The 263990-nt window shown below is 41.9% G+C and overlaps 1 protein-coding gene and 1 pseudogene across 5 annotated transcripts; both read right to left on the bottom strand.

Annotated features, from left to right (window-relative positions):
* Positions 1–21199: 21199 nt before the first annotated feature.
* On the bottom strand, positions 21200–199261 carry BTRC (beta-transducin repeat containing E3 ubiquitin protein ligase). Of its 5 annotated transcripts, XM_068548404.1 has the most exons (15): positions 198980–199122; positions 142503–142610; positions 104757–104834; positions 87894–87983; positions 45430–45661; positions 41971–42157; positions 36559–36655; positions 35767–35904; positions 35175–35293; positions 33095–33344; positions 32480–32598; positions 31160–31270; positions 29427–29505; positions 23457–23649; positions 21200–21530 (listed from the first exon to the last, which is right to left on the bottom strand). In XM_068548404.1, the coding sequence occupies exons 1-14, from the start codon at positions 199025–199027 to the stop codon at positions 23488–23490; spliced, it is 1818 nt and encodes a 605-aa protein (XP_068404505.1). In that variant the 5' UTR covers positions 199028–199122; the 3' UTR covers positions 21200–21530; positions 23457–23487. The 5 variants fall into 5 exon arrangements, with proteins under 5 accessions (XP_068404505.1, XP_068404510.1, XP_068404506.1 ...); XM_068548409.1 differs by lacking the exons at positions 142503–142610; positions 198980–199122 and adding an exon at positions 199141–199261; XM_068548405.1 differs by lacking the exon at positions 104757–104834.
* Positions 173727–174734, bottom strand: LOC137767770 (BTB/POZ domain-containing adapter for CUL3-mediated RhoA degradation protein 3 pseudogene; annotated as a pseudogene).
* Positions 199262–263990: the final 64729 nt, after the last annotated feature.

Here is a 263990-nt window from a genome sequence, read left to right as displayed (position 1 = left end):
GGAAACCCTGGCCCTTTGTCCTGCTTCTCCACAAGAGGGTTACAAGTTCCTGTCCCTTTAAACAGAATGGGATGCTTCTTGCCAGGACTAGGAATGACAGCTTGGAGAAGACATCATTTCCTCTCTTCACTTCCCCAACAGGAGAGACCCCCTTTCCAGGCCCTCCTCACCATCCCAGAGATCAACCTCACATGGCAGCTACAGCTGTTGGGGCACTTGCTGCTACCCAGACTCTGCAGACACCAGCTGCACCAGGCCTAGGACGGGCTCAGCCCCCAGACCTTTAGTCCTCTGTCGACTCTGCCCTTCAGTCCGGACACCAGCCAGATAGTTTTCCAGAACGCCTGAGCCACTGGGCAGCCCTGCTTCTGAGCTCTGGAACAGGGGGACCCTCAGGGCTGAAGTCCCCAAACTGGCCTGAGACTCTGGGCCAGGCCTCATCCCCATAGTCTGAACCAGGGGCTCTGCAAGCCTTGGTCCCCCACACTGGAGGTCAGTGCAGAAGCTGAGCCCTAGAGAAAGACCTAGAGGGAACACTACTGAAAAAGGTCCCAGAGGTGAGGAGAGGACCCAGCAGTGGAGGGACTGTGGGCAGGGCTCTGAGAATACCATGGGAGGGCAGTACGGGCACCAGGCAGTGGGCCACTGCTCAGAACCTCTGTCTGACCCTTCTCACTGCTGGACCCGGGCCTGGCAATGATGGAGCAGGCCCATGGCCCCAGACGTCATGTTCCTCCCGCAGCGAGACTCCCTTAGCCCTGCTGTCCTCACCCACCAGGCTCCGGTTCCCTCAGCTCAGCTGCCACTGTGCCTGTGTCTGACTGCATGGGCATTTGCCTGTGTGCCTAAAGTACATCCCTGGCCCTGTGTTTGTGTGCTGCGAGTTCATGATTTTGCATCTGCACACATGTGTGGACAACCTGGGTGTGTGTCAGTGTGTCTGCCAATCTAGACCTCGGTGTGCACGCCCCAGGGTCATCAAGGGCTCAGGCAGGGCCTGGGGCTGGAAGGGGAGTCCTTGGAGTCCCCTGTGGTGCTGGGCAGGGACTGCAGAAGGTGGTGGAGGCCCAGTGGGCTGCGGACTCTGAGTCCTGGTGTCCTGGAGGCGGCCGCCTGCGTCAGCCTTGAGTGGCCATCAATAGCGCGCGGTTAATTAATTTGATGGGAACAGCAGGGACCGCCGTTTGCATTTAGTGAAGTTCCAGGAACTTCCAACCTCATCTTCATAATTGGCCTCATAAATTGTAAGAAAGAGAGAGATCAGCAAAGCAGGAGGGAGGAGGGGCCACCCGTCCGTCCTTATTTAATTTTATTGCTGAAATTCATCTTTTTAGCCTCCTCCGGAATCTGCTCTCCCTGCCGGATTTGCCTAATCATGATAAATTAATATTAATTTCCCCGCCTCTTACCCAGTTCCCGCGCTTGGATGGAGTTGGGGAGGGTCTCCTTCCAGCCCCTCTGCCAGGCCTTGGCGGAAGCCTGGCAGGTGGGGACCCCTGCAGGGGAGCTTGCCTGCAGAACAGAAAGTAGAGCCTGGGAGGGCTGGAGGGGAGCCTGGAAGAGGGGCTCTGTTACCGTGGGGGGGGGGGTGCCGGTGGGGAATGTGGGGTGATTGATTGGGACTCCAAGATGAGAGACTCCTGAGACCCCTGGCCCCTCCCTGGTCAGGAACAGCCCAGAGGGTCCGGGATGCTAGGATCAACTACCCCTGTCCAGCTAGGTTTGGGTGGGAGGGGCAGGAAGAGGCCGAGAAGGCCCTTTTGGGTACCCAGAGGCTGAGACTGGGGTCAGACAGGATGGATTTGGGAGATGGATTTTGAAGGTCGGTTCCAGTTGAGAGGTGGGGGGAGGGGACCTGGTCTTCGCCCCACTTCCCCACCAACTAGGTGTAGGCTACCTTGCCCTGTGCAGACTCCAGGGGGGACCCATTCTAGTCTGTGGGGCCTCACAGGTGCCCATAGTCTCTGGCCAACAGCAGTGGCCACTTCCCTACAGCCCAGCCCAGCCGGGTGGCTGGGCCTCTTACACTAAGCACCTTGGCTGTGCTGTGTGGCTGTACTGCTTTTCTTGGTAAGGCCCTTTCGAAGGCCTGCAGGGGGTGTTTCTGGAAGGGTTATGCAGTTCCTGAGCAGTGGGGCCTCTGCAGTCCAAAGGGTCAGATTCTCCGTCTTCTTGCCTCATAATTAGTATGTGAGACCTGGGAGGGACTTAGATTTTATCTACCACATTACCCCATTTTACAGATGAGGAAACTGGACCAGAAATGGGAGGTGACTAACTCAATGTCTCACAGAAGTCTCGGGTCTAGGTCGGGGTGCAGGGGCTGTTTCTACCCCATCTTGAAGGTTGAGTGTGGTGGGCAGGATTCTCTGCAAAACCCCTAGTGACTTTTGCCCTTGTATGACCCCCTCCCTTTTGAGTGTGGGTAGAGCCTTCAACTCTGATGAGGTGTTACTCCTGTGGTTATGTTACCTCATATGGCAAAAGGAAGATTATCTGGGTGCCTCTGGTCTAATCATGTGAGCCCTTTAAAAGCAGTTTTCTTTGGCTATTAGTAGAAGGGGCAGCAGAGAGATTCAAAGCATGAAGATTCAGCACACCTTTGCTGGCTTTGAAGATGGAAGGGGACTTGTGCAAGGACCAGGGAGCAGCCCCCAGTTGACAGCCAGCAAGCAAATGGGGACCTTAGTCCTACAACCATAAGGAACTGAATTCTGTCAACAGTGAGAGTGAGTGTGGAAGCTGATCTTTCCCAGAGCTTCCAGATAAGAGCCCAGCCTGGCCAACACCTTGATTTAGGTCTTGTGGAACCCTAATCAGAGAATTCAGCTGAGCTTGCCTGGACTTCTGGTCTACGGAATTGTGAAATAATGGGTCTTGTTTTTAGGGGCTAAGTTTGTGATTTGTTATCACTTTTGTTGTGCAGCAATAGAAACCTAATATGCAGGACTTAGGGGAAGTGTATCTGAGGAGGGCCCTACGATGGGGGAGGGAGATGAAGCTGGGAGAGGTCTAAGGCTCTATCCTAATGCTACTTCGCCCCCCCCCCACCACCACCGTATTCCCACATGGCAACAATTGACTGGAGCTGCTCCTAGTTGCCAAAGTTCTCATCACTCCCTATTGTTTCACCTGGGACCAAACCCTTGTAAGCATTTAAATTCATGATTCCTGACAGGTGGAGTCTGGACCCCTGGGTAATGAGGAGTAGCAAGCTCACCTCACAGGAATGGATCCTTGACAGGAGAAACCTCTATGGAATTGGCGTAGGCAGAGGCTTCTAGGATGTGGTTAGGGCACGGCTGATTATTTAATGTACTTTCAAACCAGAGTTCCCCTTCCCCCCAAACTAGAGTTTTCAAAAAGTATTTATTCATGGGTCCTGGGTGGGTGCTGGCAGAAGATGTTTTTGATTCCCACTGGAAGCTCCCAGCATCGTTGGATTTTGAGGAAGACCAACTGACATTTTGCAAGTTACGGAAAGAGTCTCCACTGAGGAGACCTGGGTTAGCTGCACCATATTTCTGGCTTATTCCAGCAGCATTTATTGATTGACTCTGAGCCTGGCCGGTCTACCCTTAACCCAGCCCTGCACATGGACTATATCATGTAACCTTCCCAACAGCCCTATTATCCCCATTTGGCAGATGAGGAAAGAGAGGCCCAGAGAGATTCATTCACTTGTGTTAAGTCACACAGCATGTGAGAACAGCTGGGTTTCATTCTCAGATCTCTGTGACCCAAGGAAGCCCAGCTGGTTTCCCTGGTTCCCCCTAGGAAGTGGCTCTAGCCCAGATCTAACTGGACTGTCTGCTAACTTCTCTCCCTTTGCTTCTCCCACAAAGCAAAGAGCCCTGAGCTTTTCAGAGTCTGTGGAGGTTCCTGATGCTGATGTTGAAGGAGACAATCCCTGCCCCTGAGAACTGGAGTTTTGAATCAGCAAATGCCCATTTGCCCGGAGATGGGACCCCCTAACCTCCCACCTCCATTAGGGAATTAGTGGTGTGGGGTCATTGACTCTCAAACTCCAGCCCTGTTAGAGGCAAGGGTCCTGGCTCTATAGCTCACATCTATCCCTACACATGCCCAGCCTGTCCCCCACAGCTCCTACACATGTCCCTGCACACACTGGACCCCTCCCTCATAGCTCCACACATACTTGACTTGTTCCCACATGGACTCCACACAGGGCTTGATGGGGGCCCGGCCTAGCCTGAGAGACTCTTCCCCTCAGCTCCCGGCTTCACCTGAGGAATCCTCTCTCATCACCATGACTTTGGACTCTGCTGTATTGGAGAACTTTGGGGCCAGTGTGGCAAGAGCCTCTGGTCAGGCCACCCTCCCTACCTACCGGGCCAGACACCCCAGTGGAAAGGATCACCCCCTGGCCTGTCCCTCTTCCTCCCAAGCTGCCTAATGGGGAGAAAGCCCAGGACCCTTAGGGTCTGGCCCCAGGAGAGAGGCCCCCAGAGGCCATGTGCTTCCTCTCCATGTCAGAGAACAGTCCTGGAGCGCTGAGCAGCCCCAGCTTCCCATCTCATGGGCCAAGGACTGCAGCCCCCACCTCAGAGCTTCTGAGAACCAAGGTCCTCCTACCTTGAGGGCCTCCCCGACCTTCCCCCACCGAAGTACCTTTGGAAGTTGCAGGGCCAAGTCCAGGGGGATGCTCTGAAGGAACCCCACCTGCTGCCCTGTGCCGTATAGACTCGGACTGCAGATGCCCCTCCAGAACGTGGCTCCACGGGCAAGAGAAATGCTCTCCCCACTCCAAGCTTCAAGTTCTGTCTTGCTGGACCTCACTCCCTCCACTTTTCTGGAACAGGCAAACGGGCCTCCCTGGGATCTGGAATGGCAGCGACTGCTCGGAAGCTGGGGATGGCGGGATAGAGGAGTGCTCCAGGGTGCCTCCTTGCGAGCGGGGGCGGCACCGCAAATGTGTATCCGGCCGGTGGGCGGGGCCTTGGGGGAGGCCGGGCGCCGCCGCCAGGTGTGTTGGGCTGGAGATGGAGCGAGTACGTAGGCCGACGGGAGCGCTTCTCTGGAGGCGCCAGCAGAGGGCGCGCGAGGACCGGCCAAGAGGCCCGGCGTGCGCGAAGGCCGGGGATGGGGGTGTGGTAGAGACGACGGCAAGTGCCGGGGAGGAACCGCCCAGGAGCTTCTCTCCGAGCTCCGGGGTGGGAGCTGGGGCTGGAAGTGTCCGGATTGCGCGGCCCCTTGCTCCTTAGGAGGAGGCGGCCGATTGGGATGTGGCCCGGCGCGCCCTTCCCTGGGTGGGTAGACCCTCCCCATTACCGGGCAAGGGAGGACGGTCCGCGGATTCAGGACTGGTGACCTTTGATGCTGAATCGGGTGGGACCCCGTCTTCAGACTCACCTCTGGTCGAAATTCTGTGCCTCAGTTTCCCCCTGCGTGAGTTCTGTCCTTGCTCCCGGAAGTTCTAAACTAGGACACCAGATGGGGTGAGACGACCCAGTGAAAGGGAACTAGTACGCCCAGGTACCCCCCCCTCCCCCCCGCCCCGTTCCCCTGACCTCGCCAACCTTGAACACAGAGCTTGGCGGGAAGTAGAAAAAGATGGGGAGAGGAGAAAAGAGTGTGTGATGGAAGGAGAGGTGGCGATGGAAAAGCAAATGGAAGGGGAGAATGGAGGAAGAGGAAGGGAAGGAGGGAGGGATGGGTGGGTAGAAGAGGGGCTTAGCCCTCTCAGCGGAAGCTCTCCCGAGACTGGGGCCATCTGCACCTCTTCCGGGCTGTGCTGGGGGCTGAGCTCTCCGCTGTATTCCGGGAGCTATCGCTCTGCCAGTAGCCCCCCTCCAGCCTCCATGATTTATAGCTGGGCCAGGCCCGGCGACCTTGGACGGATAACTAATGACGGGTCAATAACGCTACAGAAAAAGTGAACTGGTAAGGGAGGAGGAACGAGGCCCATTAGCTGGCCCATCGCTTTCCTCCGGGCATCTTCTCTCTAATCCCTGTACCTCTTGCTGCAGGCCCCTTCCGCTGGGGGTTTCCCGAGGGCCTCCTGACAGGGACTGAGAGGTGATGGTTAACACAGCTGAAATAGGGGAGGTGGAGACAGGGACCAGGACATACTGGAGAGACCCAAAGTGGGTCACATGAGGGTGAGGGAGACCAGAGGGGGCTCCTGGAAATGCTCCCCCACCCCCATTCTGTAGACCGGAGAAAGTCACATATTAGGAAGCCAAAGTTAGCAGGTGGAGTTCCCGTGGGGCAGAAGGCAGGGTACCCTGGGAAAGAGAGAGCAACACTGGTGCCCTGCACTCACCTTTACCCGCCTCCACCTGGCTCTCTCAACTGGTCCATATCTCTGGAGATGTCCTCTGCCTCTCCCCACCCAAGCTACCCAAAGTCAGAGTGTTTACTTTAGCCATGTAGGGCACCTTCTATTTGCCCTGCCTTATATGTGCCCCTGCTTGCAGGGGTGTTGTGGGAGGCAGGGCCTGAGTCTCAGCTCCTCGATCATCCGGCTCCTATTGAGAGTAGACCAAAGCATCCTACTTCCAGTCTGCCAACTCCCATTCCCTTCTTCCAGTCTGCCAGCTCCCCTCCTGTTTGAGGTCACCTGGATCATCCTCTGGATCCCCAGTCTATTTTTGACACCCTAGGGAACCCAGAGTTTGGGGGAAGGAAGCAGCTCTCTCAATACCTGACTTGATTGAATATATCTCCCCTAATTATCTCTGTCAGCATCATGGTGCTGGCATAAATGATTTCCATCTTATAGTCCCATTTTGCGGATGAAGAGTTAAAGCTCAGAGAGAGGAGCAGTCAGCCAAGGGAGGAGCTGAGGCTTGAATTTAGATCCTCTGGCTCCAAACCACAGCCCCTCCCTGCCCATCACCCCAGGGTCCTGGGCACACCGTTAACTCCTGCCCAGGTCTGTCTGCAAAGGAGACACCCAATGAGGGGGCCCTGGGACAAGGGCATTCTTTCCCTAAAGTAGACACAGGGTGACAGAAAAACCCCTGAAGTGGCAATGGGGTAGCAGCACCATATTCGGGCTTTCATGTACCCCTCCCATGGTGCCCAGTGTGTGTACATATGTGGACTCACACGTGCTCATTCATGCATACCTTCACTTATTCCTTCAACAAACAGGTATTGAGTGGCAACCATTTTCCATGCCCTGAGGATATGGGGGCAACACTGGAGAGCTTATATTCCAGCAAGGGGGTACATAGACATGTTTTAGGAGGAACATCTATGGCATGTGGCAGTGTGTGGACTCTCTGTGGAGTAGAAACGAGCATGGGCAGAGGCATAAGCAAGGTACCAACTCCCACTCCAGGGAGGGAAACACTACCCATCATCTCAACCCCTCGCTCCATATCCAGACTCTCATATACTCTCTGGCCCCCCAAAACTCACCATCTTCTTCCTTCCTTCTTCCCCAGAAGGAGCAGTCTGCTCTTTCTGTCTTACTTGACCAACCTGAGAGATCCCTAGCTCCAGGACTGGCTATATAATTTTCAGGGCCCAGTGCCAAATGAAAATGCAGGCTCCTTAATATAAATTTATAAAGAATTTCAAGACAGCATTAAACCAAGCACAGGGCTCATTAAACCAATGCACAGCCCCATGGGACCACCCAGGTCACACACCTAGGAAGTTGGCCCTGCCTGGCACCTCTCGTTCACTTACTTCCCCATTCATTGACCTCCTGGTCCTCTCCTTTTCTATGTCAGGAACTAGCTCCTTGGTCTCTCATTTGGACCTGCCCCAGCCTCTTCCCAGCTCCAGCCTCTTGGCCCCAGTCTATCTGGGAAGTTTCACTCCTACCGCACTCACCCCGCACTATTTGCCTGGACTATTGGCCCCTTAGGTATCTTGGCCCCAAGCACTCCCTACACTTTCCCATTTCCATACTTTTTTTTCAAAATTCAGTTCCTTTTGAAAATTTACTCTTCCTTTAGTCACCTCCTCCAGGAAGACTTTTCTGATTTTCCAGTTGGAAATCTCACATCACAAACTATGTACTTGGGTCAAAACACAAATAATCTTCTGCCTTCACTCACAGCCGTTTGCCCCGTCTAGTAGACTTAAAATTCAGAAGCCAGGGATGGTGCCATAGTCATCACTGTAACTCCACAGCACCTAGCTGACACGTGGTAGGGGCTCAGTTAACATTTGTTGATGCAGCTGTGAGCATCTCTGGAGTGTGGGTGTGGGCATGTTTGGAGACCCTGAATTGTGTGCACAGAACTGAGTGTAAGGATTTGTGTCCATGCATAAGCATTTCTACTTAAGTGTGTGCATAGTTCCATATCTATCCATGTGCAAGCATGTTGGCAGCATAAGTGTGCACAGACATAAGTGGTTTCTGTAGTCGCGTGCATGAATTGCAGGTGCACGGGTCTGCATGGCTGTGTGTGCATGGATTTATATGTTGGTGGGTGTGTACCCGGATCTGGGCTGCACATGGTATGCCCACGCACGGCAGGAAAGCATGTGTCCGTGCTCCCGTGACGTGGGAGTTGTGCCTGGACAGGAGCTGCAGGTGCACCGCGCAAGGACGCAGGCGGCTGGCGCGTGTGCAGGCCACGTGTGTGCACAGCTGCGTGTCCTGGCCGCGGGGGCGCCGGATGCCCTGGGCGCCGCCTGCTCCCACCCGAGCGCGTCGCTTTGTTCCTGCGCCGCGGGCAGCCGCGTGGGCTCCCGGCTCCGCGGCCTGGGCCTGGGCTTCTCGGCCCTGCCGTGATTGGCGGCCCAGCGAGCGGCTTGGCTCCCTCCCGGGAGGGCGGAGCCGGGTGGGCTCCCGTTACCGGCGAAGGCGGGTAGGGGTGGGGGGCGCTAGACCATCCATCTTCTGTTATTACAGCGTAATGGGGCTGCTCGGGCGCCCGCCCATTTGTCATCGGCCTCGTTCGCTGATAACGGGCATTTGTCATCACTTTCCTCTGCGCCAATGTCACCAGCGCCGCTGACAGGCGGGGATGGGGGGGGTGCTCGCGTGCATGAGCACAGGCGCGCACACACGCACGTGGGCCTGCTGGACACACGCTCCTGCACATACACAGAGGCACACGGAACCTGAGGGGGCACACCGGAACTGGGGAGACACACGTCCCTGTGTGTGGATCAAGGCTCCCTGGAGACGGACACACATGCAGACACACACTCAGAACAGCCTCATCTGTCAAGCAGATATTCCCAGCTGGAGATCCCCTTCCCCAGTTGAGGAGACGTGTGCTGGGGGGAGGGGCTGGCGTTCGTGGTTAATGGCAGCTTGAGTGCAGGTGGTCCACTGCCAGCTCCCTGTGTGACGTGAGCCACCAACATTTATTGAGCCCCCCCCCCCACAGGCTCTACAGGCTTGCATGTGACTGTGTGTCCCATTGGCAGAATGTGGCAGCACAGGGACAGCCAAAACGGTCACAATCAGGCCTCCCAGGCCTCTCAAAGACACAGGACTTTGGGCAAGTCAGCAGGGCTGGGTGGTGGAGGTGGTGAGTGGTGGTGTGATGAGTGGTGATCCCCACAATGCCTTCCTCCCAACCCTCCAGAGACAGTGCAACCTGGGAGTCACCCTTCCACTCCTGACCCCACTCAGGCTCTGAGCCTAGGATGATCTGCAGCAAGAGGGACTCAGGAAAGACTTCAGAAAGAACTTCCTGCCTGGAAAGAGTATGAAGCAGTTTGGAGTAGGGATGGCACTAGTAGCCAAGGGAGGAGCTTGGAAGGAAGAGAAGATCTCCTGCCCACGTCCTGTGCCCTTTGGGCTGAGTCAGGTACCAGCCCACCTGGGGCATGGATGACTTGTCTTCCTGATGCTGCTTTCTAGCACATTCACTTCAGGATGGCAGAGGGGACTCCATTAGCCCTTATTAGGGCGGAAGACCCCCCCGCCCAATCTCTCTGTTTCCTGGTTATCTGGCACTTATTAGGTGCTCAATAAATAACTGTTGAATGAATAAATGATTGATGACAGGGTGGGGGGTGTCTTCCTAGTCCCTCTCTGAGTGTCCATCAGCCACTGATGGCTCAGATCTCATCTCCTGCCCTCTCCCAACTCCCTTCCTTACTCCTTTGTAGCCCCCCCCAAATTCCCCTTCTCCCCTAGCCTCTCCCTCCTGGGCTGAGGGGGAGCGGGTGGGGGGAAGGTCCCCTGGCAGAGCAGGGCTCGCTTGTTCCTTGTAAATGAAGACCATAATTAACATTAAATTAAGGTAATACAAATGAAGGCAACATAGAGGCTGACAAGATGAGCGTTTGGGGAGGCAGTGGGGAGAAGTGATTCATATTTTTAATTTACTGTACGGATGGGCTGTGTGGGTGGGGAACGGGTGGCTCGCGTGAAGGGGGTGTCGCCCCGCGATGTTTGCTGGGCTCTGAGCAAGCACACAATGACTATTAAACTCAACTGTCCATATAATGGGACAGATTCGACATGACGCCCACCGGAGCACCAGGAGCTTGGCCAGCCAGGCTGTAAATCCTGCCCACACAGCACCCGCCTGCCCACCTGCCCAGCTAATCCATTTGGTCTAGGACTGGGGTAGGGTAGGCACAATCCCCAAGGGGTCTGAGAATAGCCTTGGACTTGGGGAATCAGGGGGGCCAAGAGGGTCCAGGCTCCTGCCCTGGCTGAGCTCAGGGTTGGGGGCCTCTGGAAGGTCAGGTCTTGCACGTGCTAAGGGTGAGATGGGCCATGGTCAGTGCAGGACCTTGGTGCCAGGATGAGGCTGGAACTCTGTGACCCCACATGTGGTGTGTTCCAGGAATTGAAGAGAAGACACTGGTGTCCCATTCCAAAGAGGGGACTAATCGTCTTCATCATCATCACCATCACAGCTCACATTTACCAAGGACTTGCTATACACCAAATCCCACTTATGACCCATTAACTGAGTCCTCACAACGATCCTCGGAGGAAGCTATTGTTATCACCATTCGCAGACAGGGAAACTGAAGCTAAGAGATAGGGAATAGCTTGGTCACAGAGCTTGTAAGGGTCCAGTGACCCATCCCCACTTTCACACCCCAGGGCCTGGGGTGACCCCTTGATCCTGTAAACTCTGTTCCTGGAACGAAGGCCAGCATCCCAGGTGGCCCTCACACACTGGGACCTGAGGCCTTAGACATGAAGCTAAGGGAACTCGGGGTGTGTGTGTGTGTATGTGTGTGTGTGTACACACGTGTGTGTACATCCTCCCTCCCTCCAGTCAAAGAAAGGTGCCAACAAATCCCAGGCAGGCAGGGAGGGATCCCTGCTTACTCACTCTGAAAGCGAAGCCGAAAGATGTTCGTCCCTGGGATGAGAGACGCAAGTGTAATTTAGGTTTTGATATTATGAAAGTCTCGCTGCTCTAAAACAGCGGGGCACTCGGTGCCTCATTAATAAAGGATAAACTTGGAGTCTATTTACAAGGCGCTTTTTGGGGTTATTTACTCTCCAATATACATATGTAATGTTGCGCATACTTACCGCTAGGTACGGCTCATCCTTTCAGCCTGGGCCTTGGAGTCACCCTGGGGAGGGTGGGCCCTGCAGGGTGGAGAGCATCACTGGGGAAGAAGGAATGCAGAGGGGCGACCCCTGGGAGCGAGGAAGCTCTGTGGGAGACGACAGGGCCCCATGGAGGGGGGGTCATAGAATTTTAGAGCTGAAAGGTAGAAGGGATAGAGGTCCCACCCCAGCTCTCTCCCCTCCCCACCTTCCGGAAGCCCAGTCCCCTTAAAGATAAGGTACAGGCTAAGCTCCCCTGCTGGGCCTCCAGGCTCTCCCTCTCAGCCCCTCCCATACTATCAGGCCAGGACCCTGCTCTGACCCGACCCTGACCACACTGGGGAAGATCCCCCGCAGCTCTGAAAGGAGGTCAGCCAGTTCCTATCAGTGAAGATGTCCTGTGCAACTACTGTGCACCTAATCTTACACCAGCCTTGTCACAGCCCTGCCACCCCCACCATTGTGCCCAACAGCGCCTGGAGTGGGCAAGGCCTTCCTCAAACCAAGATGGAAGCTACCTCCCAGCTCCGGGCGCCACTAGCCGGCCACAGTAGGGATGGGTTCCCCACAGCCGCTCAGCCACCACCTTCCCCTGCCGCTGCCACCACCTCCTCCCGGACTCTTCGCTGTACGTGCAGTGTCTCGGTGAATCTGCAGCCATCGCACAAGGTAGGGTACCGCTTTCATATCTGTTTTACAAATGAGGAAACTGAGACTTAGGTTAGGAAACTCACCCAGTGTCATACAGTCAGTAGGTGCCAAGTTGGGATTTTAACCCAGATTAGGATCTTACCCCATAAGGCTTCCTGGAGGATCCTGGGCCTTCACTGCCCATCCTGGCCCCTCTGCTCACCATGGACTCCAACCAGCCCAGGGCCTCCAATGAGGAGCGCTGAGCCTCACCCTCTCAGGGCAGATCTCCTCTCACTGGCGGACACGTTCGTTTACTGAACACTGTCATTGAACAGCCACCACATTCAGATTTGGACCTGGGCCTATGGCCTGAGTGGGGTGCAAGTATATGGGAGTGGAGAACTTGCCAGAGACCCTGGTTGATGCACAGGGGAGCTTGGAGTTAGGGCTGCCCACACATACACCCAACACTTGTTGTGGGGTTTTCTGTGCTCGTCAGCCCCTCAGATGAGTGTGTGGCTCAGGGCCCAGCCTGGGGTGGTGATGGTGGCATGTGTGTGTATGGGGGCAACACCAGCCTGCCCCCCTGTCACAACCTGGCCACTTTGGACCAAGGAGACATCTGGTGGTCCCTAGGAGAGGGCAAGTTCTTGTGCACCCTTCCCAACCCCAGGGCTGGGGGAGAGCTGACCTGGAGGGTGCTGGACAGAGGGAGGAAGGTAAGTAGGAGGATCTGATCCATCATTGCTGAACAATGAGCCATCACCACCCTAATTAAAGATGTAATTGCAGCAAATACATTCTGGGCTGAGAATGAATGACGGATGGCAGGAAGGCACCTTGTAGGCAGCAGCCAGGAAATGATGCTTCCTGAAGTTCCCACTCCAAGCTGGGGAACCCAGCACCTGGTCGCAGGGCACCCTGGTGCCTCCCAACAGGACGGTGACAGTCAGGCAGGGACTGAGGCTGGAGCTGAGGGGCCAGGAAAGGGCCAGGGCCTGGGGCCTTGTTGGAGGAATGAGGGCGGGAAGGAGGCTGAGAGGCCAGAGTAAGAGGGACTGGCTGGTGTGTCTGTGTCAGGCAGGGGAGCAGGGCCAGTTAAGGAGTGGGTAACTGTGAGAGTATCACCAGAGCACAAACCAGGATTTCAAGGCACATCTGCTTTGGGGTAATTGGGCCCCTGCAAAGGCCAGAAGGACTGATTGACCCTTGGTCCTAGAGGGTGAGTACAAGGGCCAGGCTGAGGGGACTCAGTCTGTAGAGGGTACCATAGCAGGCATCTGGTGGGCCAAATTGGCTTTTAGGTCTGGCTCAGGCTCCAGGGACTTGGGGTAGGGGTGGGAGGACTGTCCTGAGAGCTGATTTGTCCTTACCTGGGGTTAGGGTACATGGCAGGGGACTGGCCACATGAAGGGAAGAGAGATGGACTTCTCCCACCAACCTGGCTTTTGCTGCTCCCTCCTTTAGCATGGAAGCCTCCCAGCCACCCCGACCCCTGCCCTGGACTCCCTCAAATGTCGTGGGCACTGGTAGTCCCAGGGAGGCCTGGGCTTGGGACATCTTCCTCTACTTGGGATCCGAGCGTCTGGATTCCAAGGCCTATTTGCCCTGGGCCCCCACCCACACGTACCTTCAGAGAATAGGAAACCCTGAGCACAGGGTCAGGTCACTCTGAGGCCAGCCTGAGCTGTGACAATCCCAGGGCCAAGGCAAGAAGGCCAGCCTGGATGAGGAGCCTGGTGGCCTTAGCCTCTTGGCCTCATCTGGCGTGGTAGCCCCTGGCCAGGGTCCTTCAGGGTGTATGGGCTAAGCCCAGGGGAGAGAGGGCTGGGTGGGGGGCGGTGAGGAGCCCAGGCAGGCAGGCAGGGAGGGAGCGAAGGCCACTGACAGCAGAACAAATGCTTGTAATTTTATAACCAATCTCAGCGTGTCCGTGGGGGGCCGTTTGTGCCTCCACTCAGGACCAATCAGCCTGACAGAGCTATGAGTCCGCCTGAGTGAATGTGAGCAGCGTCCCCCCCACCAATGCCACTTACTGCAATCTCATTACCCGCCCAGCCCAAGACCGGCCAGAGCTGAGGGGCTGCAAGGAAAGAGGACCCAGCCCATGCTGGAGCACAGCCAGGCCAGGGCCTGGGGCCAGGAGGGCAGCGTGGGCAGGCCTTAGAGATCCAGGGACTCAGAGGGAGGAGGCACAGAGACAGGCCCAGGAAATGATAAACATTTATTAAGCACCCGTTGGTTACTAGGCATGCTGGATACAGGTAGGGCACAAACCCCTGCCCTCAAGGGGCTTGCTGTCTGCTGGGGCCGATGGAAAGATTACAGAGGGATGGGCCTCGGGAAGGCAGAGATGGAGAGATGTGACTGGAGGGCAAGGAGGGGCAGAGCCCCACAGCCGAGCTGGTAATGGGCCAGGGGTGGGAAGGAGAGGGTAAGAAATGGAGGGAGAGGGAACCAGAGAAACCTCTGGAGTGCATTCAGAGCTGGGGCAGAGAGATACAGGGTGTGGGAGGGAAATGCCCACCAGGGGAGAGAGGAGGGCAGCCAGGGAGGGGCTGGCTGGCCAATGGTGGATATTAAAGGACGGCCTTGCTGGATATTTGGCTCTGGGGATGGCTATGTGCCCATTAGTCTCTCTAATTGTCAAAAATCTAATTTAGTGTCTGGAGCCTGGGCCGGCCTCGGGTTAAATAGAAGGAGGCAGGCCTAGCCATAAATCTGCCCTCCCAGCCTGGGCTGGTGCTAATTCTGCAGTTAAGTGAGGGGGTGAGGAGGGCAGCAAGATGGGACAGGGAAGGTTCTGGCTAGGGGGTATCTCTGACCCTGCATGCCAGCCCCTATGTGCTAAGTCATAGCCAGGCCCTCCTCTCTTGTTGGAGGAAGGGGACTTTCCTTCCTGGTGCTCAGCTGGACCAGGCAGGGTTAAGTGTCTGAAATGTGGGGGTCCAGCCCCTCTTCCTGGACCCACTCTGGGTCTAAGTGGGCTCGGCTCTTGCAAAGTGATAGGACGGTCACATTTCCTAATAACCTCCTGAGCCTTTGGCGAGGAAGGGGGCATGGAGATTCAAACCATGTGACCCAAGTTAGTGACAGTCTGAATGATGGGGACCCAAGGGCCATTCCCCAGTGGGGAGAACAAACACAATCCCCTGGGCTTCTCCTTTCCTGGACCCAGACTCCAAAGGAGGTACACGAGTGCACTGGGACTGGGACAGGGACGGCCCCCCGAAGGCCTCATTTGGTCTGAGGCAGGGGATGGTTCTCCACCTGGACTTGGTAATGACCTCACTCCCCTCAGAGCCAATAATTGAAAGCAAGGGGTGTGGTAGGCGCAGCGGGAGAGGTTGGGGGACTGAGAGGGTTCCCTGAGAGGCTCAGCTTCCATGGGGGGTAGGAAAATGATTTCTCCTGGCTTCGGCTCCATCTCACCAGGCACCCACCCGGCCTCTCCTGCTGCTAACAAAGTGCCTTTAATTAGCAGCCTAATAAAATGCTCTTAATTGGCAAGAGCCAATCAGGATGAAGAGAGGTCTCCTCCCCTTAGTCATTGCTGATGGTGGTACAGCTATAGGTTTCAAGGGGAGAGGGATTCCAGGCCCAACCTTGCTTTAGGAAAGTGATTTCAGGGCTGAGTCTTCCAAGGGTGTGCCCTAGACCCCAGTCTTCCTAGGGGGTAGCGATTTGACACTGGGTTTCAAGGTGAGACCCATAACCCTCCCAGGCCCAGCCTCTGCTCAATTTTGGGCTCAGGAGTCCAGCCTACAAGTGACAACTGAGTAGATGCCAGTGGCCCCAGGAGTGTCCACTGACTCCTCCCCGTCCCTCTCCTTAGCTCTTAGGGAGGAGACTCCAGTGTGGTCTTGGGCAGTGTGGGGAGCCCTTTTCCTTGTTCCTCAGGTTCCTCATTTGCACAATGTCAGGTGCACCTGATGCTCTGACATGCCTCCTGTTCTAGCAGGGATACTTCTGCACTGGGGCCCTGTCATCTAATAGTCTGAGAATGCTCTAATGACCACAGTTGTCAATCCAGGTACAACAGGCACTGAGACCACAAGGCTGACAGAGCCAGGGGGTCTAGTCAGGCAGGGAGGACCACCACTACTAAAAGCCCATAGATGTAGAACAAAGATGAGTTACTTTTGCTGAGGTTCCTGCTTGTGGCACTAGAGGGGAAGAGGGAGGAGAGGAGGGAGGGGTCTGGCTGCAACCTGGTACTCACTTCCCTAGGTTTGATTTAAGGAGGGAAGGAGGGTGGGTTTCCCCAGTCAATGCTCCCTTCATTTTTATAGCTTGTTGGAATCTCTCTTGAAATTACTCCCAAACATGAGCTCTCCCATCTCGAAACTGATCAAATGGGATGCCGGGGAAACCCAAGTCTTTTCACCTAATGAGGTGGCAGAGGAAAACTTAAGTTCTGAGCTCAGGTTGGTAGGCCAAGGCTATAGTGACCAGTTCCCAAGTTAGATATCACTTTGGCTTCAATTTAATTCAACATGGAACACTAATTATATGCCTGGGTTCCCTTTCCCATACTTACTCATACCCATTTGGCCCTACCTTCTCTCAATATTGTTTTCTCATGTCAGATTATCTTAAAAAGGTCTCTGTTTACTCCCTCAATTTCTATATTGAAAAAGTCATTGTCCTCTTCATGTTGGCATAGAGAGATAAGACACCCAGGACATTCACTTTAATCTTATATTTGTAATTTAAGTTACTTTTTTTCTGAACAGTTAAAAACAAAACAAAACAGACTATATTACCATGATCCTAGGTTGTGAACATATTGGTACATTGACTACACATCACCATAACATGATCACAAAAGTCAAAGCAGTCAGTACTGAAGAGTCTAGAGAATAAAGGCTGAGCCAACCGAAAGCTCACAGGGAGGCTCACACTTGTTGCCAGGCCTGCCCCATAGCTGGAGTCCAGTGAACATCCGTCAGAACAGTCTGCGTTGGGCTTGATTTGGGAAAGTGTTAGTGTCCTTGGTACCCAGAGATCTAACCCTTCTTGTTGGTCTTTTCCATCAGTGTCCAAGAAGAGAAAGGGATAGAGGGGAGGTGAAGCTTTATAATGCTGTTTACTGCACTGACCCTTAAACACCCACACAGCCACCCAGGAACCAGTTGGGTGGGCTGGAGAGATGTTGGCAGACGTCATCTGCCTCCAGGAAATTTTAGGTCATAGGTACTCAATTTCCCACAGAAGAGGTTTCTGGATATCAATGCATTAAGTTCCACCTGAAATCAGCAGCCATAATCACGCTTTTTTGGTTTCTCTCCTCAGTCCCAAGGATTCTGAAGTCACAAATGAACTACAGGTAAAGTAACAAGAAGAGAAACTCAGCTTTATTCTACTAAGAGACGGCTGTCTTTTCAGCACTGATTATGTTGAGACTGTGAATAACGTAAGGGGCTGTGGTCTGCCAGCAATCAGCTATGTGGATGAGGCCTGGGGAGATAAACTCAGCCTGCAGGTTCAGGTACACTTGGTAGAAGTGAGGGTTACTCTAGGAGGGAAGAAAGGAAGGCAAAAAGAAGCAAGGGCACCTTTTTCTGTTCTCCAGCTCAGGGAAGTCTGTTGAACTCAGAGAAATGGAGGAGGAGATCAGAAATATGGATTAAAGTCATATGGCAAACCTGATCATCAAACACGTGGTAGGCATCAAAGCATCCCTTTTGACATCTGGAAGTACTTCGGATTCCTCCAGAATCAAGCTTGCAGCCTAGCCTCTCTGGCCTGCGCTGTTCTAGGCAGGAAGGTATTACCATCTAAGATGCCAAGAAGGTCAACAATACCAAGGTGTCTACTTCTGGGGAAGAAAATGTTGCCCTAGTTATTCCAATATTCCCCCTGCCACTCCACCCCCAGCCCTGTGTTTCCATGTACAATCAAGTGCTACGTAAGGAACAGACCAACCACAGCTATTCAGACCAATGGGTACCAGGAGACGGCAAAGGAGAAGAGTGCATATTTTCTTCTCTTCAGCTTTTGATTTTACAAAAGAAAAATAAAAAGGATTTTTCTTACTCAAGCAGAAAACAGAATGATTTAGGGGTCCCAGGGTCTTTCCCAGAAACAAGCTATGAGGGCCAGACTTTATTACTTGTCAACAGAATTCCAGAGAGTCCCTGTCTCTGAAGTTTCTGGTGAAGAGTCGTTGGAAAGAATTTTGCCAAGGGACAAGTGTAAAAGGCTTCCCACTCACAATTCATGTCCATTTTCAAACTGCACATAAGAAAGTAAAAGGATGTTCTCAGCAGTGGAAATATACACATATGTAGCAAGGCATGCTGGTTTTGTCCAAGGAGCCCCAGTGTGAACAGAGAGCTCACAAGTGCCCACAGAGTAACCAGGTGCAGGGGCATGCACACGCTCCTTGCCTGCCTTTGAACAGGATTCCTCCCATCTTTATGAGATGTTTCTTTCAGGCCTAAATTGGAATTTTAGTGAGAAGAGACTAATCTACAATGGGGACATTTCATTTCAGAGCCCAGAAACACCTTCAGCTCCTTTTCTACCATTCCTTTGGAGGTGTTGAGACTTCATTTCTCTTGTCTTTTTAAAAAGGTCAAACTTTACATTTTTTCTAGCCCAGCTGGGGATTAGTGATAATCAATTCCCACTGAAATCATGCAGAGATGGTAAGTGGCGTTTACTTTCTCTGGAAATGAACTTCTACTTACCTGATTATTTCTTCTACAATGAACTGGTAAATGACCCCCAGAGCTGAGAAATGTGACCGACAAGTTTTTCAGACCACTTAACTTCATTCCCATTTCCATGAGCAGCAGAGGACAACCTGGAGAATATCCTCGATAGAGCTAATGGCTCCAGACTGCAGGGTTCACCCTTGATCTCATTTATGATGTACTGGACAAGCTCCTGTCAACATACCTTCAACTGAACCTAGATGAGAGAGCAAAACCCTGGGGACCAATGAATATTCCATGGTTCCACTTCTGAACAGCAGCATATAAGAGAAGGACTGGTAAAGTTATGGCTATTGGACAATATTTTGAAATAGCTCAAAATCCATGCCTCTTTAATGCCCGACCTGGGATGGCCCTCTGCCCCATCTATAGCAAAATCCTTAACCAATCAAAAAGCCATTAATAGTCAACACACACACACACACACACACACACACACACAAAGTCAAGACAATAGACAAGGAACCCTGATAGTGGCTAAATAGAAGACATACATCTAGCATGTGGGTATTTGGTAAGGAAATTATATTCAGAAAATATTGGGTTGGCCAAAAAGTTCGTTTGGGTTTTTCTGTAAGACGTGTGGAAAAATCCGAACGACCTTTTTGGCCAACCCAGAATTTCCCAAGCAATGACAATCATTTCACTGGGAAATATTTTCTGGCTATAACCTGGAACTAAAAGCTTAAAAGCACTCAAAAAGCAGGAAAGGGAAAATGCATATGCACAATCTGCCTCTCAGTATGTAACAAAATTCAGTCTGGGCATATTTTGGAAAGAGGATTCCTTCTGGCAAAGCAGAGGAAAGAGTGAGGATGACCACCCCCCCCCCCCCCCCCCCCGAACTAAAGGTGGCCTGGCTTTGAGGTCGCCTGCAACAGGATCCCATTCTGAAGTTTTTACAGCAGCTGGTTAAAAGGGGCCTTTCTTTTACTCAACTGCTTTGATATAACGGAAACAATGGGCCTGTCTGCTCAGCTTCCAAGGGAAGGCTTGGAGACTTCCCTGTGCCCACTGATGGGTGTGTCTGTGCCACACAATATGGCTGGTGAAGGCCCATTCCTGCCCAGGGAAACAAGCCGGGCACATACTGATAGTACTCCCTGTGCCCCCAGGTTGGGGGGCACACATGCCCTGCACCTGAAGCCCCTATAGCTGCTTTTGAAGTGGCCAGTAAGCCTTGGCCCTTGCTGAAGTCCATTTATTTATGTTGCTCACCAACTGCCAGAGGAATTTTACTGGGGAGAGTGGAGAGTAAAATAAGGCCAGGAGAAGGAAGAAAAGGAAAGAGAAGGCAGTTCCTGTGCCATTAATAAACCCTGTGTGCCAAACTTCACCCTGATTCTCTCTCTGGCACTTTTGCCTTTTATAAATACCAGGTTTGGAAAAGCAGAAGGAAGGTTCTGCAGAGCAAGGTTGAGATGATTAGCTTGATTTTTGAGAGACAATATTTACTGGCTTAAATGAAAAAGACATCACCTGTTAGTCTTGACTACCTGGTAAGCTAGTCTGATCATGGTCTCGGCAAAGATACAGGCGCGCCTGGGTACTTGCAGGCCCTGACGAGGAAATCAGAGACGCGAACCATTATGCAGAATGCAATGAGCGACTGGCTCTGGCCATTTCAACCCTTTCTGTAGGCTGAGCCTTAGCAGTGATTTAAGATGAAGTACAACGCTTTTTATTACACATCTAATTGTTAATGAGAGGAAATGCAATCAGCAACTCCTTTCCACACTCTACATGGAATCGAGGAGACTGCTGAGTCCAGAAAAGACGTGGCCATTGAAGGAGCCCAGGAAATTTCTGCCCCCCCCCTTTCTTTGAGGGGGTGGGTGGGTGGGTGTTACAAGGAGAGGAGAGAAGAGGTGCAAATACGACGACAGTACCATGTCTGAGAATCCATCGTTGCCACATAGGGTCACTTGCAGCAAAAGCCTGGGTTTGAAATTTTGACTGAAGAGTACTTAACTCTTCTAAGTATTGCATTTTCTCATTTGCCTTATGATAACTGAGGATACTTTCTTCATACTCTTTCTTCTCAGGTGGAGCAGATAAACATGTTGAAGGGGAGTGGGAGAAGGGGCAAGAGGGACAGAAACAGAGAAAGAGATGGAAGGAAAGAGGCCCAGATCTTCCAGGGTGTACATTCTTGTTTTCTTTCTTTCTTGCCCCAGAGGCTACACAGACAGCTGTTTCCTCCTAAGCACAGTGGGGCTGGGCAGATCTTGCCAGGTGCTGGGTATTCTTGCAGTTTACAGGGAGACACTGGGTGCTATCTGGCTTGAAGTTGTATCCCCCGTCCCCTAGAAGTGGCTCTCTCCCAGTAGGCTACATAGGAAACTAGTTCTTCTGCTTAACGGCAAAGCAAGAGAGATTCTGGCAAAACACTAAATATATTTATGTCATCTCTGTCTGGAACCAAATGAGGAAAAAACATGTGCAGGAGGAAAGAAGGAGGGGAGGTGGGGTTTAAAAGTTCCAATCATTCACAAAAGATAGAAGACATCTTCTGATAGCAGCACGGAAGCAGTCAGCTGTGCTGAGTAAACCATCCTGGGTCGACTGCAGACCAGCTGTGTCCCAACAGGAGTCTTAAAGCCCCGCTCCTCGGCTAGTCCGGGGAAAGTGGGTGGTAGTTTGATTGTTACTGTTGTTGCTCATCCTGGTATTGGCAGGTACGTTAAATACCGCAACTTTAATGAGTCCTGTGCGAAAACAGAGCACATAGTCATTAGTCCCTTTTCCTGTATTTCTCACTTTCTCTAAGAGGAAAAGAATATTAAACTAGCTGTCAATTGGGGGAAAGGCTCAGAGGTGCTTCCTAATGCCCACTTTCTGTCCACGCCATGCAGGAGCTTCTGTCAAAGGCTACATGGCCTGTTTGGGGACTCGGCAGGGCTCACTGACATGGTCAGGGCTGTAGTGCTCATGCAGAGTGACTCTAATAGCTAGAGATTAAGAATGACTATGGTGGGTGTAGCATCAAGCTTTCAGCTGCTCCCTATAATGGTAGAGTGGGCGAGGACAGCTCTGAGGCTCCGGCCCTTAGTGGCCATGAACGCAATGTGCCACTAACAAAAGTGGGGGAGTGAGGTGAGGCTATCTGGCTGCTTGGCTGGAGGGGACTGGCAGTGTAGATGAGGGGAGAGCCTGATTGTTAGATGTGTGCTCTAGAAGTGCTCCTGGTACCTTCAAGGACAGGTGTGTAGGTGGTGTCTGGAAATGTGGCCTGGAGATTAGGCAGAGGTTGGGACTACAGATACAAATTAGAATTGAGAGCTGAAGCCTCGGGAAGAGATAAGGCAGACAAAGCAGGGAACTCAGATAAGGAAGAAAAGCCCGAGACAGACTCTTAGTGGACGTCTACGTTTTAGGGGTGAGAGAAAGAAGGAGACATAAACACTCAGAGAGCCAGGAAGAATATTAAAAATGGCAAAATGCCATCAAAATCTAAGGAGGAGAAAATTTTGGCAAAAGGAGGGGATAGGTACATGACGACTACAATATTAATACTAATACTAATTAGAATTTTACACTAAGAATTTTACATATAACATTTCAAGGGGATCCTCACAACAGCTCTGTGTGGTAGGTATTGCAACCCTCATTTTACTAATAAGGAAACTAAGGCTCTGCGAAGTTATTTGCCCAAGGGCATGCAGCTAGGATTCTCACCTAGGCCTGTCTGTGTGTCTTGGTTGAGGAAGCAGTGAGTCCTCTCTGAGAGAAGTGAGGACTGAAGCGAGCCCAGCAGGGCATGAAACACCCTGTTCAGAAGAATCACTATAGAAAGATGTGCAGAAAAGTGTACTAAATGTGTACTTCTGGCACAAGAACGGAGGCAGGTATGGGAAACAAGAAATGACAATAATGGCAATCCTCCCCAGTAGCTAGTACAGTTTTCCCAAACCAGTGATTACCTATATTTGAACTGGTTAGGACACCAAGTATGACCTAAATATACCATGGCTATAGATTAAGATGAATATTAGGATCTTTTCCTGCCCCAGAGAGAGGATGGAGACTTGAGTGGGAGATTATATGGAGTTCTCACCAACTCCAGAGCTACTTCCAAGGTCAAAAAATAGTTCTTTTCTTTTTTGGATGCAGTAGGGAATGCGGATAAGGATAAAAGAAAAGCTACCTTTTACAATCAAATGATACTGACAAGGCAGAGCTGTGAGAAAGCAGCCCGATATTTCACCAAGAGATTTTTCCTTTCACACATTAGATTATCTACTTGGGTTAAAGGGTCTCCATTATAGGTGCTAGTTTAATCTGGGAATTACAAAGCCATAGGCTTTGGGGTCAATACTCTTAGTTCTGAAACTGATTCAAATCTCATTTTATTTTCTTAAAAATCCTACTAGATTACTGAGGCAGGAATATTAGTTCTACTACACAAGGATCATCTAGATCTAGTTCAAGAATCATCTAAGAACTGAGGCTGGCTACCTCAACCAAAAGCAGTGTCCAATGTGCAGCCCCAGCCCTGTCTCATGGTGTCAGCTTCTGCTTTACAGGACTTGGAGATATAAAGGGCATGAAGAAGGCTCCATGAACTCACAATACCTTACAGCCAATGTTCCATTTCCTACCCACAGTGCTATGTACACAATTCTTTTTCATACCTGGGCAAGTCTGAGGTCAGTGTATGATTATTTATCTGGAGATATAGGTGTATGTTCGAGAAGGGGAGCGGGGGGGTTCAGCTTGGGCAGCTGGATCATTTAGGAAGTCCCAGATGAGAATTGTGTCATCATGTGAACTACTGACAATCTGGAATTCATCAAACTGGAGTCGGAAAACTCTTCCAGAATGCTCCTAAAGAAGCAGAAACAAAACTTTTGAACTACTCAAAATCAAAAGGACACAAATTCAGCAACTTGTCAAAAGGAGTCTATGGAAAGGCTATGCTGATAGTTTTCTCTACCATTTAGCTGTTTCAAGAATACAGAGAAAAACCTTAACTTGGATTAAAGGCAGGATGGAAAAGTCAAATATTGGGTAGTTGATTTCGTATACAATCAAAGTAATATTTACTAGAGCTGATACATGTCAAATAGTACACTAGTTTCTCATTACTAACTCTCCTAGACTTAGGCTGAATGAGAACATTCCTCAGTACCTCCCTGGCTTTATCCTCTTCTCTGTATTTCTAGGATTCTTTTACAATCAAAGGCCAAGGACTGATGAGCAATAATAACTAGTGTGCTGGTATATAGTTATCAATTAACTCTCCCCAATTTGTAAAAGCATTTGCACATTTTATGGTCTAAAAATTTCTATCCTGGCCAATTTCAAGCTACCCATCTGAGTTCAACCAGCTTGCAAAATTCATGAACGTCTAACAATTGGCTCCCATAAGCAGGTATAAGCCTGTTTCACTTAGAATAATGTTCTCAAGTTTCATCCATGTTGTAGCATGTGACAGTATTTCCTTTCTAAGGCTGAATAATATTCTATTCTATTCCATTCTCTCTCTCTCTCTCTCTCTCTCTCCTCTCTCTCTCTCTCTCTCTGTGTGTGTGTGTGTGTGTGTGAATATATATATTCACACACACACACAAACACACCACATTTTGTGTATCCATTCATCTATCAATGGATACTTGGGTTGCTTCAACCTCTTGGCTATTATGAATAATACTGCTATGAACATGAGTATGCAAAGATCTCTTTGAGATCCTGCTTTTAGTTTTTTGGGATATATACCCAGAAGTGGGAGCGCTGGATCACACAGTAATTCTATCATTAATATTCTGAGGAGCCACCATACTGTTTTCCATAGAGGCTGCACTATTTTACATTCTTTACAAGATGTAAATGAGCTCATTAGATAGATGAGCATCTGTGTTCATAAGACATACTGGTCTGTAGTTTTCTTTTCTTGTTATATCTTTGTTTGGTTTCAGTATTAGGGTAATGCTGGCCTCACAGAATTAGGTAGCAAGTATTCACTCTGCTTCTATCTTCTGGAGGAAATTATAGAGAATTGGTATAATTTCTTCCTTAAACATTTATTAGAATTCAGCAGTGAACCCATCTGGGCTTGGTGCTTTCTGTCTTGGAAGGTTATTAATTATTTATTATATTTCTTTAATAGGTATAGGTCTGTTCAGAATGTCTATTTCTTCCTAAGTTGTAGAAGATTGTATCTTTCAAGGGATTGGTCCATTTCATCTGGGTTATCAATTTTGGGGGCATAGAGTTGTTCATAGTATTCCTTTATTAGTATCCTTTTAATGTCCACGGGATCTGTAGTGATGCAAAGTTTAATATCAAAAATCAATGTAATACAGCAGTTAACAGAATAAAGGTGAAAACCATATGGTCACCTCAATGGATGCAGATACAAGCATTTAACAAAAACCAACATCCATTCCTAATAAAAGCTCTCAGCAATCTGGGAACTGAAAGGAACCTCCTAATCCCCTGATAATGTATCATGAAAAACCTATAGCTAACATATATCTATATAAAAGTATATATAAAATGGTAAAAGACCAAATGCCTTTTCCCAAAGATAAGGACATCCACTCTTACCAATTCTTTTGAGCACTGTACTGATGGTCAGTACAGTAAAACAAAAAAAAAAAAAAAGGAAGGTACACAGATTGGAAAAGAAGTGTATTTGTACATACTTGCAGTGAACAATCCAGAAATCAAAAATTTTAAATACCATTTATAATAGCATTAAAAATAACAAATACTTAAGGATAAATATGACAAAAGATGTATAAGACCTTTACACTGAAAGCTATAAAACATTGCTGAGAAATTTTAAAAGACCTAAATAAATGGTCTTTATTTAGAAGAAAATTCAATATTGTTAAGAAGTCAATTCTTGCCAAATCAATTTAGATTCAACATGATCCCAATGAAAATCTCAGCAGACTTTTTGTTGTTGAAATTGGCAAACAGATTCTAAAATTCACATGAAAATTCAAAGAATCCAAACTACTTTGAAAAAGAACACAGTTGAAGGACTTAACACTACTTGACTTCAAGGGTTATTAAAAAGCTGCAGTAACCAAGATAGACAAAAAGAGCAATGGGACTGAGTAGGTCCGTAAGTAGACCCACACATATATGGTCAATTTGTTTTTGACAAAGCTGCTATTAAGAAGAAAAAGGGGAAACAAATCTCCAAAGCCATTAATGGCATCTTCTCTATGCCAGGCACTTGTTCTACAGCAATAAATAAAACATAAAAATCCAAAAAAAAAAAAAAAAAAAAAAGAAGACGAAGAAGAAAAAGGATAGTCTTCTGAATAAATGGAGATGGAACAATCGGATATCCATATGAACTTTGATCCATACCTTGTACCATCTGCAAAAACTAACTCAAAATGAATCACTGACTAAAATGTAAAACCTGTAAGTATAAAACTTCTAGAAGAAAATAGAGGGGAAAATCTTTGTGACTTCAGATTAGGCAAATAAATTTTTTTTTAAAGATATAATAGCTAATAACATAATCCCTAACAGAAAAATTGACACACTGGACTTAATCAAAATTAATTTCTGCTTTTCAAAAGATACTTTAAAGGGAATAAAAAAACAAACCATAGACTGGAAAAAAAAATATTTGCAAATCACATATCTAATAAAGGACTTGTATCCTGAATATGCAAAAGAATCTTAAAACTCAATAATCAGAAAGCCACTCAATTTTTAAAATGGGCAAAACATTCAAACACTTCAACAAAGTAGATATACGGATGGCATATAAACATATGAAAAGATGCTCAACATTGGGGCTTCCCTGGTGGCGCAGTGGTTAAGAATCTGCCTGCCAATGCAGGGGACACAGGTTCAATCCCTGGTCCCGGAAGATCCCACATGGTGTGGAGCAACTAAGCCCATGTACCAACTAAGCCCGTGTACCGCAACTACTGAGCCTGTGCTCTAGAGCCCGCGAGCCACAACTACTGAGCCTGCGTGCCACAACTACTGAAGCCCGTGCGCCTAGAGCCCGTGCCCTGCAACAAGGGAAGCCACCGCAATGAGAAGCCCGCACATGGCAACGAAGAGTAGCCCCCACTTGCTGCAACCAGAGAAAGCTTACGTGCAGCAATGAAAAGCCAATGCAGCCAAAAATAAATTTTCTTAAAAAGTCCCCCTTTAAAAAAAAAAAAAAGGATACTCAACATTATTAACATTAGGGATATAAAATTAAGATCACAATGCAGTACAATGACACACTTATTAGAAGGATTCAAAAAAGACTGTACTAAGTATTGGTGAGGATATGGAGTAACTGGAACTCTCATGCACAGTTGTGTTACCATGTTAAACTGTACAACTGCTTTGGAAAACAGTTTGGCAGTTTCTAAAAATATTAATAATATACTTATCATGTGACCTAGCCATTCTGTTTCTAGGATTTATCCCAGAGAAATGAAAATATATGTTCATACAAAAACTTGTACAAAAATGTTTATAGAAACTTTATTTGTAATAGGCCCAAACTGGAAATAACCTAAATTTTCATCAATTGGCAAATGGATAAATAAATTTTGGTATAACCATACAATGGGATACTCCTCAACAATTTTCAAAAAGGAAAATTGCTCTATATGAACAACATGGGTGAATCTCAAAATAATTATGCTTTGTGAAAAGAAATAGGCAAAAAAGAGTACGTACTGTTATGATTACATTTATAAAACACTAGAAAATGTAAACTAATCAATACTGACAGAAAGCAGATCAGTGGCTGCCTGGGGATAGGAACAAGGAAAAGTGGGGTGGGATGGGAAGGAGGGATTACTATGTAATAGGGGGCATGAGGATATGTTCATTATTTGGCTGAAGTGATGTTTTCACTGTTTTGTACATACGTCAAAATTTATCAAGTTGTATACTTAAATATGTCCATGTTACTGTATGTCTCTTATACCACAATAAACCTGTTTTTAAAAACTTAGTAAGACAACTCAATAAATAAATGAGGATGAGATGTGAAGACACTTCAAAAGAAGATAAGCACATGAAAAGATGTTCTATACCATTAGCTATCACAGAAATGCAAATTAAAACTACAACCACTACACACCCACTCAAATGGCTGTAATGTTTTTTAAAACTGACAACACCAAGTCCTGTCAAGGATGTGGAAAAATTGGACATTCACACATTGTTTAGTGGAAATGTAAAATGGTTTGCATTTGCAAACTCCCCAAATGCTACTCTGGGAAATAGCTTGGTAGTTTCTTTTAAATTTAAATATATATTCAGAAATCATACTCCTAGGTACTTACCCAAGAGAAATGAAAGAAAAAAATGTACATACAAAAGCCTGTATGGGAATGTTTTCAGTATCACCAAAGACTGAAAACATTCCAAATGTCCTTAAACTGGTGAATGAATAAAGAAATTAGTTCATCCATACAATGGAATACCACTCAGCAATAAAAAGGAACAAAGTATTTACACATGCAACAATGTGGATGAATCTCAAAAGAAGTGAAAAAAGCCAAATGCAAAAAGCTACATAAATATGATTTAATTTATATGACACTCATAGCAAAACTATAGGGACGGTTGCTAGGGGTTGAGGAGAGGGGATTAATAGGAAGGGGTATCATTTTTGGGGTGATGGAAATGTTCTATATCTTGACTGTGGTGTTTACACAATTGCAAAATTCATAGAAGTACACTAAAAAAGGGACAAATTTTGCTGTATGTAAATTATACTTCAAAAATCAAATGAATTAAAGTACACACTTTAAAAAACCATGTGTGGAACATGCAGGTAAAGCAGTTCTGGTGCTTTAAGAACGAGCTTTAAATCCAACAAGGAAGACAAAGAAATGCATCTCTCTCTTCTCCAAAGCAGAGGCTGCCTAAATGTTGAGAGTCAGGATTCAGAACACTGGGCTTCAAATGCTTGCTCTCATCTTTTCCCTGAATTGTGCAAAAGATATGTCCTCCCTGGTGGCCCACCTAATCTTTTTCTAATGGAAGCAGCTTTCAAACCTTAAGCCATTTTCTGATCTGGGCCTTTGGCTAACACCACCATAAAGAACTTGGTGCTTTTGAGGTGACATTCTTCCCTCTATGTCACTTCTTTGCCCAAATACCAAGATGTTTGGGCAAGGGGGTATATTAGTATAAAAGAGACGAGATTTAAATTGCTGGAGGCAGCATGCCTTAAATAGGAAGCGTAACTCAGGGGCTGACCAGGGGGTTCACATAGACTCCCCTGGCACTTTTTGCAGGCACAGGTGTGCAGGTCCTCAGATTCTGCACAGGTTCCAATTTGAGTAATTATGTTCTCTCTCCCTAAGTACCCCCTACTGTTTCTGGTGGATAGAGAATTCTTATTCACTTCCTGTACTAAACTGTTGTGTAGAGTTGCTGTGCAGCTGTTGAACAGCTGCCACATTCTTCTCCATATACAGTCTCTAAAGCACTTTTGGATGAAAGGCAGCTATATAAACATATTTTATTGTCATGTATTGGTTGCCTTTCCACTTAGTAGTAGGCTTTGTGAAGTTCTAACTATCAAATACAGCTCTGTATTCCACAGCACATCAATGTTAATTTCTTTCCCTTCCTGCTCCCCAAACCCCTCTAAACAATAAGGCTCTTACCACAAGGGTCCGTAGACAGAGAGTTCCTGCAGGAGCACGGGGGTCCAAAGCAGCTACAAGATCCCACACCTTAATTTTTCTAAAGATCAAAAAGGGGACAAAAATCCTACTTAAAAGCAAAATTAAGGGAACACAGGAAGAATAGCAAAAAGTCACGGCAATAAATATGTACAGTGAAGATAGTTTATATTATAAATGCAGCTCACAGGAATATACAAAAACATTTTTGTTTTGGAGACTCAGTCCTTGCATTCATTCTTAAAAGTGGAAAATGTACGTGATTAACCTAAAACTGAGAAACAGGTTAGCTTTAACCAAACTGAAGAGAGTGAATGGTAAAGTTACACCATACTTTGGGCCAAAAGGAGTTCTTATATCGATACATTAGAACTCTTAATGATAGAAGAGATCACTTAGACCTAGAAACCTATAACTCTGAGGCATCTTCTTTCTGGTCAATTCTAAGAATGGCTCACGTCACACATATCAGAGGACTGGGGTCCATTTAAGAGCTCTGGAGTTTATGTAAGCAAATCCTCATATTTTGATTTAAATAAGAAAAGTATAGCTCTTCTATAAATCAAGTAGAGGTCATGTCTCCTCAAGGTAAGTATTAATAACAGACAAAACCTAAGAAAAGTGGGTATAGATCAAAACCAGGGCAATGAGAAAATACAACCTTGGACTTATCTGGAACATGTCATCATACCCTGAACAATTTCCCAAGGGTAGAACAGTGATGGCTGACTCAAAGCAGAGGAAGTGGGTCTGTTAACACTTACTGCTGCTGCTTGAGTTGTCTTAATATATCAGTATAGCCAGCTCATAAACTAAGATAATGTTGTAAGTTAGTTTCTGATATTTAAAAAAGCTGCCAGGGACCTCCCTGGTGGTCCAGTGGTTAAGACTCTTCACTCCCAAGGCAGGGGGCCTGGGTTCGATCCCTGGTCAGGGAACTAGATCCCACAAGCCACAACTAAAAAGATCCCACGTGCTGCAACTAAGACCCGGCGGAGCTAAATAAATAAATATAAAAATAAAATAAAATTAAAAGCTGCCAATATTTGAACTGTGGCCTTCTACTTCCCCAAATCAGGCACCTTGATGAGGAGAAATGATAGAGAGCACTTCATAAGTGAATACACTCTTGTAAGAATTTACTATGTGCTTATTAGCATTGCTGGATATGGGTTCTATCCACAACATGAAAGGACTCTATGACCATTCGAAATCAGACTGAAGGAAAGTAAAGATTACTTAACTCATTGTGACTGAAATGCTAGAAGTGAGGACAAGAGGGCTGTACTTTTAGGAATCACTCAAAGGGATAAAAATTCAAGACTGTACCATACTAAGCGCCAGCTCCCCCCCAAGATATTGCTCTCCAACATTTCAGCTTTATTAATAAGTCACTATTTTATATTCATATCCTGATATAGTGGGTTTACCCAGTTCTTTGCTTTATAGGGCTAAACAGATAAATATATAACCAAAAAACCAAAATATTAATGAAATTCATGAGCAAACAAGTACAATTAAATGATTGGGAAGCATATTTTAGAAAAGAGTAAACAAAGGAGAGGTGAATATATGGATTAGGCACAAGAAATATTGTATCAGATTTTTTCTGTGATATCTATAATCTTTTAGAGACAAGGAAAGGTTATATTTAACATTCTAAGGCAGGAGGGATTAACAGGCAGATTTTTTAAAAACGCTGTTAGCAAACTCACCCATCATAGGCTCCACTGACTATCCTCTTGTTATCGAATCGAATACAGCGCACCAATTCCTCATGGCCTTCTAACACTCGTAAGCATGCACCACATTCTATGTCCCACAATCTAAAAGAGAAAATTGAGTCAAGTGAAGTTTCAGGTATTCTTTTCTAAGCTTAGAATGTTATAATAACATACTTCATATGTCTTTTAAAATATCCAAAAAATAAAATCAATCAACACTCATACACAAATGTATTACTTTCAGTGCAATTTATTTCTTTTCTGCCATATAAGCAGAAAAATGTACGATTTAAGTTCAAATATGCAGTATATATTTTCAAAGCACCAACCTTCATATAATTCTGTAATCAGGGTCACCAAGGAATATAAAAGATGAATTCAATGTACACAGTTGCCTATGAAGGAAATGACCAAGCCAAGAAAAATAATGTTTCCTAAAATCACAATTAATAAGAAAGAGACGCAGTATGAGTGACATCCTGCCCTCACAAAGTATGTCCACCTTTGTCACCGAGGACACTCTCTGCTTTCACCCCACTGTCCAGGACAGTTTTTCTCATATAATGGAAATGCAAAGTAAGTTCTCAAAAACTTTTATATACTAATTTAAATGATGTATGCTTTCTGACCAATCCAAAGGATTTGTAGGAATGATAATTTCCTTAGATAGAACAATATCTCTATCTGTTGTTTTTTCAATGGCCTTTTCATTCCTTAGTACTTCTTTGAAGGAGGGGGAGAGGGTTGATAAATCTTCCAAATTCTATTCATATGTGTGTCATTCATCTTCATGAAGGAAAAATACCAAAAAGTACTTCAATTTGTGGATTCTTCATAATTTCTTCATAATTTCAAAGACTGGCAACTCCCTGGCCAATTATGTAATGCTAAGAAAACAAAAATGCACAATTTCTAGCAGGGAAACAAATCTTTTTTCTTTTTTTAGAACAGTGGCAAAGAGAAAAGGCCTTTAGCTATTTATTAGCACTTTTCAACCGCAGGCAGGAGAAATTTAAAGAGAAGGGCCTTCAACCTCCATTTTTATCTCTCTTGCTCACTTCCTCTTTCAAGCAGTACTTTTTAAATAGGTCTATCTGGTGATAAAACTATTACGGGAAGGAAACACATCAACAAAAGGCTTTGCTATGCTGCCTCTCTGCTTGGGGCAAACTTTTGATATGTAAGAAGCTACAGAAACTGAAAAATGTTTTATTATAAACATAACACAGTTGAAGATTTGTTTGATCTGTGCACAAACAATGAATGGCAGGATAACAGTGATCCTTCTGGGCAAGGGAACCTGCTGCTCACCTGATAGTGTTGTCAGATGAGCCACTCACGACTAGCCTGTCTCTGTACTGCAAACAGGCGATTCCACGTTTGTGTCCATTTAAGGTCCTTACAAATTCACAAGTACTTGTGTTCCATACCTGAAACAAAAATAGCATTTGGCAGTTGATCTGGTGCTTTTACTAGTAAAATCTATGGCAACTGGAGTTTTTGGGAAGCAGAAAATAGGACTGAACTAATAGGGGGAATTCAACTTTTCAAACCAATCCAAATCAAACCAAAAAATGACAAGTTTAATTCATAGTAATATACAGCTAATTTGTAGCTGGCTGCTGTCACATGAGAATCCTCAAATTGATGTACTCTTATGGGGTTAGTCTGGTCTTGCAGACAAATTTTCTTGAACCTAAATTTACCCCTGCCCTTTTCATACTCACCATTATTTACAGGAATAAAAACCTAATTCAAATTGTCACACAACCTATCTCACTCATTACCTTTTTATGCATAAACTAGTATTTGATTTAAATATTAAGTATTCTACAGTGAGGGTTAAATATGAAACTGCCCTTGAGCAGATTTCCACATGAACTCCCCTTTTCTAAGTTGGGGACTTACTGAAAAATGCCTTATTACCTTTATAGTCCTATCCCCAGATGCAGAAACGATGTACTTGTCATCAAAGTCTACGACATTGACTGCAGCTCGGTGTCCAACAAGCACCCTCCTGAGGGTGATGTCAGTTGGGGAGGCCATATCCCACACCGCAATGGAACGGTCTTTGGAACAGGTCACCATCATGCCATTATTGAAACGCAAGTGCAGAACTGCTTCACAATGGTGAATCAATGTGTTTAGCATTTCACCTGTATTTACATCCCACACCCTGGAACAAACAACATTAAGGTTATCTTAGATTGAGGAGGAACTCATGCTACAATCTATTACAAGTATTGGACCACCTCACTCCCCACCCTTCCCACCCTATTCTCATAGTTAGTGTTACACCCTACTTTCCTTCTGCAGCTCTGAAGTTGAGCTGAGCTAAAGTGTACTGATGGACCATGGGGAAGTGGTAGACAGAGGGCTGGACTGGGAGAGTAGGAAGAGGAAGGGGATGGGATGCTGCCAATGTGAAACCTGGGCTAGTTTCAGGGGGCTGGAATGAGGTTGCAGTGACCATCACCAGAGAACTGGCCACAGACTTCAAGATTATCATAAACCTTCTAACGTTCAATCTGATACATTTTAAACTGGGAATCTGATTAATAACTACAGCATTGGTGATCCCACAGACAGCCCTCAGGTCTTAGACTGACATAGGCCAAGAAGCTTCCCTAACAGGCTGACTTAGTACTATGGATGTGAGTTTGATGACCCTGGACCTTAGTTTTCACCACATAGGTCAAGGCCTAAAATTATCTAGACTCTAAACGTAAGGCCCCATTTCTGTGCTTTAAATGAGTGTAGGGATCAAGAACAGCCATCCCAATATCAATATGGGCTTCACAGCAAAGTGTGGGACCCTTGGATAGCTTGAGAATTTTTTGTGCAGGTATATTTTACTTTGATCACTCTATTTTTGTATATTTACTTTGTTTTTTACAACACATTTTATTTCTTTTTTCAGTTTAACCCTCTTTTAGAAAATCATTTTTTCCCTTGTCCTATAAATGATGTTAGCCTCTACAATCTTTCGGCTTCCTTGAGGAACTCCACAAGCACCAATAAATGTTAAATGTTGATAACTCTAAGAACAGAATTTGCTATGCCTTTAAGTCAAAAGACAAGAAACAGGAATGGCCTTTTCTATTCACAGAGGATAACTTGGAATGGTAAACATTTAACTTCAGAGAATCTAACAATGCAGTTAACTGCTTTTTTTCCTATTTTTTTAAAGTTACTTTTGATGCATTATGTTTGCTAAATCCTTTAGCTCAAGGCAAAATTCCTAACAGAGGTTTCTAGTCTAGTAGTGCTGCTAGTACCCAGAACTCAAGCTACGCTGGACTCCAGCAGCATAATGGCTGTGTCATCAAATCACTAACGCCTCTGGAAATTGAAGGTCCCTCCCTGAGTGAAGCTTGCAATTAAAAACTGCAGGGACAGCAGGGGAGGGGTTGGCAAAGAGAGAGCTTTGCTCACCTGTACACATTTTAAAGGAGATAGGCATGCCTGTACTACAGTTATAACCACTAGAAAGGAAGGCTTCATTCCATTCATGTCATTCCCCTGTGAGGTGGTTTTTGTAAGAAATGCAAGGTTTACCAAGTTTCTATAATAGATGATTCCCCCAAATCAAAATAGATTATGTAGTTTCTATTTTTTTGTAATTAAAAAAATTTTTTATTTTTAAATATTTATTTATTTATTTAGGCTGCACCAGGTCTTAGTTGCAGCACGTGGGATCTAGTTCCCTGACCAGGGATCGAGCCGGGGCCCCCTGGATTGGCACTGCAAAGTCTTAACCACTGGACCACAAGGGAAGTCCCTGTAGTTTCTTAAATGTACAAAAATGTAAACTTACCGTAACCATTCCTAAATCAAGTTTTCTAGTTCTAGACTGACACAATGATGGGGAGAGCTGGTGGTTTATTCTTCTTTGGTTATGAAGTTTCATAACTGTGTTCAGCAGATGCATAGAAAATTACTATCTAAGACAGAACAGAGTGAATCTGATATTTCAGAGTTCAAAAGATCATTTGAAATTTTCTACCTGACTGTGGAATCCGATGATCCAGTTATGATCACCCTCTCGTCATACTGGAGACACAGGACAGAACCTGTGTGGCCTGTGAGAATTCGCTTGCATTCCAATGTGCTTTTATCCCAGATCTAGGATGGCAAACAAGATCCTTTTGATCATCGTGATAATGGGGTGCTGCAGAGACTTGCTGGCTCTATTATGTGTTTGATTCCCCAAAAGAATCAAAGCCTGGAATAGTGTGGAATGCATTCTTTCCTATAGGTATAGCTAAGCACCTATATATATGTGGCTTCAGTACTAATGCAGACTTTATCCTTTTCATTAAGGAACAGCGGTAGCCTACAGTTATGTGAAGGCCAAAAGAGTAATAGCCCATTCAGTGCACTTCAAGAAGAGAATTTAACCCTAGCCCTATCCATTTGCATGTGTTTCTGGAGGGAAGCAGGCATTTTTCCTTTAAGGAAATTTTGGCTTTTGGACTGGAAACAATCTAAAACTCTTACTTTCTGGAAATACTGCTTAGAGTTTATGCTTTAGATTGCTTTATACTGTGGTCATCCTCACCCCTTCTGCTACTTTCCCATAACTGAAGAGACCTCACCTTGATTGTGTTGTCTCGAAGGCCGCTTACTATCTTCTGATCATCATACTGTAAACAATAAACTCCTTTGCTTGTTTCACTTCGGCAGTGGATTCTCTGTAAGCTATGTCTTCCACATCTCCAATTAGATTCTATTGTCTAGGAAGAAGGAATGGTAAAGAAGCAATAATTAGGAAAGGACTAGAACTAAGCTCTTATCTGACTTTCATGGCAACCAATGACAAATGCTCAATGCTTTACTCTACTGGATATATAAAACTTAAGGCATTTTTTTAAAAAAGCCACTATTTAACACTGTAAAGCATTTTTCCATGTGCAAAGTAATTAAAGATTTATTTCCTAGAACTCTCCTGTATATAACTCATTCAACTAAATAATAAACCAGCTAGAAAGAGACTGTTCACCAACAGAGGGCAAGCTATGAACCACATGAGGTTACCTACTCAGTGCTCATCTTCCATTTATGGTGGCCATTTCTACCAGTGAACTTCCACAGAGGCTCAATTCAGAAGATATTTGAATAATGGCTTATAAGTGCAACTTCAGCAGTTTCACTGCTGTTATCGTATTCTCTCTCTCATCTATTTATCTATCAGTAAACAATTTTTAAAAGCTTTAAATTTTTTTTGCCTGGGAATTTACTATATTTTACCTATCCCACTCACTTGTAAAGAAATTGATTTTTAACCCACACAATAAACCCTAATGGGTTTGCTGTAACAATGCTGTTACTGAAGAATGTTGATGATTCTCTAGTATTTGGCAAATACCCAAATATACATAGATTCTTACCTCAATATCTTGTATGATTTTAGGATAAAGTGCTCTATAAAAAGAGTTGGGAGGAGCATTCCCATCAGGAGGTTTGTTTTTGAATAAATACTGTCCCCTAAAAAACAACAAATATTTCCAAATAAAAATCATAATATTATACATTTACAAGGAACTTCCTATTTCTTCAAAGTGTTTTCACAGTTACCATTCCATATAATCTCCATAACTAGCCTGGAGAGGTGTGAAGTTAAGCTCGATTTCAGGAGTCCATGTCAAGGAGGAACTTTCTGGGCTCAAAGGAACTCTGCCAACATTGATTTGCTTTTGGGTAAAACAGAAGATCAGAGTGTCAGGCCTTCAGGAATATTAAGTCAATAGACAAATGGAATGCATATAGTCAGAATTCATCTGCTGACTATCAGACCTCTGTATAGACAGATTCATTAGCCTTATCTTTTGAAAATTTTGTTAGTGATGATAACTACCACCTTTGAACTAGGCACATGCCCCAAAGACTTTTGTTTTCACTGAGTAAGAGCTGTGCCAGTGTCAGTGGAGTCTAGCATTGTGGGCAGCAGGAATGGCTCTGTCACAGAGATCACTTTTTCTAGTCTCCAGCTATATGGGGTAAGGTGTGTTGGCGGCTCAGGCACCCAGGCTGCTGGTGATCAGTGTAGCTATGCTTTAAAAGGAGCAATTTCGACAGAAAACAAAGGGATCACAGGAGTGTCCAGCAGCAAGTATGAAAGCAGATAAAAAAGAGAAATGCCTAGGGCTTCCCTGGTGGCACAGTGGTTAAGAATCTGCCTGCCAATGCAGCGGACATGGGTTCGAGCCCTGGTCTGGGAAGATCCCACATGCCGCGGAGCAACCAAGCCCGTGAGCCACAACTACTGAGCCTGCGCATCCGGAGCCTGTGCTCCGCAATGGGAGAGGCCGCGACAGTGAGAGGCCTGCGCACCGTGATGAAGAGTGGCCCTTACTCGCCGCAACTGGAGAAAGCCCTCGCACAGAAACGAAGACCCAACACAGCCAAAAATAAATAAATAAATAAATAAATAAAAATTTAAAAAATAAAAATAAATAAATATATAAATAAAACAATTATTAAAAAAAAAAAAAAAAGAAATGCCTAAGAGCACTGTGCTGTCCAGTCTAAGGCACAAAATTGACTTTCACAGGTGTGTTCCTGGCTATGTACATACATACATGGATTTTATTGCCTTTCCTTGATTCCAGTGAGCAACATTTGTTAGCATCTCCTTCCTTATGACAGCACATCTCTGGAATACTCATATCCCAAGCTAGATCTTTGCTACAAAAAAAAATCAGTAAATGGCAATCACTTCCTGCTGGGTAAAAAATTTAATTCCTCATCCTGAAGTTAAGAACCCACCAAACACGGTGTGCAAGCTAGTAAACCCCACTATGGGTGTACTAACTGCTGTTCTCATTGGCACTGTGCCTTGCAAAGTGGAGATAGGCAGAAATGCCTCTGAGTGTAATCCTGGCACCAGAGAAATCATGTTTTCCACTCATCCACTGAAATCCAGTCATCCACTCCTCCCTCTGTAGCTCCATTACAAAATAATTAATTGTTCAGTGTCTCTAGGAGCACGTCTCCCCTGCCCTCTTCCTATTATACACCTTGAAAATTAGTTGAGAAAATTTCCTATTAGGAAGGTAGCTGGCTCTGACTTCTGTGTTGATACAAAAAGGGTAATCTGCAACAGAGAAGCTAATAGTTTTTTTTTTAAAAGGGACTAATAGGAACAAGAAACATGATACATCAACATAAAGAAAAGGGCAAACAAGACACACTATGAAATAATTTGGGCTTGAAGATACACTTCTCTGAACAATATTATTCTATAAACACATTGCAGGCAAACAGATTTTGAATGAAGAGGTTCTAATCTGGTTAATAGGGAATTCCCTGGCAGTCCAGTGGTTAGGACCTGGCACTTCCACTGCTGGGGGACCGAGTTCAACCCCTGGTTGGGGAACTAAGATAACGCAAGCCGCACAGCTCAGCAAAAAAAAAAAAAAAAATCTGGTCAATAATTACGATTTAATAGTTTCAACGTCAACATCCTTTAATGAGGTAAGAATCACTATATTCATTTGGCAGATGAAGAAATCAAATGTCAGGGAGGTTACGCAACTTGCCCAAGGTCACACAGCTAGTGAGTAGACCTGGGATTTGAATCTAAGTCTGACTTCAGAGGCCACACTCTTAATTACTTTATATCTCTGGTGGGTTTTTTGGTTTGTTTTTTAAAATTTTTATTTATTTATTTATTTTTGGCTGCATTGGGTCTTCGCTGCTGTGCGCGAGCTTTCTCTAGTTGCAGAGTGGGGGCTAACTCTTTGTTGTGGTGTGCGGGCTTCTCGTTGTGGTGGTTTCTCTAGTTGCAGAGCACAGGCTCTAGGCGAGTGGGCTTCAGTAGTTGTGGCGTGTGGGCTCAGTAGTTGTGGCTCGTGGGTTTAGCTGCTCCACAGCATTGGGATCTTCCCGGACCAGGGCTCGAACCTACGTCCCCTGCATTGGCAGGTGGATTCTCAACCACTGCGCCACCAGGGAAGCCCTAACTACTTTATTGTCTCTCAAGGCCCACCATTTCTCAGAGATTTCTGTCCTCCTTTTAATCTCTGGCAATCGTATACAGGCACCCCAGGATTTTCTTCATATGCAATGAAACTATACCCTAAGGAAAGAGAAATCATACAAACCTCTGATCTCATTTTCTACCTCACTGTATTTGTCACACCTTGCTAAAGTGTTTGAATTTCTTTGAATCAAAGGTGCTACAAAAAAGGGTGGCTAAGTGTTGAAAACTGGTTTCTCAGTCTATATTTATTTTGTAAGTCAAAACCTGTTATGATGGAAGCCCTTTGACAACAGGGGCCACTTCTATGTGAAACGCCTAGTACTTTTGAGAGTGTGAGGACATGATAAATGCTAAATATTAAATTCAGAATGTTATCATAAAATGTGATCTGCTGATTAAGAAAATGGACTTTTCCCAAGCGGTCTTTTATTATACTTTTAAGGTCACCATTACTGAGCAGAGAGAATATTCAGTATTATTCAAGAGCGAAAATAAGAGTTCATGTCCTAGGGGCAGACTGTCAAATTCATCTAGATATAAAATACAACAGTAGAGTGGAAATTAAAGCCAAAGCTTTTTTAGAAAACTGTATTTATTTATTTTTGGTTGGAAGAAATGGAAGAAACTTTCAAAGACAGTATTTGGGGAAAGGTAGTATAACAGACTTTATTGACAAAGGAGGCTTGGTTAAGACAACTTGCAAGAAAAAAATGAAAAAGTGGTCATAGATTAATTTTTTTTTTTAAGTGGGGAAGGACAACTAACACAGGAAGAAAGGCAACATGTAAAAATAAGCAGCCACAGAATGTGAGGGGGATACTGGAGGCGATCTTCATGGGGTGAACAAATATTTGAAATTTCATGGGTCTATATCAAGCTAAGATGATAAATATGGCCAAACACAAAGGAATACAGTCAGAACTCTGAAGGATACTCAAAAGAGCAGGAATGGGTTTCTATGGTTGAAGAGATAGAGGGAAGAGTGATAATTGGTGCTGAATCCTGAATTATTTCTCAGCTATACCTTCACACACCCTTTTAAAAGGCCAAAAAGCCGTCTGTTCAATGATCTTACTTGGTTTTTTCTTCTGTATAACTAACATAATAGATCTTTAGTGCCAACCCTAAGCAAAACTGTGGAGCCTACATTTATCTTTGGCATTTTCACACGTATGTGTCAAGATCTGTCCATCTACTTCTTGTTCTCCCTGCCTTCAAAAAAAGAGACTTTGTAAAGTCCCAAGGTGTGATAAAGGCTTATTGTCATTTACAGTCCAAATGGGAACAAAGTACATTTTAACAGGGAACAAAACCTTTATAGCTATGGGAATAAGTCTGTACAACTGAAATTTCAGGTCAGGACTTATTTGGAGGGGAGTTTCTTTTCATTTTTTTTTTTTCCCCCTGAAGGGTGGAGGAATATTCCTAGCTGCCCTAAAATTTTCCCATGTAAGCAACTGCCTCCTCTATTTCTAAGGCTCATCCTGGCATGCTTAGCAAAATGATGGACTTTGAATGCCATACAACTATATACTTTTTTTGCTTTTTTATACAATATAAAGAGTTTATTTCCAAATTATGAAATCAGTTATGAAAGATAAGATTTCTAGTTTTCTATATAGTGAAATAAGTGAGAATAAAGAAAACATATTTGGGGAGGAGAAATAATAACTTTCACTTATGCGATTTTTATATAGCCAAAAATTGCCTGGCATTTGCTTCCTAATTTAATTGAATTTGGGAGAAATTTTAAAGTCTTCCTAATAGCCAGAATGACAGAAATCTCTTGAAGCACTTGGTATAATATTTAGAGGTCACTATGTTTATTATGCTTTAATGAATTTCAAAGATGCAAAAAAAGAAAGGGAGCTGACTATATTTTTATGAAAATTGCTAAGAAAAGCTGATCCTCCATCCTTAACTGTTCTGTATCTCTTTATGATCCAAGATAAACAATTCATAAAATTAATTGCTCAGGATATCACTGAGCATATATATGCCTGCTGGTGCATATCTACCAACTAAAACATTCAATATGTCACCTTTATTTTATTTATGAAATATTCACACCCAACTTTCTTATAGTGACATTATAGAGACATCCTCCGAGAGAAAATTATATATAGAAGACATCTTCCAGAAGTTCTAATGAAATAGTACCATTACATTAAGAGAACAACAAAATTGGTGACTATCTCTTGGGCTGCTAACTATATAATGCCTTAAGGGATTCAGGATTAAGCAGTAAAATCTTGAGAAAATATAAGAGTCTTAAAAAGAAACAATGATTTATATTAAATTCCAATCTTCCCTCTTTCTGATGGCTTGAGTTGATATTCTAGTTGGGCATAAAAATAATTTTGATTACAAAGATGATAAAACACCACAGGCAAGGGCTGAAGGCAAGAAATCTGAAAAAGAAAATAATTATTTGTTCTGGATTATTTTAGGGGAAAGCTAGATCTGATGGCTTCTGTGTGATTCAAAGCCATCTACTTGCCTTATAAATTGCCCATCAGCCCTTTTTCAGGATACCAATCTCTGCCCAGAGAACAGAACGCTTCAAATAGAATGGCTGGCCAGTTTTTTATGATTTTTTGCAAAGCAGTATTAACACATTATTATGTCACTTATGCGTGACTGGTCAGGAGAAAAACTGCCAAGTACACGAACAACTATTTAACATTTTTTGCTATAAAACAGCAAAATCACTGTATCAAAAGATAAGTGGTCTCATGGCTCCCAATAATACTGTATTCCAGAGACTAAAAGGCCAGGTCCTGAAGCTCTGTAATAGTAAGAACGTTAAAAGGCTCACCACCCTCTTCGTTCTGCCAGGCCTCTCCACAGAGAATCTGTCCTGACCATTCTCTCGATGAGCTTCTTCCATAACATGCCATCAGATGTCACTCGGTACCATTCCTTGCACACAAGTTCAGCAGCACATAGTGATTTGGCATCCAGGTATGACAGAATGTTCTCAGCGATGTGATCTAAACCCCGAGCTTTCGGTGGGGGGAGGAGGCAAAGAAAAAGAACATAGATAGTGGTGAATGATTTTTTACAAAAGGTCTTTTAAATCAGAACAGCATTTATTCTGCTATGAAGGCACACTACTGTCCCTAGTGTGGTCAGTTTCTTTTTCAAACAGACTGGGGTAAAATGAGTGTCAATTTTTCTGTAAGGTTACAGAAATGAACAGTATTTTCCATCTTCCTTTAGATAAGGAAGTGAAAACTAACAACCAGCAAATCCCCCAAGATATTAAAAATAAAAACATTTCCAGGAAACAATTCACATCTATCTATATGGATTTTGGCACTAGGGGATGTTCTATGGATGGCATCTCAAACTCTGTGGTTCAGACCCCCCACACCCCAATTCTCTATATTAGGTCCATTTCTCATTCTGTTTCTATTACTGCTGCAGTTCCTAAGCTGTTCAGTAAAAGAAATATCCTTTAAATGTACTGGGGGAGAGGCACTAAGTCAGAATGTTCTGGATTATAGAATTCTGGGCACGCAGAAAGGAGAGAAGAAGGAAATACAGAGTGGTATAGAAACATCCCAAGAGGAATGACCGAGAGGTATGTTTAAGTTCAAGTATGAGTTTAATTTTAGATGTTTAAAAAATATAATTGAGAACAGTTGCTGCTATAAAGCCTAAATGACAGTTGGCCAAAAATGGAAAAAAAAAAATCCCAGACCAATAGATAACTTAGAATTTCAGAGACTATTTTTGTAGGATATACAGAGAAAAACAGTGGAAGTAGATCTTGGACTGTGTTAAATGGGTGGGCTTCTCAATTACGATTCTCTACTACCCAAATCTGTACTGGGGCCTCAGAGGAACAAATCCTATAAAATAGGATATTCGCACTAACTTTTGGCTGCTGTTCTAACTCACAAGTGAGACAAAAACATTCAAAGTTATTTCTCTTTACAGGTTACATATCAGAGGTTTGCTAAAGACTTAAATAGTGCAGAAAAGATTCCTTCATACTCTGATTCCCTTAGGCACAAACTTAACAAACAGGAGAGAGAATACCACATTTCATTTTGCGTCTTTCCCCTGAATCATACAAAGACACATTTGGATGCCATTAGCAAAAATCCAAATGTGCTTAAACATTATTTTAATTATAAAAATTGTATGGATATCAGTCACATTTTTCAGCAGATTTGGAAAAGAAAGCATTAAATGGATCTTGTTTGGCTGGCATCACATGTTCATATTTAAGCACAAGCAGATGGAGGCATTCATCACCTAATTCTTATTAAAGAAACATGACTATAAGCCAATTAAAGATATAATAATTAGTTCGTCATACAAAATACAGTAATGGCACAATTTCTGCATCTTTATATTGAAACTTCCTACACCATCAGAAGTTCCCAAAATGCATTCTTGTTTTTAATGGCTGGCATGAAATTGCTCCTGATCTTTCACTCTGTCCCTATAATAAGTCTTTGGAAGTAATTTCACCTAACACTCCAAACAAACCCATTACATTAATGGATTACAGGCATTTTTTGAAGTAGTTTGGTTTACTAAATGCAGCCAGATGGTGTAGGTTCATAACTTAAAGTGGCCATAAAGCATTAGACTGATGATTTAGTGTCTTATAAAGTGGTCAGCAGATATACATCAGAGATTGGTATTAGGCAAAGGATACACAAGTCTAATCATCTCCTGTTCAATTCTTAGTGGTATATGCTTGAGATCGTAACATGTCTCAGTGACTGGGAAGAGCACAGTAATGAGGTACACACAGATTGTTCGCACAAAGAAAACTGTTTGCCTATGACTAAAATAAAATCCAATGAGTGAAGAAGGGGCAGAAATCTATTCTACTTAACAAAAGATATAGGAACAAACTCAGCTTGAAAATGGTTATTTCTAAGATATAAATAGGCATTTCTTTTATTTTAAAGGGCAATTTAAATTCCAATTTTGGAAAAACAAATTTTTAAAAAGATATAATTGGCAAAGGTTAAGCAAAGTGGTAATATGCAGTTTGGGGGGGAAGGTATAAGTTGGTATATTTTTCTTAGAGGATAGTTTGGCATATGTATTAGAAGCCTTAAAAATGTTCATAATTCATTAATATAGAAATCCCACTTCTGGTATTTTTTTCCCTAGGATGCCCAAAAGATGAATAAGAATGTCCACCACAGCACAGTTTATAATGGAAAAAACATTTTAAACTACCTAAATGTTCAATAAAGGGTTTAAATAATATGTGCTTCAATCACCATAAATAATAAATACTATAAAAAAATTATTTTTTAAAAGAACCAACACTTAGAAAAACACATTAAGAGAATACAGTAAGAAAAAAATGTTACAAACACTTATGAGGGAAATATACACACCTAGGAAAAATATTAATAGCATATTAGTAGTTCTCTCTGAATGGTAGGGTTCTGGTAAATTTTATTTTTATATTTTAAACTTTTTTGAATTTTCTAAATTTCCCATAAGTGCTATAATCAGCAAACAACTGAAAAAAAAATAAAAACAAGATAAGCTATTTTAGAGATTCACTTACTTTTGTACTATTTTTCTTTTAAAATAAGCTATTAACACAGGTGAGAAACTTGTATTTTCCTGAGACAGCATTTCCCCCAAATACTGATGCCTACATAGTATCCTAGATCACCATCAAGCATTCAGTGAAACAACCACAGCACTCTCCAAAGTATTTTAAGTGTGTGTGTGTATATGTGTGTCTGTGTATGTACAAATATATATATACATTTTAAAAAATATATAGTTTATAATAGCTATTTAGTTCCTGAGCAGTGAGATTGTTAACCCTGGCATTTACATATTTAATATCACAACAAGGCTCCTGAGATACCATTCTTTCTAAAATATTCAATTAAAAATGTTTCTTATTCATTCCTATAATGTAAATATTCTGTTGATAAATTCCCATAGAAATCCAAATTCAAATACATTAGTTAATATACCTTAAAACTAAGACACATCTCAAACCAGACAACACCTCAGAAAAGAGTCTATTTAAACCTACGTGTGAGTAAAAATAGGGTGAATAGAGACAGGGAGAAGAGAGGGGAAAGAGGAGTCTCTATTGAGTTTGATTTTTTGTATTTATATCCCAAGAAGGTATAATTAAAATACTCAGTTTGTAAAAATCAAGCCAACAAAGATTTTTTAAAATAGAGAGATATAGAGCTGTAGATTTAGTATGATTATCATTGTAACATATCTTCCAGGCAAATTAATGGCTCACAAACATCTGTAGACATACCTGGCAGAGCAGTTATGAAATCCCTCTGCAACATAGGTTTAAGATACGAGTTTATGTGCCCATGTTGGTAATGACACATTTGGGATATAAGATGTTCCACAAATTCCACTTGATCGGACTCTGACCACTGCTCAAAATATTTGACACACAGTTCCTTTTCCTTCTCATAGCTTGCCGAGAGTTTCCGTTGCTTGGGCACAATCATACTGGAAGTGCCATTGGCAAGTTTTGTCTGTAGAAGAGGTGGATTGAAAGAAACATATAAGTATTGAAAATAAGGGAAATTATATAATTTTCCAGTCTGGCATGCTATGTTATGTATGTCTATATGATGGAGCTCACTCTGTTACTCTATTAGTAATTGGATGTTTGCAAACAGCGGTTACATGGAAAAAGCCACAGAAATACCACAGCAAGTTGGTAAATCAGGAATACTGCTGGATGACAAGGTATCCATTTCCAAAAGTTCGTAGGAAAGCATTATGTGGAGATATATAGATGAAAACCCATGAAAGCATGTTATTACTAGCAAGCAAAAAAGCTAATTTGCTTTTTCTTGTATACACCAGTTACTAGGCATTTATACAATTACTTACTCACAACTTATTTTTTAATAGTCAAGTAAGAAATCCTCCATGCAAAGAAAAGCCAATGAATAATTTGAGACCCTGGTACCTTTGGAGATAAAGCTTAAATAACATCAATGCTCAGTATACCCTTTTCCTCCCCCCAACCCCCCCAAAATCCTATCTCTGCTGTCATCAAAATTATATGCCATAAAGTCTTCTATATTAATTGGTTCATTCAATAAATATTAATTGAGCATCTATAATGTGCCAAACACTGTCCTAGGTGCTAGGAATACAGGATTGAACAAAAATAATACAGTCTCTACCATCAGTAACTTACACTGTAGTAGGTACAGCAAGCTAAAAACATTACCATACAAACAGAAAATATAATGTAGATAGTATTTTGAAGAAAAATAAAGCAGGATAAAGGGATAGAAAAACTAATATATGCTATTGTGATGGGAAAAAATCTAAGATGGTCCCCCAAGAAATTCTTGACCCCTGGTATACAAGCATCTCTCTCAGTTATTCAAACAAGCACGTAGGTACTGCCGTGACTTAATTAAGGTCCCAAATCAGGACCATAAGATAGGGAGATTAGTCCAGTGGGTGTGACCTAATGACATGAGCCCTTTAAAAGCAGAGAGTTTTCTCCAATTGGTTGCAGAAGAGAAGGGGATCACCTGACTAGGAATTCGGTCATCCTTAGGAGCTAAGAACAGCTCCCAGCAGACAGCCAGTAAGGAAATGGGGACCTCAATCCTACAAAGGCAAGGAGCTGAATTTGCCAACAACAACAACAACAACAATGAGCTGAGAAGAAGATTTTTCCCCAGATGAGAACTCAGCCCAGCCAACACCTTGATTTCAGCCTTGGGATACTTTGAGCAGAGGACCCAGTCATGCTATATCAGACTTCCGACCTAGACAACAGTGAGCTAATGAATGGGTGTTATTTTAACTTGCTAAGTTTGTAGTAATTTGTTATGTAGCAATTAAAAAAAAATAAACAACCTAACAATTATTTAAGTCTAAGGGGTCAGAGATAGTTTCCCTAAAGATATGACATTTGAACTGACACATGAAGGAAATGAGGGGACTAGACATTTTGTTACATGGGGGAAGAATGGTCTAGGCAATGGGCATTTTGAGAGCAAAGGTCCTGGGTGGTAGTCTAAATGGCATGTTCAAGGAACAACAGGAGGGCCCAGCGTGGCTAGAACCAAGTGAGCAAAGCAAGAAGAAATACAGTTGAAGAAGTAGTCCAAGCCAGATGATCCAGGTCATTTGGGTGGTAGTAGCTATCTCCAAAGATGGCCCCAAACAATTCCATCCCTCCCTGAACATGAATTCTGTTCCTCCTATCAAGAAGTAGTTTGTCCTAGCCTTTGAATCTGGCCTTTGACTAACAGAATGTGGAGAAAGTGACATTCTGGGACTTCTGAGTCCAGGTAACTTCTGCCTACTCCACCTTAGAACCTTGAGCCACCATGTAAGAAATTCAGAGTACCCTGCTGGAGAGGGAAGTCTGGAGGATGAGAAGCTATGCAGAGAGAGGTCACATGGAGAAGCACATAGCCTGAGCATGACAATCTGAGACCTTATAAAGGATCACTGCTATGTGGAGAATAGGCTGCAGGGGACATGAATGGAAATTAGGAGACTAATTAACAGATTACTTCACAGTAGTCCATGGAAGAGACAACAATCTTTTGGACTAGTAAGGTAGCTACAGACGTGGTGAGAAATAATTGGGATTCAACACACACTTTGAAGGCAGAGCTAACTGAATTAGCTGATAGGCTGAATATGGGGTATGAGGGGAAAAAAGGAGAGAAGGACCATACTCAAGTTTGAAGCTGGGGAACACTAGGGTAAGATTCAGAAATTAACTGAAATTTTTGCTACTCTAAAAGTTGATTTTCTTTAGAGGATAACCACAAGGTGGTAGGTACAACTAGGTACTTGTACTTTTTTTTTTTTTTTTTTTTGGCTGCATCAGGTCTTAGTTGCGGCACGCAGGATCTTTCGTTGCAGCACACGGGCTTCTCTCTAGTTGTGGCGCGTGGGTTTCTCTCTAGTTGTGGCACGTGGGCTCAGTAGTTGCAGCGTGTGAGCTTAGTTGCCCCGTGGCATGTGGGATATTAGTTCCCCAACCAGGGATTGAACCCGCGTCCCCTGCTTTGTACTTTCAAAGTAACTTGATGGATCTTTGGCATATTTGACAGAGGCAAACCCAGTGTGGCAAGGAGACCCATGCTACTGTGGAGTTCATACCTGCCTAGACATATTGAATGTGCCATAAAACTGTATCAAATTTGGATAATCAACTTCTGCTATTAAAGGCACAGACTTGCCTTAATTTCTAAAGTTTAACTCCTACCTGTAGGCCTCTTTACAAATGATTCCAGATACACACCTGAAAGTATACTTCCAAGAATGGTATTAGCCATTCTCCTTTTTTTTTTTTAATTAAAAAAAAATTTTTTATTTATTTTTGGCTGCGTTGGGTCTTCACTGTTGCGCACGGGCTTTTCTCTACTTGCGGCAAGTGGGGGCTACTCTTTGTTGTGGTGCACCGGCTTCTCATTGTGGTGGCTTCTCTTGTTGTGGAACACAGGCTCTAGGTGCAAGGGCTTCAGTAGTTGTGGCACGCGGGCTCAGTAGCTGTGGCTTGCGGGCTCTAGAGCACAGGCTCAGTAGTTGCGGTGCACGGGCTTAGTTGCTCCACGGCATGTGGGATCTTCCCGGACCAGGGATTGAACCATTGTCCCTTGCCTTGGCGCACTGGCAGGCAGATTCTTAACCACTGCACCACCAGGGAAGTCCCAAGCCATTCTATTTACATAGAAGGAGTGGACGGAGCGGACATCATAAACAGCAAGCCTTGGTGTACACACAGTTGTTTGTTTTTCAGCATAAATGCCACAGTTGTCTATAAGACCAAAAATGATTAATAAGAAACTTGTTGGACATGGGCCTTGGGGGACTTCTGGGCTGTTTTATGTAGGTTATTTGTTTGTATCTCAGAAAATGAAAACTTGTGAAATATGGAGTAAGATTTTGAGAGCTAATAAATAGGTGGGTTTACAAGCTTGACCAAACGCCACTTCTGATCCCAACATCCAAAACCTCTCACTCCATCATCTTTTATATATTTGTCTTTTACCTTTTAAAAGGTGGAAACGGACTGGAGTTGGATGCCACCAGAGTATTGTATTCTGGCTAAAGACCAGAAACGCCAGTAACAAAAAACAATAATCAGCAAAGTAATGAAATTATTCTGTTTATACTTTAAATGAACCAGATGTTTCTACAAAAATGGGATCAGCGGCTATCAGACCATTAACAGATAAAAATGCCTAAGGATTTCACATATTGATTATCCCACCGCAGGAGCTAAAGTTCAGTCAAGACTTTGTCATACTTTCAATGATCCAATCATAAATGGGACCTAAAACACTGGCTATTAGAAATGAAGTATAACCTGAGAGTTCATGTGTTTGCCAACTGTCTGCTGGTACTACATTCTAGTCACCACCCCTCAAAACAGAGTATTTCGGGCTTCCCTGGTGGCGCAGTGGTTGAGAATCTGCCTGCCAATGCAGGGGACACGGGTTCGAGCCCTGGTCTGGGAAGATCCCACATGCCGCGGAGCAACTAGGCCCGTGAGCCACAACTACTGAGCCTGCGCGTCTGGAGCCTGTGCTCCGCAACAAGAGAGGCCGCGATAGTGAGAGGCCCGCGCACAGCGATGAAGAGTGGCCCCCGCTTGCCACAACTAGAGAAAGCCCTCGCACAGAAATGAAGACCCAACGCAACCAAAAATAAATAATAAATAAATAAATAAATAAGTATACTAAAAAAAAAAAAAAAAAAAAGAGTATTTCCTTGTAGGTAGAAAGACATACACTTCAGATCCATCATCACTTTAAATGAGTACTCTTAATCACTACACCATACCGCATTATTTTAAGAGCGTTGGCCCTAGAGTAGAAAGACCTGGTTTTAAATTTTAACTCCTCAATTTAGCAGCTGTGTGACATGGAACAAATAACTTGATTTTTTTTTGAGTCTCTGTTCCCCTTGTCTGTAAAATGGGGCTAATTATAGAATCTATTCCATTGGGTTTTTGTGAAGATCAAATAAAATAATCTAAGAAAAGCCATGCTTAATTAGCTCACCACCTGGCACACAGTAAAGTGCTCAGTAAATCAACAGTCAATGAATTTATGACACTGCTGGAGCTAGGCCTTCTCTCTCTTTTTGAAAATATATCCTTCTTTCTTATTATGTAATGTATTTTTTCTATTTTAATTTTCACTGAAGTATAATATACGTAAAAGTACATAATCTTAAGTGTACACCTTGATGAATTTCCACAAGGTAAACATACTATGTAACTAGCACCCAGGTGAAGAAACAGATTATCACAAGCCTCACAAGCCCTGCCTTGTGCTCCCTTTTTCAAGTCACTAGCACCCCTAAGGGTAACCACTATACTCATTTCACTTTTTCTTTTAACATCTTTATTGGAGTATAATTACTTTACAGTGAGTGGTGTGTTAGTTTCTGCTTTATAACAAAGTGAATCAGCTATACATATACATATATCCTCATATCTCCTCCCTCTTGCGACTCCCTCCCACTCTCCCTATCTCACCCCTCTAGGTGGTCACAAAGAACCGAGCTGATCTCCCTGTGCTATGCGGCTGCTTCCCACTAGCTATCTATTTTACATTTGGTAGTATATATAAGTCCATGCCACTCTCTCACTTCGTCCCAGCTTACCCTTCCCCCTCCCCGTGTCCCCAAGTCCATTCTCTACGTCTGTCTGCGTCTTTATTCCTGTCCTGCCCCTAGGTTCTTCAGAAGCTTTTTTTTTTTTTTTTTAGATTCCACATATATGTGTTAGCATACGGTATTTCTTTTTCTCTTTCTGACTTACTTCACTCTGTATGACAGACTCTAGGTCCATCCACCTCATTACAAATAACTCAATTTCATTTCTTTTTATGGCTGAGTAATAGTCCATTGTATATATGTGTCACATCTTCTTTATCCATTCATCTGTTGAAGGACACTTAGGTTGCTTCCATGTCCTGGCTACTGTAAATAGAGCTGCAATGAACATTGTGGAACATGACTCTTTTTGAATTATGGTTTTCTCAGGGTATATGCCCAGTAGTGGGACTGCTGGGTCATATGACAGTTCTATTTTTAGTTTTTTAAGGAACCTCCATACTGTTCTCCATAGTGGCTGTATCAATTTACATTCCCACCAACAGTGCAAGAGGGTTCCCTTTTCTCCACACCCTCTCCAGCATTTATTGTTTGTAAATTTTTTGATGATGGCCATTCTGACTGGTGTGAGGTGATACCTCATGGTAGTTTTGATTTGCATTTCTCTAATGATTAGTGATGTTGAGCATCCTTTCATGTGTTTATTGGCAATCTGTATATCTTCTTTGGAGAAATGTCTATTTAGGTCTTCCGCCCATTTTTGGATTCGGCTGTTTGTTTTTTTGATACTGAGCTGCATGAGCTGCTTGTAAATTTTGGAGATTAATCCTCTGTCAGTTGCTTCATTTGCAAATATTTTCTCCCATTCTGAGGGTTGTCTTTTCGTCTTGTTTATGGTTTCCTTTGCTGTGCAAAAGCTTTTAAGTTTCATTAGGTCCCATTTGTTTATTTTTGTTTCTATTTCCATTTCTCTAGGAGGTGGGTCAAAAAGGATCTTGCTGTGATTTATGCCATAGAGTGTTCTGCCCATGTTTTCCTCTAAGAGTTTTATAGAGTCTGGCCTTACATTTAGGTCTTTAATCCATTTTGAGTTTATTTTTGTGTATGGTGTTAGGAAGTGTTCTAATTTCATCCTTTTATATGTAGCTGTCCAGTTTTCCCAGCACCACTTATTAAAGAGGCTGTCTTTTCTCCATTGTATATTCTTGCCTCCTTTATCAAAAATAAGGTGACCATATGTGCGTAGGTTTATCTCTGGGCTTTCTATCCTGTTCCATTGATCTATATTTCTGTTTTTGTGCCAGTACCATACTGTCTTTGTGCCAGTACCATAGCTTTGTAGTATAGTCTGAAGTCCAGGAGCCTGATTCCTCCAGGTCTGCTTTTCTTTCTCAAGATTGCTTTGGCTATTCGGGGTCTTTTGTGTTTCCATACAGATTGTGAGATTTTTTTGTTCTAGTTCTGTGAAAAATGTCACTGGTAGTTTGACAGGGATTGCATTGAATCTGTAGATTGCTTTGGGTAGTACATTTTCACAATGTTGATTCTTCCAATCCAAGAACATGGTATAGCTCTCCATCTATTTGTATCATCTTTAATTTCTTTCATCAGTGTCTTATAGTTTTCTGCATACAGGTCTTTTGTCTCCTTAGGTAGGTTTATTCCTAGGTATTTTATGCATTTTGTAGCAATGGTGAATGGGATTGTTTCCTTAATTTCTCTTCCAGATTCTTCATCATTAGTGTATAGGAATGCAAGAGATTTCTGTGCATTAGTTTTGTATCCTGCTACTTTACCAAATTCATTGATTAGCTCTAGTAGTTTTCTGGTAGCATCTTTAGGATTCTCTATGTATAGTATCATGTCATCTGCAAACAGTGACGGCTTTACTTCTTCTTTTCCGATTTGGATTCTTTTTATTTCTTTTCCTTCTTTGATTGCTGTGGCTAAAACTTCCAAAACTATGTTGAATAACAGTGGTGAGAGTGGACAACCTTGTCTTATTCCTGATCTTAGAAGAAATGGTTTCAGTCTTTCACCATTGAGAATGATGTTGTCTGTGGGTTTGTCATACATGGCCTTTATTATGTTGAGGTAAGTTCCCTCTATGCCCACTTTCTGGAGAGTTTTTTTAATCATAAATGAGTGTTGAATTTTGTCAAAAGCTTTTTCTGCATCTATTGTGATGATCATATGGTTTTTCTCCTTCAGTTTGTTAATATGGTTTATCACACTGATTGATATGTGTACATTGAAGAATCCTTGCATTCCTGAGATAAACCTCACTTGATCACGGTGTATGATCCTTTTAATGTGCTGTTGGATTCTCTTTGCTAGTATTTTGTTGAGGATTTTTGCATCTATGTTCGTCAGTGATATTGGCCTGTAGTTTTCTTTCTTTGTGACATGTTTGTCTGGTTTTGGTATCAGGGTGATGGTGGCCTCGTAGAATGAGTTTGGGAGTGTTCCTCCCTCTGCTATATTTTGGAAGAGTTTGAGAAGGATAGGTGCTAGCTTTTCTCTAAATGTTTGACAGAATTCGCCTGTGATGCCATCTGGTCCTGGGCTTTTGTTTGTTGGAAGATTTTTAATCACAGTCTCAATTTCAGTGCTTGTGATTGGTCTGTTTATATTTTCTATTTCTTCCTGGTTCAGTGTCGGAAGGTTGTGCTTTTCTAAGAATTTGTCCATTTCTTCCAAGTTGTCCATTTTATTGGCATATAGTTGCTTGTAGTAATCTCTCATGATCCTTTGTATTTCTACAGTGTCAGTTGTTACTTCTCCTTTTTCATTTCTAATTCTATTGATTTGAGTCTTCTCCCTTTTTTTCTTGATGAATCTGGCTAATGGTTTATCAATTCTGTTTATCTTCTCAAAGAACCAGCTTTTAGTTTTATTGATATTTGCTATTGTTCCCTTCATTTCTTTTTCATCTATTTCTGATCTGATCTTCATGATTTCTTTCCTTCTGCTAACTTGGGGGTTTTTTTGTTCTTTTTTCTCTAATTGCTTTAGGTGTAAGGTTAGGTTGTTTATTTGAGATGTTTCTTGCTTCTTGAGGTAGGATTGTATTGCTATAAACTTCCCTCTTAGAACTGCTTTTGCTGCGTCCCATAGGTTTTGGGTCATCGTGTTTTCATTGTCATTTGTTTCTAGGCATTTTTTGATTTCCTCTTTGATTTCTTCAGTGATCTCTTGATTATTTAGTAGTGTATTGTTTAGCCTCCATGTGTTTGTATCTTTTACAGATTTTTTCCTGTAATTGATATCTAGTCTCATAGCACTGAGGTCGGAAAAGATACTTGATACGATTTCAATTTTCTTAAATTTACCAAGGCTTGATTTGTGACCCAAGATATGATCTATCCTGGAGAATGTTGCATGAGCACTTGAGAAGAAAGTGTAATCTGTTGTTTTTGGATGGAATGTCCTATAAATATCAATTAAGTCCATCTTGTTTAATGTATCATTTAAAGCTTGTGTTTCCTTATTTATTTTCATTTTGGATGATCTGTCCATTGGTGAAAGTGGGGTGTTAATGTCCCCTACTATGACTGTGTTACTGTCGATTTCCCCTTTTATGGCTGTTAGCATTTGCCTTATGTATTGAGGTGCTCCTATGTTGGATGCATAAATATTTACAATTGTTATATCTTTTTCTTGGATTGATCCCTTGATCATTATGTAGTGTCCTTCTTTGTCTCCTGTAATAGTCTTTATTTTAAAGTCTATTTTGTCTGATATGAGAATTGTTACTCCATCTTTCTTTTGATTTCCATTTGCATGGAATATCTTTTTCCATCCCCTCACTTTCAGTCTGTATGTGTCCCTAGGTCTGAAGTGGGTCTCTTGTAGACAGCATATATACGGGTCTTGTTTTTGTATCCATTCAGCCAGTCTATGTCTTTTGGTTGGAGCATTTAATCCATTTAAATTTAAGGTAGTTATCGACATGTATGTTCCTATTACTATTTTCCTTAATTGTTTTGGGTTTGTTATTGTAGGTCTTTTCCTTCTCTTGTGTTTCCTGCCTAGAGAAGTTCCTTTAGCATTTGTTGTAAAGCTGGTTTGGTGGTGCTGAATTCTCTTAGCTTTTGCTTGTCTGTACAGATTTTAATTTCTCTGTCAAATCTGAATGAGAGCCTTGCTGGGTAGAGAAATCTTCACTGTAGGTTTTCCCTTTCATCACTTTAAATATGTCCTGCCACTCCCTTCTGGCTTGCAGAGTTTCTGCTGAAAGATCATCTGTTAACCTTATGGGGATTCCCTTGTATGTTATTTCTTGTTTTTCCCTTGCTGCTTTTAATATTTTTTCTTTGTATTTAATTTTTGATAATTTGATTAATATGTGTCTTGGCATGTTTCTCCTTGGATTTATCCTGTATGGGACTCTCTGCGCTTCCTGGACTTGATTATTTCCTTTCCCATATTAGGGAAGTTTTCAACTATAATCTCTTCAAATATTTTCTTATTCCCTTTCTTTTTCTCTTCTTCTTCTGGGACCCCTATAATTCGAATGTTGGTGCATTTAATGTTGTCCCAGAGGTCTCTGAGACTGTCCTCAGTTCTTTTCATTCTTTTTTCTTTATTTTGCTCTGCGGTAGTTATTTGCACTATTTTATCTTCCAGGTCACTTATCCGTTCTTCTGCCTCAGTTATTCTGCTATTGATTCCTTCTAGAGAATTTTTAATTTCATTTATTGTGTTGTTCATCATTGTTTGTTTGCTCTTTAATTCTTCTAGGCCCTTGTTAAACGTTTCTTGTATTTTCTCCATTCTATTTCCAAGATTTTGGATCATCTTTACTATCATTACTCTGAATTCTTTTTCAGGTAGACTGCCTATTTCCTCTTCATTTGTTTGGTCTGGTGGGTTTTTACCTTGCTCCTTCATCTGCTGTGTGTTTCTCTGTCTTCTCTTTTTGCTTAACTTACTGTGTTTGGGGTCTCCTTTTCGCTGGCTGCAGGTTTGTAGTTCCCGTTGTTTTTGGTGTCAGCCCCCAGTGGCTAAGGTTGGTTCAGTGGGTTGTGTAGGCTTCCTGGTGGAGGGGACTAGTGCCTCTGTTCTGGTGGATGAGGCTGGATCTTGTCTTTCTGGTGGGCAGGACCGCCTCTGGTGGTGTGTTTTGGGGTGTCTGTGACCTTGTTATGATTTTAGGCAGCCTCTCTGCTAATGGGTGGGGTTGTGTTCCTGTCTTGCTAGTTGTTTGGCATAGGGTGTCCAGCACTGTAGCTTGCTGGTCGTTGAGCGGAGCTGGGTCTTAGCGTTGAGATGGAGATCTCTGGGAGAGCTTTTGCCGTTTGATATTACATGGAGCCAGGAGGTCTCTGGTGGACCAATGTCCTGAACTCGGCTCTCCCAACTCAAGAGGCACAGGCCTGACACCTGGCTGGAGCACCAAGACCCTGTCAGCCATATGGCTCAGAAGAAAAGGGAGAAAAAAAGAAAGAAAGAAAAAAATAAAATAAAGTAAAATAAAATAATTAAAATAAAAAATAAAAAAAATTATTAAAAATAAAAAGTAATAAGAAAAAAAGAAAGAAAGAAGAGAGCAACCAAACTAAAAAACAAATCCACCAATAGTAACCAGCACTAAAAACTGTACTAAAAAAACCCAAACAAACAAACAAAAATAACGGACAGACAGAACCCTAGGACAAATGGTAAAAGCAAAGCTATACAGACAAAATCACACAAAGAAGCATACACATACACACTCACAAAAAGAGTAAAAGGAAGAAAAAAATATACATCTTTTGGAAAGTCTGAGGTCTTCTGCCAGGGTTCAGTAGGTGTTCTGTAGGAGTTGTTCCACATGTAGATGTATTTCTAATGTATTTGTGGGGAGGAAGGTGATCTCTACGTCTCACTCCTCTGCCATCTTGAAGGTCTCTTCATTTCATTTTTTAAAATATGTATTTTTAAAAAAACTGCCTATACAATTTACAGTAGCATTAAAAAAATGTAATACTTAGGAATAAGTTTAACAACATATGTGTAACACCTGAAAACTACAAAACATTGCTGAGGGAAAACTTAAAATACTTAAGTAAATGGAGAAATATATGTTCACAAATTAGACTCAATATTGTTAAGAGGTTCATTCTTTCCAGTTGATCTATAAAGTCAATGCAATATCAATCAAAATTCTAGCAGGCAAACTGACAAGCTGATTCTAAAATTTAGACAGAAGCGCAAAAGGCCTAAACTTTAGCCGAGACAATCTTGAAAAATAAAAACAAAGATGGACTCACACTACTAAATTTCCAGACTTACACAATAAAGTAATAGTAATCGGGCTTCCCTGGTGGTGCAGTGGTTAGGAATCTGCCTACCAATGCAGGGGACACGGGTTTGAGCCCTGGGCTGGGAAGCTCCCACATGCCTCGGAGCAACCAAGCCCGTGCGCCACAACTACTGAGCCTGCGCTCTACAGCCCGCGAGTTACAATGACTGAGCCCGTGTGCCTGTGTTCTGCAGCAAGAGAGGCCACAGCAATGAGAGGCCTGCGCACCGCAGTGAAGAGTAGCCCCTGCTCACCGCAACTAGAGAAAGCCCGTGAGCAGCAACGAAGACCCAACACAGCTAAAAATAAATAAATAAATAAATTTATTAAAAAATAAAAAAAGAATCACACCCTTAAACTACAGCATGTGGTAACTTGATGGATGGAACTCTGTAGTATAGTCTATAAAAAAAAAAAAAAGTAATAGTAATCAAGATAGCATGGCTCTGGTGTAAGGACAAACATGTAGATCAATGGAACAGAATAGCGAATTCACAAACAATTTCACATATATAGCCAGCTGATTTTTGAGAAAGGTGCAAGATAATTCAATAGGTAAAGAATAGTGTTTTTCAACAAATGATGCTGAAATAACTGGGTATCCATACAGAAAAAATGAACCTTGTTCTCTAGTTTAGATCTTATTAAAAAATTAGGGGCTTCCTTGGTGGCGCAGTGGTTAAGAATCCGCCTGCCAATGCAGGGGACACGGGTTCGAGCCCTGGTCCGGGAAGATCCCACATGCCGCGTAGCAACTAAGCCTGTGCGCCACAACTACTGGGCCTGCGCTCTAGAGCCTGTGAGTCACAACTACTGAGCCCGTGCACCTAGAGCCCTGCTCCGCAACAAGAGAAGCCACCGCAATGAGAAGCCCGTGCACCGCAAGGAAGAGTAGCTCCCACTCGATGCAACTAGAGAAAGCCCGTGCGCAGCAACGATGACCCAACACAGCCAATAAATAAATTAATTAATTAATTAATTAAATCTTAAAAAAAAAAGTTAACATAAGTGGATTCTGGACTTATATATAGGAGCTGAACTTCTAGGAGAAAACAGAAAATCTTGGTGTTATTGGGATAGGCAAACATTTCATAGATAAGGCATAAAAGCCTTATCTAGAGAGATGCAAATGATATTTAAGAATTCTGTTTGGCCTTAAGAAGGCAAAAAAGGCGAAAAAGAACAAACATATATTTTTTAAAAACTCTTAGAACTCCGTAAGAAAACAAGTAACCCTATTTTGTTTTGTTTTGTTTTTTGAAAGGGCAAAAGACCTGAACAGACACTTCACAAAAAAGGATCCATATACGGGATGACCAATAAACACATGAAAAGATGTTCAATATCATGAGTCACTTGGGAAATGCAAGTTAAAATCACGAGACACGACTACACAGTTATTAGAATGGCTAAAATTAAAAAGACTGACCATACCAAGTACTGGCAACAACGATGAGCAACTGGGTCTTTCATACATTGCTGGCAGTCATGTTTAATAGCACAACCATTTTACAAAACAGGTTGACAGTTTCTTATGAAGTTATATATCTATTTACCATATGACCCAGGAAATTCACTCCTAGGTGTTTATCCCTTCCCAAATGAAAAAAAAAATTTTCCACACAAAAACTTGTACATGAATGTTCATAGTTGCTTCCTAATAGTCTCAAACTGAAAGAATCCCAATGCCCATCAAGAATTTAACTGATAAACAAATTGTGACATATCTGTACAAAGGAATAGTACTCAGCAATAAAAGAACGAACTACAGACACACAAAATGACAAGGATGAATCTCAAAAACATGCTGAATGAAAGAAGCCAGGCACAAAGAGAGTATATACTTTATGATTCTACTTATATGAAACTCTAGGAATAACAAACCTAATTTATAATGATAAAAACAGAACAGTGGTTGCCTGGGTCTGGATGTGGGGATAGGATTGACTGGGTAAGGGCACCAGTGAAGTTTTGGGGGTAATGAAAATGTTCTATAGGTTGACTGTTACACAGGTATATACATTTGCCAAAATTCATCGAACTGGATACTTAAAATGGGTGTATTTTATTGTATGTAAATTATACCTTAATAAAATAGATTTTAAGAACTTCTAAGGATAGCATATTCCTAAGGATAAATGCCACCGTAATATTAATTTCATTCATAACTAAGATATTATATTTGTAAAGAACTCTGGAGATAAAGGTCTTTGTTATCAAGCCTCTTCCCTCTATCCTTCTCCCTTACGGAATTTCTACTAATGTCTAAAGTAAATGCAGCAAAATTTCAATTTGGGAACCTCAGAAAATCCACAGGGGTACAGTGAAAAAGTTCAAGTATTAAAAAATCAAAAGGTTGTATATTAGAGTGTATGGAAGTGACGGTAATTGTTACTTGTGGCAGTAGAATTGATTTGGCTTTTCCAGCAAAAGCCTGATGACTCAACCACTACTGTTCAAATGTCTAGGAAAGCTGACAAACAACCTCAGTTTAATGGTAACACTAACTTTCTGCCACCCCTGCACATCTCCTGTTCTGCTTTTCTGTTTACAATGAACAGTTATCTCCAAAAGAAAGAAAGAAAGAAGCTGTCAGGTGACAAACACACAAAATGAAAGGACTTAAGTATTTATACGACTGTCCTCAGCTTAGTCCTCAAAGGCCAAGGGCTAACATTTCCCTCCCTGAAAATATATTAAAGCATTACTTTCAAAATTACCATGAATTTCTCTGAAGCTGCTGCCTGGGCCAGGAGGGAAAAATATATACTTGCAGACACCAACTAGCCTAACCACCACCAGGCAACGTTAAGTGTGCTGACTTTGCTAACCGTACTGTGTGTAGGCTGCAAGATACAGCATGGACTGGCTGAACTTGATGGTAAGATGACAGATGTTTCTAGTTTGCGTGTAAACCCTGCGTTAATCACAAGGAAGGGTATGTTCAGTAGAGAAAGGAAAATGTTCCAGATATAGGACAACATTTGGAATTGGTGGTGCAACGACTAGATACAGAGAATAATATTGATGACTAGAGAGATGCAAATGATATTTAAGAATTCTGTCTGGCCTTAAGAAGGACTCTGAGGAAAGACTCTGGCATTGAAACCCATGGGGGGGCGGGGGGAAAGGGATATAATGATTACGATGATGAATGAATGTAAGAATAAAATGGGTAAAAGTTGTGCTCGGGATAAGGCTGCAGCCTAAGAGGGATAGGACAAGAATTCTGACTAAGGCTGGAACTTCAGTATTATCAATCAACCCACAACCATTTTTTTAAAAAAATATAGAAAATGTTTAAATTTTATTACTTTACACTTAAAACATAAAGTACAGAATGCCATAAATAACAGGGAAGAAAAAGATAAAATTACAAATCACCCAAACACAAAGACTGAGGAAAGAAAGTAAATTTCGGGTTGGGGTAGCAGGTTGATGGTGTAGATAAGGAGCTGACAATGGTGGTGGTTGAAGAGCCTGATTTGCCCGTGGTGGGTGGAGATTTCCTGCAGGAGCTAGTGCAGGTTCTCCCTGGAGGGGTGGTGAATTTTGACCTGGCTCTGGGTCTCCTGCAGGAGCAGCGGCGGGCTCTCCCTGCCCAGGTGGTGAATCATCATCTGGGGCTGGGTCTCCTGCTGGAGCTTCAGACTCTGCCTCGGTGGGCTCCAGGTCCTACAGCTGACTCAAGGGAAGGTTGACACGGTGCCCCATGTTGGAGCCGGATGTGCTAATAAGCTCCCTGTGAGCCCAGGACAGGACCCTGGGAGTAGCCTGGGTGATGTTCCGGGCCAAGGCCTTTCCTGTTCACCTCTGGGCCCTGGTTCTGGAGAACCCTCCGTGGCCACACTCACCGGGAGCCTGCACTGGCCCTCGCTGGCAGTGTGGTGCACCGGCCCCTCACTCGGGCAGATGAATTGGATGTCCCCATCAACCAGCTCCTCGCCAGTCTCTGGGGTGGGGCTCTGCTATGACAGTGACCAGCAGCTGGCCCGGCCCGGAGGTATCAGAGCCCTGCCTGGCCAGTATCTTATCACTGCTTCTTCTGCCCATTTGACCTTCTGCTCCCAGATCAGGCACAGACCTGTGTCTGCTCAGATATGCACCCAGGAGGAAGGGTATACACGTAGAGGGCTTGGGATAAACCTCTGGTAGAAGGGCACTGCCTGGGCTCTCTACATCCAGCCCAGCCAGCTTTGACCTGGGGTGTGGACATAATTGGCCCATCAGACTTCTAACCCCTCATCAGCCTGCTCTTCCTTGAGGGAGACCGATCCCACATAAACCCCCACCTTCACACATACAGGGAGGGGACACAGGGCTACCGGGGTGGGATCAGAGTGATGTCTTGGCCTGAGCTGGCCTGCCCTGGGCCTCCCCGTGTTACTTTTTTTAAAAATTTTTATTGGGTTATAGTTGATTTACAATGCTGTGTTAGTTTCAGGTGTACAGCAAAGTGAATCTGTTATACATATACATATACATATATCCACTCTTTTTTAGATTCTTTCCCCATACAGGCCATTACAGAGTATTGAGTAGAGTTCCCTGTGCTATACAGTAGGTCCTTATTAGTTATCTATTTTATATATAGTAGTATGTATGTGTCAATCCTGATCTTCCAATTTATCCCTCCCCCTTTACCCCGTGGTAACCATAATTTTAACAACCATTTATTGAATGACTAGTCTGTGCTGGGCATTCTTCTAGGTGCTAGGGAAACTGGTGAACAGGTAGACAAAGTTTCTTTCTCTGGTGAGGAGTAGAGGGAGAATATGTAATAAATATTTTAATCTCAGAAACCAGTAAGTATTGTGAAGAAAACAAAATAAGGTAACAAAAAACAGGAAGTGAATAGTACAACCTACTCTGACTGAGGTGGTTATGAAATGACGCTGAAGCAGGTAACATTTGAGCTGAGATCTGAAAGATGAGAGTCAAGCCTTGTGAAGATCTGGGGGAAAAGCCTCCCAGACAGAAGGAAGAACAAGTCAAAGGTACGTTCAAGTGAAAGAAAGAAAGGTGACTGGTATGGCTGGGGCAAACTGAATGAGGGGGAAAGTGGTGGGAAACGAGGTTAGTAAGGTGACGCGGGGCCAGATCATATAAGGCCTTCTGGGTCACAGTAAGAAGTCTGGATTTCTTGTTAAGTGTAAAGGAGAGCCCCTGGAGGTTTAGAGGTAGTTAAATATGGCATCATCTAATTTATGCTTTAGAAATACTTATACTAGGTACCACACAGAGGAAGGGGAGGGGGGGCATCTGGGGCAGTGGGGAGGGGATAACAAGGGCAAGTTGAAAGAGCAGAGGAAGGAAGACCAATTAGAGCTGATAAAATAATCCAGGCAAGAAGTGATCATGGCTAAGGTTAGAAGAGGTAGATTAGGAAGTGCTTAGAAGAAAGGTATTTTACCCTCACAAGAGAGGAAGGAGGAGAAAAGCCCTGTTGAGAATTATAAATCTAGGTTATAATACACATTTATTTCAGTATAATGATTTACTTCTTCAGTAGAGCCGATCCTTCAAATATTTAATCTGGTACATTAACCTGGATAGGGATAAAACCAGGGTTCTTGCTTCTTGTGGCCAGGAGAAACAAGGTAAAACATTCAAGAGTTTTGCAGGGGAAAGAGGAGGAGTTTTTAGGTCTATACTATTCTCTATTGATTATTGCCAGGCTTCAGCTAAATAAGAATACAAAAACTTTGATTTCAAAGTGTTTTCCTACTGTTTTCCCTTGATTTCTTTGTAAAAATATCTCTTAAAAAAAAAAAAGTCAACATTGTCTTGGTTCAATTAAGAGGAAATGATATTGTCTACATTTTGGTTAGGACTGAAAGAAATAAGTAAGCACACTTAAGGATGGAGATGGTGATAGCAGGGAGATCCAGAACAGCTCTAGAACTTACAAAGAGCTAGGGTAGAAAAGAAAAAGGGACCCAGAAGGTTCAATAGAGTCCACTGGCACTTGAGCATCTTTTAACAAGAGAGTTTCAAGAGAAACTGAAAGAATTTGGCCATAAATTGAACATGCAGAGTAAAAGGTAATGAATGCTCAAAAGTGGAACCATAACTTTTAACATTTCCAATTTTCCATTTTTTAAAAAATCTCTATAACTTTCAGTGACCAAAGAAGTAGTCCCTTATCTTTGGGGGAGCACCTCTGGTAAGAGTGCAAATAAAAGAAAATGGTGGCTGCATGTATAGAACGGGACAAACATTTCAACAGGAGTAAGCATCACATTTCTCAGTGGGATTATTGTATTAATATTTTAACAGCTTCTACTAGATATGATTATATATTAGGTGAACTCATAAATATGTCAGATCTGATTAGTGAACGTGGAAGACAGGAAGGGGCAGACTTGTCAGCAGAAGGAAAGTTCACATTATGAATTTGACTGGTTTCTAATAACCAACAAGAAAAAGCTTGCAATCACTCCAATTCTTTTAAATAAAACTTACCAGGAAATGAACTCACAAATGCCCAGGTATAAATGATTATTTAAAGACTGACACTTGGCAATCTTTTTTTCTATTTACTAATTATAGGAAAAGCCATATAAAAAAATTCACCAAAATCACAACAAAGCCATTTTTATTACTTCCAGATTTTTGAGGTAGTTAAAGGGATAGGATAGTCACTTAACATATTTAGGTTTCAAATCGGGGCTCTTGTTTCTGTAGTGGGTTCCCTCATGCAATCTCATAGCTTCCAGGGTGATAGGTTCTTTTGTTCTAAACCAAGAAGCTCACAGCAGTTTAATTTACTGCTGCATTATGATAGCTACTAACCACGCACACCTCCAAGGCTGGTAAACGCACTGATGTAGACAGTGCCACCTTAAAAGTATTTTTGGATGGGTCTTAGTGATGGGGGGGAAAAAAAGGACATAATGTTTAATTATAAGAAATGATTGAAATAGGCACAGACATACCCCGGGTGCCTCTGCACTGCAGCAAGCTCTAAACTTGTTATCGTTAATGGTTTAAATTTCACTGTGCTAATCATTTCAGGACACAAGCCTTTCTTGATAATCTAATGAATTATTCCAACATCCTTCAGCAAAAAAAAAAAAAAAAAAATCCTCCATGACAGCACTAATTACAAGACGTTTTCCCAGTGCTTATGTAAAATATGACAGAGCAGCAGCTTAGGGAATTGCAGAAAACTGCTTCTAATTTCCACTGAGAAACTGACAAACACCTCTCTTTTCATCTCTCCCAGCTCTCAAGTAAGATTTAACTTTCTCATTTAGTTAATTACCGAGTGAGGATCATCATTTCCCCGGATCCGAGCGGCATAGAGCCTTTATCGTGTTAACTTGTGAACTTGATCGATGGCTGCTGCTAAAACTTAATAACTTCACCCCCTGGCAAATTGTAAGATAAATATAATAGGAGAAACTCTGACAGTAAAAACCTGCCAGAAATGAGCGCTGTGTTTATGTTTCTTTGCAGGCAGCAAAAAAACAACCAACAGCTTATTACTGGTTGCGTGTTACTTATATTTAAAAGACTCCAGGCAGTTAACTTTCTACGTACTGTTAAGACTTTGCTCACAAGATGGGGAAAAATGAGAAAAAGCACCAGTGATGCAGACTTGGGGAAATGAGGGAAGAAGGAAAAAAAAAACAGGGAGAAGGGCAAAACAAGGGAATATATTGTGTAAAATCTTTCAAAATGTCATGTTTATCATATAAAATGTCCAACCAGCACAAATAGGCATAAGATCCTTAAAAAAAAAAAAAATTCTGGACTTCTAAGACACTATGAACTATACCTAGGAGCAAAGCAAGAGAATTTCACTCACTCAAATTTTTTCAATGACCATAAGTCCATGCCTGCAGAATCCAATTAACTGCAGAATTCCTAGATCTCTTTTCAAAAACCCCTGCAGCTAGAAAACCATTTACTAACTACACCATTTAACTCTTTCTGAAACAAGTACACTATAGCTAGGAAATGCATAACTTTGTGTAGAACATTTTCATCTAGTCTTACATTCACCTTCCACACCTAAGCTAGCCAACTGAGAAGGAAACAGTCTGGAATTTTTTTCTTTTGGTCAAACTTGAATCTGAACTTGGAATTTTAACGTTTAACTGCGAGCGAATTGGCACCATGGCCTAGTACAGTATGAATTTTAAGCCTTTTATAACCAACGGTAGCAAAGACAATAGACAAGGTATAACAAATAATAGAATGGCTGCTCACCAGTGTCAGTCCCCTCTATCTCCCAAAACAAAACAAATCTGTATATAAACTGCTAAGTCTGTTAAACTGACCAGCCTCATAGTATAGTAATATTACAAACAACAAAATATGAACTAAATTTTGGGAAAGGTAGAGGAAGGCAGAAAAGGTCTTGTAGGACTTAGAGTTTAAGCCTAACTTGTGAGACTGTTTTTAACATCCATTATCTGCTATGTTAGCGCCAACAGCTGAAGGCTTCATGTTGCAATCAAGGGGCCACCATTTTGAAAGTTGAAAGGATGTGGAAAACTGAGTATCAAAATGGCAAATCAAATTCATATTCACTAAAGGATCAAATTTGGTTCCTCATTTTTTTTGGTTTTCTTTCTTGAAATAAGGATTATTGGGGTCAAGCAAAGAAAGATCAATTGATTTTTAAAAAAACAGCATTTATAATAGACAAACTTTAGAAAATATGAAAAATACAGAAACACAAAGAACATAAAAATTGCCCATAATTTCCACCATCAACAAATAAACAGTGTTCACATTTTGGTGGGTATATATCTTTCTGGTCTAAAAAAAAATTATTAGTCAATTATTTGATATGTGGGAGAGTGTTTCTGTGTCATCTAGAGAATTCTTTGTCTATAACTTCAAATTAATCAGAGCAGGCAAAATTTATCTCCTTTGCTGAACACCTCAGAGAAGTCAAGATCTGATCCTATAGGATGCAGAATTATAAGTGATTGTGAGTGTGGAAAGGAGGGGAGAGAAGAGGAGGAAGAGGCAGAGAGAGGAGGGAAGGAGTGAGGAGGAGGGAGAAGGAAGGGGAAGAGCGGGGAGAAAGGGAAGGGGAGCAGGGAGAAAGGAGAGAGCAAGGAGGAGGGGAGAAGTGAGAAGGGAGAGGAATGAAAGTGACTGAAGATGGGGAACAGGAGAGAGTGGGTAGGAGAGAGACGGGAAAGAGATGGGAAGGATAGCACGGATAGGAAGAAATCGCAAAGGGAAAAGAGATGAGGGGCAAGGAAAGAGATGGAGGGAGATATGGAGGGAGAGAGTAGGGATGAGGTGGAGACAGATGAGGGGGAAAGGAATAAATATAATCAAATGCAAAAGGGACCTAACATTACCAAGCTCACCTACCCCAAGAAAAGCAATATGCCTGTTGCATGAAAAGGTCCTCTCCCATACAGTAAACATCAAGAGGGAGAGGGGATGAAAAACTACTTTTCTAAACCACTACTTAATGTTTCAGGCAGAGTAATAAAGTTTAATTGTCTGGAATCTTGTTGCTCTTTCTGTAAACTTCCTCAGATAGAGGTTGCTCATCTGGATGTTAAATAATATCAATATTACCAAAACAAAATTTCTGTGATGGAGAAAGTTTTAACTAAGACACTTCTCCCTGACTTCTCCCTCACATCCTCCCTTAAGTTTAGCATCAGAAAGCTAAGTTCTACCAATAAATAACAGGGAATGATAGAGGCACTGGCTGCCAGAGGAAAACACAGAGACACACTTAAAACGCAATTAAAAAAGACATGGGAGGGGCTTCCCTGGTGGCGCAGTGGTTGAGAATCTGCCTGCCAATGCAGGGGACACGGGTTCGAGCCCTGGTCTGGGAAGATCCCACATGCCGCGGAGCAACGGGGCCCATGAGCCACAGCTACTGAGCCTGCGCGTCTGGACCCTGTGCTCCGCAACAAGAGAGGCCGCGATAGTGAGAGGCCCGCGCACCGCGATGAAGAGTGGCCCCCGCTTGCCGCAACTAGAGAAAGCCCTCGCACAGAAACGAAGACCCAACACAGCCAAAAATAAATAAATAAATAAATAAATTTATAAAGTCATTAAAAAAAAAAAAAGGACATGGGAAAAAATGTAGTCAGTTTTAAAATAAAGAGGAAAAAACTACCCTCCTCCTCCTCTTTGTGCTCTAATCCTTACATTTTTTGGTCCAATAAAAGGTCTCAATGACTTGGTAAAACTGGCTCCTGAAGAAAGCCTTTGAGAAGCTATATCTAAAACCTGGATTAGGAAAATACAAGGTTTTTTGGGATAGGATCTCAAGAAGCCAACTCAGCTTTCTAGAAGAAATTCAACTCTTTCCAAATGCTGGTTAATGCATGTTAAATGCAGCAAGAAATAAACCTATGAGGCAGCAGCACAGGCCTCTCTTAGCTGCAGTGAATGAAGTAAATGACTTGTAACTTCTGGAAGTCTTGGTTATCTGCAGGTAAAACTTTAATAACCCTTGGAGCATCAAGGGACAAAAGACATTTCTCTCTGGAATACATGGGTAATTGTCTTCTTAATTTATCCAGGAAAAGCTTAGTTTGGATGCAGCATCTGTTTTTTTTTTTTTAGCAGAGGTGATCAAAATAACTTGCTCAAATTCACATAAGTTAGTAGAGTTCAGACTAAATTTCAAAATGCAGTTGTTACAACAAGTGTACAGTTTTTCTAAAATGAAATTCTGGACCTTTGGCTTTCTAATAACAATGAAGCTCCAAGTCAATGACTAAGAGAAATACAGAACACTAGGACTACTTTGTATAAAAGGATAAAGACATTTTCTATAGCCAAAAGAAGTTTACATGAACACCAAGACCACAAGTGCTACATACACCAAAGCCAGTTCAAATGTCCTTCTGAAGGAGTTCATGTTTATGTAATAGAATATCGTAAAAAAATAATACCATGATTTTGCACTGATTCTATCCGAGCACTACCATGTGATCTTGGCTAAGTTACTTAACCTCTCTGTGCCTCAAATACCTCATCTGTAAAATGGTGATTCTCACAGCACTTAATTGGAAGGGTTAATGTTAGGATATAAATAATACATATGAAAAAGCATTTAGAACAGTACCCGGCACATAGTAAGGGCATTAGCTCTCACTATGCTTTTAACTAGAGAGCACTGCAATGTACATAGTTGCTGACTTTTATTAGCTTAATACTTTTATTAAATACAATCTTCTTCACTTTTACAATAATATATGCCCAGCAACCTTCACTTTCAAACTAGATTTTAAACTCTGAAGGACAGAGATCGACATAAGCCATTTAGATATATACCGTAACTATATAGATACGTAGCAGCAGCTCAAAAATATTAGGTAAATTGAAATTTCAATCCAAGCTAATGTAAGGAGTGGATATTGCTTTTGGGGAGTAGTGGTAAACTGCTTTGTGGTTATAAACATATTTGGAGTCCCCTTCTCTTACCAACAAGGATGCTACTATCACTACATTGATGCTTGTCCCTAAGTACTCTAACTTAATAACCTTTAATCCACTGTTTTCTAAGATTAGTTTCAACATTTTAATGCAATAAAATATATAAAATATTACTATGTAAAAATTTAAGAATGAGGGTAAAACTGAACTAATGATGAGTGACATTTAACAACTGGTGAAGACAAGAAAGAGCAAAAGGAAGACCTCGAAATAAAAGACATTTGAACATCAATCATTTTTCATTTTCAATCTTTCAGAGCAACTGCCAAAACATATTCCCATATCACTCAAATTTAGTGAGGGAAGAACCATAAGGAAATTATTAGAATGGTAACAAGATTCCCAATACAGTACCCTAATTTTGAAAGTCCACTTTACTGATTTCTACAGTAAATACAGGATGATTCCTACATCCTGTAGGGTACAGAGTACATTTTGCTTCCTTCAGACTTTGTACTTCATTTTAGTAATCAGCAAAGACATAGCTAGGGCAGAAGTCAGACTGAAATTCCAGCTGTCATCAGCATCCACCCTCCTTTTTCTCAAAACTTAGCAGAAAAACGATTACTTTGTGATTTTGTCTGAAGGTTATTTACACTTCCCCCACATGGGCACTATTTTTATGGGGTTTCGTGGGCCAGAGACTGCAGATTTTTGGTGTTTTGGAGGAAATACTGAATCTTGGGTGTCACAAAAATTTTCTTTTTCAAAATGGGACAAACCCCCACCAGGGATTCTGTGTGTGTTTGTTGGGAGTGAAGGTGGGATGAGAAAATGAAAATCAGGAAGACAGTTACTTCCATACTGTTTATGTGCTTAATTTAGAAGTAGGACTTGTATCTTTTCTTTGCAGAACTTGGCTTTTCTTAAAGGATGAAATAGTTTCTATAAAGACATTTCCTGCTTTACTACCCAACTTTTTACTTCACCTGGGTGTGGCTTAAGCTCACGTGGAGCACTATCAATACGAAATGCAAGGGCAACAACTTTCTCCAATGAAGTTTTCCTATGTGCCAAATGTTTTGAAGTTACTCTATTTCCATTTTCTGTTTAAGGAATAAACAGAGGCTTTGGAAATTTGATGCTCTGGAAACAAACCATTATGAAAAGTTTTCTTATAGTTGATTCACATGTGAACAGCCCCACAGCAAAAGTAAGACAGCATGATGGCCTAGTCCCATCACTTATTAGCTATGTGATCTTGGATAAGTCTCTACTGTTTGAGATCTCATCTGTAAAATGAGTGGGTGGATGGAATAATCTCAGGCTCAGTCTGGCTTTTATATTTTGAGTTTATGATTCAGTTCCATGGTAAATTAAAATAGAGCTGAGGGAATACATTTAAAAAGAATCATTCTTCACATTTTCTTACTAAAAAACTAACATATTAGAGTTTAAGTACACACCTCAAGTAAAAAGAAATATTTTTCATAATATTATTTGGACAGGCAATATATTCCAAAATCCCAAGAATAAGTCAAACGTTTCTGCAACAATTGAGTTTTTAATGCAAAGAAATGTTATCATTCTGAGTGTGACAGGTACACAGGTAACATTATTATTCTCTTAGTTTTCTACACGCTAAAATATTCCATAATTAAGAATTTAAAACTTTACGGTGTTAACCTTTCTCAGGGCTGACTCGAGGATCTGAAGACCTAATGATGTCTTGAGGTTTTGTGTCTCAATGTGCCTCATTTCTTTCATAATTTACTCTCATTTCCCCACCCATCCTTCTCCATAGTTCCCAGTATCTAAGGGAAGGTTTTCAAGAAAACTGTCAATAAATGAATGTATCTCTATTAAAAATTCCTTTATTTCCCATGGAGGTAAAATATTGTATCAATTTAATATACCAACTTGTCTTATTTAGGGTCAAATCAAAGCAGCAGGGCTACATGAAGAGTCTGCAAATAGATATGAAAAACCTACTGGGATCCTCTTAATGCTTTATCAAGGTTCTGCTGTTCTCAGCCAGTTTAATTTTCAGCATGATAGCCCATAGCTTGCTGTATCTTAGAGACCTTTTTCTGTCAATTCCAAAGGCCATCAAGTGTCCTCAAGGCCAAGGTGATACATCAGCTACTCTAATAAATAAAGATATATGAAAAAGAACTGGGCCTCAATTTCCATTTGAAAGATTAAATTTCACTGGAAGTTACAAACATAATTTGTGGCACCATCTGCCATGGTGATAGTATTTTTCAATAGTGAGCAATCTAACGGGCCTACATTGTAAATAAATAAAGCTGGAAGAGTAGGCTGATAGCAGAATGGACATGGACTAAGACAGTAGCAGTGACTATGTTGGGTAGGATTGGGAAGGAGACAGAATCAAGACACTTGGGAGGATATATTCCTAGGGATAATAGCAAGGAGCCTGGGCTCCCTGTAGATGAAGTAAAAGGAATTGTGATTTTAGAGGCAGTACTACATAGTACCAGACAAGCCTAGGTTCAAGCCCTATGTCTGCAATGTACAAACTATGTAGGCTTGTGCAAGCTAGTTACCCTCTTTAAGCCTCAAATTTCTTCACCTGCAAAGGGGAATAATACCACATATTTCCCTGGGTTGTTAAAAGAAACAACAGGAGATTATGTATAAAATGCTAAGCACAGGGTCTGGCACATAAATGCCTAATAAAGGTAGTTGTTTTCATTTGCTAGTATGTAGAAACCATCAGAGCAATTCGGCCTGTATCAGGACCTGCCCACCAAACTTTGAAAGTAAAGTTTTAACTGAAACTCCATACCAAATTCCCCAGGAAGGGGAATTATGAATTGGAATATTTTAAAATATGCTAACTTGTCTGGTCACCATTAGCTGATGTGATTGGGGATAGAACTGTGAAGAAAAAAAGAAAATTTAAGATGTGATTAGACTGTAAGAGCAGCTCAGCAGAGCCAGGCTCAAAGGCTCTGGGTGAAATCAGAGGAAACTACAACTTAGGGAATTTTTGTGTGTACTGAGTTATCTCATTTAAACAAATATATTGAGGACTTCCTATGTGGCAATACTATATTAGGCAATGCAAAGGTCACATAGATGGTAAATACTGATAAGTTGATTCTAAAATTTATATGAGAATACAAATGGCCAAGAATAACCAAGGTAATATTGAAGAATAACAACAAAGCTAGAGGGCTTACTATCAGAGTTCAAGATTTGACAAAGACCTATACATATATGGTCATGTAATTTATGACAAAGAAAACAATGCAGTGTAGTGGGAAATACATGTTTTAATAAATGGTGCTAGGTCAACTGAATATCACATTCTTTTAAAAAAGCACTCTCACCTCTGCCTAACACCACACACAAAAATCAGATGGAGTGCAGATTTAACGTTAAAGGTAAAAAACAATAAAAATTTTAGAAAAAAACATAAGAGAATATCTTCATGACACTGGAATAGGCAAAGATTTCTTAAGTAGAATTGTGTGAGGCAAAGATTGATAAATTGGACTATATTAAAATTAAGAACCTCTGTTCATCAATAGACATCATTTGAAAAGTGCAAAGGCAAGTCACAGAGTAGGAGAAAATATTCGTAACACATGTATCAAAGGACTTATATCCAGAATTCATAAAGAACTCCTACAAATCATTAGGAAAAATACATAAAACACAATAGAAAAATGGGCAAAAGACTTGAACAGGCACTTCACATCTAAGTGGTCAATCAACATATAAAGAAACACGCCATTTTAAGTGTTAAGGGAAAGTTAAATTTAAGAACACGTGACAACAATGTGAATATACTTAACACTATTGAACTGTACACTTTAAAAATGGTTAAGATAGTACATTTTATGTTATCTAAAATTTTTTTTTTACCACAATTAAGAAAAAACACAAAATCCCACAGTGGGATACTGCTACACACCACCGGAATGCTTCAATGAAAAAGCCAGACAACAAGTGTTGTGTAGTGAGGAAAAGGGACAATGGAACTCTCATTAACTGCTGGAGAGAGTATAAATTGGTACCACTGTCAGGACATTCTAATTCCCCTCCTAGTTACATACACAATAGAATACGTGTATTCATTGTAAATATATACCGAAAAAATTTTGTAGTTATCAAAATCTGAAAGCAACCCAAATGTTCATCTACAGTAAAGCGGATACATAAATTTGGTATATTTACATAATGAAATACTACACATCATTGAGAATAAACAAATTACAGGTATATGCAATAATATGATTTTCAAAAAACATTATGTTGAGTGAAATAAGTCAAACAGTACAGAATGTATACTGTATGATTCCATTTACACAAAGTTCAAAACCAGTCAAAACTAACACATGATGTTAGAGAGGATAACGGCTACCCTTGGGAGGGGAATGACAAAGAGGGCAGGAGTGGGTTTCTGGTAAGGTTCTTTTCCTTTCCTTCTTTGTTTAAAAAAAAAAAATCTTGCTGGTGGTTACACAGATGTGTTGTTCACTTTGTGAAAATTCACTGAGCCAAACTCAGGGTCTCCTGAATACTGTATTAGGAACAGATTATTATATTCATAAAAAGAGAAATAAGAGTGAATAAAGTCCTGTTTGGTTACAGATACATAGTCCTAACCCTTATTTTCTGATATAAATGAAACAGGGAGTTCTATAAAAAAGACTTAAAATTTTTCCATGGCACAGCCTTAGCCTCTATCTTCACTTACGACCCTTTGGCCACATACAGACAACTGTTCCCATATGCCACTACTCTGAACAAGGTTAGAGCTCCCTCTAGCACTTTTAACTAAGGAAACAGCACAGGCCTTTACAGAGCTGACACAGTTTGGTGCTGCCCACGGTTAAATGCAATATAGCGATTTTTATTTTTAATTTGCTTTAATTGTTGCTATGATATGAATAATTAATAGGCCGCCTAAGCCAGTTTTGTAAAGTTCACAATACAGAAAGCCAGGAGAGAAATATCTACTTAGAAAGGAGGCTTAAAAATGGTTATAACTGCTATAATATTAGAGAATTCGGAACATTTATTCATGATTTGTGGCAACATTATGTCTCACCAACAAAGAAGCATGCTACCAAGCACTTCCTACTAAAAATTCTTCTGATCTTCATCAATTTTTCTCTTCATGGCTTCATATCTATATATTGTACCTACAGTACCATACAAGAGCAAAGTAGGTCAGTGTTAGGAGAAACTTGCTCTTCCGTGGAGGAGAAGAGGAAGGTTTGGCTGTAACACTTAACCTAGTTCCATCCATTCTAAAACAAGTATTTATTAGCATTAAATAACCCCCTGGACAATAGCGACCTATTCAAATTAGCCTGTATTCTTTGCCCATGCTTGTAAACTCCCTTCTCCACTGACACCTTAACCAATGGAAATTATGTTATCAATGCTTCCACTCAGCAATGTCTGTTTCACATTTGGATATGCCAGAAAGTATAATTTAGTTATAATGTTGTAATCCTACACATTTCAGGCAGCATTTGAGCAGTCTCTAAAAGTTCAATGATTATAAATACACTCTATCTGGGAATGCAGCCAGAAATAAAAGGGGCTTCATTTTTCATTGTTGGGTTTCAAATCTTCCCCCCTCTGAAAGAAACACTGCTTTTCAACACTCTTGTTAAAATTAATACAAATATAAAACCAGCTAATTAATAAGTCCCTTGAATCAAGGAGAATGAAAAAGAAGAGAATATAAAGAACCACCTTAAAAAACAAATTCATTTTAGCTAAGACTATTACGTGTTCTTCATTATTCTGCATCCTAAAGAAACATTTTTTGAGCTATTATAAGGAACAAACATTTCCTACAACCTTTTCTTAGCATACAGATCCCTCAAAAAGTGTGTCCACAATTATAGGAAACTTTAACAATTTCCAAGGGAAATTTTTACCATTTTTTTTTTTTTTTTAGCATTCTAAATGGAGATTAATACAAGTCAGGATGACTTCCTCTCTCATGCTCTGGTTACACACAAGCAACACTCTGCCAAAGACAGTATGGCATGGACATCAGTACTGGATCGTTCCTGCACATACCACAAAGCCATAATGCCAAGTTACCAATTAGTTTGGTTTTGCATCATGTCTGCTGGTCACATTAACACGGCCACATTCATTCCAAGGGCAGCTCAAACTAGGGGTGAAATATTATCTGAAAACAGTTATTCATTAAGCTACTGAGAGCTTCAATCATTTGTGTTTTTCCTGAGACAGGATCCACTACTTGCTTCTCTTGTAATTCACCTAGTATCTGCTGGGAGCCATATATCATGAACTGGAACAAGAATGACAGATCTAAATTAACACAACAGAAAAGCTATTTGATGCTGCCTCTTGGTTTCTCCACTTCACTCTCTTTTGTGGCATCCAAAGGCTTCAGAATCCTGGCATTAATTAAGCAACAGTTTTATTACACACAATCAAAGCCTGAAAAGAAAAGCCTAACAGACAGTAAGAGGAGATTACAAGGTTCAATTAACAGTTTTACTTTTTTGTGGTTGCTAATTGAGGTATTTCTAATTTTTATCATCTCATATAGAATGCTGAAAAGGAAAATACTGTAAGTGTAAGAGAAGAACACAAACCTAAAATGTATTACTGTATCATGATTTTATATAACCAATATGCATACTTCTGTGTTTTCCAAATCATGGCTATTTGTTAATAAATTGTTAACACTTAATAGGCACCACAGAGAACTTTTTAGATAATGCCCCCACATTTGCTACACTTGCCCTAATTTCTATGTACTAAAATTCACAAAACACAATGATTGAAAGCACATGGCCATGGGGGTCAGACAGTCTGGGTTCAAATTCTAGTTCTGCAACATACCTTGGGCAAATTGCTTGATATCTCTGAGTTCTGGTTAATCTATATATAAAATGGGGTTGTATGCTTAATGAGATTGTTGTGGGGATTTAAGTGAGAGTGTATATAAAACCCTTAACCCTTAGTGTCTGGCACATTGTAAACATTCAATAAATAATGGCACACAAATGCTGTAAAATTTGATGACACAATCTCTGGATTTTAATACTTTAAATAATATATATCAGACTCAACAAATATAATTTGAGAATCTACCTTCTGCAAGTGAAAATCAGTCCTATTCAGACTCTACAATGAAGGCAATTTACTTTTGCATATAATTTGCCTTTCATAGGCAACTTTTACCACACATTTTCAATTGAGGGGAAACAGGGAGTAAAAACTAGTCTAAATCTCAAAATTTGAAGTTTCAAGAGCACTAAATAATAGCATTAATTGGAAACCAACAGCAACCTAAACAGCTGAGTAAAAAATTAGTTATATAAGCAAACTATTATATATAGAATTGGATAAACAACAAGGTCCTACTGTATAGCACAGGGAACTGTATTCAATATCTTGTGATAAACCATAATGGAAAAGAATATGAAAAAGAATGTATATTTATGTATAACTGAAACACTTTGCTATACAGCAGAAATTAACACAAAATAGTAAATCAACTATACTTCAATAAATTTTAAAAAAATTAGTTACATAAAACTCTCACTTAGAATCTACTCTTATTGCATGTTCTCATGTTATAATGTTGAGATAGTGGCTCCTATAGTGTCCCAGGCTAGAAGTATTCAAGTTTACATTACTCAGTACTCAAACCTTTGAAAAGCATCCCATATCCTTTTATCACTGCAAATGGAATCTACTATAATCTATAATGTGATGTCTATACCTATTCATTATTAAAATGTAAAATATAAAAAATAGTTATATTTCTTGGACTTATATTCAGAACCCACCTCTTCTCCTTAAGTATTACCTAGAGGAAAAAAAGAAAACTCCTTCAACCTACCAATTTTAAAGTCAAAAATGACATTATACTAATCCTACCCCCTACCCCCCAAAAAAACCCCCAAACCAAAACAAAACCCCACACATATTAAGATTCAAGGAAACTGATTTTAAGTTTCCTAATTAAACCATCAGGTTTTAAGTACTCCAATTACAAGAATAAGAAAAAATATACAAACTGGAAATGAACCTCACACATAGATGTAAATAAAGCCACTCTTTAGGTTGCCCATTAATCCACAAGTGGCATATTCATCTTATTTACAGTATTATACCCCCTGCCATGATATTCCATTACAGAGTCACGCTACACACTCCATAGTTAACACTGTAGCAACCATCTCTTTTTAAACATGGTTTTCTCTCTGTATTTCCCTTTAGGCTTGCTCCAAAGTTTTTTGTTTTTTTAATCTTTATAATTAAATTTCTTATGCTATTAGATATTCCAAGAAAATGTGGCTAAAGTTAAAGAAGTGATGTCTGAGGTATAAAGCATAATTAAATTTATGGTCATTCTTCTAGAAATATTTAAACATTTCTGTTTGCCATGGTCTTAGTGCTCCATGTGAGCAACTGCTTCTTACATATATGTCAACTGTAACTATCAAAAACTTCTATTCTTTCCATTAGAGAATATCCAGGGAGATTTTACACACACACACACACACACACACACACACACACACCCCACAGAATAATATTCATGTTTGTTTGCTTTTTGTTTTCATTTGCTTTTGATCAACCTGTTTCTTAATTACTCACTCCTGTCCCAATCCTTCTCTTTCCTGTCTGAAACAGGGGATTCAAGGTCCAACTATTAATTCTGATACCCTCATCATATCTTTACAATCACCAAACTATCTAAAAGCACGCATACTTACAAAAAATATTTACTAAAGTGTAATCAGACAGAGCCTGGGCTTTGAAGCCCTAAGGGACATTTTTTTGTTTTAACTGATAAAACTAATTACCAAGTTTAACCAGGAAAAATAAGTTTTTGGTATAAAAGGACTGCCAATATATGCTTACACTGGAAATCCTGACACAGCAATTCAAATGAGATTTGTATTCCAAAACAATTTCTAAAACAATTACTAAGATAAGGTTACCACCTTGAACAAATTGTACTGGACTCATACTAAGGTGTTACCATACTCGTAAGTCCAATGACATGAGGTCATCTTCAATCCTTTAAAGACCTGTGTTTACAAGGTAGGTGATTATTATTGAGTAAGCATTTAAAATTGCATAGAATTATTGACTAGGTAACCCAGAGTATTTAACGCAGTTAGTTAAATTTTCTGGAAACAGTCTTGCCACAGTTCAGGCAGAACAAGATATTTTACAAGCAGTAAGGGGTGGGGGGATAGGGGGAGATGAAGAAATAATATTTGCTAGATGTCAAATGTTCTATATAAATCAAATGGAGAAAAGCTATAGGTGCTTTGTAGTGTGAGGCCAAGTATAACAGAAGATATACACAGGGCCTCCAAATACTACTTAAAAATCAACCATACGCAGTAGAGCAAGGACTCTGAAGTCAGAGAGATCTGACTCAAAACTCTACAGCTTAGAGATGTGAAAAGTTTTAATTTCTCTAAGCTTCAGGTTCCTTATCTGTAAAATAGGGATAGTATCATCCATCTCATCAGGTTGAAACAGACAACATAGCTAGCACAAAAGTGCCTAAACACAGGGGCTTAATAAATATTAACATATTCTCTCTCTCCTCCTCAAACTTTTGAGTAGTACAAAAGTAAAAATAAATAAATATCTTCCATCCTGAAGTTACAAGAGAAAGAAAATGGACCTTTAAAAATTCCTTGTGGGCTTCCCTGGTGGCGCGGTGGTTGAGAGTCTGCCTGCCAATGCAGGGGACACGGGTTCGAGCCCTGGCCTGGGAGGATCCCACATGCCGCGGAGCAGCTGGGCCCACGAGCCACAATTGCTGAGCCTGCGCGTCTGGAGCCTGTGGTCCGCAACAAGAGAGGCCGCGATGGTGAGGGGCCCGCGCACCGCGATGAAGGGTGGCCCCCACTTGCCGCAACTGGAGAGAGCCCTCGCACAGAAATGAAAAGACCCGACACAGCCATAAATAAATAAATAAAATAAATAAAAAATTAAAAAAAAAAATTCCTTGTATAGGAATATACCCCAAACTAATAATTGAGGGGGATGAGGAACTTAGAAAAGATTATCACAGCCTCAGAGATAAAACTGGTTCCATACGTAAGAACTTTAAATAAGGGTGTGTTAGGTGAGCTCCAAAGGACTAGACTAATGAAAATTTCTCTAAAGTGAACCCTACTGATGAGATTTTGGGTTACTAGAATTTAAGGTGACTTGGCAACTCTAGCTCTGTTAGGAAATTAAAAGGTAGTTTCGTGGTCATTCAGCCAGTTAGACATTTCTGTTATTACTACTATAAACAAACAAAAAAGATGCCCTCAAAAAAAGAGACATCTATTTTAACACTCATCTTAAGAAACAAATCTTACCGGAAAAGAGCTCTAACAACAAGAACAAATATTGGCAAGATCATTAAGTCAGATGGAATTCCAGAATCACAGGAAAATGGAAAAACACAATTTTATTTTTGTAGAAACTTGGTATAGAGAACATTTAAATTCATAGCTCATTTGCCTTACAAGAAGCTGAACTCACGACACAAGAATAAAATTTTACATGTATGAATCCTGAGCTCATGGGTACTGAAAGGTTCAAAAGGAGAGCTCAGGTTTCACAAGCTTTGTAAGCGATCTATTTATACCATATGACTAAGAACATACTTATTTATGGAGAGCTTATGAGCCTAGGCTTCTGGAACTGTCACTAAGAAGAGAATGAAAAGCCACAAAAATTCATAAAAGCAGTAAGAATAAAAATCTCTTCCAGATTAAGAAATGCAGAAAAGTTATCACGCAAAATTCTAACAAGTGGGCTTTAAAATACTAATATGCACAGTAGCACCATTCTCTTATAGAGTGTGGGGGAAGTCCTAGAGACTATTTAGTATTAAGTCACTGATCTTAAAATACTGATACATTTAAGTCTTAATGAATATTTTTAGGAAAAGCTATTAGTCAAAAAACAAAACAAAACAAAACAAAAAGTCAGGTTTCTGACAGAATTGCAAGAGCTATACTAAAGATTTTTAGAGGGGAAAGGAAGGTAGGGAGATAGGTACTAGGAGAAAGTGAAGGGCCTTTTGTTCTATGAGTTCTGCAAAGAAGTAGAACATCAGGGACTTATATTCTGCAAATACAGTATCTTAGGGCTGCAATAAAGAATTTCCGTTAGTTATATATATTATTTTAAAAGTTCTATTAACTATGATGAGAAAAGATTAGCTTATACCTAACCTGAATATTTCATACTATACTTTAGGCTCTTTCCTGTTAATTCTATACTCAGATGGGTACCCGATAAACTGGCTTTTACGTATTAATACTTTAAATAAATGCCTAAGACAACTGACCGTTAATATTAAGAAAACAAATTTATTTTATATATCTTTGGAAGATATCTGGATTCATCTACATAGCCTATATTACTTGCTTTTACAGTAAGCCACTAAACTTAAGATATAAACTCTAAAATACTGCAAATCCTGGTGGCCTCATATACTTTCCCATAGTCAAAGCCTGTCAAAGGTGGCCAAGAAAACAGCCACTGATTTGGTAGAGAAAATTTGGCTCATTAATGTCTTCCACAGCCTTATACCATATTTTCCAATATTTCAGGGATGATTAACATGGTTACAATTTTAGTATAACTGAGCTTTAAGTGGATGAACCAGCCTTTAGTCTCAGTTATTGCATAGATTTGCCCCCCTCTTCCTCCTATAAACACCATTCATTGATAGTCAATTATCAATTATATAAACTGAAATAACACAGTCCCCCACACAGAGAAGTCAACGGCATAGGGAAAAAAAACCAAATAGTGAATTTCCTAATAAACAGAATCAGGAAAGGAACATAATTTAAATATGCCATAGCTTACTGCCTGCATTAGGGTCCTCTTTTAAATAATTCAAAGTGACAGAAGTCCTCCAAACCAGAAAACTCGCATGCTACTTGCAAGGAAAACTCTATATTGGAGGGGTGGGGTGGTATGAGGCTGAGAAGGCAGACCTTTTAAAATTTTAATTTCTCTGGTTACCTGATTTTTAAAAAATCAAAGGTTAAAACCCAGAGTGCAATGCCAAGGAAACTGTAAAGTTCTAAATGACCCCTGATAGAATTACCGTCTACAGATCATTAATACATCAACCATATTTGCGACAATACTTTGGAAAAAGTAGGTGGTATTTCTTTCTTTCAATTGAAGTAAAATTGGCATATAACACTATATTAGTTTCAAGTGTATAGGCAGTATTTCTTGAAGTCTGTAAACCAGCTCTAGAGTGCAAACACAATGCCGGTGTACAGCAACAAAAGTATGATGTAAAACCCAAAGATTTTTCTTTTTCATTCTCTTTTAAGGAACTGTGCCTGGCATTGTGTAGCTGTGGTGTTGCCTTCATCACTCCCAACATTTCCAGTCTTGCTAATTAAAAGGTTGATCACAGAACAATGCTCTTCTCATTAATTTCAGTGTTCCGATTGGGCAGGATCCCTGCTTACCCCACCTGATCTTTTCACACTGCTGAAGTTAATGTGACAGGAGCCCGAAGATGGATTACCTGCTACCATATTGCCTATCGCCTCCAATCAGGAGCTATCTGTGTAAACTGATTGTTCTAATTTGCTCTCATTATTTTTACAATATCAGGAGAAAATAACGCACACAGCTCACTGTCAAAGCCATGAAAATCAGCCATTAGTTAAACCCAGACACTGAGTGGCTTTATTAGAGGCACTGCAGTTTATTGATGTAGCTCCAGTCAAACAAGGCAGCATTTGCTTCAGTAGAAGGAAATGTTTATACTGAAAGTAAATATTTATTGTAATAATACCCACAGCAACATGGTATTTTGAAGAATCCTGTCCTTATTTTATAAGCTTGGTTTTGACACAAATTAACAACAATGAAGAGTTGGGTTGGCATAAGAAAGTAGATAACATTTAATATACACATAGTAGCATGAAAATCTGTCTATTAACTCGAATATGGGAGCACTCTTCACCTCCTATACGTTGTATAATAAGAAACTCTATTCTGTGACTACAAATGCTAATCAATCAATAAATAGTGGAGGTTCTACTTTGCACAACACAACAACAAATAATTTTCTAAAACAGCAATTTTATGACTTAGGAATCAAAATGGTTTCTATAAATGGATTATATAAGTATAGGTTTAAATAATAAAAACCGTATTCTTATACAATGTAAGTGATCAACAAGATTACTAATCCTAGTATCACAGAAATTCACAATATGTTTCAGAATTGGAAAATAAGAAGCATAATAAAGCCAGCTAAGCAAACAACAATCTGGGTTTTAAACCCTTCAGTAAGAGATGGTTTCTTAAAGCAGAAGACAAAATTCTACACAAAGGTTTGATAGTCAATGAGATAATATCTTTAAAAGATTTGTCCTGGGCACAAAGAAAATATATTTTCCTGTTGTAAAGAAAATGCTAAACTCTGGAAGAAAATATATGTTAATTTGGCATTTCTAGGCTTGCCTAGCTGAGAACATTTTGTAAAAATGTTAGCTAAATGCTGCCTGAACAGCATTTTGGGGGGCCGGAGGAGGGTATAAATAATGGAAACTGATGCCTTTTAAATAAAGGAATTTAATCCACACATTCTACCCCCATTCCCCTTTTTAGTATTAGAAGGAAACATGGCTTCCTCCTGTTTTCTTTCTATACTAAGATTCCTAGGTAATGTGAAGGCAAGAGTATGCCCTTCTTGCTGCTCCCCCTTTAATGGCCACTTTTCTTTTTCTAAGAAACGTGTGCCACGCTTTTCTCCTTAAAATTCCTGCACTAAAGACTGCACCATACTGCACTCCGTAAAACGTGCTGATGGCGCCAATTACAAGCCCCCAGCCGAACGCTCCAGCCCCCACCATTCGGGCAGATTTATGCGGACTCTTGCCGACGTTATTACAAGTCAGAGTTTATTGGGAAATTGTTACATTATGCGGAGTGTCTAACAAATTGCTTATGCTGCTATAATTGGATTACAACAGCCGCTTGCTCCCACCGGTAAGATTAGGCAAGTAGGACTCCTGCCGATCTCTGAGCGTTAGCAGTAATTTTATTTGCCTTGCCTCTCTCTTTCCTAACAACATGCCTCTCTCCCTGCCAGCTGTCTGCTGAAAAGGCACAGGCTTGTTCCTTGGCCCTAACAATGCAATTACAGCCCCGCAGATCGCACTGTTTGTGCATTAAGTACAGAGCCAAAACGAGGCGAATTGATCGTTTGACTTTTGGAGAAGCCATGTGATCTCTTGGTGCGGGTGATCCGACATGCATCAGCAGGCAATACTGCAGTCAGTTCTTGATGAAAAACTTTCTTCCTTCATCCCACTCTCTCCCAACCTTTCCTTTTCCACTGAGGGAGACAATGACTGGGCTCATCTCATGCTAATCTAGATCAACCCACAAAGACAAACTCAATCTTATTAGCTCCCTGGCTAGATAGAAATGTGAATAGGTTCTAGCATCTTGAAGCGCCTCAGTCAGATATATCAGTGGTTCCCAAAAGTTGAACCACTGCTGCTATCTAAAAATAGGCTCATAAAGAGTTCACTGAAGGGAAAAAGTTTACAGAAACACTATAGTTCAAAAGAACTACAGAAAGTTTTAGGTTTTGGCAAATAAAACTGCCTTGGAAAGGCTTTGTTATAAGCTCTATTCAAGGAGCCATCAAGAAATCAGCACTGAACCTGTGTCCTGCCTTTCTCCACGGATCTGCTCTGCTGGATGATGCTGGTGGCCAATGTGCAGAATCAATGCCTCTGACTTCAGACTTAAAAACAGTCAGTCTGATCCCCATTCAGGGCAAAAGTTTAACATATTTTGATAACAGCTTTCAGTTTCTTGTTTCTTTTTCTTGTATGTTTAACAATGAGCGCAGGTAGCAAGGAGACTGTGCAAGTATTTACTGTGAATCTAGACTATAATTCATGAAGATTCTCACTGGGGTCCTAACTTTTTTTTTAAATTAACTTTGCTGAAATGGTTGAAAATGACTTTGAATTTTACCAATTTTAATACAGACCAGGATTCCTGTTTACACTTTCCCCTCCAGTGGCATATGCTACTTAGGGTTCCTGAAGCTGATTACACAACAAATGTGCAGTCAATCTGCTGATCCATTTTGGTGCCCCATGTTTGTATTCTTAAATATCATGCACATCTAGAAGGTTATGTATTCTCATATCCTTAATCTGACAAACACACAAACTGTTGTCTATAATGAGGATTCTTGATTCTATTATTACTTCAAAGTGAGCTTGGAAAAGTCACTGTACTAGTATTTCTCAGAACCTCTCTGTAACCCCCATTAACATTCATTAAATTCATATAAATATTTAAAGATGGAAGAAAAAACATTACTTCTGAACTTAATTCCTGCCTCCTTAATACAGCAATAAGCCTAATGCATAAAACATTATACTTCAGTTTTTCCAACCACACCAGCCTCAATGATATGGTTAAATCTTAATATATTCTCCACAAAGCTACTCTTTAGACCCAACAGAGAAGCTTGTGCGCAGAATGGACCATCTGACATGCTACTTGTGGAACAGAGTGTTAAAGAAGTCTGTTAACACGTAGTTTAAAACTCAAAAGAAACTCTGAACAGCTGAAATGCCTTATAAATAGCCCAGACCCAGAGGAAGTGCAAACGTCTGCATTGTGAATTGTAGATCTTAATTACCGACAATGGCTGGTACAGCAAGTAGCACAGGAAAAAAGTGAAACAGTTGCACTGTTCATGGTTGGCAATAATTCTTCAGGAAAATATTTACTATCAATCAGTTATGAGAAAAGGGACTCTGTGCTCGTAAAACAGCACGTTGCTTCTCATACCAGGACCATTTTGCTTCAGCATAATCTGAATTTAAACAGCTTGTTTCCTGCGGATATAATTTTGGAAATAAATAAAACAAGTCTTCTATCAAAATCTGGAGTGAGTGGAAAGGAACATCACATTTTTCTGTCTCAGTTGCAAAAAGATTATTAGTCTAAAGTAAAAAACAATAACAACAAACAACAACAAATACAATACAGAACACATCTACAGAGGACTATGGAAGGGGTTTATTTTCTAAATATAAAGAGGCAGAACTTCTCCGACCTAGGCAGGAATCCAGGCAGATGTGTTCAAAAACAACTCAGTTTTAACTGTATGTGTATGTGTACGTGTAAGGGTAAATTAGGGAAAAGCCTGAAAACAAAAATTTTCAATAATACTTAAAGTCAATAAAAATATAACAAAAGTTAATGCTCTTTATTTTTCCAGTAAGCTTTCTTTACCAATTAAAAAATATCATGAAGGTTGACAATTAGGTACAACATGATTATTGATTTTAAAGATTAAGTTGGCAGTCAATAATGACTGTCCATTTAAAGCTACAATAAATACAGAGCTTATCATGTTCCAAACACAAACCTCATGAACTACATGGCTATAATTAGTAAGAAGGAAGGCTTTGGAAGAAATAAAAAACATCTCAATGCCTCCAAATATTACTTGGATTAAGTTATACTACAAAATGACCCTTCCTCCATTTTTATTTTAAAATATTTTCTTAAGACTCATTCTTCAAGTCAGAGATTCAGAAGATTATTAACCGAGGGTGGCTGCAGTTTGCCTTACAACTTTGTCTTCTTGTATTCTAAAGAGGACTAAGGGTCTCTTTTCATACACCTATTATAAAACATTTATTTTAAGATATCTCTGGCAAAGAAGTCACATACAATATAGTATAGGGGTCCAAACATAACAGGATTGCTGTTTTTCAAGGGACTAACTGGTATTAATGTCTTATATAAACAGTATTCAATAATAAGGTCTTAGACTTTAATTACCATCTCCACCCAAACCAAAGTCACACCTATCAGAATTAGTTGTTTTGAACTAGAGGACCAAAATGGTTGATATCACCATATTATAGCTGCTCTCCATGAAAATGGACATTCAAGGCCACTTTGGAGCACAATCTGAATCAACGACACATACTTGTACCAAGTTAAAAACCGATGCAGCCATATCAAGTATAGCAGGTGAAACTATCCAGTTAAGGGCTAAAGGTGAAGAGCATGAAATAGGGACAAGCTTACAGACCTACAAAAGTAATGGCAAGTCATTACTTTTCAAAGGGCAAGCAATAAATGAGGCCAGTAGAAGCAGCACAGAATCATGAGATACACATAACACATGTAAATAAAAAAGGGAAAACTCTTCCTTTTCCCATGTTATTGGCACTTCACTGGAGACTGTTGCAAGAAAGAGAATTTTCAGCTACATGTTTTTATTTGCCATTGACCAACTGATTATTTGGCTCAAATCTGAAGCAATGAACCAGAAGATGAAGATGGGCCAATAAAAGGAACCAGAAAGTTAGGTGGGTTCCTAAACTAGGAAGTGATAGAAATCATTATTAAATTAGGGTGTTTAAGGAGATGATGAAAGGATATAGGTGGCAGAATAATGCTAAAATAAGCAAGAATGGGATGAGAGGGTCACCATTTGAGAGCAATGGAAACAGCAGCAATGAGCAAATTTATTTCCTCACTCAAGAGCATAGTATGCCATTGTGCCAGATGCCACAAGATTTCTAACCATGCACCGCTAAAGTAGAAGGTAGGAGAGGAAAAAAAACACCATCATACAGACATACACCAACATAGCTATGTAGCTTAGAGATCCTGGCTGACAAAGTATTGAGAAAACAAAAGGAACAGATGCTCACTTGGCCAGCTCTCAATGTAACTCATTAAAATCGTCACCCTGTCCTTGGATCGGTGCTCATGCTAAGATTTTACCTTGTTTAGCCAGAAGTCACCCACTTGTGATGAAACTGAGAACAGCATGGCCAAAAAGGAAAAAGATTATTTTCAAAGGCCCAAATTATTGGTCTCCTCAATGTACCAATGCTAGATAAAAAATAGGGTCAATCAGCACTTGGCTAGTTGTGACTATATGACTGAAAAATAAATACACGTTAATTTATAATATTCATATTTTGCAGTAAATTATTAAGACATTCTAATTTAAGAATTGAACTGATTAACTCTACCTTTTTTCACTATAACTTTTAATAAATTGCGACATTTCTTATATGGATCATTTCCAATGGTTCTGTTTTGTATGATATATTTTCAGTTGATAAAGTATGTCCTTTATCAACTGAAACTACTTCCTGTTTTAAGAAATAAAACAAAATTAAAAATATTGCTGTTCCTTGATTTTTGTAGCAAAGAATGGAGACACATGATACCAGGCCTGGCTCTAATAATAACAGTAACAGAGACCCTGAGTGTATAACACAATAGATTAAACTAGTTAAAGTTGGGAATGTTGTAAAAGTGACAAATCCCTAAATAGTTATAAAAGGCAGTAATTTTGCAGATATGCAGAGTAGAAGTCTAGAAACAGAGCCCGTACTGTACTTCTACTTACTCCTGGAATAATTTAAATGGCTGAAATCTAAATTTTGGTCAAAGTTCCTGAGTAATTAGAGATGGAAAACTTGAGGCATAGTTGATACAATTATTAGATTGTAAGATCTCTAATACATAAGATTATTTTTGTATTTAGGCTATAGATATGGCACACATTTATACATAAGAAACAAGAAGCTCCATATGCATGATTAAACATACTTGTCCAGTCAGATCAAGATCACCAAAAGCAGTATTTTTATCAATAGCCGCTCAATAAATAATAATAGTGATATAATAATTGGATTTTCTATAGCATATTTCACAATCCTACAATGGTGTACTCTGTACTTATTACATTTTAAAACCACCAACAGACTTATGAGAATAACTGTATATTTTTTTATACAAATCTTTTTTTTTTGGTCGCGCCACACGGGATCTTTAGTTCCCCAACCAGGGATCGAACCCGTGTCCCCTGCAGTGGAAGCAAGGAGTCTTAACCACTGCACAGCCAGGGAAGTCCCACACAGATCTTATCTGTAATAATCCATAACTAGTGTCAAGCAACAAATGTGAATTAGGCTAAAGTGTGACCAGAACACATAATCAAAAAATTCTGCTGCAACTGAAGAGATAGAAACTCCAACTTGCAATCTGCTTTGGATAAAATGATGCCTCCTACATTCTTTTTAAAAATCCTATAATAGGGACTTCCCTGGTGGTCCAGCCGTTAAGACTCTGTGCTCCCAATGCAGGGGCCCTGGGTTCAATCCCTGGATAGGGGACTAGATTCTGCATGCCCAGCTAAAGATAAAAAGCTTGTATGCCGCAACTAAAGATCCCACATGCCGCAACTAAAAGATCCCACACGCTGCAACTAAGACCCAGCGCAGCCAAATAAATTAAAATAAAATAAATAAATATTTTAAAATCCTATAATAGTCTTTAATAGCAATACTGAGTAAAGACGTCTATAGATAAACCATTATTATGATGTGGTATAATATATATTGATGTGTAATATTACTTACTTTGGCCACACAATTTTCAGTCTTCATAGCAGTGCTTGCTAGACATACTGTCTCTTGATTTAAGCAGAGTCTGGCACAGCTGTTGTAGGTCTGTAAAGAGAATTTTTTGGAAATAGGTTTAAATACTGAAATACTGTCGTGTAGTTTTCAAATTCTGCCTTATTTCTCAAAATCAACACACAAATAGATCCTATGTGTAAATACCAGATTTACGGGAGCTGCAGGACAAGGTAGACAGGGGGAAGTAAAGAAAGTGAGAGCCCAAAAGTGCCACTGATGTGCCCATGAAGAAGTATGTGAGCAGCAGTGACTTTACTGTATATACGAAAGGTAGGGGTGTCAGTTATTCAAAAATGGGCAAAGGACTTGAACAGAGATTATCCAAGAAGATATGCAAATGGCTAAAAAGCACATGAAAAGATGCTCAACATGACTAATCATGAGAGGAATGCAAATCAAAACTACCATAAGATACCACCTTACACCCATTAGGATGGTTACTATTAAAAAAACAAAACAAAACCAGAAAACAAGTGTTGGTGAAAATGTGGAGAAATTTGAACCCTTGTGCACTGTTAGTGGGAATGTAAAATGGTACAGCCACTGTGGAAAACAGTATAGTGGCGGTTCCTCAAAAAAATTAAAAATAGAATTACCATATGATCCAGCAATTCCAATTCTGGGTATATACCCAAAAGAACTGAAAACAGAGTCTTGATGAGATACTTGTACATCCATGTTCATAGCAGCATTATCCACAATAGCTAAAATATGGAAGCAACCCAAGTGTCCACTGACGGATGAATGGATAAGCAAAATGTGGTATATACATACAATAGAATGGTATTCAACCTTAAAAAGGAAAGAAGTTCTGCCATATACTGCAACATGGATGAAACCTAAGGACCGTATGCTACGTGAAATAAGCCAGTCACAAAAAGACAAACACTGTATGATTCCACTTAGATAGTCAAAACAGAAAATAGAATGGTGGCTGCTAGGGGCTGGGAGAAGCGGGGAATAGGGAGTTACTGTTTAATGAGTACAGAGTTTCAGTTTTACAAGACGTTAAGAGTTATGTGGATAGGACTTCCCTGATGGCGCAGTGGTTAAGAATCCGCCTGCCAATGTAGGGGACATGGGTTCGAGCCCTGGTCCGGGAAGATCCCACATGCCGTGGAGCAACTAAGCCAGTGCACCACAACTACTGAGCCTGCGCTCTAGAGCCCGTGAGCCACAACTACTGAAGCCCACGTGCCTAGAGCCTGTGCTTGGCAACAAGAGAAGCCACTGCAATGAGAAGCCCACGCACCGCAACAAAGAGTAGCCCCGGCTTGCCACAACTAGAGAAAAGCCCGCGCGCAGCAACAAAGATCCAATGCAGCCGAAAATAAAATTTTAAAATTAAAAAAAAAAAGTTATGCGGATGAATGGTGGTGACTATTACACAACAATGTGAATGTATTTAATATCACGAACTGTATGTTTAAGAATAGTTAAGATGGTAAATGTTATGTTACATGTATTTTACCACAATTTAAAAAAAAACACTGGTTATACTTTATTGTAATCAAACTTGCCAATGTATTAATTAAAATGTTTCCTTTTAGTCTCAAGTTTTTACTGATAGTACATGTCACAGCTCTCAAACAATAGTGCATGTCAGAATCATCTGGGCTTGTTAAAACACAGATTGCTGGGTCCCATCCCCAGAGCTTCTGAGAATCTGCATTTTTAACAAGTCCCCAGCTGATGTTAATGCTGCTGGTCTAAGAACACTCTTTGAGAACTATTGATATAAATATGTGTGTTGAAATTAAAGAGAAAAATCTTAAGACGTGGGTGATCTCTTATAACCAATAATAGGAAAGAATCAATTTGTTAAAATTCTAGATTTACAGAATAGTTGCAAAAATAGATGAGTTCCTGTATACCCTTCCCCAGCTTTCCTTTATGTTTTTTGAAATATTTATTTATTTATTATTTTTGTCTGCATCGGGTCTTAGCTGTGGCACACAGGATCTTTCGTTGTGGTGCGCAGGTTCCTCTCTAGTTGTGGTGCACGGGCTTCTCTCTAGTTGTGGCACACGGGCTCTGTAGTTGCAGCACATGGGCTCTCTAGTTGCAGCGTGTGGGCTTGCTCAATAGTTGCAGCGCGTGGGCTTAGTTGCCCTGCAGCATGTGGGATCTTAGTTCCCCCACCAGGGATCGAACCCACGTCCCTTGCATTGGAAGCTGGACTCTTAACCACTGGACCACCAGGGAAATCCCCCAGCTTCCCTTTATGTTGATGTCTTACACAACACCACAGAACATTTGTCAAAACTAAGGAATTAACCTTGGTACAATATAAAGTTAAGAACTTATTTGAGTTTCACCAGTTTTTCCACTAACATCCTTTTTCTGTTCGGGATCTAATCCAAGATCCCACATTGCATTTAGTTGCTGTGTATCCTTAGTTTCCTCTAACCTGTGACAATTCCTCAGTCTTTGCTTGTCTTTCATGGATCTGACACTTCTGAAGAGTACTGATTAATCTACAGAATGTCCCTTTGTTTGGGTTTGTCTCATGTTTTCTCATGATCAGATTGAGGTTATACATTATTGGGAAGGATACAACAGAGGTGATATGCCCTTCTCAATGCATCAAGTCAAGAGGTATGTTGCTGAGTGTTTCTGGTGATATTAACCTTGACCACTTGCCTAAGGTTGTGTCTGCCAAGATTCTCTATTATGAGCTTATTATTTTTCCTTTAGAAATTACCAAATATATTGTGGGAAATACTTGAAGACTACGCAAATATTTTGCTTCTGCTTCAACTTTTGCCTGCTAATTGTAGCATACTGGCGGATCTTGCCTGTTGTAATTTTTACTGTGGTGTTCTAATGGTGACTTTTAAATTTCTCTTTCCATCTACATCTATTAATTGAAATTCTTCTTAAGGAAGCGCTATGAGTTCTTCCCCTGTTTGTTTACTTATTCATTTATGTATTTACTTATATTAGCAATGGATGCATAGATATTTTAAATAATTCATTTTTGGTCAATTATCATTCTTTGGAAAAGAGTAAATAGACAAGAATAAAATTTAAGAAAATAGGGAAAAATAACATTATAAATTTGGTTTTCCATTTAAACAAGTTAAACTTTTAAAAATTTATCCATTTGTTTTATTCTTATATTGTTTAAGTTGAAATTATTTCAAACACATATTTTAAAAGAATAAACGATCATTTGACATTAGTGTACAGGCGCTATTGGGACATGTACTAATACATTCTGGACTCAGGTTCAGTATTTCTTTTGCAACTGCTAATACCACAAACACTTTTCATGTACAGACAACACAATTTTTTTTAAAAAAAGATTTATTTATTTAATTTATTTTTGGCTGTGTTGAGTCTTAGTCGTGGCACACAGGATCTTCGTTGAGGCATGTGGGATCTTTTGTTGTGGCACGCGGGCTCTTCACTGCAGCGTGTGGGCTTCTCTCTAGTTGTGGCGTGTGGGTTTTATTTCTTCTCTAGCTGTGGCATGCAGGCTCCAGGGCAAGTGGGCCCTGTAGTTGTGGCACACGGGTTCCAGAGTGCGTGGGCTCTGTAGTTTGCGGCACACGGGCTCTAGCTGAGGCGCGGAAGCTCAGTAGTGGTGGCGTGCGGGCTTAGTTGCCCCGCGGCATGTGGGATCTTAGCTCCTGGACCAGGATTCAAACCCGCATCCCCTGCATTGGAAGGCAGATTCTCTACCACGGGATCACCAGGGAAGTCCCGACAACACAATTTTTTTTTTTAACATCTTTACTGGGGTATAATTGCTTTACAATGGTGTGTTAGTTTCTGTTTTATAACAAAGTGAATCATTTATACATATACATATATCCCCATATCTCCTCCCTCTTGCGTCTCCCTCCCACCCTCCCTATCCCACCCCTCTACGTGGTCACAAAGCACCGAGCTGATCTCCCTGTGCTATGTGGCTGCTTCCCACTAGCTATCTATTTTACATTTGGTAGTATATATAAGTCCATGCCACTCTCTCACTTCGTTCCAGCTTACCCTTCCCCCTCTCCGTGTCCTCAAGTCCATTCTCTACGTCTGCGTCTTATTCCTGTCCTGACCCCAGGTTCTTCAGAACTTTTTTTTTTTTTTTTTAGATTCCATATATATGTGTTAGCATACAGTATTTGTTTTTCTCTTTCTGACTTATTTCACTCTGTATGACAGACTCTAGGTCCATCCACCTCACTACAAATAACTCAATTTCATTTTTTTTATGGCTGAGTAATATTCCACTGTATATATGTGCCACATCTTCTTTATCTATTCATCTGTCGATGGACACTTAGGTTGCTTCCATGTCCTGGCTATTGTAAATAGTGCTGCAATGAACACTGAGGTGCATGACTCTTTTTAAATTATGGAGTTCTCAGGGTATATGCCCAGTACTGAGATTGCTGGGTCATATGGCAGTTCTATTTTTAGTTTTTTAAGGAACCTCCATACTGTTCTCCATAGTGGCTGTATCAATTTACATTCCCACCAACAGTGCAAGAGGGTTCCCTTTTCTCCACACCCTCTCCAGCATTTACTGTGTGTAGATTTTTTTTAAAATTTTATTTACTTATTTATTTATTTATGGCTGTGTTGGATCTTCGTTTCTGTGCGAGAGCTTTCTCTAGTTGCGGCAAGCGGGGGCCACTCTTCATCGCGGTGCGCGGGCCTCTCACTCTCGCGGCCTCTCTTGTTGCGGAGCACAGGCTCCAGACGCGCAGGCTCAGCAATTGTGGCTCACGGGCCCAGTTGCTCCGTGGCATGTGGGATCTTCCCAGACCAGGGCTCGAACCCGTGTCCCCTGCATTGGCAGGCAGATTCTCAACCACTGCGCCACCAGGGAAGCCCTATTGTGTGTAGATTTTTTGATGATGGCCATTCTGACTGGTGTGAGGTGATACCTCATTGTAGTTTTGATTTGCATTTCTCTAATGATTAGTGATGTTGAGCATCCTTTCATGTGTTTGTTGGCAATCTGTGTATCTTCTTTGGAGAAATGTCTATTTAGGTCTTCCGCCCATTTTTGGATTGGGTTGTTTGTTTTTTTGATACTGAGCTGCATGAGCTGCTTGTAAATTTTGGAGATTAATCCTCTGTCAGTTGCTTCATTTGCAAATATTTTCTTCCATTCTGAGGGTTGTCTTTTCGTCTTGTTTATGGTTTCCTTTGCTGTGCAAAAGCTTTTAAGTTTCATTAGGTCCCATTTATTTATTTTTGTTTTTATTTCCATTTCTCTAGGAGGTGGGTCAAAAAGGAGCTTGTTGTGATTTATGTCATCTGACAACACAATTTTTAAAAAATGAAACTTAATGTGTTTTTAAGACATTTATGAAGCAATTGATATATACTAAATAAAATAAAACTTTAAGTCAAAGAGTTCTGGTCCCAGTAATGGCAGAGATGTTTGTATGAGATTAACCCCTTTTCAGATAACAATTACAAACCATGGAAAAAATATTTTAAAATAACAAAGGCACTAGAGGTTGACCAAAAGTAGGCAGAAATTGGGGGGAGGTGTGGACTGACTTTGAAAAAGGAGACTCACACTGGGTAAGATCCATGTTTACGTGCTTTTTCCCTGAGGGTACTCACTAGGCTATTTGGTGCAGGGTGACTAAAATTCAGTTAGAAAGCCACAGCCTATCAGCTTGAGATGTCAGAAGATGGAGTTCAGGGCAGCCATAGTGGCTAGAAATTGAGAAGAAAAATAGAAAATAGAAAGAGACAGGGCAGGGATGAAGCATCAAAACATGCATATAAATTTCCCTCAAATCCATGGCTAACCCTCAAACTACTTACATAAATGGGAGACTCCAAATATTCCAATGGAAAGTAAAAGCTAGAAGACTGCAAGATCTGAGCAGAGACTCCAGCTGCTGCCCATGAGGGGAGACAAGGTTTTGAATTTGATTCCTACTAAATTAGAGGGGCTTAATAAGCATCTCAAACTTTCCATTGAAAACTTAGAAAGACCCTGCATTTAGACTAAAGAGTAAGTCTTCAGGACTAAGGGATGTGCCTCAGGACTAAGGTCAAAACCAAAACACACCTGCCCTAACAAACATAAACCAAGACTGTATGAAGTCACAGTGATCAGCCAGTAAGATAATCAGAGGAAGATAAAAGAAACCAGAGTCTCCACGATGTATTGTTTATAATGTCCACTATACAATCAAAAACACTAGACATGAGAAGAAGAAAATAAATGGGACCCATAGTAAAGAGAAAAAGAAATCAATAGAAAATGACCCCGAGATGATCTAGTTATGGGAATCAGTACATAAAGGCTCTACAGAAGCTATAACAAATATGTTCAACAACTTAAAGAAAGATACAATCACAATGAGTAAACAGATGGAAATTTTCACCCTTAAAATAAAAAACTAAAATGAACCAAACAAATTCTAGAAATTAAAAATTTACTGGATGGACTTAAAAGCAGGTTGGAGATGGCAGAAGAAAAGACCAATGAACTTCAGAGACAGATTCAACTGAAATAATCTGAAGAACAGAAAGAGTAAAAGAAAAAAAGAACAGAGTCTCAGCCACCTGTGGGACAATTTTCAATGCTCTAACATTGTGTAATTGGAGACCCAGAAGAGAGGCAAGAATGGGGCACAAAAAGTTATAAAAATAGTGACCAAATATTTCTAAAATTTGGTAAAAACCATTGGCTTACTGATCTAAGATAAGCAAACCCCAGAAGATCAATACAAAAAAACCCCAAATCAGAAAACAAGACCTAGGCCCAACGCAGTCAAAACTGCTGAAAACCAATAACAAAGACAAAACTTTAAATGCAGCCAAAGAAAAAAGGGATGCTGCACACATGGGAGTAACAATATAAATAATGGCAGATTTTTCACCATAAACAATGAAGGTTAGAAGACAAGGGAACACTATTTTTTTTTTTTTTTTTTTTTGGCTGCACCTCGAGGCTTGCGGGATCTTAGTTCTCTGACCAGGGACTGAACTGGGCCCTTGGCAGTGAAAGCACCAAGTCCTAACCACTGCACCACCACGGAATTCCCTGGGGAACATGATTTTTTTAAGTGCTAAAAGGAAAAAACTCAAACCAGGTTTCTTACCATTAGAAAAGAGAATTACAAATATGAAGAGGGAGAAATCTAAAACAAACTCTGTGTCACTGTATTGGAACTGGAGGTATCAGTGCGAACTCATGGTTTTCAAAACATATAATATAGATGTAAAATAAAGGTTAATGCTTAAATCTTGGCTTCTAAATACCATTCTTCACTAAGAGGAACCATAGTTCCCTGGAGGAATGGTTGATTCCGGGATTGGACAGGGTAAATACAAGATGAACCTGGAAACACTCAGGGAATGTTGGACATACATCAGAGGAGAAATGGATGCCAGCCTAAATGGGCTCTCATTGGCCTAAAATGTAAGAGTATTAAAATAAAATAAAATATATTAATAGTTTACAATCTGCTGAATAAAATAGGACACATTTCTTGAAAGACACAAATTACCAAAACTGACATAATAAGAAATAGAAAATCTAGACGGCTCTATATCTATTAAAGAAGTTGAAATTATTAAAAACCACACCACATAAATTTAAAAAGAAATCTTCCCACAAAGAAAACTTCTGGCCCAGACGGTTTCACTGGTGAATTCTATTAAATATTAAGGAAGAAGAACATCAGGATCATATACAAACACTTTTAGAAAATGGAGGAGGAAGGAAAGACTTCCCAACTCATTTTATAAGGCCAGCATAACCTTGACACCAAAACATGACAAAGACGTTTGAAAAAAGCTACAGACCAATATCCCTCATGAACACAGACACAAAATTTCTTAATAAAGTCAATTAATGTAATTCTCCATATTAATAGAATGGGGAGGTGAATTTGACAAAATTAAACACCCATTCATGATTTAAAAAAAAAAGACCTCAGCAAGCTAGGAATAAAAGGGAACTTCTTCAATCCCATAAAGGTCATCTAAAAAATTTCAACTAACATCATACTTAGTGGCAAAAGACGTAATACTCTCTCTCAACTGGGAACAAGGCAAAGATGTCCTCTTACCACATTTATTTAACATTATAGGGAGGCCTTAGCCATTCAAATAAAGCAAGAAAAAGAAACAAAAGGCAAATAGGTTGGAAAAGAAAAAATAAAATTCTCTTTATTCACAAATGATAGGAAACAAGGTCAACAGTCAAAAACCAATTGCATTTATATAATCTAGCAACAAACAGAGAATGAGAAAAGTTTACAATAGCATTGACAAACATTAAGTACTTAGGAATAAATCTAACAAACTATGTGCAAGAAATGTACACTGAAAACTAAAAAACATTGCTTAGAAAAATTTAAAAAGACAAACAGAGATACAGACCCTGTCTGCACACTGGAAGACTCAATATTATTGAGAGGTTAATTCTACTCAAATGAATATATAGCTTCAAAAAAATCCAAATCAACACCCCACAGACTTCTTTCTAATAGAAATTCTAACTTGATTCTAAAATTTACATAGAAGTGTAAAGTACCTAGAATAGCCAAAACAATATTAAAAATTAAAATGTGGAGGACTCACATTACCTGATTTCAAGAATTATTAAAATTACAACAATCAAGACAGTGTAATATTTGGTGCAAGGATAGACAACTCTAAAAAAAATAGAGGACTTTGAGCTCATCTTCTGTGTCATGCAGGGACATGAAGTAGGAGTTGGTCAGTGCCTCAGCCACTGTTACCCTTTACTCTGCATACAGCAGCAAGCAGCCTCTTTTCCAGGAGGTTCAGAAATAGACCACACTTGTACAGCCAACTGATTTTTGACAAAGGCACCCATGTAATTCAATGGAGGAAAGGAAAGCCTTTTCAATGATGGTTCCAAAACAACTGAATAAAAAAGTATGGGGATTGTACAACACAGAGAATATAGCCAATATTTTATAATAACTATAAATGTAGTATAACCTTTAGAAACTGTGACTCACTATACTGTACACCTGTAACATATGATATATCAACTATACTTCAATAAAAAATATAAATAATAAATGAGCAAACAAATACTAGTCAACCAAACAATCAGAAAATAAGCACAATAAAATGTTAACAATAAACTGCAGGAAAAAATAAATAAACTATCTTAAAATTTTTTAGTCAAAAAGAAGTATGGGGAAAAGAATGAGCCCCAAACTCTACTTCACAGTACACTTAAGAATTAATTTGAAATGGATCAGACTTCAAGGTAAAAGCTAAAACTTATAAAGCTTCTATCAATAGAACAAAACCTAGAATATCTTCATAATCATGGGGTAAGGGTTGATTGACTGGACTTCATTCAAAAATTAGAAACTTCTCATCAAAACACACCATGAATAAACAGGCAAGATACAGACTGTGAGAAAATATTCAGAACACATATCTGACAGAGGACTATCTAGAACTCATTAATAAGGCAGACAATGCAATTTTTTTAATGGCAAAAAACCAGATACTTCGCAAAAGAAAATATGTGAATAGTCAAAAAGCACGTGAAAAAGTATTTAACACATGCTCACCAAAAAAGCTTAAAGAGCATTCATAGCAACTTCATTTATAAAAACAGAAATAGCTCAAGTGTCCATCAAAAGAATGGAAAACAAACTGTAGTATATTTATTCAATGGAATTTACTGTACAATAAAAGAGAATAAACCACTGATAAACACAGAAGTATAGATGAATCTCATAAGCATTATGCTGAGTGATAGTGAGACTCCCAACATGGATGATTCTATTACATAAAATTCAAGAAAGGCGAAACTAATCTATGACAGGAAGCTGATAAATGTTTGATTCATTGTGGGTGGGGAAACTGGGAAGGAGAACAAGGGAACTTTCTTGGGTAATGAAAATGTCCTATAGCTTGATTGGGGTGGTGGTTACACAATTGGAAAAACTTATCAAAAATTTATTGACTTATGCAATTAATATCTATATAATTCACTATATGAAAACTTTATTTCAATGAAAATATAAAAGTCTGCAGTTAATATTTAGGGGATAAAGTATTAGAGCTCTGTCCAGTTAATTAATAAAAATGTTATTTTGTTTTTCTGAATAAAATAGTCATGGCAGGTAGAAAACTAATTTTTCCTCCAAAATTCCTTTTCCCCTCAGAAATGAGTATAACACACTCAGGGGAACATTAGGGAACCTGCAGGAGTTTCTAGAGTAAGGGTATATATAGGTTTTTATTTTCTAGACATTCCATCTGTAAAATGGGTATATGATCTTCTTTTTCCCCAAAGGAAGTCACCTAGATTAGTAAACCAAAACTGATCACAGTCCTTAGACCACTCTGGAATAAAAAGGCTTTCTAAAGAATCAAATATTTTACATTCAGTATTTTACTATTATAAGACTCCTTCCAGCTAAATAAACTAGTGAGTATAAGAGCCACAGGCAAGATAGGTTCTGTACCCATGCAACATCTGAAAAGGTAGCTTCATTGCTAAACCAGAGACAGAGAGTTTTGCATTAGAGTACTTTAATATGTTTTTATATTGCATATAAAGCACGTAAGCATAAACCAGTAAGATGCCTTGCTGAAAACTACCTTCTTTGTGAAAGCAGGCTGTAATTCTGAACAAGTTTTCAATTTTCACACTGCTGCTAGGGTAAAACATTTTAAAGAGTTTAATTTTTTACAATGGATTCAATGACATAGGATTATCTAACAAAGTAATGGCTAATCAATAGAAGGTTTAGTTGTCAGGTGAAACATATAACACACTAAAAGGGATTGATTGCCAGACTTCTCCTTATTTACTAGAAGGTATATATTTAAAATGACACAAACTTGTTACCGGGCTGCATTCTTTTAACCTTGCAAAAAGCTGCTTAAGAAATCTGTTCAGCAGCCCTATAGCAAAACAAGATACAGTTATAATGAAAATGGCTAGCAATTAGGGGGTGGGGAGGGGTACACAGGGACCTTCAGATTATATATATATATATATATATATATATATATATATATATATATATATATAAAATAAAAATATCAAGTCCCCAGCAAGAATGTGGGATAGAAAAAGCAAACTAAAAAATGACATCTAGGGAAGGTGGAACTGGGCTTTAAAAATGCCTCAATGATGCTACCAAATCGCATTCAATAGATGCAAAGTTGTATCTGATCTCATTCCATGTTGCTCTTAGGGCAGATTTTTTAAGGATTCACACAACTGGATACAATAGCCCCTCCCACCTTTTTAATGGTACATCCAGATTAAGCACTGAACACAAAATAAATTGGGCCCATATGGACTTCAACCAACATATAAGCTGTTTCCTTTATAATTTATTCACAATATCTCAAGTCTCTATATGAAAATACACTTTTTATGGTCATTACAACCCAGGAGTTCAATAATATTTTTTCTACTAAATCAGCAATTACACAATTTATCGAAGAATGATTACACTGAAATAAAAATAAAACAAAACACCAACCCCCTATACAGTCTTCCTTCCTCAAAGTAATTTTAAGAAAGCTGGTTATTAAATTGCTTGCTTTTGAAGAAGGGTTCTTGTAGCCAGACACAAATTGCAAAGACCATTTTTTAAAAAAAAGTTATTAGACTCTGAAGGATTCAGCCAAAGTGGGAAGTTAAATAAACAAATCACTTCATCAGACTTGGAAAGATCATTTTTGTCTTACTTAAGGGACCTACATTAATTACCTTTAAGGTCTTTTATATGGACTATTTAAAAATAAGTACAATTTATTTATTTATTTCAAATGAGGTGCTTCTTCCAAAGTATTAAATAATGTCTACAAATGCAAAAGCATTTTTATAAATAGGTAATTAAAACAGATGACTAAAATTAAGTCAAGCTGCAAAACATTACCCAGGATGTACTACGGTTGTTTTTTTTTTTTTTTAATAAACATTTCAGGCAATTTTTTTTCATCCAAAGCCCAAAGCACTTCAGGGAAAAAAAAAAAAAAGAGGTAGGAAGTTTCTTAGGGGGAAAAAACACACATATATAATGAAATAATGCCAAACCCCAAACTAAAGTATTTACAAGATAGTCCCTGAAGCATAGTTTGTCATATTGCAATTACACCTTGCCTACTGCCAAGACAAAGTGCTTACTATTGCCACTAGGGGGAGAAATGTCTTAACACAAAGCAAAGGCAGATAGGGAATGGATTTTCTTGAGCAATTATCAGAACAAAGCTCCCTTGGCTGTGTGTACCTTCTAATTACTCAAAACAATTAAAATGACTAACCAAAAACAAATAGGAAAAAAACCTGTCTGCCTGATATCAGGGACTTCATTAAACCTTTCCCCCTCATCAATCAAATCAGAAAGAAGGGAATGCCATTATATACAAACATTACAGAGCTATCAAAGGAAGTAAAATTCAGTGAGTTTCTCTCCCTTTTTTTTTTTTAAAGGAAGAAAAGAAGTGGATCTCTTGAAAAAAGAAATGTCGTGGTATTTACCCATCTGGATGCTGCTTGAAAACAAATTGTCCTCCAAAGAGCAGAAATACAGTATGTTTTCTCTCAGTTCACTGGCTTATGAATGACTTTCTGTTGTTGTTGTTGTTGTTTGGTTAATACACACGATAATGTCATTTTCTGTGTCAGTGATGTGCTTGTTCCTCCTACTCAGCCAACTGTATAAAGGAGCTATGCCAATCAGACCTCCATGCTTACACTGGGTTGTTTTAACTTTTAAGTTCTTCACCGCTGTTTTTTGTGCATCTACTCCAAGGTAATGTTTAGAACGACATAGGCATTTGGGGGAGAGGTGGGGGAAGGTGGTAGGAAAGGAAAACAGCTACTTATTCCTTCTAAAAGGCTTATGTAGTTCCTTTTATAAGGCCCAGTCATTAACAGAAGATGACAACAGAGTCATTTTTCTTTCAGCTGACAATTGTGACATTCTTCCAGCAGCATGCAAGGTGTTGAAAACCTAGCAGCTGTTACCTCCTGGGATGAAGATACTTTTTTATCCTCCCTTGACAGTTTAACTCAGTGGGTCAGCACCTTTAAAGACTGCAAAGTATCCTTGAAGAGGATGGAAGCTTGAATTACTGCTCCCTCCCTAATCAATGTAAACCCTCACTGCAGGTGAAGTCTCCATCTATAGAGGTGCATGGGGGAGGAAAATGTAATGCCCTGAGCCAGATGGTTTTTATCTTGTTTTTAAAGAATAAAGGAACAAGCTAACAAGGGAGACAGCTACTTTGTTAGCTTCTTGGCCTCTCTCATGGCTTTGCATCCCCAGGGTTCCAGCTACACAAGAGAAAGAATACAGAAAAACGTAAACACTTAAAGAAATATAACTAGAGGGCTGGCATCATGCTGCTTTCAAAGAGTTGAGAGAGCACTACTCAATGCTTTATTTATCACTACCCACGTTCTCAGGATGGTAAGTGGACACATACACAAAGGGAATGGGGGATGGGAGAAGGATTAGACAGAGGTCACAATTTACTCAATTACAGAGAAAGGCAGGGTTGACAGATCCTATTAGCACCAATGTGAAGCAAAGAAGGAGTTGTGTGTTGTAAGGTTATGTTTTCAAAAAGTAATGAGTACTTTCATGTATCCTCCCAGGCCTTTGCCCTTGTTTGCAGATATGAATTAAAAGATATGAACACATTTGCTATGGTTTTCTTGGCTTCACATTCTAGGAATAAAAGTAAGAAGAAAATTGTAGCTACTTTGTACGTCCTTTAAATAAAAGTTTACACTTAATGCCAAGATGTCAGAAGATTATTCAAAAACTTAGAAAATTAAAAGAATACATTGCATTTCTTTCCCCTGCCCCGAACTCTACTGCCTTCTGATGTTGGAAATGAAATGGAAAAGCAGGTATACAAAATGACTTGGTGACACAGGGAGTAACGTCTCGTGACTTAATCCTTCAATAGTTTCTTTTTCTGCTAAGGTCTTTGTCAAGTTTCGGAATAATGGTTATGGTAACCTCATAATACAAGTCAGGGAGTGTTCTTTCCTTCTCTATTTTCTATTTTGGTGTTATTTATTCCTTAAATGTTTGATAGAGTTCACCAGGAAACCCTATGGGCGTTTTGATAATTCAATTTTTTAAATAGACATACGGCTATTCAAATTTTGTTTCACTTTGTTTTGGTTTCAGTAAGTTGTGTTTTTCAAGGAATTCGTCCGTATCATTGAAGAAGCCAAATTTTTGCCTTAAAGTTATTTGTCATATTCCCTTTTACCCTTTTAATGTCTGTAAGAACTGTAATGATTATACTTCTTTCAGCTCCTCCAGTAGTTAAATAACTCCAAGTTAACAGGCAGTGGTCATATCCTATCAACAATGGTAAAACTATACTTTAGGATAATATATGTAAACTCTAAAATTAGTTTAAAACAACACTAAATTTATTAGAACATAACTTAGCATTTTAAAATCAGTGGTGAAAGAGTTCCTGAAACCCCATTAGAAATAGTCTGCAAAAGAATCTCAAGGGACTGGCCCACATGATGCAAATCCTACTTACATCAACACTAGGTAAAAGGCAGCTTTGACATCTTTTTATCTATAATAACTTGACTAAAGGTGGGGTGTGGGGAGCAAATGGCACTTCATTATTGTCATATGCATTAGCGAAAAGAGGCAGTTTAAACAGCTTATATACTACATCCTACATTAAAAAACTTGGCGGTGGCGTAATCAAGTTCAGGGCAATCCTGGACAGCTGCCCTGTGACCCGCTTCTATTGACCCCTGCTATTCATCACTCATCCCTAAGACTGAGAGGGCAAGCTCCTAGGGAGTGACCACCACAATAGACAGACACAAGCCAACAGTAATCTGGTTCGAGCAAAAAAACAGATGGCACTGCAATAAATTTACAAATCTGCATTCATGGGGCTGTTAAAACACCCAGAAGCTAAAAGACTCCAAGTGCCCCAGGAGGATCTCCTACTTCCCCATTTCTAAAGGCCATTTCTCTTTCCAAGAACATTGAGTTCATGCTCTTCACAAAGAGAATGGAGATAAAACCCTTTACAAAGAAAGGAGGGGGAAAAGCCTCATGACCTAATTAATCTCCAGAGCTTGGATCTCAACACTGAATGACAGATATTAGAAAAATCAGTTTGGAGCACTAGGAGGACAAACAAAAACAAACCCAAAAACGGTTGTTATATTAAAGCAGAGGGGGTAAAGAGAACCTGCTAAAAAAGCAATGAAAAAAACAACATTATTTCAAATACTGCACACAACAGATCTTACAAGTATAAAATGATTCAATAATGTATGCATTTATTTTTAAAATGAATCAGATTAGTCCCATGTGTGACCTGCTGGTCCATCTGTATGTGCTGGACTTAATAGGCACGATTCTCTCTCTTGCTTCAGTTTGAAGTATGAGAGAGATAAATTTAGTTTAATTTTCAACAGATCAGCCTATCCATTTTCCAAATGGACCATCTGGATCAGCCTATTAAAATTAATTTATAACTTTGCAGAGTGAAAATTCGTTTGTTAGCTTAAATAAAGCTAAAACTTTGCCAAAACTTTTTGTCATGTCATTGTTTTCTGACAGTTGTTTCTGTATAGTGGGCAGAGTGTTTCCACCTCCAAATTTATCTTATTCAGTTTTGTCCTATATATTTAGATTCATAGGTCAGGTGTTTATCTCCAAATAGTTAAAACTCTAACTGAACAATATCAATCCCTGATCTTCTGGCTATTTAACAAAGCTCCCTGAACTGATTCAATTCTACTTACCACACAATTATTTTTATAAACAAAATTTTGCCCATCCAAAAATGTTTTAACATATAGTAAATAAATGAGTGTGTCACAATTTCAACTACTTTTCCCCTAAATTAACACTGTCTACAACCTATAGAGTTAGAAGGCAGAAGTAGAAATGCTTTGGCAACACTGAGATCTGGGTTTCAAATCACTGACTTGCTAAATAAACAAGTCATCGAATCTCTCTCAGCCTCCATTTTCTTCATCTATAAAATGGAAATCGCACCTAGCAACTTTACAGGGTTATTGTGAGAGTGAAGTAAAATAAGTATCAGGTTCACGGTAGGTGCTCAACAAATATTTAATCTCTTCTCCTTTTTCTTAGAATAATGCCATAAATGCAAGTAAATGCAAGTAAATAAAATTATTTTTACTACTGCTGGCAATACTGTAAGAACTTGTTTTTGTTGCCAGTGAGAGACGGAAGATGTTAGAGGTTGCTACAGGCAGTAAGAAGAGCCAATTTTTTGACCAAACGTTTTTGAACATTTTAATTTTTAAAAAGAGCACCATGGAATTGAACTTTCAAAGAAAAACTTTGAGGAGTGGGGGCACCGTGGTGAGTAAAAATTATTTTAAAGTTGTCATTAATAATGGCCTTTACTTCTAGAAAAAGCAAACAAATATTGCTTAGACTAAAAGGAGCTAACTTCATCATAGGTAGATCCCTTTTGATTATTATTTTTTAATGTATGAAGAATCTTAATAGAAAAGTAAGGTTTAAAGAGAACTATTCTACTACCTGCACTTAAGATGCACTTCAAGTTATTTTTCCTAAACAAGAAACCTTTTCTTTGATTTTGTTTTCACTACACATAAACAACTGACTGCCCTGTACTCCTATAGCTAGGATAATTTTTAAATGATTGGGAAAACAATGTAACTGACTGAAATTGATGGCTAGAGCCAGACCAACTTCAGAGTACTCTTAATTTAAGCTCCAGTACTTAACAAATGGCAAATTGAGGGTTTCCTGTCTTTTATTTTGTTGTTGGTAGCTTTTTAAGTAAGACTGAATTTCATACCTGTCTAAGTGAATTCTTCTCTGGTATTATCTTCCTAGGGGGTTCGCCATTATTACAGTCTTCTCTCTCTGAGGAATTCTGTGAAAGAAAGTAAGCTTTAATTCAGTTCTCATTATCTTCAGTCTTATTCTGTGGGAGTAAACTGAATTACATTTTTAATTCTGTAAGCTAGAATACCATGTATATTTATGCATTTGTTCATTTGAAGATTTATATACATACAGACATACACTTATGTAAAGGAAAACATATGCCCATGTATATAAATAAATATATGTAGGGATCTAGGTGGAAAAGTATTTCATCTATATTTAAGCACCGCCTAGCAGATCATATTCATTATAAGTCTAGTTTATTGTTCTTTGGCACTGGACACAAGAAACCTCCAGTCTATACTTAGCTGATAACAACTTAAACCAGGATTATTGCCTTCTCTTTTAAATAATTAGTTTTAAACCATAGTAAATGTTTGATTGGCCCAAGTTCTCATGTCTGGATCCTAAAAACAATTAGTTATTTCTCTTCCTCTTTTCTCTGATTTGATTTTCTTTTCTTTATTAAAAACAGCATAGTGCTTAGTTAGCTCAAAGCAATAAAATTTATCAGTAGTTTACAATTAGAGTCCACTCTTGCCATTATCACTTCAAACAGCAGCTAGAAGGCCCTAAAACGTCAGTGAGATTTTTAAATACTTAAAAAGAGGGAAATAACAACAATTCAACTGGAAGCGAGTTCAGAGTTCTAAATATCAACAGAGTAAGAGCCAACCCACAAAATGGGAAAAAATTTTGCAAATCATTTATTGATAAAGGATAAACATCCAGAATACAGAGAGAAGTTGTAAAAACTCAGCAACAAAAAAACAGAACAACCTGATTAAAAGATGGGCAAAGGACTTGAGTAGACATTTATCCAAGAAGATATACAAATGACCACCAAGCACATGAAAGGATGTCCAACATCACTAATCATTTCAGAAATGAACAGCAGAACTACAAGGTACTTCACATTCATTAGGTAGGCTACTATCAAAAACAAAAAACAGAAAATAACAGGCATTGATGTGGATGCTGAGAAATTGTAACCCTTGTGCACCTTTGGTGGGAATGTAAAATGGTACATCAGCTATGGGAAACAGTATTGTTCCTCAAAGAATTAAAAAAGGAATTACTATATGATCAAACAATTCCAATTCTGGGTACATACTCAAAAAAACTGAAAGCAGAGTCTCAAAGAGATATTTGTATATGTCTGTGTTCATAGCAGCATTATCCACAACAGCTAAAACGTGTAAGCAATCCAAGTGTACACTGAGGGATGAATGGATAGGCAAAATGTGGTATATACATACAATGGAATAATCTTCAGCCTTAAAAAGGAAGGATATTCTGACACAAACCACAACATGGATGAACCTTGAAGACATTATGCTAAGTGAAATAAGCCAGTCACAAAAAGATAAATGCAGGAGCTTCCCTGGTGGCGCAGTGGTTGAGAATCTGCCTGCCAATGCAGGGGACACGGGTTCGAGCCCTGGTCTGGGAAGATCCCACATGCCGCGGAGCAACTGGGCCCGTGAGCCACAATTACTGAGCCTGCGCGTCTGGAGCCTGTGCTCCGCAACAAGAGAGGCCGCGATAGTGAGAGGCCCGCGCACCGCGATGAAGAGTGGCCCCCATTTGCCGCAACTGGAGAAAGCCCTCGCACAGAAACGAAGACCCAACACAGCCATAAATAAACAAAAACAAAAACAAAAAAAAGATAAATGCAGTATGATTCCACTTATATAAGACACTTAGAGTGGTCAAAATCATAGAGACAGAAAGTAGAATGTTGGTTACCAGGGCTGGGAAAAGGAAGGAATGAGGAGTTATTGTTTAATGGGTAGAGTGTTGCTGTTTTACGAGATGAAAAGAGTTACGGAGATGGATGGGGGTGATGGTTACACAACATTATGAATGTATTTAATACCACTGAACTGTACACTTTAAAATGTTAAAGGTGATAAAATTTATGTTATGTGTATTTTATCACATTAAAAAATAATTTTTAAAAATCTGGTAACACATGTAAATCACTCTCTGCAAGACAAAATACAGAAAATCCAAGTACACATTATTTGGGCTCTATTTTCCACAATTACATGTGTAATGTTAACATTTTAGAATTTGCAGCTGATTTACTCATTACATTACATATATTCATCACATTCTAACTGAGGAGTTACTTTTATATCCAGAAATTATATCCAACATATGAGTTTATCTGAAAAACTTCATACAAGTATGAAATCATTATTAGAATATAGGATCATAACAGTGTTTTAAATTTAGGTATTATGAATTTTTTGCTTTGTATCAAATATTATATTTTAAAAGATATTAAAGGATAAATAGCATACATATAGTATCAAAAGGCCCTCTGTGGCTAACATCTGTGTGCCTTGTGTGTCACCTTGACAGGCCAGTACATTAAGGTCCTTTTGGGCAGAAATCTTTTATGAGGTTTAACTTGATAATTTTACATTTGTAATGATCACTTTAAATTAAAGGTCAATTTTAGGGACAAAGAAGAAGAAAAAATGCTATGTTACAAGCAAGGGATAGAGGCTCAATAACTTTAGAATTCTGCTTTTTCTCTCTGTTTTGGGTAAAAAAGGAATGTAGACTATCTACAAAAAAATGAAGGAGAGGTATAGTTGAGTTAATGACTATAAAGCATCCCAGGGAATTCCCTGGCAGGCCAGTGGTTGGGACGCCATGCTTTCACTGCCAAGGGCCCAGGTTCCATCCCTGGTAGGGGAATTAGGAAGGCATGTGGTGTGGCCAAAAAAATTTAAAAATAAAAATAAACTAAAGTAAAATAAAATAAAGCATTCCAGATAAGGAAACTAGCAATATACGCCATTATAAGAGAATCAAAGGAAGGGAAAGGTCAACATTAAACCCATAAAATCAATTGTATATTTAACTTTTCTTAAAAAAAAAAAAAAGTACAGATCAGATGTTTTAAATGCTAAAATTAAATGTCTTATATAATAAAAACTTAAGCCAATATTCAATTTTAACTGTATTCAATTACGCAAGTATTCAATTTTAACCTTATAATTTGCAAGTAACTATTTCCCAGACCATGAAGTTCTACACCCTCCTTTAAATAAAATACCATTTCAGATCACCTAAACCTTTTTAATTCAATGTAAGGTCCTATATTTCAAAATTAATTGTTTTTTTAAAATGTCATTATAATAAAGTTGGAAGCCTCATTACTTTTTGGTGGAAGTTTGTTATACTGAAGACATTATAAATCACATTTTTACTCTACAGGTGCTTGGGATGGAACAAAATTGACGGCAAACTCTCTATACTAAATTACATAGTGCAAAACAGTGATCTGAACCTAATAGGATGAGTAGTGGCTATCTAGCCCACATCAATAATTTTCTTCCTTCTGACCCTCTATTTTATCTGATTTAGATAGTAAACTATTGAGTAGGTATTATAAGAATGTCTAAGGTATTAAAAGATGAAGGGAGCTAAAGGATAATTACTACCTGAGAGCAGAACATAGAGCTGTAGAGGAGCTCCTTTCCCTTCTCCACCCCATCAGGGCAAAGGATATATATATTATATATTGTGTTGTTTTTTTAAAAAAAAAGTAACTCAACATTAACAAAAAGGAAAAAGAGAAAAACATTGTTATAACTAGTTCTTTTTAGATAGATTAACCCAGCATTTTTTACTCTTTTTTCCCAACTTTTTACTCATTTTTTACTTTTACTGGACCATCCCCCATGAGAAACAAATCAATATAAAAAATTCAACTCTGTTGCATAAAATAGGAGTAGGGACATTAAACAGTCATGATATCAGGAGCAAGGAGTAAGGTACCCTACTAATAGTGAAGAGGGGAGCCAGAAACCCAGTGAATAAGAAATTAATAGCTCTACAGTCGAGGGTGGCCGGGAATGATGAAATAGCTGTGTATACCTAATAGTCACCTCAACTGGTTCTCAAAGCCTGTGCTCTCCAACATCACCCAGGAGAGCTCAGTAGCACAGTTATTCCCTGTATCTTTAACTATGATGCATCCCAATAAGCAACGTTCACAACTGCCCTGGGTCATCAAGCTACATTATGTCCAGTAAGTTCTACTTAAGGGTAACTAAAAGATGCAAGTAAGACTTATCACACAAATTAGTGGGTGACAAATAACAGGAGAGTTACATAATCTCAAAATATTTCTCCATAATATACTTAATAATTACAAAAGAAAAAAACAGTAGCCTCACAGTGGAGAGATCTGGCAGACACCACCTTAACCTTATGTGCCTCTTGATATGATATACTGAGAAGAAAACATTATTACTTCTGAGGTCATCCTGCTCAAAACACATAACTTCAAACTGATCATGAGAAAACAACAGACTAGCCCAAATTGAGGGACATCCTATAAAATTACTAGTCTGTACTTAAAAAAATGTCAAGGTCATAAGGAACTGCTTTCAGGTTAAAGAAAACTAAAGAGATGTAACTGAACGCAGTTTGTGATCTGAGGTTATTGGGGGGGGGGGAGGGGCTGAAACAAAATTGATGGTAAACTCCTCTGCACTGAATTATACAGTGAAAAATAAGTGATCTGAGCCTAACAGGATGAGTAATAACTATCTAGCCTATATCCACAATTTTTTTCCTCCCCACCCTTTATCTGTTCTTGATGGGTAATTATTGAGTGGGTATTACTGAGTGGGTATTATGACATAAGGTTTGTATAAAGGACATTATTGGAAAAATATGAAACAAGTCTATGGATGAACTAATAACATCGTATCAATGTTAATTTCCTGATTGTTTCCCCACTTTTAAAATTTACATATGGAAAAATTTATTCTTTTTTGTTGTATAGTTCTGAGTTTTGACAAAAGCATAAAGCTCTGTAACCACCACAATCAAGATGTAAAGCAGTCCCATCTCCTCCCAAATCCCCCTTGATAGTTACAACCCCTTTCCCCAGTGATCACTGATTTATTTTTTGTCTCAATAATTTTGTCTTTTCTAAAATGTCATAAAATGAATCATATAGTATGAATTTTTTGAGTCTGTCTTTTTTCACCTAACATAATACATTCATTTGTGAGATTCATTTGTTCATTGTGTTCTTGCATATATCAGCAGTTCTTTCCTTTTCATTGGCAAGTATTATCACTGTATGGATGTACCAAAGTTTGTTTATACATTCAACTTCCTGATTTTGACAATTTGTACTGTCGTTATTTTTTTTAATTGAAGTACAGTTGATTTACGTTTCAGGTGTACAGCAAAGCGATTCAGTTATACATTTATATCTACTCTTTTTCAGATTCTTTTCCATTATAGGTTATTACAAGATATTTAATATAATTCCCTGTGCTATACAGTAGGTCCTTTATTGTTTATCTATTTTATATTTAGTAGTAGTGTTAATCCCAAATTCCAAAGTTATCCCCCCGCCCCCCTGCACCCCCCCCCCACCTTTCCGCTTTGGTAACCATAAGTTTCTTTCCTATGTCTGTGAGTCTATTTCTGTTTTGTAAATAAGTTCATTTGTATCATTTGTACTGTGGTTACTTAAAAGAACTGTCCTTGATTTCAGAAAACATACAACAGAAACATTTAGAGGTAAAAGGACATATGTCTGTAACTAACTTTCAAAGAACTCAGAAAATATAAGTAAATGGATGTTAGTATATATATGTGTGTATGTATAGAGATAAAGCAAACATGGTTAAGATGTTAACATATGGAGAATCTGTGTGAAGAGTATAAAGGGATTCCCTGGTGGTCCAGTGGTTAAGAATCTGCCTTCCAATGTAGGGGACATGGGTTCAATCCCTGGTCAAGGAACTAAGATCCCACATGCTGCAGGGCAACTAAGCCCGTGCGCTCCAGAGCCCTCATGCCACAACTAGAGAGCCTGCGTGCTACAACTACTGAGCCCATACGCCACAACTAGAGAGAAGCCCGCACGTGTCAACAAAGAGCCCACATGCTGCAACTAAGACCCGATGCAGCCAAATAAATAAATAAATATTTCTTAAAAAAAAGTATAAGGGGATTTTTGTACTATTCTTTCAACTTTTCTGTAAATCTGTCAAAATAAAAATTAACCAAACAGATGAAACCTAGAAGAAAATATGTTAAGAAATGGAAAAACAGAAGTTAGATAAATGAAAAATAAATTGAGGGAAAAAAATTCCTTCAATAAAAATAAAAGTTATATTCTACCTCTTAACCCTGAGCCAACTAGAAAAACCTGACTGCTCAGAACAACTCATTCACAACACTCAGAACATTTCATTATAGTAAATCATTTGCAGAATGTGTCTGTAAGTCCTGGAGCAACAATAGTGTACAAATATTAGCATTACATGAAAATATTTCTGTAAAAGATACTATATAACTTGTTACCTTTTATATTAACTTGAATGTTTATCTCTTAACCCAGCATTCACTAGGTTAGAACTTTAAAGGGCAGAATAAAAGCCTCACTGACAACTTTGAATTTAACTTCAAACTGGAAGCATTAGAGTTATAACATCTGCAGACATGCAGATATGGTAACAGAAATTTGGGTAGGAAAAAGTCAAAGTGAAATACTGCTAAAGCCCATGCATTAGATCTCAGGGATGTATTTTGGCTATAATGTTTCCAGAAGTAACCTGGGGGTGAAAAACAAAGAAAAAGGAATCACATTTTTTTTAAAAAAACTTAAACTGTCTCAAAATCAACATATCCAAATTTATTTTTTCTGTTGTTGTGTGGTTTTTTTTTTTTGGCCGCACCGCACAGCATGCAGAACTTCCCAGACCAGGGATTGAACTTCCCAGACCAGGGATCAAACCTGCACCCCCTGGACCACTGGACCACTTAACCATTGGACCACCAGGGAAGTCCAACATATCCAAATTTAAAGCACTCTTTACCATTCTCACCCATTCTAGGCTAGCTCTTTCCTTCTCAACTTTTCTTTCTATCCCAAACTTAAATCCTCAGAGTCAATTTTTTTTAATTAATTTATTTATTTATTTATTTTATTTTTGGCTGAGTTGGGTCTTCGTTGCTGCAGGCTGTCTCTAGTTGCGGCGAGTGGCTTCTCATTGCAGTGGCTTCTCTTGTTGTGGAGCACAGGCTCTAGGTGCACAGGCTCTAGGTGCACAGCCACTAGGGCAGAAAAATGTATGTTGAGGGAAGTAACTTGATATAATGTAGCAGAAATTCTGGAAGGTCTTGAAAACCAGGCCTAGAACTTCATATTTAATTTCATGGAAACAAAGAGCCACTAAAAATTTTTGAGGAAAAAAGACCACCACGACAGTAGTGGTGATTAAGAAAGATTAATCTGGGCTTCCCTGGTGGCACAGTGGTTAAGAATCCGCCTGCCAATGCAGGGGACAAGGGTTCGAGCCCTGGTCCGGGAAGATCCCACATGCCGCAGAGCAACTTAGCCCGTGTGCCACAACTACTGAGCCTGTGCTCTAGAGCCCGCGAGCCACAACTACTGAGCCCACATGCCACAACTACTGAAGCCCACGTGCCTAGAACCCATGCTCTGCAACAAGAGAAGCCACCGCAATGAGAAGCCCACACACCGCAACAAAGAACCAAAGCAGCCAAAAATAAATAAATTAAAATAAATAAATTTTTTAATAAAAGGTTTTCATAGCAGAGAAACTTCAAAGTGATAGCCCAACTACAGTCCTATCATCCCACCGCTTTACTTATTCATTTATTTATTTATTTGGCCATGCCACGTGGCACGTGGGATCCTGGTTCCCTGACCAGGGATCGAACCCGTGCCCCCTGCATTGAGAGCGTGGAGTCCTAACCGCTGGACCACCAGGGAAGTCCCCATCCCAAAACTTTAATGCCAGTATAATTTACAGGAGGAGTTTGCCAGCTCCTGCTCTAAATAAAGTTTCTACAAATAATGTTTTATTGAAAGTTAGCCACCCTTGTTCATTACCTTTTGTCTGTGGCTGCTTTCACACTACAATGGCAGAGGTGAGTAGTCAGGACAGAGGTCCTATGGCCCACAAAACCTCAAATGTTTATTATCTGGTCCTTTACAAATAAAGTTTGCCAACCCTTCATTAACAAGGAAATGTTCTTCTGTTGATAAGCAAAGCATTCCTAACTTTTCAGATGTTTATGGCGGGAGCAATATTCTCCACAACCTAGTAAGTGGCTTATTTACTGTTTTCAGTTATCTATTCGAACACACAACTCCTGGTGACATGGATAATTAAGAGTTGATTATATAATCAAATAAAAAACTAAACTAATTTACACAGTGATGAAAAGTCAAGCCACTCATAATGACTTACAATAATCTTTGAGTAAGCATCTTGCTAAAGGTTGGATGGTGCAACAGAGCCTGAGCCTGTTTGAACAGACATCTGTTAAAAATAAAATTACCAGCTCTAAAACTAGAAGTAACATTTTCCACCTATGCCACATTCTTCACTGGGAGAATTCAATGGTCTCTGTAACAGGAAAATTGTATCATTTTAGCAAAGCAGGTAAATCGTGGTGAATTAAAACTATGATTTTGAATCACTTGTTCATCATCATGTAAAATGACAACCCATGTGAAGAGAAAAATCTTGAGACCAATTTCCATAGCTAGTTGCAAACATCATATCATGGGCTTGACCTGTAAATTACTCATTGGATTAATATTTTTCCCCTTACCTTATTACATGATTTGGAGCTAATTATACCCTCCCAATATATATGATTTGCAATTTTCAAAAACAAGACCAATTATTCTTCTACAAGGTTAAAAGATGATTTAGCTACATAAATAAAAATCATTCAAACTCTTCAATGAAAATGACAAAACACTGTGTGTGGCAGGGGGGTAGTGTATGTGTTGTGTGCTTAAGCAAATTTTAATTAATTCTTCTAGGATACAATGGAGAAAACTTAGGTCATTTAAGTTCAGAAGCTGATTGAAGAATCCTATTCAAGTACCAGTTTTATTTTAGGGAGGGCCTCAAGTGTCCTCATAAGATAATATTCTCTGGCATGTTTTCATGCACATTGCTTATCCAGCACGTTTATCATTTGACATATTCTATTAAACCACAGCCACATCAAACCCTCCCTATACTGCTCACCTTCAACAAGATCCACTAGTTAAACCTTTCAAGAAGTGATATTTTCCAGTAATAACACCAATTCAAGCACAGTGCTAGGAACCGGATAGAATGGAAAGCACTCTCTGGGACAACCAAACACAGAACTTCCATTAGTACTGCCTTACTCCCTTATGACAAAAGTCCAAAAAATGCCAAGTAGGTTTTTCCCTCTGCTACACTGTCCAACACTAATTACAAAACACAGATGTAGCCTTTCTCAAGATGCAAAGGGACTGTGTATATTTGCAAAGAACAACTATTTTTTATGCTTGCAAATTCTTAATCCTGTTTGGAGCTGTCAGTGGGGGTTAATGGAAGCCTTGGATAGGAGAATTCCAATCTGGTTGGCAGATGGATAGGTTGGTTATAGCTGCATAACTATGTCTTGCCTGCAGGCACAATTCAAAACACTGTTAAAGCAATATAAAGTCTCTGTCAAGCTGAACCATTTGGATCAGTGGCAAGGAGAAATAATAATAAAAAGAAGTTCATTTCTGGGCCTTGTACATTTATGCTAGTATGCAGAAGCTGATTAATGGTCATAGTGTGCTGGTCTTCTTTACCTCAGATTTCTACTTCTGGAGTAGATTTTGCATGCTAATATAATCATTCTCCCTCTTGAGACATTAGCAAATAATCAAATGAAAAACAGGATCATAATTTACTGAGATTCGAGCAATTCTCTATGCAAATTTGACTTGTTATTGCTGCTGCCTCGTTAATCTGAATGCCTTTGACAAACTCCTTTGATTTATGAACTTGTGACAACTCCAATGTGTATATATTTTGCTAGATTGACATTATCATTAAGAGTGGGTGGACTGAGCTCACATGAATGGCTGATTTTATTCGCTGGTGTCTGCTGCTCAACAGCTGAGCATCTCCTCCTCACAAAGCCCCTGAGCGTCAGGCTCTTTCCATCTTCCCATCCATTCATCATCTCGATGTTAATTGGCCCAGGCTTTAAGCAAATTTTCAACACGATTTAAAGGCACGATGACACTGATTACTGACCCTCTGCCATACGGTGCCTATTGATTAACCTGACAGAGATGATGAGCTTGAGGGAAACTAGGTGTGTGGGGACCTCAAGGGGAAAAATACATTGTCTATGCAGGCAAACACTTGTCATTACCTCACAAGCCAGAATTTGCACAGCAGACATTCTTAAAACATACTACTGCTTTAACACCTACAGCTAATGCAAAAAGTGCTTTCTGTATTCAGATATTACAGATATGTCATGTCAAAGTGCATGACACATTCAGTATTTAGAAGAACTCCCCAGATAGATGGCTGCCTTTCAACCAATTATGCTTGTGTTGGCTGATGTATGTATTTTAGGTTAAATGCAAGGAAAGTGCTGGGTGGCCTGGCAATGCTGTATTACATCAGAAAAGAATCAGAATAGGAAAACAAACTAGGTTCTTAAAAATAGATAGATAGAGGAAGGAAGAAAGGAAGGAGTAAAATTGCTGCCATTCCACCACTACTACAATAAGCTGCCATTCTATCACTATTACAATAAGAGGTACTCTTAAAAAGGAAGAGACCCACCTGATTTTACAAATTTTATTTTCTATTCTTTAGATACTGCTACCTGATTCCAACTGTCAACTATTTCTGGCATAGAAATTACCAATAACTGAATATTTAAAAATAAAACTAAGTAATATTTAAGTCTAACAAGCATACCCCTTAGATTCTTGCTTGCCCGTTTCCAACAACTGCTGCACAAACTGCTGTACTTAGGGAAATTGTGCAGGATATTTGAAGTTAAGCTTCATGAGAAAACTACTATTTGAGAAAAAATATTAAAGTTCATAATGAATAGTTACTGAGCACACACATTAATAACAAACAAAAATCTGTTTTAAGATGTGCAAATTTACAAAAGCAAAGTCATGCAGCACACTATCAGGGATCAGACAAAAACCATCTTTAGATAGAGAAGGTTCTTATTTAAAACAAAGCTAACAAAATATGTTCCCTCTGGCCACACACATCACCTTGTTTACTTACGAGTCCTGGGGGGACTGCCAATATACAATTTTAAACACGGAGATTTTGGAGCAGCTCTAACAGTTCTTTCAAAGCTAAAATAATAGAAAACTGAACAACAGCCCGGCTGTAGTCCTATTACAGTGACATGGGCTGTTAATGTAAGAGATCAAATGTTTTTCAAGTCAAACAGCATTGGTGCCTGTTATACTGGAACACGCAGCTTACTCCCTAAAAGCCTGCCTCCTGCTCTTTTAAGATAAACAAGCTCAACTAAGCACGGAGATACTCTGATAAGAAGGATGAAGAGATGAACAGCACCAGGGCGTGACAAGGCAAGGACATGAAGGAGCAGAGCTGCTTTTGTTAACTTTCAAGTTATAGAATGTATCATAATACAGCATTTTAAAATTTCACTATTAAAAATATAGCTAGCATAGGAGGAGAGATTTCTATCAATAAATATGCGGAACAGGGAAAAAAACTAAAATAGTTCTCTGTTTTGTGAACAGGAGAGGTATTATTACACAGCTGTCCGAACACATTCAGCTTTGTGACTTCTTAATCAAAGGTTTGAACATTAACTTAGCAATGACTATAAGTATTATATAAAAGAGCTTGTAATTATGTTAACATGCTCCACATCAGAAGTAAGAGTCCATTTAAATTCTAAAGGTTTTTTGACTCTAAAGGCCTGATTTAAAAACAAACAGAAAAACTTCATACCTTGCCCTTTTTTTTTTTTCATTTTATTCTGCTTAACAACCCAATGCAGTCACCAAACTACATCTATTTATAACAATGTGGCTTAATATTTTTTAAATCCCAATAGGCTTGCAAAGAGGGCATTTATATACTACTGCAGGTTGTTTGTTTTTCCTTGACAGAACCAAGATGACTATCATTCGTTCAGAAAAAAATGTGTTTCATGCGTATGCTTTCACTGTTTAAAATACAATGAAAATGCACAGAGTAGCTAAACAAGCACAGTAAAATGAATAAAGGTTCACCAGGAGGATTTGGGATAGAAAGACATACATAATTAAAAAAACCAATCTCACTTATCACAGTGAACAAAAGTATAAATAGTTTAATTTACTTCTCTTACCTTTAAATCTACATGAATCTAAAATATTTTTTTTTTCCTTTTCAAGATAGAACCTTTATGCTTACATGTTTAGGACAGACCCTTTCATGCCACAATTTTCTTTGCTGCCGTATTTACACAATATTTCATCCAGTGATCCTATGCATATAGTTCTGTGTGAATTAAGAGGCAAACATTTGCTTCTACTAATAAGGACATCTGGTTATTTTTGTAACTCAGAGACATCTGCTTTCGGTAGATCTTTCTGATTTCTCAAAATGGGGTTGAGAACTATAGAACCCTTAGGAGGTATGCCAAAATCCGTTCTCTCTGTCATTCCTGTTATTATTTATTTCTGTCATTCCTGTTCCTGAATTTTTTCTGCTAAATGACTTTCATCACACCTTGGATATCTTCCCTGCTTTGGTGCTCCCATTTTATTACAATTCAACAATATTGAGGAAGAAATTTAGGGCTCCTTTACAGTTGATAAACTTATCCCCAAATCTATCCATTTGGAATGAAAATAAAATCATCCCAAGTAAATAAGTAAATTTGTGGAAATTGGATTGGGTTAGGTTAAGATGTGTATTTAGGTGTATATTTCTATTGTGCACTATCCCTTATTTAATCACTCTCTTTCTTCCTTATTATTATTAAGAAATTACTCTTCTGTGGGCTTATTATCCTGTGGACTTTTCCACTAATTATACGAACTCTTAATGAATTTTCAGGTCTTTAAAATTACAAATACCGTCTCCACTCATTTACTTATATAGATTTTTGGTTTCCAAGGGTGAATAACACAGTCCAACACAGGTCTTGAAGGGTATGCCTTAAAGAATAGCAACTTACCGATAAGAAATCAAACATCACACTTTGCTTTATAGTCCTTGCTTTCCTCTTAAAGTGCCCAGTAGACAAATTATACTCATTCAGGATACTTGAGTTTAAGCTCTAACTTTTGCTTTTAGTGTAAATTCTGCTTTCTCATTTTCTGCTCATCTCCACTACAGAAATTTTAAAATATATATATATATATATTTATATATAATGAGGGAAAATATGTTTTTAAACAGAAAACAACTAATATAATTCACACTGACTACATTCTCACAGGTCTCTAAGTAGCCAGATACCAAGGTAGTACTGGCCTAAAGGATTTAAAATTTAAGTGAGAAGGCTTCCATTTCTGAAGGGTCAAAGGTTATAAACATCAATTCATGTCTTCAATTTTTCATTTGTTAATATTACGAAACAACAAAATTTTTTAAAAAAGAAAACAGATCAACTTTGAGTTCTACCAAGAGTGGTCTGATAAATTTATTTGGAAAGATAGCTAATTTTACTACCCCAGGGACAAACAACCTTGTAGGGTTGTTGTTGTTAACAATGCTCTTTGATGTGTAAGTAACAAATTTAAAAAGATTTTTCTTTTTCTCCAATAGATTATTTTTCCTGTAACAATGCAAATGGTCTCTACTTAAAGGATATGTTTGTGCATTATTCTAACAAAATTATTTCTCTTAAGCCTGTGGTTTTAAATTATTGGACTGCTAGAGAATGGTAATCTTCCATTTTGCTAAGTATACAGAATTTTGTACATTTCCAACAAACCCTATAAATAGTTTGATTGTGGTCATTACTTTCCACGCCATAACTGTTCTTAATCTAAAGAATCACAAGAAACCTACATTATTTTCTTTTCTCAGAATTACTCGATAAGTCACTATAATTATAAAAAGCAAAAGTTTCACTATCATTTAGCAGAAGTAAAGAATTTTCTTTAGAAATATTAATGATCCTTTATTGATTAAAGAAAAAAAAGTCAGAAACATTCATCTAAATGTTGCAGAATTATTCTGTCTTGGATCAGCATCTCAATTTTAAAGTGGCTTTTTTTAAATCAGATAATCATTTAAGCATGATTTTTTTAAATTGAAGTGTAGTTGATTTACAATGTTGTGTTAGTTTCACATGTACAGTAAAGTTATTCAGATATAGCTATATATATATATATATATTCTTTTTCAGATTATTTTCCATTATAGGTTATTATAAGATATTATAGTTCCCTGTGCTATACAGTAGATCCTTGTCTATTTTATATATAGACATTTTATTTTATATATAGTAGTATGTATATGTTAATCCCAAACTCCTAATTTATCACACCCCCTTTCCTCTTTGGTAACCGTAAGTTTGCTTTCTATATCTGTGACTCTACTTCTGTTTTGTAAATAAGTTCATCTGCATCATTTTTTTTAGATTCCACATATAAGCATGATTATTTAATTCTATTTAGTTGAATAAATAATGATTAACCAATTCAGATTGTGCTAAATTAATCAATGATCTCTTTTAAAAAATCTGTTATTAGTATCGTCAATGCTATTTTGTTGAGTATGGAATGAAAAAATCACTAACTTCAGAGTTTGATAATGAATGATTGGTTTGAGAGATATCAAACATTAGTTTTAATACCACAGTACTTGTTCTTTGCAGTACAGAAACTGTGAATACCATAATAGCCAACTTTGGTAGTAAAGTTTGTTTGCCACAATTCCCTCTTGTGGAAACCGATATACCTCGTGCTCCTGCATACGAGGAAGGAACGGTAGACTTCAAATCCAGCTGCCTATCACTGACTGCTGTACAAAGGATATTCTGGGTAGTGGTTGGTAAAGAAAGCACAGCCATTTCTAAATGCCAGTAGCGCCCAGCATCTCCTTTCCTTTTGAGTGGAATAAAGTCTGCAAGCACTGACTGGTGGGTCATTTGACCCACGGGGGCCTGGAAAGGTTTCAAGAATAACAGAGGTCATGTAATTGCCAAAAGAGCATTAGCCACTCAATCATAATGGATAATTAAATGACCTACATGATTCCTGAAATAGCTGCTCTATATTTCGTCTATTACTTGTGTCCCTCAAGATAAGCTACTCGTCTGGTCTGCCTTGACCTGCAAAAGTCCAACCTGTGCCTGAAAACTAGCTATATGCTTCTGTTGCTTTGTAAATCCACACCCCCCCCACACAAGTAGTCATGCCCCAGACTATGCTTTCAAGAGGACACACACACAAAAATCAATCTTGTATCCTTCTCCCTATTGTGCTCTCTGGAATACAAATGACTAAAGCAAAGAAAAAAAATTAGTGAATTCCTGGCTTAGATCTTTGGGAGATAAAAGGAAGAAGCATAAGAACTACAAAAAAGGAAAGTCATGACAAAAAATTTTTTAAGTTTTGCTCATATGCCTCCAAAGACTTTTACATTGATTATAAAGCTAGTAAGGAATTTTTTGTGGGTAGTAAGTCATTAAAACTCCAGTTGCCTGAATTTCATTTTTGATATGTGGGCTATTAGAATCTTTCCTGGCCTAGATTTTAGTTCATACAGAAAGCAAACTGCTTCTGAACAAAATAAAATATACATGGAACCAACTGTTTTATAATAGCAGTGGCAAAGGGAGCAAGAATCTATATGCTTCACATTTTCATCTCTTTAAATAGTTCGACAATCTCACTATAATATTTGATCAGAAATACAACCAAATAGAAGCCAGCTGCATGAAATGGCAAAAATGTACTGGAGAATATGCTTCTGTAGGAGAAAAAGGTCTGCCTGTGGCCCTAGAGGTAGCTGCACATCAAGCAAACACTGCAGAAAGAGGCAAGAGACAAGGAACCAAAGACAACTCCACAATAATGGCAAGGGACAAGGGATGTGAGGGACAAAAGAGCTCACATTTAGAATACCTTGGAGGCTACTAGGATTTTTCTGTTCCACAGGAAATTATGTAGCTTGAGGCTACTGACTACCCTGGTCTCTTACTAGTACATGAATGGCTTATTAAACCTAGAACATATCTGTTTTAGTTAACTTCTGGGGGGGGGGTGCGTTTAGAGAGGGAGAAGAGAACAAAATGTACTTAAATGCTGAATTTTTTCTCCAGGTTGAATGCCTTTCATCCAATAAGACATTCAAAGCAGTGACCCAGCAAATAGATTGAAAAAGCAATCTTCCGTCCCAGTGCCACATTATCATTCCTATTCACTATTCTCCATGAGATATCTCAATCAGCTGTGTGTAAGTGACAACGCAGCCCATTGCTGGGTTAATTAAACATTTGACTTTAACACCCTCCCCATCATTAAGCAAATAAAAACAGATAATTCAAACTGCACTTCATCCTCAGGGTACAAAACACACATGTCAAAATTAAGAGAGTCCAAGGCCTCTGGGGAATTCTGTTGGGGCTATAATCAGTTTAAATCTTATCTGGTTTATCAATTATTGTATTGATTAAACCAAAGTGGTTATACACAACTCCTCTGCCACATGGGATTGATGTCAGCAGAGCAAGAAAATAACTCCAGGAGGTTCCAAACTGATTTAAAAAGAGACCAACAGACAGACCAATAACAGTCGATTATTACATACCAGTGATCCATATACTGAAGAGTTGATTCTTAGTTTCAGGCGGGTGAAGTGAACTGTTTCCAATAACTATATCCCCCTGCTACACCTTACCACTGGCTTGAGTAAATCCATGTCTTGGAAGATCAACATATTTTCTACTGATTTAAACAGAAGCTGGCATGCTCAGCGGTTGAAATATTTTATAGATACAGACCCTAAACTGTAACAGAGAGAATCTCAAACAAGGAAAACTAAATTTTTTTCTGATCTCACCTGTCTGCACATGACCAGGAACATGCAGGGATGAAAGGGGACATACCTGAGAATTGATTCTCCTAAAAATATGTAATCGCCCAGCTATTACAGTGTCCTAAAACACCAAATTCTTGAAAAACAGAATCTAAGAAATCAGAGACCTTACCATAGATACAGAGTTGTGACTCCTTTTATTAATTCCAAGGGCAAACGTCTTCAAAGCCATTATAACAATGAATGTATAGAGGTGTATCTGCAAACAAAATGTTTTGTCTTTTTTTTTTAATTTAATTAATTAATTTATTTATTTTTGGCTGCGTTGGGTCTTTTGTTGCTGCACGTGGGCTTTCTCTAGTTGCAGCGAGCGGGGGCTACTCTTCTTTGTGGTGCACGGTCTTCTCTCTGCGGTGGCTTCTCTTGTTGTGGAGCATGGGCTCTAGGTGTGTGGGCTTCAGTAGTTGTGTCACGTGGGCTCAGTAGTTGTGGCTCACGGGCTCTAGAGCACAGGCTCAGTAGTTGTGACACGGGCTCTAGAGCACAGGCTCAGTAGTTGTGACACGCGGGCTCAGTTGCTCCACGGCATGTGGGATCTTCCCGGACCAGGGCTCGAACCTGTGTCCCCTGTGTTGGCAGGCAGATTCTTAACCACTGCACCACCAGGGAAGTCCCAAACAAAATGTTGATATCCAAGCCCTAACATATGGAATTCCTACTGAATTTTTTTAAACACAATTTTTGATCCTCTCCTGCTCAATTGCGTAATATCCTTCAAATGTCCAAACCCTTATCGACACAAGGCCATGCCCTACTATGTATGAGAAAGGCACCAATAAAGCCTACTAACAAAAAAAGGTGTGGGGCGGGGGGGGGTTAAAATGACTCCACACCTTATATTTGTGCACTCATAGCTATGCTCTTCAGAAACAAAATTTGTTCATTGCTAATGTGGGCACACGTGCAACCAACCATAATTTAACTTATCTCCTTCAGATTTTTTGTTTTCAGGCAGACTAAGTAAGAAACCTGCATTAGCATGCTATATTCTACACTCACCACTAGAAATACTGAGGGTGCTATTTGTAATTGTATTCTTTTTAAGAGGTTTGTTCTCTGCAGCTGTTTTCTGCTTGCAGTGTATTTTGTGTAATCAGCACATCATCATAAATACATTGGCTGTTCCCCTGAGGGCAGCTGTCAGTGTTTAATTTACAGAACAACCTGGCCAATGTGAATTTTAACACTACAGCACTATGGCAAGGAGTTACCACACTCTGTGAAAAACAGGTTTCTATGAATTTTTATATCAAGAGCTGGTCCCAGGACAATTTAAGTTCTAGAAATAGATGGTTTAAAGAAGTACTTTATACCATGTATGCAGTAGACTCTTTCCCACTCATAGCCTTAGAAGAAAACCTGAAGTAACTACCAAACCACAAGTGGGCACTACAAATTCTGGAGACAACAGGGTTTAAAATCTATGATTTACCAGCAGGAGGCACTGTAATAAATGTTACCCATCTCTTTTTAAAGCTACATGTAAAGCTATCAAAAACATTACTGCTGGGCTTCCCTGGTGGCGCAGTGGTTGAGAATCTGCCTGCCAATGCAGGGGACACGGGTTCGAGCCCTGGTCTGGGAAGATCCCACATGCCATGGAGCAACTAGGCCCATGAGCCATAATTACTGAGCCTGCGCGTCTGGAGCCTGTGCTCCTCAACAAGAGAGGCCGCAATAGTGAGAGGCCCGCGCACTGCGATGAAGAGTGGCCCCCGCTTGCCACAACTGGAGAAAGCCCTCACACAGAAATGAAGACCCAACACAGCCATAAATAAATTAATTAAAAAAAAAAAAAACCCATCACTGCTCCCTTAGAAGGTATGTAAAGGCAGAAGGGAAAACCATTTAAGATCACTCTTTTTGCTGAGATGAGCTATATCTGATACGAAAATAAGTATACTGCTTCCTTAGACCTGCTACTAAGCCAGACCTCTAGCTCAATGAATGGGAAAAATACACGAAACTAATGGTTATTCAAAGCAGTAGTCCCTCAAATTATCTGCATAGTGCCTGGTACATAAGTTCTCAATAAATGTCTAATAAATAACTATAATCTCCTTGAGGACAGGGTCTGAATCTTAATTTATGCCCAGTACTTTGTACAGTACCTGGCACACAGAAGGTACTCTATACATGAATTAAATTGAGTTGTGGCTAGTTGTGAATGGCAATGTTATTTGTAAAGCTTTAGATCTACATGGTGTCAAAATACATTTTCTAAATCAGCAAAATGCCCTTGAAAGTAGATATAAAGAGTGCATATCATATATTTTAGTCATTTAAAATTTTTTGATTTATTTCATCTTTTATTTTTGGCTGCATTGGGTCTTCGTTGCTGCACACGGGCTTTCTCTAGTTGCGGTGAGCAGGAGCTACTCTTCGTTGCGGTGCACGGGCTTCTCATTGCAGTAGCTTCTCTTGTTGCAAAGCAAAGGCTCTAGATGTGTGGGCTTCAGTAGTTGTGGCACTCGGGCTCAGCAGTTGTGGTGCACAGGCTCAGTAGTTGTGGCGCACGGGCATAGTTGCTCCGCAGCTTGTGGGATCTTCCCAGACCAGGGCTTGAACCCGTGTCCCCTGCATTGGCAGGCGGATTCTTAACCACTGCACCACCAGGGAAGCCCCTGTTTTAGTCCTATTAATCAATGCTATTTGTATAGCTCTAAAACCTAAGTAGCTCAATCCTACAATAAAAACCAAATTAGCCTATAAAATATTGGAATGTTAAAACTTACTTTTTATTTTAATAATGAAGACCATATATAAGAGATTGAAACTTTTATATAAGAAAGGTATCCAATAGCACTTTTCTATTGTTAAAGTGGTATTACAGGTCCACATACACACTCTATAAATCAAGTGATTATACATGTGTATTTTTCTGTTAAGGGTTATTTTATAAGTTAGAATGCCTAGAGTTATACTGAGTCAAAATACAGTTCATGCTTGCTGAGTTGTCCTCAGTGTATTTGCTTTTAAAGTTGTACAGAATTATATTTTCATGTTTTACAAAAATCATTAAATTGTGATTAATGGGTTCTTTTTTTTTAGAAAAGGAAGAATTACCTATTTCACTTCAGAGAATTTCAAACTTGACCAAATTTGTGATAAAGTTAAATTTTAAACAATTAACTAGAGCAGCAGAAATCTGTAAAACTTGCTCTGAGACTGCTATAATTAAAATATTTCCTATAATAATTTAAAAATTTTATATAAGCATAATTATGTATAGTAAAATTTGATAACACCCTTAAATTGACTGACTCTCAGTATTTTGACAACCAGAAAGAAATTTTATTTAAGAACACAAGCCCTATATCATTACTTTGTTATGCTAAGAATTTTTAAAAGGTAATTCTTTTTTACATTTATGTCATATGAAAGGCAAAATGAAAAAGAACATGACCCATTGACTCAGTACATTTGGATTTGTTTTCACCAATTATACTGATATTAGAAGCTAGAAGTTTTTAATTCAGTTGAATATTTGAGACTTAATACTTTGTAAAAACTTTATGCCTAATAAAACATATCTTAATTCTTAATAGGTAAATTAATCACATTCTTTCTTCTTAGATTTAGAACTACAAAAATACAGCCTGAGACCTTTTGAACTAAACTGGATGGGGTTAGACTAAGGTCACACTAGATCAGATGACTACATTCTGTCTTCCCTGGAGACCAGGCAGTACTTCCACGCGCTGCCATTAGATAGCAGCACAGTACACACCATCATTCATATCTCCCACAGTCTCTCCCATTAAGGTTGGAATTATCTCAGTTACACACACACACACACACACACACACATACACACACACACACACACACACTGATTCTAATTCAATTAGTGCAGTCGGCAACTCCAGAAAAGAGTAATTCAATTAGTGCATTGTGGAGCTCTACAATACCTCTAAGCAGATGTTCACCATCTTCAAGAACTGGAGCTAGGTTTAAAATACCTGTACCACTCAAATATGCCACTACATTACATCATTTATCAAAGTACTTACATATGCCTTTCTGACTTCAAAGAAAAGGTGAAGAAACACACTCAGGCTAAGTTCTTAGAGATTTTTCCATCATCTACACCAAAGAAATATATTCAATTTTAGGCTGCAGTAATTAAATTATATAACCCAAATTATGTTCAAAACAAGATGTGTCACTGTATTCTACACTTTTGCAGCACTGCCTCTAGTTATGCATGCCACACTGTAACGAGGACACTGCCAAGATGGAATGCATTCATAAGGAGGGACAATCACAATGATTAACACCCTCCATCAAAATACAGGGTTATGAAAATGACAGGAATGATTATTAGCATTTTCCAAAGAAATACTAACAGAACCAGGAATATTCACTCTGGGCACAGCAAATATAAGCAACATGATAGCTATCCTCAAACATGTAAATACATGAAAAAGAAAACAATTACTTTGTATTACCACAAAAGGTAGGTGAATAAGAAGTTTGACTCCTTGAGAGAAAATTTTCTAACAGAACCAACAGTGAAGAAGAAAGCAAGATGCCTCAAGAAGTTCAGCTTGCCAGTAATGGTAGTGATCAGGCAGAGATTAGATGACCCCTTGCCAAAAACACTTCATAAAGGATTCCTATAGATAACTAGATGGCCTTCTGACATCATTTCCAACACTGAAATTCTATGGTTCTATGAATATACTGATTTTTGCTTATAAGGCAAGCCTGGACTTTAAGTAATAAAGCTAATCATTATTATGGAGGAGTGGCTGTATAAAAGCCCATGGGCTGTGAGGCATTTTCATAGTGATTGCTGCATGATAACACACCAAGGGAAGAAGAAAATTTGTAGTTTCTCTGTTTTAAGATTTAGGAGGTCCCATAAATGTAGATATTTCTAGTCTTATTTCTTAGATAAGCACTTGCACTCCTCTTGTTCTTCCAAGATTGAAAAGAATGGTTTGGTTTCACTTATCCTCAGGATATCAGCCAATGAGAAATCAATTTTAGAAGAATGATTTTTGAAAACTCCCCCACTGAGTCAAGACACTGGGTTCTCATAGCTTAAATGCAAATCTACATCAATATTTATGCTTTAAAAATATAGAGCAATACTTAAAACAACAGTAAGTAATTCTCAATATCCCTCCCTTTTGCCTTGCTTTCTCTGTGCTGTACTTGGTAAGTGAGGACATAATTCTGGGTACAAGGGAGCAGGACATTATTTTACAAATACCATCTCCTCTTTCTAGCATGCCCTCAAAGCAGGGAATTAAGAAATGTCAGGAATGATTACCACCATTTTTCCAGTGCATTTCACTATGTATTCATGATAGACAATAGCTCCTGCCTTTCACATTTGCAGAGGGAGAAGACTAAGCTAAACAGCTGTGCTTTAAATGCATCAGTAAGAGTTAATTCAAGTACTTTCAACACAAACTCCTACTTTTTCATACTCCAGAAGAATTCCAAAAGGTCATTCTCACTTAAAACTTTACTTGTAAGGTCTAGGCCCCCAAAATGAATTAAGATAAAAGCACATATCTGACAATAGAGCTGTTTCCTTAGAACGAAAAAAAATTTTTTTTTCTATAAAATATGTTGTTTTAAGATACACTGCAACTTAGGGGCTTCCCTGGTGGCACAGTGGTTGAGAATCTGCCTGCCAATGCAGGGGACACGGGTTCAAGCCCCAGTCTGGGACGATCCCACATGCCGCGGGGCAACTGGGCCCGTGTGCCACAACTACTGAGCCTGCGCGTCTGGAGCCTGTGCTCCGCAACAAGACGATAGTGACAGGCCCGCGCAACGCGATGAAGAGCGGCCCCCACTTGCCGCAACTAGAGAAAGCCCTCGCACAGAAACAAAGACCCAACACAGCCAAAAATAAATAAATAAAAATAAATAAATTTATTTTAAAAAAAGGAGATAATTATTTAAAAAAAAAAGATATACTGCAACTTAAATAGCAATAGAAAACTCATTCTATTACTGGAATATATTTTCCAAGAAATTTATGATTTGGCTTTTTCAACAAAAATTTTCTATTCACATGCCATTAAGCTGTACTAATACAAACATAATGGTTCTTACATATTATCTATTCATCAACCTTCTTACTATAAATATGAATTCTGCACTTTTTTTAAAAAAAGGTATTTTTTTCTTGCCAAACGTTTAAGGCTTAATGAACCACTTGCCAAAACTGTGGATAATTAGAGGAATAAATAACATGGTTGGGTTAATTTTTATTTGACTGGCAATACTACCATATAGAAGGCTATCAGTTTAACAAACTATGTCACTCCATTTCCTATCCTTACCCACTACCGCCTTCCCAACTTCCTGCCTCCACAAAAACAGAATCAGGACCTAAGCTGATTCCTCCTTAGAACAGAATGTATTCCATAAACCCCAATATTAGTTTACTAACCCAACTTTAGTCTCCTTTTGCCCACGCCTCACAGCCTGCATTTATGTTCCAGTATTATTTGTTGGCTCCATCAGCACCACTTCTCTTTAACATTGTCCCTTTTCATGCATTTAAGGCAACTACTTCCAACCTTATCAATGAAAGCAGACAAATGGGGGACAAAGGAATGAACTGCAAACACCTCAAACAAGAAAGGTTGCTTAAAAAACCAAGTGTCACATTCTGACAGTTCAATATTTCATAGCCAATACAAGGAAGGTGCAACAACACTGCAACTTTAAATCTTTTCCTCCTATGTCAGTCTCTCTGTCTCTCATTGTAATGCCAAAGGGAACAGCAATCAGAGTGGAGATGTTCAACGTGATAGAGGTCAGGACACCATCGGATCAACGTACCAGAAACACGACCTTGTTTATTTTTTTTCCACAGTATTATTGTTTACAGGGTGCTTTGCTCGTGTACCTTGTGGTTCTTAGCTAAAAGATGAAATTACAGCCCAGGATGAAGCGCTCAGGCACACATCCAATTTGTGTTTCCATCTCAGAAAACAAAAAGCTTCTAAGGCCCTCAGGCTGCCATTCAAACTTGGAGGCTGACATTTTTAACAGCATGAACCAGAGACTGGCAGAGAGAATGATCTAATGCATTTCTGACTTGTCAATCAAAGATCTCACCTCTGCTGTCTTGTAAACAGTTGGGGGCCATCTAACTACATTCATAAACCTAGGGAGAGCTTACTGCCAGCTGGGGTGCTGGAGCCACATGCTCTGGCTTCTATTCACCAAAATCATGATTCAGTTTTATAATCTCACTGTAAATAGTCTGTAGGCACATTTCCAAGACTACTGGAATAGAACCAGAGTAGGGAATACAAAAGAGATTTTGGTCAAATACTGTGTTATTTTCAAGCTGTTGGAATCCTGTACCCATTTTATCCTCATTTTACCAATTCTCCCCAAAGGACTGCACTATGCTACAACTGAAATGCTTAAAAAAAATTAATGACCTGACAATGTAAAAATCTAGGGGAAATATACTAATATTATACTAGAAATTTCCCTTACGTTTTATTACCAGTAAAGAAACAGGCACTCCCCAAAACACGGCTCATGCAAGCCGTGTTTCTCATGTTCATATACAAAAGCTGTGCATAAACTAGTTTAAAATACTGCAATATATATTTGTGTGTGTGAAACACAAAAAGATAAAACGAGTACTTATCCTTGTATACCTTCTCTTCTGTTTATGATCTTTAACACAAAAAAATTAGACCAAATCAGGCTAAGATGTGAACTTTTTGCTAAAGGATCATATATAAAAATGAATTTACTCTTTTTATGTCAATTTTACTGGGTACAGAATTCCAATTTAATTCATACCAAGCCATAGATACTAGGTTTGCAACAAAGGTCTCGAGAATTTGAATGGTACACCTGAGAATTTTAAAACACAGGTGACAGACAACCCAGCAGGGAAAAAGTACACTGCAAAATCCCGTTTCATGATGATGTACTACATCTTAGGCCCAAATAACTATTTCAAAATATAGACTTGGTTTTCAGAGGACTGGGCCAGAGAATATAGAAAAGCTCACAGCTATTCAACATCACTCTTAGGAAAAACAGAACTCATGGGTATCACCCCCCAATGGTAAAGTACTGCAATTCTCAGAGGCCTAAGCAGCTAAACAGTCAAGAGATTGGTCTTTTTTTTTTTTTCCCAATGAGGCCTACATAAATAACCTGGGTTTCTCTCATCATGAAAAATGACAAAGAGTTTCCTAAATGCTGCCTGTCTACCAAGATTCCATATCCTGACAGTCCACATAAAATACCAAGTCTAAAAACTAACACAAGGAAGGACAGCAAGACAATAAAACACTACCACATAAAACAGCACAATAGTGAAAGAAGATACAAATAGCTGTGGCAGTCACAAAACAACCAACAATGATTTCTGAATAGCACATAAAGAACTCCTGTGGTACTCTGGCCTCTACTCAGCACACAGATGGCAATAACAAGAAGGTAATCTTGGAATATAAAGAAAGTAATATGTACCTCTCCAGAGGATACAGGTGAGTCTTAACTGCCCATAGGAAGAATTTCTCTGGTAAGGACAGTACATCCACAGAGGCTCCCACCACCCTTAAAGTTTTCATCAATTTGATTTTTCCGGTCTGTGCTTCTTATACTGGGGTAACTCCACGCCCGGGGGTACCTATACTCTCCCTTCTGCCATTAGGGGTCATGTTAAGTTAGGGCAGTTAGGTAAAATCTGACATTATTCAACATAAAAGCAATAAGCCCTCTTTGTGGAGTGAAAAGTTTAATTTTTCAGATCCATCAGGAAATACAACAAAAAAAATTTTTTAAGGAAATCTGATCCTCTCACAATAAGATGATCTGGTTTAATCTAGATATTAGATAATGTTGCATATTAGCCTGTAAATGAACATCACAGACACGTCAAAATACTTAGCAATGGAGGAATCTATTATTACCAAACTTAAAACAGAGTATTTAGAACAACCAAGTAGGCATCCTGAAAGACAAGTCAGTCCTAATGGTGTCATTCTTCCAAGACAATTTCTAGCATAAAGTAAAATACACCAAATTCAGGTCATCTCTAACTTTTCTTAGTTAAATATACATAAAAGTTGAAAGGGTAGACGCTGAACAATAAGTTTCAATTTTAGCTAAAATGTTTTAAAATCCATAATTATACTTTCTTTTTAATAAATGATCTTCAATAATATATTTCCAACATTTTGCACATATACTTTAATTTTGTTCCCAATCAAGGCTAAAGGGTCACTTTCAGTGTCCCTAATGATCTCCATCCTTTCTGTAGACTGTAGTTTATCACTACCATCATTTTAATTTTCCCGGTGTCTATTCTTGTATAGAATAAGGGTAAAATGCAATAAAAGTCAAATAATTGTACAAACACACTGCTGTGAAGATAAAGATGTTGACATCATTGAAACTGAACTGTTAGCTGGCTGGCAGTGCCACTATTTAATAGCTTGAAATGTGCATTTGTTCATCAACAAGAGTCCAAATTCAGCATACAAAATCCAATTCAGAAGGGATCATCGTAGTGTGAGTTGTATGAAAGCCAAGTGTATAAAATTTGAGGATTGCCCATAAATCAGACTCAGCACGTTTTCCATTTTTCCATGTAACTGTGTAGTCTGTGGAATGATTGTTTAATTATCATGACTTCTTTCTGAATACAGAACACTTGTGTATATGTATGTGCATAAACACTTGTGTTTATGAGTATAGGTCTTCCCACCCTATATATGTTATTTAATAGTTTTCTTCAAATTATCTAAGTCCATTCATTCATTCAGCAAAAATTCATAAAGCACATACTCTGTATCAAGCACTTGATACTGTGCTTGACATTGGAAATATAAACAAAATATAGTCCTACTCTCAAGGAACTGAGCAATCACAATAAGCATATCAGTGCTTATGACAGAGGTATCTATTGCATGCTGTTGGTACAGATGCTCTGACTACGTTAAAGCGGGGGAGTGAAAAGATCAGTGAGGGCCTTTATCCTAGAGGTGAAACAACTTGAGCGAACTGGGGAATTTAATTAGCCAGGTAGATAAAAGTGGGAGGCAGGGGGTAAGGGAAGATAGGTGTTTTCAGTAGCATTCTCCAGGTAGGGAAAACAGGATATGCAAAGACACAGAGCATGGGAGAACACAGCACCTTTGGAGAAATGTGAATTTGAAATGGCTAAAAATTACATGGGATAGAGTGACCAAAATCAATGTAACCAGGTGACAAACATAGAATTTAATTAAGTACAGAATAAAGTTGAAAATCAGAAAGTATTACTATCAATAAAATAGTAATATCTGGGAGGACATTTAAAATATTTCCTTTTTTCTACTTCTCTGTATTTTCTATAATTATTAAATTTTTATTTTATTTTATAATTTTATAATAAAATGGTAATAATAAATATATTTTAAAACAAAATTATATTTGCCTGGGCATGCCTGTGTGTGTACATGCATGCATAAATGGATAAGTCATTCTAGACTGAAGGAAACTAGCATACTGATTGATGATTATCTTAAAGTAGAAGAAGTATGAGTGATACTTTCTTGTTTATATATTTACCAAATAGTTTACATATTCTACTATAAACAATAAGTTAGTTTTATAAGCAGATGAAAATGTAGGGTTTCCCCCCCACACAAAACAAAAACATTTTTGACTTCTCACTATATGCAAACTCCTAATGTAAGGAGTATAGCTAGGATAAACATAGGTCAAATGTCAATATATGCACAAAAAAGAACTGAATTTTTAAAAAAATTCTATTGTACTTGATTTACAATGTTGTGTTAATTTCTTCTGTACAGCAAAGTGACTCAGTTATGCAGATATATATATATATATTTTTTCATATTCTTTTCCATTATGGTTTGTCACAAGATATTGAATATAGTTCCCTGTGCTATACAGTAGGACCTTGTAGTTTATCCATCCCATATACATAGTTTGCCTCTGCTAATCCCAAACTCCCATTCCTTCCCTCCCGTACCCTTGGCAACCACAAGTCTGTTCTCTATATCTGTGAATTTGTTTTTGTTTCGTAGATATGTTGATTGGTATCGTATTTTAGATTCCACATGTAAGTGATATCATATGGTATTTGTCTTCCTCTTTCTGACTTACTTCCTTTAGTATGATAATCTCTAGGTCCATCCATGTTGCTGCAAATGGCATTATTTCATTATTTTTGATGGCTAATATTCCATTGTATATATATATACCACATCTTCTTAATCCATTCATCTCTCAATGGACATTTAGGTTGCTTTCATGTCTTGGCTATCGTAAATAGTGCTCCTATGAACATAGGGGTGCATGTATCTTTTCAAATTACAGCTTTGTCTGGGTATATGCCCAGGAATGGGATTGCTGGATCATATGGCAACTCCATTTTTAGTTTTTGGAGGAACCTACATACTGTTTTCCATAGTGGCTGCACCAATACACTCCCACCAACAGTGTAAGAGCATTCCCTTTTCTCCACACCCTCTTTAGCATTTGTTATTTGTAGACTTTTTAATGATGGCCATTCTGACTGGCGTGAGGTGGTACCTCACTGTAGTTTTGATTTGCATTTCTTTAATAATTAGTGCTGTTGAGCATCTTTTCAGGTGCCTATTGGCCATCTGTATGTCTTCTTTGAAGAAATGTCTATTTAGGTCTTCTGCCCTTTTTCAATTGGGTTGTTTGTTTTTTTGTTGTTGAGTTGTATGAGATGTTTGTATATTTTGGAAATTAAGCCCTTGTTGGTTGCATTGTTTGCAAATATTTTCTCCCATTCCACAGGTTGTCTTTTCATTTTGTTTACAGTTTCCTTCGCTGTGCAAAAATTTGTAAGTTTGATTAGGTCCCATTTGTTTATTTTTATTTCTATTGCATTGGAAGACTGACCTAAGAAAACATTGGTAGATAAGATTTATGTCAAAGAATGTTTTGCCTATGATCACTTCTAGGAGTTGTAGGGTGTCATATCTTACGTTTAAGACATTTATTTATTTATTTATTTATTTATTTATTTATTTATTTATTTTTTGGCTGCGCCAGGTCTTAGTTGCAGCATGCAGGACCTAGTTCCCTGACCAGGGATCAGACCCGGGCCCCCTGCATTGGGAGCACGGAGTCTTAACCACTGGACCACCAGGGAAGTCTCTGTCCTTTCGTTTGTTGATGTGGTGTATGACACTGATTAGTATGACACTGTTGAACCATCCTTGTGACCCTGGGATGAATACAACTTGGTCATGGTTTTATGTGTTGCTGGTTTCGGTTTGCTAATATTTTGCTGAGAATTTTTGCATCTACATTCATCAAAGATACTGGCCTGTAATTTTCTTTTTTGGTAGTGTCTTCATCTGGTTTTGGTATAAGGGTGACGGTGGCTTCACAGAATGTCTTTGGGAGCGTTCAAAAGGAACTGAATTTTTTATTGAATAGAAATTATGCAGTACTGAGATGATTTATATACAGTGGGAGGGTGATCAATTAGGACTTTGATAAGTAAGCATTTTTGTCATGGGGTAATTTTCCTTATGGTATTGTTTTGTAATAAGTTTTACATGTTCATTTACATTCAGTGTGATAATCCATATTCCCCTAAAACCTCAAATGTAAAATAAGGCTTCCATACATGTATATATACGTATATTCTGAATAATGCTTAATTTTCCTAGTATTGCTCCACATTAACATTTCATGTAGCAGATGGTAAGATTTAGTAGACTTCTAAGTATTTTTCTTTTTTAATTTTATTGAAGTATAGTTGACTTACAATGTTGTGTTAATTTCTGCTGTACAGCAAAGTGACTCAGTTATACATATACATACGCTTTTTCATATTCTTTTCCATTATGGTTTATCACATACTCAATATAGTTCCCCGAAATCTAAGTATTCTTAAACAGTAAAATATATTACATAATCTCTCCTGAAGTCAATCCTCAACAATTTCAACCTTTGACAAGGGACCCTAGCTAATATTAAAATACTATATGATTCAAGCTCAAAAATTCCTTAAAATTACTAGCTATACTTGACACCTAAAATATTCTAAGGCCATATAAATCCACCTATATTCTTTTTTTTTTTAAGGCATTGACTAGTACATTTTTAAAAAATATTTATTTATTTATTTATTTGGTTGTGCCGGGTCTTAGTTGCAGCTCACAGCCTCCTTAGTTGTGGCACGTGTGCTCCTTAGTTGCGGCCAGCAGGCTCCTTAGTTGCACCTCACAGGCTCCTTAGTCGTGGCTCGCGGGCTCCTTAGTTGCAGCTCACAGGCTCCTAAGTTGTGGCTTGCTGGCTCCTTAGTTGTGGTATGCGACCTCTTAGTTGTGGCATGCTTCTGGGATCTAGTTCTCTGACCAGGGATTGAACCCAGGCCCCCTGCGTTGGGAGCGCAGAGTCTTAACCACTGCACCACCAGGGAAGTCCCAACCTATATTCTTATTGTTAGAATTTCTCTTCTTCTTTAATGTCTAAAGAAAATAAAGGATCTGAATTACTCAGCTATTTTTAAGCACTTTCTATTGCTCATTCTCATTTAATAGTACAGATTACGACTGTCATTTGCTGAGGAAAAACAAATGATTCCACAAAATACACCCACTGTTAATCAACAGAAATCCTCTTAATCACCTATTGACTTTCCAGGACAAAACAATGGAATGATGGAAATGAAAATACGTTCAAACTAAACAGGTCCTCAAATAATCTATTTAAATAACGTTTACAGCATCTTCTTTACCACTAGTTGTTTTTTTTTTTTAATATTTATTTATTTGGCTGCATTGGGTCTTAGTTGCAGCATGCAGGATCTTCAGTTGTGGCATGCAGGATCTTTTAGTTGTGGCATGTGAACTCTTAGTTGCAGCATGTGGGATCTAGCTCCCTGACCAGGGATCGAACCCGTGTCCCTTGCACTGGGAGCGTGGAGACTTAACCACTGGACCACCAGGGAAGTCCCCCTGTCACTAGTTTAAAATGTGTGGTTTGTAATGTCAATAATCAAACCATCCCAATGTTGCCATTTCCATCTGAGTTACTGAGGATAATCCAACATATTCAGCAACAACTCTATGGCTCTTCCTTTTCTATTGTCACAGAATTTTTACTTTGAAGGTGCTTCAAATTCGCTAAATATTTGCGATAATTTCAAAGAAAAAAATACTATGAAACTATTACTAAGTCACTTCCTTAAACACGTTCAGCAATATTAGTAGAAATGAGTATTCCTACTGGGACAACCACTTTGAAGAATTACTTGAACTATATTTTTTAAAGTTAAAAATACACTTTCTCTATGACCCAGCAATTCCACTCGAGAGGCATTAAGCCAAGAGAAATAAAAATCCATATCCACAAAAAGACATACAAACTGTATACTGTAGCTTTATTCATAGTAGACAAAAATAGGAACAATCCAAATGTCTACCAATGGATGAATGGAAAAACAAATTGTAGTATATTAATGCAATGGAATTTACTTAGCAATAAAAAAGAATAAGTTACAGATAAACATAACAAAATGGATGAATCTCAAAAACATTATGCTGATCAAGAGGACACGGGGAATTCCCTGGCAGTCCAGTGGTTAGGACTCCGTGCTTCCACTGCAGGGGGCAGGGGTTTGATCCCTGGTCAGGGAACTAAGATCCTGCATGCTGTGTGGCATGGCCAGAAAAAAAAAAAAGAACAGACACGATGTATACTCTGTGAATGTATACTCTGTGACTGCATTTATATAAGGTTCAGGTAACAGGCAAATCTAATCTTCGGTGACAAATCAGAACAGTAATTGCATATGGGATATGGGTACTAACTGGAAGGGAGTACAAAGGAACTTTCTCAGATTATGGAAATGCTCTATATCTTGAGAGTGAGGTTACACAAATGTATACATTTGTCAAATTCATCTAAGGGTACACAAGATGTGTATATTTTACTATATGTAATTTTTACATAAACAAAAACCTAAATAAGCAATAAGGCAAAACCCAAGCAAGAAAGATGCAAATGTACTAAGATTGTTTTAATTCTAGTAGTGGAAACAGGAAAGACTAGACTTAAGTCTATATCTGCCAATTAGTCAATCAGCAATGTTGAGCACCTGTGCACAATGAACCTGACATAGAACAAACTGTTGGATTAACAGAATAAAACCAGCATATAAACCCATTTCTTCCATTTTTGCTACAGAGAACTTAAATGATTTCTCTGAAGATAAGAAAAGAAAAATAAACATTCATACTTATAGCATTGTTGGGGAAAGCAAAATTTTCTCAATACCTGCACCAAGTGTAGGCTTTGCTATGATACAGAACTGGGCTGTAAGGTATGAAAAAAGAAAAAAAGATTTAATTCAACAGTGTACTGTTTTATACCAAGGTGAAACATTATTTGCTGAAAGCTTCCAAACCTAGCCCTCTGTGCAGTTTTCTGATAATATAGAACCCATTTATCTTCCAGACCCTGTTCTAAGTGAAACAGGAAGGAAGGGGGCAGGGCACAACCTTTAAAAGAATGACATAGCCACAGGACATGACAAAAAATGGTTAGAACTAACTAGATCCAAGATGGTGGAAGAGTCAACTACCAGTAGACCTTGAGCTTCATTATGCACTCGTTGTAATACATCAGCATGCTAAATGACACACCCACCAGTGCCATGACAGTTCTGAAGCTAAGCATAAAAGACCAAAAAGTGGGCGGTAGCCCAACTCCTGGAAATCCCTGCCCCTTCCCCTGAAATAGTTGGAATAATCCTCCCACGCATTAGCCTATGAAGTTAACCAGCCCATAAAAACTAATCAAGCCATATTTCAGGGCCTCTCACCTTCTGAGATGGCCCACACTCTGTCTGTGGAGTGTGTCTTCTCTATAAATAAATCCACTTCTTACCTATCACTTTGTCTCTCATTGAATTCTTTCTGTGATGAGACATAAAGAACCTGAGCTTCATTAAGTCCTGAGACCAGGTGTGTAATCTCAATTAAAAGACAGTGGGTTTAAGTCTCTGAGTTGCATGGTTTCATAAGGATTTAATAAAAGTCAACTCGTACCCTAACAACAACCCTATGAGATAGATACTATTATCATCCCTACTTAACTGATAAGGAAACTGAGGTATAGAGAAGTCAAGTACATACCGAACGTTACATGTAGACAGAGCCAGGCTCAAATCTCAAGCAGTCTGGTGCCAGGGTGAAACTGAGCAGAACCCCACAGGGTCCTCCCTGGTACAAAAGCCTTTTTCTTGTTTGCAGGAAAAAAAGGCTTCAGCCTCCTAGACCTTCCCTGAGTTCCAATGGGCAGATTCAAACAGTTACTAATTAAGTGAGGGACTGAAGAAACAAAGGAAAGGAGTCAAGAAACAATAGCGCAGCAATGGGGCAGGGTCCTTGTTGCTCCTCAAGGGATATACATAACAATCTGATACACATCTCTGAGTTTTATCTACAGGAACTAAGGCCCCCCCACCCAGGTGGAAGATGGTAACTTCAAGCTAAGCACTATCACATGGACCCAAGACTGGCTGGAACCAGAAGGCTAATGATTGAGATTCCTGAAACACCACCCTGTTATCACACTACCAACCAATCTGAGGAAGGTCACACACCCTGCAGTCCTCCCCACCAAATTTTGAGCAAGAGCTGCCCATTCTTCTTGCTTGGCCCTTGTAGTAAACCTTTTTCTGCTCCAAATTCTGACAGTTCAGTTTGTTTGGCCTTACTGTGCGTAAGATACAAGAACTTGGGTTTGACAAGGACTCTTAACCACTACACCATATACTGGCCTCTGGGCTTCTTTTCTAAGATGTTTTTTAAGCATCTCTTTTCTGCCTATGTCACACAATTTCACCCCTGCAATACAATTCAAGGCCCACACACCAATTTATTCTGAATTTTTCAGCAAAAATTTCTAAATCAATTTGTCTCCAAATATACTCCAGAAGTACAGTAATTTGTAAGGGGACTCAATATTAAAAAAAATAGATATTTGTTGATTTTTTTGACTAAGACTGAACAGAGAAAGCCCTGACAGTGATGGTAATTTTGTTCACAAATCTTTCCTACTGGCCTTAGAGTCAAAATTGTTTTAGGCTGAAAGAAATTTTGAATTGTTCTTCATATCTTAGTGTCCAATTCAGATGATTCTGACTTGTACAATTTTTAGTTGCACATGATTATCTTTACCACTTATCTAACATAGTTCAAATCATCAGTTTTTATTGAGCCCCAACTACTAAAAAGGAGGTCAATGGATAAGTGTTAAGAGATTGCTTCTGCTTTCAAGGAATTTTCTAGCCTAACATTTCTCATATTAAGCTAGGATACAATAACTACTAGGATCTATTGAATTCCCAGCCCCACATTCCAGGGTGGGAAGAAGCATGTGGGTGGCAATGTAGTGTGTTGCTGTTGTTTTAATTTGCATTTCCCTGATGTCTAAACATATAGAGGATCTTCTCATGTGCTTATTTGCTGTTTGTGTATCTTTTTTTGGTATTATATCCATTCAAATTTTTTGCTCATTAATCGCCCTTTTTTATTGGGTAGTTTATCTTATTATTTATTGTTTTGTAAGAGTTCTGAATTCAAGTCTTTCATCAAATATGTATTTTACAAATATTTTCTTCCAGTCAGTGCCTTACTTGTTCATTTTCTAAACAGTATCTTTTTAAAAATCAGACGTTTTAAACTGTGATTAAGTCCAACTTATTTTTTTTTATGGTTCATGTTTTTGTTTTCTCGAAAAAATATTTTCTTTTTTTTTTTTTTTGAATTCCTTTATTTTTTTAATTTTTATTTATTTATTTATTTTTGGCTGTGTTGGGTCTTCGTTTCTGTGCAAGGGCTTTCTCTAGTTGCGGCAAGCGGGGGCCACGCTTCATCGCGGTGCGCGGGCCTCTCACTATCGCGGCCTCTTGTTGCGGAGCACAAGCTCCAGACGCGCAGGCTCAGTAGTTGTGGCTCACGGGCCTAGTTGCTCCGTGGCATGTGGGATCCTCCCAGGCCAGGGCTCAAACCCGTGTCCCCTGCATTGGCAGGCGGATTCTCAACCACTGCGCCACCAGGGAAGCCGGAAGAAATATTTTCTAATGTGAAGTCACAACGAATTTTTTTCTCATTTTCTTCTAGTAGTTTTATAATTTTAGCTCATATTTAGGTCTACAATCCAGTTTGAGTTAATTTTTGAATATGGTGCAATATATCTAGTCAAGGTTCATTATTTTGCATATAGATGTCCAATTGTTCCAGCATGATTTGTTGAAAACACTGAGACCAATGCTTTTAATATAATAGAGCACAAGAAGTTCATTGATATGCTTTCAGATTCTATACTACAACTAATCTTTAAGAAATCACAACTACCTGAAAAGGATATAAAACACTTCTACGTTTTCAAACTATATATCTGTGTGAGGCTGGAATTCTACATGTATTACAAGCAAAACACCACATCACAACTTACTGAATGCAGAAGCATCCAGATGTCTTATTAATCCAGACATTAGAGATTATAAAAAGGTAATACAATGTTAGTCTTAAATTTTTGTTTTAGAAAATAGGTTTTTTTAAATAAAAATATTCATATGCATTAACATATAATGGATTTATTGTAGCTATTTTAGTCAGTTGTTTTTAATGAATAAATTAATATTTAAATTTTTTCTCAGTTCTGATTTCAAATATAATAAATATCAATAGATATACCCCATATAAACAAAACCACTTTGGAGTCCTCAATAATTTTTAAGAGTGCAAAGGAGTCCTGACATCAAAACCAAACTGCCCACATCTCTTCCTTCAATTACTGAAATTATCTTTATGATAGCTAGAGTAATACATCTAAATGCAAATCTGATCAGGTCAAACTTGTGTTTAAATACTCTCAACAAGGAATTCTCTGGTGGCACGGTGGTTAAGAATCTGCCAGCCAATGCAGGGGACATGGGTTCGAGCCCTGGTCCGGGAAGATCCCACATGCTGCAGAGCAACTAAGTCTGTGCGCCACAACTACTGAGCCTGCACTCTAGAGCCCACGAGCCACAACTACTGAAGCCCGTGTGCCTAGAGCCCAGGCTCCGCAACAAGAGAAGCCATCACAATGAGAAGCCCGCGCACCGCAAGGAAGAACAGCCCCTGCCTGCCGCAACTAGAGAAAGCCCACGTACAGCAATGAAGACCCAATGCAGCCAAAAGTAAATAAATAAAATAAATAAATTTATTTTTAAAAAAATACTTTCAACAGCTTAGTACTCTTAGCATCAAGATGAAACATTCAATGGCCTACAAATCCTGCCATGATCAAGCTTCCCCAGTCTTTCCTAACTCTGTTCTCCTCTATTCTCCTCATTCTCTGAAATGATTTCTTTTTTTTTTTTTTTCCCAGCAGAGTCCTTAAATGCACAAAACCCCACCTGTCCTCAGGGCCTTTGAACTGGCCTGAAATGTTCTCCCCCACCTCCCTTTTTGCCTAATCCCTACTCATCATTCAGTTCTTAACTCAAACCTTGATTACCTGATCTTCCTTACCCCCACCCTCAGGTTAAATCAGGTTCCTCTTTTATATATTCTCACGGCTCCCTGCACATTTCTGTTAGGGTAACCACCGACCGAAACTGCCTGCCCTGGCCAGGCCGGATAGTAACCACTTGCATGAGGTACCTTACAACAGGAGATCCTGGTAAGGAACGCGGAAACTGACAAGCTATCACCAACCGTAAGAATTCGGGAAAGGTCAAAAGGAGAGAGGAGACGCCAGTCCATATGTCCTACCAACCGCCCAGAATCCTTCCTACTGGAATCCATCTTGGCTGTGTGATGTGTGCGCCACCAGGAAGCACCCTGAGTCAGAATGATTGGCCAGAGACAACCCGGAAACTAACCCCATTACCATAAAACCTGAGACTGCAAGCCATGTGGCAGAGCAGTTCTCCTGGGTTCCCTTACCCTGCTGCTCTCTGCCCGGGCACCCCTTCCCAAAAAGTCTCTTGCTTTGTCAGCACGTGCGTCTCCTCAGACAATTCATTTCCAAGTGTTAGACACAACTACTGAGCCTGCGTTCTAGAGCCCGCGCGCCACAACTACCGAAGCCCGCGCGCCTAGAGCCCGTGCTCTACAACAAGAGAAGCCACTGCAATGACAAGCCCGCACACCACAATGAAGAGTAGCCCCCGCTCACCACAACTAGAAAAGGCCTGCGTGCAGCAACGAAGACCCACCGCAGCCAGAATAAATAAATAAATTTATTTATTTAAAAAAACCCAAAAGAACATATACAAACACATACATATATAATAGTATAGTAGCCAGGAGACACTCTGAATTGAGCACTTTATATTTTTAGTAATCACAAGAAAAACACAAGAAGGCGCCCGGGCAACTGGTTGTAATTAATTGATTGATTATATTAATTGGCTTTATATAGGCCCAGAGCAAACATTACATATTGAATGCTATTTATTGAGATTACTTTAAAATTCACTATCATACTTCTACTAGGTATGAAAACCAACAAGTCAAGTTGCGCTATGTCAATTTTGGCAAACCAATCATGATGATAAAAATGTCTCAAGAGTGGATGGATCTGGATCTACATTATAAATTAGAGAACTGAGTGACGTGAAATATAGGCAATATGAAGGAGAAAAGTGAACGTAAGTAAAGGATGGGAAAGAAGGAGAGACACACCAATTAATTAGACACACACTACTGCCCACAAATAACCCACAGAGACAGAGAAAGTACCTGGAAAGCTGTGAGTGCGCCAGTCCCTGGGTTATACAGGCATCGCAGCGAAGGCATGCTGTCCGCCAGGCTGGAGCAGCCCAGCCACAGAGACCTGGGCATAGAGCACTGCAGAGAGAGGACAACTATGAGATGGGACAGTATGAGACAGGATGGCACAGATTACAGGAATTTTCAAGGCTTGGCTAAATACAATATTCCAGTTGCAGCTTGCCTTTATGATAGACACATCTTCACGAAACATACTACTTACTAGTTCTAACCCCAGAAGGAAACTCAAAAGGGACACTAGTGGCCAAAAAGCAAGAAAAAAAATTTATAGGTCAAAAATCCAAATATTTAATAAAAATTTTTATCCCTGTTCATCTTCTATGTATGAATCTAAAGGAAATCTACTTCTTAACCCAATTAATCAATTCTTTTCCTCTCCGCACCTCAACTCATCTCCCATAAACTCACCACAGAGTGAAATATTGTGCAGACTAAGCAGAAAAAAGGAATTATTCATGGTAGCATTTCAATATTAGAAATGGTAACTTAGAAGACAAAATATAACAGGAAAGTTAAAGTTTTTTTTTAGAAGGTGGGGAGAAGGCAAAGAAAAAGTATTATACCCCTACAGCTTTGACAGCAACTAACTCTGCACAGTTTGCATATGTTTTATGTATCTTGTTAGCCTGCTATTAACCAAAATGCATAGTTACCACAGCAGGTGCCTCTTCATCTTTCCAGATGGATTAAGGGGGGTGGGAATATTGGAGGGAGGAGGCAGGAAGCAATCCAAACAGAAGGGAAAACAACAACAAAGAAAGAAGCAGAGACAGGGACAGAAAAAGAGGAAAAAAAGAGAACCCCAAAAAGCTGCTGGTCCTGAAACCTTCTAAAGAAACAAAAACAAATGTATAAGTGTGAATATACATATAGTGTATTCAGCAGCAAACAAACAAAAAACAAGGTAGAAATTATGAGTTCTAGTAGTACTAATTAAACAATATGAGTGGTACTCCTCCTGTAGCTTCATGAAACACTGTATCTTTTAGAAGAATTTTTACATTCCCTAAATGTATCCCAGGCTGAAGCTCTGTCCATCAACTTGGGTGCTATTACAGTCTAATAATACTAAAAAACTAAATACCTGATCACAGCACATATAAAAACAGAAAAATATTTTGAAATATGTCAGTGCACGTAATATTAAACTTTATAAGTTTTGAAATATTTACTATCATTGTGGGACTTTTTTTCTTCTTAAAACACTTTAGTTAGAGAAATATTAAGGAAACAAAATATGGTATTCATTGTTCACACTATCTATAACTGATATAAGGATAGTATGCCGCAAAGTACTCCAAAAAATGGTGGACCAATAATTTATTACAACTGAAGTCTGTTAATCAATTGAATGAGTTTACCAGCTTTTAAAAAGCATACACAGCATGTTTTTAAATGCCTGAAACATGTTTTCTACTACTTGAAAGAATCAGAAAAAGATTGAAATGTTGCAACAAGGGGCCTGCAGTGCTTTAAGGAGAATATAGTATCTAATGCCCATGAGGTTCAACAGCACAAATTCATTTTCACAAAGAACGCTGAAAATCTTGACTCCTCCCCCTATGTGGCTGCCTGGAAAAAGCCACAGTTCCTCTTCACTGATAGAAGGCCCTGCAGGCAAAGGGCTGGCCTTAGCATTTACTATATGAAAGCTGAAAGACAAAATCTCCTAAACTCAGGTCCCTGTTGGTCAACTTCTAACAGTAACAGAAGCTATAATAATGAACAATAAAAAGATTGCTGCATTGAGAGTTTATGTATCCTTAAGCCATGGAATAGAAGAATTCCCTTTTCACTACTATATCAACTAAAAAATTCAGGCCAAGAGAACTACAGTATTCCATAGGCCATGTAATACATTCACACTCTACCTATACAAATTCAATGACTGGCTCTTAAGAATTCCAATTTAGGGACTTCCCTGGTGGTCCAGTGGTTAAGAATCTGTCTTGCAATGCAGGGGACGGCGGTTCGATCCCTGGTCAGGGAACTAAGATCCCACATGCTGCGGGGCAACTGAGCCCATGCACCACAACTACAGAGAAGCCTGCGCGCCGCAAAGAAAGATCCCCCATGCCCTAAGACCTGATGCAGCCAATAAATAAATTTTAAAAAAAAGAATCCCAATTTAGTTCACTCACTTCAAAAATGAAACTCTTACTGTCACATAGGATAATCATATCTGCCTACCCTTACTGCACAAGGTTTTGGTAAAATTAAAATAAGGGATCTAAAAAATTCAAGTACAGGGACTTCCCTGGTGCTCCACTGGCTAAGACTCCACATTTCCAATGCAGGGGGCCTGGGTTCAATCCCTGGTCAGGGAACTAGATTCCATATGCCGCAACTAAGAGAACTGCATGCTGCAACTAAAGATCCCGCATGCCACAACTGAAGATCCCTCATGCTGCAACTAAGACCCAGTGCAGCCAAATAAATATTTAAAAAAAAACAAACTTCAGGTACAAAAGAAAAAAATATAAAGTGCCATCATTACCAAGAACAGGCTTCCATGAATGCCACTTGCATTTCAAAATGTTCTGGGAAGCCATTATGAACTGCAGATCATTGAATCAATAAATTTATCCATTAATCAAATATTTAGTGTTCATTAGCAGAATAGACACAAGTGGAGTACAAGGAGAGGAGAAACAAAATTTATCAAGCATAAATTGTTTGCCAGTCATTGTGCTAGATTCTTAAAAACATGATTTCACTTAATCATTACAATCCTGTCAAAGAATTATTAGTATTTTCACTTTAACAGGAGAGTAAACTCAAGTTCAGAGAAGTTACAGTGACTAAATGTCAGTGGCAGAAATAAGACCACAATGTGTTTGTCTCCCAAAATCCACACTCACCACTATAAAGACCTATTCTCAAGTAGTTTACACTCTATTTGAGGGAGATAAGTTAACACAAATAGTAACTACAAGGAAAAATACAATAACATACTAAACTGTGTTAGACAATAGCTGCTATATAAGTTTAGTTAAAATTTCTAATTTTTAAAAAGTTCAGACACAGTCTTTAATTTTATTGTAGCACTTGTTACTGTATGTAAATTAATTATATGTTTGCCTCCTCTATCATAATGTATTTCTCAGATATGAGTCATGTCTTTTTTTTTTTAATCTCCAGCATGTGGTCATAGTAGATGCTCAATAAATGTGCTCTTAATGGCAGGTGATCATTGAAAGCTACATATCAAAGAGAAGTAAGGAAACAGTTTTTGCTTATAGAACAGTGAGAATACTGATAAAATAACACTGTTTACTTTACTGAGACTGATATTACCAGGCTGAAAGGTATGTGTTTTGGATAAATCTCTTTCGCGATTCATTGTCTTACTCACCTGTAAAAAAACAATCTAGTAAGTAAGAAAGATCCAGAGAGGTTAAATAAATTACCAAAAGTGAGTGGGTACCACGCAAGTGGTAAATATGGGATTCAAACTAGATACTCTGACTACCTAGAATAATGCCACGTAAATGATGGCACTTAAGGACTTCTCTGGTGGTCCAGTGGTTAAGACTCTGCGCTTCCACTGCAGGGGACACAGGTTCAATCCCTGCTTGGGGAAGTTCCGCATGTTGCCACGGTATGGCCAAAAAAAAAAAAGGCACTTAAAAAGTCACACATGGGGCTTCCCTGGTGGCGCAGTGGTTGAGAATCTGCCTGCTAATGCAGGGGACACGGGTTCGAGCCCTGGTCTGGGAAGATCCCACACACCACGGAGCAACTAGGCCTGTGAGCCACAACTACTGAGCCTGCGCGTCTGGAGCCTGTGCTCCGCAACAAGAGAGGCCACGATAGTGAGAGGCCCGTGCACCGCGATGAAGAGTGGCCCCCGCTTGCCGCGACTAGAGAAAGCCCTCGCACAGAAACGAAGACCCAACACAGCCAATAATAAATTAATTAATTAATTTTAAAAAAAAAGAAAAGAATGGTTGGCAACCACGCATTTCCATTCTAGAAAAAAAAAAAAAAAGTCACACATGGAGTTAGTTCATTTATTAAAAAATGTGGAGCCAAAGGTGGTTTAGGGGCACTGGACTAACTCAGAAACTAAAGAAAAGGAGTCCCACCCAAGAGGCCATGTTAATCATCAAAGTAATGGGCAAAGAGAAGACAAACTTACATAAAGAGAAAGATCAACAGGACTTACTGACTGACGACAGGAACAAAGAAAGATGAGTCAGAAATAACCCAAGATTCCAAATGAATGACTGGAAGAATGGTGGTAGCACTGACAGACACATGTAAATTGAAAACTACCTGTGGGTTTGGGGGTGTTGGGGTGGGGGTGGAGTAGATAAGCTCAGAAATCATAAACATAACATGATAATAAACCTCTAGTATGTGAGTAAAAATATGGCATGAAAGCATGGGTATAAACCTGTAAGCATTACATAGATGTGGCAATCACTGGCTTCCGTATAAACTACAATGCACTAGGTTAAAAGCATTTGCTGTAAAAATACTAGCAAGATTTTTTTTAATATGAAAAATAAAATTTGATTCCTCTTCCCCCTCATCTCCTTTCCTACCTGAAAAATGAACTTCAACAGCCATTAAGTGAGTACAAGCTAAGTGGGCATCAAACTGAGTGGTATAAGTGGCGACGATGGCCCAATACAGGCTTTTGGAGTCCAAGTGGTGTGAGAAAGGTGTCCCTGAGGGGTAAAAGCCCTGGCATAGAGTTTCAGAGCCCAAGTAGGGTGACAGAAAAAAATCTTTACAAGAGGGTGGCCTGGCATGGGGTTCTATAGCCCTAGTGGAGTGAGGAGAGCTTCTACATGGGGGACTGAAGTGGCCGTGAGCAGCATGATGAGCATGTCCATGTGACGGGGAAGGGCAGGGCAGTGAGGGTTTCCAAAGTGGGCAGAAGACATTCATAGAGTAGAGGGGTAGTGGCACAGCACTGAATTCAGACCCAGTGGGGTGAGGGGCAGTGGCCCAGCAAAGAGTTCCAGACTCAGTAGGGAGAGAAGGGGGGAAGGGTTAGCCCAGTGCAAATAGATCCCAAAAGGGTGAGGAAGGCATCCATAAAGAGTATGGGGTGGGAAATGGAGAGAGAGCTATGTTGGCCATGGGAGATGAGTTATACAGGAAGATTCATCAAATGAGGGGGGGAGGGGCTTCCCTGGTGGTACAGTGGTTAAGAATCCGCCTGTCAATGCAGGGGACACGGGTTCGAGCCCTGGTCTGGGAAGATCCCACATGCCATGGAGCAACTAAGCCCGTGCGCCACAACTACTGAGACTGCGCTCTAGAGCCCACGAGACACAAATACTGAGCCCACGTGCCACAACGACTGAAGCCCACACGCCTAGAGCTCATGTTCTGCAACGAGAAGCCACTGCAACGAGAAGCCCGCACACCACAACAAAGAGTAGCCCCCGCTTGCCACAACTAGAGAAAGTCCGCGCGCAGCAACAAAGACCAAACGCAGCCAAAAATAAATAAATAAAATAAATTTATTTTTAAAAAAATTAGGCGGGTAGATCAAATATTGAGGATAATAAGAGCAAGGATTCTCATCAGAGAAGAGTTACAAATATAGAAAGGAAGAAAGCCAGAGTGAATACTATGCTGCTGAACTACAATTGAAGATGTTATGAACGCAAAGCTTCATAACAAAGACAGACAATTTCTAGGTAAGTGATGTATGTATATGTGTGTGTACACATACATACACAAACACACACCCTGGCTCTATCAACTGCGAGTGTCTAGTAACAGTAACACCTTAATAGCAATGAGTATAGTTAATGATTCTAAATATCACTCTCCACTAAAAGGAACCAGAGCTCCTTAGAACATGGCTAATTCCAGGACTTGGGCAAGTAAAGTTTAAGATGAGCTCAGAGTATCATCTTGTGGTACTCAAAGAATGGTGAAGACATGGCAAGATGATACAGGGGCCAGTGCAAAAAGCTCTCACAGGCTAATTCTGTGACAAATTGAACATCAGAATAAATAATGATGATAATGGATTATAATACTGGCAGTCAAACTCTAACATGCCCCCCAGTCATCCCCACCTCCTGATATTCATAACACTTGTAAGTAATCCTGTCCCCTTGAGTGTGGGATAGCCTACTACCTTGCTTCTAGGTTATATAAGACTGAAACTTCCATCTTGCTAATAGACTCTACTGCCTTCTTGGCTTGCATGCTTTGATGAAGCAAGTAGTCATATTAGAGAGGTTCACATGGCAAGAAATGAGGGTGGCCTCCAGTCAACAGTCAGCTAGGAACTGAGTCTCCACTAACCCTTGAGGAAAGGAATTCTGCCAAAAACCACGTAAACTTGAAGTGGATCTTTCCCCAATCAAGCCTTCAAATGAGACCTCAGCCCTGGCCAGTACCTTCATTATAGTCTTGTAGGAGATCTTAAAGAGGACCCAGGTCAGGCATGCCCACAAGTGCACACTGTGCAGTACGTATGTGACTAATCAACAGACTGAAAGCGACTGACTGATCATTATGTGCATCTGTTTTCCACATAGTGATCTGTGGACTGGAGAGCTAGCAAGGAAGTTTGCACTTTACAAAAATTACAGTTAATAAACTCTGATAACTGAAATTTGAACCATGTTTTGGGGGACTAGTGTTATTTAACTAAACTGTAGTAATTGAAATTTGTGCATATCAGAACCATGCAAAGTGAGGACTTCCAGTACATTAAATTTAAATAAAATAGAAACTCTAAGTAAAAGAACATTAGACCTCAGCTACTACCATAAGGAAGTAGCTGGTATCAAACTTACCCTCCCATCATAGATCAAAAAAAAAAAAGGGACAAAATATGTGAAACATATATTTGAAAACATTGGACAACAGGCAGTACCAGACTGTAATCCCTGAAAGACAGGAAATAAATGAGGTGATCCTTAAAACTGTCTAAGTCTTAAACCTCAAGGCACTTTCTAGTCCGTGGCATAAGAAAGGGGACTCCAAGAAGAGCAAAATAGGACCACTTATTGAGGAAACGGAGAACAGAATGTGGGGAGGCTAAATAGACTAGAATTGGTGAGTCAGAGTATTGGAGAAAGAATTATGCAGAAAAAAGCTCTAGATAACTGAACAGGGGACTCCTTAAGTCTATTCCTAAACACTGAGTCCTGTTTGCATAGGGTGAAACTCCATAAGGCCAGGCAAAAAACCATGAAGGAGCTATAAGCTCAACAACTCCTAGAACCCACACAGAGCTGGGGAACTTTTCTGTTCTGACCAGCCAGATTGCAGAAGCCTAACTGAACATGTGGGACATTGAGTAGGAGCCCCAGAAAGCTCACACCTCACTTGTAGGGATAAACTACACTAGTATAAAGGTTACACTAAACCTATCTTAATAAAGCTTAAAATCAAGTCACAGCAGCATCAAACTGCAAGAAGCTTAACTGCTGGCCAAAATAAACTCAACACATTCTTTTAAAAAGACAACAAAATACAAATACTGAATCATGTAGCATTCATAATGTCTAATCTAAAATTACTAGATGACGGAATTCCCTGGTGGTCCAATGGGTAGGACTCGGTGCTTCCACCATGGGCCTGGGGTCAATCCCTGGCTGGGGAACTAAGATCCTTCAAGCCTCACAGCATGGCCAAAAAATAATAATAATAAAAATTAAATTAAATTACTAGATGAGACAAGAAGCATTAAAATGTGTCCCATAATCAGGAGGAATATCAGTCAATAGAAGCAGATCCAGAAATGACAGAGATAATGAAATTAGCAGGCTGGGCTTCCCTAGTGGCACAGTAGTTAAGAATCCACCTGCCAACGCACAGAACACGGGTTCGAGCCCTGGTCCGGGAAGATCCCACATGCCGCGGAGCAACTAAGCCCGTGCACCACAACTACTGAACCTGCGCTCTAGAGCCCGTGAGCCACAACTACTGAGCCTGCGTGCCACAACTACTGAAGCCTGCGTGCCTAGAGCCCGTGCTCCGCAACAAGAGAAGCCACCACAATGAGAAGCCCGCTCACCCCAACGAAGAGTAGCCCCCACTCACCGCAACTAGAGAAAGCCTGCGTGCAGCAACAAAGACCCAATGCAGCCAAAAATAAATAAAATAAACTAAAAAATTGTTTAAATTAAAAAAAATTAAAAGAAATTAGCAGGCCAAAACATTAAAATAGCTATTCTAACATTAGCTATTCTAACAACAGCTATTCTATGATTCTAGAATCGTAGGATATAAAAAAGGAATGAAATAAGACTTCCAGAAAAGGAAAATACAATGTCTGAAATAGTAATTTCATGAGACGGGATTAACAGCTAACTACAACAATGTAGAAGAATAGATCAGTAAATCTGAAGAAACAGCAATATGCAAAATAATGCACTAAGAGAAAAAAGACTGGAAAAAATTGAATCATGCCTCAGTGACCCATGAGAAATAAACAAGTGGTTCAACATATGTATAATTTGGTATCCCATAAAGAAAACCAGGGGAGTGAGTGGGGAGGAAGCATATATTTTCCAAATATATTTGGAAATGATAACAGATACAATCCACACAAAATTTTTTTTTAATATTTATTTATTTATTTATTTGGTTGCACCGGATCTTAGTTGTGGCAGACAGGCTCCTTAGTTGCAGCTCGCCAGCTCCTTAGTTGTGGCATATGAACTCTTAGTTGCTGCATGCATGTGGGATCTACTTCCCTGACAAGGGATCAAACTCGGGCCCCCTGCATTGGGAGCACAGAGTCTCATCCACTGCGCCACCAGGGAAGTCCCCCACACAAAAATATTAAAAGTTCCAGAAATATAAATATGTGGGTAAATATCTTTAAATCTTTCTCATTTAAAAAAATTTTAAATACAGTAACAATTTAAGTAAAAATAATAATGAACTGTGATATCCATAATATATTTGGAAATAAAACATATGAAAACAACACAAAGAATAGGAGGAGGAAATGGAAATACATTATATGTTGTTGGGCTGCACCCCACAGGCCTGCAAGGCCTGTGCTTGCCCAGCTTCAAGCCTTTATAAAGAGGTGAGTCAGCAACAGAGACAACAATGGGTTAATGGATGGGGAAGCTTACACGTCTGAAGCAAGGTCCTGGAACGACACACCACTGTGTCCGGCAGTCAGCGGGAAGGACATGGTGGCAGTCTTCACTCCCAGGGGAAAAGGGAGATTACCAGTTATAGGGGAATTGACATCAGGTGGGCTCATTAGTTACCAGGGGAACCAGTAGAAGGGCACGCCCCTCACCGCCCCTTTGATAAGATCAATCACTAGCTGAGGCCTGGGGCAAGTACTAGGAAGGTCAGTCATGTGTGTAATATATAGGTGAAGCAGGCACTGGTCTGGCAGGGGATGTACAGAGAGCAAGAGAACAGCCATCTTGAGTGGCCTGACAATACATATGTGAAGTAAAACAATACTTCAAGGGAGACTGTGATAAGTTAAAGACGCATACTGTTTTGCAAATCATATATCCGGTAAGGGTCTAGTATCCAGAATATATCAATATAAAGAACTTTACAACTCAATAACAAAAGACAAACAACTCAATTAAAAATGGACAAAGGACTTGAATAGACATTTCTCCAAAGAAAATACACAAATTGACAAAAAAAAACATTGACTCAACATCAATAGTCACTAGGAAAATAAAAATCAAAACCACAAGATGCCCTTCACACCCGCTAGGATGGCAATAAAAAACAAAAACAAAAAAACCCCAAAGCTATCTAGATACCTCAGGAAAAAAGCATGCCAGGAGATCCAGATAGACTGGAAGGATCTTTATCATCAAAGTCCTACCCAGTCTCAAAAGCTTTTGAAGCTACAATTAAAAACAAAACAAAACAAGACCAGAAAATAACAAGTTATGGTGAGGATGTGGAGAAACTGAAACCCTCATACACTGCTAGTGGGAATATGAAAAGTTCAGCCACTGTAGAAAGCAGCTTGGCAGTTCCTCAAGAAGTTAAACATAGAATTACCATGTGACCACTTCTAGCAGTTCCACTCCTGGGTATATTCCCCAAAGAACTGAAAATACTCAAATATATGTACACACATGTTCACAACAACCTTATTCACAATAACCAAAAGGTAGAAACAGCCTATATGTTCACCAACAAATGAACAGATAAATGAATTGTAGTATATACACACAATGGGATATTATTCAGCCATAAAAATGAAGTACTGATACAAGGTGAACCTTAAAAACATTATGCTAAGTAAAAGAAGCTATATACAAAAGATCACATATTGTATGATTCCATTTATATAAAATATCCCGAATAGGTGAATGCAGATTAGTGATTGCCAGGGCCTGGAGGAAGGGGGAAATGGACAGAAACTGCTTAATGAATAAGTTTTACTTGGATTGATGGAAATGTTTTGGAACTAGATAGAGGTGGTGATTGCATAACATTGTGAATGTACTAAATTACCCTATACTGTTCGCTTTAAAATGGTTAATTTTACGTTGTGTGAATTTCACCTCAATAATTTTTATTTTGGCCATGCCATGAAGCTTGCGGGATCTTAGTTCCCTGACCAGGGATCAAACCTGGGCCCTGGCAGTGAAAGCACCGAGTCCTAACCACTGAACTGCCAGGGATTTCCCTCAGTAAATATTTTTAAATGCATATTGTACTCTCTAGAGCAACCACTAAAACAAAAGAAAACAAAAGTACCTATTAAGCCAACATAGGAGATAAAATGGAATACAAAAAATAACTAATCCAGGACTTCCCTGATGGTGCAGCGGTTAAGAATCCACCTGCCAATGCAGGGGACACGGGTTCGAGCCCTGGTCCAGGAAGATCCCACATGCCTCGGAGCAACTAAGCTCATGCACCACAACTAGTGAGCCTGCACTCTAGAGCCTGAGAGCCACTACTGAAGCCCACGTGCCTAGAACCTGCGCTCCGCAACAAGTGAAGCCACCACAATGAGAAGCACGCACACTGCAACGAAGAGTAGCCCCCGCTCATCGCAACTAGAGAAAGCCCGCACGCAGCAATGAAGACCCAATGCAGTCAAAAAAAAATAAATAAATAAAATTTATTTTAAAATAAATAAATAAAGTAAATAGTATAAAAATGTTCCAATAACTCAGGGCAAACACTCTTGAAAGAAATGGAAAGATAGAAAGTATTAGCAAAGAAATAACAGATATATAGAAGAACCAAGTAGAAATATAAGAACTGAAAATAACTGAAATTTTTAAACTCATTGGACAGTCTCAGTAGCAGAATGGAGATTAGCAGACCAATATTTCTCATGAATATATAAACAAAAGTCCTAAACTAAATACTAGCAAATAAAATCCAGCAACATATAAAAAGGATTATACACCATGACCAAGTGGGATTTATCCCAGGTATACAAGGTGGCTGCCTTGAGCATTAAAGGTGTTCCAATGCCTGGCTCCATGTCTTTGTGGTGCCTGACATCTTCCCCTTTAGTTCCATGAGCTATCTCTGTACCCTTAAAATAGGTGCTTCTTCTTGCTTAAGGTGGAAATGAGACCATTTTTAACTTGAAATCAAAAGTATTCAATTAAGAAAAAAGTATAATTCTAAAATGAGTATTATCCCCAGAGTAGACACCATGGGAAGCTACACTTATTCCAACAATGTCATCAATGCTCCAAAAAAAATTTTTTTTAATTTAAGTCTTCCAAAATGAAACTGGATTAATGTTATGAAAAGCAAGTGAGTCCCTGCCTTAAAGGAGATTATAATCTAGTAGAAAATTTAGATTTAAAGGCTCAGCCAACTTTAAACATTTATAACATTTATAAACATTGAAAAACACTAGATAAATTAGAATTTAAATGTAAAATATTACTAGTTTGATATCATTATTGTTAGCCCATATAAACTCACACTTTTCTTATAATCTTTGGATGCCTAGTCCACTGCCTAGTCCAGCAGAAGTGTTCAAGAAATCCCTGGTGAAGTGAACTGTTGAATTATCATAACAACTGAGAATAGGTGTGACACTAATCCAGGAGTTAAGACACTAATCCAGGACAAGGTGCAGACTCTTACTCAAACCAACTGTAAGATCTTGAGCAGTTCACTTAATTTCCATGTGCCTCAGCTTCTCCACTGGTAAAATGGAGTAGATTAAAATATTTCTAACAACACCTTGCAGCAATAAAATTCCATAATTCTATGATTTAAGTCTATCTTCAACACATCTAATATGGATTTTTTTAACAGTAATTATTAGTTTCACTACAAAATCTGGCCTAAAGGGATGGAAATCCCTTTAAACAATAAGGTGAAGAGGGAGAGGAGGAAGCAGCTCCTGATGCTTATTTAGAACTGTTAGGATTCAAACCTGCCTGCTTTCTAAAATAAATTTTATTCATTATTATTTATTAAGTATGCAATTAGTCAAATATAACACTCTGATAAACTAGAATTTTGCACAAATGCTTTAAAATTCTAATAACTATGCATAAGCAGTAAATTATTCTTACTTGAATTCCTACTGCTGTGTAACGCAGGGTTACTAAGTACATAATTACATAAGAGAGCCACCCAACTTCCAAAGGAGCCATTCCAGTGAATTGTGTAAATAATATACTTTAAAAAAAATAACCTCCTCAAATATGAATTTAGATTTACCAGATATGGAGAAGCTGTGTACCTGTGAGACTAGAACACAGTCTTAAAAAGGCCTTCCTAATTATGAATTTACCAGAGAGATTAGAATGACCCAAAGCAAATTAATACATACTTTTTTTTCATAACTTTCTATAAAAACATTTTTACTATTCTGCTTCAGTACAGAAAACAAAAGATCTTAAAAGTCATTGGCTTGAGATAAGGACTCCAGAGTACAAGACTATGACCAAATTTTTCTAACACTGACCTTCTGGTTTTCTTAATTACCAAATACTTGTGTTGTATTTTTCTTTCATTTGTGTCAACATAAGTCCTGAATATTTGGTCTATGGCTGACTTTACTGTAAGACTGTTGAATTTGAATGAGTAAGAACAATTTTCTTTTTAAAAAAAAAATCACACAAAATATTCAGCATTAGCAGGCAGCATGGCATCATAATACCTAGATGCCACATGTTTTCTGTACCAAAAAGTCATTTTTAATACCCATCTACAGGAATCAACCAACTTAGTAAACAAATTTATGCATACAGCCAGGTGGTATCTTTATTCTCCCCATAACAGTACAAAAAGTAAGGTTGTTCACTTACATTTCCTTTGCTACATTATTAAAAATCACCTTATGCTAAGTAAGGAGAATTCCTATATTTTTGAAGAGTTCATTTACGCGGTAAGAATAAAACTGCAGGGCTTCCCTGGTGGCGCAGTGGTTGAGAATCTGCCTGCCAATGCAGGCGACACGGGTTCGAGCCCTGGTCTGGGAAGATCCCACATGCCGTGGAGCGACTAGGCCCGTGAGCCACAATTGCTGAGCCTGCGCATCTGGAGCCTGTGCTCCGCAACAAGAGAGGCCACGATAGTGAGAGGCCCGCGCACCGCGATGAAGAGTGGCCCCCACTTGCCGCAACTAGAGAAAGCCCTCACACAGAAATGAAGACCCAACACAGCCATAAATAAATAAATAAATAAAATTAAAAAAAAAAAAAAAAGAATAAAACTGCAATTATCTCAGATTAGGTTTTACAAATTGAATCTCCTATACCTGTACTTAAAGGCCTTTTAAATCATGCCACAAAGAAATTACTTGGTTATACTGGAATTTCATTTTATTAAAATCAAGTCTAATCCCACTGCCATAAGCTCTAAGGGACTGTCCAAATTCTTTTATTGCACTAGAATTTATTGCATTAAATATTGTTTGAAATAACTAGGCCACCAGCTGAGGCCTGGGAATCATGGGGTTACACAACAATTTTTGATGATATGGGGTTGGCCTATACACAAACTTCAAATGATCACAGTACTCATTGGGAGGATTAGGCTTTATGTATTTCTGAAAGAGAGAGGGAGGAGAGAAAGGGAAAAGAGAGGAAAAAGAAAAAAGAGAAAGAAAGCTTGATTGCAACTTGAGGAGTAAACAGAAGTTGAAGCAGTCTTTCATTTTGATGAAAGGCATTTGCAACACTTTTTTTCCAGTATGGATTTACACATTTGTTCATAGCAGTTGCTATGACTCAACAGAGGACAGTATCATGTTAATAATCCACATATTAAGGCAGGCTGGCTGCCATATGAGCAATTAGCTCTTATCCCTCACTTCACAGGCAAAAAGAGCAAAAGAAGCCACAGAGTAAAATCCTTTGATTGGGAGGTGGAGGGAGATGAGACAAATCCTCACACTGGACTTCTGGAACATCCCCCTCTCTACAGATGTGTTTGCTCTAACAATGAGATCAAAAGGGAGCGCTCTCTGGAGCTTTCTTCTTAACTGAGAGGGAAACTCTCTTTATGAAAAGATCCCCTGATATCAAACGGTATTTCAACTACTACAAACCAAGTATCCCAGCCTTCCTTGGGTACTCCTTGATTTAACTTTTGTGTAGGAATAGAGAAAAGAAAACTACTTGCTCATTAGAAAGAGAAAAAACGCCTACATAAATAAACGGAACCACATTACATCTGACTTCCTGGGCACCACAGACCCATAGAGAAGAAACTCCTTTCCAGCACTGTGTTTATTTCACTATTTGCAAATGGCTGGCTGATTGGCAGCTACAATATATGAAATAAATAACCATTTCAAAGATCAGGTGTCATGTTCCCTAGTAAGAAACAAAAATGAACATTATCTACCCTCCCCATTCAGTTTATGGAATTTAGCAGGAGAATAGGTTTACTGGCTATCTGATTGCTTGATGCGTTTGTGAGGACATTTTCTGTGATGGTGTGGTTTTATTATTTAGGTTAGATAAGAAATTCTTCCCCTTTCTCTCAGGACATCAGTATTAAGAGTTACATATTCACAAGAAGTTTCCAAAATGAATATTTCTGGAGCAAGTGAAATGTGACAAGAAATTGTGAACTGGGGAGTGATGAGTATAGCTAATTTTTTTTTCTTCCAAGAAAATTAACTACCTGATCTTAAAATCTAAACTTAGCACAAGCCAAGATGCAAACTAGTAAATCTCAAATGCACATTGACATTTGATGTGATGATGACACTGTCCACTTTTAGACACCAATCTTAAAATCAGCACATCAGATTCTAATGTAAAACGTTTTTACAGATTTACAAACTAGCCTCAAAAATTTCTGTTCCAAGATAAGTTAAGAGAAAGGGAGATTCAAATTCATGCATTGTTATATCCCAGTGCACTACAATATCTAGGCATAACAGTATACAGGCACATATGGTAGGCTTTCATTTTCTAACTCCTTTACAAAATGTTAGCTAACTTGTTGAAGGAATCTTTGAAGTGTTTGCTGGGTATCTGAACCATTTACTAGCCTAAGCTGTCTGATCTAAGTCACGTGAGTCACATATGACCTACTACTACTAAATAACAGCATAAAAGGGATGAGTATTTTACAAATCTTTCAAAACAAACTCTAGTTTGTTTTGAAAAAAAAACTCTAGTTCTCTCTTCTCTTTCCCCATCTTCTCCTCTTTTTTAAAAAGATGTTTCTTCCCTATGCCTATACGAAAGGACAGATTCTAGTCAGGCAAAATCAAGCATTGTTTAAAGAGCCTATTTATGAAAATTAACTTATATTTAAGCAAGTCAACATTAATATTTGGATTTCGACTGAAAATATTCAATGGATTACTTTAAAACACTGTTTTTATGGTCAGTCGATACTATCTCTCATAAATGACTTACATTCACACCACAGTTTCCAACTACAACACAAGAACATTAAATATAAAAACCTCTACTAAAGGGCAAAAGGGCAATGGCATTCATGTACTCATGCTCAGGTAGTGTTCAATTATTTGCAATTAAATGTGGAAGAAATATGGGAATTTCAACACCACAGTTTTTAGATCAACCCCTCAGTTTTATGGATATTTATAGCATGTGTCCAGTCTTGCAGAACTCCATCTTCCTCCACCCCATTTGTAATAGAAACTGCTCTTAAACCACTTTAACACATTGTTACTGAGATACTTCTTTTACACAGTACCTACCAAGCAGCAGATCAATACTCTAACACAGAGATTCCGATTCCATTACCACAAAAACCTGTGCAAACAGCCAGATGCTGAACAAAGAGCACAGCTTTCATTCCTACCATGTCTCCACTCCACTGGGAAGAAATATTTTGCTATGGTGGGCAAGTAGAAGTTGGGAAAGAAATAATGGCATTTAAAATAATTAAGAAGCTTTGATTATAGAGAAAGTTTGAAGCATATAGCTAAAACAAATTTCACCTACAAGATGCTTATTGTTTATCATCAAACCCATCTGTTCATCTGCAGTCACAATGCTTCATTTGATGCTTTACAAATTGCCATGACATTAGGCGTTTATGTTGCAGTTCAACACTTAAGACTAAAATGATACAGAAAAGAGATTATAGAAAAGAATGAAAATAAAGCATTGGGTAAGAAATGAGGGAAAAGAGAAGGGAAAGAGGAGAAAATGAAAACATTTTACTGTTCTTTTAAAGCCACTTTCAGTTAAAATTTTGTGACTTCAATTTCTTTCTAAATGTGCTACCAAAAAAGCTTTATTCACAAGCTTTTCATATAGTTATTGTATTTATCTTTCCTTCCTACCATTATTATGATCTGAGGCAATAAAACTGAGTTGAAATATAATTAGAAAGGACAGAGATCTGTCTATATGCAATGATACTAGCAACTTGTGGCACCAGAGGGATTTAACTTCTGTCTAAAACCAATTCTCCCTGTCCTTTCTTACATTATATACTTCTGATTGACTAAGGTTGCAGTACATCCTTTCTAGACCAGCTTTAATCATTTTCACAACTATGGTTGCTATGACAACAGGATGCAGCTTATCTGTGCTGTTTTCATTTTCTCCATTTGAGTTGCCATAACAACACAATCATCCTGCCTTTCTCCAGTATGTAACAACTTTCTCTTAGGATTGTATTCTTAAGGACACTGGACTTCCCCATGAAGAAAGTAACAAAATTTACATAAGAATTTTATTTAAGTAATAAAAAATCCATTTTAAAATCTTTTGAGGGAAGAGTTAATTTGATAGGAACTTTCATCATAAAAAAAAAAAAAAAATTAAAAAAACCCTGAAACCTGAAACCTAAAGACTATCTACCAATAGCAGTGACTTAGTTTTATACAGACTTCCCCAAGCAAAAGATAGCAATATCATCATGATTATGAGCTGTGGCAAACTGTTCATTAATACCTGTCCCAAGCAGAACAATCAAGAATGAATACAGTTCTATACTGCATACTTTGCTGTGGTAATCCAACATCATTTGTTAGGAATACCAGAGCTCTAAGTAGTGGGCTTTATACTAGGTAACCTCCATTTTAAAATCTTTACCTTCAATTCAAGGCTTTCCATGGTAGTAGAATCCTGAAGAAGTTCATACAGTTCAAATTCTTTTATAGTATAAATTGAGTATTTATAAAAACTATTTATAGAAAAGATCAAAGAAAAGCATTTATTGTTCTAAATCGGCGACACAAAACTTTTTGAATATTTTGGCTACTAGATCACCATATCCATTACTAGGACCATCATGTCAGAACATAAAAGTGTTTTTTTTTTTTTTAAAAAAAAACAACTATCGGGGCTTCCCTGGTGGTGCAGTGGTTGAGAATCTGCCTGCCAATGCAGGGGACACGGGTTCGAGCCCTGGTCTGGGAAGATCCCACATGCCGCGGAGCAACTGGGCCCGTGAGCCACAATTACTGAGCCTGCGCGTCTGGAGCCTGTGCTCCGCAACAAGAGAGGTCGTGATAGTGAGAGGCCCGTGCACCGCGATGAAGAGTGGCCCCCGCTTGCCACAACTAGAGAAAGCCCTCGCACAGAAACGAAGACCCAACACAGCCATAAATAAAAATAATAAATTTAAATAGCACTTGGCAAACAAAGAGAGGGAAGAAACAAAAACAAAACAAAAAAAAACTATCAATTGTTAACAACCCTTTGTTGTACCAGTATTTGCTATAACAGGACTCCATATATGCAAAAGCTTATTTTAATTTAATAGCTTAAATCACTAAATTCAGATCTTTTAAGCCCTTTGATCAGCTGACAAAGATACATTAAAATTTCTCCCATAGTGGGAATTCTCTGGCGGTCCAGTGGTTAGGACTCCACGCTTCCACTGCAAGGGGCACGGGTTTGATCCCTGGTTGGGGACCTAAAATCCTGCAAGCTGTGCAGCACAGCCAAAAAAAAAAATTCTCCCATAGTATAAATATCCATGAATATGTATATATATTTATTGCTTACAAACAAAACATGGAAATATTACTATTTGAGGAAAAAATATGCAAATGTTACTAATGTTACTAAGTTCCCCCTTAGTTCCCTAAGGCATCTAAAAGATTATTTACAATATGTAGTATTTTTATAGGATTGAACTAATTTTCACATATTAATATAACAAGACACATTTTAATTTTAATCACAGCTGAGATAATTTAATAAATTTTGTAGTTTGCAGTGAACTGAAAAAGATGATTTATTTAACCAAACCTGAGGATCATAGCAGGATCATTTTCTTAAGTTCATTTTTTAAAGAAAAAATCCTCTAGTCTCCCAACCTCTGAAATAACAATTTAACAATTTGGTTTTTAGCCATTTTTTTTTAAAGACTAAAGAGGAGAGGGTCGGCAAATGTAAAGAGCAAAAATAATGACAGGATCAAGATCTGTTTATGTTTTTGTTTTTCTAATTTATTTATTTAGTTAGTTTTGGCTGAGTTGGATCTTCATTGCTACGTGTGGGCTTTCTCTAGTTACGGCAAGCAGGGGCTACTCTTCATTGCGGTGCGAGGGCTTCTCACCAGGGTGGCTTCTCTTGTTGCAGAGCACAGGCTCTAGGCGTGCGGGCTCCAGTAGTTGCGGCATGGGGGCTCAGTAGTTGCGGCATCGGGGCTCAGTAGTTGTGGCTTACAGGCTCTAGAGCGCAGGCTCAGTAGTTGTGGCGTACGGGCTTAGTTGCTCCACAGCATGTGGGATCTTCCCGGACCAAGGCTGAACCCTGGCAGCGGATTCTTAACCACTGCACCACCAGGGAAGTCCAAGATCTTTTCTTCAGAATCTTTTCCATACAAGAAAATGAGGAACTGCAAAACAATGATAATTAAAAAAAGAAAAAAAAAAAAAAAGGCAGCTAGAGCAAATGGGTAGTTACACTACTTAAAGGAGTGGTTGAGAGAGGGGGGATGGCAGCACAGAGGGTACTGACAGAAAAGGAGAGAAACTAGGACCAAATGGATTCCAATCCTGGGCAACCTGGATAGACTCTCACATGAAAATGAAACCAACAAACTGGGCTAAAATCGTACACAAAAGCCCATCTCTCGCTAACCCTGTTTTCTTCTTTCCATAGTACTGGTAGGAACCTCAAGAAAATCCTCCTTTCTAAGGCTTAAACTCCCAAGTAACTGTTACCTTGCAATGACTTCTAAATTAGCTGAAGCCAGTAGGTCCTAGGCTATAAGCAAGATGATGTAATTTTATTATAGTGCAATAATGTGAATTGAGGTGCTAATGCTGTTGGAATTGGAGTCTCAAGACTGGATTTTTGTGATGCACTCTGATAGGATTGGTGAATTATCTGTGCATGTGTGGCTTAGCATTCTTGGTAACAGCCATGACTCATCCAGAATACCTCTCAAAAGACAGGCTCTGGCCTCATCACCAGGGCAGTCTGCTGCGAACCGACACGCATTCAGATCTATGCTATTGCTATCACACCTGCTGGAACTCACTGGTGGAATTGCTATTCCTGCCCTAATCTGACATGTCTAGCCACACGCTCTATAGGGACTTGCAGGCTACTGGGACAAGCCCCTACCAACTCTTCTCAAGAGTGTGCTATATCCTGTCCAAAGTGGTAAGAATTTTAACCCTTACTCTCTCCAGGTTAGGGCCTTCCTTATTTCTCTTGTCTGTTCCTAAGGTAAGTAGTTATGCTCTACTCATAACTAGTGAGTCTGTGATCTCTGTGTGTTTTGTAGAGAGGAGGAGAGTAGGGGAAGAACCTGCTTTTAGCTTTACTTTTGATACTACTGGGCTGGCCAAAGAGTTCGTTCGGATATATAATTGAGTATTTAAAAGGACAAAAACCCTTATCTCATGAATAAACTAGTGTCCCCAATATAAGCAAAGTGAAGTCCACAAGCCAGGCGAACTGAATACTTCAAAATGGTACTTTTCCTGTGATTTTAAGAGATAAGAATTCTATATATACACAAGAGATCTAAATGTACTTCTACATTCCAAGGTACAATGTAGTGATTTATAAAGCTTAATTATATCAGTCATTGGCAATTAGATCTGGAAAGGTCCAATTTCCAAAACTTAAAAAAATAAGTTATCAGGGCTTCCCTGGTGGCGCAGTGGTTAAGAATCCGCCTGCCAAGGCAGGGGACACAGGTTCGAGCCCTGGGTCGGGAAGATCCCACATGCCGCGGAGCAACGAAGCCCGTGCACCACAACTACTGAGCCCACGTGCCACAACTACTGAAGCCCGCGCGCCTAGAGCCCGTGCTCCGCAACAAGAGAAGCCACCGCATGAGAAGCCCGCCCACCGCAACAAAGAGTAGCCCCTGCTCGCCGCAACCAGAGGAAAGCCCACGTGCAGCAACAAAGACCCAACACAGCCAAAAATAAATTAAAAAAAAAAAAAAAGTTATCAAAGAGTCATCTTCTTTAATAAGAAATTATAATGTACCTTTAGTCATCAATCTCCACCCCTAGCCCTACAAGAATATTAATCTTCCAAAGAGAATTGAAATGGAAACATCTCCTTTTGTCCAGCTAAACAATGTCCATATTCTGTAAAGTCTTTATTTACTATAACATTGGAATAAAGGAAGATCTAGGTATAGATTCCAAGGCAAATACTTAGCTTTAGAAGGGCATGATATACAGTATAAGAAGTCTGCATTATACTGGCTATGCTTGTTTTAAAGATTAGTTTTCTCATTCAAATGCCTTTCAGTGATGTATGAAATTTGAAGAGAATGTGAAAAAAGGCAAAGAACTCAATTCTACCATAAGGCATCTTCCTCCTATGTGTTAGACCAGTTGGTTTCCAATGTGCACATGCCAGGAGGTAGGCAGGATGTTCCTTTGGGGTACAGGGGAAAAAAAATTAAACTTCTACTAAAATTAATTTGATTTTAAAAAGAAATTAATGCTTTCTGATTTTTATAATATAGACTGACACTTGTTCCCTCATTTTAAAAAAAAAAATAAGTTCATCTGTGTCATCTTTTTTTTAGATTCTGCATATAAGTGTTACCATATGATACTTGTCTTTCTCTGTCTGACTTACTTCACTTAGTATGATAATCTCCAGGTCTATCCATGTTGCTGCAAATGGCATTATTTCATTCTTTTCAATAGCTAAGTAATATTCCATTGTATATATGTACCACATCTTCTTTATCCTTTCATCTGTCAACCAACATTTAGGTTGCTTCCATGTTTGTAAACAGTACTACAATGAACACTGGGGTGGCATGTATCCTTTTGGACCATGTTTTTCTCCAGATATATGCCCAGAAGTGGGACTGCTGGATCATATGGTAACTCTATTTTTAGTTTTTTAAGGAACCTCCATATTGTTCTCCATAGTGGCTGTACCAATTTACATTCCCACCAACAGTGTAGGAGGGTTTCCTTTTCTCCACACCCTCTCCATCATTTATTGTTTATATAATAGATTTTTTGATGATGGCCATTCTGACTGGTGTGAGGTGATATTTCATTGTAGTTTTAATTTGCATTTCTCTAATAATTAGCAATGTCAAGCATCTTTTTCATGTGTCTACTGACCATCTGTATGTCTTCTTTGGAGAAATGTCTATTTAGGGCTTCTGCCCTTTTTTTTATTGGGTTGTTTGTTTTTTGGACATTGAGCCACATGAGCTGTTTGTAAATTTTGGAGACTAATCCCTTGTCAGTCGCGTCGTTTGAGACTATTATCTCCCATTCTGTGGGTTGTCTTTTCATTCTGTTTATGGTTCCCTTTGCTGTGCAAAAGCTTTTGAGTTTAATTAGCTCCCATTTGTTTATTTTTGTTTTTATTTCCATTACTCTGGGAGATGAATTGAAAAAGATATTGCTGCAATTTATGTCAAAGAGTGTTCTGCCTATGTTTTCCTCTAAGAGTTTTATAGTACTCGGTCTTACATATAGGTCTTTAATCCATTTTGAGTTTATTTTTGTGGTGGTGTTTAAGAATGACTCCCAAGACTGAACCAGGACGAAACAGAAAATATGAACAGACCAATCATAAGTACTGAAATTGAAACTATGATTAAAACTCTTCCAACAAATGAAAGTCCAGGACCAGACAGCTTCACAGGTGAATTCTACCAAACATTTAGAGAAGAGCTAACACCCATCCTTCTCAAACTCTCCCAAAAAACTGCAGAGGAAGAAACACTCCCAATCTCATTCTATGAGGCCACCATCACCCTGATACCAAAACCAGACAAAAATATTACAAAAAAAGAAAATTACAGGCCAGTATCACTGATGAATACAGATGCAAAAATCCTCAACAAAATACTAGCAAACAGAATCCAACAACACATTAAAAGGATCATACACCACGACCAAGTGGGATTTATCCCAGGGATGCAAGGAGTCTTTAATATACGCAAATCAATCAATGTGATACACCATATGAACAAATTAAAGAAGAAGAACCATATGATCATCTCAATAGATGCAAAAAAAGCTTTTGACAAAATTCAACACCCATTTATGATAAAAACTCTCCAGAAAGTGGGCATAGAGGGAACCTAGCTCAACATAATAAAGGCCATTTATGACAAACCCACAGCAAACATCATTCTCAGTGGTGAAAAACTGAAAGCATTTCTTCTAAGATCAGGAACAAGACAAGGATGTCCACGCTCGCCACTATTATTCAACATAGTTTTGGAAGTCCTAGCCACGACAATCAGAGAAGAAAAAGAAATAAAAGGAATCCAAATTGGAAAAGAAGAAATAAAACTGTCACTGTTTGCAGATGACATGATACTATACATAGAGAATCCTAAAGATACCACCAGAAAACTACTAGAGCTAATCAATGAATTTGGTAAAGTTGCAAGATACAAAATTAATGCACAGAAATCTCTTGCATTCCTATACACTAACAACGAAAGATCAGAAAAAGAAATTAAGGAAACAATCCCATTCACCATTGCAACAAAAAGAATAGAATACCTAGGAATAAACCTAACTAAGGAGGTAAAAGACCTGTACTCAGAAAACTATAAGACACTCATGAAAGAAATCAAAGATGATACAAACAGATGGAGAGATATGCCATGTTCTTGGATTGGAAGAATCAATATTGTGAAAATGACTATACTACCCAAAGCAATCTACAGATTCAATGCAATCCCTATCAAATTACCAGTGGCATTTTTTACAGAACTGGAACAAAAAACCTTAAAATTTGTATGGAGACACAAAAGACCCCGAATAGCCAAAGCAATCTTGAGGGAAAAAAACGGAGCTGGAAAAATCAGACTCCCTGACTTCAGAAAGCTACAGTAATCAAGTCAATATGGTACTGGCACAAAAACAGAAACACAGATCAGTGGAACAGGATAGAAAGCCCAGAGATAAACCCACGCATCTCTGGTCAACTAATCTATGACAAAGGAGGCAAGGACATACAATGGAGAAAAGACAGTCTCTTCAATAAGTGGTGCTGGGAAAACTGGACAGCTACATGTAAAAGAATGAACTTAGAACACTCCCTAACACCATACACAAAAATAAACTCAAAATGGATTAAAGACCTAAATGTAAGACCGGACACTATAAAACTCTTAGAGGAAAACATAGGAAGAACACTCTTTGACATACATCACAGCAAGATCTTTTTTGACCTACCTCCTAGAGTAATGGAAATAAAAACAAAAATAAACAAATGGGACCTAATGAAACTTAAAAGCTTTTGCACAGCAAAGGAAGCCATAAACAAGACGAAAAGACAACCCTCAGAATGGAAGAAAATACATGCAAACAAAGCAACTAACAAAGGATTAATCTCCAAAATATATAAGCAGCTCATGCAGCTCAATATTAAAAGAACAACCCAATCCAAAAATGGGCAGAAGACCTAAATAGACATTTCTCCAAAGAAGATATACAGATTGCCAACAAACACATGACAGGATGCTCAACATCACTAATTATTAGAGAAATGCAAATCAAAACTACAATGAGGTATCACCTCACACCAGTTAGAATGGGCATCATCAGAAAATCTACAAACAACAAATACTGGAGAGGGTGTGGAGAAAAGGGAACCCTCTTGCACTGTTGGTGGGAATGTAAATTGATACAGCTACTATGGAGAACAGTATGGAGGTTCCTTAAAAAACTAAAAATAGAATTACTATATGACCCAGCAGTCCCACTACTGGGCATATACCCAGAGAAATCCGTAATTTAAAAAGACACATGCACCCCAGTGTTCACTGCAGCACTATTTACAATAGCCAGGTCATGGAAGCAACCTAAATGCCCATCAACAGACGAATGGATAAAGAAGATGTGGTTCATATATACAATGGACTATTACTCAACCACAGAAAGGAATGAAATTGGGTCATTTATAGAGACGTGGATGGATCTAGAGACTGTCATATAGAGTGAAGTAAGTCAGAAAGAGAAAAACAAATACTGTATATTAATGTATATATGTGGAACCTAGAAAAATGGTACAGATGAACCGATGTGCAGGGCAGAAATAGAGACACAGGTGTAGAGAACAAACGTATGGACACCAAGGGGGGAAAGTGGTGGGTGGGAAGAACTGGGAGATTGGGATTGACATATATACACTAATATGTATAAAACAGATAACTAATATGAACCTGCTGTATAAAAAATAAATAAAGTTAAATTAAAAAAAAAAATTCCAAAGGAAGCATTTGGACAAGGTAGTGAACCATGCCTATATCCTGAACTTGCTCTATTCCTAGTTACCTGATGTTTGTACTCATTCTTTGAACTACTTCATATTCTTCTAATAAATTATGGTTTTGCTCTTAAACAAAAAAAAACCTCCCAACAAACGTATGTCCAGGACCAGATGGCTTCACAGGCTAATTCTATCAAACATTTAGAGAAGAGTTAACACCTATCCTTCTGAAACTATTCCAAAAAAGTGCAGAGGAAGGAATACTCCCAAACTTATTCTATGAGGCCACCATCACTCTGATACCAAAACCAGACAAAGATACCACAAAAAAAGAAAATTACAGGCCAATATCACTGATAAACACAGACGCAAAAATCCTCAACAAAATACTAGCAATCCGAATCCAACAATACATTAAAAGGATCATACACCACAATCATGTGGGATTTATCCCAGGAATACAAGGACTTTTCAATATTCACAAATCAATCAGTGTGCTACCCACATCAACAAACTAAAGAATAAAAACCATACGATCATCTCAGTAGATGCAGAAAGAGCTTTTGACAAAATTCAACACCCATTTATGATAAAAACTCTCCAGAAAGTGGGCATAAAGGGAACCTACCTCAACATAATAAAGACCATATATGACAAACCTACAGCTAACATCATACTCAGTGGTGAAATGCTGAAAGCATTTCCTCTAAGATCAGGAACAAGACAAGGATGCCCACTCTCTCCACTTTTATTCAACATAGTTTTGGAAGTCCTAGCCACAGCAATCAGAAAAGAAAAAGAAATAAAAGCAATCCGAATTGGAAAAGAAGAAGTAAAACTGTCACTGTTTGCAGATGACATGATACTATACATAGAGAATCCTAAAGATGCCACCAGAAAACTACTAGAGCTAATCAATGAATTTGGTAAAGTTGCAAGATACAAAATTAATGCACAGAAATCTCTTGCATTTCTATACACTAACAATTAAAGATCAGAAAGAGAAATTAAGAAAACAACTCCATTCACCACTGCAACAAAAAGAATAAAACACCTAGGAATAAACCTACCTAAGGAGGTAAAAGACCTGTACTCCGAAAACTGTAAGATGCTGATGAAAGAAATCAAAGACAACACAAACAGATGGAAAGATATACCATATGCTAGGACTGGAAGAATCAATATTGTGAAAATGACTATACCACCGAAGGCAATCTATAGATTCAATGCAATCCCTATCAAACTACCAATGGCATTTTTCACAAAACTAGATCAAAAAAAATTTTTAATTTGTATGGAGACACAAAAGACCCCAAATAGCTAAAGCAATCTTGAGAAAGAAAAACGGAGCTGGAGGAATCAGACTATATACAAAGCTATAGTCATCACAACAGTGTGGTACTGGCACAAAAACAGAAATATACATCAATGGAACAGGTCAGAAAGCCCAGAAAGAAACCGATGCACCTATGGTCAATTAATCTACGACAAAGGAGGCAAGAATATACAATGGAGAAAAGACAGTCTCTTCAGTAAATGGTGATGGGAAAACTGGACAGCTACATGTAAAAAAATGAAACTAGAACATTATTTAACACCATACACAAAAAATGGTTCCATCATTTGATCTGATATTAGACAGTCAAATGTGTCACCTACAAACCAACTGTTCCACTGGAAGACTGGGAGTTCCATAATACAAAGGGGTTGGCAGTTATGGCCCCTCATTCGTTCATTGTTTTTTAATTATTTTTTCTACTTTTCAAATTTGTTCTAATTAAAAAAAAAAAAAAAACTCACTTAGGGACTTCCCTGGTGGTCCAGTGGCTAAGATTCTGTGCTCCCAGCGCAGGGGGCCCAGGTTCAATCCCTGGTCAGGGAACTAGATCCCACATGCCACAACCAAGAGTTCACATGCCGCAACTAAAAGAAAAAGATCCTGCATGTTGCAACAAAGATCCTGCACTCGGCAACGAACATCCCACGTGCCACAACTAAGACCTGGCGCAGCCAAATTAAAAAAAAAAAAAGCTCATTTATGAAAAATTATCATATGGACATCAAAACTGAAAAACAATGTTGTTAGATTTACTCCCTACAATGACTTCATGAGGTAGGATGCGTGGTTTATCATTACCCCTATTTTACAAGATGAGAAATAGGAAGAAAGTATAGACAGGAAACAGAACCAACGGCTAAGCAACTCCAGCATTTGTCTAAGGGTCAAATGGTTATTAAACCATCTGGCTCAAGAGAGTGCTCTTTCATTATACACCATTGCCTCTTAACATTTAAAAAACAAAACAAAACAAAACCAAAAAAACAACCAAAAAAAAAAAAAAAGCCATCTTCCCTACCAAAGGTTTTCAAATTTTAGTATTTAATACATGGTAGGTGTCTTCTAGGTGAGTCCTAGAAAACTCCTTATAGAATCTAATTTAAACTAATCTCCAAGAAACAAGAAAAAGTGGTGGCCTCTGGGGAGGGAAAATAAATGCTACAAAGATGGGTAAAGAGATTTTCTGATATATACCCTTTTTTACTTTTTGAGTTTTGTACTGTGTTGCATGTTTTACATATTCAAAAACAAATATTTTGGGGCTTCCCTGGTGGCGCAGTGGTTGAGAGTCTGCCTGCCAATGCAGGGGACACGGGTTCGAGCCCTGGTCTGGGAAGATCCCACATGCCGCGGAGCAACTAGGCCCGTGAGCCACAATAACTGAGCCTGCGCGTCTGGAGCTTGTGCTCCGCAACAAGAGAGGCCGCGATAGTGAGAGGCCTGCGCACCGTGATGAAGAGTGGTCCCCACTTGCCGCAACTAGAGAAAGCCCTCGCACAGAAACGAAGACCCAACACAGCCAAAAATAAATAAATTAATTAATTAAAAACAACAACAACAACAAAAAAGCAAATATTTTTAAAACTCCATATTTTGATCTCTATCAATAGTTAACTTCTATATATCAAGGCTTATTATAAAGCTATGTGAATAAAGCTGCATGGTACTGATACAGGGATAAATAGAAAAATATACAGAATAATGAATCCAAAATCAGACCAATGCATGTAAGGACATGATTTATGATGGAGGTAGCTCTGCAGATCAGTGGAGAATACATATTCGTCCAGTAGATGATGCTGGGGGACATTGGAAATCCACATGGAAAAAAATGACATGAAATTCCTTCCTCACAAACACAAAGATCAATTCTAGAGAGACTAACATTCTAAATGTGAAAGGCAAAACTATCAAGCTTCTAGTGGAAAATATGAGACTATTTTCATAACCTTAGGGTAGAAAAAGCTTTCTTAAAGAAGTCATGGGCTTCCCTGGTGGCGCAGTGGTTGAGAGTCTGCCTGCCAATGCAGGGGACACGGGTTCGAGCCCTGGTCTGGGAAGATCCCACATGCCGCGGAGCAACTAGGCCCGTGAGCCACAACTACTGAGCCTGCGCGTCTGGAGTCTGTGCTCCGCAACGGGGGAGGCCGCGATAGTGAGGGGCCCGCACACCGCAATGAAGAGTGGCCCCCGCTTGCCGCAACTGGAGAAAGCCCTCGCACAGAAACGAAGACCCAACACAGCCAAAAATAAAAATAAATAAAATAAAGAATTATAAAGTAGCATAATTATTTAAAAAAAAAAGAAAAGAAGTCATAGAAGCACTAATTAAACACACACACACACACCCTTCATCTATCAATCACATCCAGTGGAAGAAACACAAGCTCAACCACAAACAAAACAAAAAGAGTCAAAAGGGAACCAACAAGGCTCTGATTAGGGAAATGTGGGCTCTAATCCAGGCTGTCATCAACTGTAACCCTGAACAAGTCACATGACCTCTTTGGGTCTCAGTTTGCTCTTTTTTTTTTTAAGTAGAAGCATTATATAACTTTTATTTTATATAAGTCCACAGATGCTTGTACAACATACAATGACTACTTCTGAAGCTCATAGCGTTTTTTTCCATGGCACAAAGAGACAGAAAGGTTAGTGACACACACATGTTACAATGACTCTGGGTGGAGACCTAGAGAGCACACATTCCAGAGGGAGGGCGGGGGTACCTGCACAGCGACTGCCCCACTAAGCCACTGCAGGAGGACAATGGAGAGGCGAGACCCGGAACCATGGAACCATCGTGGGCACAGGCCCCCAGTCACCACAATAAGATGACTTATTTGAAAAAAACCTCATTACGAGGCACCCAAAGCTGTTCTGCTTTTTCCATTGTAAGCTATTACAGTGTAATAAAACTTTACTCTTTACCAAATCTTAGGCCAGTGTTTTACTTGGATGGTTCTTAAATACAAATATTGACTTTTGTTTGCCCTTAGTGCTCACATAAGAAATCAGTTCCTTGTAAAATATGTCTGATAACAGAGTTTGGACCAGCCAACACTTTGTCATTGTCAGCTCACGGCTGTATGCAACTAACAGTATCACGCACCATGGAATGTTTCAGGAACTTGTTCATATCCCAGGGAAGCAAAGACTACAAACTACAAGTGCAAAGTTGGAGGAAATGTGAAAGTAGAGAGACGGCCAGAAACGTTTGGTCGTAAGGCGTAGAAGCCCCAGCTAATCAGACTGTTCCACAAAGTTACTCTTCACGTAAACATTTAAAAAACAGAACTTACATGATGGCTTTCCCATTCCTACAGAAAACATCACAACTGACATTCATTTTAATTTTCTAAAAAAGTTCAACCCAAAGAGCAGGGTTGGTGTTTAAAACTTAAACTGTATAAAATATTTACAAAACATTATTTAAGCCCCCTCCCTCCCATCCTTAGCACTTAATAAAATCCAAATGGCCTAATATGAAAGTTTCCCACACAACAGTTTAAAAAGCATCTACCTGATACATGATTTTTAGGTTCGGTCATGATTGTTTTAAAGTTTTATTGTAGGCTTTGTTGCTGGATACAAAATAAAGGCATACAACTGTCACAAGTAGGGCAGGATGTACAAAGTCTGAGCTGTAAAAACCATTTCAAAATATAAACTCGTTTTTTTGGAACACTGTATCAAAGGCTGCCTGTATTAATACCTTTGGCATAAAACAGTAACGTTTCCCTCGAACAGCAGACAAAACCCATCCTGGGCTTCCCTGGTGGCACAGTGGTTAAGAATCCGCCTGCCAATGCAGGGGACACGGGTTCGAGCCCTGGTCCGGGAAGATCCAGTGCGCCACAACTACTAAGCCTGCATGCCACAGCTAATGAAGCCCGCACACCTAGAGCCTGTGCTCTGCAACAAGAGAAGCCACCGCAATGAGAAGCCTGCACACCACAACGAAGAGCAGCCCCTGCTCGCCGCAACTAGAGAAAGCCCGCGCACAGCAATGAAGACCCAACACAGCCAAAAATGAACAAATAAAATAAATTTATATATGAAGAAAAAGCCCATCCATACCTTAACACACAACCGGATCTTCTTGGAACTACTCTTCCAGCCTAGTCTCAACCACCCACATTCGTCACCACTCCCTCTGTGCGTCATGGACGCGGAGGAGACAGGGAGGTAGGTAACCAAGAACGTCCATCCCACACAAGCACCGTGCAGACAGCAGGGATCCAGCGTGGGCCACCCAGGCCCCACGGACACACATCCTCATCCACAGTCACACACGTCCCTTAAACTAACATGAACACACACACTGACTGGACCCAAAGGGACCTGCATGTCCTCTCGGTCTGCTCGCCGAAGGCCACTCCACACTGTGAAAGAATCAGAGGCAGAGACAGGAAGGGATTTCCAGGTGACAGCTACACTGACAGCAGGCAAGCCATCCTGAGGCTGCTGGTGTGAGCGGTGGTCCTGTCTGGACGCCAGAACAGAGTCTGGGGCCGTGTTTAATTTCTTCTAAGCAAAGGGCAGGGCATCCGCTGGGGGCAGTAAGCCTCGCTTAACGGGGCAGAAGGCCGAGGAGGAAGGAATGGAGTCCACCGGGCAGTGGTTTGTGCACTATGCCTGTGAGCAGGCCAGGCGGCCTTCCCGGGATGGAGTGGGTCAACAAGGAGGGCAGGGGAAGGGGCATCTTTGCCCTTGGTCAGACCTTGCGGGGTCCCAACAAGCACCAGACCACAGATCAGCCAAAGGGACAACAGGCCTGCCCCTTCAACAGATCTGGGCAATGTAGATCCGCTCCCGCTCCTCGCCCTCGTCCTCGTCCAGGTGGTGGGAGCAACTGGCCACCCCACCTGTGGCCTCCAGGAGCGCGCTGTCAGGTCCCCGGCCATCCTGGGCCTCAAACAGCAAAATATTCAGGGTCTCCTCATAGATCCGGGCTTCGGGGAACTCTACCTTGGTCTGTTTCTTCTCCGTGGCGTAGACGATAGAGGTACAGCAGACTTCAGCGATCTTGCGGCCCTGGCTGTAGAAGGACCAGCAGCAGATTTCATCCCCAATGACATCCTTTATGAACAGGACCCTTCCATTAAAGCACAGAGACAGCTTATCAAACAGTTCGATGTTCTTCAACATACCGTTGTCAGAATTGCTGGTATACGAGTATTTGTTGTTACTTCTGTTGTAGGGCAACTTCACGGCTGGCTTATTTGAAGTCACTATAAGTTTCTGTTCTTCCTTGGATGAGGTGATAACAGGAACTCTGCAGAAAGGCTTATAAGTATCTTTGTTTTGCAGGGCTACCTGGCACTCTTCCACCAGGCCCTGGACCAGGTAGTACTTGGCTTCTGCCTGCAGCTCCTCAATCTCCCGGCGGCTCTCGGGCAAGAGGACCGCCCCGTCACAAAGGTAATTGAGTATCGTACCATAGAGCTTCCCACACCGGTCTATGAGGATCCAGCCTTCACTGTCCGTGAGCACCTCTATGCGCCTGCTGAACACGGCCTTCAGCATAGTGTCCTGCTTGGTCAGCGTCTGCATGGTGGTGTGGTACAGGACTCCACCCACGTTCAGCTTCACGTACTTGGAGCTGGGGCTCGTGCCCTTGAACGAAGTGGTGCGGGTCGCAGCCACTGGTACTGCTGAGCTCACCACACTTTCTCCTGACATCTCTTCCATGAAAAGCCGGAGGACACTGGAGTCTCCAAACCCGGACTGAGAGAGACAGGAAACACCCAGCTCGCGTGAGCCTGGGGCGGAGGCGAGGCCTTCGCTCATTTTTAAAAGGAAGAAGTCATAGTCTATGATCCAAACAAAGCCTTTTGCCCAAAGTGTACTACTACTGATCTAAAATGACCACAAACCACTGTTTCTTGAATGAGCTAAGTAGGTGGACAGATTCCCAGTGTTGATACCTTAAGAGGATGAAGAAAAAGGGAAAACGATGTTTCCCAGCCCTCCCAGAGCTGAAGAGTATAAATAACTGAACATGCTGACAGTGTTTAAGGTTCACCGTGATAGAAAAGAGTGTATTCCAAATCTCCTAGATGTAAAGTGCACTTACTAGGGTAAATTGACGTTGCTGGGCATTTGCTTGGTCATACTCTTTCTTTAATAAAACTGATAAAAGTAGAAAGAGCATGGTAATATCAGTAGGATAGCAATTAAAGTATTAAGTGTTATCTATCCATATATCCCTGACAAGTAAAATTCTGTCATCACAGATAGGGATAAATTGCGGCTGCCTGCCTGGGTGGCTAGGGGGATGAGAAAATTAAGAACAGGACATTCCAGTAGGATGTTTGATACCCACCAGTCAAGTCTGTACCCTTTTTCCTGATACTACCAAATAACATAATATTTCATTAGCTTCTCAAAATGCCATTTTATGATGAAGCTCAAACCTGATAGTCATACCCTTATTAAAGTCACAACTAGTTATGTTGAAATGGTAACTATCAACAACAAATTTTAAATTAAAATACATTATGTAACAACATTAAAATAAGGCTAGATCGGGACCCATGGATAGGATTCAAGGATCTCTGAAACTCTTGAAATCATGTACAAAAGGTATACACACGTGCATGTCTTGGGAGAGTATCTCATGACATACAAAAGATTTTCAGTGAGGTCCATGAACAAAAAAGTTTATGAAACTTTGAGTTAGATGACCCCTCTAGACTCAAAGCCCACACAAATTTAGTGACATCTCAGTTAAACCAAATAACTGACCCACTTATTAAGGAAGTAGAACTTTGTCTCCTTCTGATTCATCGCATTTTCTCTTAATCCAAGTTCAATAAAAGTCAGTCTCACTTTAAAATAAAAATTTTTTAAACTTCATGGCTTCAATTAAGCAATTAAAAATTCAGCCCAATAGTGCCCTCCAGGGTTTCCCTGGTGGCGCAGTGGTTAAGAATCCACCTGCCAATGCAGGGGACACGGGTTCGAGCCCTGGTCTGGGAAGATCCCACATGCCGCGAAGCAACTACGCCCGTGCGCCACAACTACTGAAGCCCGCATGCATAGAGCCCATGCTAGGCAACAAGAGAAGCCACTGCAATGAGAAGCAGGCGCACCGCAACAAAGAGTAGCCCCCTCTCGCTGCAACTAGAGAAAGCCCGCACCCGGCAATGAAGACCCAATGCAGCCAAAAATAAAAAATAAAAAAATAGTGCCCTCCAATTTCAAAACTCAAATTTTAACTACAATATATTCTATTTCTCAATGAGAAAGAGAATCTCTTCTTTAATCCCTTCCACCAGGCATCACTCTTTCTAGGTTCTGGGTACATTTTCACATCAATTGAAAACAAGATCTCACTCTTTCTTACTGGTTTACATAATTAATTGGAATTGTTAGTCCAAATTCATCAATCCCTGAGCCTTTTTAATTAATTTATTTATTTTATGTATTTATTTTTGGCTGTCTTGGGTCTTCGTTGCTGCGTGCAGGCTTTCTCTAGTTGCAGTGAGCGGGGGCTACTCTTCGTTGAGGTACGTGGGCTTCTCATTGCAGTGGCTTCTCTCGTTGCGGAGCATGGGGTCTAGGCACGCGGGCTCAGTAGTTGTAGCACTTGGGCTCAGTAGTCGTGGCACTTGGGCTCAGTAGTCGTGGCTCACGGGCTCTAGACTGCAGGCTCAGTAGTTGTGGTTCAAGGGCTTAGTTGCTCCGCAGCATGTGGGATCTTCCCGGACCAGAGCTCGAACCCGTGTCCCCTGCATTGGCAGGCGGATTCTCAGCCACTGAGCCACGAGGGGAGTCCCAATCCCTGAGCCTTGGAAAAAGCTACTAGTCAAATCCTAGTCTGGTCAAAGTTTGGTGACTGATTCCCACTTCTGCTTCATAAGTACATACTGAAAACACACACACACACAACTTACTAATAAGAACTATAATTTACCACCAACTACTCATAAGAAATTATAGCTCTGCTGACTGGCAAGTAATTTGCAAAAGCAGATCAGTTTAGCTGCATAAAATAAATATCTACCTGCACGTACAAGCACCAGTCAGGGCGTGAAATTAAACTTTTTATTCGGAAGTAAAGAGCTGCTTCAAGGCTGTGATTTAGTCTGGGAAACAAATAGTAAGGTCATCCTTTTCTTTCTGATGTCTATAGCATTTCTAATAGGGGAAGCAAGGGAGGAGGACAATCAGGCCAAATTCCATAGAAGCAAAAATATCTCTATGACATAACAAATGTGCCACTTGCTTTACTAATTGCACAGACTTAACAGAACCAAGTTGGTGAAATGTATGCAGGGATCACTTAAATTCTGAAAGCCCAAAATGACCACAATGGACATCTCATTCGGTCAAAACTAAGGGATCAGTGTTTAAGTGAAGTAAAGAAAATTCCAACAGATATAAATGCCACAGTAAGTTTTAAAACAGCCTACAGCCATTTTCATTACAACACAATTTTGGATTAGTCAGATTAATGAGATCCTATTCAGTAATTTAGCCAATTCCCACAATTTTTCCAACATTTATCAAAATCAACTAACACAAACTTCAACTTATTTCACTATACTATAACCACACTACTCTCACGTCTAGCAGAGGAAGCAAACAGGTAGAAAAGAAAAAAAAAAAAGCCCAAATAATTATGAGCAAATTGCCTTGAAAGGCCTAGAGAAGCCACAGTGAGTCTCGAAGTGTGATCCCAGAACCAGCGGCATCATCTGGAAACTAGTTAGAAATGCAGATTTTCAGGCTCCACCCCAGGCCTATGGAATGGAAAACACAAGCCCTCCAGGAACTTCTGTTGCAGCTTTTACTACCACAAGCCTTTAAAAACTAAACCCAATTATTTAAGCAGCTTTAGCAGTGTTTTCCACTGAAGATAAAAATTATAAAGCATATAACCTATAAATTAGAATGTAGGGGCTTCCCTGGTGGCGCAGTGGTTGAGAATCTGCCTGCCAATGCAGGCGACACGGGTTCGAGCCCTGGTCTGGGAAGATGCCACATGCCACAGAGCAACTAGGCCCGTGAGCCACAATAACTGAGCCTGCACGTCTGGAGCCCGTGCTCCGCAACAAAAGAGGCCGCGATAATGAGAGGCCCGCGCACCACGATGAAGAGTGGCCCCCACTTGCTGCAACTAGAGAAAGGCCTCGCACAGAAACGAAGACCCAACACAGCCATAAATAAATAAATAAATAAATAAATAATCAACTTTTTTAAAAAAAATTAGAGTGTAAAAAGTACATTTTAATTAGGCTAAGTTCAAAAACAAAAATAAAGGGATTTCCCTGGTGGTGCAGTGGTTAAGAATCCGCCTGCCAATGCAGGAGACACGGGTTCGAGCCCTGGCCCAGGAAGATTCCATATGCCGTGGAACAACTAAGCCCATATGTCACAACTACTGAGCCTGCACTCTAGAGCCCGCAAGCCACAACTACGGAGCTCGCGTGCTGCAACTACTGAAGCCCGCACACCTAGAGCCCGTGCTCCACAACAAGAGAAGCCACCGCAATGAGTAAAGCCCACACACCGCAATGAAGAGTAGCCCCCGCTCGCCGCAACTAGAGAAAGCCCGAGCACAGCAACGAAGACCCAACGCAGCCAAAAATTAAATAAATTAACAAATAAATGTATAAAAAATAAAATTAAAATGACAAAGTTTACACATTATCTTCTCAAAGTAGGAAACAGTCACCATTTCAAAGTCAAGAAGGAAAAAAAGACCAAAAAAACAAACACTTAGAACTGCCTAAAAATAAATGGGCTGATTTTACAACTTCTACAGAACAATCATCAGTGGATGCCAAAACTATTGGGAGAAACAATGTTGGGAAACAAGTTATTTACACAGTTTCCAAGTTTCACTCCACTGAGCACTTATTAATTCCAAATATACCTTTACAATGGAGAAATCTGGTGAATACAGCCTTAATAAAATGATCAAACTTAGCATCACCGATAAAGGAACAAAATAGCATCGTGTACTTTCTGACGTAATGCACTAAGAAACTACAACATATATTCCTGCCAAATTTTTTAACCTGAATCTAACCATGGACAACAATCAGACAAATCCAAATGAGAGACATTCTGTAAAACTTGCCTGGACTCTTCAAAAACTTCAATTTCAAGAATAAAAAGACTAAGGAACTATTGTAAATTAAAGGAGACTAAAGAGATATAACTATGTGTAACATGTGATTGGATCATCAATTTTAAAAAAGGAGGCTATAAAGGACACTACTGGAACAACTGGGGAAATCTGAATATGAACTATATATTGAATAATAAAATGTTATCACTGTTAAATCTCTTGAGTGGGATCTTGCATTGTGGTTATGAAAGACAATGCCCGTGTTCTTAGGAAATATGTGCTTTAGTAGAGGTGAAATATCATGATGTCTACAACTTTCAAATGATTTAGAAAGGAAAGTATAGCTATACAGAGAGGAAAAAAATCAAATATGGCAAAATGTTAACACTTGGCCAATCCAGGTGAGGGGTATATGAATGCTTTTCTCAATTTTTCTATAGATTTGAAAGAAGACTGATACCACCCATTCCCCTCTTCAAATCCATATTTCTCCAACTGTATGCTTTTTTTAAAAATTATTTATTTATTTATTTATTTGGCTGCACCGGGTCTTAGTTGTGGCATGCAGGATCTAGTTCCCTGACCAAGGATCCAACCCGGGCCCCCTGCTTTGGGAGCGTGGGGTCTTAACCACTGGACCACCAGGGAAGTCCCTCCAACTGTATGATCTTAAGGAAGTAACTTAACCTCTCTGTACCTCAGTTTCCATGTCTGTAAATTAGGGATAATAACAACACATACCTAATAAGGTGAGAGGATCAAATGAGTTAATATATGTTGAGTGCCTAGAATCCTACACTGTACATACTGAGCTATAAGTGTTTTCTGCCATTATTGTTGTTATTTTATTATTACTACTGCTTCCACAACCCAAGGTTAGAGAGATAAAGAAATGTAGCTTGGACGCTCACAGTCCTATATATAACTTCCAAAATATTTTCACTATTTATAATTTCACCTAGTCCTCACAACAGCTCTTTGAAGTAGGAAGAGAATTATCATCGCTTTCCAGATGAGGAAAATGAGACTCGGAGGTTAAGCAACTTGCCCAAAGTTTTCTAACTTCTAGAAAGTAGTATAAGTGAGATGAGAACTAGGTCTTGTTTTCACTATAGCACAATATAAAATTTACATCCCAATCTTAACTGATTAGAAGGTATTTCAAAGAAAGCACACCAAGAAGACATGTAGAACTCCGGTACTGTCAGTTAGAGACAAAAGAAGTTATCACTAGTCCATTCAGCAAAACAGATGTCACTTTCCAGAGCTTTGATATTCTCCTTAAATACCCTTGAAAACAAGGACCAAAAAATATGAACTCTTATAAAAAGAGATTTATTGTATTTTTATAGCTTATTACATACCTTGTAACAATCATTTTGTTAAACGTGAATGTCAGTTTTATCTTCGGTCCCTTTTTTCCTGGCTATTTACAAGCTTTGTAAGAATTGTTCCTTAATTAAGTCTAAACATAGCTTTATATAAATGGATTCCTGGAAATAAAATGTTCAGACTTAAGAAATGATTGTTACAGAGACTGTAACAGGCCGTAAAAAAAGAATGCCACTTTAAACAAAGATTTCTTATTTTAATTAAAAATATAATCATCAGAACATTCCTACACTTAACAGAACCATTTAAAGAAGCTTCTTTGGAAAAAAAAAATATGTAGTATCTTATGCAGGCTTCCGTGTATAATTTGTAATAATTTAAATCAAAGTCTCAGTTGATCCTATGGTATGAATTCTTATATTCTGTACCCACACTTTAATGATACATTGAAAGAGAAAGAGTTCCAAATGAGATAAACATCATTTCTAATTCTTTTTAACATGAATGCTTTCAAAAGATTATGAGTATTTTTCCATAAGATATTGATAAAACACATTTAAGAATATTTAAGAAACACTTTTTAACATGACCACATATAAACATATCTAGGATCACACAGTTTATTGATGCAGTAGGTATATGTCAAGTAGAAGGACTATATCCAGTGGACTACCATATAATCAAAAATGATACATACCTGCATAAAAGGAGTTTCTATTCTCAAACTCTGATAAAAGCTGAAACAATCATTCTTATTCTCAAAACATCACACCTGAATAAGATTGGAGGGTGTGAAAAACCTTTAGAAGCATGATTTGATAAGGCAGGATTCTTTTCGATTAATTCATTTGACTTACTTTTAAATTGTCCGTTTCTAACCTAAATCACGTAAAATTTGTAAAGTTAGACAAGATTCCAAGAGAGAATGAAGTAGATCTTATAAGCTGTCACTATAATTAACTGCAATTTGAAAAACAGATGCATCAATATTCCTCTACTTAAGTCATCTTTTCTAAATTACACTGAATGCTACACATGAGTCACTACTTGACTGTCTATTTCTGCAGCAATATATTCCTGGAAACTGCTTCTAAGTGGACTATATTCTCCCAGGGAAACAAGTTCTAATCAGGAGACTACTTCCTAACTGAGGACTTGGTATCAAAGAAAAGTACTGACACGCCTAATAACATCAAAACAAAGATTCAATAATTATAAACCTCTATCATTATTAAAAATAAAGAAATTGGGCTTCCCTGGTGGCGCAGTGGTTGAGAGTCTGCCTGCCAATGCAGGGGACACGGGTTCGAGCCCTGGTCTGGGAAGATCCCACATGCCGCGGAGCAACTAAGCCCGTGAGGCACAACTGTTGAGCCTGCGCATCTGGAGCCTGTGCTCCGCAACAAGAGAAGCCACGACAATGAGAAGCCCGCGCACCGTGTTGAAGAGTAGCCCCCGCTCGCCGCAACTAGAGAAAACCCTCGCACAGAAACGAAGACCCAACACAGCCATAAATAAATAAGTAAATAAATAAATTTATTAAAAAAAAAAAATCCTTCCTATGATCCAGGCTGTGTGCTAAGACTTTGCATGTCTTGTGTTATTTAAAACAAAACAAAACAAAACAAAACAAAACTATCAGGTAATCAGATATTTTTCTTTTTCATTTGCCTGTCTCCTCAGTTTAAAAGCCACAAGTGCTCTACATAAGACCAAATGCCACCAGAAAAAAATACTCTTAAGTCACTCTCTCATTCTCACTGTCACAGGGCTTACTTGAAACTTTGTATCTAGGTTTCAAAGTACCCCTCACTTCATTGAAAAGCCATGAACATTCATTAGCACAAACTCCTTTCTAAAATATTTACAAAAAGTCTTTCATAGAATGCTAATGTTACAAAAGTCTTTCATAGAATGTTTCACAGAACATTACATCACTCTAATGACCATTCTTCTGATTCTTCTTAGGATGACTAGCTTTTGTGTTTGAGCCCAATAGATAAAGTCATCAAGAACTGAGGTATTCATTAGGGAAATGCAAATTAAAACCACGATAAGATACTACTATATACCTATTGGAATGGCTAAAATAAAAAATACTAACAATCCCAAGTGCTGGCAAGGATGCAGAACTAGAACTCTCACACACTGCTGTCGTAATGCGAAATGTTACGGCCACTCTGGAAAATAGTTTGGCAGCTTCTTATAAAGTTAAACAACACTAACCATATGACCCAGCAATTCCCCTCCTGGGTATTTACCCCAAAGAAATGAAAATTTATGTTCCCACAAAACCTAAGCACAAGTGCTTATGGCAGCTCTACTTATAATCACCCAAAACCAGAAACAACCCAAATGTCCTTCAACAGATGGATAAACAAAATGTGGTACAATCCATACAATGGAATACTACCAAGCAATAAAAAGGAATGAACTATTGATACATGCAACAACTTGGATGAATCATCTAAAAGGCATTATGCTGAGAGAAAGAAGTCAGTACGAAAAGATTATATATTGTATGATTCCATTAAATGACTTTCTCAAAAAGATAAAACTAAAGTGAGGGAGAATAGATCACAGTTCCCAGGAGTTAGGAAGACAGGGAGATAGTACAAGGTAGTTTCTTGGGGGATGATGGAACTGTTGTGTATCCTGATAGTGGTGGTGGTTACATGAATCTACACATGTGTTAAAATTCTGAGACCTGTACACTAAAAAAAAGTCAATTTTACTAAACGTTAATTTTTTAAAGAAAAAACCAAGACCAAAAACATGCACACAGCAGACATGAATACACGTTTAAACAGTAAAATGGAATAGGGGTGGAATGTCTATTCAATAAACCTTGGAAGCCTGTGTGAATTATTTTGAACTAGAGTTTTGTTGTAAAAGTATTACCACCACTATATCCGTATGGACTAGAAAGCCCCTTCACATTTACCTCATTTAACTGTATCAAATTACATCTTCCTCTAATGCTGTGGCTGATGCTGCTTTTAATCTAAGGGATGAAGATAAAAAGACCTTTTCAGACAATTTCTCACTAACCAGAAAGCCTGTGGCTTTGTGCCTCTCACTTGAGGTCAGCTTGAGGACCCTGCTCAAAAGAACAACTCTAATCTATGTAATTGTACAAAAGACTAATCTTTCATCATAAACTTCCTTACCATTCAGTTATGCCTATTGCTTTAAGCAACACTTCAATGATTCCTCAAACCTCTCCCTTCATTCCTTGACATTACCTCAAGACATTACCTTAAGAGCACTATGAAACAACGGTTGAGGTAGTCTGTTGTCATTTATCTTCACGTATGTGATAGGGTCATGGAATATTAACAATAAAAGTAATGTTAGAACTATCCACAACCTTTTCATAGCACCAGCAGGGACTACCAGTTTATTGTGACGTGATTTTAACATACCTAGAGTGGCCACATTTGGGGATGTTGCTATTGTTCTTCAACTAGATATATCTCTTATAAATGGCATTATCTTGTTAATTTTTCTGCCCCTATGGTTCACCAAATTCTCCAGCTGCAAACAGCACCCAGAAGTAAATTGTTTTTAGAAACCAACTTAGTACTAATCAGTTGGAACTCAGAGATTCTAAGCCTCTGCCATGAAGTTTGTCTCATTCTGCCTTCACTGCTTTTTTCCAGCTTTACTGAGATATAACTGACATAACACTGTGCAAGTGTAAGGTGTACAACATGTTGATTTAATATACGTACATACTACAAAATGATTATCACCTGCCTCCACTCTTAAATCCAGTTAACTCAGCTGCTTCCTGCTATGTTCCCCATGTTCAAGGCTTCACCTTTTACTCTGGCTCTAGCCACAATATTTCCCCCACTCCCTCTGTGTTGGTGCACTGGCTAGGACACAGCAGTCTAGACATTTTGTCAAAGTGTGATCTGAAAAATATCTCTATCAGAAACACTGAGATGCCTATTAAACATGCAGATTCTTGAGACCTACTAAATTAAGTGGAGGGAAGAGGAGCTGAGAATCTGCACTACATGTTAATATGCTCTCCAAATAATTCTCCAAATAATAAAGTATAGTACTACTGCAGTGGGCACTAATGAGTAGGCTGAATTCTTTAGTTCCTTGCTGGGTATTCCAGTTCTATTTTTGAGCCCAAACTTGAAACAGAGGACTTGCCGCTTCTTTTCAGTACTCACTGATGTTGTCTGCCTATTGAATCTCCCCAGAATATCTGCACCCAGACTCCTTGTCACTATTTTCCCCTCTGAAATTATATCCTGCCCTTCTAAACTTCTCTGAGTCCCCAAATCTGCTTGGATTGCCAACAGATACCATGTTCCATCTGCCTGGCTAAATTTCCTTTCCTCAGCTCCTAGCTACCCCCAAGCACTTGGTCTACCTCAGCCTGTAAAGCCTCTGCAGCTTTATGTCTCCTTCTGACTGATCTTGATTTAAAACACTGTTCTCAGTACAATGGACAATGATTATGCAATTACACAAAAGTAACATTTAGATGAATCCTGATCTTTCTATCACAAAGGAATTTGAGTAGAGCTGGTCCAGAGAACTTCAGCTTGGCTCACTCTCTATGTGGATAAATCTTTTTCTAACCTCTTATTATGTATACTTTCATATACTCAGAAAAGTATAGAACAGCATATAATGAATCCCCATCACTCAGCTTGCCACCTTCCAAATCCCAAAGCAAATTCCAAAGATTATATCATTTTGCCCATTTTTATCTATGTGTACATCTTAAATTTAGTCTCCTTATTAAAGTTAGGGACTACTCCAATATCTTTACCCACCAAATACTTGTTTTGCCATACCTACTGCTATGGCAACCTTCCCTTTAACTAATCGCCCTGAACACGCCTGACACCAACCATATTTTACTCTTCTCTTTTCTCTTTTTCTTTTCTCCTAGCCTACTCCAGGCAAACCTTACTCACTGTATCTCCAGAATATTCCTTGAATATCTTTCCTTCTTTCCATACCGGCTGCCCTAGCTCAAGCCCACATGGCTTCCTGCCTAGACTATTACATAGTCTTTAAGCACCCTCCCTGCCTGTCTGTTCCCCCGTCCCTAGTCCAATCCACTCAAAGTCAAATAACTAAAGTGGTCTTCTAATCTTCTTTGTTGTTATTGCCCCCAGTGGGAATCAGATTCAGATGTAAATTACAGACCTTTCAGAAAAAAGTACTCCCATGTGTTTCTACTGAATGAAGGTCATGGAGCTCAGGTTTAAAAACACCTTTACACTCAACAACAAACGGAAAATTAAATTTTAAAAATAGCATCTAAAAACACCAAATACCTGGAATAAATCTAACAAAAGATGTATAAAGACCCCTACACAGAGAAATTACAGACCCCAAAAATGGAAAGATATACCATTTTCATGGATTATAAAATTCAATAGTGTTAAGATCTCAGTTCTCCCCAAACTTATATATAGATTCAATGCAATTCCAATAAAAGTCATAGGAGGATGTTCTGTGGAAATTAAGCTGATTCCAATATATATGGACATGCAAAAGCTGAGGAACATTCAGTATCCAATATCAAGAATTGGTTTAAAAATATAGTAATTAACAAAGTGTGGGGGCTTCCCTGGTGGCGCAGTGGTTGAGAATCTGCCTGCCAATGCAGGGGACACGGGTTCGAGCCCTGGTCTGGGAAGATCCCACATGCCGCGGAGCAACTAGGCCCATGAGCCACAATTACTGAGCCTGCGTGTCTGGAGCCTGTGCTCCGCAACAAGAGAGGCCGCAATAGTGAGAGGCCCGCGCACGGCAATGAAGAGTGGCCCCCTCTTGCCGCAACAAGAGAAAGCCCTCGCACAGAAACGAAGACCCAACACAGCCAAAAATAAATAAATAAGTAAATAAATATTTAAAAAAAAAAAAAAAGATGTCTCTGCTTAGGCTTACTAAATACACTGAAACACAAAATCAATGTTAGCTGAAAATCAAAAAAAAAAAAAAAAAAGAAAGTGTGATATTGGCACAAGGATAAATAGACCACTGGAACATAAAAGTCCTGGAAACAAGCCCACACACATATATAGACAGGTGGTATATGACAAAAGTGACCATGCAACGCAACAGATGAAAAACAAAACAAAACTGAATTCTGTCCTCTACCTCGTATCAAACATAAAAATTCCAGACGGACTGTAGATCTAAATGTAAAAGGCAAAATATTCATGGAAAAGACTCTGACAAGTACAGGTTTCTGGTAACTGACTATACTGCTGAACTGAATGAATAAGCATTTTCAGAACTCTAATGGAAAACTGATGAATTCATAAACGTGCTAACAAAAGATCAAGATGAAAAAATATTAAGCGTTTTAGGGTCTTGAAGAGATATTTGTAGACCCATGTTCATAGCAGCATTATTTACGATAGCCAAAAGGTAAAAGTATCCGAAGTGTCTGGCAAGAGATGAATGGACAAAATGTGATATATACATACAATGGAATATTATTCAGCCTTTAAAAAGAAGGAAATTCTGACACATGCCTTAACATGGATGAACCTTGAGAACATTATGCTAAGAAAAATAAGCCAGTCACAAAAAGACAAATACTGTATGGTGCCACATATATGAGGTATCTAGAGTAGTCACATTCATAGAAACAAAGTAGAATGGCAGTTACCAGGGACTGAAGGCAACTGAATGGCAGTTGCCAGGGACTGAATGGCAGTTGCCAGGGACTGTTTAATGGGTAAAGAGTTTCAGTTTTACAAAGTGAAAAATCTGTATTCAGTTTAGTGAGGGTCAAGGGAAACAAGTGTGTACATGAGATGGCATAGAGGGATCTGCAGTGACCTACAGCAGGATGTCAGAACGCTAGCAGGATAAAGAGAATGTCTATACAGGAATATGGCAGCCTTAGTAGCCCTGCACAAGGTGCTCGAGTCCAAATGGAGTGAGGAGAGCAACCTAGTGCACAGTATCAGAGCCTGAAATGAGAAGGGTCTTCAAACGGGGGCTAGGGGCAGCAGCCTAATATGGGATTTTGGAGACTGATAAGGTGAGGATGGCATCCACATGATGGGTGTCAGGAACAGCAGCAACAGGAGAGACTGGTCGCATACAGGGGGGATTGATTAAGAAATTATGTTGAAAAAAAAAAAAAAGAAATTATGTTGAGGATAATGAGAGCCAACTTACTATCAGAAAAGGGAGTTACAATTATGGAAAGCAAATTATTGGATAAACCCTGTTGTGTTAGACAAGAATTGGAGATATCTGTGTGAACTCATGGTTTTAAATAAATATGTAGATAAAATTAAAATAGCGATATGTGTGTGCACATGTATGTGTACGCACGTTTACACATACATATATATTCCCTACCTCTGTCCAGTGAGAGGACTTGGGAGCAGTGACACCCAATAGCAATGTGTATACCTAACACCCAGATATTGACTTCTATATGTCATTCTCTACTAAAAGAAACCAGAAAAAAAAAGAGAAATCACTGATTCCAGGGCTGGGGGGGAAAGTACAATGTTCAAAGAATGACAGAAATACATAAAAAAGACAAAGAAAGCAGTTTGAAAGCACTCTCACTGGCCAAACAGGGAGCAATTTAAGTGTCAAAAGAAATAATGATTGGGATTCCCTGGTGGCGCAGTGATTAAGAATACGCCTGCCAATGCAAGGGACACGGGTTCGAGCCCTGGTCCGGGAAGATCCCACATGCTGCAGAGCAACAAAGCCCGTGTGCCACAACTACTGAGCCTGCGCTCTAGAGCTCTAGGGCCCGCGAGCCACAACTACTGAGCCTGCGTGCTGCAACTACTGAAGCCCATGCGCCTAGAGCCCGTGCTCCACAAGAGAAGCCACTGCAATGAGAAGCCCACGCACCTCAACGAAGAGCAGCCCCCACTTGCCGCAACTAGAGAAAGCCCGCGTGCAGCAACGAAGACCCAACAGAGCCAAAAAAAAAAAAAAAATTAAAAAAAAAAAGAATGATAGTATTATAACCCATCAAATAAAACAGGAATTCATAAACTCATTCTGTTATAAATAGATTGAAAATCTGATGAAGAATAAGATAGTTACATGGTTTCAAAGTACCTTCCCACAAGATACTTACTACAAAAACATTAGCTTTAAAGAAGAAACTGGCAGATGTCACTTTAATCAAGTAAAAAAAGTTGTAAGACAGACAAAAATTATGTGTCACCCAACAGGAGGCAATAAGTAAAACAAAGCAACACTTCTGTGGTATTTCTGCCAAAAATACAGGACCCAAATCTAATCATGAGGAAACATCATCAGATAAACCCAAATTGAGGAATCATTCTACAAGATAACTAGCCTATAATCTTCAAAAGTGCCATAGTCATGAAAGTTAAAGACAGGAACCGTCCCAGACTGAAGGAGACTAAGGAGACATGACAACTAATTTCAGTACGTGATTCTGGATTAGACCCTTTTGTTATAAAGAACATTATTAGAGGGACTTCCCTGGTGGCGCAGTGGATAAGACTTCGCACTCCCAATGCAGGGGGCCCAGGTTCCATCCCTGGTCAGGGAACTAGATCCCACATGCATGCCACAACTAAGAGTTCGCATGCCACAACTAAGGAGCCTGTGTACTGCAACTAAGGAGCTGGTGAGCTGCAACTAAGGAGCCCTCTGCCACAACTAAGGAGCCCACGTGCTGCAGCGAACGAGCTGGCGAGCTGCAACTAAGAAGCCCGCCTGCCGAAACGAAGACCCTGTGTAACCAAATAAATAAATAAATAAATATTTTTTTTAAAAAAAAAAAGAACATTATTAGAACAACTGGCAAAGTTTGAATGGGGTCTAAGGGGTTAGATCTGTAACTGTACTGTATGTTAATTTCTGAATTTTGATGGTTGTCTTATATAGAATGTCCTTGCTTGCAGAAAATATACACTAAAGCATTTGGTGATGATGTGACAACTTACTCTCAAATGGTTCAGGAAAAAATGTCATTTGTGTTGTACTTGAAACTTTTCTGTAATTCTGAGTTGATTCAAAATAAAATATTAAGAGAAAGAGAAAGAATTGCACTGGTAGTTACCAAACACTAAAAATAAATATAGTGATGTTATATGCATGTGTATTTTATCCACATACACACACCCCAATTAGGATAACTATCTTAAGAGAGACTATTAGTTTGCCATGGCTGCTTTAAAAAAGTACCACATACTTAGTGGCTTAAAGCAACATTAATTTATTATTTGACAGTCCTGTAGTTCTGAAGTCTGAAATGGGACTCACTGAGCCAAAAATCAAGGCATCAGCGGGGCTATGTTCTTTTCTGGAGGCTTAGCTTGTCCTTTCCTGCTTCTAGAGGCTGCTCACATTCCTTGGCTCACGGCTCTCTTACCCCATCTTCAAAATCAGCAACAGTGGATTGAGTTCTCACATGTCATCACTATGACCTCCTCTTCAGCCTCCCTCTTACACATTTAGGGTCCCTTGTGATTACACCGAGCCCAACCTGGATTATCCAGGACAATCTCCCTATTTTAAAGTCAGCTGAGGGACTTCCCTGGCGGTCCAGTGGTTAAGACTCTACACTTCCACTGCAGGGGGCAGGGGTTCAATCCCTGGTCAGGGAACTAAGATCCCGCACGCTGCATGGCAAAAAATTAAAAATAAAGTCAGCTGATTAGCAACCAAATTCTATCTTTTACCTTAACTCCCCTTTGCCCTGTAATTTAACATATTCACAGGTTCTTGGGATTAGACTGTCTATTTTGGATGGGGGTGGGGGGAGGGCATTATTCTGCCTACCTCAAAAAGTTTCCTTTATTCTGAGATTATGTGTTTTCTACTTCTGTGGCATTAAAAAGCTCCTTCTTTCGTTTATAAAATGATGGTGCTGACAGTGGTGCTTCTTTTTCAAGTATTGGTTGCGTAGGAAAAAAAACTGTTAACCCTGTAAATCCTGTGTAGGTATTTTGTAGTCACAAAATCTTGTGACTTTTTTACTGATCTCTTAAATGAAAAAATCTGAAAACAAAACACACGTTCCTACAAAAGAACCATATACTTGTTGAAAGATCTGTATTGTATTTTTCAGAATATAGGGAATAGATCAATAAGAAAAAGGCAGACGATCCAATAAAAAAAAAAAAATGACCAAGGCCTGAATAGACATTTCAAAAAAGAGGATATCTAAACAGCCAGTAAACCTAAAAAAGCCAAAAACCTCAATAATCTTTTTAGGTGCTTGACTACAGCAGTCATTAAGGAAATGCAAATTAAAACAGTCAGATAATACCATTCACCCACTAGTATGGCTGAAGTGAAAAAAGACAGTAGCAAGTAAATGTTACAAGAATGTACAGCATCTGGAACTCTCATATGGTGCTGTAGAAAGTATGAAATGGAAAAAATTCATAGACTCTACTAAAGCTAAACATTTTTCATACCCTATTACCCAGCAATTCCACTCCTAGGTATATACCCAACAGAAATATGTACATATGTACAAGAAAAGACACGTACAAGATTATTCATAAAAGCACAATTCACAGTAACCCTAAACTGGAAATAACCCAAACATCCATCAACAATAAAATGGCTAAAAATTTGAACTATATTCACACAGTGGAATACTGCACAGCAATAAAAATGAACATACTACACCTAACACAGCAACCTGAATGAATCTTCTTATGTGGGACAAAAGATGCCAGACACTAGAGAATATATACTGGAGTGATTCCATTTATGTGAAGTTAAATACCAGTAAAGGCAAAAACAAATCTACAGGTATTAGATAATTGTTACACAGAAGTGACCACTGGGTAAACATTCAATGAGCTGTATACTTATGATTTCTTTAAAAAGTATACTTATTTTACTTCAATAAAAGCTTATATAGACACATACCAAGTACACTAGAATATTATTCTTAAATACAAACTGGATTCAATCCAAACTCCCTAGGCTCCCAATCTATCTTTTCCCTCTTGTCTGCTATTCACCTTATGTTCAAATCATACATATCTACTCACACAGTGCTGGCCATCTCCTGATCTTCTGGCCTCTACCCAAACTACTCCCTCTTCCTGGAACTGCCCACTTCAGAAACAAGTCTGTCAAAATCTATCTATTCCACAAGACCAATATGAAGCTCTCTTCTTCAAACCTTCCAAAGATCTTTCCGGTTAAAACTAATTTCCCCTCCCTTAACTTCTATAGCACTTTGTGCCTCTATTATGGCACTTATCAAAGTGTGCCTTAAGAGATATTTATAAATGCTTATCTTCTCAACAGACTGTGAAGTTCTAGAGAAGACAGAAGTTTTATAATACTTAACTTTGTGTCTTCATCCCCTCCTGCCCCCATAACCACCTCCCTCCACATGTAACATAATGTTTTGCACTTGGTTTATGTTTATATTTTTATCGAACCACACTGCATGCCTCGTTTTCAGTTGTCAACTCACTCATTTTGTCAAGTACTACTTAACAGGAAAATGCAGTGCTCCAGCACAATTTAGGACCATAGAGTTCTAAATTTCCACTGAAAACCTTGGATACATATAGGAGTTTAAGTAGCATAATTTATCAATTAACACATTATACATGGCAATTTACAATTTAAAATGAACTGGGGTGGGGGGGAAGAGAGAAAGAGAGACCCTTCTTAACTAGGTAAGACTAACGGTTAAGACTTTTCAGTTAAGAAAATGAGCTCAGAGTGAGGTGTCTATTCAAGCCACCACTGGCCAGTACACTTGCTACACTGTAGTCCATGATCAAGTGCAGGTCTTCATTTGGGGTACTTGTTTTATAAATGTATGCATTAAATATATTAAATTTTAATTTTTCTGATTAAAAACAATACATATTCACTGTCAAAAATGTAGAAAACATTAAGGAATATATAGAAAAGAAAAATCACCTAAGTGATGCTTTTTTTGTGTTTCCTAATACATCTTCAGTTGCCAAATATTTTGAAATATTACCCATAATCCAACATCTCACAAAAAAACACATTAACAGTTTAGCGTAGTACTTCCTAAGAAGTACAAGGATTTACGTATCCGTGCTGCAAAAACATTATCCACATGCTACAATTCTGTTTCCACAACTTTTCAGTGAAAGCCTAAAAGTCCCCCAGACATCAGAAAATATCGTTGCAGCCTTAAGTTTAGGTTCAGGGAAGGGGCTTAAGAGCTCTGAATGTAATACCAAGGGAGTTGTTAGGGCATTATGTATGACCTTGATTCAAATTCTGTTACAGTTCAAATTCTGTTACAAATGCTACTCAGTGGCATCAACCTTATCCTTCCCAAGTACAGAAAAACAGAATTGTGATATTGATGAACTTTCCAGGGCATCACTGTGGATTAAAGTCAAGATTCTGATTATTTCTTTACACTTTTTTTTTTCCTACATGACATAATACAAAGACACCTGCTGTATCAAATTGTGATTCTGGAAGTATCCAACCAATAGGTGTTGTTCAGTAACCAAAATGTGAAGGTGCTAGTCAGAATAGTGCCAACAAGGGAGAGCAGAAAGAAAGCACAATAGTTGTAATAGTAAACATTTTATCATTCTTCTATAAATCAAGTATATTAGATTATTATTACTATAGTAAATTATTGTGCAAGTTGCTCTCTCTTCCACTCCTTCTATGGGCAGAGTATACTCTCCCACCTCTTGACTTGACCATGTGATTTACTTTGGTTAACGGAATATCAGCAGGTATAATAAAACCAACGACTGAAAGGCACTTGAACAACTGGGCTTGCTCTCTTGCTCTACAGCTATGAGGACAGCTCTGCCTGGGAAGTCATTGCCTCTACAGTCTGAGTCCCAGAATAATATGTGGAACAGTCCTGAGTGAGCAGCCAAATCCAGAGTGACCCAACAAAATTCAGTCTATGTCATCCAATATTCAGCAAATCCACATATTCATGAGAATAAATAACTATCATTGTATTGCCATGACACTTTGTGGGTCTTTATTACTCAGCAATAGCCAATTGATACAATGATACTGTGACAACTCCGTTTCCTCAGTAATTCAAATGATCAGAAATCTACATGTAAGTCTGGACAGTAACTCTCCACTCCGGCCCATCGGACCAGCAAAGAAATGTGCCATCATATTCCACTGTTTCTCTGCTCTTCAAGGATGAAACACAGTGCAAGTGAGGGTCTCAAGTCAGACTGCCTGGGTTTGATCTCAGGCTTCTTGCTAAGCAGAGAGACTTTGTGCAAGTTACTTAACCTCTCTGGAATCAGTTTCCTCATCTGAAAATGGGAGTAACAATAGTACTGAATCTATCTTACAGGATTATTGGGAGGACTAAATGAAATAATAGTATATGTAAAGAATTTAGAATAGCAAACAGTAAACACTAAGTAAATACATATTAGCTATTCATGGCTGATCATATTAAAAAAAAAAAAAAACAAAGAAAAACAAACACAACCCTCCCATTTCTACTGTGGTTATCCTATTATTGACACAGACAGAGTCAGGTCAGGTCAGTCACAAGCCTGGGAATAGGAAGGCAAGTATACCCTGAAGGGAGAGCCAAATCTCAGAAAGGAGCAAGACCTCAGAAGGAAGTTCCAACTCAAAACGTTCACCTTAAGCAGGCAGGAATTCTCTCCCAGCTCTGTGGCTTTTGGTCCCCTGCTCCCCATCCTCACCCTAGCCACAAAGGCAATCCAGGAACTATGATTGTAGTGCCCCAGAGAACAAATCATATTCTTAGTTCAAAATTACTCTCAGTATCTATTCCTCTGTTGTTATCTCTGAGTCTTCTGTAAAATGTTCTAGCTCTGTTTCAATCAGGCTTCAGAAATCTAAAGGGAATTATCCAGAGATTCCCCCAGTAGAAGGTGAATCTTACGGAATACTAGTTGAAATGGTAAGATCACGTGGACCTTTCCCATAGAGATTTTCCCCTCCTCCACTGCCGATGTTAGGATGCTGGGATTGATTTATTAAGAAAGAAAGCAGTTTTCTTTATAGTGACCAAGTTGTTAAACATTGGTAAATATTTTCTACTTTATCCACAGTGAATTCTTATTATATACATTTAGAAAGCACCTTCATGCTGTATTAAAATATTGCTAGAAAGCACATGGTATTTTAAAATATTTTAATACCACAAAGATCCTTTTTCCTTTCTTCATTCTCATTCTTTTTTTAATTGTAATGCCATTTACCACAAATAATTTTATCTATACATGATCAAGATCTTACATAATGTACCACCTCCCTTTAGAAAGAGAAAAAAATTCTTAACCTGTTATTTTCTTTTAGGATTTAAACAATACACAAAAAATATAGAATAACAAGTAGTCTCCTTTGAAAGTTCATTTTCTAATTTAGCAATAAATTTCTGGCAATCTTTCAAAGTAGAAGAATTTTTACTCCACATCTAATAATTCACTTCCAATAATTTATTATGTACATTACAAACATGAATCAAGAAAATGAGCACAGAGAATTATCATTAATTTGTAATTCCATACCCCAATACCTATATAAGAGTATTCAGAAAAGAAACTGAAGGCTAATTTAAATGAGAACAGATAACAGATATATAGAAATTCTGACAAACTAAGAACTAGTTTCAAATGTCCATCCAACCAGCTGGTAATCAACCTCACTGATTTAAAGAAAAGCCCATCATAGTGAAAAATCTGAGTACTTATTGTAAAATGCAGTTTCTTGCTTTTAGATACATATGGTTCTCAGGCAAAAAAGAAAAGTTCCTGAATCCTATCAATTCATCCAGTATTATCTCTACAGTAACATTATTAAGACAAGTCATGCAGGAGATCATGTTAGTTCCTTAAGAAGTTAACCTCGAAAAAGAGATGCCTCCAAAGCATTCCTAGTGTTATTACCCACAAATCTGGCTGATCCCATTTGTATTTTTATCCTGAGCATCCAACTAGAATAGCATCTGTGGTAGCCAGTCTCAAAAGGGCATGGCCCCCAGCAATTTCTCCCTGTTTATGCATGCCTCTCTTCTTGTCTACAGGTAGAGATTACTTTCCCTCCCCCTGGCTCTGGGCTGGCCTTGACTGTCTTTGACCAACGGCAACATTCTCAACTTCCAAACCTAGGACTTAAGAGAATTGGCTGACTGGTTTCTATTTCCTATCTCCTGGAATGCTCCTTCTTAGAACCCAGGCATCATGCTTTAAGGAAATCGAAAGGCCATGTGGAGAAAGGAGGCCCACATAAAGGAGGACAGAAGGCCTTACTGTTAGCTGAACTTTCAGCCAGTGGCCAGCCATGACAGAATGTGGCCATTTTGAACATTCCAGCCATGCTGGTACCCCAGCCAACACCAAGTGAAACAGAAAATGCATCAGTCAACCACAGATTTATGTTTGTTACACAGCAAGTTACCCTTTACACTTTCACTTATCTTTCAATTCTTTAAAAAACTATTTTATATGTCCTAAAATTATTTCATGCATGTGTCAAATTTTCCCAGTTCTAAGATCCTGGGACTTCAGGGACTTCCCTGGTGGTGCAGTGGTTAAGAATCTGCCTGCCAATGCAGGGTACGCAAGTTCGAGCCCTGCCCCGTGAAGATCCCACATGCCACGGAGCAACAAAGCCCGTGTGCCACAACTACTGAGCCTGCGCTCTAGAGCCCACGAGCCACAACTACTGAGCCCGTGTGTCACGACTGAAGCCCGTGTACCCAGAGCCCGTGTTCCACAACGAGAAGCCACTGCAATGAGAAGCCCGTGCACCGCAACGGAGAGTAGCCCCCGCTCGCCACAACTAGAGAAAGCCCGTGCGCAGCAACGAAGACCCAAAGCAGCCAAAAACAAATAAACAAGTTTTAAAAACCCTTCAAATTCATCCCTCCACTTGTCATACAGAGAGACAGATATGATATAGAAGGATAGACAGATATAGATATATCACAAAAATCCAAAGGTAAACTTTAAGTCTAGACCATGTGTGAATTATGGTCAAATCTGAATTAGCAGTCTCATTGATAAGATTTTATTATAAAATTTCTAATCAAAGTACTACATCAATATAATAATGAGCAAAATTCATGAAAGAGAATATCCATTTCATGTTGCTATTTTAAACAAATTTTACATTTTCTTAAACAGTGGAAATCAGGCATCGGTATAAAAATTATCATTCACAACTCACAAATGAGGGAAGGGATAAGGACAAAATAAAGCCAAATACTATCAATAACTTCAATTTGATTAAAAGGATAGTCCTTCCATGTGTACTGTGCACTAACTACTAGGTGCAAACACAAATAAAATATCTTCCTATCTCAATTGACTAAGGAAACAGACATGTTATAACAGGGTAAATGGGACCAAAGGCAAGTTGTGACTTACTCAGATTCATAATAAGACTGTTACTGAGCTGAAAAAGAATACCAAATCTCTAACTCTCCATTCTGTTTCAGTTATTAAGGTGTCATTCTTGGTGACCCTCTTCCAGTTGGCCTTTTCTCAAACAGCAGCCACAATAGCAGGCAAAGTCAAAAATGAAAGTAACTATTGTAAAACTGAAGAATTGGTTTCTCCCTATAGAAACTGACTCAACATTTAATAATGTGTGGCGTCCCAAAAGCTGCAAACTACTACATGGCCATCTCTAGCTCAACTTTAACTCAATCAGGAGACCATTATCAAAACAACTCACTGGTACCAAGCAGAGATCAATCGGTTGAAAATGTTCCTAGGCTGAGGTCTAATGGGGAGTAACGAAGATGATCTCATAATGTCTCTTTATGATCTTTAAACCACATTATTCCATAAACCTAACACATGTCAAGATCAGGATTGAGTCAATCTCTAAGCAGGAAAACAAAAATAAGCAACTGCCACTTTTCTGACTCAAATCTAGAAGCTGGCTGTAGATACAAAGCAACTTCCTCTCACTTCTAAAGTCCAAAAAAATTTCAAAGCCCCTTCTTAATATTTTAGAATTTCAACATTGGGCAGAAACTCAAGAACCTTCTTCAGGCCTAAAAGAATTTTGTTAAAGATACACTTGAACTTTAGTAAAGATACACTTGAACTTTAGTTAGGTGTTTTTGAAAGCACTAATACAAAGTAAGTAAAGTTATAGTAAATTTGACCAGTCTCTGAAAAGGTATTCTTGTAAATGGGGCAGTTTAAAGCCTAAATTCAATTAGGTTAGTGTCCATGTTTGTTTAAATTTGTTTGGGTATCTCAGGCAAAGACACAAAATAACTGACAAAAGAAATAAGATTTGGAGTGACAGGTTACAATTACTTCTGGAAAAAGCAAAACTAGACTGCAAATACTATCAATGTCTCTATGGCCACCTGCTAAGACAGAAGTAAGTCTATGCATCCCATCATTCTGTAACCACAAAGTCTGGTTTTACATCTAGGATATACAAATGAAGCATCAGATTAAAAGCATCAAATATCAGACTCTACAAATTTGCCAAACATACACACATCAAAAACAGAAAAGCATGATTCAAAGTTAAAGAACTAGATTCCAAAGGATTTAAACACACCCACAAAATCCAATCCAAGTTCATACTGTGCTTCAACCTAAAACTCATAACTACCAATCCTGACATCTGCCATTCCTCACTACCTGCATTCCCCTTTTTATCTCCTTAATTTCTCCATTGATCTGATCACTTCTTATGGGTCTTTGGATTCTCCATGGCCTTTCCTTTCCCAGAAAGTAGTACAGCACCCGGCCCCCTCATTTTACTATCTCTACAATTTAGCACTAAGTTTTGTTTTACCCTATTAGTTATTAATTTTGCCCCTAATCTCCTGTACCTAGGTTTCCCTAACCAATGAACCTCTCCTGTCTTCTCCTTTCAAACTAGAGGATGTACCCCCTTTCCTGATACTTGTAATTCTGGTTCCTAGTTAACCCCCTTCCTTTCCCAGAGACTGTCATCATAGCGCTAGACCCCCATCCCCAGTCCTTTTCTTCCTAAGTAAGGCCTAGTCCTTTCCAGAGTTTGTCAACATTAGTTTGGCCAAGCTGGGATTGTACCCTGAAGGCGAAGGCTATCTCTCCCACCTAACTCTACAAATCTATGTCTCCCACCAGCCCTGTCTTTCTCTCCTCTAACCTTAGATCCAGCTGCATCCAGCGCTGCCCGTTTCCCACCCACCTCCCACTCCCAATATCTTTCCTCCCACTATCCCGCGCTCCCCTTCCTCACTCCTGAATGCACCTCTTCTCACGGGCCTCACCCGTAACCCTCACACAAGGAAGGCCCTGCCAGCGGCCTCACGGCGTCTCTCCTCCTAGCTTCCTCCGCTCTTCAGTAACTGTCCCTACGCCCCTTTCCCTCCAGGGCCCTGCGCGCCGCCCAGAGCCCCCTCCCCGATTAAGCTCCCGCTGTCACTTGGCCTCTCATCCACAAGATGGCGGAGCTGCTGCCCCCACCCCCGGGTCCTCTCCGCAACCCCTCCTACCTCCCAGGAACTCCCGTCCCGTCCCTTCAGCCGCCCCCGCCCCCGGCCCCGGCCTCGGCCCAGGGTCCCGCTGCCCCCTCCTCCAGCGGGATGGCGGCCCAGACCCGAGCCTGAGCGACGCCGCCAACGCCACCGCCTCCACCGTTCCCCGGCCTGCACATTTCTCCTCACCATAAACTTGAGCGCTTTTTCCTGCAGCACCGCCTCGGCCGGGTCCATAATCGCCAACGGCCACCGGGTCCGCACTCCGCCGGGGCCGCCCCCTTGGTGCCAGGCCGCAACCAACGCAGCGCCCGGATCCCGCCTCCTCTTCCTTCTCCCCGCCCTCTTACCTCTCAGGCACCCGCAGGGGGGCCAGGGAGGACCAGCTGTTCCGTGAGCGTGCGTGAGCCCGCTGGCTCACGAGATTTGTAGTTCTGGGGCTTCCCGCCGCAAAAAATGAGGCCACAACGCGAACTGCAACTCCCGCGGCTCACTGCGGTAGGGTCGCGGTGGCTGACAAGCCGAATCTAGACAACGGGCAGTCAAGTAGAGAATCAGCGTATGGGAATCGTAGTTTACAGCTTCTAGGGCTGGGAAACGGGAGGGGCATCGGTGTCTCCGTGGTTACCGAGCGACGCCAGTGGCGGCTTGCCTGGCAATTGATATCAAGATGGCGACCAGTGCCTCACCTGTAGCCCAAATACTGGAAAAAACTGTGAGAGGACAGAGGTCCTAGGGCCTCCCTAACTGTGGTTGTAGAGAACTGGACGCCCCCAAAATTCATATGTCTGGCGTCTGCGGGACGGATTTCAACCCAGAGGCGTTTGGCCTATGGGCACCTGGCAGCACCTCATAGACTAATGCAGAATTTCAAGGTCCTCCTAAGTCATCGCCCCACATTTCTGCCTGTCACCTTATTCTAATCCACAGTAAATCAGGGCCGAATAGAACTCGGCTCAGGAAATTCTCGGGTGTTTAGCACTCAGAAACCATGGCCGCTACTGCTAACCCTGAGATGTAAGCCCTGCATTAAGGATTAAATGGGTACTTGCAAAAGGCCTTTAATGGTGGAATATAATGGCCATCCAGCAAATAAAGCATGTAAGTATTTAGTTTGGCCTTAAAAAGGACAGTACGAATTTATTTTGGAAATTGGGTTTAACCTAAGTGGAAAAAACACTAGGGTTGGGCTAAAAGTGATATGCTGTACAAAATATCTGAGTTTATAAAATAAGTGAATTAAGGAAATACCTTTTCGGTTATAAGGAAATTTTCCATTGTAAACTATTTTATTCATTCTTTCATTCAACAAACAGCATATAACCGTGTGCAGACATCGTGCCAAGAGATGGGGGGGATTCAGTAGTGAACGCAATAGACCCAGTCTTGTGGACCTTACATTTCTAGTATGTTGATACTTTGTCCTACTCATCCCTACGTCCTCAGAACTCAGCACAATACCTAATATGTAATAGACTTTAAGTTAATATAAAGTTTTACTCTTGAATTAAAAAAAAAAGTTTTACACTACTGCAAAATGAAGACTCAAAACTCATTCACATGAAAACTACCTGCAACTTCTCATAGGACTAAGGCAGTATGTGACAAGTTTGCCAAAAAAGCTAAAGCAATCCTAGGCAGCTTGAAGAGACTAGTGTCTGGGGAATAGAGTTTTATGGTTTTACTCTGTTTTAAAGCACTAAGACCATACCTGGAGTACTTTGTGGGTTTTTTGTTTTGTTTTGTTTAATTTAATTTTTTTATATAAATTTATTTTTGGCTGCGTCGGGTCTTCATTGCTGTGCGCAGGCTTTCTCTAGCTGTAGCGAGCAGGGTCTACTCTGTTGCAGCGCACAGGCTTCTCATTGCGGTGGTTTCTCTTGTTGCAGAGCATGGGCCCTAGGCACACAGGTTCAGTAGTTGTGGCACGTGAGCTCAGTAGTTGTGGCTCGTGGGTCTAGAGCACAGGCTCAGTAGTTGTGGTGCACAGGTTTAGTTGCTCCGAGGCATGTGGGATCTTCCTGGACCAGGGCTCAAACCCGTGTCCCCTGCATTGGCAGGCGGATTCTTAACCACTGTGCCACCAGGGAAGTCCTCACACCTCGACTACTTCATTCAGTTATGGGCACCATGTTCTATAAACATCATATGCAGGAGCGTAGCCAAGGACAAGATAACTGAAAGAAAAAATATTGATGGATGCTTACTCTGAAAAAAGAGCGCTTAGGAATAACATGGCAACTAAATTCAAGTATTTGAAAGTATTGAAATGCATATGTATATAGCTCTATAGGGCAAACTAGGACCACTGGGTGGGATAATAATTATGATGATGATGATAACAGCTGTCACTTTATTAGCTCTTTATGCCAGGCACTACGCTAGGTATTTTACAGTCATAATCTCTAATACAGAGTAACTTTGTAAAAACAAGTACTATTATCCCTAATTTACAGATGAAGTAAGTGAGACTGAGAGGAGATAACTTGCTCAAGTCATACAGCAAATTACATCATCAGGATTGTAACCCAAATCTGCTTGACTCCAAGGCCTGTGCTATTCTCCCTGAACCACACTGTAATAACATAGGACTCAGACTCAGAGCTTTCTAGTAATCAGAGCTGTCCTGACAAAGGAAACATAGAGGCAGGATGACCATATTGTCTGAAAACATAGAGGCAGGATTGTATAGGAGGGTTCAGTTTGGGTGGGAGGTTAAGATCTTTTAAACTCTAAAATTCTTCTCTGGGGACTTCCCTGGTGGCACAGTGGTTAAGAATCCGCCTGCCAATGCAGGGGACACAGGTTTGAGCCCTGGTCCAGGAAGATCCCACATGCCTCGGAGCAACTAAGCCCGTGCGCCACAACTACTGAGACTGCGCTCTAGAGCCCACGAGCCACAACTACTGAAGCCTGCGCACCTAGAGCCCATGCTCCACAAGAGAAACCACCACAATGAGAAGCCCACGCACTGCAACAAAGAGGAGCCCCAGCTCACTGCAACTAGAGAAAGCCCGCGTGCAGCAACGAAGACCCAACACAGCCAATAATAATAAAATAAAATAAAATAAAATACTAAATATGGGGAATTCCCTGGCGCTCCAGTGGTTGGGATTCTGCACTTTCACTGCAGAGGGCCCGGGTTCAATCCCTGGTCAGGGAAATAAGATCCTGCAAACTGTGCCATGCAGCCAAAAAGAATTAAAAATAAAAAATTTAAAAATAAATAAATTAATTAATTAAAGAAAATTTCCAAAATTAAAACTTGGGGAATAAAAAGAAGTGAGAGACTTGAGCATATTTAAATGGTGATAGAAAGGATCCATTAAAGAGAGAAAGGTTGAAGATAAAAGAAAGAGGAGGGCATAATGATGGAGTCAGGTCCTGAGAAAAAACAGAATGAAATCCAAATGGAAGGATTAGCCTCCAGTGACAGAAATGGAGGGAAAGAGTTTGGGTGCAAAGGCAGGTGGGGTATAGAGCTGGAGGAGAAAGGTTGAAGAAATGCACTTCTAATGGGTGTTGGAATAGGCAACCAGCAATCTCTGCTGCACAAAGAAATGAGAGTTTTGCATTTTCTGCCCTTCTGGATTATGTTTATCCCCTTTCTTTCATTCATTAGCACAAACATCAAGAAGTAGCTTTCCTTAGGTTCGATGAATGTTGTTCTAGACCAGTGGTTCTCAGCTGGGGACAGTCTGTCCCCAGAGGACATTTAGCAATATCTGTGTTCTGGGCCTACAGCAGGAAAATGCTGTGGAGGACACAGGATACCTCCTCCTTTTGAAAGATATGTTCTAAAAGTCCAATAAAACAGTTCTGCTATATCTCACTGTAACTGTGTGACCTTGGGCAAGTTACTTAACCTCTTTATGCCTCATCAGCAAAACGGGGACCATAATAGTTCCTATCTGTTTGGGCTGGTGTGAAGGTTCATGGAAAATTCTTAGACCATTACCTGGCACATAGTAAGTACTCAATAAATGTTAACAATTAATAGCTCTAAATTTCATATAATTTGCATATACAATCAAGATGGGCTCAGTTTGGACCTTCTCCTTCCTGAATAATTTAGTCTTAAAACTATTACATAGGGCAGAACAAAGTTGGTGTCCATGCTGAGAGGTGATCTGGCATGGGGTGTTGGAGCCCAACTGGTGTGGTAAGGGCATCCATGTGGAGGAAGAAGCTAGCAGCAGCAATGGGAGATTGGTTACATACATACATTCTCTAGCTCTGCCCACTGTGAGGGTCTTGGAGCAGCAATACCCAGTGACAATAAGTACACTTAGTGTCCAGGTCTTAGCTTCTAAGTACCATTCTCCACTAAAAGGAATCAGTGTTCCTTGGGGAAATAGCTGATTCCAGAGCTAGGACAAGGAAAATACAAGATGAGCCTAGAACATTTTGTGCCAGAACACAAGGAAGTACTCAAAGAATAATGGAGATATGTCTCCCAAAATACTTAATGATTCGAAAAAGAAAAGAGTAACTTCACATTGGGGAAGCCTGGCAGATATAACTTTAAGCAAGCGATCAAGGTGAACAACATCAGGAATTCCCTGGCAGTCCAGTGGTTGGGACTCCACAGTTTCACTGCAGGGGGCACGGGTTTGATCCCTGGTTGGGGAACTAAGATCCTGCATGCCACGCGGAGCGGCCAAAAAAAAAAGCAAGGTCAACATCATCAGGAATGGGGCAAATTGAAATTGTGTGCCCCTGATACAATGCAGTAAGAAGAACAAAGATGTGGTGGTGTCTACCTCCAAGATGACACCCAATAATTCTTGCCTCCTGGTATTCACATCCCTCCTATACTGAATAGGGCTGATTTGTTTAACCAATGAGATACTGCAGAAATGATGGAGGATGACTCCCAAGGTTAGGTTATAAAAAATATTGTGGTTTCTGCCTTACCAACTTGGAGTACTTGCTCGGGGGAAACAAGGCACTTAGTTATGAGGAACCCCAAGCAGCCCTGTGGAGAGGTCCGCAGAGCAAGGAACTGAAGCCTTCTGCCAATAGTCAGCACCAAATAGCCAATAACATGAGTGAAGCATCTTGCAGCAGATCCAACAGCCACAGTTAAGCTTTCAGGTGACTACAAACCCAGCCAACATCTTGAACACAACCTCATGAGACACTGGGTAGAACACTCAGCTAAACTGTTCCTGAATTCCTGACCCATATGAGATAATAAATGTTTGTTGTTATTTTAAGCTGTTAAGTTGGAGGGTTATTTGTCATGTGGCAATAGATAACTAATACAGATTCTCCTGCAGGTAGTCTAACCCCAGAGCCTAAATGCATTTATTAACAATAGTATCGGGACTTCTCTGGTGGTGCAGTGGTTAAGAAGCTGCCTGCCAGTGCAGGGGACATGGGTTCGATCCCTAGTCCGGTAAGATCCCACATGCCGTGGAGCAACTAAGCCTGTGCGCCACAACTATTGAAGCCTGCATGCCCTAGAGCCCGCGTGCCGCAGCTACTGAGCCCGCATGCTCTAGGGCCCGTGTGCCACAACTACTGAGCCCACGTGCTACAAATACTGAGCCCACGTGCTGCAACTACTGAAGCCCAAGTGCCCTAGAGCCCGTGCTCCACAAAAGAAGCCACCGCAATGGGAAGCCGTGCACTGCAATGAAGAGTAGCCCCCACTCGCCGCAATTAGATAAAGCCCACGCGGAGCAACGAAGACCCAACGCAGCCAAAAATAAAATATTAAAGAAAAAAAAAAGAATCTCAAGAGAGAGGACCTGCCTTCAGGAAGCTTTCTATTTGTAAGGGAAACAAAACATAAAATATATACTAACTTCAGGGCTCTCTTGGCAACAGTATGGCCTGTATCATTCGGGGTCCTGGCACATGCAAACTAGATTAATTTGAATAGGGTTTAATTAAAGGCCTATTTGCAAAGGTGTCACAGGGAGACCAACAAAAGATAGTTCATACCCCTGGGCTGGCAACAGGAGGAGCCATACCACTCCTAGCCTGAAGGGTTGAGGGGAAAGAGTGGTTACCAAGACCCTGAGGTAGCTGTGGGTTGAGGGCCACTTGACAATAGCATTGGCCTTCAAAAGGGGATGCAGCCCTTCCCCATTAACTCAACAGGGAGGGATCTGGAAAGATTCATGGCCAAACGTCACTCTCCTTCTGCCCTCTAATCTTTTTATTTTAAATTTAATTATATATATATATATATATATATATATATATATATATATATATATATATATATATATATATATATATATAATACAGCAGGTTCTTATTAGTTATCTATTTTATACATATTAGTGTATACAGTCAATCCCAATCTCCCAGTTCATCCCCCCACCACCCCCACCCCCACCCCCGCCCTCTAATCTCATTATCTCCTGTTGGCCAAACAAACAGAGCCAGAGGGCAAGATGTAGTCCATGTAGGTTATTTCTCAAGGTCCAGCTAGGGTGGGAAGGATGGAAAGTGTCCCTGGAAAGGCAAATAGAAGACTTCTGCATGGAACCAGCTTGGGGGTGCGTGGGTAGATGAGATCTGGAATGTGGACAGCCCTGCAGGGCAGGGCAGGTCATTCAGGGAGGGGGAAATCCAGGGGGCCTTGCAGCTGGAAGAAGCTTCCATATGAGGCACATTAGTCAGTAGATAAACAGAGAGTAATCCAGACAGCCAGGCTGTCAGCCCAAGAGAGTTCTGGGAGCAGACTGGGAGATGGCTGGGGGGGAGGTAGAGTCAGAACTTTGATGTCGAAGAATTACCCCTTAAATCAAATGCAATCTCCTCCATATAGCAAGAGACAACTGTTTTTTAAAATAAATTATTTATTTATTTTTTGGCTGCGTTGGGTCTTCGTTGCTGCACACGGGCCTTCTCTAGTTGTGGCGAGTGGGGGCTACTCTTCATTGCGGTGCGTGGGCTTCTCATTGTGGTGGCTTCTCTTGGTGCAGAGCACAGGCTCTAGGTGCGTGGGCTTCAGTATTTGTGGCTCGCGGGCTCTAGAGTGCGGGCTCAGTAGTTGTGGCGCACGGGCTTAGGTGCTCCGCAGCATGTGGGATCTTCCTGGACCAGGGCTCAAACCCATGTCCCTTGCATTGGCAGGTGGATTCTTAACCACTGCACCATGAGGGAAGTCCCAAGAGACAATTTTTGAGGGGAACAATTCTGAGGGTTAGCAGTGTAGAGGAGGGAGCCAGGACAGCTATACAAATGAAATTATGTTCCTCAGACTGGGACTTGAACCCATGCGGCCAGGACTCAAACCCGGCCAAAACCCACAGTCTTTTAACTGAGATCACACACCTGGTTTCAGGACTTAATGAAGCTCAGGTTCTTGATGTCTCATAGCAGAAAGAATTCAGTGAGGGACAAAGTGATTGGTAAGAGGCAGATTTATTTAGAGAGAAACACACTCCACAGAGTGTAGGCCATCTCAGAAGGTGAGAAGGGCACCAGGGCACGGGGTTGTCAGTTTTTATAGAGGCGGGTAATTTCATAGGCTAAAGAGTGGTAGGAGTATTCTAGCTATTTTGGGGAAGGGGCAGAGATTTCCAGGAATTGGGCCACCGCCCACTTTTTAATCTTTGATGGTCGGCCTCAGAACTGTCATGGTGCTGGTGGGTGTGTCATTTAGCTTGCTGATGTGTTACAATGGCATATACTGAGGTTTAAGGTCTAGTGGAAGTCGACTCGTCCGCCATCTTGGACCTATTTGGTTCTAATCAGCTTATGTCATGTCCTTAGGCTATGTCATTCTTTTAAAGTTTGTGCCCTTCCCCCTTCTCTCCTATTTCACGGAGGTCTGGGTTCCCTATCCCAGAATATTTGTCTTATTGGGGTTGTCCCATGATTGTCCCTTCTACCACTACTGCCCCTAGGGTCCTAGGAACCGTTTCCTCAGTGGCCCCATTTGACTTGGTTTGCCCTTACCACAGCCAAAACAGGCTGCCATTTAAAAAATAAATAAAGTCACCTTACTTGAGAAACAATAACAAAACAACTAAAAATAAGAAAAGGAAGAAAGAGAGAAGAGAAGAGAAGAAAGGAAGGGAAGTAGGGAGGAAAAGAAAACACCTGGAAGTAAACATGCGCACAAAGAAAGGGTGTGTGTGTGTGTGCGTGTAACTTTCAATTATGTAAACTTTCAAACACATAGAAAGAGAAGAATATAGTGAACTACCTTCTACTCATTAGGAGACAGGAGGGAAGGGGACAGGGAACCACCATTAAAAGAATGACACAGCCATTAAGAAAAACAGGATACTACAAAAACTGGTTAGAACCAACTGGGCCCATGATGTTGGAAGATTAGACTTCCAGTAGATCTTGAGCCTCATTATATGCTCATTGTAATATATCAGCATGCTAACTGACACACCTACAGGCACCATGGCAGTTCCGAGGCTAACCATAAAAGGCCCAAAAGTGGGCGGTGGCCCAATTCCTGGAAATCCCCAACCCTTCTCCAAAATAGTTGGAATAATCCTCCCACTTGTTAGCATACGAAACTACCCAGCCCATAAAAACTAATAACCCCATACCCCAGGGGTGCTCTCACCTTTTTTATTTTTTTGGCTGCTCTGTGTGGCTTGGGGGAACCCACACCCCCTGCAGTGGAAGCACAGAGTCTTAACCACTGGGACACCAGGGAAGTCCCTGCTCTCACCTTCTGAGATGGACCACATTCTGCCTATGGAATGTGGTCTCTGAATAAACTCACTTTCACTTTACTATGGCTCACTCTTGAGCTCTTCCCTGCACAATGCCAAGGACTCTCACTTAGTGGCCCATCCCAGGAACTAGTCCGAGACCTGGGACATGACCATTCTCTTGCTCCCCCTTCTCCTGCAACAATTACTCAGCTTCAAAAATATTGACTTATGGCCACTTATATTTCATTTGTACCCCCACCAACTTCTTTCCCCCATCCTTTGGATTATATTGATACAAATCTCATATCATTTCAGCTATGAATATGTGGGTAGCTTGCAATATATAAGGTCATAAGGCTCCTTACTGACTTCTGATCTCAAAGCTTTCCTGAACCTACCTCATAGCACAGGGAACCATACTCAATATTTTGTAATAACCTATAAGGTAAAATTATCTGAAAAAAGAATATATATATACATATATATATGTTTTATATATATGTGTGTGTGTGTGTATACATATGTGTGTGTGTGTATATATATATATATATGAAACTGAATCACTGTGCTCTACACCTGAAACTAACACGACATTGTAAATCAATTATACTTCAATAAGGGGACATCCCTGGCGCTCCAGTGGTTAAGACTCCGCGCTTCCACTGCAGGGGGCGAGAGTTTGATCCCTGGTTGGGGAACTGAGATTGTGCATGATGCGTAGCGCAGCCAAAAAATAAAAATAAATAAAAAATAAACACGCAAAAAATTTCAAGACCAGGGAAAAAAAAAAAAAAAAGGCTTCCTTGAGCTCAGACTTCCCCTATCCTAAGCTAGTATCATTCTCCTAGTTATTAAATGGACACATGACCAAATTCTACTCTCTAGTCTCTGTCAGAGAATTGTCCCAACCATGTCCCAACTGTCAGAGAGCAACGTATCTAAACTTTATCCCCAGTCCCTGGGTTCTCCCTGCTGGTTCCAGTGCTGGCCTGAGGGTCTGCCTCATTCATAGCACAGCCCTGAAGATTGACCCGCAGAACCACTGTCCTGGGTCAGGCTTAGCAGTCCAGGTTTAGCTGGACCAGGATGAAAAGACGCACATAAGGCACTTTGCCCGGGCCCTAGCTCGTGGTAGGGACTCAGTAAATGTTAGATGGTGGTGATGATGATGGTAAGGACTGGGACAGAGAGAGGACATACAAAGATTCATACACCAAGATTTGGCTTTGAGGCCTTAACTTGAATTTCAGTATGGAAGAGTAGTTTGTTTGTTTTTTTAAATTGGTTTTAATTCACCTTCTCTAGAACACGGAATTTAACAGAATGAGATGCTATATCACATAATACTGGAAAAGTGCAAAGGGTTGTAAAGCTGGGCTTTTGAAAGATCTAATTATTTTGTTATGAGGGCTCACCTCCCAACATTCTCCCTACTTCAGTCACCTGTCAGGGAGTCTGACTGAGGCAGTTCTTCAGAGAAGAGGCCAGACCATGGCAGACAGAATTGAAACAGGATCTGAGGATGGGCTGTGTGGTGGAGGTGGAAAGGGAGAGAAGAGACTAGTAGAAGGACTTGCTCTGCCTCCCTCTAGGGTCAGAGGGCACGAAGGGCCCACACTGATGTCGGGGCGGGGGGGTAGAAAGCCAGATGACAGAGGGCCACACTTGAATGCTCAGGTCTGTTTGTGCTTGTAACACTATCAAGTCATTGTTGGTAGGTGAGAATCTGAATGGCTCACAGCCAAACCCTTTCGGGCACAGCCTGTGCTATCCCCTCCCTTTAATGCCAGGTGGTGACAGTGTTAGCTCGGGAACAAAGCAATGTAGCTGCTAAATCCACTGATGAGACCTCTTGATTCTAAACCTCTGAGTTCCTGAACAGAACTCCTCTGTGAGTCTCAGTGATAACTGTGAGAAACCAGAAAAAGGAGGCAACTCAGAGGCTTCCTGTAGACTTAGATCAGGGACAACTCCATTGAGGACGGACTGAGTGTTGATTCCAATGAGTAGGTAGATAAATCCTGTTCAAACATTTCTGGGAAAAAAAAAAAAGGAAGAAAGGGAGAAAGAGAGAAAGAAAGGTGGGGGAGGGAGGGAGGGAGGAAGGAAGGGAGGGAGAGAGAGAGAGAGAGAGAGAGAGAGAGAAAGAAAGAAAGAAAGAAAGAAAGAAAGAAAGAAAGAAAGAAAGAAAGAAAGAAAGAAAGAAAGGAAGGAAGGAAGGAAGGAAGGAAGGAAGGAAGGAAGGAAGGAAGAAAGGAAAGAAAGAAAGAAAGAAAGAAAGAAAGAAAGAAAGAAAGAAAGAAAGAAAGAAAGAAAGAAAGAAAGAAAGAAAGAAAGAGGAGGGAGGGAGGGAGGAAGTGAAACAGGAGGGAAGGAGGCAGGGCACAACCTTTGAAAGAATGACATAGCCGAGTACATGACATAAACTGATTAGAACCAAATGGGTCCAAGATGGTGGACAAGTCGACTTCCACTAGACCTTGAACCTCAGTATACACTCACATCAGCAAGCTAAATGACACACCCACAGGCGTCATGACAGTTCCAAGACCGACCATAAGGATCAAAAAGTGGGAAGTGGCCCAATTCCTGGAAATCCCCACCCCTTCCTGAAATAGCTGGAATACTCCTCCCTCTCATTAGCCTATGAAATTACCCACTCCTATAAAAACTGACAACCTCATACCCTGGTGCCTTTCTCACCTTCTGAGATGGCCCACACTCAGTGGAGCGTGTTTCTCTCTAAATAAATCCACTTCTTGCCTATTACTTTGTCTCTCACTGAATTCTTTCTGCAATGAGACATCAAGAACCTGAGCTTCATTAAGTCCTGAAACCAGGTGTGTGATCTCAGTTGGAAGACTGTGGGTTTTGGCTGGGTTCTAGTCCCAGCACGTGGGTCCAAGTCCCAATCTGAGGTGCATGGTTTCAGTTTTCCTTTTGGGGATGCACAGTCATCTGGAGAGCTTGTTAAACAGTAGACTCAGGAGCCTCCTACTCAGAGATTCTGATCAAGAAGATTGCGTGGGGCCCATGAACCTGCATTTTTAACAAGCTTCTCCAATGATTTAAAGACTGTCCTCTCTTTCTCATAATTGGAGAAACAACACTCTCTTACTCTCCCATTTGGCCCAGAAGCCTGGGTTCTTGTCAGATATTTCTTGATTTTGATGAAGATCAAACATTGTATCAAAGTGAGCATGACTGAGGCTAGATGTCCTGTTTCTAACCTAGATCAGAATTTATTTATTTATTTATTTATTTTACATTTTATTTTATTTTATTTTTTATTTTTTGGCCACACTGCGTGGCATGTGGGATCTTAGTTCCTCAACCAGGGGACAAATCCATGTCCCCTGCAGTGGAAGCACAGAATCCTAACCACTGGACCACCAGGGAAATCCCTAGATCAGAATTTAGATTCTGTTATAGAAAGATACTTTCTATACTTATAATCATTTGGCAGTTTTCATTGGTTTTGTGGTAAAGAGCACAGGCTCTGCAACCAAAACCTGCGTTCAATTCTTGGAACTGCTATTTAACTTCTCCAAGCCTTGGTTTCTTCAGCTGTAAAAGGCAGGTCTACTTCATAAGATTATTATGAGGATTAAGTAAATTACTGAGTGAAAGCTCTTACCACAGTGCTTGGCACATGGTAAACTCTCATTAAATGGTAACAATGATCTCTATTCCCTTTGTAGTTCTCCTCTCCTAGCCCTTTCTCCTGCTGTCTTCTTCTCCAACACTGCATAATAGAAATATCTGGAGAAGTAATTGGACCTTAGCTTTGTAGACAGGATCCAAAACATCTTGCAGCCTTCTATTCTTCCCAACGCCAGGGCAGCCAGGCAGGGTGAAGTCTGCCCTCCATAGACCTCTAGCAGCATCTGTGTGGGAGGGGTTTTTCACTGAGACACTTGGGCCCATTCCCAGATTTTATTAGTGCTAGGTCTAGTTTATATTGGGCCCTGGATTTGTGACTCCAAATTAGTTAATGAGTTGTAGTTGTGCCTCACAAAAATATAGGTCTCCTCACCTTGGATTTTCTCTAGCAGGAGGTCGATAAATCAGTGGAAACCAGGAATATTCTTCAGAGGTGGCAGGAAGGCAAGAGTCAGGATTATCATCTTTTTTAAAATTATTTTTTAAAAGCAAAGCCAACAACCACTCCTCATAGCCCCTTCACCCAGGCAGCCAGAGTGCCAGTGCCCCAGCGTGTTAGAACTCACAGGCTGGACCTTACGAGCAGGCAATGGCTAGACAATCACTCAGCAGCAGAACAACACACTCTTGCCATGGCAGGGCTTCAGCTAGCAGATCTGGCAGTTTATTTGTCAATATTATTTGTCGTTAGCTTAATTGTAGGAAAATTGAAAAGTGTAATGTATAGCCATGAAACCCTTAAGGCTGGTTAATCTTTTTGGATTGTAACCAAAGTAATTTTTATTAGCTGATCTCATCTCGATTATAATATGCAGAACACTGGAAAAGTTGCTGAAGGCTCCAAGTCATGGTGTGCACAAGGAACCGACAGGCTCCATCATCTGCATTTTCTGCCAAGGAGAGAGAACGGCAGAGGGGGCTGGATTAAAAGAACTGGGTTTGAACTCAACAACAAAAAAGCAAACAACACAATCGAAAAATAGGCAGAAGACCTAAAGAGACATTTCTCCAAAGAAGAAATATAGATGGCCAATAGGCACATGAAAAGATGCTCAACGTTGCTAATTATTAGAGAAATGCAAATCAAAACTACAATGAAGTACCACCTCACACCAGTCAGAATGGCCATCATTAAAAAGTCTACAAATAACAAGTGCTAAAGAGGGTGTGGAGAAAAGGGAACCCTCCTACACTCTTGGTGGGAATGTAAGTTGATGAAGCCACTGTGGAAAACAGTATGGAGTTTCCTCAGAAAACTAAAAATAAAATTACCATATGATCCAGCAATCCCAATCCTGGGCATACATCCAGACAAAACTATAATTCAAAAAGATACATGCATCCCTATGTTCATAGCAGCACTATTCACAAGAGCCAAGACATGGAAACAACCTAAATGTCCATCGACAGATGAATGGATAAAGAAGATGTGGTACATATATACCATGGAATACTACTCAGCCATAAAAAAGAACAAAATAGTGCCATGTGCAGCAACATGGATGCAACTAGAGATTATCATACTAAGTGAAGTAAGTCAGAAAAAGACAAATACCATATGATATCACTTATATGTGGAATCTAAAACATGACAGAAATGAACCTATCTATGAAACAGAAACAGAATCACGGACATTGAGAATAGACTGGTGGTTGCCAAGGGGGAGAGGGGTGGGAGAGGGATGGATTGGGAGTCTGGGATTAGCAGATGCAAACTGGTATATATAGAATGGCTAAACAACAGGGTCAGGAACTATATTCAATAACATGTGATAAACCATAATGGAAAAGAATATAACAAAGAATATATATATGTATAACTGAGTCACTTTGCTGTACAGCAGTAATTAACACAACATTGTAAATCAACTGTATTTCAATTAAAAAAAAAAAAGAATTGGGTTCGAGATGGGAGTGGGGAGAGGAGAGGAGGAGTCTCCAGGATGGACCCAGAAATGATCCTGGCAACCCCTGAGGCCAAGCCACGTTAGGTCCTGTGCCTTGTATGCTGGAGGTGTCAGGCCCAGGAGGGCACTGCAAAGAACATCTGAATAAGGGCCATAGTTCAGAATTAGGCTCCAGCAGAGGAAATGGAGACAAATCCAAAAAGCCAAAGAAAACACTTGTTCTTTCCATCAGCATTGGTTTATTTATGACTATTTGGAAAGACTCTCTTCTTCAGTTTTACAGTTCAAGTGTGGTAGTACCAAGAATTGGAACTATATCTGCAATTGAAAATTTGAAATTTGTAAGGAATGAGTCTAACAGTCTCTGCTCTTTCTCTGGACTTTTTTTTTTTTTTGTACCAGAGAAAGGAGAACAGACGTTCTCATCCATTCTACTGCCCCTTTTTCAGCTGATATATGAGGGGGCCTCCTTTTCTGCTTTGCCTTCTCTTGGGTACCTCTAAATACCCAATCCAGCCATGAGCCTTTTCGAAGGGTGAAGTTGGGGCCAGAAACACTGGAATTCTACTGACACATGACTGATGCCCTTGACCCCAACCATACACCCCACCAAATGAGCCAGCAGTCTATTCTAAACAAATGGGGAGCCTAGAGGCAGCACGTGGGCTTTTTCCCCCCCTTAGCCCTTTTATGAATATAAATATTTAGTGCATGGTGTTTTGCAGAATTAAATCTCTGAGCCTAGATTAGCCTGGTAATATCATTATGTAGATGCCAGGGATGAGCTACCTGTGACTGCTGTGTGTCTTCTCATTCAATGATGCCTGTGATGACTTGATGCACTTTCATTTGCCAGGGCAATCATTAATTGCATATGAAACAGTTGGTGTTTGGCTTTAAGGGAAGCTGATTGGGTCAGTCACCGAGTTTGGCTCAATGATCTACAGCTGGCTCTTTGCTCCTGCATGCCTGCTTTCTTTTCAAAGCATTCTTACTCAGTGTTTTGGGGACCCCCTGAGGAAGAGGCTGTGAAACATAGGGGGTTTTAATCTGTGTTTTCCTTTGGGCATTATAGCTTTAATTTTAATATTTTGGATAATAAAGAATGATTTTAAATTAAATTTGCGAGTCGGCCATCTGTGATAGTTTGGACTTTTTCCTCCTCTCTGGCAGGTTTTTTACTTAATTCTTTCTGAACATTAGCAAGAGTGTGTTGAGAGCCAGAAAAGCAAAGGGTAGCAGAGAGGGTAAACCCGTGGAACTTGGAGAAATGGGAAAAGGCTTTGATGCCTGGCCTTTCACCCTGGGGGTTGGTGGAAAAAACTTGATGCCCTGAGTCAAAATCATAAAAGTTAACTAGCATGCAATTGCAACTTCCTGTCATCTCCTCTTGATTTGTCTTGAGAAAGTAGTTTGCCAAGGTTATGCCTCAGTTTGCCCATCTGAGGCATGGAAGTGATTAAACAGAGAAGTGATTTTCTCCACAGAGGTGCCACTACAGTCTGGGGACAGTTCTTCATCTGAGGACAGCTACTGGAACACAAGTCATCATCATCCGCTGAAGGCTGAAAGGGTCTGAGAAGCTTATATATGTTCCCAAATCTAAAGCTAAGTCCAAGAAATCTACCTAGAAATAGCAATATACGCTTCATCTAGTCAGTGAAATCCAGGATGAAGAATTTTCTACCCTTCCAAGGGAAGTGAGGACACATCATCATCTCCACTGCAGACCACAGCATTAATGAGTCAGACAGACAGCGTCACTGAGCACACAGACAAATGTTGAGCGAATGCCAGAATAAAATGAAAAAGTACCTGCCGCAGACGAGTTGGTGTGATAAGTGGTTTAGCTAGGGAAAGCAAGCGGGTCTTGCATGGCAAGGCAAGTAACTCCTTCTCCTCTGTATAGTGGAAGGAGGCTTCTTGGAGGGGTCAAAATTTGCATTTCAGAAAGGAGGAGGAGTTTGAAGGGCTGTGCAGGGAGAGTAATCCTGGCAGAGCATGTGGGCCCTCTGAGCAGACTGCAGGGATCAGGGCCTGGGGGTCTAAGAGGGTGAGTGGAGGGAAACAGACAAGGGGATGGAGATAAAGCAGAGGCTGAAGAAAGCCACCTTAAATGCTCTCTGGAACCAGAATGGGGTATAAACAAAAACCCCAGGAAGCTTCTGGAGGCCTGAAGTTGTGTGTGGGTCCAGAGGCTTTGTTAGCATCAGAATGGTTTTCTTTGTATCTGCTCATTTCCCACGTCTCTCCTCCCTCACCCTGAATTCTGCTTTTATCAAATCAGGGTGGGGCTCCCAGGCACCTCCCTACACCGAGAAGGGCCAAAGTCATTGCTGCACAGGTCAGAGGGCAAAGGTTATGAAATGAACTTGAAGGCCAGGGAGGCAATATTCATGGCTCTGAGCAGGATAGAAGCTCAGGTGAACAAGTATATATCATGTTTTTAAGACCTCACATGAGCATCCTTTGTCCCGCATGACTCCTAGACTAAGAGATAAGCTTGGAATCTCAATCTCTCTCTCTCTCTCTCTCACACACACACACACACACACACACACACACATACACACTCAAACACAGAGATTCTCTCTCTCCTTCCCCTCTTCTTCTCTCTTCTCTAAAATCCCTGGTTCTCCTGAATACAACCTTGGTATCCCCCCAATAGTAGAAAACAACCCCAACAAGTGCCTATGAAAAAGCCTTTAAGACTCATGAATATTTAGCTCGTCCTCATGTAAAATATATGACTTTGTGTAAGGATCAGGCGAACGAGGTGCATGATTTTTTTCTGATTTATGGGCCCGGAGACGGATTATTCATAGCAGAGCAGCTGTGTGGAAAGATTCATCCGCTGCAAAATGTGATTGTACATCAGGCAGTGTGTGGGAACGGAGCTATGACTAATGGCTGCTTTACATATAAATGAGAAGGTTTGTGCTAGGAACTGTAAAAAAATACAATCACTCAGCTGATGGGCAGGCTCCTTATGGGGGTGCAGGAGAGGGACCACAGGAAAGGCAGGCAAATGAATGCCTCACCCCCCAAAAGCTAAGCCAGGTGGGGGTGAGAGTCAGGGAGGAGCAGGTGAGGGGATGGAGGGAATTTGGAGAAGCAGGCAACTCTCCTGACCTGGACGTCATCAGTCCCTGTGTTTGTAACTTCCAGGACCCACTGCGACCTGAGAGCCTGTCGGGTCAGAGATGTGGCCCAAAGGAAGTGGCTGCATTGCCAACCCACTCAGGGGTGATGGTCAGATCCTGAACCCTCCAGAGCTTGATGTTAGGCTTCTGAAGATTCAGATCCATTTCAGAAGCCAGCACAGGAATCACCTGGGTAAACCTCTGCAGAGAAAAATTGTGCGAATCTGAGATTTCCCTCTGCCACTCCTCATGTCTCCCTTGCTTTTCCTCGTTCATCTCTCCCCTCTCTCGTAGCTGAGACAGGCTGTCTAGACATTGCAGATGTGGACAGATGTTGGGTCTGTAATTTATAACAACGGCCTCCAGAAGGCAATTCCAATTCGTTTCGGTAAGGCTTTGAGTTACAGGCAGAAAAAATACCCTGTAAATACCGTTGACTTACATGGTAACTACACCAAGGGTTTACTTAGTGAACAATCACTAACTATAGCATAATTACATATCCCTGCAGATTACCAGAGAATTTAATGACACTGAGCAGGTAATGACCACCAAAACCAAGTTTCTGGCTTTGGGAGGACCTGGAGAGCAAGGGAGTTGAGCCATACTTAACAGGAATTTATGCCTTTTTCTTCAAGTCATCAATTAGTCTCCATTTTGAGGGCCTTTGAGTTTTATCTACATGCTAGACATCCCTTCGCCATCATACTGAACTCTAAGCAGGTTGGATGCTGGTTGTTGCTTTGAGCCGACACGGTTTTATTTTTATTTTTTGGCTGTGCCACGTGGCTTGTGGGATTCCCTGACCAGGGATTGAACCCAGGCCCTCAGCAGTGAAAGTGCAGAGTCCTAAGCACTGGACCACCAGGGAATTCCCTGGGCTGACACAGTTTTAAACCATGTGGTATCTGGAGGTACACACAAAGCCCTCAGACAAGCAAGGAAGCTGGAAAATTATCTTTGCTGTTATCATAACGGGTCGTGCACTCAGCAGCAGGGCTGAGCTGCACCCACCCACTCGCACTCTCTCCTGCTGGCTGATGACTAAACAGCTGTCCAGGCCAACAGTGAAGAGGACTGGCCCACACAAGATCAAGCTAATCCTCATGGGGATTACATTCTGATCTGGTGATTATACTGGGAAATGGAAAGGTGAATTTCTAGAATCACTTTTCATGAAATTCAGGATACTTCTTACTCTCACCTGGGGTGGTGTGTGTGGAGGCGGGAGGAGGAAGTTAATATTAAGGCCAATACCCAGAGAAGTTAAGTGATCTGCCATGATCAGAGTTTGTTGGTAGCAGAAGCCAAATTTGCACTTGGGGTCTGCCATCCCTGAGAACTCTGACCAGCTGGTTTCTCTGGGTTTAGAGGATCAGAGCTGGCCGGCAGCTGGGAAGCTCAGGCTTCCCTGGATATGAAAGGTTGCAGTTGAAATAGCCATCAGGGTTTCATTTATGTCAGTCTGGGGGAAGGGGAAGAGGAGTGGGAATAAAGGGGGGAGGAAAAGGTAGAAATCAAATAAACACACTGACAGGGTTGAATTCCAATTTTCAATCCATCACCAACCTCCTCTAGTTTATCTGTTCCATAGAATCTTCCTTCCCCCTCTTGCCTGTCCAAAAACAATCAAACAAATCTTTATCTTAATACACCTCTAGGTACAGACCCCTGGGTTTCCACAGACCCTGAAAAGAATGCCTGATGCCAATTTAAGGATTGATATTGTCCAGAGAATCCTGATTCTTTTCAATAGCTGTTCTCTCTCTCATTCCCACCCTCCCCTGCTTCTGCTACTCAATGCTCTGTATCCAACTTGAATGATATCTTGCTTCACCTGAAGAAGTGGGCCTGGTTTAGAATGTCAGCTCCTGGCAGAGCCACAAAACAGATCACTAGGGCTTCCCTGGTGGCGCAGTGGTTGAGAATCTGCCTGCCAATGCAGGCGACACGGGTTCGAGCCCTGGTCTGGGAAGATCCCACATGCCGCGGAGCAACTAGGCCCGTGAGCCACAACTACTGAGCCTGCGCGTCTGGAGCTTGTGCTCAGCAACAAGAGAGGCCGCGACAGTGAGAGGCCCGCGCATCGTGATGAAGAGTGGCCCCTGCTTGCTGCAACTAGAGAAAGCCCTTGCACAGAAATGAAGACCCAACACAGCCAAAAATAAATAAAGAAAGAAAGGAAGAAGCTTTCACTAAAAAAAAAAAAACAAAAAACAGATCACTAGCTGGAAGGATTGGCCGCCTGGGCCAAAGGAAAGGAGTTAGGATTATCAGGTGTCATGACTGCAACTGCTCTTCTCTGGTGGGCATTGGCCAGTGGGTCTGGCCTCAGGTCCGGTCTAGGAGGAAAGATGTCAGCTGCAAGAGGATGGGTTTAGGAAACAATCTGTGTCTTAGAAGTTTAAGGTTTTGGATGCGACATCTAAAGATACTCCTGAGACTTATTTTATGGAAACTTTAAAAAAATATGACGGAGTCCTGCCTGCCAGGGGTGTGTGAGATTTTTAACCTACTGAGAGATATAGATGACAATGGCCCGGAGCCTCTCACCCCAGGAGATCCTTGTAAGTGCACCAAGCCTCACACAGCTCCCTGGCAGGAATGGATATGGTTACTTGTACTTCCAGCCCAAGGAGGGCTGTGGGGAGAAGGAGGGACGCCCTCTGGTCAGGGAGGACAAATGAGCTATAATAATGTTAATAGCTAGCATGAATTAGGAGATTACTGTGTGCCAGGCATATATTATCTCTTTGATGATACATCCATGCATTAGCTCTTTGATAAAGAGAAATTTACCCACTGCCAGGGAGCAGAACTTTCCTCAAAATAAGAGGAAGCACATGGCACATAATCCCACTCTGTGTCCTCCCAGCAATAGCTGGAAGGTCATGTATAGTTTTTAGGAGTGGAGGGTAGAAGCAAGAGGGAAAGACAGCTTCAGGGACACATATCCCCAGATGTCTGTGAGGGAGGGAACTTCAGGGTACAGACTCAGGTGTCTCCATACACAGAGAATAGATACCACTGGGTATGAGAGAGCTAATGAAAGGATGGCTTTACTGATACATGTGTATATATACATACATGAACACATGTCCACACACAACGTCCCACATAGATATAGATCATCTGGTGAGTAATATGTCTGAATCAATGAGAAAAGACCACATAGCTTAGGCACAAGAGACATAGTATAAGATGTGGTTGATTATATACACATGAGAATGATGTTCTATCTCCCACAAAGATCCCTTCCTAGACTTTTTTTTTTTTTTTTGGCTGCGCTGGGCAGCTTATGGGATCTCAGTTCCCCAACCAGGGCTTGAACCTGGGGCCCTGAATCCTAACCACTAGGCCACCAGGGAACTCCCCCTTCCTAGGTTTCTTGATAAGCTAACCTAAGCCTGGGGTGTTGGACAAAGACAGGACAGGACTGGAAAGGGTTCACGTTATAGGTGTTTCCGCAAAGGGATTAAGGTCTGATCTTCTCTGGTATCTGAGGTATCATGTGTATCTGCAGGAAGGCTATGGATGTTCAGACTAGGGTCTGGGTCAGAAGGAAGCATAGATCCAGAGTCCAACCTCAGGTTATTTCTCTAATACTGAAGCCCCTGAGAGTCCAAAAATAGTTACCTGAAATGAATAATAGAAAGCCCAGGGGCTTTGGAGCCAGAAAGCCTAGGTTTAATGCCTGCCCTTTCTACTACTTGTCAGCTTCTCATTCATTCATTCACTCAATAAATATTTATTAAGCATTAACTGTGTGCCAGGTGTGTGACCTTTGGGGGTAAGCTGTATAACTCAGTCAGCTTCAGTTTCCTCATCTATAAACCAGGGAAAATAATCCATAGGAGTCACAGTCGTGAGGTGCTTGGCACATAGCTGAGTCTCAATAAATGTTTCTTGTTGTTGTTAGCACTAGTAAGAGAAATCCAATTATGTCTCTTTAATATAGTTGCTTTCTTTTGCTAGTTTTTCCCCCCAACGGTGTCTGACCTGTGTCTAGGGGAATTTTGTATAGCCCCAGAAGATCAGCCCCTCCTCGTAGGGGCTCTGACAGTGGGCCCAGGATGTGGCTCGTCTCCGGAGTAAAGCAGCACAGGACGTGTTTAGTACCCTGGTTGTTTTTGGTGCTTGCCTGTCCCCCTGCCTGGACTGTGAGCTCCTCAGGGGCAGGGACTGTGTCTTCACTTGTTTAGCATTGTGACCACAGTGCCTCTGACAGTGCCTGGCACACAGAAGGCACTCAGTAGATGCCTGGCACACAGAAGGCACTCAGTAGATGTTTGCTGAATGAATGGAAGAAGGAAGGAGCAGGGTTTCTAGCCCTGTAGTGGTTGTGCAGGTCCCTCATTCCTTCATTCCACAAATATTTATCGAGCAGCTACAATGTCCCTGAATACTGTACCAGGTGTTGGAGACATAAGGGTCCCTGCCCTCATGGAGCTCGGAGTCCAGTGGGAAAATACAGGCTGTAATCAGATAGTCACAAAAGGAAACATCTCCTTACAATATGTGCTCTGTGTTGTAAAGGAAGTAAATGACGATAGGAAAGCATATCAAAGAGCGAGGTAACGAAGTGTGAGTAGTCACAGGAGGCTTCCTCCAGGCCGCAACACTTCAGCTGACATCAGAAGTGAGAGTGGGCGTTAAAGCCATGCGGGGCTGGTGCTGCTCCCGCCAACAGGCGTCTTCCAAGGAGAGGAAACCTGTGCACAGTCCCAGTGGCTGGTTAGAACATGGCACGTTCAGGCAACAGGAAAAGGCCAATATGGCTGGAGCACAACGTGAGACTGAGAGTGCAGGGCAAAGAAGTTGGAGACGTGGGTTCTCGTCTTTGTCCTAAGAGCAAGGGGACACCATAACGGGGTTTCAAGTCGAGGGATGATAGTAGTGAGATGATCACCACCTGGCTGAGCTGAGGGGGCAAGAGGGCAAGGGGGAGACCAGTCAGTGGGGTGTGGAGTTAGGTAGGCAACAGATGGCAGTGGCCTTGGACTGTGGTGGTGGAGATAGAAAGAAAAGGATGGATGAGTAGAACACTTTAGAGTGGAGGTGAAAGGGCTAGCTGATGGTCAGGTCCTGAAGGGCAGATGAGGAGCCGGAGGAGCCATAGATGCCCCTAGGTTTGTAAACTTGCTCCTAGTGTCTGTCTGCTCCTTGCTCACCTCTATTAAAGGTCTTCTTTCTCACAAACCCAAGAGTTTGGTTCTGATAGCCTTCAGAGGTGGATGGATTTCCACTTCCAGAGAATAAGAGAGACTACCAGGGGCCCCGCAGTATCTGGGAGGCACCTAGAGGGTCATTTCCCCAATGAAACAGGCACTCATTTATCCTCCCAAACTCACCCAAACACACACACTCTCTCAGACTCTCTGGCTCCCCAGACTTACACAGACTTCCAATCACTCCCTACAGACCACTCCATCCTACCCTTATTTATCCCTGCCTCCCCAAAGCCCTCCATGGCCCCCTTTCCCACTCTTCTCCCTACCCCGCCCCAGCCCCCATCTCCCTCTGCCTCCACTTCACCCTACTGAGAAACAACCACCCCCAGAACCCCTGCCCCCGGCTGCTGCTCCCTGAGCCCCGCCCGCCCTCCCTCCTCCTGCTCCTCTCCCTGACAGATGCCTCAGAGCCCCGGGCCGCAGTTAAGGTGACGAGATGCAGCAATTCTTTATGAACATTTCATTCCTGCTCGCTACACGACGTAAATTAGATGGTGTGTTACATTCGGGCAATAAGAGAGATATGTCACCGTGACGCTGGCCCATTGGATGGAGAGGGTAATCCTGCCGTGAATTTCATTACTGCTTTTATATAGACAGAATTAGCTCGGTGACAGCGAGCCTGATTGTCTTTCACTAGGGGTTTGGCGAAGAGCTGAAAGGATTTCACCCTGATGTGCACACTACTGAGTGACCCGCTCACCAGCGGCTCCGCTGATTGCTTTGCACCTTGCAGACCCGCGATTGGCTCAGCCTCTCTGCCGCCTCGCCTCCCTCCCTGGCCCCCAGCCCTCGCGCTTGGCTTTTTCTTGAAGCAAGAAGAAAGGAGACCTAATGGAGGAGTCACAAGGTCATGAAGGGAAATGTATGGGGGAAGGGCAAGGTGACAGAGTTAAAAAAAAATATTCAACAATCCCTTTCTGATCAGAGTCTCCTGGACAGAAGCTGTGGCCACTCACTCTTGCCTCCCAGAAAAGAGCAAGAAGGACCGGGTCCCTGGGGCACATGTCCATGGCCCTCAGGGCAAAAGGGCAACTGGGTAGAGGTTGGTAGATCCTTGTGAGTCTCCCTGGCAGAGCCCTCCCAAGCTGCCATCAGGTTCCTGTCCCTTTGCCTCTTGCATCTCTGGGTCTTTCCCCCTTAGTGGCTCAGGGCTCTTTCCCGCCTCCTAGCCAGGGACACTTGTAAGAAACAAGAGCAAGAACCGTTGTCACTCCCAGCCTGCGGACCCAGCAATTCCAACGTGCAGGTGGACTTCCATTTCCCACGCTCACCTGATCCTGTCAGGGCCCCACCCCCACCCTACCGCACGTATTCATAACACTCTTCAGAGACTTCCAGAATCCTCCACAGGGCATAGATGGCCCAGCCGAGGGACTGCCTTCCGTCTGCTTGTTTCTGTGGGGTGGCCAGTTCTGAGAGCGTCAGCCCCCTCTCTGTTCTCTTGGCCTCCGCCTTGGTATCTCTCACCTTCTGTCACCCTGCCCACTCCTTCCCTCACGTCTGTCAATCCCTCAGCAAACAAAGGTCTTCTGCCAGGCCTTCCTGAGGCAGCTGGTGGCCCCTGGGGCTGGCCAGGGAGGTTGACCATTGGCTGGACCCCTGAAAGTTTCTCTTACGGCCCAGACCAGCCAGCTCTGTGGCCTCTGTGCCGGGAAGGATTAAAGCCACAGTCTCCCCTTTCCAGAGGTGGAGGAGGCTCCCTGGACCTCGGCAGAGCTGAGCAGGCTCTCAGGAGGCCTGACACAGGGTCGCTGCACCCTGACTCTGTCTGCCCGGGTACAGCGCACGGAGCTTTCCCTGCGGCCTCCCATCCCGGGCACCCTCAGCTCCAGTGGCCTGTCCTCCATGGAGCCCAGTGAGAGGGTTCCCTTAATGAATTACTCATGCAGTCACACTGAAGAGTTTTACACTGAAATCCCTTCTCCATGAAGCCAAGGCTTAAGCCTTTGATGCTGAAACTAAACTCCAGCCCTACCTGTACGATAGCTGGATGACGCGGCAGGTCATTGCATCTATCTGAACTTCAGTCTCCTCATCTTCAAAAGGAAAGTGGTAACTGCTGTTGTGGAGGCCGTGCTGCAATGCCCTGCTTCCCTCAGTACTCAAGGACGGTCTCCAGGCGCTGCCCTGGCTTGGCAGCTTTCCTTGGAGTTGTCTCTGTCGAAAGGGAGCTGCCTCACTTAAGGTCATGCCCTTCCCCTGGGCAGCCTGCATCCAATGTCTGGTCATCCCCAGCATATGGAGGCCCAGCCCCCTCTCCCCGACTTGGGACAGTCCTGAAGGGCCATTCCAGCCTCAGAGACCTCCTTGTGGTCCACTAAGGCCTTTTTTGAGACTGCAGCACAGCTCAACTTCTCCTTCTGTTCAGTCCTGCTTCTTTCCAGTTCCATCCCTTGCACTTGTGATGATCCCAAGGGCACTCCCCAGTGAAGTTCCCGCACAGTAATCACCCTAGAGTCTGCTTCCAGACCCAACCTGCAGGCAATTCAATTCCTGCCTACCTACTGACTGGGCTACTACAAGGACGAAAGTGTTTTGTAAAGTGCCATGAGAAACACAGCTGCTGCTGTTTACCTTCATCATCATCATTGTCCTCTTCATCATCTTCACAGCAGAGCCTGCCCAGCTGGTGTGATGAGGTTCACATACTTTGGCCAGGAAGTCCCGTAAATGAACACCCAGACTTCTTTTTTCTCCTAAGGACAAGGTCCTTTGCATTCTTCCTTTTATCTTCTGATCAGAATGACCTTCCCAAATTGGCCAGACTCCCTCAGAAAGCTAGCTGTGGTCCTAAGGATCTAGGGGTTCAAACTGGTGAAGTTCTGTTACCCACATCTCATTCTCTGCACCGAGAATCAGTGAGCTAAGTGCCCATTGGATTCTCTCTCCTACATTCTCCAGATGCCTTTCTAGCTGCGCTTCCTACTCTTTATTTAAAGCATGTACTTTCCTCCTGTAGACCAAAGCATCCATCCCTAGTGGGTGGCAACAGGTCTTAAGTGAGGCCTAAGGGCAGGGTCTCCTCTCCTAGAGCTAAGACTTCCTTCCTTCTGGGCCGTGTTTACAGCCCCCAAAATAAAGAAAGCCCGGGATCCCTCTCTCTTAGGGAACACTCAATGGTCCCAGATTATTGTTACCCTTCTAAGTATTCCCACAGTCTCACTACTGGGCCCACAGCCTTGTCAGCGTTTCGGAGTGGAATGGCAGGTAGGGACACTGCCAGGTGAATCAGATCTCCAACCCAGTCCCTATTCCTGGGCCCTGCCTGACCCAGAATCTGTGCTCCTCAGGAGTGCAATGTCCTGCATCTCTTCTGGAGCTTTCCCTGAGGCCTCCCACAAGGCTGCAGACACTGAGCAGTGAGCCAGGGATATGGGAGATGGAGGTTTCTCACCCCACTCCCATCCTGATGTCACAGACCTCATTTTCTGACACTAATTGGTTGCCATGGAAACAAGTTTCTTAAAGTGCATGATGACTTGAGGTGGTGGGAGGGAGAGCCATAAGAGCAAGCCCTGCCACGAAGAATCCACAGAGCCCCTCAGAATCAAGCAGGGCTGCCCAGAGTCCCTATCCTCTGCTGGTACATTCGCCTCACATATAAGGAGAAAAGTCTGTCTTGTCTTTGAGTAGGGAGATCTTGCTGCAAAGTCAGAGATAGTCCAGAGCAAGAAAAGCCAGCCACTTACCCTGGAATAAATGGATATCAGATATGATGTGGGCCCGTCTATTTCAGTCTTAGATCAGAAGTCATCTCTTCTAAGAAACTGTCCTTAACTATCCAATCTCCCATCCCCATCTCCATCTCTCTCTCTCTCTCTCTCTCTCTCACACACACACACACAACACACACACACGGACACACACATTCCCCTTACTACTTACTCACTCTAGAGCTTACACATTCTTTCAATCATTCATTCAACAAGTACTGATGAGCCTCTGATGTGTTGTAAACCCTAGGGATACAGCCAGGAGCTGACAGGGCCCTGCCTTATGGAGCTCACTGTCAACATCTTACACCACGTCCTTCTATACTCACATGCTCAACACTTTAATATGCCTCTCTGGGTTTTCTTTTTTCATTCCAGTTCCCCAAATGTGGTGAGCTATCTGGTTGCTGGTAGGGCGGGGTACAATTTGCTTTTTATCCCCTCTACCCATGGGCTTTCCAAGAGTGGAGACCTTGAGCCTATTAACGTACATCCTTGCCTAACACTAAACCAAGACTTGGGGCCCCTCAGCCTCCCATGTCACCCCACTGCTCCCAGCACCAGCCTTCCAAGGACCTTGGATTCTTTCATTCTCTTTCAAGGCCAAGGAGCAGAGGAATAGATGGGACTTGAGGATGGGAGCAGAAAGGTGTGTCTGCTGTGTGTCTACTGGAGCGTATACACAGGCACCAGATGCACGGCTGGGCCTTCATACATGTGTGTCCTGCCATCACGCATGTGCACTTATGTTGGCCAATATCTGTGACTTCTAAATTGGCCAGTACAAGGGTGTGAGCAGGTGTGTGATTCCACTTATGAGCATGAGTGAGCATGTGTTCAGGGAAGGGGAATTTAGGGGTATGTGTCTATGTGTGTTTTTTCCAAATGCTTGGCTTTTTTCAAAATCGCTAAGAGCACTACTGTCATTTATGGGGTTTAAAATGTCAGAACAGGGCCCTCAGGGAGGCAGGGGAGATTAAACTGCAAACAGTGAAGGTTATAGATGACGTTTCTGATAGGCTGACAGGCAGACTCAAATGATGCCACACTTTAGCAATCATTTAAACACATACACTCATACACACGCGCGCGCGCGCACACACACACACACACACACACACACACACAGATCATCTCTCCATATTTTAATGGCATATTCTGAAGGCTAAAAACATAAAAGGCCAAGTCTAGAGAACCACAGCTCTGCTTTCAGAACCCAGCCAGCAGTGTCTGGTCTTGTGTGTGTGTGTGTGTGTGTGGGTGTGTGTGTGCTTGTGTGTGTGTGTGTACTCACTCAAGTGCACCTACTGTGCCAAGTGAACACATGTGCTTATTTGTTTTTGTTTTTGGGTTTTTCAAAATAAATTTATTTTTAGTTATTTATTATTTTTGGCTGCGTTGGGTCTTCGTTGCTGCGTGCAGGCTTGTTCTAGTTGCGGCGAGTGGGGTCTACTCTTCGTCGCGGTGCGTGGGCTTCTCATTGCGGTGGCTTCTCTTGTTGTGGAGCACGGGCTCTAGGCGCGCGGGCTTCAGTAATTGTGGCTCGCGGGTTCTAGAGCACAGGCTCAGTAGTTGTGGCGCATGGGCTTAGTTGCTCCGCGGCATGTGGGATCTTCCTGCACCAGGGCTTGAACCCGTGTCCCCTGCATTGGCGGGCGCCACCAGGGATACCCATTGTTTTTGTTTATTATGAATTTATTTATTTATGGCTGCATTGGGTCTTCATTGCTGCGTGTGGGCTTTCTCTAGTTGCAGTGAGCGGGGGCTACTCTTCGTTGTGGTGTGCGGGCTTATTGGGGTGGCTTCTCTTGTTGCAGAGTACGGGCTCTAGGCGCGCGGGCTTCAGTGGTTGTGGCACACGGGCTTAGTTGCTCCGCGGCATGTAGGATCTTCCCGGACCAGGGCTCGAACCCATGTCCCCTGCGTTGGCAGGCGGATTCTTAACCACTGTGCCACCAGGGAAGTCCCTTGTGTGCTTATTTGTATTTTAGTGTCTGTATAGGTTAATTCCACCTCACTTTTATATAGTGCCCTATATAATAAACAAAATACACCACATATAACAGTCTACCTGAGCATCATAACAACTTGTATAAAGTAGGCAGGGTCGAGGTTACTATCCCCAGTTTACAGATATAAGAAAACTGAGGCTCAAAGAGGTTCGATGGGCTGCTCAAAGAGGTCCGATGGGCTGCCCAAGCCCACCAGCTAGGAAATGATAAAGTGAAGGTTAGAAGCAGAGTCTTTTTATACTTATCCAGACCTCTTTTCTTGAGGTTGTGTTTCTCAACTCTGGCTACTTTAAAATCCCCTGGGGAGCTTTTAAAACCCATCAATGCCTGAGCCCTACCCCCGGAGATTCTGATCCAGTTGTTCTGAAGGTGGTCCTTGTGGTATGTTTTTAAATTCTAACGTGCAGACTTGTTGAGAACCACTGCTTCCGGGCCTGGTGAAGTCAGGCAGGAGCTGCGCACAGGGGCATCCCAGGTGTCTGATTAGGCTCACATCCCCTCCATGTGAACGTGGATTCCAGTCTCTTTCCTCCTCAGGGTCTATCTTGGCATCAACTTCCCAGGAAGACTTACTTCCCAGGATGATCAGAGCCTCTATTTCTTCTGCATCACCCCAACTCCCCACCGCCTTCCAGACTGTGGAGACTTAAAAGGATGCTCAGCTCAGCCTGATGAATGAAGAGGCTACTGGCCTCACAGTTGTGGCCACCCGGTAAGGGGCAGAACATGTGGTCTTACCAAGAGGGAGGAGAACCAGCTCCACCTGGCCCATCAGCCAGAGGAAAGCCAGAGAGGTGAGGGGCAGCTTCCTTAGTAACAAAGGGCGAGAGGAAAAAGGGAAAGAGACAGAAAGAAGGGAAGAGAGAAGAGAACAGCTGGCCCCCTTTGAAGGCTGTACGGACCAGCTAACTGCTAAAGTCACGGGCAGTGCTCACCTCACTCAGCCCTCTGCGAAAGAGGTGGTCTAGCAGAGCAGTTAGGAGCGCAGACTCAGGTAGTCATCTGCCTGGGCTTGAATCCTGGTTTCTGGTTACTAGTTATGTGACTTTGGGCAAGTACTTAATACCCCTGTGCCTCGGTTTACTTATCTTTAAAATGGCAATGATAATAATAGGACCTGCCTCATCGAGTCTCTGGGAGGATTCAGTGAGTTCATGTAAAGTCCCCAACATAGCATAAGTGCTGGGTAGGGTTCAACCGTTGCTATTCTGCATCATTTGATGCTTTGGAACTCTCCCTCCTTGAAATTCTTCCTATCTTCCTGAACATTCCTTCTCGGCCTTCTTTGCTAGCCCTGTTCCTCTGCCCTCCCTCTGAGTCATTGGTTCTCAGCCCCAACTTCATTTTAGAATCACCTGAGGAACTTTTACAGCTCATTCCCAGAGATTCAGATCTAGTTGGTCTGGGGTGGGGCTCAGACACTAGTGTTTTTCAAGTTCCCTGGCTCATCGAAATGTGCTGCCAAGGCTGAAAACCACTCCTCTAAGTGTAGATACTCCCTAGGACTCTATTCTTGGCCTTCTTCTCTCCTCACGTGTCTTTCTTTCTTTTTTTTAATAATCACCTGCAATTGTTTAACATCACAGCTTTTTAAAAAAATTAACTAACTAATTAATTAATTCGGCTGCATTGGGTCTTAGCTGCCGCGTGCGGGCTCTTCGTTGTGGCGCACAGGCTTCTCTCTAGTTGCAGCAGATCGTGCGGGCTCAGGAGTTGCAGCGCATGGGCTTAGTTGCCCCGTGGCATGTGGGATCTTAGTTCCCCAGCCAGGGATCGAACCCACGTCCCCTGCATTAGAAGGTGGATTTTTAACCACTGGACCACCAGGGAAGTCCCTCTCCTCATGTGTCTTTCCCAAGTAATTGACCTCCTTCCCATGGCTGTAATTACCATCCATATGCTGGTGACTCTCAAATCCATATACCCTGACAAGACTTCTCTCTTGAATCCCACACACATAGTTCCAACTCCCTACTAGACATCTTAGTTTCCATATGCATGGAGGTAAAATTGTTCTTAATAGTCTCTTAACCTCCTGGGTATCTTTACTGAGATGTACTCTAGGTCTCCCAAGTACAAGTCCCAATCAGAACTCAGTATTCTGCACTCTCCCCAAACCCATTCCACTCCTTCTGTTCCCCATCTCTGTCACTTCCAACCGTTCACCCAAGGCGGTCATCCAGGAATCCTCTCCCTCATCACCTCCCTCATCCAACCAGGTACAAAATCCTGTCAGTTGCCTTGTAAGGCTCTCCCCAGTCTCACTCCTCAGGACCCCCACCACCACTGTCAGAGCTCAGGTCCTCTTTGTCTCTTGCCTGCACAATTGTAAGTCTCCTCACTGGCCTCCCAGCCTCCAGCGTTTTTGGCTGCATCCTTCTCCCCTTCTCTTCATCAGCCTCAGAGCTATCTTTCTGAAATGCAAATCATTCCACTGCTAATGCCCTTCCGGATAAAAGCACAACTTCGCATGGGCCCTTTACTATCTGTCCCCTTCCCCTGGCCTCCCCCAAAGTGACCTCTCTACCCCACCTTCTGTACAGCAGTTCTCCAAATGTGCCAGGCTGTTTGATGCCTCAAGGCTTTTGCATATGCTGTTCCCCCACCTTACATGCCCTTCCTGCTCTTCCCCCTCCCATTTTGCCCACATTTACAAATTAGCTGAAGCACCAGTTCCTCTATGAAGTGTTACCTGAATGTTACCTCAGGTTGAACTGACCACTGTTTGTTTGTCTTCACTGCACCCTGTAATTGTCTCTATTACGTTGTCTCTCACTCTATTTTACTTCTTTGTTTTCATGCCAGACTCCCCCACTGGACTGTGACATCTGGAAGAATTGGACCATGTCTTATTTGCCTTTGAGAAGAGGGGTGAGGAGGGAGGAGAGCAGACTCTAAGTTCCCCTGGCTAAAGCACTTAGTTAAGAGTGCTTTGGCTGATGGCTCTGGATTTTGAAGGGTAGCTTCCTTTCTCCTGGAGCCAAGCAGAGAGGCTAGGTATGAGCAAAGAGACCCAAATAAACCACTGGCCAGAAACTGTGCCCCTAGGTTCCTCCTCTGGGTCTGCCTCTCCAGGCCCCAGAGCTGAAAGCTCTGATTGTCTGGCGTTCATGGCCCAACTGAGGTGAGTAGAGTCTTCTTTCCCTTCTTTCATCTGAGATTAGGTTGGGAATACCTCCAAAGGAATCTTCAGAGAGAAACCAAGAAAAACTAAAAGCAAGCAAGCAAACAAACAGACCAACCCATAAGCACTCAGAAACACAGCAATGGACAGAATGCAGATGTCTGGTTCTAATTTGTCACCCCTGTCTTAGGGAGCACATTCGAGAGTCGCCTTCTGGACACTGTCACCCTTGCCTAAGACAGCACATTCAAAAGCCAGCTTCTCTCACCACTCTTACCCAGGAAAGGGGCTAAGCAGGAATCCTAGTCCCACCCCTTTTCAGCTAGGTGGGCAGCTGAAAAGGTGCAAGCCCATGTTTTACAGCCAGAGAAATTAAAGCAAGCCCTCATCTTAGACAGAAGTGAAAGGTCAAGGCCATCAATGGTCCAGAACAATAGAAAAAGTCAGAGCCCAGGGAATAACCCCAGGACACCCAGGGCAGTGTTTGCTTCATTCATGGCTGGATCTGCCGTGCCTGACCCTTAATTGATAATATTTCTAGAGCCCTTGCCATATGTCAGCACTGTGCCAGCACTATCTTAGCCTGAGTAACCCTCACAACAACACTATAAGTAAGGACAATTATTATTGCTGTTACAGATGAGGAAACTGAGTCTCAGAGAGGCTAAGTGACTTTTCCAAGGTCATTAAGCCTTGGAAAGGTGGCTAAGCTAGGACCCAAACTCAATATGACTCCAAAAACCCAGGCCCATAATCTCCATGGTGTACTGCTTAATATATATGGCAGGTGATTATTCAATATTTGCTGATAGTAATAATAATAGCTAACATTTATTGAACAATGTGCCAAACACGGTGTTAAGCACTTTCTATACATTATTTTGTTCACTAGATAGGTACTATTATTATTCCCATTTTATAGATGAGGTCACTGAAGCTTAGAGAAGTTAAGAGCATTGTCCACAGCCTCAAAGCTAGTAGGTGAAAGAACTGGAATACAAACCCAGGGGGATGGATAAATGAACAACCAGCACAGACAATCTCTCCACCAGGACCACCACCATCTTAGAGAATATCCACGAAGGCAAGAGAAGGCCTTTCCAGGAGCTCTGACACAGGGGCTGACGCCTTGATATAGGCTGTCAGTGGACTTTTAAGCCATGTCCTGGCAAAGGCAGCTCCAGCCTGGATAGCTCTGCCAAGTTCACAACCCAGTGTACTCAGAAGTAGCCCTAGAAGGTTGGGCCAGCTCCTCCTTTTCCCCAGGCCTCTCCAGAGCACCCTCTCACCAGCTGTATCTACTCACAGTAGTCTGGCACTTGGAATCTGATTGGGTTTGGGGCCTCCAATATCCAGAAAACCTCCAGGACCTCTCCTAAGAAGGTAGTTTTCAGCTCTCCTTGCTGGATCCTTAAGTTCCTGATGGGAATCCTTGCAGAGAGCCATCCTGTTACCTAAGGAAAGAGAAAGAGGGGAGGCAAACAGCCAACTCCTGGCCTCCCCTCCCCATCTCTTCACCTCCCCAAAGCCTTGCAGGCCACCCCGCCACCTCCAACCCCACAGAGTTTCTCACCTTCAGGCAAAGGCAGATGAGGGCAGAGCTGGGGAACAGAACTTAACTGAGCCCTCGGAGCACTGCAAATCCCTGTCTTCAGTATTTAGGGAAGGTGAGTCCCAGAGAAGGAGGGAGGGAGAAAGACTGGGAGAGGAAGGCTGAGATGCTCAGAGATGCAGAGATAGAGATGGAGGCTGACACCAGGAGGGGTTGCAGAGAGAGACAGAAGAGGAGGGAGTGAGGAAAAGAAAAGAGACCAAGGAGGGTGGGAGAGAGGCAGTAAAAGAGGGGAGGGAGGAGAGAGACAGAAAGAGCCAGTTGCTTTATTCATGGCTGGTGATATTATAGACTGAGTGAAAATCACATTATCGTAATGGGAAAGTTAGAGTCGCTGAGATGATGCCCTGAAGCCTCCGCGCTGATTGGGGTGTGATTGCTATCTGTATTTATATGTAGAAAGCAAAGTTCACTGCCAGTTCAAGATGGTGGCGGCTGCTTCATGCAACATAATTCTTCAGTAGGGAGACGCCCCGAGCAAGCTGAGCAAGCTGTGCCGGGAGTGGGAACCGGAGCCGGAACGCGAGCTGACGCCTGAGCAAGCGCTGGAGCAGGCGATGGAGCCCGGGGTGGAGCCGCGCGGAGCTGCGGAGGAGGGAGTGGCAGCTCGGGCAGGACCAGGGCCTGGGCTCAGACCGAGGCCTGACGGAAGGTGGGGGGAGAGCGGGCGCGAGAGCCTGGGGATGGGGGCAACGAGTAGTTCCCACCATCTTCCACCCTCCAAGCCGGCCCAGAGCTAGGCTAGCCCTGGAGGGCGGGCTGGGCTAGACCTTCAGAGGCCGGAAACCTTGACGGATTCTCCAACTGACTCCACCCCACCCCACCCCCAATGTATAAAATTCAGTGCTAAACCGGACAACTAATGTCAGGAAGTTTTAATTTTTCCCATGATGGCTGCTTAGACGCTTTCTTGCCATCTCACATTTCTTGAAAAATTTTTCTTTAATTTTAAATTTCGTTCAGGGATCCCTGCTGTGCTTGCGCCCCACCCGTGGCCTGCCGCTGCCTATTGAGCAGCCCATCCCTACTGATTGGTGAAGGGGTGGGACCTGTGACTTCTCCAGCGCAGAGCCGGGGCTGGTGGGGAGGGGGTAGGTGAGCCCAGACTCCAAGCCCTGACTGCTCTGGGAGGCATCAGCCACAATCAGGAAGAGATAAAAGGGATGTCACTGCAGCCTGGGCAGTCTGTTGAGCTCAGACCACCTTTTACTTGAGGCCTATTTCCCTCAGAAATAGAAAGCAGGACCCCACCCTAGTGCTGCCAGAGAAAATGCAGGATGCTCAGTTAAATCTGAATTCAGATACACAACACATTTAGCATAAGTATACCCATGCTTTTTCGGGTATTTGGGATATTTGGGATATACTTATGCTAAAATAAACTACTGTTTCTTTGAAATTCAAATTTAATCAGATTCACCACTTAATAGCTGTGTGGGGACTTCCCTGGTGGCACAGTGGTTAAGAATCCACCTGCCAATGCAGGAGACAGCGGTTCGAGCCCTAGTCCAGGAAGATCTCACATGCCGCGGAGCAACTAAGCCCATGCGCCACAACTACTGAGCCTGAGCCCTAGAGCCTGCGAGCCTTAACTACTGAGCCCGCGTGTCACAACTACTGAAGCCCGTGCGCCTAGAGCCCGTGTTTCACAACAAGGGAAGCCACTGCAATGAGAAACCCGCGCACCGCAACGAAGAGTAGCGCCTGCTCGCTGGAACTAGAGAAAGCCCACGTGCAGCAACGAAAACCCAACACAGCCAAAAATAAAAATAAAATTTTAAAAAAGCTGTGTGGCTTTTAACTTCCTAGACCTTCAATTTCCTTTATCTGAGCACTAGGGGATAGTAAGTAGTACCTTCCTCAGAGGATGATTGAGATATAGTAGGTAAAATTCATGAGATATAGTATGTAAAATACTCAGTCCACTATCTGGCAAAAAATAAACACTCAATAAATGATAACTACAAAATACCAGCCCCCTTACATAAGCACCCTTTAGTCCCTTCTCATCTTTATCCTAGGCAAGTCAAATTGAAGGCTTGTATCAGGATTCCTACTCTGGAAGCTGCTGGCTGAATGGATCCCAGGGAGAGATCTGATCCTACTATGGTCCCCCCAGGGGCCTTACCCTACAGGATCCACTGAAAGTTCTGGAAGGCTGATTGCAAAGGTGGAGCAGGAACAAAGAACAAGTCCTAACCCAAGCCCCAAATCAAGCCTCACATGTTCCCAGGTACCTCTTCTAAGCTTTGAGAACAAAATAGAGTCTACCTTCTTTTGGGCTCCCAAGTTTCCCTTTCTCCCAGGAAGATGGACGATGGAGCAGGGTAGTGATATGAAACTGGACAGGAAGGGGGCTCTGCCTTCTTGTGTGGCCACAGAATGGGCTGTTTGAGCAACCAGTCTGCCCAACAGCCATCCCATCAGGGTGTCAGCCCAAACCCCTCTCCATCCTCTGGCAGGGGCCCATGTCCAGGACACATCAGCTTGAAATTAGTGAATCCCTCAGTGTCCCTGTGTTTGTTCTCCCTCTACCTCTCTCATATCTCATCCTCAGCTCAGAACTGACTTGGTCAAGGGAAGAGGCAGTGTGCAAAGAGTCCCACTGAGGCAGCCTGGGTTCCAGTCGCATCTGTATGATCTTGAACCTCTCTCTCATAGAAAGATGGGACTTGTTTCCTTCCCTCAATACAGGTGTTCCTGACTCTGCAAAAAAAAAAAAAAGGTTCCCAGTACCCCTCATTCCCAGGGAGTCTGGTGGTTGGACTCCAGCCTTTGTCTCTGAAGGAAACTAATTATTCAGGAGACAATTCATGGGGAAATAGTAGCATATCTCTTTCTTTTCAAGAGGTCACAGACTCAAAACTGCAGCACCAGGCAGATTATAAAAATGTGACGCCACCAGTGAAAGGCAATAGGGAGTGGTGGGGTCTGTGGCTCAAAAGCACTGCTTCTCCTAAAGGCATTCAATTTCATGTTTGTTTTCTTGTTTTAAATACTGTGCTCAGGAAACCAAAGAACCAGGTGGGCCTGATTTGGGTCTACTGGGTAATTCCCTAGTTTCTTGATCTTTGGTGGCACACCTATCCCTAGCCATAGGGTCACAAAGTATTGACACAGAGTAGAGATATAACATGTGCAGAGACACACTGACCTACAAAGATACATGGCGCAATCTGTGTATACACCAATATCAGACCCAAAGGAGCAGAGCATAGGACACCCACAGAGGAGCTGCTCATCCCCAGCTTGCCTTCCTGCCCACCTCTTGCCAACCTCCCACCCCCTGCCTCCTCTTCCTTGTTTGCCCACTGGGACCCAAGTCTGCTGCTCACGTCATCACACCCACTCCCCTCTCTCCCTGGTGGTGATACCCAGGGTAGAGCCCAAACAGTGTAAATGGAAATGGTGGGGGAGTGTTCCACACAGTTGACCCATATGGTAGAGCCAACACACATGCATCTGGGGCCCCTGGAATGCCCCTCTTGCTTTTGACCCTCACAACAAGCCTGTACTGGGGCAGGGGATTGACAAGGAGTGTCCACATACTCTTTGGCATTGATATCAGGAAGTCAAACTACAGTCCCAGTGGTTTAGGTCCCTGCCTGTCATAAACTCCATCAGGATGTGTGATGGCCCTCTCCTAAGGACCATTCAGCAGCCCTGAGCCTGCCTGGGTCCCTCCCCTGGGGACTAAACCATAAAGCAGAGGCCTCAGGCACTCAGGCCATTAACTCTAGAAGGATCCTGAGAGGGGATGCCAAGCCTGAGAATTTTCCAAGCTCCTCTGGTCCATTCCATCTTTGGCCATTAGTGCTAGAACCTAGGCAACCTCTTCCTGGGCTCAGTCATCTCAGCAAAACAGAAGATCAATCAGTTGTAATAAAGAAAATAAATTAAAATCAAGCGCTCTTTCAAAGATTCTTGAGAACTGATTTTCAGATGATTCACTGTTGGGAATTGTCTGTGCTCTTGTCTCCTTCCCTTTCAGGATTATAAATAACATTTATCATCACCAGCTCCTTATCAAAGCTGGGATGTCCACATCTTAGGGAATGATTACCCAAATCACACAGGAGGTAGGAGAGGACCCATCGAATAAGGTTTTGTCATCTTAGAGATGCAGGGGGAAGTCCAAAGAGATGACCTCTATCCTGTCTTGGAGGTATGAGTCTTTGAGGGTGAAAGCGAGATACCTCCAAGGGCAGGAAGCTTGGCTGGCAGCTCATTTATTCAGCTTCCTCTGAGGTTCCTATTTTACATCCCTTTGGGCTTGTGTCTGTGCAGCTATGTTGGGATTTGTGCCTATGTCCCTGATCCCTAGAATGACCCAGCAAGAGGAACTGAGGTTTGGCAGAGAACATTCTACTTGTGGTAGAGGAAAGAGAGATGAGGCACCTGCCCCAGAAACCGCCCCCCTTATCAAGGAATAAAGCAGAAAATCACCCAGTACCCCTGAGACAGAGGACAGGGCTAATCTGCTCAAAAGCTGGAGGCTGGATAAAATGACCCCTGAAATGGATGTCAAAGGAATGTCTCTGAGGAAATGTCACTCTATTCTCCTTGGAGGGCCCTAGAGGTAGTTGGTAATCCACCCGTCTCCCCCTACTCCTGTCCCCACTCAACATACACACACACATAAATCTTAATTGTGTCCGGAGCTTTTTACAGCGCTAATTAATCATATTTAGGGCTGTTTCCAGCTGTTGCTGAGGGAAAGAAGGTCCCACACGCCTGTGACTTAGGGTAAATCCAATCAGACGGAGGAATTCTTTGATTCCGAAGAAGCCGAGCATGGAAAAGACACCTCTAATCCCAGAGCCTCTCAGACCGTGCCTGCCACCTCCCCCCAACGACTGCACTTGGAAACTGATCTGCGCTGGGGAAGCGGAAGGGCTGGAGGGCTACAGAGGAAGGGGGAGGGACCAAGGAGAGGGGTGAGGGAGGGCCCCGCTTGAGATGGGTTGACTGGAATCAGGACCTAGGCCCAGCGCCACGCTGACTTGGCGCTTCTGCCTTGTACTTGGGCCATTTAGTGGGCTCAGGGGGGCCCATGATTCCTGAATAGCCACCTGAATGGCCCAAGAGTTATTACAGGAGACCGGGCCTGGACTAGTCAGGCCAGTGGGGGGGCAGCACTGACCTAATTACACCTCTGCACAGCCAGCGTGGTCTGAGAAAGGGCCTCGCCCAAGCCTTTTGCTTCCCTGTGACTTCTCCCCAAGCTCCAGCGGCATCTCTGTCATCCGTTAGGCCCTCACACGTCTCTCCATTTCTGGGTCTGTGTTCCTCTCTCTTCTTAGGGCTCCATAGCATGATATCAATGTCTTTCCCTGATGTCTGTCTCTTTTTCCGGCCACTATCTCTGAACTCCTAGCCCATCACCTCAAATCTTCCCAGAGATTCAGTTGAAGATAGACATCCTAAGGGAAGGGGTCAGTTTGGCTGCTGCTACTGACCTCTTCATTGGTTTATGCTGGTAGCCCATTAGGTACACATGTGGAGCAAATATGGGATGTGGGTGGGGGGATGGGGAAGGTGGGGTGGAGGGAGAAAAGCTGCTGCTGAGTGCGGGGGAAGGAAGGGACTACCCCACCCCTTAGAGACCCAGATGGGAGAGGAAGCGTTCCCCACAGTGGAAAGTGAGGGTGCAGGGCTGTAAGAAGGCCAAACAAAGACCAAGTAGTGGCAACCCTATCCTCCCCGCTATGATGACCACACCTCCGCACACCCCCTTATTGAGGCTTTCTGGGTCCTGGCCTAACTGGGCCTAAATAATTGAGGAGCCCATTACAGCCTCGCTGTTTCCTCACTGTCAAGTGTAAACGCTGCAATGGTTGGTGTGGAAATGGGGCTAATTTGAATTGATAATAGGAAAGGCAGGGAAAAGTCATCTATAGTGAGTGAGGAGCAAGCAATCCCCAAGCAGATGCTAAATCTTGTATAATGAAAGAATCTGCCGATGTCAATTATGTACGAGCGTCTTTGCAGTGGTTGGAGGCGGTGGGCGGGCGAGGGAACGGAGGGCTGGGTGCATTCCATAAACCCAAACACCCATCAAAGGCTCATACATATGGAGTGGCAGAGATTACGGCATAAATTTGAATGTTATGAATGTGCATGAGGGACAGGCAGGAAGCCTACCTCTTAAGGGGGAAGGAAACGGACTGTTTTTCAGTGCATGTGTACAAGGGAGCTTTTGTCCTCTGGGTCCCTCAGCTGTGTCTCCTCCGTCTCAGCTGTGCCCCCTCTGCACCAAGTTATGTCCCAGGATGAGAAAAAAGTCAGAGTCTAGGGGTGCTAGGGCAGGGTATGGTCAGCTGTTTTTCGGGGGCCTGGATGCGGGTTGTTTGGGGGCTTTGGGCCGAGCTGCCCTTGACCCATTAAGAGTGTTCCCAGGATAGGATCTAGAGATTGACGCAGCCAGAGATCCAGAGCGATATTCTGAAATATCTGTGATGTGAACATAGCTTCCCCTCCTGCCTAATGGAAGATAAAGGAGAGATCAGTGGAGACAGCAATGCCCACCATGGAATGGGCAGAGTGATCCCGGAAGACAGCCTGGAGGAAGAGGTAACAAACTGTGCTATAAAGGGGGCCAACAGCTCAGAATGACAATATCAAGGGCACATCTTCCTATTCCTGGGTACAAGTCCACAGCACAGATAGGAGTGTGCGCTTGTGAGTGCGCGCACACGTGCGCACACACACACGCGCGCGCACACACACACACACACACACACACACGGTAACAGGGCTCAGACCCCTCCATTGGTTCCCAACCTGCGGTTGCTCCCTGAGCAGACTCTGTGATTTGTGCTACAGGCCACCCAGGGACTTTAATCTTCACCGTGACAAATGCAATAATAGGAACAATTTGGAGATCAGAGCTAAGGAAGACACATCTACAAACCCTTCCCCAAAGGTTGGATGGGGCTGTCACCATGTGATTTGTGCCGGAGATGAAGCAGGGAGGGGGAGAGGGGGAGACAGAGAGCTGGAGAAGGCAGACTGGGGAAGAGGAAGCATCACCACCTCTCTCCTGCTCACCCTCTCCGCTGCATTACAGTGGGGTGGGCTAAGCTGGCCCGTCAGGCGGGCAGGGTGGAGGCCTGGACCACAGGGAGCCACTTCCCCCCTCCCCCATCCTGACCAGGGAGCACAACTCAATTACCAGGAACACAGGCCAGAACCACGAGCTTCAGAGAGTCATCTCAGCAGTTCAGGGGCTCTATCTAGAGGAGGGATAGGTGGTGGGTGGTGGAGTGTTGGAGAAGAGAGAAAGAGGGAGAGGCAGAGGCAGAGTGGGAAAGAGATTTTAATAGAAAGACAGTGACACGTCAAGTTGCAAAGGGAGCCCCGAAGAAATCCCAGTCCGGAATAGGAAAGAGAGGGGAGATTTCTCAACCTGGGCTCCCCACTCAGCCAGACCCAGAGGGATCTAAACCTAGAGTAGCAATAGGGTGGGTGGGGCAGGGGGCACTTAATCTGGGAACAAATCTATGGAGAGGCAGAACAGCCTGGGGTTCCATAGGATAAGTTTATTTGGGGTCTGAGAACTAAGCTGGTAGATGGCCAAGCAGGACTGAAGATGGCGGTACAGTCGGAGCTAGGGCCTCCCTTTCCCCTCTGAGCCTCTCTTTCCCTATCTGTAAAATGGGCCTAGGTTAGATGATCTGTAAGCTGCCTGCTGCCTTACATCTTGGATGTTCTGAGCCCCAGGTTTCTTAGAACCAACAACAGGAGACTGGGTGAGAGAGACAAGTGCCATCCTGCCATTCCACTACCCTGCCTCTCTGTAGCTGTACTGGTTTACAAACACGTGGGCTCCTTTCTGTTGGGATCCCAGCTCTGCTTCCCAGAGTCCAGGTCTTCAGTTCTCTCAGCCACTCATACCTCAGTAAGGGTTCAAAGGGAACTCTTTGGCCCTCTTTCTTCTTGAAAAACCTGGTCAGTCTTACCTTCCTTTTGGATAAGATCATCCTCAAACCAAGGCCATTCTCTCTCTAGCTCCTTCTACTCCATGCCTAGGTGGCCCCTCAGGAGATGTTCTCTCTGCCCCAGGGTGTAACTTTGAAGCCTCTGGGTTCTTCCTAGTTTCCTAACTTTGAGCTGTCAGCAACTGAGATGTTGGTTTCCTTGATCAGCGCCCTCCCCTTGCCCCTACTGTGCACCCTCCCCACCTACCTATGCTCTGCCTACCCACCCCCCCACCCGCACTTCCAACCAGGCTACGAGGTGCCATGCTGGCAGGAAGTGGAATGTTTCTAGCCCAGGAGGCTTTGGTCTTTCATCTCACTCAAGGCCATACCTCAGATCTCCTCCACCTAGCTGCTGCCCTTGTGCATCTCCAGGTCCAGACTTGGTCCTCATACCCAGGTAAGTGGGCCTGGTGAGTACCTAAATGTGGGTAGGAGAAAAGAGACTTCAGGAGTGTGTGGGCCTGACCCTCATTCAAAACTCCCTAGGGAACACGGGCTCAGACTCCAACAGCTGGTCATGGCCCAGGAGGCTCAGAGCAGTTCCCTCAGATAGACTGGGCCTCTTCAGGGTGGTGACTCAGGGTGGGATCATGGCCTCCAAGGGGAGGTAGGGACTGGGGAGGTTGAGGAGGTGGAGGAACAGACAAAAGTATGTTTTCTAAGCTCTAGACATGAAGGAGAGGAGTCCCTGCTCACGAATGAATTGAGGGGCTTGTGGGGGCCAAATCAAGAACAGGCTGACTTCCCCAAATCACTCTCCAGCAGAGGAGCAGGGGCTGGAGGTGTACAAACTCCATCCAAGTGAGTCCCTTGGAATAGGGTCCATGATGGACAGGAGACACAAAAGAAACTGAACTGCTGATCGCTGGATGGAGTAACTCCCATGGTCCTCTGCTGCCTCCCTCTGGGGGAGGGCAAGAGGACCAGCCCTGTCCTCCTCCCAGCCCCTCTCCACTGAACCCCACACCCACCTAGGTCCCTGGTTTCTCCTCGGGTCCTCAGACACTGTCCTCTCCCCTGACCTCCATCCCCCAGATCCCCCGCCCCCACAGAAGGCATGAGAGAAAAAGTGGACTAATAGGTGAGAAGAAAGGGACTCTCTGGAATCTGGAATCTTTTCCATTCCCTGCCTCCCCTCCTCAGAGGAGGAAAGGGCTTTGACTTGGTTCACTCATTTGCATCCCCTGTGGGCTGCAGTGGGAAAGGGTGAGGGAGGAGTGGGCCTGAGAATTGGCCCATACCCCTGAGACCTCTTCTTTCCCCTGAAGTATTACTTAACCCAGAGCCCAATCCTTCTCTGAGGCCAAAACCAAGACCAGGCCCAGGCAGGAGGGAATCTATGTTAACTGATGGTTCATTGTCCTTCAGTGCCCCTCCCACTATTGGTAGATTGATCCCAGCTGGGCATCCCCTGACCCCCAGCTCTGCTTACCTCCCATCAGGTTTAGTCCAGTCCTGAGGGGGCTGAGACCCAAGATGGGGGGTGCGGGGAAGGCCAAAGGAGGGCCAGAAGTGACCAATGGGTCACATGGGCTCTAAGAAAGGCACTTCCCCTCTAAAAGCCCTCAGATTTAGTCCAGCAGACTAGAGGTTGATGAGAAAAATAGTCAAGGAGAAGGTTTCTGAGTTTCTCCTCTCCTTCATGTTCACACCCATTTGGCCTGTGATCTTTTTTTTTTTTTTTAAAGATTTATTGATTGATTGATTGATTGATTGATTGCTATGTTGGGTCTTCATTTCTGTGCTAGGGCTTTCTCTAGTTGCGGCAAGCGGGGGCCACTCTTCATTGCAGTGCGCGGGCCTCTCACTATTGTGGCCTCTCCTGTTGCAGAGCACAGACTCCAGACGCGCAGGCTCAGTAGTTGTGGCTCACAAGCCTAGTTGCTCCGCGGCATGTGGGATCTTCCCAGACCAGGGCTCGAACCCGTGTCCCCTGCATTAGCAGGCAGATTCTCAACCACTGCGCCACCAGGGAAGCCCTGGTCTGTGATCTGTGACTGTCCACTTACCCAGTACATCCTTACACACACACACACACACACACACACACACACAGAACTGGGCTATGTGCAGCCTGAACGCTCATGTGATAAATCATGGGGTGGGGACTAGTGCAAAGGGTTTGAGGGGGAGGGCACAGAAGGAGGCTGGGATAGTCAGCAGAGGGAGCAGGGCTGGCAGGCACAGTGTGGGGTACTTTAGGGGGAAACAATAGGGTGAGAATGGGGAGCGGGAGGGTATGAGGCAATAGAAAGGGACAAGAAGTAGAGGGTCAGCCAGAGGCTAAGGAGGGGTTGCCTCTAAAGGGAAGGCTTTGGGCAATGAACTGCTCTAGCAGAATCCCATGGTGATCAGAGGCCCAGGCTCTGGGTACACCAGCATACCCTGTCCTAAGTGAGAGGCGGGCTGGCCCAGGCCTCCAAAGACAACCCCAGAAGGCAGCCAGGGGCCAGGAGTGCTCCAGGTACAGTGATTTTTCTTCCTTTCTGCCCTTAAGAGGATGGGCAGGTGGGCTCCTTTCTCTCCTCCCACAGAAGGCTAGATTCATCCACTCTCTCCAAATTCAATCATCCCCTGATGGGGTACACCCTCCCATAGTGAGCTTCCCTACCCCCTCCCAAAGAGAAAACCAAATCAAACCAAACAGGTCCTCTCTAACTTGCTTGCAGTCCTAAACTGAACCAGCTCAGGGTAGGAAGAGTCAAAGAGGTGATTATGGCTTTCCGCCCATGTCTTTGCCTGAGCCTGGCCTTATGACCTCTTGCCCTTTAGTGGGGTGTAAGGTCAGCAGGGGTGGGAGGGTGACCATTTTGACCTTGGGAAGCCTGCCCCTGTCTTTATCCATGCCCTGTCAGCTTTCAGTGACCTTTGGAGGTTTATAGTCATATAAATCGCAGAGTCCCATGCCGGGCTTGGAGCCTGCAACTATAAATAGGCATGAAGTAAACAAGGTGGCAGATGCAGGGGCTTGGACAAGACAGAAAATCTGCCCCTCTTTGCCTGGGCAGGGGCCAAGGCACATCCGTGGAAAGGGATATCTTCCCTCCGCTCTCCTCCTCTCTCCTCCCCTGCCCGCGGACTTCTAGCTTCCTGTGCTCTGGGCTTCTAGTCTTTTCCCTCTGGGGATTATCCTCCAAGGCGGCTTTCTGCTGCAAAGTTTCCCCGGTCACCTGTCTTGTTTCTTCCCAGTCAAGGTGGGAGGGGGTAGTGGTGTCTCCTTTACTCACAGTGCCCCCCACTGCTTCTCTCCGGTTGCTTCACACTCTGCAGCTTCTTGAAGAGGTGCTGCTGTTGCCAACCACCAGGCCCTGCCACTAGGGGCGCCCTGATCCCTTCTCCAGCCTAATAGCTCAGGTGATGCTAACATTTCTCGACTACGAAACTTTATAAGAAACTCCAGAGAAACAAAGTAACCCATTCCCTTCCGAAGTACAGAACATAAGAGTGCACAGATTCCTGTCATTTGGATTGATTGATAGCTTCCAGGGCACTTGGGTTTTCTCCCCAAGGTCTCTGGGCTGGGGACTTCCCTGGTGGCCCAACGGTTAAGACTCTGCCTTCCAATGCCGGGGATGCGGGTTCCATCCCTGGTCAGGAAACTAAGATCCCACATGCCGCAGGGCAACTAAGCCCGCGTGCAGCAGCTACTGAGCCTGCGTTCTCTGGGGCTCCCGTGCCCAACGACGCCTGCCGCCACTAAAACCCACATAGCCAAAAAAAAAAAAAAAAAATCTCTGGGCTTTACCAGCCAGATTCTTAGCAGAGAGTCTGAGCTTGAGACAATTTAGGGGGCACTGCCTTCTGGATCTATCCCTGCCCTCCCTCTGCCTCAGCCTGGTCTGCTTTCCTGCTCTGTGCTTGTCCTGGCCCTAGCAGGTTCCCAGCCTCCAGAGAGCTCTCAGAACAATTTCAGACCCCACTGGCCCACAACTACCTTTCTTCATCCCTTTTGGAAGACTCTGAATCTTTAACTGGGAAATTCCTTCTTTCATCCCAAATTGGGCTCTCCAAACATATTCACTCACCAGTTTATTTATTTATTTTATGTTAAAATATTTTATCTAGTTAGTTAGTTAGTTTTGGCTGTGCCAGGTCTTCATTGTGGCACACGGGATCTTTTAGTTGCAGCATGCAGGCTCAGTTGCGGCATGCATCTGGGATCTACTTCCCCAACCAGGGAATGAACCTGGGGCCCCTGCATTGGAAGCGTGGAGTCTTACCCATTGGACCACCAGGGAAGTCCCCACTCAACAGTTTAGAATCAGAAATTAGAGGTGGAAAAGACACCCCTCCCCTTTTTCTTAACCAATGAGAGATCTGAATTCCAGAGGGGTTAGGTGACTCTCACCATAGTCACACAGCTAACACTGGCTTTCTTGCTAAGGCTGGAAGTGCTCGTCTGTGAAGCCTGGCTTCTCCAGACAGACTTCCTTCTTCTAACTCCTCCTAATGGCTTCCTTTGCCGCCCAGAAACAGGCTTTCTATCTTTCAAAGGTCCATTCTCCTTTGAGCCCTATCTCCAGCTGACTTCTCACATAGGGAGAAGGAATGGACAGGCTCTGAATCACAATGGATGGTTGAACCTTACATGGCTGTTTCCAGTACCTTCATCCCCTGCCCCCCATTTCACTGGGTCCTCTCTGAAGGCTTACTGAGCAGATGATCCTGGAGGAATGACTTTCCAGAATCCCAGTTTGATAAGGCATGGAGGACTGAGAGGCATCCTTCCTGCTATGGGAAGTTACTTCCCTGGCTGCTCCTTCATTTTTCTTCTGGATGTCAATTCCCTAATTTGGAAAGCAAGGTGGGACCAAGTCCTGTTCCATGAATGATGTCCCCTGTGTCCTGGGCATGCAACGCCCAAGTGAGCACAGGTGCCTGCACACACACACATATACTCATGTTCTCAGCACCAACCTGTTCAAGGGTTCCTAGATTAGAGTGAGACCAGAATCTCAGGTCACAGAATCTCATGTCAAATGAGTCACAGGGAAAGGAAGACAAATCCAGGAACAGATTTGGGTGGGTGGAGACATGAGTTCCTGTGGTTCTCTGAGGGCAGAAGTGAGGAGGAGGTAACTAAGGTGAGTGGGAGTGGCCTGGCTCCCTGATAGCTGGGAAGGGTGTCTGTCCCCACTGGGCTGTCAGAGTGAATGTAATCCATAGGAGAGAGGGAAGATGCTGATGGAGGTCAGACAGGAAGTCCAGTTACCCCAGAGTACCCCCATCCTATAGCTGGATTGGAGCTCCCAGATGCCATCTGGAAGTGCCTGGGATGTGTGTGGGGCAGCTGGAGGGATGGCCATGATCTATCCAGCACCTGTCCTGGCCCCGCAGGCTGATGATGTAACAGTAGAACAATGTGGCAGAGGAGAAGGGGGGCTTTGGAATCTGGGGGAGGACTGGTCCAGTTCCCAGTGATGTGGCTGGGATAAGGCAGCTGTCGTCTCTGCTCTGAGCCCAGAAGGAGCCCCGGCCCCTTCGGTGAGCACTCAGCTTGGTTATACTCACCTTAATACCAGTCCTTCAATCATGGGGTGGCTCATGAGCTCTCCTTCCAAGAAACAAAAATGGTTCAGGCTATAGCTGTCAACCACATAGACTCTAATCAGAGATCAGACAAGCCACAGAAAAGACCCTGCCCATGACTGAAATGGAGGCCTTCCTGTGAAGACAGGGGCATTCAGACACCGGAGGATTCCTTATTCTAGGCCCCCAAGCATCTACTCCCTCCTTCCTGCACCCACATCCCACTTCCCTGGTCTTCTGATGCCCCTCACTTGCTCATGTGCCTTCAATTTAGGCCTTTCCCAAAGGGTTTCTCACTCAGGCCCTCTTCACACCTTGTACCTGGAAGGCCTCACCTTGGTCCTCGATCTATCATCTTAGCCCTCCAGAGACTTTCACCAGATTCCTTGCGAACATCTTGGATGTGAACTTGCCTATAGATTTGGTGACCACAGTTGTCTAAAATGTTCCTAGAAGCTCTGCTAACCAGCCCCAGGAGAGAGACTGGATAGTAGGTAGGACTCCCCATCCTCCAACTTGACACACTTCCCTTCTGCTTCATCCAGGCTTCTTAGATGATCAGATGATCAGAGAAGTGATCTCTGTACCCACTTTCCCACCTTTCCCCTTCCTTGTCCCTAATCTGAAACCCCAGGTTGTCATTCTCCAAACTGTCCCTGAAAGCAGCAGCATGTCTAACTTACTCCTGTGCCCCAAACACAATACCTCGCAATTTAAGGGTTCAATAAATATTTACTAAAAGAATCAGTCCTCAAACTTCTTCAGTATATTTCCTTCTTTTCTCAGTATATCGTCCTGCCAACAATCACACACTTTTAAAATTCCCAAGGCAGCTTTTGAGGAGCTGTTCATAGGCATTAACCTCTTTTAGTCTCAGATGCTGAGGAGGAAATGCACTGACGTCCAGGTCTGGGACCCAGAGCTGAGCACATGCCCTGTCTGCCTCCCCTGAGCCTCCAGGCCCTGGGCGGGATTGTCTCGCCTCACTCATCCTTGCCGCCAAGGCCTCCTCGCCTGTATTTATATACACTAAAGCCTCTGCCCGAATAAAACATCCATGTAAAATCCAATTTCCTCAGAATATCTTTTGGAGCCTGGGCCTGAGATGGAGTAGGTAACCCCGGCCCTAACTGCCTGAACCACTCCTGCTGGCTGCAAAGGTGAGGCCCATTTTTCAATTATCTATCTGCTGCGACAGCAGCGGTCCAGCCACCGAGCCAAGGAAGGGGGAGGGGAAGGGGGAGGCAGAGCTGGGGAGAAGGGAGAAAGAGGGCAAGGACAAGGTGGCGGAGAAGGAGAGGGAGAAACCTAGGGAGAGGCACGCGGGAGAGACCTGCACGTGGCGCCCAGTAGGTGCTCAAGAATTATTTGGAAAGTAATTGACTGGAAGAGTGAATTGGGAGGGTGGGGGTGAGGCGAGGAGAGACACGGTGGAGAGAGGGAGAGAGGGCGCGGGAGGGGGAGAGGGGGAGGGGAGGCGAGCGTGGATGAAGCCAACAAGAGGCTCCTGTGTCAATCCGTGGAAACGGGAGGCAGAGTGATGCGGTCACAGCTCCTGCCATCAATATCCTCTAATATAAATGTCAGTGATGCTATTTTCCGCGCAGTCATTTCGCACACTGCTGATTACATTAACGTATAATGGAGGGGCGCCGGCTCCACTGCTTTCTCCCCTAACCCTCCCCCCGGTGATGTGTCAATAGCCGCCTCCATGAACAAGTCAATTTTCTGCAGGCTTGGCAGCGGAATAAATCTGCCCGGCTATGGGGAGAGCTGGAGATATTTATATATCCGGCTCCTGCCTTCCGTGTGCGCGCGTGCGTGTGCGCGGCGGGCGCGGGCTTGCGGGGGCGGTGGGGGCGCGGGGAGCGCGCCGCCGACCTGAATGATTTCCAGCCCGGACTCAATAAGAGGAGAATTTAGAGCGGTCCCTGAGCTGGGCTCCCAGAAACAGCCTTACACGTTTATTTTCCTTAGCTGAACAGGAAAGGCGAGAATTATATGTGGATTTATAGGACAGGCGCAGCTCAACCCAAATGCTCCCGCTCCGGGGGGCGGGGAGCGCGGGGGCTGGAGGGAGGCGGCGAGCAGAGGGCGGGCCACTGGGACTCCGGCTCAAGCCCGTGCCGGTAGGGGCGCACCCCGCTCGCCGGTCGCTTTAATTACATTTGTTCTTGCCTTCGTGAGGGCGAGACTTCGGCGCGGCCGCGTGGGGCTTTAGGTGGGGGCAAGGCGCAGGCCTGGACCGCCTGGAGCTGGGGGGGGCGGCGTTGGGGGGCGCCGGGAATGGGGACGAGGAGAGACCGGGAAGGGGGGCTGTCAGCTTCAGCTCAGAAGCGGATCAATAGTACGAGATCTAACGGGCTAACTGCCAAGCGGGCGCACCGACGCGTTGCCCCGCGGGGGCGGGAGGGGGCGGGAGGGGGCGAGCGAAGGACGAGAGCAAGGAAGAGGGGTAGGAGGGGGAGTGAGGACAGGGGAGGGGGAAGGACAGGAAGAGTGGGCGAGATGGGGGGAGGAGGAAGAGAGGAAAAACGGAGAAAGGGACAGAGAGCGGAAGGGAGGGGACAGGACGGGACAGTCTTCGTGGGGGCGTCTCTTCAACATCCTTCCCCCGCTCAACGCTGGGAACAGGGGACCTGTCTGGGAGCTGCCAGGCCCCGCTGCCGCCCACCCCCTGCCTCCACTCTGCCACTGAGCCGCCAGGGGGCGGCGCGACCCTGTGCTGTTCCCACGGATCTCCGCGCCACCTCTCTGGGGCTTAAGTGACCCGCCGCCTCCGACGCCCGGTCCCCGCGCGGTGCCCTCTGCCCTTTCCCGGAGGCCTCCCTGCGTGGCAGCTCGCCCCCTCCCCGCACCCCGAATAGAGGGAACCTTCTGGCTTTCGTAGTGCCTAGCATGGCACCCTGGGACCCTGGGGCGGGGAAGTGTCTCAGGGGCTGGATCACCGGGCCTGGGGCTGACCCGTGCCCCCCAAAGATACCCAAGGCTGGGCAGACACGGCTTCGGTGGCGGTGTGGGATTTGGGCCTTCCCAACGTGGCGGCGGAGCGCAGGCGAGTCTCTGGGACAGTCCCTGCGCGAAGGGTCCTTCTGCGTGTGCTGTGCGGGCACTAACGAGGGCAGCCAAGGTTGCCGGCATCAATGCCCAGTTTTAACTCTTTCGGTTCCTGGCCATTATCTGGCCCCTAATCTTCCGGCTATAGGCGGATCCTTTTCTCAGCTCCTGCCTGTCCCTTCCCAAACTGAGAGAGAAAATAAAATACAGCCCAACACCCCTGCTGGCAAATTCTGCCACCCAGTAGAGGGGAGCCTGGTTCAATGGGTCTCAACCAGAGGGCATATCAGAATTACTTGAGGGAGCTCTTCAATGTAAACGTGTCGACCCACGTGCACTCGTATTGTAAGGGGTGTGTATGGGCTGGCAGGGGTTCCTGGAAACATGCACTTTGTCAAAGCTCCCCAGGTAATTCTGATATATTCCCATATGGGCATTGCCTGAAGAAAGGTATGACTATTGAACATTTTTTCGTGTTGGGTATGGTAGCTTAGCCTGGGCTCTTTGCCCTCATGGAAATGTCTATATGTGTCTCACTGTGTATATATGTCACTGGGTACCTATGTCATCGGGTAAGCATTGTTTTTATGCATCTCTTTGTGCGTCCTCTGTGTAGATGTCACACATGTTGTCCTGTGTGTCATTGGTATTATCCTCAGCGTTGAGAGCACCTATTGTGTGTGTGTTGTCGTACATGCCTGTCCTGATGAGAGCAAGTGTCGGTCTCGTGGTTTGTGTCGAGCGCATCTCTGTGGGCTCCATTGTGGGGCACAGCCATTGTCTCCATGTCATTGAGAGTGTGTGCTGGCAAGAGCTCATGACACAAATGGAACGAAGCTGATCTGCCCCAGAAGCAAAGGCAGCAATGACCTTCTTTTTCCAATTATATCCTGGTCAGAGGTGAGCGACCTCTCCCCACTGAGGCCGCTTCTTGTCATGCAAATTGAGCAAAAGGATGGAGATTAGAGGAATGTGACCGAGTCACGTGTGAAAACAATCAGCTATCAATGAATCCCGATCAATGCCCCAGATTACAGATGAGCCCAGGGCCCACAGCCACTTCGGAGTTTTTCCCAAGGAGAAGAAAACACACAGTACACAACAGTCGTTCACAGCACACTGCCACACACAAGTCCCACACCCAGAGAGACCCCCAGGTACTTACACAGTCTGAGTACAGGTAGGAAGTGCCTGTTGGGGAGAGCTGAGCAAATGAATGGCCACCGGTTCTGAATTGGTGGGCAACTATTATTCGTAATAGGCGGTTATTGTTTTTGCTAACGACGCAATCTTTATTCAGCTGGTAGCAGGAAGTGTAAAAGCTTGTGTTGAGTGTTTTCTATTTTAAGTCTGGAGAGTTAGGATTCTAAGTGGGTCATGGGAGGCAGTGTGGGGATTTGGAGGAAACTCTCTTGTCAGGAACAGAGCAAGAGATGGCTGTGTTGAGGGGTGGCAAAGGAAAGTCTTTGGTCAGCTGTGGGCAGGGGGCAGGTGCGCAGTGGATGGGCTCCTGGGACCAGGGCATCTTTCCTCAGGACAACTTGAAACTAGGCTGTGGGGTGAGGGAGCTGAGCTTCTGATGGGCAGGGCCAGCCCTAACCACAGATATGCTCCAGGATAAGAGAGGAGACAGAATTGGGCTAGGGTAGCCGGGACCACTGAAGGGCAAGGCCATGAGGGGCCCTCACGACTAGGCTTTAGAGGGAAGTAGAGGCAGGAATTTGGGGGACTGTAAGGACTTACAAGCCAAGACGAGGTCAGTACCTACAGGGTCAAGGGAGACCAATGAGATGATGGGAAGAGTTATGGAAAGGCCTGAGGACCTTATCAGACCTGGCTGAGCTTACCTCTGGCTGGGAGTCAGTGTGGCTGGGTCTAGCACCCAAGTGAGCCAAGGTTGAGGCAAGGGGAAGCATTATGCCATCTCCCTGTGGGGTGTGACAGGCAGTCCTCTGTGGCCTTTAATTGTCTTAGAATTCCTTTGGTGCACTTTTGTGGAGGTCTCACTCTGTTTTACCCTATAGGAATGCAAAGATGGGCAAGAATGCCCTTAGGGAGAGTACAGTCTAATTCAGAATAAAGAATTTGAATATTTTCTTTTTTTAAAAAATAATATTTATTGGACTTCCCTGGTGGCACAGTGGTTAAGAATCCGTCTGTCAATGCAGGGAACACGAGTTCAACTCCTGGTCCGAGAAGATCCCACATGCGGCGGAGCACTAAGCCCATGGGCCACAACTACTGAGCCTGCGCTCTAGAACCCATGCACCACAACAGCCCGCGCACCTAGAGCCTGTGCTCCACAACAAGAGAAGCCACTGCAATGAGAAGCCCGTGTACTGCAACAAAGAGTAGCCCCCGCTCCCCACAACTAGAGAAAGCCTGTGCGCAGCAACGAAGACCCAACACAGCCAAAAATAAATCAAATAAATAAGTTAAAAATAAATAAATAATAATATTTATTGATTAACAAATATTTATTGAGTATGTATGGTATACTGCTATAAAGTGAATTTTTTTTTTTAAATTTATTTCATTTTTGGCTGCACTGGGTCTTTGTTGCTGCACCTGGGCTTTTCTCTAGTTGAGGCGAGCGGGCGCTACTCTTTGCTGCTGCGGTGCACTGGCTTGGCTTCTCTTGTTGCGGAGCGCCAGCTCTAGAGCGCAGGCTCAGTAGTTGTGGTGCACGGACTTAGTTGTTCCATGGCATGTGGGACCTTCCCAGACTAGGGTTCGAACCTGTGTCCCCTGCATTGGCAGGCGGATTCTTAACCACTGCGCCATCAGGGAATCCCAAGATTTTCTTTCTTTCTCTCTTTCTCTCTCTCTCTCTCTTTCTTTTTTTCTGGAAAAAAAGTAGTGTTGCATAAGGGCAAACTGCCTGGATTCAAACCCCCAGCTGTGTCATTTCCCAGCTTCAGTTTATGAGTTCTCAGGCCCTCCTTTCCTCCATCTGTAGAATAGGGGTACCTACCTCTTAGGATTGTTGTGCAAATTTTAGGCAAAGCCCTTAGAACAGTGTCTGGACATAAGTGTTGGCTTTTCTCATCTTTCCTTCAGTTTTCTGGTATAGTGCCTTTGGAAAAGTCCCATTCTTGTGTCAGCAGAATTAAGGTGAAAAAGGACAAGGTAATGGGGCAGTTGGAAGACGCTGAGAGGCTGGAGTGTGTTGGGTTGGGGGCAGTGATGGGGCCTGCTGGGGGACATGGGATCCTGGGGTGGGGTGGAGAGCGTAGCTGAGACACTCTTTCTAGAGGAGGCTTAGGGCAGAAAGACGAGGAGGGGAGAGAGGTCTTCTGTGCAGAGCCCACCACAGTTAGGACAGTTCAGCGGCGCTAAGTCTGCCCCCTCCCCCTGGAAGGGCACCCCTGCTGAAGCAGCTAGCCCATAGACGTTGCAGGGGAGGGGTGCATGAGAAGCTTTGCGGAACACCTTTGCTTTCCTGGGATAGGCCCATCCAGCTTCCCTCTCCCACACTTGACCTCAGCTACAGCAGCCCCCTCTGCTGGCCTCAGCAGGGCCAGACCTGATCACCGCTGATCTCCCTTCCTTCCAGACAGTTTGGAACTGAGATGAGACGTCACAGCAGGCCCATTCTGTAGCCTGGGAGATTGAGGGCCAGAAGATCCCTGAATTGAGCCTACTTGTCTACCCAGACTCCAGTAACACTGGGGAAAGGTCCAGGCAGAAAGCTCAGCAAGGTGGTTAAGTCGTAGGCTCTGAAAACAGAGTCCTGAGTGTAAGTTTGAAGTCTGATTCTGCCACTTATTAGCTGAGACGAACTTGGGCAAGTCATTTCATTTGTTTAGTCTCAGTTTCCTCATCTGAAAAATGGGAACAAGAATGCCTACGGGTGAGGTTGTTGTGAGGATCAAATAAGGTAGTGCACTTTATATAGTGTTTAGCACACACCACTAAGTGATCAACCCATTCTCCACGAATTTGCCCAAGGAGGAACTTCCTGCTTATGGTAACACTGGCTTCCTTTAGGGGTCTTAGCCCTTAACCGTGGCCTCCTGGGGAACCTCACTATCCCAGATTTGTTTATTCAAACCCCAAAGCACTAAATGGCTGAACAGCTGCCAGAAGCTGCTGCTTCTTTATAGGATGGGGTCTGGGAGTCCTGGTACTGTGCAGGGGATAAAGGGTTAAGGCGGGTGGGGGGTGCTGGCATGGGAGTGGGTCACCCCCTCCCCTTCCATTGATTATTCTCCTCTCCAGGTGTTTTTGTGGCCTTTTTCCCTCCCTTGGGTGCGAGTGGGGGCTGCTGGGTCCACTTCGGGCTTAGTTATTGTTTTAATTTTGGTGCTGGCTCCCTGGTGCCCGGAGTGGATAATGAAAGAGGAAAAGAGAGGTCAGGGTGGTGCCCAGGCAGCAGATTTCTGCCCGTCAGATTGGGCCGGGGTGGGTGGGGAAGTGGGGGATGTGTTAAGTTAATATCAATAAAACAACCGGAGTCTCAGAAGTGAGAAGCTGCAGAGCCAAGCACAATGTCTTTGTGCTCTGAGCCTAAAGGGGCACTTTGCCTGTCCACAGTGACTCCCCAGAATGAGGCTGGGCATGGGGGTGGGGGGACAGTGAGCATACAGGCTGGGCGGGGTACAGCTCAGCGGCAGCAGGGAGTGACAGTGGAACGAGCGAGGACCTGGGCAGAGAAGGAGAGTCTCAGCTCTGTCTCATGCTCTGTCCACTCTCTGGCTTTCCTCTTCCCATTGTCCTACTATGTGTCTAATCTTGAGGGTGGGCTTGGGTGGGGGTGTGTGTATGTGCTGTGGGGCTACTGGAGATGGAGAAAAATAGAGAAAGGAGGCGGCAAAGTGTAGAGGTTAAGATCATAAGCTTTGTTGTCAGACAGACCTGAATTACTGGCCAACTTCTGCTTACTGGCTGTGCAACTTTGGCAAGTTACTGAACCCCTCTGAGCCTGAGTTTCGTCATCTGTAAAATAGCACCAATAGTGTTGCTAACCTCAGAGGGTCATTGACATTATACATAGAGAAATCCAACCAGGGCCTGGAGTGCAGTGAGCACTCAGTACCTGCTAGCTATCCTTAGCAAGCCTGTTTTCCTCAGCTGTAAAATGGGGATATCAGTTGTAACTTCCCCATAGGGGTCTTATGGGGAACAAATTAGATAAAGCCTGTAAAGTGCTTAGCACAATCTCTAGTACATAAATAAGCCCTCAATACATGTTAGCTGTTGTTATTGTATTATTTTTACCTTTATTATTCCCTGCTGCCTTGGAACTGGTGATTTAGTTGAGGAGACTGAGGCGAGGCCACTCCCTTAGCCATCTGAGGTACCTGGCTCCTTTCACAAGGGCTTTCTGAAGCCCAATCCCCTTGGAGAACCCTTCTGGTTTGTGTTTTTTAATCCAGGCAGATAGAAAGTTGCCAGGAGCTGAGATGATCGCTGGACTTGCAATAGATTGGGACCTCCACGACTACCCCTGCCCCCAGGAGAAACCTGTCAGCAACATGGCCGTCTGTGGGAGGGCCGACAGGGCCTTACTTGTGTCCCCCTGAAGCTCAAGAGGTGCGTGGGCTGGAAGAGGGTGCTCACCTGTTTCCATCTGGGAGGCTCTGGGGAGAACCCGGGTCTCAGAACACCCCTATCCCTTTCCATCCGTGCTCCTCCAATTCCTCTCCCTCTCCCAAGGCTGGGGGTGGGGGGGTGGGGGCTGAGCAGATCAAAAAAGAGGGTAGTTAATGTTTCCCACTTGACCTTTCTGCCCCCCCCCCCAACACTTGCCCCCAGCGGGCGGGCAGGCTGAGGGGGTGAATGGAGTAGAGGGCACGATTTTCACATTAATGGCAGCATATGTTGTGTTTATTGACACCGCAGGGTCCGTGCTTGTGGTGGGGAGGGGGGCTCCTAGGAGGCCACTGGCAGGAGGGGGCTGGGGGAAGAGGAGATGGAAGGGAAGGCTGCCTGCGGGTGGGGAGGGGGAGAGAGAGGGGAGCCTGGGGCCTGGGGGGAGGGAGGCAGGAACAATATTGTTGCGCGAGCACACCAGGTGCTCGCTGTCAGCCCGAACAAAAAGGAAGAGTCAGCAACTCTGGGGCGGGGCGGGGCGGGGCGGGGCGGGGCCGGGGGGGGCGGGAGGCGGGAGCCACCGCCTGCTCCAGCCTTGCAGCCTCTCCCTGTTAACCCCTGCTCTGCCACGCTGCTGAAGGGAGGAGCATCCGGGGGATCTCCCCTCAGCCCTGGTCTATTCAGAGATACCACATCCCCGTTAGTTCTCTGGGAGATGTGGTTACGTCTGGGGTTGGTAGTGGCAGGACTTTCCTTTCCCTTCCTCAAAGCCTGAAGGAAATGAAGCCCCCTCTCTATTCCATGCTTTCCATAATGGGGGCGCGTGGCGGGGGCGGACTTTATGTAGTCCTTGGGAAGTCGGCAAACCAGAATGGCAGGAGTCTGTGACTAGGGCTTCTGAAAGCAGCTGCAGGTAGGGGCTGTGTGAAGAAGGGATTTAAAAAGGGGATGATGGGCCCTCCAACAGAGGAAGTGAGGTTGCAAAGATCCCAATTCCCCTCTCCCTACCATGGCGGCAGATTCCTTGCCTCCTGGAAGTCTTCCCAGGGTTGTCTGGCCTAGAGCCAGGGGAGCAGGAGGAGAGGGGGACTTGGCCTGTTCTGTAGAGATGGCCCTCAGTCAGCTGAGAAGACTGGCTTGCTCACTCCTTAGTCTGAAAAGCACTGGGGGCTCATCCTGGAAACCCAGGATGAGGAGGGTAAATAGCAAAATGGGCTCACCACCCTGGACCCCAATCTGGAGGTCTGGGAGGGTCTCCTGGGTTCCTGGCTGGGGAGCAGAGCTGCAGGTGCTCGGCTTTCACTGGTCTCCCTGTCTCCCTTCCCCTTCCTGCAAAGCCAGGAAGGGAAGCAAGGTGCTCAGAGATGCTAGGACTCCGCTTTCAGCATTCTCACTGCTTGGGTCCCTCCCCTAGGGTTGCGGGAGGGTGGGAGGGAGGGAAAGAGGATCTGTGAGGGGAAGAAGGGGGACTGGCCTCCCCCTACCCCAAGGAGGCAAGAGTTAGGGTTTATACTCCACCCCTGAGTGCTGGTCTCCTCCAGCCTGTGACCTAACATTCTGGAACCTTCCATGTGGGCGTTAACTGTCGTCCTGGCTATTCTATTCTAGAGTCCATGTCTTGGTCACTCTGGATGAGTGTCCTAGATCCCCAGGCACTGGGGTAGGGGGAGGCGAGGCACTAGAGGAGGAGGAGGGTGTCCTTTCATATCCGCACTCTCCAGCCCCACCGCTGTCTGGCCACCAGGGGCCTCTGGGGATGTCGCCACCCAGGGCTGCACTCTAGGCGGGCACGCCGGCCTGGAACCCTCCTCGCCACCTTCCCCTTGCAGACAGGCAGCTCCAGCCCTCGCACCTCGCGCTCGGGGGCACCCTCTCCCGCGCGGCGGCATGAAGGCCAGCGCAGAGCCTGCCACTCGCACCCCTCGCCGCTCTCACCCCTGCTCTTCCCGGGGCTGCAGGCCGGGGCCGCGCTCCCCCCTCGCCGGGATCCAGCTGCGCGCGGAGCGGTCCCGGCTCGGCTCCAGCTCCTCAATGGCCCTGCTCCCCCATTACCCTGATGTCGGCCCCTCTCCCCCTCGGCTTTATCGGCTCTCAGCCGTCTCCGCCAGGGTAATGAGGGCCCTCCTAATTACCATCGCACAAACTCCACTTACATTAACAGCTCCTTCCGAGGAGCGGCAACATCTGCTGTGCGCAGGCAGGCGCCCCACCCCCGCCCCTCGCCCCCCTTCCCTCGCCGCTCCCCTCTTTCTGGGTCCTCTCCCCCGACCCTCTTCTCCACCCTCTCTAGCCCCCAACTCCTACCCTTCTCTGCTAATCTCTTCTCTATTCATGCCCTCCCCGCCACTCTGCCAGCCAGGCCCTTTTCGACTTCAGCATCCCAGAATGAGAGAGATCCACGTAGAGGCAGCGCCCCAGAGGTACGGAGAGATGGAGACACTCGGATAGGCGGGGCCGGGCTCCAAGAGACGCATAAACTCAGGGCCCCAGAAACACAGCCAGGAACAAGTAGAAAGTGGAAGCAGCAGAGACTGTGAAAGAGATGGGGGTGTGGGGTGCGCCAGACTACCTATGCGGAGTGGGGCAGGGGCTGTCTTGTCCAGGGCAAGGTATGTGCACGGTATGCACGTATGTGGACAGGTGTCATGTATTGTGCATGCTCATTTCAGCATCATGTGTATATGTACACATGTCAGTGTATGCGTGTGTATCTGTGTGCATTCATGAGTACATCTATTAATCTATTATGCATTTGCATCAGGTATGTAATTATATTTGCCTAGATGTATCTCTGTGCTTGCATTCTGTGACTGTGTATCTGTGTATGTGCATATACTTTATCATATATGTGATGTTGCATGTGTAGCAGTTGAGTATGACTTGTGTACATGTATGATCCATGTTCAAAATCATATGTGGATTTGGGTGAGATGCCTATGTGGCTCTGGGTGTGTTTGCATCTCTGCATGCATGCCTATGCATGTGTGTATCATCTGTGTAATTATTTGATGAGAGTGGGAGCATGTGTGTGTTCCTGCTCCATGGGGGATGACAGGCAGTTGGGAAGACACTGAGCCCATTTTATCTGAGGTTAACAGGGGTCACATTTCACTCCTGGAAGTCCCCCACCCTCCCCCCACCCCATACAATTAAGCCTCAGTGTGGTGGAAAGACAGCCAGCAGACATTAAGAAAGTTCAACAATATTATCAGCTCCTAATCCAATTAGTTACTGTTTATTTGGGAATCCAGCTCCAGGTCAGCTTCTGGGGAGGAGGCCTGGGAGATAGGAGGGCATGGGATGGGGACAGGCTGAAAGAAACTATTGAAGGTGGCCAGGGCTGTATCCCCGTGGCTGGAAGCCGGGGTGGGGGCAGGATCCCAAAACACCGCCTAATACTGTACCTCCCACTTGCTACTTGGAAGCTGGGTAGCTCTGGGGAAGGGCCTGCACTGCACAGGAGGGGCTGAGATATGGGGTTTCATTTCCAGAGATTGGGGTGTAAGAGAAGAGGGATTGTCTCCATCATCTGAGAGACCACCTGCCTCTTTCCCGCCTTGGGATCCCTAAGAGGTGGCTGGGAGCTGGACAGCCTGCCTCAGGGCTGTGGCCAGGTTCCCTCTGGATGGGAGTCAGAGGAGGAGATGTTGGTAAATGCACTATTAGTTCTTGAAGCCACTTCATTAATCCTGCCCTCTGTTTTATTTCCTCTTTTCTCTCCCACATCCTTTTCTGAGCTTTAGCGGGACCTCTACTCCCTCCCACCCCAGGACAAGCAGGGGCAGTAACTTGAGCCCATAGGGTTCCCAGGGTCCCTCTCCTGAGTATAAATAGTGGAAGAGAACCAGAACATGGACTCCTGACCTTGGACAGGGAGCCTCTCAGTGGGACTAAGGGCCCTGGGCAGGAGGGGAATAGGTGAGGTGTCTTCACCCTGCTCTGACCCTCTCTGACCTCTCAGGGATGGACAATATCCTGGGTTCCCAGGATATGCAGACGTCTAACAGGAAAAGGGATGGCTGCTGTATTCCAGGCCAGATTCCAGGCCACCCTAGCTCAGCAGTCAGGGGCAGGCAGGGCTGACACTGTGGTGAACTCAGACCCCAGCTGTGGCCAAATCAGGGTGACAGGAACAGCCATGATCCTCCAGGACCCAAGCCAGGGGTCATTTTTGCTTGTTTCTTAAGGATAAAAGTCCATGGGCCTGAGCCCCCCAGAACTCGACTGCTTGTTCCTCCTGCCCCCAGTGCCCTCCTCTCAATATAGAAACCCCACGATTCGCTTTCTTCTCACTGCCCTTTCCAGGCACATATTCTTGAAAACACACACACACTTATACATACACACACACCTACTCACAAACCTGCCTCTAAGACTCCAGGCTGGAGATGGCCAGGGTATAAAGACATTGGCAGTGTTCCTCATCTAAGGACTTACAAAGGATCTCCGTGCTTTACAGAATACTCCTCTGAAAGGCATCTCCCCATTTCCACCCACAAAAGATAACAACAATGAAGATAATACTTTAACGATAATGATAATAATACATATATTTACCCTAGCAGTTTTCATCCTTAGTCAAGCCTGGAGTCACGCAGAAAGGCTCTTAAAAAATGTACATGCCCAGGCTCCACCCTGGATCAAGCCAATCTGTATCTCCACGGTTGGGTCCCTGGAATCCATATATTTTATAAAGCCATAAATGTTGGCTATGGTTTAAAAATTCTATCAGTTTTTAACATTGCAATTTACAAATGACAAAGCACTGCCTCTTGTTCTCTCATTAGCCAGAGCAGTATTATTATCTCCATTTTATAGATGAGGAAACTGTGGCCCAAGCTGATTAAAGGTAGTGGTTTTCCCTTCCTTCCTTCCTTCCTCCCTTTCTTTTTTAACATATTTATTTATTTATTCATTTATTTTGGCTGCGCTGGGTCTCAGCCATTCCACAAGGAATCTTCGTGGCGGCATGCGGGCTCTCAGTTGCAGCACGCATGTAGGATCTAGTTCCCCGATCCGGGATCGAACCTGGGTCCCCTGCCTTGGGAGCGCAGAGTCTTAGTCACTGGACCACCAGGGAAGTCCCATCTCTCTTTCTTTTTTATTAAGGAACCAGGTGTCCTGACGCCAAGGGCAGCTTGTCAGGTTCCAGCAGAATCTAGTCAGTCATTGGAATTTAGAACACCTAGATGGGTCTGCCCTGATGAAAGAGCTCCCTCCTTTGTGACGTCTGCTTCCAAGCTCAGCCTCTTCCTGGATATCAATTCCTTTAATTTAACTATCCCTTATTAAGCTCTTACTTAGGCAATATAGAACATCTCAAGAGGAATAAGACAAGAGTCTTGCTCTCTACTATGTGGCAGGAGAGAAGCAACATGATGTATTTGGACAAACAGGGACTTTGGTGTCAGGTAGTTTTGCATTTGTATTCTTGTTCTACTATATATCATCCATGTCATTTTGTTCAACTTATAAGCAGCTTGGAGCCTCACTTGTAAAATGGAGATAATAATACCAGCTTTCTAGAGTTGTTCCTAGTGTCACATCTGATCAATAGATGGTAAATATGATTACTATTATTTGAAATATAAAGAACTATAACACCTGCCTGAATGGCTATAATTAAAAAGGTTGACAATACTGGAGCAACTAGAACTCACACACATTTTTGGGAGTGTAAGTTGGTAAAATCACTTTGGATTAATGTTTGGCAGTACCTACTGAAGCTATGTATATCCTACAACTCTGCAAATCTACTCCTGGGTATATGCCCATGAGAAATAAATACGCCCACCAAAAGTCATGTACAAGAATGTTCACAGCAGCTGATTTTATAATAGCCCTGAATGGGGACAACCCAAATGTCCATCCACAAGAGAACAGGTAAATAAATTTGACATAGTCACACAATGGAATACTACAAAGCAAGGGGAAAAAATAGACTACTGAAATATGCACGGATGTAGATGAACCTCACAGATATAATGTTGCACAAAATAAGCTGGACACAAAAGAGTTTATGCTGTACGATTCAGTTAAATAAGGTTTCATAATAAGCAAAATTATTCTAGGATGATAGACGTTAGAATAGGAGGTACTGGGGAACGGGGCACAAAGGATCCCTTTGGAGTGCTAGAAATGTGCTATATCTTGATCTTAGAGGTTATGTGTGTGTGTATTTGCTTGGGCGTGTGTATGTAAAAATTCATTTAAAATTCACTTAAGATTACTACACTTGACTGTATATAAGTTATACTTCAATTAAAAATAATTATGCTATGAGGCAGCCTAAGATCGATGTCTTGAGAGGAGTAAAAAGGACTATGGAACTCAAAGGAAGAGGTAGACCCGGTGGTCATCATGCTTAGGGAGGCGATCAGGAAAGGTTTTGTAAGAAGAGGCATTTATTATGGGACTTGAAGAAAAGATGGAGCATTGGTAGGTAGAGAAGGAAAGAGCTGTTGACAAAAAAGGCATTTTCCAGTTGGGATGCTCTTGTGTGAAGGGTGGGGAGGAGGAAGAAGCCTGCAGAGGCAGTTTGAGATTAGATCAGCGAGACCCTCCCTGAGTGCCAGCTGAGAAGTTTGTACCTAAATGGGCGCCACAGTGTTTGAGCAGTACAGGGGCTCAATGGAGTGTGCTTAAATAAGATTCATCTGGCCGCAAGTGGATTGGCTGAATGGAGGGGAAAGAGGCAAGGTGTCCCTGTGAGGCAGCCTGTGGGCCTGCTGCAGACCTGAGGGCTGTGGGATCCTGGGCCCCAGTCCCTTTGGGTGGCAGGGTCATGCCCCAGGAGGAGCCATGGTGCAGTGATGGGAGTCAGAAGAAGCAGGCATGAGGAGATGGCTCAGCTGAGGGTGGAGTCCTCAGGGAGACAGGTTCCTCCCCAAGCCCCCATTGCGGCATCTGCTGCTGCTGCTTCTGCATTCCTTCACCACTGGGCCCAGAACACTGAGCTCGGGTTTTTGCCCCGCGGGACTGCTGGAAGCTGGGCCTGGAAAGGTGCTCTTCTGTGCCTGTCTCCTGCCTTCCAGCAGAGCACAGCACTGTGCCAGGGTTGGAGAAGATGAGTAAGAAACATTTGTAAAGTGAAGTCTTAGTTGAGTCTGGCTCAACTAAGACAGCAGGAAAGTCCTCAGAAAACTGAAAAGAATAGAAGGAAAGTGTAGTTTGCCTGAGTTTGCATATATCAGTTACCAGCTGTGTGATCCTGAGCAAGTTACTTTCTGTGCCTTGACTCCTTCTAGGTCTGTGGGGATAATAATAGTGCCTGTTTCCCAGAGTTACTGTGAAGATGAAATGAAATAAAGCATCCAAAGCAACTGGAATAAGGCCTGATATATAGTAGCTCTGGAGAAACGTTAGTGATTTGTGTAATTGCTTCCAATGGTGGGATTAATGGTTTTCTTTGTCTTGTTTCTTTACACTTACTTTCTGCAATGAGCATGGATTACTTGGCTAAGCAGGGAAAAAATTAAGTAAAAGAGGGAAGAAAAAAGAAACTGGTGATAGAAACATGCTTGAAGGGGCAACCAGAGAAATGGACACCCTTACTCAGAAACAGTCAGCCCCAGAGCAGGGAGAAGGGGCTGTCCCCATATGCCTGGCTCAGCTCAGAGGCTTGAGTACAGAAGGCGGTTGTGTTTGAACCTTAAAGAGTAAGAGAGGTTTACATTGATTGGCATGTAGATGACTCAGCTCTACAAACAAATCCAACATCTTTAATAAAAAACCATCATTGGGACTTCCCTCGTGGTCCAGTGGCTAAGACTCCATGCTCCCAATTCAGGGGGCCTGGGTTTGATCCCTGGTCAGGGAACTAGATACTACATGCCACAACTAAAGATCCTGCATGTGGCAACTAAGACCCAGAGCAGCCGAATAAAACAATAAATATTTTTTTTAAAAGCCATCATTCATTGAGTGCTTACTAGGTGCCAGAGTTTTTATATATTATACTAATCATTGCCACTACCCTACAAGGTAAATATTATTACCCCAATTGTTACACCACTCTGAGAAATAACTTACCCAAGGTCCTACCACAAAGCTGAGATTTTTAACCCAGTGTTGAATGACTTCTTTCCACTAACTCTCCAGGCCATATTCCACATATAAGATGCAGGAAATTCCTCTAAAAGAGAGGATGCTGGGCAGCCAGGGCCTCAGGCCGGGACCCCCCCTCCCCAAGCAGGACTGGGCTGGGCTGGACATTCCGTCTCCCATCTATTCTCTTCCCCCAGGTTACTGCAGGGAACTGCCAGTCCCCGGAATTGTCCCCAGACCTCCTCCCTAAAGGCAGGCACCAGGCACTGGTCCCTGTCCCAAATCCAGTCAACATTGCCTCAGTCTCCCACCCTCCTAGATGGCTGACTCCCCTTCCCCCAACACCCTCTTCTTCTCCGCTAGAACTCCCCTCCACCCCCTCCTCCATTCTCTCTTCATTGCTGGACACCCACTCCCCTCCCCTGCCTGCCAACACCATCCATCAGCAGCACTTGAAGCTCTGCCGCAGCCCCTCGAAGTTGCTAAATCCCCTATTTGGTTTAGTTCCACTCCACCTCCCCTGCACAGAGGGACCCAATGGGACGTAGGGAAATTATATACGTAATAAAGAGCTGGTTTGCTCTGATAATTCTGATAATGATACACACCTCACACCTTCCCACACACACACATTGCCATACATACATGCACATATTATACCCTACACCTCCCAATCCACATACCCACCAAAACACATTCCGACCTGTGGACATGCAGCTCACATCCTGGTGACACTCCCCTGACCAGCATCTATATTCACCCCACTAAGGTACATTCTCTGGAAATGTTCTGGGTCAGCTCTCCTCTTCCTGGTTCCCATAACACGCTGCACACCCTCATCATGGCATTTACTGCCTGTGTCCTGAGGCCTGTCTTCTCTGAAGCCCATTAGATTGTGAGCAGGAATAGCATCTGTGGTTCAATATTAAGCAAGCACACCGCTTGGGGAACATGGTGGCTCCCTCATAACCTTGTTGAGTGAATGATTGAATGAATGAAGAAATGAGTGAATGCACACATCATTACAGTCATCCCCTGAGAAACACACGTTACATCTTGGGATATCCCCCATCCCTACCTGCCCCCCATCACCCGTCTGACTGTATCTTTCACTTACAACAACACACACACCACACACTATGGAGGCATTCACTTGTGCTAGGGGGTGCTCGTGACACACACCTCAGCTGCCTGGGGTCCTCCTGTGTGTGCGGCGGGGAAGTAGGGGGAGGGAGTGTGTGTTTGAGCATGGGTGAGTATGTGTGAATGAGTGTGCGAGTGTCTGAGCGAGCGTATGTACGTGTGTACATGCATGCACGGGCACCCAAGCTTTGGATTCCCCATACTTACCTTATTCCGCATGCACGGGCACCCAAGCTTTGGATTCCCCACACTTACCTTATTCCGCATCTTCTTAAAAATCCTGACAAGAATCATGTGGTTCTTGTTCAGGTTTCCTTTTCTTCCTCCCCCCCACCTAAAGTCTGGCTCCTTTTAGAGAGAAATTTTCTCCTCAGTTTCCCTGTTTTTCTGCAGCCCAGGGAGCCTTAGGAAGGAAAGAGGGGTGGGGGGGTGGGTAAGATGAGGAAGTCTCACTTCAGGTCAGCTCTACTCCTATGGTCATGGTCAATGTTCTCCCTGCTTCCACCTGCCCTCTACCACCGCTTCCTGCCCCCATTCACATCTAGGAGAAAGCAGAACCAAAACACAACAACCTCTGCCCTCTGAGGACTAGGAAGCCCGGGGCTCCCAGAGGCCCGCAGGCTTGCTGATCGCCCACACTGCTTGGGGCCACCTCTCTGTCTCCACTCATGAATCCTGACCTCTGTGGCTCTGTGCTCTTCCTGGTCCCCTTCTTGCCTCTAACCTGGTGTCTTTGCTCAACTATCACCATCCGGGCAGCCAGCTCCCAACCACCGTCCCTGGCTCCCTTTCCTCACCTGTGGCAGGGGTCCCCCACGGCCCTGCCCTTGGAGGGCTTTTCTTTAGGGAACCTCA

This window comes from Eschrichtius robustus, chromosome 7 (genome assembly GCF_028021215.1).
Source record: "Eschrichtius robustus isolate mEscRob2 chromosome 7, mEscRob2.pri, whole genome shotgun sequence".
Classification (NCBI taxonomy): domain Eukaryota; kingdom Metazoa; phylum Chordata; class Mammalia; order Artiodactyla; family Eschrichtiidae; genus Eschrichtius; species Eschrichtius robustus.
The sequence above is the reverse complement of the archived record's forward strand: the minus strand, read 5'-3'. Positions and strand labels throughout refer to the sequence as shown.

Bases quoted from the DNA above. Each gene is read 5' to 3' on its own strand.
- BTRC (XM_068548404.1), bottom strand. From the start codon at position 199,027: ATGGACCCGGCCGAGGCGGTGCTGCAGGAAAAAGCGCTCAAGTTTATG. The intron at 142,611-198,979 runs GTGAGGAGAAAT...CTCTCTCTGCAG, and splicing joins AAAAAGCGCTCAAGTTTATG to TGCTCTATGCCCAGGTCTCT. The intron at 35,905-36,558 runs GTAAGAATCTAT...CCTTCTTCCTAG, and splicing joins AAATCATACAAGATATTGAG to ACAATAGAATCTAATTGGAG.